The sequence below is a fragment of the Onychomys torridus genome, chromosome 18 (genome assembly GCF_903995425.1).
Source record: "Onychomys torridus chromosome 18, mOncTor1.1, whole genome shotgun sequence".
NCBI lineage: Eukaryota > Metazoa > Chordata > Mammalia > Rodentia > Cricetidae > Onychomys > Onychomys torridus.
Genome location: NC_050460.1, coordinates 45,183,909 through 45,472,266, shown reverse-complemented (window position 1 = coordinate 45,472,266; position 288,358 = coordinate 45,183,909). Strand labels below are relative to the sequence as shown.

At 43.5% G+C, this 288,358-nt stretch overlaps 6 protein-coding genes and 2 pseudogenes across 12 annotated transcripts in view; 3 read left to right on the top strand and 5 right to left on the bottom strand.

Moving 5' to 3' along the window:
* Sirt1 (sirtuin 1) overlaps positions 1-18,225 on the top strand; it is a 22,404-nt gene extending 4,179 nt beyond the window's left edge. The window contains exons 4-9 of the mRNA XM_036168319.1: positions 3,518-3,670; positions 10,142-10,289; positions 10,744-10,823; positions 11,819-12,005; positions 14,143-14,697; positions 16,293-18,225. Coding sequence (XP_036024212.1) covers positions 3,518-3,670; positions 10,142-10,289; positions 10,744-10,823; positions 11,819-12,005; positions 14,143-14,697; positions 16,293-16,615 — 1,446 coding nt within the window. The 3' untranslated portion in view covers positions 16,616-18,225. The remainder of the gene's footprint in view (positions 1-3,517; positions 3,671-10,141; positions 10,290-10,743; positions 10,824-11,818; positions 12,006-14,142; positions 14,698-16,292) is intronic.
* A 1,192-nt stretch (positions 18,226-19,417) lies between these two features.
* On the bottom strand, positions 19,418-95,361 carry Herc4 (HECT and RLD domain containing E3 ubiquitin protein ligase 4). 6 transcript variants are annotated; one of them, XM_036168315.1, is made up of 27 exons: positions 95,006-95,358; positions 93,998-94,177; positions 93,511-93,541; positions 92,781-93,084; positions 76,447-76,606; positions 70,750-70,826; positions 67,347-67,568; positions 65,962-66,053; positions 61,684-61,814; positions 56,611-56,771; positions 55,231-55,307; positions 54,940-55,064; positions 52,860-52,919; positions 52,322-52,433; positions 51,647-51,836; positions 50,129-50,301; positions 38,879-38,998; positions 33,614-33,637; positions 31,605-31,703; positions 29,978-30,145; positions 29,360-29,503; positions 26,862-27,028; positions 26,565-26,631; positions 22,593-22,675; positions 21,697-21,880; positions 20,907-21,009; positions 19,418-20,193 (listed from the first exon to the last, which is right to left on the bottom strand). In XM_036168315.1, exons 4-27 carry the CDS (start codon positions 93,004-93,006, stop codon positions 19,985-19,987), a joined length of 3,174 nt encoding a protein of 1,057 aa, XP_036024208.1. In that variant the 5' UTR covers positions 93,007-93,084; positions 93,511-93,541; positions 93,998-94,177; positions 95,006-95,358; the 3' UTR covers positions 19,418-19,984. The 6 variants fall into 6 exon arrangements, 5 of the variants coding, with proteins under 5 accessions (XP_036024208.1, XP_036024207.1, XP_036024209.1 ...); XM_036168314.1 differs by lacking the exon at positions 93,998-94,177; XM_036168316.1 differs by lacking the exons at positions 33,614-33,637; positions 93,998-94,177.
* Positions 95,362-127,619: 32,258 nt separating this feature from the next.
* Positions 127,620-214,364, top strand: Mypn (myopalladin). 2 transcript variants are annotated; one of them, XM_036168185.1, is made up of 20 exons: positions 127,620-127,863; positions 139,844-140,749; positions 161,798-161,973; positions 163,850-163,901; positions 167,676-167,772; positions 169,116-169,187; positions 178,173-178,314; positions 180,232-180,255; positions 182,270-182,386; positions 184,188-184,560; positions 192,692-193,285; positions 194,394-194,532; positions 198,323-198,544; positions 200,953-201,102; positions 203,559-203,641; positions 205,398-205,524; positions 206,748-206,955; positions 210,005-210,170; positions 211,637-211,770; positions 213,180-214,364. In XM_036168185.1, the coding sequence occupies exons 2-20, from the start codon at positions 139,845-139,847 to the stop codon at positions 213,347-213,349; spliced, it is 3,951 nt and encodes a 1,316-aa protein (XP_036024078.1). In that variant the 5' UTR covers positions 127,620-127,863; position 139,844; the 3' UTR covers positions 213,350-214,364. The 2 variants fall into 2 exon arrangements, with proteins under 2 accessions (XP_036024078.1, XP_036024079.1); XM_036168186.1 differs by lacking the exons at positions 127,620-127,863; positions 180,232-180,255 and having other exon boundaries at positions 139,845-140,749; positions 213,180-213,349.
* Positions 142,666-142,863, top strand: LOC118570124 (annotated as a pseudogene).
* LOC118569914 lies at positions 170,004-170,412 on the bottom strand (annotated as a pseudogene).
* Positions 214,365-225,983: 11,619 nt separating the features above from the next.
* On the bottom strand, positions 225,984-227,115 carry Atoh7 (atonal bHLH transcription factor 7). The gene has a single exon (XM_036168490.1). It carries the CDS (start codon positions 227,113-227,115, stop codon positions 226,666-226,668), a length of 450 nt encoding a protein of 149 aa, XP_036024383.1. The 3' UTR covers positions 225,984-226,665.
* A 20,069-nt stretch (positions 227,116-247,184) lies between these two features.
* LOC118570065 (phenazine biosynthesis-like domain-containing protein 1) lies at positions 247,185-259,426 on the bottom strand. The gene is made up of 9 exons (XM_036168437.1): positions 259,339-259,426; positions 257,541-257,640; positions 256,788-256,886; positions 256,063-256,172; positions 255,932-255,961; positions 251,956-252,044; positions 251,411-251,589; positions 248,369-248,431; positions 247,185-247,377 (listed from the first exon to the last, which is right to left on the bottom strand). Exons 1-9 carry the CDS (start codon positions 259,420-259,422, stop codon positions 247,265-247,267), a joined length of 867 nt encoding a protein of 288 aa, XP_036024330.1. The 5' UTR covers positions 259,423-259,426; the 3' UTR covers positions 247,185-247,264.
* Positions 259,427-264,136: 4,710 nt separating this feature from the next.
* LOC118569975 (phenazine biosynthesis-like domain-containing protein 2) lies at positions 264,137-278,491 on the bottom strand. The gene is made up of 9 exons (XM_036168291.1): positions 278,391-278,491; positions 270,125-270,224; positions 269,703-269,801; positions 266,994-267,103; positions 266,863-266,892; positions 265,954-266,042; positions 265,386-265,564; positions 264,972-265,034; positions 264,137-264,319 (listed from the first exon to the last, which is right to left on the bottom strand). The coding sequence occupies exons 1-9, from the start codon at positions 278,472-278,474 to the stop codon at positions 264,207-264,209; spliced, it is 867 nt and encodes a 288-aa protein (XP_036024184.1). The 5' UTR covers positions 278,475-278,491; the 3' UTR covers positions 264,137-264,206.
* Positions 278,492-288,358: the final 9,867 nt, after the last annotated feature.

Below are 288,358 nucleotides of genomic sequence, written 5' to 3'. Positions count from 1 at the left end.
CCTCTGTAAGAGCATCAAGCTATCTCTCTCTCCAGCTCCTGGAGTTTAAACACTTTGTATCCTGGCTCCCAAAGGAGAGTTAGTGAACTTGGATTCTTTTGCAATGTATGGTAGCAAGGCTTTAGTGGAGACAGAGTCCATATTCATGGAGAAAGCAGAAACTTAATTCATGGTTAAAATAGGTAGTATTGGGAAGGTAACTTTTTTTTTCCCCCTGAGACAGGGTTTCTCTGTAGCTTTGGAGCCTGTCCTGGACTAGCTCTGGCCTTGAACTCAGAGATCCACCTGCCTCTGCCTCCTGAGTGCTGGGATTACAGGTGTGCACCACCACCGCCTGGCGGAAGGTAGCGTTCTTACTTTTTCTTCATTTTAACTTGGTAAGATTGTAGAACTTAGCCTTTTTCATTTGACGTGGCCTAAGACCAAGTCATATTCTATGTTGTGTAGTATATTAGACATTATGTTAGTAGCAAGAAACACATTGAGCAAAGTGAAAAGGTATTAAATGATCATTAAGAATCCCAGTTCTGGGAGGAAGAGGGAGGAGAGCATGCCAAAGCATGTCAGTGTGCACTAGCCCCTCAACCCCAGAATAGAATTAGTTTTGCCTTTAGGTATGATTTAGGCAAAGGTTGGGTTTTTTTTGTTTTTTGTTTTTGTTTTTTGGTTTGAGACAGGGTTTCATTGTGTAACAGCCTTGGCTATCCTGGATCAACTATAGCCCAGGCTGGCCTCAGATTCACCTGCCTCCGCCTCTTGAGTGCTGGTATCAAAGGCCCTCACCACCTGTTTTTGGTTTTTTGTTTTGTTTTGGTTTTGGTTTTTTGTTTTTTGTTTTCAAAACAAAACACATGGTTTGTCTTGTGTTGGGGTGTGTGGCAACAAGTATGCTATGGCACCCACTGTGGAAGTCAGTGCAGTTTGAGTTATCCTCTTCCTCTGTGTGAGTCGTGGCTTCAGGCTTGGTCAGAAGCACCCTAGCTCTGAGCCACTCTGCAGGCTCCCAGTTTTATTTTGAGACAGGGTCTTTAACTTACAGCCCCAGCTGGCTTGGAACTTTCCAGGGGCCATCCCAAGTGCTGGGATTGTTAAAGGGATGGACTAGGTGTTTTGTTTTTGAGATGGTTCCTGTAGTAGAATGGTCTCAGCCTTGCAGCATCCTCTTTCAGTGGTCAGGTGTTGGGACTAGGGTGTGGTCTGGAGACAGTTTTCTTTCACTGTAAAGCTGGAGCAGAATGAAACTTGTTGATTCTCCTATTGGGACTGCCAGGGTTTATCTGAGGAAAAGTATTGTGTCTAAAACCTTTTATACCTTTTATTCATTTAGAAACAGTATCTTGCTGTGTAGCTCTGGCAGAATTAGACCTTTCCTTTGTAGAACAGGCTGTCTTCAAATTTGCAGAGATTTAAAATTAAAGGCAGGTGCTACTACACATGGTTATTTAAGAAAAAGTTTGTGTAGCTGGGAGGTGGTGGTGCAGGTCTTTAATCCCAGCACTCAGGAGGCAGAGGCAGACGGATCTCTGTGAGTTCGAGGCCAGCCTTATCTCCAAAGTGAGTTCCAGAACAGCCAGGGCTGTTACACAGAGAAACCCTGTCTTAAAAAAACGAAACCAACAACAGCAAGAAAAAATTGTGTGTACACAGATGAGGATGTCTGAGGACAACTGGCCAGCATTCTTTCCTTCCGTGTGCTTCCTTCCTCAAACAAGTCACCCAGCTCGGTAGCCTTGAGCTGCAGAGCCCTCTCCCTGGCCCTTTATTGTCATTATTTGTGCTGCTGGGGATTTGAACATGGGCACAAACACACAACTGACTGGTCCTTAGCACTTTTTTATCTCTGTTGAGATAGGTTTTCACTGTGTTGCACAGGGTGGCTACCTGAACTGAGGTGATCCTGCCTCAGTTATTTTACCTCTGACTATACATTTGTGCCACTGTTCTGGGTTTTGTTTTTATTTTAAAAAATGGAGCAGCCTTGCTTTTGGGCCACCAACCAGCTCCCAAATTATGACCAGGAGACTTTATTAGTTACGAATGCTCGGCCTTAGCTTGTCTTGTCCCACTGGCTCTCATAACTTGCGTTAACCTGTTTCTCTTCATCTACATTTTGCCTCAGGGCTTTTCCCTTTCTGTATGTCCTGCATTCTTAGTTTCCTTCCTCTGTGTCTCCCTCTCTTCCTTCCTTGTTCTCTCTTTCTACTCCAGCCTGCATTCCTCCTATTTATTCTCTCTGCCCACCAGCCCCACCTATCCTACTGCCTAGCTATTGGCCATGTAGTTTATTAGCCCAATCACATGCCTTAGGCAGGCAAGGTAAAACAGCAACACATCTTTGCATAATTAACAAATGCAGCATAAACAAATGTAACACACCTTTACATAGTTAAAATAATATTCCACAACAAAAATCACATCCTTAGCTGGGTATGGTGATTCAGGTATGCTTTGATCCCAGCATTTACCTGTCAAGGCCTCTCACCTGACTAACCTCTGCACTGGGATATAGAGACAGCTCCCTGGAGCTCAGTGGTTAGCCAGCCTAACCAAAGTGGTGAGCTTCGGTTCAGCAAGACACTGTTTAAAAAAATGAGAGGCTAGGTGACCCATGCTTTAATGCCAACACTGTGGAGGCAGAGGCAGGTGTATCTCTGAGTTCAGGTCAGCCAGGGAAACATAGTGAGACTCTGTTAAAAGACGAAAAAACGAAGAACCTATAAATAAATGTTATATTCTTGGACTGGAGAGATGGTTCATGAGCTCTTGCTGGTGCTGCTAGGCAGGGGGTCCAGGTTCAGTTCCCAGCACCCACATGACACCTCACAACTGCATGATCTGATTCTTTCTGACTTCAGGACACCAGGTGCCCTTGTAGAGCACAGGTATACATGTAGTTCCCCACATAGGTAGAAAACAAAAATAGTAAAACAAAGCTTTTGGGGAAAAAAATTACTTTCTTATGGTACGTGTTAGGCAGTAGTTGTACTACTGAATAACAAGGACCCACACCCCCTTTATTGAAAACAGTTTCTCTGTTGTGATTGTCCCTAGCTAGTCTTGGAAATTAAGCCTAAACTACAGTCATGAAGCTGTGTGCCCAGCTTACAGTCTAGTCAGGAAGTTTGAGAGCTCCAGTGTTCTTAAGGTAGTGAAAGCTAGCCATATGAGGACAGTTTCTTCAGGAGTGATTATCTGGTCGAAAGGCTTGCCTACTTTTTGGTTAAAAAAAAATGAAATTGATTTACTGAAACCAATTGTATTTCAATTGGTACTTTATTTAAATGCTTAAAAGTTTTTAAGATTAGCCCAATTTAGCACCACTGAAAACAATATGTGGCAGATTAATTACTCTCATTAGTTTACCTGTTTAATCTGTATTTAAAATTAGAAGGGTTGTATTGCTGTCCCCCCAAACTCACTTTGTCTTTGAGTTCTTACCACCAAATTGTATATGCTAGAGGTACTAATTATGAAGGTAGACAATTGAATGTTGTGAATTATGTCTTGTATATTCCAGGTTTCTGTTTCCTGTGGGATACCTGACTTCAGATCACGAGATGGTATTTATGCTCGCCTTGCTGTGGACTTCCCAGATCTCCCAGATCCTCAAGCCATGTTTGATATTGAGTATTTTAGAAAAGATCCAAGACCATTCTTCAAGTTTGCAAAGGTATCACAGGTTTTTGTTTGTCTTTCATGAAAAAGTGTTGTTGTCATGTACATAGGTGTCTTAAGTTGGCATTCATCATCCAGTGAATTGGATGCTACGTGTGGTAGGAACTTCTGTTTTAGGACTGATGGAAAATAATGCACTTTTGGTCTTTTGCCTGTGTTTGTCTTCTCCTCCCCTGTGGAGGTTTGTAGATGACTTGTGTGAATTTTAATCTATTTTTTCAGTCACAAGTATGTACGTGTATGTTTTGTAGTGGACAAGTTTTAACATGTGCGTCTATCTGAAAAATGGTTTTTAATTACCAAAGATTGAAGTTACTTTTTTTTTTTTTTTTTTAAATGCACATTGGTGTGTTGCCATGGGTTTCCTGTCTCCTGGAACTGGAATTATAGAAAGTTGTGAGCTGCCATATGGGAGCTGGGAATTGAACTTGAGTCATCTGGAAGAGCAGTCAGTGTTCTTAACCATTCAGACATCTCTCCAGCCCAAGGTTAAATTTTTTTGTGAACAGATGACAGGACCCTTGTAGCTCATAGGTCAGTCAGCAGCTGCATGTGGCTATTGAATATTTGAAGTGTGTTGACATAAGTGAGGGGCATACTTACTGGATTTTAAAGATTTTGCTAAAGAAAAGTGATATTCTAATTGCATTTAGAAATATTTGTTTGGTAATATGTTTAGGAGCCAGGCATAGTGGTGTATTCCTGCAATCCCAGGATGCAAGAGGCAGACACAAGACTTGTTACTTCATGATCAGCCAGGCCTACATTGTGAGACTCAGCTTCAAAAGCAAAGCAGTAACAAAATTGCTCATTAGGCATTGGGAATTTTCATTGTAATGTGAACTAGAAAATTGAAAATTGCATACGTGGCTCCATGTATTGCTGTGCAGCTCTGCTGTATAGAGTTGATATATTGCCCCAAATTTTTAGTCACTAGGAAATTTTCGATTTTTCTTCAGTTTAAAATTTTTATTTATGTGTATGTATTTTTTGAGACAGTCTGATGTAGGCCAGGCTGGTCTTGAATTTTGCACAGCCATGGATAGCTTTTGAGCCTCCTGATCCTCCTGTCTCCACTGATCACCATTCATCCTCCTGTTAGTTCATTGTTATGGAACTTGTAAATGAATTTGAAAAGCTCTTCTGTATTAAGGAGACATTTAAGAGAATCGAGAAATTAAACAGGATCTTAGAAGTTTCCTTTCAGGAGGGATGGAGTGGTGAGTGGTGGTGCACACGCCAGAGTGCACCTGTGGAGGTGACACGACAAGGTACTTTAGGGACCTTGCAGACACACACGGGAGAGTTACAGAACTGTGCGCTGACAAAAGATTTCTTGATGGATGCAGGACACTGATGCTTTATGACTTCAGTAAGTAGGTACAGGCTTAGAAAGGTCAGCAGGTAACTACAAGTTACTTTCATGTCTTATATAAGCATAGTAGGTTAGTGTTTCTATGTTAATATCCCCAAGATTTTTCCTGTAAATTCTGTTGTGAGTGGGGAAACTGCATTGCCAGAAGTAGTTATTTTTCCATTTTACCAGGGTTGTCAAGTGCAGATACATAGTTAAATATAAGAGTTCCATAATTTTTAAAATTACATTTACTTATTTTGTGCGTCCGTGTATGTGCAAACAATATTTTGCTCTTCAGGGGTTTATGAAGTCTGGAATTCCAGTAACCCTGGCACGAAGTGCTCTCCAATAATGTGTAACAAGTCAGCTGTATATGTCCCTAATCCCAGGGTTCAGGTGGTGGAGGCAGGAGGATCTCAAGAGTTAAGAGGCCAGTCTCTGCTAAACACTTGAGTTCCAGGCCAGCATGGGTTACAGTGGTAGAGCTTATTTGAGCATAAGGCCCTGGATTCAGGCCCCAGCAATGGACACACATGCTATAATGTGGTTTTGTTCTTAGGTTTTAATTGCGTTTATGGGGTGGGTGGGGGGCCTGAAAATTAGCCTTCATAGAAAAACAGAAATGGGGGAATCAAAGAGCCCTCAGCTTATGGATGATATTCTATGCATAGACCTTAACAGCTCCACCAGAAAACTCCTTTCATATCATTCAACAAACATGGCTGGGAAGGAAATCTTGGTGAAAAAGTCACCTCTGACAACAAAGACTGGAGAGATGAGCCAGTGCTAATGAGTGAACAATACTTGGAAAGGTCAGAGGTCAGTTTCTAGCATCTATGTCTCTACAACTGCCAGCTGTCACCAGTCCAAGCCTTTACCGCTGGTCTCCGGCCTCCACCTCCATGGCACCTGCACTCACCCCCACCCCAGACGTAATATAATGAAAAGTTTTTATATAGGGGCTGGAGAGATGGTTCAGCAGTTAAGAGCATTTGTTCTTGCACAGAGGACCTGGGTTTGGTTCCTACCACCCATGTGGTGGCTCACAACCATCCATAACTCCAGTTCTCCAAGGGGATCCAATGCCCTCTTCTGACATTCTTGGGGACCAGGCAAGCATGTGGTACATGTTCATATTACCTTCAGGCAAAACACTCACACATACAAAATTTCTTTTTTGGGGGCGGGGAGGTCGTTTCGAGACAGAGCTTCTCTGTAGCTTTGGAGGCTGTCCTGGAACTCACTCTGTAGACCAGGCTGGCCTCCAACTCAAAGGGATCCACCTGCCTCTGCCTCCCGAGTGCTGGGATTAAAGGCATGCGCCACCACTGCCCAGCCGAGACCCTTTGTTTAATTGAGCCTTATACATGTGAAATATGCATAGCACGTGAAGAATGTATAATGCTCTATACACCATTACAAGGTGAAATACAAGTGTGTGGGTTTTGCCTGTACATGTTCAAGTTCAGTAGGGATTAATTTTTAGCTTCACTAACTGGAATACTTTGATTCGAATAGACAGATTGGCATAGTATCAGAAAAAAGCTTGTTCTGTTTTCTAATGTGATATAACATATAATTTCAAGTATGGCTGACTGTGAGCTATGAATTTATTTAAATGGACATATAAGTGCATATGTTTATATGGTACACATTATGCTGTTGTATATACATTATGGAATGGCTATAGCAAATTAGTAACATCCATTATTTCACATACACATTTCTACTCTTACATTCAGACATTTCAAGTACACAGTGTTATTAATTGTAATCAATGTTGTATAATAAATAGATCATCTAAACATCATTCTCTGTCAGATTATGTCTGCTCACCAGACATCTTACCCATTCCATTAACTTGAGAGTTAGTTGTTAATGACTGGGAGTTGCCAGGCTGTTTTCATAACACATGAATACTATAAAATACTACTGTACTGTCCCTAAGTCAGTTCAGTAACAGCCAAGTCCACTTAATAGATCATCTCTGACTACTTTTGCTATATGAGACCATATGGCAAAATGTATAGCCCATAAAGACTAAAAATCACTTATGACCTTGTATAGAAAATGAAGTGTGCTTTGTTAAAGTTAAATATCCTCTAAGAGGTAGCTGGCAAAAAGTTTTGATCAGTAGAGTAAAAATTAACTCCACTGGAGTTTTGTGAATGAAATGAGTGTGAGGAGGGTTCTTTCCTGGAATTTTTGTTCCTATTTTCCCTTTATGGGCATGTGTGTGATGTTTATGCAATGTCCAGGGTATAAGTATGCCTATCACAGGTGGTGGCCAGAAGTTGACTTTGGGTGTCTTTCTCCATTACTCTCTTCATATTATGTATGAAAGGAGGTTCTCGTGTAGACTCTTCATTGGGGTCCCTGTTTCTGCTTCCTGCGCGCAGGAATTACAGCGCTTGGTCCTCCAGTTTGCAGTGCAAATGCTTACCTGCTGACCCACCTCTCCAGCCCTTCACTTTTTTGTGTGTGGTGCTAGGGAGTGAGCACTTTGCTTTCCACATGCTGGGCAAGAGCTGCCCCTTGAAGTTGGTGCCGGCCTTCATTCTTCACAGAGTGGAGAATTGATTTAGGTTGTTTCTTACCAAATTCAACTGGCTTTCACTGTTCCACAGACTCTAAAATTGGATGAAGCTTTTAGTTTTGTTTTTTGTTTTGTTTTGTTTTTTTGTTTTTTTGAGACAGGGTTTCTCTATGTATTGCGCCTTTCCTGGAACTCACTTGGTAGTCCAGGCTGGCCTCAAACTCATAGAGATCCGCCTGCCTCTGCCTCCCAAGTGCTGAGATTAAAGGCGTGCACCACCACCGCCCGGCCACCTTTTAGTTTTATAGGAACTGCAATAATACCCTGCCTTTTAGGATCTTTGTTTATACTGCTAGAAACTTAGAGGCAGAAAGCAGCTAGCATCACTGGAGGGAAGACTTTTACGTGGAAGCTCTCCTGAGAGTTGACTTGTTTGTTTCTGAGACAGGGCTTCTCTCAGTAGCCCTGGCTGACCTGGAAGATTTGTAGACCAGGCTGGCTTCAATTTAGAGATCTTCTTGTCTCTGCCTCTTGAGTGTTGGGATTAAAGGTGTGCACCGTCAGTCCCCTGCAGAGTGTTAGCTTTTTAAAATATGTATTTTAAACTTAATCTCAGTAGCATGGCCCAACACTCATGATTGGTTTTTTCCCCCTTGAAACTGGGTTCCTTTGTGTAATAGCTTTGGCTGTCCTGGAACTTGCTTCATAGACCAGGTTGGTACCTGCCTTTGCCTCCCAAATGCTGGGATTAAAGGTATGTGCCAGCATGTCTGGCTTGAATGGTTTCTTTTTTTTTTTTTTTTTTTTTTTTTTTTTTTTTTGGTTTTTCAAGGCAAGATTTCTCTGTAACAGCCCTGACTGTCCTGCAATTCACTCTGTAGACCAGGATGGCCTTGGATTTAGAGTTCTGACAGCCTCTGCCTCCTGAGTGCTGGGATTAAAGACGTGCACACACCCTCCAACCTGCCACTGGTTTCTCAAAAGGCTTCAGGATGTTCAGACCTGAGGTGACCTGTTTTTTTAAGTAAAGTTCGTTAGAATTCTATAATTTCTAGCTGTCCCTTAGTGTGAAAACTCTGTGCTGGGATTACAGGATGTGCCATTCAGTTCAGCCTATAAGTGTTTACAGTATATGTTGGAATGGAGAGCAGAAATCTTGGATTTTTGTGTAATGGACCACCACATTCATGACTTTATAGAACTAGTTCATTGCTGGGTATGATGGATTTAATTCCAGTACTAAGGAGGCAGAGGCAGGTGGATCTTTTGAGTTCAAGATCAGCCTGGTCTACATAGTGAGTTCCAGGAGAGCCAGGGCTATGTAGACACAGACCCTGTCTTCTCCCCCCACCCCCACAAAAAAAGCTTATTAGGTTTTATGTAGCAGTTACTGAGTGGAAATTCTAAACTTGTGAGTTACTAAATAGGTTAAAAGTCAAGTCCTCTAATCCTACAGAAGCCTCAGCCCTGTTTACAGTTGCTGTCTGTTCTTGCCATGTGTTCATGCAGACAGAACCATCCTTATGTGCACACAATTTCAGTTTTCTGCTTAAAACCAAAAAGATTACTCCCTGGTGACTAACTTGCTTTTTTATGTATGTCATGGACTGTTTTTCAGGTCAGTGCATGAGAGCCCTCTCATTCTTTCAGTGGCTGAACATTGCACTGTACGGATAAAGTACATTACTATACAACCCTTCTCCCTACTGATGGACATATGGTTGTATTTCTTTTTCGCTAACATTGTGATGGGTTAGAGAGGGCCTGTAATGTAAGGAAGTAGAAAGTACAGCTACTTTAAAGCAAAAGGAAGAAACTTCCTTTGCCATAGTCACTTACTAAATGAAATTGAATAAAAACACTGTCAAAAGTTGGGAGGACCGAAATTGATACTTTTTCTCTGATCTTTTTGCCATGTGTATATCTGAATTCTTTGTTTTTAAAGAAGAAACAGCATTGAAGCATTATTTGGGGGGAAAAACACACACACAAAATCCAGCAACTCAGCATTCATGAGCAGCTCTGTTCTATCCCAGTATGCCTGTGCAGTGGAAGGAAAGCAATTGTGGTAAGGAATTAATAAAACTTCAGCTTTAAACTCCAGCAGGTTGATATTTGTGAATGATGAATCAAAAAGTTTTCAATAATACATTGACAGCCTTTTTTTAGTTGTGAAGTCACCATACCTTTGATATCTGTAATTTCAGTGTAAAGTTCCCCTTTTTTTCCTTAAAGAAAAAAAAAAAATCTGAATTTACAGCCAACAAAATTTTGATGTACCTAAGGTATGTATTTCTTCTGACTTACATTAAACATCCATTAAGATGTGTTTAAGGGTCACCTTATCTTGTTTAAGGGGCCAGGTTCACTAATTGCTGAGTTTTCATGTAGTAACAAGCCTTTTTCTAGGTGTGCCATCCATCTATATGCTTTAAAATACTCATGGATTTTGCTTATTAAAGTATATACATGGGGGTTACCATTAGTACATTTTTTGACTAAACATAAGCAGCATTTCTGTTATGCTTATTTCATTAGTCAATGTAAACCTTTCTGCCTTTTGCATTATATAGGAAATATATCCCGGACAGTTCCAGCCATCTCTGTGTCACAAATTCATAGCTTTGTCAGATAAGGAAGGAAAACTACTTCGAAACTATACTCAAAATATAGATACCTTGGAGCAGGTTGCAGGAATCCAAAGGATCATCCAGTGTCATGGTTAGTAAACATCAACAGTAGTTTTCTGTAGTGTGCTTAGTTTAATAGAAGCATCAGGCTTGGAAAGAAGCTGCTTATCTAGTGTCATGATTAAGCATTATTTGATAATCTTGAGTGCACATAACTGAAAAACACACAAAAAAAGCAGAAATAAGGCCTTAGATGTGGTGGTGCATGCCTTGTGATAGGAAGTTCAAGGCTATCTTTGACTATACAAGATACGACTGTGCTAAGGTTGGAACCTTCCATTTGTAGAATTTTAGTCCTTGCAAAGTTATTTATTGCAATAGCTTTAGAGGATAAGGAATACATACATATACACACGTATTCTTAATATATAAACTATATATCATATAGATTATATCCTTGTAAGACTTCAGGAGAACTCAGGTTAAAGTTTTTATGGTGGAAACCACAAATATTTCAATAAAGTAGGTGTATTTTGTTGTTTTAGGTTCCTTTGCAACAGCATCTTGCCTGATTTGCAAATACAAAGTTGATTGTGAAGCTGTTCGAGGAGACATTTTTAATCAGGTAATTGAATTCATCTGCTCATTGTGGGAACTTGATGTTTGTTGCTTCTGCCTTGGTCATTTCCCCTTAAAAGAAAGTGTGCTGGACTTCCTGATGCATTAGTCTCTGTAAGGTGACATAGTCACAGCACTCAGGCAGAGGCAAGTCTGGCCTACAGAGCAAGGTTCCAGGACAGTAACACAGAAACCCTGTCTCAAAAAAAAAGTTGGAATGTTGCTAGAAAGCTAACATTTAGAGTCCTGGGTTTGCTCTCCAGAACCAGTAAATCTAGTGTTTGGGCACATGCCTATAATCCCAGCACTTTGCAGGCTGGAGACTTAAGAAGCTGAAGGTCATGCTCAGCTACAAACAAGTTTGGGTTAGCCCAGGTTACCAACAAATCTAAGTCCTCTTTAGTTTACATCTCCTAAGTACCTCCTTACTAAGTCTAAAGTAGGGGGCCTGGTGACAAGTTTGAGGGAGTTCCACCATTGTCCTTCCCTCTCAGCTTTGATCAGAATTTGGAGCCTTTCTTATATTAGTTGTGTAAGCTTTCAAACATTTTCAAAATGATAGTGAAGTATTTACTATAGGAAAATATAGCAACACACATCCAGAAATATGTCCTGCACAATCATGTATAATAAGGAAAAAGAGTATTGAAAAGGAGTTATTTTCACAAACATTTTTTAAAAAGTCAAGTTTGCATTTTTTTTCCTGTGCTCATGTTTTGCATATTTAGTATTTTCTGTGCACACATTTGTGCATGGGAAACAGACAGCACATGTGAGGACAGAGGATAAAGGAGATCAGGGTGTTGGGGGTCAGTCCTCAGTCCATCCTATGGACTCTAGGAGTTGAAGTTGGTTGTCAGGCTTGGCAGGATTGTCTTCACCTGCTGAGCTGTCACCTGGCGCAACAGTAGACACTGTCAAGTCTGCTTCTACATGGCTTGGTTTCCTGGGAATGTTGACTGCTTCTAAGTTGGGCTCCCTTCGCTTTCCCATTTGGTGCAGGTAGTTCCTCGTTGTCCTAGGTGCCCAGCTGATGAGCCACTTGCTATCATGAAGCCGGAGATTGTCTTCTTTGGTGAAAATTTACCAGAACAGTTTCATAGAGCCATGAAGTATGACAAAGATGAAGTTGACCTCCTCATTGTTATTGGTTCTTCTCTGAAAGTAAGACCAGTAGCACTAATTCCAAGTAAGTTGATGGGTTAGGGGTACAGTGCCGCATGCCATGTGTTGTGGGTCTGTGTATGAGGCAATTGTATTATTTATATTTAGCTCACAAGTATGTATGTGCACCATGTTGTCCCTATTGGATCTCCTGGAACTGGGGTTACAGATGGTTGTGAGCTCTCATGTGGGTACTGAGAATCGAACCCCAGGTCCTTTACAGTAAGTGTTCTTAACCACCAAGCCATAAGCTTTACTTTTTAGGTGGTCTTCATAAAGTGACATTTTGATATGGGAAGGGGGCTGTGAAGACAAGTAATACCGACTCATACTTTTTAATGGTGTGTGTATTTAAAGTTGCAGAGGGTTTGAGTCAATTAATTCCATGTGTAGTCTATTTATTTTTATTTATTTGTGGGGTATTTTGCCTACATGGATGTCTGTGTGCCTACTTTAGCCAGACAAGGGTATCAATCCACTAGACCAGTGTTTCTCAACCTTCCTAATACCTAATACTGCCACACTTCAAAACAGTTCATGCTACTTCCTAATTTTGCTACTACATTTGTAATAATGTAAATACCTGTTTTCTGATGGTCTTAGAAGACCTCTGTGAAAGGGTCCTTTATCCTTCAGAGAGGTCATAACCCAGGCTAAGAACCATTGTGTTCTAGAATATGGAGTTCATTGTACAGTAATCCCTCATGTGTGATCAGATACATAGCCTATTATAGGTGTTATTATCTGGCTTATGATAGAAGTGTGTGTGCACATGAGAGTGTGAACCAGAGAAATGAATTAATCAGCAGTGAAGAAGGCTATTTTGGCGGGGGTGAGGGAGTGTTCAAGACAGGGTTTCTCTGTGTAATAGCCCTGGCTGTCCTGGAACTCACTTTGTAGACCAGGCTGGCCTTGAACTCAGAGATCCACCTGCCTCTGCCTCCCAGAGTGCTGGGAGTGAAAGTGTGCACCAACACTCTTGTAGAGGACACACCATGAGGCCCCCAGCAACCACATGACAGCTTACAAGTTTGTAACTCCAGTTTATATGGGATCTCGCACCTTTATTTGGCCAAAGTGGTCACAAGTACTCACTGTACACTTACATGTAGGTAGGCACATAAAAACCTCTAACCCCACTTTTCTTGAGACAAGATCTCTCTCTAGCCTCGGACTGGTACTTCTATGCAGACCAGGCTGGAGTCACACTCAGGTGTTATGCTGAGTGCTGGGAGAAGAAGCATGCACTACCACTCCTAGCTAGTAAATCTTTCATAGCCAGGAATGGTGGCACACATTTGTAAACCATGTGGTGGGGTGAAGGCAGGAGGGTCAGGAGTTCAGAGTTCCAAGGATAGCTTCTGCTACACAGCAAATTTGAGGCCACCCTAGGATAGATGAAAAATTAAAGTTCCATTCCATGATTGTAGTTCCACAAAGATGTTTGCTTATATCCAGGAGCTGGGCACAGCAGCTAGCACCTTTAATCCTATCAGGCAGATCTCCGAGTTTAAGGGCAAGCCTGGTCTACATACATAGTGTGTTCCAGGACAGCAAGAGCTACAATTGTGAGATGCTGACCGCTAACCGCCCCCACAAAAAGTTTGTCTAATCCGTTTCTGTCATGTTTCTGCTGGTACCTCCACTGTATAAAGCAGCTGAGAACATTTATTTCTGTTACATTGGATGTGTCCTTTTGTTAGAGGCTAAGAGACATCTTAAGCCTTCAAAATACCTATAGCTACATGTTAAGCTAATTCAAAGAAATGTTATTTTAAAGTTGTAAGCTTTCTGAGCTGGAGTTCTCTGAGGCTGGGGCAGGATTGCCCTGAGTTTAAGGCCAGAGAGAGTGGGAGAAAAGTAAATTATTTGTCATTGATAGGAAATTGATTTTGAAAATGTTTATAGATTTGTATGCTCTCGTGTGTGTGTGTGTGTGTGTGTGTGTGTGTGTGTGTGTGTGTGTGTGTGTGTGAGAGAGAGAGACAGAGACAGAGACAGAGACAGAGACAGAGACAGAAAGACAAAGACAGAGAGGGTCCCACTGGGGTTCTGGCTGCTTCCCTTGAGTTCTCCCTGGATTAAAGGGGAGGGCATATACATTTGTTTTGGTTATAACTGCTTTCTCTTTTTCTAACTCCCCTTTCCATTCTTGTTTTTAGGTTCCATACCCCATGAAGTGCCTCAAATATTAATCAATAGGGAACCATTGCCTCATCTGCATTTTGATGTAGAGCTTCTTGGAGACTGTGATGTCATAATTAATGAGTTGTGTCATAGGTTAGGTGGTGAATATGCCAAACTTTGTTGTAACCCTGTAAAGCTTTCAGAAATTACTGAAAAACCTCCACGAACACAAAAGGAATTGGTTCATTTATCAGAATTGCCACCAACACCTCTTCATATTTCAGAAGACTCAAGTTCACCTGAAAGAACTGTACCCCAAGATTCTTCTGTGATTGCTACACTTGTAGACCAAGCAACAAAGAACAAAGTTGATGATTTAGAAGTACCTGAATCAAAAGGTGGCGTGGAAGAAAAATCACAAGAAGTACAGACTTGGAGGAATATGGAGAGCATTAATGTGGAAAATCCAGATTTCAAGGCTGTTGGTTCCAGTACTGGAGACAAAAACGAAAGAACTCCGGTTGTGGAAGCAGTGAGAAAGTGTTGGCCCAACAGACTTGCAAAGGAGCAAATTAGTAAGCGTCTTGATGGTAAGGAATGCTGTTTGTTGAACCATTTTCAAAGTCTTGTGTTCCAAGAAAGATGACACCCAATGTCAGATTTGGGCACAGACACACCCACCCCACCACCACACACACACCATGAAAACCTTCAGCGTTCTGACATTAGTTGAACAGGGCAGTGCTGTGTTTGTGTGTTGAGTTAGAGAAAGGTGGTTTTTTTGTAGGCAGTACTGTGATTAAACCCAGGGCTTCAAACGGCCAGGCAAGATCTACCAACTGAGTTACAAATTCAGCTCCAAGAGTGGCTTTTAAACTACATTACTGTGCTGTTTTAAGTGGTAGAAAAAAAATTTTTTTTTAAACTGTGGGTCAGCTTACACACATAATCATGTTCTAAGTGAGAGGTACTGTCAGATAAAATTCAAGGTATGCCTTGAGGATGTACCCTCTTCTAGAGGCTGCCTTGTTTCAGATCTTACTGGACATGTTTTATCCTATCAACTGTTAACATAGGTGGAATAGTTTTACTTTTTGGAAGATACTATATAATAGGTAAATCCAAACTTAAGTTATGGCACAACCCAACCTCTACAATACTTTGTAGGAACTAATTTGGTCTTTTTAGGTCAGGCCTCACACTTGAAGAGCAAGCTGGCCTTTATTGGTTTTTCAAGACAAGAGTTCCTCTGTAGTTTTGGCACCTTTCCTTGGAACTCACTTTGTAGCCCAGGCTGGCCTCGAACTCAGAGATCCACCTGCCTCTACCCCCAACCCCCATACCCCTGTGCTGGGATTAAAGGTGCACACCACCACTGCCCGGCTGTAAGCTGATGTTTAAATGTGTGATCCTTGGTAAGCATCTAGACAACAGCAGAGCAGTGTAATATAAAATCCATTTTCCATGCCCTATAAAACCTCACCAGACATTTTATATGTAGCTTTGGCTGCCCTCAACAACAGAGATCTGCTTTTCTGTCCTGATAGCTGGTATTAAAGGTGTGTGATGCCCAGTTTTGAAATTACAAAATGTAGTTTCTCAAGTTAACATAGCACAGATCCTTCCCTTTTAGTTGCTAGAATTGTGGCCACGAGCCATCACAGAGCCATTACATAATTATCAATGGTTATACTTCCTGCTTCCATCTCCCCAGTGCTAGGATTCAAAAATATGTGCCACCTGGCTTATGTAATACTGTGTATGAACTCAAATTCTAGTGAGCAGAATAAATCTTTGACCTTTGGCAGTATACTGAATTCTGGAGGCACCATCTACTTGTGTCTGTGTAATTGTAAAAAGCTGATAAAATCTTTTAATACTTGTGAAGCAGAATAACACTTTGTTTTGAACTAAACACCACTCCACAAAACACCCTGATAATAGAGCCAAACATTTGTTTGGAAATTATAGTAGAGGTGATTCAGTTATGCAACATACCTCCTCAGTCCTGTGTGCGCGTGTGCATGCGCGCTCTGTGAATTGTACTTGCCTGTATCAGTTAACATGTAAGCCTACAATACAGGTAGAATGAAGACAGTGAGTTCAAGGCAGATCTGGGTCAAACAGGTAATAATACAATGGTTCTGCCAAACTAAAGGTAACATTTCTTACTGCTGTATTTCAGGTAATCAATACCTTTTTGTACCACCAAATCGTTACATATTCCATGGTGCGGAGGTGTACTCAGATTCTGAAGACGATGTCTTATCCTCTAGTTCCTGTGGCAGTAACAGTGACAGTGGCACATGCCCGAGCCCAAGTTTAGGAGAAGCCATGGAAGATGAAAGTGAGATTGAAGAGTTCTATAATGGCTTGGAAGATGATAATGATAGACCTGAAGGTGCTGGAGGATCTGGAGCTGATGGAGGGGATCCAGAGGGAGTTAATGAAGCTACAGCCATGAGACAGGAGGTGACAGATGTAAACTGTCCATCAGACAAATTATAAAACATTGTTACACTTGTCCAGGTACAGGAATTGCTCCACCAGCATTGGGACCTTCAGCATGTCAAAATGAATGTTTACTTGTGAACTTGAACAAGGAAATCAGAAAGATGTAATATTTATAGACTGGAAAATAATTGTCATCACAATTTTTAAAGTTCCATTATTTCTGTACTTGTACATTCAACACTAACTTTTTTTTAAAGGTACTAGGTATCTTTAATCAGTTGTTAGTTGACTTCAATTTCCTTTAAAGGTTCATCTGTATGATACATCCCTGTGTATATATAATTTTGTTTTTGCCTATTGATTTTCAACATTTTAAAGTTTTCAAAAAGCCATTGGAATGTTAATGTAAAGGGAACAGCTTATCTAGACCAAAGAATGGTATTTCACACTTTCGTTTGTAATATTGAATAGTTTGAAATCCTCAAATTCTGTTTGGCTGAACTTTTTATTTTTAGCAGTTAGTTACCTTTGAAAACACTGGCATTTTCAAAAACTTGTGGCAGCTAACTTTTAAAATCACAGATGACTTACAACGTGAGAAGGAAATCAGCATGTGTGGGGAGCACTCCAAACTTGGTGCTTGGAGTTTGAAGCATATTTAGTGCTTATGATGGCTTTTGTACCTGCTGCAGATGTAATGTCAAAACAAGCCCCTGAGACTAACCTGATAAATGGAAAATGTTTCAGTTGCTCTAGAAACAATAGTGCCTGTCTATAGGTCCCCTTAGGTTGAACAATAGCAAATATTTAAACGATCACTGTGGTAGAGCCTCTGTAGATCTTCACCACAAGTATTAAACTGCCAAGATGTGAACATGCAAAGCCTTTCTGAATCTAATAATGGTACTTAGACTGGGGAGAGTGTAATATTTGGAACTGCTGTTTTCCACTAATGAGGAAAGCAACGAGTCTCTTAATTACACGTTCTAAAGTAATAAACTATAACTCACCCAGAAAGTACATTGTTTCCTGTTGAGAGGATTTGGTGTAATGTATCCCAAAGTGTTAGCCTTGTATTATGGAAATGAATACAAATCAGATAGTCAATGAAACTAGTTCTTATTTATTTAAAAGCTTAGCTTGCCTTAAAACTAGGGATCAGTTTTCTGAACTGCAGAAGCTTCTAGCCTTTCAAACAGTTCACACCTCAAAGAAATTGCAGTCAGTACTTAATTTTACAGACTACTTTGGAACATTATCCCCAAACTTAAATATTCATGTTTGGTTTAGTATTTATTACCAAAAAAAAAAAAAGTTTTGAAATATAGCTGTTCTTTATGCATAAAATACCCAGCTAGGACCGTTACTGCCAGAGGAGAAAACTAATTAAGTAGCTCATTTCCTTACCTAAAAAAAGCTCTCAATCTGAATTTGGCTTAACTAAAGAATGCCGTATATTTAGTTTTCCATTTGCATGATGTGTTTGTGCTATAGACAATATTTTAAATTGAAAAATTTGTTTTAAATTATTTTTACAGTGAAGACTGTTTTCAGCTTTTTATATTGTAAATAGACTTTTATGTAATCCGGCATATGTTTTGTAGACTGTTTAATGACTGGATTATCTTCCTCAAACTTTTGAAATACAGTGTTTTATACTTGTATCTTGTTTTAAAGTCTTATATTAAAACTGTCATTTGACCTCCCCCCCCTCCTCTTAACTTACAACCCAATAAGGCTCACTCTTGTCAACACTGGTTGTAGCAGATAGATGGTTCTTAGGGGACATAAACTTGACTCTCAGATTTGCTACTGCCCTGTGTTAAGACAAACAGGGTGGTGGTGGTGTCAGACCAGAACACCTTCCACCTCTATTACCAACTTACTGTTGAGAGAGTATCATGCTGGCTGTGCAGATGAGCTGGAGTGTGGGATGACAGGCCTAGAAGGGCTGTGTGGACCAAATGACGACAGAGCTAAAGTGGAGAAATGCTTTAGTGGCTGGAATGAGGTTCCCCCCTTCCTCAATTTGGAAAGGCTGTCAAATGACCCCAGAAACAGAGGCTTACCTTGTAGTAACAAGGCTCAAGGCATAGAGACGAAGATTAAGCAAGAAATGAACTCTGCCAGGTGTGGTGGGCATGCCTGAGACAATAGGGTCAGGGTCACTGCATGTTTGAGGGCTGCACCACAGGAGGTGACCATGCCAGCATGTTGGCCTTCAATGGAACTCTTAGCAATACTGAAGTTTTAAGTTACAGGGAAGAGTGAACCATTACAATGTGAAGACACCAAGGATCCATCTAAACATTTTTAGGGAGGGATTCCCATTTAATGAATAGCCTCAACAATTGAACAGTGTTGACCGAAAAATGAAATGGATTTGTAACTTACAGGAGACTGTTCATCAGTAGCTTGTGACTCCACAGCCTGCTTCTAGCCTGGGGGATGGGGGGGTTCCCTGCATCCATACGGTGTACATAAAAAGACACACAAACTCCTTAAGTTTGAATCTGATGAGAACCACTGGAAGTTGAAATATTAAGCTATTAAAGTCTTTATTTAAGCTTTTCAAGGCATTTTTTAAATTTAAAAAATAAATATTTGCATTGTAGCTAGGAGAGTTACATGCATTGCATCAACTCAGTTTCACAACTTATTAACATGAGATAACTAAACAGCACCATTAAGACTTTCTAAAGCACTGAAGATAAACACTTGAGTATCTGTAGTTTTGAAGCTGTAACTGTGATTGGCTGTCTGGTCACTGGCTCTGTTTCTGGTAACTTTTACTGTCAACACATTTTGACAACCCCACCAGCCAGCATATCTCAGGACTCATTAAGAGGGATGAGCTACAAGTTAATATTTGTAATTTAGGTCTTCAGGGACATAAAATGTAGCAAAAAGATTTGTTTCCACCATGCTTTTATAAAGTCAGACAATCATAATTTTTAACCCTTAAAATTCAGCTCATTCAATTACAACCATAGAAACTACTGGTATCTGAATGTTACTATTTTTATTACAAAACTTTTATTTACAAAATGGAAAAATAAATGACTAAAGGCAGGCCATAGTTAAATGTTTTTTTTACCCAGTGATTGAAGAAACATTAAGCAACATGCACTCACACATCAGGTCATTTCTGAAATATGCAAACTCTTAAAATTCCTGTTAGTAAAACTTTAATGTATTCACAATACTTGTATGTTTATGAGGATGGGGACAATTCATGGTTATGTACAGTAAGTTTAGTATTAACAGGTGCTCAATTTTTCTTTAATATTTGGCTTTCATCAATACAGTAGTGAACAATTTGCAAGTAAGAATTGCAAATGCTTCTCACTTTGCTGAATTCACAAGAAAAAAGACAAGTGGTTTGATACCTTTGCACTACACAGAACAGTCAGAACTCCAAGGTTATATTAAACTGAAGCCTTCATTGTGATCAATAGCTTGAATCAGTTTACATCGTAGAGTTTCTTTTTCTGTGTATTTTGGGAGATCTAAAAGATTAAAACAGGTATGGGAAACCGGGAGATAGCTCTCACCACCTCCTGTTGACTGGATGACTAGTTTCAGACTCTTCATACCAAGAATGGGAATGCGATCACTACCTGTCAAAAATACTGCCAAGAAAAATGATTTAGACAACAGTCCAGTGACCACAGCCCAGCTTTGCATGAACATCCACCCACCATATGATCCTAATTATTTTTACAGGAAGTGCTCAATAGATACTTGGTGAACAATGTTGGAATCTGCAAAAGCATTTAGAAGTCCTTTTTGGAAAAGCCATTTAGAGAACTGGTTAAATTAGTGTTCTTGTTATTTTTGTGTGTGTAATGAAAACTTTCAGAAGTTCTCTCCTGCCATATGGATCCCAGGTTCTGCTTTTTACTTGGAAACAGGATCTTGGCAACTGCCCAGACATCAACTCTATTTCCAACAGACCTTGAACTTGAGATCTTACTCCAGTCTTTGGGGCCTTTGCAAAAGCACTGCACATTCTTAAATGGATAAGTGGGGAGAGTTTCAAGAGAGGAACATTTTTATGAATGGGAAGAAATAGGAAAAGAATCAAGCCATGTCCAGTAGCGTAGGATCCAAGTCGGGCTCCCAGCACCCACATGGTGGCTGCTCACAACCACCTGTAACCACATCTCCAGGGGGTCTGACATCCTCTTCTGGCCTCTGAGGACACTTGCATACATAACACACAGATACAAAAATCTTTAAAAAAAGTAGCAAAAACTAATCTTAAAAACGGAGCTAATATTTTACAATTTATAATGATTCGATTCTTGTCTCATAGAATATGCAGCTGGTCGGAAATACTTACATAGAAATTGTTTCTTCTTTTCCAGTGGTAATTCATGAAACACTTCCCAAAAAATTTTTATTGTGGGATGTTCTGCCCAATACTCCCCTTTGTATTCTGTGTTCTAAAAAGAAGACCACCAGTTTTAGCAATAAGGAATATATATTACCCTAGCAAAGTGGCTCCCGTAGACCCTATCATGGTCAAAAGAGTAGGGACTACTGCAATCCTGCTACTAGTTCCCAGGAAAAGGGAGGAAGAGATCTGAAGTCCAGAAATGCTTGTGCAACACTATCAATAAGGATTCAAACTGTGTGAAAGGTTTATTAAAATACCAACATGGAATTTTAGACAAGTTTCTTTGACTATTTTCACAAAGAGAAACCAAACAGTTTGTACTATTTTTTTCTGTTTTAAAGGAAACTGCTAAGCGCTCCAGTGACAATGTTCTGTGAGTTTCTGAGATGGCCTGTGACTGCCTCCTACAAGTCCTTTCTGTAGACCCTTCCCTACAGGGATGGGCCTGACCTTATCACACCAATTTAACACTAGATTTGCTAGGGAAACAGGGAACCGGAAGGCTTCATCGAGCACTGGGAGGACAGCCATTCGGTTGGGGGCTCCTATAGCACTTTCCTGAGCACCCCACCAGTGCTATTGAACACTCAATGCACTGTGTGGGTAGGAGGGGCAGGGGTGTCTTCATAGCCACAGCAATGAGCTAGCTGTATGAACGGCAACAGCACACAGGCTACATTTAAAAAAATAGGCCATGTTCTACTCTGACAAGTAAAGCTTGGTGTAGCCTTACCTTCTCCAGTTCTTTCCAGTCATAGTTTGTATTTCCAATAACCATAGCTTGTAATTCATTAGGCTGAAAAAGCAGAAGAACTTTTCCTCCACAGACCTTATGAAAGCCTGCATGGAAAGCGTCAAATAAAGAAGCCACTGATTTATTGAATATGTAATCCACATAGGCATCGACGAACTCTTGCCTAGAAATGAAAGCAAGGCACAGATACACAGATTACACACACATTCATGGAGAATACCCAATACTGTCCAATTAAATTTTTGCTCCTTCACTTCTTGCTATTTTTCAACTAAAATCAGAAAAGTTAGAGTTCAAAGGGACACCATCATTAGGGAGAAAACTAAACCAAACCCACACCAAACCCAGGGGCTATGTAGAAAGAACCTGTCTCAAAAAAAAAAAAAAAAAAAAAAAAGCATGATTATTCTTAGGTTATTTGTAGTGAGAGGAAAAAAAGGTAATTTCCTATTCAGAGTAAGGCAACTGTCTATCAGTAATTTCAAAATATATCCAACTCATTGAAAACTATTAAGAAGTACTCCTGGAGGTGATTTCCCACCCTTTGGCTAATTAGTTGCCACCATTTCCTCTTGTCAGTTTTCTTTGCTCCTTCCTTTATCATCTTTCGATTCCTTTACTTCAGGAGCAAAGGCATATTACTTCCCATCAAACACTCGCTTGTTTGTTTCGGACTGTCTTGAGACATGGTCTCATAGTTCTGGCTGGATCAGAGGCTGGATCCACCTGCCTGTGCTGAAGTGCTGGGAATAAAGGCACTCACCACCACACACAACCTACAACACTGTTTTCTGTAAGTGGTGACAGGTTTCTAGTAACGTTGGGAAATGCCCACTAGCTCTCACCCTGCCCCGAGGCCACTGCAACCCACGTACCGGTTTTGTTTGTTCACAGCTGTGTCTGCGCCATTCAGAACCAGCTCTTTCACTTCTGTTGCACCGAAGTTTTCAACTGTGATCTATTAACAAAAAATTTAAAAGGTCAATATCAGACCCACAACATGTAATACTTTTAAATGTAACATCCTTTCCTCTCATTAAATATACAAACTAGCAAATTTATGCTAAAAAAGAGCCTACTTACAAAATAGGCTTTAGAGCCTCACTCGGCCTCCACCTTTTCTAGTAGTCTGATACTCTACTGCAACCCCTGATCCATTCCCCAAGTACTGGGTTAGCCAAATACAGGCCACCTCAGCATTTCTCATAAACAGGCAGACAAACCACTTCAGAACATAAAAATTGCAGGAAGTACGTTTTCCTCAGGAGACTGAGCGAACCTGATCTCTGCATTTACACCAGCAGTACACCCTTCCAAATGACAACTTCCCCATATTCTCTGCCATGTTTACTTGACAGGGAGTTTTCAGGTACATACTAATTTGGTTTATAAGGTGATATATTATTTCAAAACCTTTTATTTCTCCTAATAGTCCATTTTTTGTATCCACAGAGAGCTATGGGACTACATTCTTGCTTTCAGTTCACCATCTTGTTTTTTTGGTTTTTTTTTTTTTTTTCTAGACAGGGTTTCTCTGTGTAGCTTTGGAGCCTCTCCTGGATCTCACGCTGTAGACCAGGCTGGCCTCAAACTCACAGAGATCTGCCTGCCTCTGCCTCCGAGTGCTGGGATTAAAGGCGTGCGCCACCACCACCCGGCGGGTTCACCATCTTGTAAGGGATACTTTGTCAAAAGGCTAAGCACACAATTTTACCACACCACATAGATAGAAGTCATCTCAACAAAACTATACTATTCTGTACACATAATCAACCCAACAAAAGGACAAGCAAAAAAGTAGATAATAAAGGTCTGAAAGTGTGGCAAGTGGCTCTAACAATGGGGCAGTGTGTATGAAAGAATATTGTATGATGTAATTCTATAAAACGCGGAGTAACTGCAAAGCCAAGCCACAGCAGCTAGAGGAATGAACGGCTCAGTGGATAAAGTGTTTGCTTTGCAAAAATGAGGACTGAGCTGCATCCTCAGCACCACTGGGCAGATCAGGCCAGCCAGGCCAGCAAATGCAGTGACCTCAAACTATAGTCTCAAAAACAAAAAAGCAAATGAGGACGACATCCCAATTGTCACCCTCCAGCCTCCACTTGCACCACATGGGCAAACCAATCATTATACACAGAGCACACCTCACACACATACAAATTAAAAAAAATAAAATAAAATTTAGGAGGTGCTGAGATGGTTCAGTACCTGCTGCCAATGAAACTTGAGTACACCCCTAAGATCCATACAGTAAAGGAGAACTGACTCCCTAAGCTCTCCTTTGAGCTCTACATGTTCAATGTATAAGTCTGTGTGTACCTGCACATGCATCTGTACACATGTACACACACACAATTTTTTAAAAAGAGAAATGTCTTTTATGTTCTTATAGCTTTTATTGTATTAGCGATAAAAGGAGCTGGAATAAATGTTTATCAATATTCCTGAATACATGGAATGTATGTATTGATAAATCAATTAGAACTTAAATTCACAAACTTCAATATTTAAGTCAACTATAATACTAACAAAGAGTCACGGAATCAGGCTGCAGAGATGGCTCAGTGGTTAAGAGCACTGGCTGCTCTTCAATTCCCAGCATTCACAGGGCATCTCACAACTGTCTATAACTCCAGTTCTAGGGGGTCCAACACCCTCATATAGACATACATACAGGCAAAACACCAATGCACATAAAATAAATAAATCATTTAAAAAGTCAAGGAATCTTAAATTGACACAAGTGAATCCACTGAAATTGGAAAGCATTCTAAGGTTCCCTCCGGATTCTTTCCTCCTCCTCCTCATTTGTCCTCCCACCCCATCCCAAAACAGTCTCTATGTATATAGTTCAGGCTGTCCTGGAACTCAATATGTAGACCAGACTGGCTCTGAACTCAAAGTATGTACCACCAGACCTGGCTACTACTTATTATTTTTATTATTTTTAATAGTTTTTCTTTAACTTCCTCCCAGATTCACTCTTACCCCTCAGACTGCCCCTGATTTTTGTGTTTTTTTTTTTTTTTAAAGGAGCCTATAATCTAATTCTGCCCACTACTGTGTAACAGTTTCCTCTGAGATCAAAATATTTCATCCCTCAGGGGAAGCTCCTTGAGCAAGAAGGTAAACAACAGCTGGGTGGTGGTGGTACAGCCTTTAACCCCAGCACTGGCCAGAGGCAAGTGGATCTCTGAGTTTGAGGCCAGCCTGATCTAGAACTGCCAGAGCTACAGACAAACACTGTCTCAAAAACAAAACAAACAAATAAATAAAGAAGGTAAACAACTTAAAATAGCTTCAGGAAGTCCTTGAGCCTAATCAGATTCACTAGGATCCTTCTGCCAAAGGAAGGAATAAAAGCTGACAGAACCTCTCAGACAGAAGGAATCTGAGCTGCATAGAAGACTCTTGAAAGCAGACCAGCTGCCTCGAAGAAACAGAAACCATCTGAGCTGTTGGAAGAGGTTTAGACTGATCACTTGGAATGGACAATCTCCAACCTGCTGAGCTGCCTGCAGGCTGTGAGGTGTGCTCCAGGTTCCCAGCTCTGTGAGCTGTCAGCCATGCTAGGGTGGCCTTGGTGATACCGATGCTCCTGTAACTCACTACCCACATTCCTGTAAGTAACCCTAACAAAACTCACCAGCTCACCAAGTTAGACTTTGTATCGGTACGTACACCTTGCCAGGCAGGAAAAACTGTCATACAGCACCCAAACATAAAGTACTCCTGTGTATGGGATCATCCACTATGGAGTACGGTGAACCTACCAAGAGTTATATCTGTAGAGAAATCTGACCCTCCCCCCTCAAAGAGAAGCCACCAAGTTAGGTGTGTGTGTGTGCGCGTGCGTGCGTTTGTGCATGCGTGTGTGTGTGTGTGTGTGTGTGTGTGTGTGTGTGCCCATGCAGCTAAGCTGACGGCAACTGTGAGCTGCCCAGATGGAGTGCTGGAGAGCAGCAAGAGCAGTGAGTGCTCCAGCCCCAGGAAGGTTTTCTGTGTGTAAGTGTGAGAAAAAAAAAAACACAGTAATTTTACTTCAGCTTAAACATGTATCAAATTTCCTTACAAAAAAACACATTCGCATCCCAATCCATAACGACCTAAGATATCTGGCAGATGGGCACTAGGAAAAGCAGCTTGCTGTTCGAACCTGAGAGCGTAAGTTCAATTCTTGGATCCATAGTCAAAGGACAGAACCGACAAGAGAGAGTTGAGGACGGACTTCAATGAGAAGCAAGCAGACACACTGGAAGAACCAATCTACTAAGTAGTGTAAGTTCACTAGTGATAACTCTTTTGTGAACCTTTCCATCTCTAATCATTCCTGTATCTACAGGCTCAGAAATGAATAAGCCTCCCGAATTTAAGCTCCCTTATTATTATAATTAGCAAAGTATATAATTACTGAAATCACACAGCTGGTGAATAATGACTGACATGCAATTAATTCAGTTTATCTGTATATTAAGGATTAAAACAATCTCATAGGATTGTTGAGAATAAAATGAAATAATGCATGCATTGTGGCTGGCACATAGCAAATTTCAATAAATGTTAGCTGCAGGGTTAAGAATTCCATTTATGGGGCCAGAGAGATGGTCAGTGGTTAAAAACACTGGCTGATCTTCCAGAGGGTTCAATTCCCAGCATCCACACAGCAGCTCAGAACCATCTGTAACTCCAATCCCAGGGCACCCTTTTCCGACCTCCATGGGCAGCAGGCATGCATGATGTGCAGGTATACAAGCAAACTAAACACCCTTGTACACACACATTGGAAAAAAGAAATCCTAAAGCATAGCTGTTAAAAAAGGCCATCCGTTTTCTGTTTATCTTACTGTGAAATTCAGACAAAATGTTTCCTCTATGTCATCTTCTGGGTAGTCCAGCAACTGCTGCATGCTTCTGCAAAAAAAAAAAAAAAAAAAAAGGGTGCTTATTTAAAGTAAAACAGGTGATTTTTGACAATTCTGTTTATGAATATGCCAGACTTTCCATTATTGAAAGTGTTTGTTTACTTAAAAAATATTAACAGAACAACAAAACATCATTTTTTTTTTTAAAGAAAAAAAAGCTTTCTCTGGACATTCCTCTCCTCTTAGCCCCAACTAGCCTAAGCTTTTTGAACCACTAACCTTCCAACATCGGGCATCAACTCTTTCAGATCATCCAGGGATGGCTTCCGTTTCAGTAGTTTCTTATATAAAGCCAATGGAAAATGGAGGTCCACAATAGTAAAGTTATAAATTGCTAATCCACAGATAACACCAATTAAATGGAACAAATCACTGTCTTCAAATGTCTAAAAATACAAAGAAGAAAAAATAAAAGACATCTCTTCCAAGTTAAAAATCCTGATTTTTAGTACAAAAACATAATCTCCATAGTAGGAAAATTCTGACACAAAATTAACAAGAAAGCAGCTCATGGCCATCACTGGGTACATTTCCATTTGATACTGTTTTTAAAACTTGCTTAGGGGCCTGGAGAGATGGCTCAGTGTTAAGAGAATTGATAGGCTACTCTTCCAGAGGTCCTGAGTTCAATTCCTGGCAACCACATGGTGGCTCACAACCATCTGTAATGAGATCTGGTGCCCTCTTCTAGCATGCAGGTGTATGTGCAGACAGAATACTGTATAGATAATATATATATTAAGAAAAAAAAAAAAGAACTTGCTTATTAGCCAGCAGTGGTGGTTAATTCTAGCATTTGTGAGGCAGAGGCAGGTGGATCTCTAAATTCAAGGCCAGCCTGGTCTACAGAGTGAGATCCAAGACAGTCAGGACTACAGACAGGAGGCACATGGCTTCACAGCTGACTTTTTTTCTCCAGAAATGTTAAGCATTTCCATGTCATTAAACATAAACTGTGGCCTGCTAGGATTGCTACTGTGGGTGTGGCCCAAGCCCGGTCCTAAGCACGGGGCAGAACAAGAGGATAATTGACTGTGTGTGCATGCACATGTGTGGTGGCTGATGACAACCCAAAAGCTATCCACCTGCTCTGAGGAAAGGTTAGGGCTCAACAGCTAGCCTAGCCTGTCTGCCCCATGAGCTAGAGAGACCCTCCTGCCTCTGCCTTCCTACCTAGTGCTGGGTGCTCACACCACCATGCCTTGCTTTTGGTTAGTTGCCTTTTTTTTTTTTTTTTTTGGTCTTTCGAGACAGGGTTTCCCTGTGTAGCTTTGCGCCTTTCCGGGAACTCACTTGGTAACCCAGGCTGGCCTCGAACTCACAGAGATCCACCTGCCTCTGCCTCCTGAGTGCTGGGGTTAAAGGCATGTGCCACCACCGCCTGGCTTCTAGTTGTCATTTTTTGAGACAGGGTCTGGCCTAGAACTACAAGTCTAGATGTAGTCAAGCTGCCCTCAAACTCACCTCTTGAGCACCGGAATTGCAGGTGTGAGTCACTATACCCTGTTTTTGCCAAGCTTTTTTTAAAAATAGATTTATGCACCATTGGTTGTGTATCTAACATGGCTATACCCTAAAAATGAAATAAATGACTCAGCAACTTAAAATTGTATTTTCATTTATATAATATTGGTGCCACCATTTGGCTATGTTTTTAAAGTCTAGAACATTTAGTGGAACTACCAGAGTGCTCAGGGTGTGTGACAAGGCACTAGGCAAAACCTCAAAGCTGTCAATAGACAAGACAAGACACTGTGGGGTAGCCTCAGTAAAGATAACTGAAGCAAACAGAGAAACCCAAGATCACATACTAAACTGTAACCACTGGAGGGTGCTAAAGAACACTTGGTCTATTCAAGAACAGGTAACAGATTGACTGATCCCTTTCCTGGCAAACTAGACACTTAGCAATAATTAAGGGGGCATTTCTCTATAAAAGCATCCAAGGCAGTATAATTAGAGTAGCATTATTTTGTTATATAATTATACTAGCATTATTTTGTTACCCCTCAGGAATTATCCTAGGCACTGAACATCAATCACTGCTACCTTCACACAAGACAGCCAGCCTCCTGCAACAAGGTCTATACACACATACACAACACACAGAGCTGGTAAATACCTTAAGTCTTTGTTAGACATGGGTACTTGTAACTAATCAACTCTGCCTTTGACAGAAATGTGTCAAAAGCAGTCACAGCCAACACATAGCTTCCTATATGAAAACGTGAGGTATGAAGGTCTGCTTCACACTATAATACTGGCCCTTAATCTAACTATAAGAGACATCCATGATCCCTAACGCTAAGTGAGTTCACCCTAGAAGAGAAGCTAATATAGTGATTACTATTCAATTACCCAAACTGAAATACAAAGAAGAAAAATTCAGCTCTTTTTGCTTTTTTGGAGACAGGGTTTCTCTGTGTAGCCCTGGCTGTCCTGGAACTTGCTCTCTAAACCAGGCTGGCCTCAAACTCACAGAGATCTACCTGCCTCTGCCTCCCAAATGGCGGGATTAAAGGCATAAGGCACAACTGCTAATTAGCATTTTTTAAGCTGACTGACAATAAGTCTAAAAGTTCCTAACTTCAAGTTGTAATAAAGCAAACCTCTGACCAAAATATGTTAGGAATCTTGAAGTCTTCCTGAGTGAATTTGATACATAGGGTATAAAAACAAAGATATAAAGAAATAATTGTGGTAGGTGGGCATTTTACCTTATCTGAAAACCAAATGAGCCTGGAATCTTCGTAATACCGAAACATGCCATATTTAGGATCCAATAATTCCCTCATGATGAGCAAGAAAAACTCTTTGCGTACACCTCCTGCATCAACAGCATCTTCTCCAACAAATATAACCTAAAACAGGGCAATGTGAACAGTAAATGGAAGGTAAAGAAATCAAAGTGCATTTCAGAGACCCTGGAACATGCTATTTATTGCTAATAAATCTTAGCAATTTATACTTTCGAACATTAAGTATGTAATTTAATTTTAACTTCCCTGAGGCTAGAGAGCTGGCTCAGCAGCTGCTGCTCTTGCAGAAAACTCGGGTTGGCTTCCCAGGACCACTTGGTTCACAACTATCTGTTAACTACAGTTTCACAGGATCTATCTAACTCTCTATTCTGACCTCTGCAGTTGTCAGGCCACACACGATGCATATACATGGAGGCAAAACATAAAGAATCAAGTAAGTCTTGATAACTATATAATCAATTATATAATTAAATAAACCCCATAAACACTTTCCAATACACACAAAAGGCCTAAAAGGACCTGAAACAGCTTTTAAATAGAAGCCCCAATGCATGTGAATCAGAGCTCACTTACTTTGAGTGGCTTTTTGTAATCTATGTTCTTGGTTTTCCTGAGGACTTCCATTGCATCCCCTACAATATTCTCTCTGCGAACCACTAGAATTAAGCAGGGATTCACAGACTCAATCACCGGAAGAAAAAGAGAGGAGACATTCTGTCTGTGGGCCTGGTCAATAGCCATCTAGAAAACAAAAAACAACAACAACAAAATCAACTTTGTTTTACTTTGAGGTAGTTTCTATTTAACCTAGGCTGGCCTTGAATCTGAGCATGTATGGCCCCCATAGGCTCATTCATGAATATGAATATTTAGTTCCCAGTGGCAGGCTATTCAGGAAGGATTACAAGTGTGGCCTTGTTGGAGGAGGTGTGTCACGAGGGGGTGGGCATCCTGCCTACAGATTAGAATATAAAACCCTCAGCTACTGCTTCAGTGCCATGCCTCTCTGCCTCCTGTCATGACGACTAACTCTAAAACTGTAAGCAAGCCCCCCAGTTAAATGCTTTCCTTAATAAGTTGCCTTAGTCCTGGTGTCTCTTCATAGCATCTGAGCAGGATGGCCATGGACTCCTATTTTGCTCCACTTTCCAAATGCTGGATTAGGGCTTGGATCACATGTAAGTACAACCATGCTCAGCTATTTTATTTTAGTTAGCATGAAGCTCCATTGTGATCTCAATACACACACACACTTTTTTTGTGGCAGGGTCTCACTATGTAGATGGCCTGGAACTCAGAGATCGACCTGCTTCTGCCTCCCAAGTGCTACATTAAGGGCATGTGCCACTTTGCCTGGCCTCTTCCATGAACTAGTTTTTAAAATCTTCATTGTGAATAAAAAAAGCTCACTGTAAAAGGGAAACAGAAAGGAAAGGAGGCATTCTGAAGGCAGAGCTCAGCGACTGAAGCCATTCTGGGCTAGCCAGTCAGGGCTGGGCAGTGGATCCTGTCTCCCCTGCCTCCCCCTGGCCCCCAAACACCAAAAAAAGAAAATTAACAACAACAACGACAAAACTATGACCAACCTCAAGGAAATTTGTCTTTCCTGTTTTCCTTTTTAGAAACACTCTCTCTATGTAGTCCTGGCTGTTGTGGACCTGGCTACACAGACCGGGTTGGCCTCTGAATTCAAAGAGCTGCGATTAAGAGTGAGTGAGTGTGTGAGTGTGTGTGACCATGCCAGGCCCCAGGCAATTTCAAACTCTCTTCCCATTAAAGTGATGGAGTGCATCCAAGTCTGATTTTATCTCGCCTTTCATTCCCTCCATCTTTTCTCAAGTAACATGAATAAAGGCTACATTACTCTATTTTTATTACAGTTCCTAATTAGGAGGTGGGGGAAGACTTATTTTATTCCACAGCTTACAGTCCTTCATGAAGGAAAGCTGGGACAGGAGCTTGAGGTAGGAACCTGGAGCAGAACCTTAACAGAGCTCCTCTTGTAAAATAAGCAGCTTTCACATTCATGTGTGCTACAGCAGTCTTCACAGTCATACAAGGCACTAGGCAAAGGACAGTCTACAAAACTGTCCCCATACATTACTACACGCGCTTCAAATATCCTCATAAATAAATAAATAAAGTTAGAGACCATTTTTGAAAGCATCCCCAAATCAAATTAGCACTGTATAGTATTTACCTGCATCTGTAAGACTGCATCTGTTTGTAATAGAGTAGTTTTTGCTTGGGCATCAAATACAAATGGATATGTACAAATTGTCACAGGGATATCTGCCAACTGGAAAGAAAAAAAATTAACTTATTAGTTCAAGCTGGTTGTAGTGTGTGGGCGCTGCCAATTTTGGTAAAGATGATCATCATACTCTTTGTTCATTCACTGGTATGGTTAGAAATTATTAAAAAGATCATACTTTCTCTCTCTCTCTCTCTGAGGTAGGGTTTCTCTGTGTAGCCCTGGCAGTCCAGGAATTCACTCTGTAGACTATGCTGGCCTCGAACTCAGAGATCCACCTGCCTCTTCCTCCCAAGTGCTGGGATTGAAGGTGTATGTCACCATGCTCAGCCTAAAATTTTTGTATGAGTATGTATGAAGGTATGCTGATATCATTCATGGCATGCTTGTGAAGGTCAGACGTGAATTTTTTCCATCAGGTGGGTCCCATGGACCGATCCCAGGCTGTCATGCTTGGCAGTAGGTGCCTTTATTTGCTGAACCAATTGCTGAAACTTTACAGAAATCACATTTTAAAATCTTTATTTTGTGCTTGTTTGTGCATGCATGGCATAATGTGTGTCTGGAGGTCAGAGGACAACCTGCAATAGTTAGTTCTCTCCTCTCACTATGTGGATCCAATGGCAGGTATCTTCACCCACTGAACCCATCTCCATGTTCCTGAGCCTTCATTTCTATACATCACTATGGATCGCTGTTAAGCTCAGTGGTTCTCAATTTTCCTAATGCTGTGACCATTTAATACAGTTCCTCTTGTTGTGGTAACCCCAACCATAAAATTATTTTCATTGCTACTTTGTAACTGTAATTTCAATAGCCTTGGAATTGTAACCTAAATACCTGATAATTCCAATAGGTGACCACCATGAGATGGCCATTCAACCCCCAAAGGGATCATGACCTACAGGTTGAAAATTGCTGGTTTAGCACCTACAGGGGAGTCTATGTGCTTGTACTATTTCAAATCCTAATCATGTTTTCTCCTCCCCTTCCCCAACACACACTCTTATGCTGGGGATTGTGCATGGAGCCTTGCGCACTGAGCCTTGCGCACTGAGCCGTCCCTGATACCAGTCCTATCTTTTCATAATTATGTGACACTCGTCTGAAGAAGTAAACAATAGTTTATTATAATTTAAGCTAACTAACGCTTCATTAGTTTGGGAAAACCACACCAAATAATACCTAAAGCAAAGCAAAACGTAACACATAACATAAAAGAAGTAACACAATACCCTCAGTTCTTAAAAGAGAGCTTAGGGCCATGCATTATTAAGGTAAAGCACTAGAACTAGTGCCTTAATGTACATAGTAAGGTAACACACAGGGTAAGAACAATTTAAAACAATAGGTAACTTCACTTCTCTAATACTTGACTCTATTAAGTAAGCATTTATAAAATTTTAGAATAAAATTGTATTCTAGAGAACATACCACATATTATACTGGAAGATAAGGAGAGTAAATCTTGTTAGGAGGTATCATACAGGTGTAATGTTAAGTAACATGACTTTTGTTGTTGTTGTTGTTGTTTTTTCCTAAGATAGAGTCTCACTGAACTCATACTATGCAGACCAGGCGAGCCTCAAACTCAGATAATCTGCCTGCCTCTGCATCTCAAGAGCTGGGATGAAAGAAGCAAGCCATCATGCCCAGCAACAGCTTTTAATTTGGAAAACTTTTCTGAAATAATAATATACAGAATAACTTCTATAGACAGGCTTTCTGTGTGCAATCGCCCTGGAACTTGATTTGTAGATCAGGTTGGCCTCAAACTCACAGAGATCTGCCTGCCTCTGCCTCTGCTTGGATTAAAGGCATGTGCCACTGCTGCCCGGCTTAGTTTTCTATGCACATTAAAATACAAACATCACACAAAAGACCAATTTGACTCTTTACAAAGGAAAAAACAGAACATGCTTCATAAAAAAGAGACTTTATTGCACCCAACTTACCTCAGTTAATCCATGGCTGACATCCTAAGACAGCAATGCAGAATGAGGAAAGAGCAATGTTAGTGTTCTAGTTCTAGTCAACAAGTAATTTATATAGTTACAGCCGAATATTGATCTAGTGAGGTAGGAAGGAAATCAACAAAAAAGTTCACCATCCCACAAGCACCTTTCCATTCCGGTGTCGGTAAATGTAAGATTTCTGGGCACTCTCTCCTGAAACTAGTGAGTCTGAACACAATGAGATTGGATTTCAGCAACTAAGTCCCCACGTGCAGAATTTACGTACACTAGTAAACTAATTCTTAGCCTAATACTTCTTTATGGCTGTTTCTTTACCTGGAAAAGGGATGAAATATTTCTCAGACTTGTCTGATCTCAATGAAGTAAAAATGCTTAGTACATTAAAATATTACATGGAAGCAATATGAGAGATAAGCTGCCATAAATTGTTATGGGATAGACAACCAGAAAGGTATAAGGTATTTTATGGTGGTTGGCTTTTTCCCCTTACAATTTCTTTCTGAAACAGGGCTTCACTGTATAGCTCTGGCTGGAGGGGAACTTCCTATATAAGACAGGATAGCCTCAAACTCAAGAGAGTGGCATGCCTCCGTCTCCTGTATTAAAGTTAAGTATCATCATGCTCAGTCTGTGTCCTTACATTGTTTTGTTTATTGTTATCAATGTGTAAGAGAGAAGGCAGGTGTGCCCATGGGGGTTAAGAGACCGCCTCTACAAGCTGGCTCTCTTCCCAGCACTGTGGGTTCTTACGTTTGCATGGTAAGTGCTTTACCTAACTCTGAGCCATCTTACCAGCTCTCTTAGTGTTTTTGAAAACAACATTAACTTAAAATAAAAAACACAACACAAAGATACAGGTTGCTAAATTGCAAAAACACAGTATTTATGAAGGAAAAATAATGGAAGTTTACTTAAGAGGATAGAAAGAAATGTATACCTTTTTCCTTCCAAATCCAGGAATTAAACCCAGGGTTTTGCTTGAACAGTGAGCTACACCCACAGCCCACATCTGTGCAAACTTTTTTTAGGAGGGGTCTCATTTATCTCATGCTGGCCTCGAACTCTTCTCTTCCTACCTCCTGGGATTGTAGCTATGTGCTACCATGTTGTTTGGTTCGGTATTGGGTACCGAACCCAGGGCTTCCAACCGATGAGACAAGCACTCTACCAACTGAATACATGCTTTCTTACTGAGTACTTCCACACATGCTCAGGGTTTACACATCTAAGTACTGAAATCTCCCAAACTATGCTACCACATCTGCACCTGGTGACTACTGTAACGAAGAATTGACTTTACCCAAACAGAAGGCATTTGTCCTGGGCTATCATGGGTCTTTGGAATGACAGGGATCTTTAGCTGCTGACAATGTAAATAATACGACTTATGATGCAGACTTCAGCCATCTGATAGTTAGTTCTGCCTTTAGGACATTCAGACCTGGAGCTGGAGAGATGGCCCAGTAGTTAAGGGCACTTAACTGCTCTGAACTCTCTTACAGAGGACTGGGGGTCAGTTTCCAGCATCCACATGGAGCCTCAACTGTCTGTAACTTAGATCCTGGGGCTCTGATGGCCCCCTAATCTGACCTCTATAGGCAGGCACGCACACACACACACACACATGCACACACATGCACACACTCGCGCGCACGCGCACACACAACACAGTACGCACATACATGCAGGCAAAATACTCATATACGCAAAATTTTAAAAAGTTAGCCACATTGTGAGAACTGGTGGACACCCAATAAAAACACTGGGCACAAGTCAGCCCCATTGCTTAGCAATCTTCTGAGCACTATCAAATAGTAATGCCAGTAACCATTTATGACTTTTCATGAGGAAGGAACAGGAGCTACTGATACTGCTCTTAGAGTCTTCCTGATGTGTCTTAACCTGATCAATTTTAATTTGTTTTCTTAGTCTGTAATAAACTGCACTTGGCTGTGTAGTAGTTCTTTGAGTTCTCTGAAAACTTACAACAAAAGATAAAACCAGAGAATGGAATGGGACATACCCCCTCCCAATTTGGGAAATAGTTATAAGAAATAAGGACAGTCACATGTGTTTTTTCTCCGATTTTGTAGGAGGCTAAATTCTAACATGCTTTGATAAGTGAGAAGAACTCCCTACCTGGGGAAGTTAAATATCAGTGTGTCCTCCCAATGCTGGTCTATCCTGATGTTACACCTGCCCATCTATCATACTAATGAGCATGCCAGGTTGCTAGATCAATCACTATCCATAAATTCCCTAGGACAAATTTAGACACACAGTACAATACTGTATGAACAAAATTTATATCTTACAAATATACAACATCAAAGGAAAAAAAAAACCACAAATCCCACCCCCACCCTCAAAAAGTCACTTAACTTAAATCTCTATGTACTTTAAACATGAGCAATCCAACATGGACCTCTCTTTTCTTTTGAAGTAGAACTAGGAAAGTGAACTTCTGATCATTTTCTGCCTCCAATTCCTGAGTGCTGGCATTATAAGTATGTCCCACCATACACAGATCATAACTTTTAAAGTTTTACTTTTAATGCATTTGTGTGTGTATGGTGGTGGGGGGGTTGTGCATGCCCCAGCATATATGTGAAGATCAGAGGATAACTTGTAGGAGTCAGTTTCTTCCACCACATGGGTTCCAAAGAGTCCAATCAGGTCATCAGACTTGGTGGCAAGTCCTTTTACCAGCTGAGCCATCTCACTGGCACATGTCATAACTTTTCAGAAAAAAAAAAAAAAAAGGAAAAGGAAAAGAAGGAGAGCCGGGCGGTGGTGGGGCACGCCTTTAATCCCAGCATTCAGGAGGCAGAGGCAAGGCCAGCCTGGTCTACAAAGCGAGATTCCAGGAAAGGTGCAAAGCTATACAGAGAAACCTTGTCTCGAAAAACAAAAACAAAACAAAACAAAAAAAAACAAAAAAAAAAGGGGGGGGGGGGAGATGGTGCAGCAAGTAAGAGCTCTTCCAGAGAACTAGATTCAATTATAAGCAGCCACCTGGTAGCTCACAACGCTAGTTCCTGAGGACCCAAACACCACCTTCTGATCTCAGTAGGTACCAGGCACAAGTGGAGCCCAGATATACATGAAAAGCAAAACACCCATACATATAATAAAAATATTTTTTAAATTGCATTTTATTATTTTTAAACTGTGTGGGAGTGTCTGAGTATGGGCACAGAAAAGGACATTGGATTCTCTGGAGCTGGAGTTATAGGTGGCTGGGACCTGAACTCAAGTCCTCTGGAAGAGCAGCCAGTGCTCTAACTTGCTAACCCATCTCTCCAGCCCCTCATCATAACTCTTGATGGGTAACTGTATGTAAGCTGCAATGATGACACAGGCCTCTAATCCCAACACTGGGAAGCTGACTGCATAACATTTTTCCAAGGTTGAATCAGGCCTGGAGACAGCAAGAACTTGTTTTCAAAAAACTACTCCCTTACCCTATAAACAAAACTGGCATTCATGTTTGTGATATATAAATACATGTATTTTTACATATACATAATCGTATTTCCACACGAATATACACATCATCACAAAATGGCACGAATGTTTTTAGGATACTCTCTTTTGCTTGTTTTGTTTTGTTTTTTGAGACAGGGTTTCTCCTAGCTGTCCTGGAACCTGCTTTGTAGACCAGGATGGCCTCGAACTCAGAGATCCACCTGCCTCTGCCTCCCAAATGCTGGGATTAAAAGCATGTGCTGCCACCACCCAGCTAGGATGCCACCACCCAGCTAGGATAGTCTTTAAAACTTTACTAATACTGTGTGAAGATGACACCCAACTCAGTATTAAGACTAGCAAGGAAACTTGGATTTTATTTTTTTCTAAACTTCAGAGAGAAGTCTTTAAAAGTTCTGTGTGAATGCAAAAGTGAGATGAACTCTTTAAAACAAAGGAAGAACTAGATACGGTGGCTGGCACAGCCTTTAATCCCAGAACTCTGGAGGCAGAGGTTGGTGATCTCTGTGAGTTCAAGGCCAGTTTGGTCTACATGGCAGGTTCTAGGCCAAGCAGGGCTGTCTCAAAGAAAAAAAACAAACAAACAACAACAACAACAACAAAAAAAAGCGCCAGCTTCCTGCAATATCACAATATCACATTCATTTAAAAATGGAGAGGTAACCACCCTCCTGAATGCTCAAGGGAAGTTCCTTGTCTGTGTATCCTGCATATTGGGCATTAACAGCTTAGATGCAAGATTGTAAAACATCAGAAGCAAACTTCTGCCCTCCGGGGTTCTCCCATTGTGCTGTAAGCCTGTATTTAAGACCTCCTTCCTCCTTCAATAAACGGCATTTGGCATTCAAAAAAAGAAGGAAAGAAAGAAATTGAAGACAGTGATGTTCTAAAACAGGAAGTGGTGATGGTGTCATGGGCCTATGAGGATGCTGGACTAAAGTCTATCAAATTGTGCAAACAGGAAAATTGTATACTATGTGAATTATCTGTCAATAAAGATATTATAAAAAAATAAAAACCAAAAAAGTGAGAGGTAAGAACTATATTATAGATCAGAAAGAATGAGAAACAAAACAAACAAAAAACCCTAAAAAATTATAGTCCTCTATGACCTCATTCTTCTCAGAAAACAATGAACAACAAAATAGCTCCTTAAAGAGATTGAGTTTGATATCATCATGGTTTTGTACTAAGATTCGTTTGGATGACAAGACTATCAAATTTCACGCAAATATTAAAAGACAAGAAGAGAGAACTTATTAAGATGGTTTTATTTTTCCATCAGGCTGGCCCAGAACTCACTGTCTCAGCCAGTGGAATACTGAGATGACAGGTATATGCCACCGTGTTTGGTTCTCATGGGACTAAGTATCTGGTTACTAAAGACCTTCAGTCACATGCAAAAAAGTTCATCCATATGTGGACAATATCAACAATCTGAAATAAAATTAAAACACAGACTCAGTGGTCCCAGGGCTCTCTCCTGCTCCTGAAGCAAACATCTCACAGATTGCTAAAAGACCTGATATATCTATTATTCTGAACATTAGTGAAGAGGTAGGTAACCTTATAGAAAATAAGAAGAGCACAAAGTCCAAGCCACACCTGCATTTTCTCTAGAAAACTACAATCTTTACTGCTGGTTTGGTGTTGGGAGAATATCTGCATATATGTAAAAGAATGCACCACTTGGAATAAAAGCTATGAAAATGCTTGTTTGGCACGTAAGTTCCATCTCCCAGTGCAGAGACGTACCACTCCATAGGCTTGCTGTTGGACCCAGTTGATATAGTCATTCCTTATGTCTATCAATTCTTGTACTTCATGTATATAAAATTTGTCATACTGTATAAGTTGTCCTGATTTCTCATTTACCTAAAAAAGAAAACAGAAAGAAGTCTAATTAACCTTAAATTTAGAAAATACTTAAAGCAGAGAGTAAACAGCTCTTAAACTAAAAAAAGGCTTTGGAGACTTCTTTGCTAGTTTTCTACAATTACTGAGTGCCTACTATATAAGTAAAATCCTTATCAAGTGCTATGGGAGACAAAAAAAATCTTTATAGGATGTGGTATCTACCTATATTCAGTACCCCAAATCTAGAAATAAATATCTTTACAACCACAACACACTATAAAATGTAGAAATCAAAAACTATGGACTTCAAGTTGGCAAACAGGACCTGAACTGTAATAGCTAATGCCTGATAAATGTTATGCTATTTAATATCTGATTTAATAAGCCTTTTAATTATTCTTCTACTTTCAGTTTGTTTATATGACCGTACACCACACCTGTGGGAACCTTTGAAGGCCAGAAGGAGTGGTCAGATCCCCTGGAGCTGGAGTAAAATGCAATGGAGAGCAACCTGACATGGGTGCTGGGAACTGAACTCGGGTCCTTGAAAAGAGCAGTAAGTGTGCTTAGACAGTGTACACAAAAAAGCTAGTCCCTAGTGAAGAGCACCACCATAACCAATACTGGGACAGGGACATGTCTTCTGCGGATGTAATCAACAACTGAGTACACACCTTTTGTCAAGCAAACTAACCCAAATCTAATCAAGCCTTAGAATCTAAATTCTGGTTTGCAAACAATACAAAGGACAGACAAGCACCATATTAAGGATACAATCACAAAAGCCCACTGTGGAACTTTCACAACACTCACCACAGTGCTTCAAAAAGACAAGGAATAGAAGTTAAGGAGGGATAAGGGGGAAGGGGTCCTAAAGTGAAAAAATGGGGAGAGGCCTTATACTAGGTCCTGTAAGATGGTTTGGGGATGGGGTGGGAGCCTGCTGCTATGCCAGATAACCTGATTTGGGTTTCTGGAACTTATGTGGTAGAAGCAGAGAACCAATTCTTGGAATTTGTCTTCTAATCATTCCACAGTAGCTGGGCAACACAGACACACACACACAGAGACACAGAGACACAGACACACACACACAGACACAGAGACACAGACACACACACAGAGACACAGAGACACAGACACACACACACAGACAGAGACACAGACACACACAGACAGACAGAGACACAGACACACACAAAGACACAGACACACAAAAACAGAGACACAGACACACACACAAAGACAGAGACACAGGCACACACACACACACACACACAAAGACACAGACACGCACACAGACACACACAAAGACAGAGACACACAGACAGACACAAAGACACAGAGACACACACACACAGACACACACACACACATTTTTTAAAGAGACCAGAGGAGTTCTAGTGGAAGGTACAGAAGAAGCTTACAAAGTCATCCTCCTGGAGGTAACAATGACAAATTCTTGACTATAGATAATATGTTTTCTTTCCCTGATAACAGAATTAAACTAAAAGTCAGTCAGAGAGGTACAAACACAATCTTCTAATGTCTCCTATAAGAGAATTATCATAACTAATAATTTGCCAAAATTATGCAGTAAAAGTTCAACAGTTAAAATTTTCAGCTTAGGGGCCGGAGAGATGGCTCAGAGGTTAAGAGCACTGACTGTTCTTCCAGAGGTCCTGAGTTCAATTCCCAGCACCCACATGGTGGCTCACAACCATCTGTAATGAGATCTGGTGCCCTCTTCTGTATACATAATAAATAAAATAAATCTTTAAAAAAATTTTTTTCCAGCTTAATTTCTCTACCAAGAAAGCTTTGAAAATGAAACATTTAAACTGTATACAATGAAAAATATGAAATATTGAGGACTATTTTAAAAAATTTACTTTATTACTTTATGTGTATGAGTATTTTGCCTACATGTATGTATGTCTGGACCATGCGCATGCCTGTTGCCTGTGGACATCCAGAAGAGGGTATTGGATTTCCTGGAACTGAGTCACAAATGGTTGTGAGCCACTATGTGGGTGCTGGAAACTGAGCCAGGTTCTCAACAACACAGTGCTTTTAACTATTAAGCCAGCTCTCTAGCTGCCTAAGGGTATTTTTAAAAGGATGTATAAGACCCATGAAAACTACAAAACATTAGAGAACAAAGAGACCCAGATAAATCAAGAGGAAGACTGATCACAGACTTGTGATCAAAGGACAATGACAAGACTTGACAAAGATGTAAACAACAAAAATCTAACTGGATTCTGTTTTAAAAGAAACAGTGATCTAAAGACTACCCTGCTGTAACTGAGGCAACTGAAATATGCCTGGACACTGTAGGATTATAATGGATTTCCTTAAGAAAATAACGATATTGCTGTTCTGTAGACAATGACTTGTTATCTCGGAACTGGAATATAAAAAGTGATATATGCATAGGGTGACAGAGATGGCTCAGTGGTTAAGGTCATTTGCTGCTCCTGCAGAGGGACCTGGGTTCTGCTCCCAGCACCCACATGGAGTCTAACAATAACAACCATCTGTAACTCCAGCTCCAGGAGATCTAAATGCCCTCTTCTGGCCTCTAAGGGCATCATGCATGCAGAGAGCACACCCATATACATAAAATAAAAATTAAAGAGAGTGATATGTAGTGTAGTCACAAATGTTTCATTGAAACATACACATACTAACCGATAAAGAACAAACAGTATAGGTTAACAACCAATAAATCTAAGATGGGGAATATAGGTGTTCATTACATTTGTCTTACAATGTCTCAGATGAAAATAGTTAAAATAAAAATGAAAGAGGGATGAGGCCAAGCATATAGCACAGTGACAGAGGCCTGCTTAGCATGCAGGAGAGTCAGTAACATACTTACTACATTACAGACACACATACACACTCATAGTGGCAGTGGCCTGCTTAGCATACAGGAGTTTCAGTAAGGTACTTATTACATTACAGACACACACACACACACTCATAAGGAAGACAAAATTCAAAAGTGTGAAGATTAAAAAAAAATAGGCTGGGTGGCAGTGGTGCACACCTTTACTCCTAGCAGTTCCAGGCCAGCCTGGTCTACACGAGAAGCCGTCTCAAAATAAATAAATGAATGAATGAATGAATGAATGAATGAATGAATGAATGAATAAGCAGACCAAAAACAACAACACAAAGTCTGAGAAAGGAGAGACTAGACTTGTAGGCAAAGGAGCATGAGTTATTAAATAAAGGAGACAAAATTCATATATCCTGGCTCTAACAGCTGGTCCAACAAGAAAGACACATGAAATGAAACTGGACAAAGGCTCAGGGGAAGCTGGGTTAACTGCCTGGGAAGGCAGCCTAAGTGGAGACTGCCCACTCTGAGATTAGAATGAATGCTCACCACTGTTTGAGAAAGTCTGGACTGTTTTATTAAGGAACTGACTGATGAGGAAATAACTTGGAGCCAACGAGTTATAAAATCAGTGAAATTTTGAAAATCATTCTGTTGGCTCAGTAAGGTAAAGAAGATTGAGAGGCCAGTGGTAGGACAACGAAGTAGAGTATTGATGAGATTCAAATTTCCCAAGAAGACGACACGCAGTGACTGTGGCAGCTAAACGGACAAAGTTAATGTTTCCTCAAATCCTTCACATCTGGTGAACAACAACACAGGTCAGTAGTAACACCTGTAAGTCAGAAGACATCCTTGGCATGGCAGGGAGTGGGAGCTGGGGAGGATGAGAAGGTCTTTGTAAATTCAAACGTAAGGAGAAGGGGCCAGGTACAAAGGGTGTGATTACAGTACTCAGGAGGTAGAGGCAGGAGGACCAGATGTGTCTTAAGTCTCTAGTGAGGGGAAGCCAATAGGGGCTAATTAAGACTACGTCAAAACAACAACAACAACAACAACAACAACAACACAAAACCCAAGAGCAATGGAAAGACTGCGATATAATTTCTTAAGCAGAGCATGGTACCTTTAATCCCAGCACTCAGTAGACAGAGGTAGGTAGATCTCTAGGAGTTCCAGGTCAACCAGGGTACATGAGACCCAGTCTCAAAACAAAGTAAAACATCCCAACAAATAACCCTGTTCTTTGAGAGGCCCAGATGGCTCATCCAGTGAGGGCTCTTGCCTCCAAGCCTGCCTGGTGAGAGTTTGGCCCTTGGGATCGACAAGAGGAGGAAAGAACTGACTCCTGCAAGCCGTCCTCAGATCTTTACATATGTGCTGCAGTTCATGTACGCAAACTAAAGAAATGGGACAGATATCATGTAACTGGTATGGCATGGTGGCACCGGCTTTCTAGCCCCAACAAGAAGAATGTGCACGAGTTCAACCCTGGTCTGTCCTGGGCCAGCCAGGGCTGCAGTAGGACCATGTCACAAAACAAAAGCCAATCAATCAATGAAATAAACAGCTATTCCTAATAAACTTGAACTTCTAAGAAGGCAAAAGAGGGAAGAAATCATCAAAGGTATAAAACTGGACAATTCTGGTATTTTAATATCAATTTAATAAAACATCAAGCACAAACCTCCAGAAAGAAAAAAAATGAACAGATGAGAAATAAATGTGCAAAGATAAGCACACAGTTCAGATTGCAATGAGACTTTAACACAAACCATCTCTATCTGCTGCACCTTTAGAGGATGAGCAGTAATGAACAGACAGCTACTGTTAGCTTTTAGTAATGTTAATTTTCACGGATTCCAAACTTTTGCTTTGAAGGGAAATTAGAACAAACATTGCCTATCACTTCTACAAGGAACAAGATCAGGAAAAAAAAATTTTTTTTTCCTCAATCGTTTTCTGTTTGTTTGGTTTTTCGAGACAGGGTTTCTCTGTGTTGTTTTGGTGCCTGTCCTGGATCTTGCTCTAGACCAGGCTGGCCTCGAACTCACAGAGATCCACTTGCCTCTGCCTCCTGAGTGCTGAGATTATGCCACCACTGTCATCTTCAGAAATTTATTATTATTATTATTTTTTTTTTATTTTTTTTTTGGTTTTTCGAGACAGGGATTCTCTGTGTAGCTTTGCGCCTTTCCTGGAACTCACTCTGTAGACCAGGCTGGCCTCGAACTCACAGAGATCCGCCTGCCTCTGCCACCGCTGCCCGGCTCATCTTTAGACTTTGTACTACTTGTGTACATTATTCCATTCACTATCTTTACAAAACAGTACTGATTTTATTTTCAAAGTTATATTTTTAATCCCTTTATTTTACTAACTGAAAAAACATCTGGAACTCTCCTGCTTTTTTTGGAGTGAGGCGGAGGGAGACAGTGCCTGACTACTGGTTTCCTTGAAACTAGCTATGCAGACCAGGCTGACCTCAAACTCTAGAGATCTGCCCGTTTCTGCTTCTGGAAGGCTGGGACTGAAGGTATACAATACCATGCCTCGCCATTTTTCCAATGTTCTCATTTGAGCTGTTAATACAGAAGACTTACTTATTAATGGAGGTGCAAAGTGTGAAATACTGCCTAGTCTTTTAACAGAAGCTGTGTGTCCTGCCCTACAGTCTTTAATAGTAATATCATTAGCTGCACTCTTTACTAAAAAACACACACGATACCACACCTGCGCACACACACACACACACACACACACACACACACACACACACACACACCAGCTTTTCCTCAAATACTCATATTTGTAATTATAAATACAAACTACAAAAACAGTAAGATCTGTGCACATAACATAACCCAGGATGGCCTTCAACTCATAATCTTCTTGCCTCAACATCCCAAGTACAGCTATGCTACTGGCCAGGCTCATATAATATTTCCTCCTTTTTGCTTTTGGTTTGTTTGAGACAGAGTCTCTAGCTATGTAGCCCAGGCTGGCTTTGAACTCACAGAGATTCACCAGCCTCTGCCTCCAATGCTGGGATTAAAGGTGTGTACACCACACCCAGCTAACATCATACTTTAATATTTTTCAGTCTAAATTTAGTGACTCTTGTTGAAATTAATTCAGATCTGATTATTCTTTAAAATAAGCATTTCTGTAGAATGTAAATACTCTTAAAACATCAAAAAATAAATCATAGTTTCCTCCTTCTCCCCAAACAGTGTTTGCAGTGTGAATATTTTGTAAATATTAAGATGCATCAGTTCTGGGGAGATGGTTCAGCAAGTAAAAGTGCTCACTGCTCTTTCAGAGGACACAAGTTTGGTTCCCAGACCCATCTGACTGCTCACAATAGCTGTAACTCAAGGTCCAGGAATGCCAATGCCCCCTTCTGGACCGCACGGGCACTGCACTAAAGTGCACACAGTCACACATCCTTTTTTTAAGGTATGCACATATATCAAGAGAAGTTACACGCCAAAATAATAAAAATTTAAAATCAGTGAAATGTTGACTTGGGGGGAATTATGACTAGTACTTAATTCAAATATAATGATTTGCTAACTAAAAAGAAAAATAGGTACTGTAACATTTAAAATGAACTGAGCTGGAGAGACGGCTCCAGCAGTTAGGAGCATTTGTTGCTCTTGCAGAAGAGCAGGGTGGGGTTCCCAGCACCCCACATGGTGGCCACAGTCCTCTGTAGTTCCAATTCCAAGGGATTCAATACATCTTCTGACCACTGACTGTAGACACTGAGCACATATGTGGAACACACACACACACACACACACATACACACACACACACACACGCAGGTAATACTTATATACATAAAACAATAAAACAAATCTATAAAAAGTGTAAATAAAGAAATTGGTTACTGAAGATTAATCCAAGGGTTGTGTATGTTTTGGTTTTGAGACAGAATCTCTCTACACAGCCTTGGCTGTTCTAGAACTCACTAAGTGACCACGCTGGCCTCAGACTTAAGAGACTGACCTGCCTTTGCCTCCCAAGGGCTGAAATTAAAAGGTGTGCTCTCCATAACTGGCTCAAAATTATCCAAAAGACGTGCATACAAATTTACAGACAAAATATACACACATACACCTACCTTTCTGTATAGTGTGCATACTTACAGGCTATCTTACAAAGCTACCTTTTCTTTAAGAAGTCTTTAATCCAGCTGGGTGTGGTGGCTCATGTCTTTAATCCCAGCACTTGGGAGGTAGAGACAGGCAGATCTCTGAGTTCGAGGCCAGCCTGGTCTACAAAGCAAGTTTCAGAACAGCCAGGGCTGTTACATAAAGAAACTCTCTCGAAAACCCCCCAAAAAAGTCTTTAATTCTTCATTTAGTACATTTTTCCTTATCTAGCACTTATGCTATATCATAAATATTCATTTATTTGTACATAGATAACTTTCTAGATTGTCAGATCCAAGGTGGAAATTACATGATTTCTTATCACTAAATCCCTAACATCTAGTATAACAAGCATACAGTAGGCACTCAATAAATATTTGCAAAGGAAAAACGGAAATCACATGTAAGTTAAAAAGAAATCCGTATATAACTTTTACTAAAAATGTTCAAAATAAAATCTAAATTCTGTCCACAATGCTTTTATTTTACACTATAATTTAGTATTCTGGTTAAGGAGTGACTATGCTGAATAAATGTATCTTCTATCCACTTAGTTTGAGGGTTCCGTGCCCCCACCCCAAATATTTGAAAACCGGTATTATATATAGCAACTAAGGTAGACACACCAAGTAAGCCTTTTCTTTTGGCACACTAGTATTGCTACCATGTACTGTGTAAGAACTCAAAACCCACCCAAAGACTACCCAATAAAGTTCTTGATCTCATTACAGCTCCATCCCTGACAGCAGGTACCAAAGGTATTTTCCTCAGGATGCCATTTAGAGCACTGGAGATCTCTTCGTTACAAAGTTTCCAAAGGACATGACATACGGGAGAACAAGCACATCCTGAAACGGACAGTGAACAGAAACAACGTTTTCTCCCTCCCAGTCCTGCTCCTAGGTTAGGCTGAAGAGCAGACTGAGGAAACTTCCCCAACTCTCAGTCACTGAGCAGAGAAGGAATAAATAACAGCTATAAGACACAGTGTCTTTATGTTTTTAAATTTATATGTGTATCGGTATGCTTTCAAGTATGTAACAACTTCAACTGAGAACTAGGCTTCTGTCTAACTCAATATAAATCTAAGGTAGTGGTAGTGTTTTCTTCCCATCCAAACAGTGTGATACTCAAGTCTCTGCCTTCAGAGCACACAACAATTTAAAAATTATGCACCTTAGGGTCAGCAAGACAGCTTAGCAGGTAATGGCACTTGCCACCAAGCCTGACACCCAGTGTTCAACACCTGGGGCCAACATGGTAGAGAGAACTGACTCCTACAAGTTGTCCTTTGATTTCCTCATGTACACCAGTGTACATGCTTGCTGGCACACATTCAACACAAACATACTAAAATAAATACTTAAGTTACATAATTTAAATAATACATTAACCTTAAACTATCAGGGCTGATAAATTATTGGTAATTGTTCATTTGCATATGATAAAGAGAAAGACTTTGTTCAAAATCACACTGATAGGAAATAGCACAAAAGAGATCAAAATGTGTTCTATTGATTTCCAGTCCAGGAATAGTGCTGATGTGAACAAAAAGGCATAGCTCACTGATAAGAGTAAGGCCTAGGCATGACGAAAGAAGCCCTGAGCTCAATCCACATACACAGACATACATAAAACACACACAAAGCAGCCTAAACACAAGATCGTATACATAACATACTCTCTAGAGTTTGAATCATGATTTCTAGAGGCATAATAAAAGTAAAACCTGATCTAAGCATGTGTGTGTCCACAAGTACTGATGCCCTAGAGGCTTAGGGTGTTAGAAGGAATCTCTTGTACCTGGAGCTGTAAGAGGCTGTGATCCCCTGCTTTGTGGGTTCTCTAGAAGAACACTATGTGCTTGAGCATTAAGCCATTTGTCCAGCCCTAAGTACATGTCAGCATACTCATTAATGTAAAAGGAAAACGGGTTTAGAAGCAGATCTGAACTTCTTTCAATTCTGCGATTTACTAACCATTAATACTGAGCTGTTTTTCAATTTCTTTGGTTTTTCGAGACAGGATTTCTCTGTGTAACCTTGGCTGTTTTGGAACTCTCTCTGTAGACCAGGCCTCGAAATCAGAGATTCACCTGCCTCTGCCTCCCAAGTAGGCATGTGCCACCACCACCTGGCAAAAGTTTTGTTTGTTTGTTTCTTCAGTGTCTTAATATATAAAAAAGGGGAAAAAATAGCAACTATCCAAGTCTATTTTAAAAAATGAATATATACACAATGCTCATAGTTATCACACACAGGCTTCTAATGCTGGCTACTGTTGACAAACAAGTCATGTTAAGACTTGACTGTCATTCCAACCTTGAACTAGTGAGAAGGTAGATCCTAGTATCTGGCATGGCTCCTTCAAAATGGTCTCTGGAGCCAAGCTTGGTAGACAATACTAAAATCCCAGCATCCAGGAAGCTGAGGTAGGAAGATCATGAATTGTAAGGGCAGCTGGGGCTATACCACAAAGTCTAATCCCCAAACCCTGAGGGTTAGACTGCAGCTCAGGTAAAGGATCTACCTACCATGTGCAGTTCAATCTACAGACCCGGAGAGAAGGGGGTTAAAAAAAAGGAGGGGGTAAAAAAAGACCCACAAAATCTTTGAGGAACACACCACCCGACAGACTGAAGTACTGCCTAATTCTAAAACTCTGATCTCAGTGAAGGCTAAGGTGTCTAAGCTGGAGAGCCCTAGCCAGGACTACAAAAGTTCCTCTTCCTACTCTCTTTCTTTGAGACAGAGATGCTCTCTGCAGCTCATAGTAGCCTGGGATTTTGGTGATCCTCTTGCTTCAGCTTCCAGACTCCTGGAATTACAGGCAGCCCTTTCTCTTCTAAGTATTCTTTAAGAGGAATAAAAAAATAAATAAACAAACAATGGAGTCAAAAAGAGTAATCATGTAGAAATACGGTCCAGCTGAAGAATGATGGCTCATGAAATATTAGGGAAAGTTCATCCGAGGAAAGAAAAACACAATTAATCATTTGATTCCTAAACAAAAAGTATATAGAAAGGTGGAGACCCATGCTATGATGTTACAAGATCTTCATAATTGCAGTATGCTGCACACTCAGGCCCTGATAGGCTGCAAGAAAGTCTTGTTGTGGGGAATGACATGTTTTCCTAGGAAAGAAATTGCTATCATTTCTTTAATTATAACAATGAGAACAGAAATTAACTGCCTAAGAACCTTGGACATACTAAATACAAAAAGAAAAAGAAAAGTTCAAGGAAGTTAAGAAGTTGAGAAAAACACACTGGAGCTTCACTTAAAAAAAAAAAAAAAAAAAACAGAGTAAAAGAAATGATCCACAAGGTTTCTTTGATACAAAGGGCTTATCTCCTCTGTCCCCTTTATTGTTTACTTTAGTACTGAGCAAGAAGAATCTGAAAGTGTAAAGAAGTTGTTATGGAAACAGCTTTCAGCTATTACGGACTAGGCACACATGCTTCTCCCTTAGGTCATGTCTCATCTAAGTAGCAACTCTAGAATACCAAATGGCATAACAGAGATATACCTACCAACTGTCAGGGGTGACTCAAATCCATCTTTAATGAGACAGCTGAGCTCTATTTCTTCATGTAACTTTGCACTTCTACAGTGTAAAGTGTACTATTTCTTACACTGGGAAAAAGGGCAGGAAAGAACAATAGGCAAATTAATGAATTATATATGGTTTCATTTTTAAATTAGTCAATTGTTTCAAATGAAACATTCTACTTTGATTGAGGCCATTAGTACCTGACACCAAAAGAATAGAACTTTAAATGTTCGTAATTACAAGGGCCCAGTCACTTGTATGTATATGATAACCACTTATAACTAAAAATGTATCATTAAATTAACACATTAGGTTCCTTACAAGAAAACATAAGAATTCTAATTCATTAATATGCTATTGTTCTGCCCAACTGTAGGCAATAGATGCCTAACAAAGTCAAGTTACAAATCCAAAACTACAAAGTATAAATATATTACTTGTAAAGGAAATGAGAAACTATGAATAACTTCCAAATTTCTTTAATATGTATCTTTTATGCCATTCTAATATTAATGTTAAAATGAACATTATCAATCTGTTAGTAGGAATGGGGAAAGAGGAAAATAAAGGACTAATAATGGACATACCCTATGTAATATTTCTAAAACCTTTAATGCGGTATGAAGAAAACTGTTGAAAATTCTTCTTTCAGAAGGGGGAATGCCGATCTTGTAGAGTTTCAAAAGATGTACCACAACTTCCTTAAAAAGTTCTACTATCTTGAGGAATAGTGGAGGTTCAAGTATTGACCACCAGTTTTCTGTTATTAAAGGGTGAACATGCAAATAAAATGAATAAAAAAAAAAAATCAGAATTTAAAAAAACATACTAACTTTTCTTCTAGAGCAGTGGTTCTTAACCTTTTGAACATTTCAGGAAGATGAATACAGCAAAGATTTATATAACATCTCTAGGGCTTATAGATAACTTTCCTTACTACCAATATATAGAATAATGTTCTTAAAATCTCTTAAAAGTAAAGTATGAAAGAACTACTGAACTCACATTCTTGGTACCCTAAGTTATATTTAAACTCATAAATTATAATTAAAAATCATCATATTTAATATTAAAATCAGTTATTAAAATGTTACAGAAATCAGAATTCTTTTTAAACAAAATACATTTTAAAATCGTATTGTTCAGACATTTTAAAATCTAGGTTTTATTATTCAACTTAATATATAAAACTGAAATACTGTGAAGCAACAACTTTACAAATCCAAGGAACTCTGGGAAATCAGAAACAAGAAACTAATGTAAAGTTGTAACCTATACTTCTGTAGTCATGTTATTATGTATAGTTTCTAACTACAAACACCACAATCGTATGAAATAAAGCAAGGAGAATGTAAAACCTTCTAAGCGGGGAAGCAGTACTTGGCTTTACTTTTCCGTGCTGGTTTACTCCTTCAGATCCCAGCATTCTATTCCTCACTTAGTGCTTTTTTCCACTCACTCTCACCATTTAAGTTCTTATAGTCATTTTATTACTTCAATATATTTCAGTTCCACATACCTAGCCAACACTCTTAGAAAGCAAAACTCTGGATTATCCATAGCAAGCCAAGTATAAAGGCCAGGAGGTAGCGATGAATCCACACCATTAGAAGAATTAATGTGAGCAAAGTTAGACCAAAGCCCAGAGAGAAACAGAGGCTGAACTGTGAACTCAGGAATCTTGTGCATAAGCAGAGGTAAAAAATTAAACAAAGGAAATTAGCAAGGGAAGGAACTAAGAGGAAAAGGGTTGATCTTGAGTTGAGGCTCAAGGATGATTTAAAACCAATGTTGTTCAGATTCAATGGCTCTTCCAGTTCTTTACCAGCAAGATCACTCAAGGCGATGGAGGAGAGAATTAGGGGTTTTTAATTGTTCTTGAAACTGTATCTCTGTTATATTGGATTAAAATTCTATATTAAACATGATTTGCCTTCGCAACTCCAACAATTAGAATCAAATACCCAGGGGAAAAAGCCAATAAAAGAGAAAAATCTATTCCATTTAGAACAATGTCAAATAAGCAAGGCAGCAAACAAAAGAACTCATTAACATTCTCATTTAAAGAGAAAACACTCAGAAGAAAACAATACTAAAATTCTTACCGAGTACTTTCAGTGGTGCTTTCTCTAGGTTCACAAGAGCTGTACCAAAGGGAATTGCTATTGTTGTGAAATTGTTGGAGTCACTCATCAGGGGACATTCAGGTAGAGTAAGATAAAACCTCAAGGCTTCAACATCAGGTAAGGAGCTAGTCAGTTTAGGGATAAGATTCTTTTCCAAACTAGCTGCCACCTATATTGTGACAAAAGCAAAGCTACTTCATTTAAAGTGAATGCACTTCACCGAGATGCACATACACGGTACGCACATGTAACAGAGGAGTAAAACAAAATCAAGACTGTAACACACGCAAACTGGTGACTAAAACCAAAGAGACAACAGGTTTCAATGCTGTACTCTAAGCGCTGCTAAGAAATGTCAAACACAAGGGTAAACTCAACGTAACTCTACCAGTGACTACTGTAGCTATTAACAGACTTAACCAAACAGTGGTACTGAGTATTTAAAGTCTGCTACAAACATCTGAAAACATTAATGTATCTTTAACACCTAAATTAAATGCTTTAAAATAAAAACCTTGAATTTATCATGAAGTCTAATGTCAGTCTATGAAATACAAGATTAATTCGTCGTCTACAGACATAAAGTATCTGTAAAATAACACATAAGAGTCCAGCAGTTAACTAGAGTAACTACACAGTCAGGCGAGAACAAACCTGCTGAGCTATCTGAGGATGGTCAGGCTGTATGAGTTTGTGGAATAAGAGTCGAGCAGCATTCATATCAACCCCTGAAAATCTGGTACCTGTTCTATAGTGATCATCATTGCTAAAAAAGAAAAAAAGGAGCAAAGTCATTTTCGTCAGGGCTGTACCCATTAGTTGTTCCCAGGCTGCAGTGAATTAACCCAATCAGTGCTCACGCAATGACTCTTAATAAACTCAATGGACATGACATCAGCACCCAATGGAGGACATGAAATAGTTAGGGAACTTGTTGAGAAGGGGTTAAAAGTGAGTAAGAAAGAGATAGAGGGCAACCAGGAGATAAAGCATCGAAGCACATAATATACACGTATGAAGTTGTCGAAGAATTAACTTTTAAAAAACAGAAAAACTCTAACAATTAAAATGTTAGTGTTTTCATTTCTTCAATATAGATTTCTACAAGTATATATTAATTACTCAGTTCTTTAATATATCACTCAATTCAATACATTTCAAAGGTTCAGGCAATCAAGGAATTGCCACTTACCTAACAGCTAAAAAACTTCCATTTAGGCAACCAGATGAAGAAAATGTTCCATCTATCTCACTAAAAATAAAATAAATGAGACACACATAACTATTTGCCTTTTGTTTTTAATAAAAATTTAAATTTAGACAATTTAGACCTAGGCATGGGTAGAATCTGATCATTTGGGAAGCTGAGGTAGGAGAATCTACAGCTTGAGGCCAACTGAGGCTATACAATTAAGACTGCCCTATTTAAGAGAGAGAGAGAGAGAGAGAGAGACCCTGACCGACCAGAAATGACTTAGTAACTGCTTGCTGTGTAAGCAAGAGGACTCACATTTGATACCCTAGGATCTGTGTCTGCAGTGTGTGTTTATAATAGTATAATATTAGAGCTGGGGAGGTAGAGGAAACATTCCCTAAGGCCCACAAACCACCTAGTCTAGCCTAATCATAGCAATTTCAAGGACCTGGTCTTTGAGAGAGAGAGAGAGAGAGAGAGAGAGAGAGAGAGAGAGAGAGAGAGAACATAACTGAGGAAGGTTTTCAGTGTTGACCTTTGGCCTCCATATATACCCCCTAACATGTATGTACATAAATACACAAGAATATTTAATGCTACAGAGTACTTCTCTCACTACTCAACTAAACTAATCAGAACTATATAAATCACTAGAGACAGATTACATAATACTCGATAAAGGAATTAACTGACTTAAGGTGAAGTACATTCATCTTCAGCAGTCACAGAGAGGGTTCAGTTGGTAAATGTCTGCGGCACGATCACAAAGATGCAACCTCCAATTCCCTGGTACCCACATGAAAAGGCTAGGTGTGGCATGTGCCTGTACCTTCAGTGGTGGTGGTGTCAGAGTGGACACGAGGGGATTCCAGAGCTGACTGAAACAAACAGCCAGCACAGATCTGGCCTCAAAACTAAAACACTGACTGATGGGAAGAACATTCAACAAAGACTCACGGCTTCCACATGTACATGGAAACAAGTGAATGCACATCTGCAGACATCTGTGTACACACCCACACACAAAAGATAAATTCAAGGAAACAAACTTTCATTCTACCTACCTACCTACCTACCCACCCACCCACCCAGGACAAGGTATCACTATGTAGCCTTGACTGGCGATGGAATTTGCTATGCAGACCAGGTTGGCCCTGAACTCAGAGAATCATCACCTACCTCTGACTCCCAAGTACTAGGATTAAAGGCATGCACCCCCAAAGCAGGCCAAATCAAATAATTTCTATGTAAGTGGAAGAGAACTCACTTCTCCAAGTTCTCCTCTGACTGCCACATGTGTACAACAGTATGTGTGCACCCATACACATAAGCAAAATAAAGAAATACTAATTAAAATAAAACAAAAACTAAGAGAGGATTAAAGAAACAAAGGGGCACAGCTTACATCTAAAAACAGAGCTTGCCATCTAAAACAGCTCTGTTCCACAGCTCTTTATCAATCAGTTTCACATGTATTCTTAAATGAGGTCTTTTTTTTTTTGGTTTTTCGAGACAGGGTTTTTCTGTGTAGCTTTGTGCCTTTCCTGGATCTTGCTCTGTAGACCAGGCTGGCCTAGAACTCACAAAGATACGCCTGGCTCTGCCTCCCAAGTGCTGGGATTAAAGGCATGCGCCACCACTGCCTGGCTTAAATGAGGTCTTAAAAACCCACTACGGAAGCTGTACTTAAAACTTTTAAATACAGGGGCTGGAGAGATGGCTCAGAGGTTAAGAGCACCGACTGCTCTTCCAGAGGTCCTGAGTTCAATTCCCAGCAACCATATGGTGGCTCGCAACCATCTGTAATGAGATCTGGCGCCCTCTTCTGATGTGCAGGCATACATGCTGTATACATAATAAATAAATAAATCTTTAAAAAAAACCTTTTAAATACAAACTATGCAGAGAGTGGCAGTTCAATGAAATATTTAATGAAGATTCTGGGGTTGGTGGTGGATGAGAAGAGACGGGGAAATGAATGGGATCAATATCTATGATGCAAAAGAAAATGCTCCACAAATGGTGCTCTACCACACAGGTTTGGGCTGTGTGCTTATGAGTGAAATGTCTCACATACTTGGCTATCTCCACAGGAAACCTTCCAGAAGGGTAGCTGAGCCATTTCTGAATCAGAGCTTCATTCACTGTCCAGATCTGCTTTGAAGGGTCAGGGCATCTGAAGTCATCTGCTGGACCGCAGCTCTACATTACAAAGAGATCAGTCAGAGGAAGAGACATCATAACACAATATGAAGAACTGATACTTCTGTTTGCTTATTTTTGTTCAAAATACTAGGAAATTGGGAGGTATGTTTCTAAATTACTCCAACTTCTTTGGCGCTGATTATTTTTATGATTATATTAGTACCTGAGGACTAGTGTAATGTGAAAAGCTTTGATCTCCACCTGAGAAAATTCTTTTGACGCAGAAATAGTCTTGAGAATCTACAATAAAAATAAAATGTAAAACATTACATTCCAGAACATTAAATATGAAACAAGACTTGTCTTGATCATCTACCTAGGCTTCTCATTTATTCTAGGGGACTCCACAATAGGAAATGGCTTGAAATGCTCTGAATGACTTAGAATGAGATGGATCAAATGATGAACAGGAAATGACCCCACAAGCCTAAGCACCATTTGGAAAATTCCTAAGATTTTCTTCTGACCTGTATCCATGCACAAAACTGTTTTCTAGTCTGTATCTAATATTTTGTTTTAAACATAATATAAAATTGGAATACTTGTTACAAAAGTTACAAGAAAAAAAATTAAAGGGGGCACACTTGAAATCTCAGCATTTGGTAGACAGAACTGTTGAATATGAGACTAGCCTGGGTTACAGATCAAGACTGTACCTCAAAATAAACAGCAAACAGAAATTCATTTTAAAAAAGAACATGGGAAAATTTAAATAATTTTGAGTAACTACTTCATAATGCATATTTCCATTGAATATGAGTCTCGACCCATTTGAGACAGGAGTCACCTAAGACCATTAAAAAACACAGATATTTGCATAACATTCATAACAGTAGCAAAAATTACAGTTATAAAGTAGCCACAAAAATAATTTTAAGGCTGGGGGTCACCACAACATGAGGAAATGTATTAAAGGGTCACAACATTAGTAAAATTAAGAACCACTGCTATAGAAGGTGACAGAGATATTCATCAATAGAAACTAAGTCAGGGGCTGGGGAGACAACACAGCATTTGAAAGTGCTAGCTTTGCAAGGGTGATGACCAAGCTGTATGCCTGGAACCATTGTTTAGAAGAAACCCAGATGCAGTTAGACCAGCCTGTCTAAGAGTGAGTTCCAGGACAGCTTTACTAATCCATAAGAAGTCTCTCTGTCGTCATTTGGGGGCTGGCTGGCAGAACAGAAAAAGGCTCAAGCATTTTGGGTCTTGCCACAAGTCCAGGCAACACTAAATCCAACGTTCCTCCTATTGCCACCACACTTCTTAAAAAAGAAAGAAAAATCGATGTTTTATCTTGGAATTTCTATAAACACAGAAGCCTTCATCCCAGAAGACCAACATTTTATTTATTTATATTTTAGGTACGAGTGTCTCCATATATACCCGTACACCAGAAGGCATCAGATCCTCTTATAGTTGTGAGCCACCATGTGGTTGCTGAGTGCTCTTAACCCCCAAGCCATCTCTCCAGCCCCAGAAGACCAGCATTTTAATAAGAGCTTTAATACTTGTAGCAGAGGTTAAATACATCAGCACTTACCAGAATCTTGTGGACACTGCCCATTATAAGAAAACCAATTTCCTTTTACAGTGAAAGGACTTTTTCTGTTGCTTGTTGAACCAGTTCCCAACTGCCCGTTACCACCAAGACCAAAGGAGTAAATTCGTCCTGAAGAAGGAACAAATGCAGAGGTATGCTGCCTAGAATAAAATGATAGAAAACCTCTGACTTAAGATTAAATTCCAAATAACATACTTAGAAAATTAAAAATGAACCAACATAATCTTTTCTTAAAAAATAAACTGGGCCTGGGAAGATGGCTCAGTGGGAGTCAGTGTCTGCTCTACAAGCATGGGAAACTGATAAGAATGTCCACCACCATGTAAAGAGCCAGGAATGAATAGCTGTGTGCTTGTGAATGCATCATGTGGAGTAGGGACAGCTGGTCCTGAAAGCTTACTGACCAGCCAGTTTTGCTGAAATGGTGACCTTCCAGCTCACTGACAGTCTCTGTCTCAGGACAATGCAGCAGAGAGTGACAGAGACGGAAACTCAGTGCTCTATTCTGGCCTATGAATATGCATCCCCCACAGTAAACATCACAAATCATCTCAACACACACACAAGGAGCAACAAAAACAATTAACAAGTAGGAACGGGGCTCAGACCCTGGAATCAATCCCTAAAAGCACACAGAAAATGAAACTAGAAATCAAAGAAAAACTGTTCAATCTGATAAAGATTACCTACAAAAACAGCTGGGCATAGTGGTGCATGCCTTTGATCCCAGCACTTGGGAGGCAGAGAGGCAGGTGGATCTCTGTGAGTTCGAGGCCAGCCTGGTCTACAGAGCGAGTTCCAGGAAAGGCCCCAAAGCTACATAGCAAAACTTTGTCTTGAAAAACAAAACAAAACAAAAACAAAAAAGATGCTTGCTATGTAAGCATGAGGACTTTTATAAAGAATGGCTTCAGCAATGTGTGTCTGTCCACCTATAAACTCAGAACTAGGGGTGCAGAGACAGGAAAATGAAATGGGCCATACTGGCAAGCCAATCAAGGCAACCAGTAAATTCAGGTTCAGAGAAAAAACCTGTCTCAAAATGATAAAGAAAAGAGAGACCAAGTAAGGCATTTCTGGCCTCCATGCAAGTGGATATTCACAAACACATAAAAATTAAATATGTAAATAAATGGAGGGCTCACCTATGCTCAAGCACTTACTAAAAGATTTGATATTAGAGTATCAATGTTACCCTAAGCAAAGTAAAATTATATACAAATTCTATGTAATCTCTATAATCCAAGCAATGTATTTTTCAGAAAAACTAAAACTCATTAGGCATCTCAACAGATGTCAAACAGTAAATGTAATTTTTCAGAAAAGATTTATTTGTATTTTATGCATATGATTACTTTGCTTGCATGTATGTGTATGCACCAAGTGTATGCAGTGTCCAGAGATGACAGAAGGGGGAATCCAATCCCCTGGAATTGGAGTTACAGTTAGTTATGAACTGCTGTGAGTGCTGAGAACCGAACCCAGGTCCTCCACAAGGGGAAGTGCCCTTAACCACTGGGCATTCTCTCTAGCGCAGTCAAGATGATCTTATGAAGAAAAGTAAGTGGAACAAGTGCTGCATGCTTCTGCTTGAGGCCAGCCAGAACGACACAGCCAGACTGTCTAGAGAACAGAAAAACAAGACTGGTAGGCTCACACTTCAGGACTTTAAAACGTGATATACAGTGACAGCAGCTAAAACTGTGTAGTGTTAGCACACAAATCAATGGGATAGACAGCCCAAAATTAAGTCCTACAGTGCAAGGCCAAATGTGTCTCAGCAAGCATTTAAAAAAAATCATTCAGTGGGAAGCAGAGGCAGGCAGATCTCTGTGAGTTCGAGGCCAGCCTGGGCTACAGAGTGAGATCCAGGACAGGCGCAAAGCCACACAGAGACACCCTGTCTCAAAAAACCATAAAATAAATAAATAAATAAATCATTCAGTATAGAAAGAAAAATCTTTTAGACAAATAATGCTGGGAAAACTGGTTATCTACATGCAGAAGAATAAAGCTGAACCTTTATTGACTTATTACAAGAACGGACACCAGGCTGGGTGTGATGTACACACATGAACCTACCACTAAGGAGACTGGAGCAGAAGACTGCTCCAAGTTCAAGGTAAGACTGAGCTATACTGGATTTGGCAATATTTTTCTTTTTCTTTTTTTTGTTTGGTTTGGTTTGGTTATGTTTTGTTTTTCAAGACAAGGTTTCTCTATGTAGTTTTGTTTTGTTTTGTTTTTTTGAGCTGAGGATCGAACCCAGGGCCTTGCGCTTGCTAGGCAAGCACTCTACCACTGAGCTAAATCCCCAACCCATCTCTGTGTAGTTTTGAAGCCAGTCCTGGAACTCACTCTGTAGACCAGGCTGGCCTTGAACTCACAGAGAGCCACCTGCACCTATCTGTTTCCCAAGTGCTGGGATTAAAGGTGTACGTCCCCGCTTCCCAGGGAAGGCCATTTATGCCCAGGGCTCTGGGGCTACCCTGGGTAACACAGCAAACTTTCTTTCTTTCTCTTTCTGTCTCTCTGTCCCTCTCCCTCCCTCCCCACCCCCGTGTGTGTGTGTGTGTGTGTGTGTGTGTGTGTGTGTGTGTGTGTGTGTGTACAATCTCAGGCATCCTCTCTTTTGACACAAGGTCATCAATTAGGCTAGAATGGCTAGTCAGCAAGCCCCAGGAATTCTTCTGTTTCTGTCTCATCAATGTCAGGCTTACAAGTATATGGCACCATGTCCAACATTTGATATGGGTTGTGGGGACTGAACTCAGGTCCTTGTGCTAGTAAGGCAAGCACATTACTAACAGACATTCCGTCCCCCACCCCCAGTCCAGGATGCCATTATTTCTCTCTTCCTTTCTTTTTACTTGTAAATCAATTTTTACTTGATCTATATGGGTGTTCTGCCTGTAAGTATGTCTGTGCACCATATTCATGCCTGGTGTCCACAGAAGCCAGGAAAGGGTATTGGATCCAGACTGAGAGATGGCTAAGATAACATAAAGATGCTTGGAATAGAACTTGAGTCCTAGAAAAGCAGCCAGTGCCAGGATCCACTTGTTAAAATAAATCTGTTTTGTCTCCATGTATATCTGGTACATGTGTGCAATGACCAAGGAAGCCAGAAAAGATTCCTTAAAACTGTAATTACAGACAGTTATGAATTGCCATGTGAGTGCTGGGATTCAAATCCAGGATCCTCTGGAGGAGAAGTCCAGCCTTCCCAATTGACATGTTATGAGCAATTTTTTTCAGTCACCACCAGAATCACATGTTGCACTTAGAAATTTATTATACGGTGAATTAAAGCTTGCTACTTATTTGAGAACATTTCTTGCAAAACTGCTTCAGAAAACACACTGCATTTAGGAGTCTTCCAAAAACAACTACATGATCCAAAGCCAAAACCTAAAATTAAGCCAAATGCCTGCTATGGCTTGTCTCATAGTCAACCTATAGATTACTTTCACCCAGATTTTGGTTTTAGAAGAATAGCTCAGCATTTAAAAAGACAGTATTCTTGAAAGCTGGTAATGAAATATTCCTTTGTGTTGGGAAGGTTTAGGAGGTAGAGGGGTTCAGAGGTAAGTCGTGAGACAGTGTAGAAGGCCCACTCTACCTGAGGATATATGAATGGTTAACAATTGCAAGGGGAATTTTCTTCCGCCACCCAGAATCAGTTCATGCTCCTGTGCCCACCATACCTATGCTCCTTTAAGAAACTATAATTAAACCCATTGGTTCACCGTTTTAGACTTAGATGGGGGTATTGTTTCTTTATGCCCCGAGTATGGATGACTATGAGTGTGTTTATTTACATCTCTCCAGACAACACAAAATATTTACACAAGGGCAATCTATAAGATGCAAGAAAATATCTGCAGATTAGCTACTTGATAAAGAGATTACATCCAGAATGTAGTACTCAACAAAACAAAAATAGATTTCAAAAAGATGCTGAGCTCATTAAGCAATGGGGAAATATTAATCTAAACAAGATATACCTATCAGGATGGCTGTCTGATAAAGGAGAACTAATCAGTGTTGGTGAATAATTAAAAATGAGAACACCTGTGCTGTTTGTAGAATTATAAAACGATGCCATTACAATGGAACATGAGGTGGTTTCGAAGAAACTACAAACAGAATCACCGTAAGACGGCTCTGTTACTTTGACTCCTCAGCAGCTATCAGGAGAAATGTTTTACCTCAGACTATTAGAACCCTAAGACAATTTATTATACAACCATTTAAGTTTTGCTAGGTGGTGGTGGTATACACCTTTAATCCCAGCTCTTGGGAGGCAGAGACAGGCCTGGTCTATAGAGTAGTTTCCAGGCCTGTCAGAGATACACAGAGAGAAACCCTGTCCTGAAAGAAAGGGGGGGAAAATGTGAAATTTTTTGGGGGGTGGGGACAGGGGAGCGGGTTGTTTGTTTGAAACAGGGACTCCCTATGTGGCCTCCCAAGTGCTAGAATTACAGGCATGTCATCATGCTTACCAGCTCACTAATCAGTCTAGAGATCCAAAATTCTCTCTTCTTTGTAGCATGAATCTTAACAGGTCTTATTAATAAAACAAGCCTGGAGCTGGGTATTAGGGGTGAATGCTAAAAGATCAGAGAAGCATAACAAGCCACAGCCACCTCACCTTGCCAATTCCTCAGCTGAACCTGTTTCCTCAGACTGGAAGCTTCTGAGTCCTCATCCAAATGGATCTCAGCTGAACTGCTGCTCAAACGCCTAAAAGCTTAACTGACTCTAGTTCCTGGTTTTCACGCCTTATATACCTTTCTGCTTCTGCCATCACTTCCTGGGATTAAAGGCATGTGTCACCATGCCTGGCTGTTTCCAGTGTGACATTGAACTCACAGAGATCCAGAGGGATCTCTGCCTTCAGAATGCTAGGATTAAAGGTGTGAGTGCCACCATTTTCTGGCCTCTATGTCTACCTAGTGGCTGTTCTGTTCTTTGACCCCAGGTAAGTTTATTAGGGTGCACAATATTTTGGGGAACACAGTATCACCACACTTCTTTACCACAGCTTACCTTCCACAAGCAATCTGAGTAACAATGCTTCCCATAAGTTCAAAAACTTTCCTTGGGTTTATTTCATGACTGGTAGAATTATGACCCAACTGGCCATACCCTCCGGCTCCAAAGGTAAACACTCCACCTTCCTGGAAAACAACAAACAAACAACTAACTTATGAGGAAGCTCAAGGAAAGAAAATAAACTAACTAATGTTCCGAAATATGAGTTGACCTTTAATATGGACTCTATGTTTTCTTTCCTGTCTTTGAAATTAAACAGATGATGGCTGACTCAAGAAGGTAAAATTGCCTTAAAACTAAGATAATTTGATTATGATAGTAGGGACTAACCCTATCACTCAGTGCATGTGAAGCAACACTCTATCACTCAGGCTACATCTTCATACCTTTTTGACTTAAAACATCTTAAAATTTTACTATTGGTATGGGTGTGCATGCTGCACACATGTGAACACACGGACTCAGAGGACAGCTCTATGGAGTTGGCTCTCTCCTTCCACCTTTCCTTGAGTTCTGGTGAGTTTCCAGGAATGTCTGCAAAGCACCTTTATCTACTGAGCTATCTCACCAGCCTCTCCCTTTTGCTTTGAAATAGAATCTCACTAAGACATTAAGGTTGGCCCTGAACCTTATGGTCTCCTACTTCAGCATCTCAAGTTGTTGTGACTATGGGTTGAAGCACCAGGCAGGCTTCCACAGATTTTTTAAAGTACTAAATGATGTTTATATCATGATAAAAACAATTTCAAGTGTTCATCATTGCAGAAGTTAATTACTGCTGGGCGTGGTGTCACACACTGCAATCTCAGCACTTGAGAAGACATAGTGAGAAGGCTGTCCAAGAGTCTGACGACATGAGACACCTCACCCCCAAGTAATAACTACTACTAAACCACCCAAAGAGCCAGGAAATTGACTGCCCTGTGTTTGCTTTCTCTTTTTATTCAAAGGATACATTTCTAACGTTTCACAAAAACTTGAACAGTGTTTCAATGTCACACTTGGGGTAGGGACAGGGGACAGAGACATGAGACAGTGTAGAAGGCCCACTCTACCTATATATAAATGGTTAACAACTGCAAGGAGAGAGATGGCTCCATATTGCCTCTGTTACTGTCTTTAGTAAGAAAGCTAGTTATGTCTTGAACATAAATGCTTGACCTAAAGTGAATGTGATGTTCTCTCATCAGGAAGTTGGGGGCAAAAAGACAATGAGTTTAAGGCCAGCCCAAGCTATATAGAGAAATTCTTTCAAAAACAAAATAAAAAAAGACAAAAGGCTCTACGTGAAGAGTACATGTAAACAGAATGCGCAGATATGATTTTAAGCATACACAGTTGCTATGAGAGATAATCTTTAATTTTTTGTTATTAATACTCATGAGTCAATTAGAGGCTATGCTTTTTGTTTTTAATTAGTTTTTTGAGACAGGGTTCTTCTGTGTAGTCTTGGCTGTCCTGGAACTCGCTCTGTAGACCTAGAACTCAGAGATCCACCTGCCTCTGTCTCCTAAGTGCTGGGATTAAAGATAAGCCACTATCGCTCAGCGAGGCTATGTATTTTACAACAACCTAACACAACCACAGTATTTTTCCATTTGACACTTTTCTTCATAACTGTAGTTACATGTACACCATTTTACATCCTGCTTTCAATATCTAACAGCATAATTTTTAATATAAGGACATGCTTTAGAAACTCTCCACATCAAATACAGAGTAGGAGGCTGGGGAAACAGCTTAGTTGGTTGGTACAGTGCTTGCCTATCATGCACTGCTTTGTCTTCCATCTCTTAACAGTGTACAGTGTGAGTGCGATGGTACACAACTGTGATTCTAACACTCAGAAGGTAGAAGCAGGATCAGAAATTTGAAGTCATCCTCAGCTACTTTTGGAATTCAAAGGAAACCTGTAATCCCAGTACCAGGGAGCGGGAAACTGATCACAAAGTTGAGTACAGTCTCAGCTATATTAAGATTTTGTCTAGGGCTGGAGAGATGACTCAGAGGTTAAGAGCACTGACTGCTCTTCCAGAGGTCCTGAGTTCAATTCCCAGCAACCACATGGTGGCTCACAACCGTCTGTAATGAGATCTGGCGCCCTCTTCTGGTCTGCAGGAAGACATGCAGACAGAACACTGAGTATATAATAAATAACCTTAAAAAAAAAAAAAAAAAAAAAAAAGATTTTGTCTAAGCCTGGCAGTGGGGGATGCACGCCTTTAATCCCAGCACTTGGAAGGCAGAGGCAGGCACACCTCTGTAAGTTCGAGGCCAGCTTGATCTACTACATAGTGAGTTCCAGGACAGCCAGGATCATACAGAGAAACCCTGTCTTGAAAAAAACCCAAACCAAAACCAAATAAAGATTTCTGTCTAAAAAAATAAAATTAAAAATATCACTTTGAGCAAAGGAAAAAGAAAAACAGTGCGGAATTTTTTCTTTCCCTCCTTTTGTGGTCTTATGCAAACCAACACATACTCTGCACCTGAGCTCTATTTCCCAATCTAATACAATTTTAATTTAATTTTGATGTGTGAATGTTTTACCTGCACGTACAGTAAGTGCACCATGTGAGTGCAGTGCACCACAGAGGCAATATGGAGCCATCTGACCCCCTGGAACTGAAATTACAGACGGTTGTAAGTTGCCATGTAGGTTCAGGGAACCAAACCTTGGTCCTCTGGGAGAGGGGCAAATGCTCTTAAACGGCTGAACCATCTCTTCAGCCCCCAATTTTTCAAAGTATGACTAGAAATTAATTTCTTCCAAATATGGTGGCATATGCCTTTGACCCCAACACTCAGAGGGGAAAAGTAGGCAAAAAGAATTCTGTGAATCTGAGGCCAGTGATTTACATAAATTCTTAGCCCAGCCAGGGCTACACAGTGAGCCTCTTGAAAATAAGTAAATAAGTAAGGAAGTTGTTGTCTTTTACCAATTATACAAGACAAATAATAATGAAGCCAGTTGGTGAGGAAGAGGCAGGTGGATCTCTGTGAGTTTGAGGCAGCCTGGTCTACAGAGTGAGTTGCAGGAAACCCAGAGCTACACAGAGAAACCCTCTCTCAAAACAAAACAAAACAAAACAGGGAAGGGTGTGTGTGTGTGTGTGTGTGTGTGTGTGTGCGCGCGCGCGCGCGCGCGTTTTAGAAGCAACAACAAAAAAACAGAAACCATGCAGTCAAAGACAGCCTTCAATTTCTGAATTTCCTGCCTCCCTCTATTCCCCACCACCCCACTCAGTTTAACTGGTACATGACCTCCTGTATGTCAGGCAAGCACTCTACCAACTAGCCCTTCTGAAACATCAATTTCTAATTTGGCCAAAGAACAATAATCTTTAAGTTAATGTGAATGAACACAATATTTTTTTCCAGTAAAGATTAGCTGTATGTTGTTCTGTTTGCGTATTGTTGAAGATCAAATTGAGGTCCCTACATAACTTTTTATTGAGCTATACCCATTGTCTGAATGTATTCATTTGACATCTAGTCACCACAGAAATACCCCAGAAAATGAAAGATAAATGTTAAAGCAACTGACAAGACTACACTGAAAACACACTGTAATTGCTAGCATAATACTCCACCTATAGATAATACAAGTTAAGCTGCTTATTTTTACTTATTATAAAATATTTATAAACTAAATGGAAGTTTCACGCAAATTAGGTAGAATGATGAAGTACAATGGGACTGATACACAGCACTGCAAACCCAATGGACCAAAATGAAGTCATTTCATTCAAAAATTTTAATAATCCCAGCTACTCAGGAGGCTAACGAGATTAAAAACCCAAGGTTATCCTGAGCAATTTAGCAAGGTCCTACCTCACCATAAAAAAGAGCTGGAGATGTGGCTCAGTGGTAGATACGTGACCTAGTATACACAAGGTCTTGGGTTTTAATTCTATTATCAACACACAGACAAACACCCCTCCAAAAAGTGCCAGGCATGGTACTGAGTGACTGCAGCCCCAGCACTAGGGACACTCAGAAAGGGGAATATCTACAGTGGAAGGTGAGTCTGGATGACATAACCACTTAAACCTCGATGCAATTGCATGTGACAGTACATAAAACACACTTCATAACTCTAAACAAAACTGAACATTAAGACAAGTTATTTTCAAGAAAAATTTAGGTCTGTTTTAAGATAAACTATTTTTGAAACACAAACACTGCTCAAGTTTAATAGAAATATCATGAAAGCATTCACTAATTATGAGAAAATTACTGTGAATAATAAAAAGTTTTATAATACAATACCTTGGTTAATGCAGCAGTATGATCTTCTCCGCAACAAATATAAACTATTTTCTGAGATCTTAGTGACTTTAGTAAATTAGGAACATACCTATCTGAAAATTCCAATAAAAGATGTTAATGATTTTTAAACTAAAATTCTTCTAAAATGTGCTTCCTCTACAGATTTCCAAACTCAGTAGACATAATACTAATTTTGACTATCAAAAAAAGTTTATAAAATTGTGTTTCCGGGGCTACCAATCTCTACTCTGATGATAAAGAAGGATTCAAAGATGAGAATTCAATCACCCTATGCCAATGTGCATAGGCCTGAGCAATCCAGCTCAGTGTTTCAGATTTTCTACATGTGTATCATTATTTATTCTATAATGGCTATGCTCAGATCCTACACAATAGCCTGTCATACTTACTGCTTTTTGTGGCAAAACATATACACAGCACAATATGAACATATTTTTATGCAGAATAAAAATTATCTAATTCTATGAAGGAGTTATTTACTTATCACTATAAGTTGTTATTTGCTAAAAACTCACTTTGGCCATTTCAGTCATTAAAAGTATGTTGAACTTTACAAACTGTAATTTGTATGCCAAATATTAGTATTCAAAATACTGGCAGATAAAAGATTGTAACTTTAAAAAATAGTCATTTTTTAAAATTCAAAATGTTTATTTTTGAGTATCTTCAAAATGTTTATTTTTAAGAGTATCATCAGTATAAAAAGAAGTTCAACCAAAAATTAATCTAATAACCCCAGATCATATAAATCCAACTTGGAACACATCAACTGAATACATCATGTTACTTTCCTAGAGCATTGCATGCATGTTCTATCAGGAAGCTATGTGCGCAGCTTCTTCACAAATTACTTTTATAGCTTCTTCCCATTAATGGTGGCCAATACTGGAACAGCACTGGCTACTAACTTAAACTAGTATTTGTAAACACCCAATAATGAAAACTTAGACAGCATAAACTTTTTCTTTTCCTTCAGTACTGGGGATTAAAACCATAGCCTCCTGTGTGATAGGCAAGCATTCTACCATGGAGCTATCTATAACCTCAGTCCAAATGATTGAAGGAGTAATTTTCTTTCTTGAGGGGAAAAGGTGCTGGGGATTGAACCCAGGGGCCTTGTGCATACTAGGCAAGAGCTTTTCCACTGAGCTATATCTCCAGCCTCAATAAGCTTTCCAATTTATTATATGCTAATTTTTAGCCTTCCCATGATCCTCTCAGAACATTATCACATTAAAATTTTAAATTAACATCCTCAGCTCCACCTCTATTAGTCCTAGGAAGATTTGGGTATACGTTTCTCCAATACTCTAAGAATCACTCATTCACTTTTAAAAAACACTTGAACTGTAATGAGAACCTACCATTTTCATCATTAAGACCTAGCTGACCAAATTTGTTCCGTCCCCATCCAAAGATGGCCCCAGAAAGGGTCAGCACAAAACTATGGGCCCCTCCTGCTGCAACTTGCATGAACGGAATTCCAAGTACAGACTTAATTAGCTGAGGTGAAGTCTGCTTTTTACAGTCAGTGCCTAGACCCAGTTGGCCGTATTTATTCTGTCCCCAACAGAAAACTTCACTTGCTGTAAGACAAAAATCAGTCATTTTACACACATACAATATCATTTGCAGATCAACAACTACTCTTTTGAGACATCCTCTCATTAAATGAAACCACATGCTTACAAACAATGAAGTTGGATTCTTTACATGAAAACATACAACTACCTAGAAGAACATTCCTTATCAGTATACTTTTAAAGTTTCAGCAAAACACTAGTAAACACTGATGTAAACTAAGGCTATACTCAGTTCCTTATGCTCTGCAACAAAGGACTGTCTCTTTCTAACATTCCTCACCTTTCACTTTATTCTCTAACTTCTCCAAGTACTCTTCTCACTTAAGTTATCAACTAACATATACAAATGTAAACAGTAAGAAACACCTTGTAACCCACTGCTTATCTGACACCCCACATATGGATGTTTCAAAACCACTTCTAATTCCCAGTGTTGCCCTTCATCAGCGGTCACATACCCAGGGATGTCATGTCCCTTCTCAGACATCGCCAAATCTAAATCTACCGAGTATTACCAAGTTACACACAGTTTTCTTTCTAATAAATAGACCTATTTTTAGCATCCTTCCTCATTCCCTTAACCACTTTCTCTGTCACTTTTGATTGATCTGTCAGCCCATGTCACAACTTCAGGCATTTTTTATTAAAACAACTAGCAGTAGTCTAGTTAGCAATATCATGAGTAAATTTAAAAGTTCATACTACAAAATAGTATGCATTTCAAAGTAAGCTCCTAGACTGGGGAAATGGCTCTGCTGGTAATGTGGACAGGAGTTCAACAGGCTCCCAGAGACCATGAGGGAGAAGGGGAGCCAGGCACAGTGGCATGCTCTTGCAGTCTCCAGCACTGGGAAGAAGAGCCAGAGATGGTTCTCAGCTTCACCGGCTAGTCAGCTTATCCTAACTCATTTAGTAAGCACCAAGCTAGTGACAACCTGTCTCAAAAAGAAACCCCAAAAAACAAAAAAAAAGAAAAGAAAAAAGAAAGGGGATAAAGGGGTATATGGCACCAGCAGTATAACTCCCAAAGCTGTTCTTTGGATCCAAACCTATGCACACATGATTAAATAAATAATTCTGAAGTTAGTTTCCCTCCAACTTTAAAAATATTAGGTCCCTGACTCTTCTTAAAACAAGTACACACATATGCATAAAGAAATTACAGACAGGTGTGGTGGCTAATGTCTATAATCCCAGTACTTGAGAGGCTAAAACAGATTACACTTAGTTTAAGGGCAGCCTGGGCTACAGAGTAAGACTGTGCCTCAAAAACAAATAAAATTTATATAAAACAAAACAAAACCACACAGGGTAGATTTGAGGGGAGAAATTTAGTGTGTTCTCATGCTCTTAGGACAACTATTTCCTCTCTCACTGTACTCCAGTCACACTTACATTCCTTTACCCTCATGTGCTGTTCTCACTGTCCTAACCACCTCCTAACTCTGTTTAGCTCACCTCTAGTCCGGATCCAGTCTCATCCCCTTAAATGTTCTATGGACTAAACTCTTCCTCTACAGCCCCTTTCACAGTGCACAGTACCCTGTAATTCGTGTGACCCTATGAGGCCTAGTAGGGTACCTTAACACGCACTGTCTACTAGACATTTGAGTGCACACTAAATGCTCAGAAAGCTTGTCACTGACTGTGATACTACCTAAAGATAAACCCAAAACAGAAAAACCAGCTCCAGATGTAAAACTTTTTTTGTATGTTTGTTTTCTGAGACAGGGTTTCTCTGTGAAGCTTTGCGCCTTTTTCCTGGATCTCACTCTGTAGCCCAGGCTGGCCTCGAACTCACAGAGATCAGCCTGCCTCTGCCTCCCGAGTGCTGGGATTAAAGGCATGCACAACCATCGCCCGGCAAGACAGGGTTTCTTTGTGTAACCCTGGCTGTCCTTGAACTATGTCTGTAGACCATATGGTCTCAAATTCGGAAAACTGTCTTAATGTATCAGTTTTTACTAAATTAAAACCTAATATTTTGTTCACAGTAGACCCCATTAGGCATTTACTAAAATAGTAAGTAACAGAGGCACTAGAACTTATTTTTTGATATAGCCTAAACTGAACTGGAACTTTTAGAAATCTTCCTGCTTCAGCTTCCCAAAATGCTGGGATTATTATAGATATGCACCACCATGCTGGGATTATTATAGATATGCACCACCATGCTGGGATTATTATAGATATGCACCACCATGCTGGGATTATTATAGATATGCACCACCATGCTGGGATTATTATAGATATGCACCACCATGCTGGGATTATTATAGATATGCACCACCATGCTGGGCTGAATTCATCAATGAATTTTTATTCATGTGTCTCTGTGCATGTGTTAGAGTCTCTAGGGCTGGAGTTACAGAGCTGCCTGAAATGGGTGCTGGGGACTGAACTCAGGTCCTCTGGAAGAGCCATTTCTCCTGTTCAAGTTTGTCTTTTTAATGTCAACACAAAAACTAGGGGAGATTCTCTAATTCATTTTCCAATCCTCAGCTGGTATATGAGTAAGTTAAACCAGAAAGAAGGATGCAAATAAAACTAATAGGTATTTATCCTCCTCTGTGCTTAGTTTCTAAAAAGCTTAGATATAAAATTTAATGAGATGGGGGAGGGCAAGCTTCCTCTGCTATGAAGTAATGGATTTTAAATATTTAGTAATTAAGACATACATCCCAATTTGGGGCCTATATAGTAAACAAAAATTATGTAATTAACAAAAATACTCAATGAAAAACATAATTTGGAGAGAAATGAAAATGCTAGTGTCAGGCAGTGGTGGCGTACTCTTCTAATCCCGGCACTGAGGAGGCAGAGATGTCTACATAGTGAGTTCAAGGACAGCAAGAGCTACATAGTGAGACCCGACCTTAAACAAACAAATGAAAAAACTAGTAAGAAAATCTTAGAGAATTACACGGAGAAGTGTTATGTTCATGAGTAGAAAAACTTAACACTGTAAAGATTACTCTGAAACTGATTTATAAACAACACAATCTCAATCAACATTTTAGCAGTTCTGTATGTGTGGAAACTAATAGCTGATTTAAAATACATATAGAAATGAAAAGGATGCAGAAACAGGGCAAATCTTGTAGAAAGAAGAAAGCTAGAGGCCTTTGTGTTCAAAGCACCGAGCAATCATCTTTAGGAAGAAAACAAAAGGCCAATTGCTTACCTTTAGAAAGTGCAAGTGAATGATAGTAACCACATGCAACCTGTACTATTTGGATATCCGAAAGACTTTTAATATTTCTAGAAAAGAAGGAGAGCAGAATCAATTCCCTGTGTGTAACAAGTGGATCTTGTATGCTCTTATGTGCTAGTCACTGGCCACTTACTATGTGCAAAATTGTCTTTTCAGATGCACTATCTTTTCAGTCAGGCTAAGTATCAAAATTTCAGGTTAAAACCAGTAATCAGAATATAAGCATTTTAAAAAAGTAAAAGATGGGCTGATAAAACACCTTAAAAGACAAAGTAGGGGTTGTGGATTTAGCGCAATGGTAGAGCACTTGCCTAGCAAGTGCAAGGCCCTGGGTTCGATCCTCAGCTGCAGGGGGAGGGTACATGGGGGGACGGGGACAGGACGCAAAACCAAAAAACAAATAAACCAAAAAGATAGAACAGAAGCGAAGTGCACCATGCTTAAGACACTCTTATCATTTAAACATTTTCTTCCATTATCCAATACTTTTCTTAATCTTTGCAGTGTGAAACTTAGCAGTTTAAGTTCTCATGACTCAGAACTGTGGACCCTATTTCCTCCCCCTAGTCTACCCTTCTCAATTTACACCCACAGCAGTGCTATCTGTGTCTCAACTAGGGAAATTTAGTCCATTCACATTTATGATAATCAATGATGTGTCTTATTTTTTGCTCTCTTGTATTCTGTCTTCAGGCTTCTAAATTTATCTAACTGTAATGCACTGTACTGCCCTCTTTTGCCTGATAATCTTCTACTACTTTTCTGAATGAATGTTTTCAAGAAAAAGAGAAGAAGGAAGTTCTTATTTGTCTTTTTCTGATATTGCCATCAGACCTGACTCTGCCAACTCAAAGTCAGGAGCAGCTTCTGAACAGCGTTTTTGATACTTATGATTTTCAGGAGGCAGCTTTAGTGAATCAAATTGTGAACGGGAAAAAAGTGAGTCAACTCTAACCCCATATTGTATTTTAAATGCTTTTTTTTTTAACTAATTTACTTTTGTTTCATGGGCACTGGTGTTTTCCCTGCACATATATATGTCTGTGTGAGGGTGTTGGATCTTCTGGAACTGGAGTTACAGACAGTTGTGAGCTGCCATGTGGGTGCAGGGAATTGAACCTGGGTCCTCTGGAAGTGCTCTTAACCACTGAGCCATCTCTCTAGCCCCCTGGATATATGTTCTAAACTACAGAACCTGAGAGCTGTGCTGCTCCAAATCAGCAGGTTCCAATGCACCTTGAGTCCTTAAAGTCACAACAGAATGACACAGCAAAATAAATGCAAAAGAGCAACAAAAATACATGGATGTGTACAATTGTGCTGACTGTTTATGGATACCACTTACATCACACATTGATCTTTTCACCATATTAAATTACTCATCAGGAAAAAGCCTTTTCCAGTTATTAATTTGCAAGTTCAAGTACTACATTCTCACAGAACACTATATTTTCCTGTCTTCTTGTCCAATTAAAAATGAGCAACTAGGGGGCTGGAGAGTTGGCTCAGAGGTTAAGAGCACTGGCTGCTCTTCCAGAGGTCCTGAGTTCAATTCCCAGCAACCACATGGTGCTTCACAACCATCTGTAATGAGATCTGGCGCCCTCTTCTGTATACATAACACATAAATAAATAAATCTTTAAAAAAAAAAAATGAGCAACTAAAGCCAGGCATGTGGTGGCACACACCTTTTAGAGAGAGGCAGGGGGATGTCTGTGAGTTCGAGGTCAGCCTGGTCTACAGAGCGAGTTCCAGGACAGCCAAAACTACAAAGAGAAACCCTGTGTGTGTGGGGAGGGGTGGGGGATAACTGAGCTGGCCCTGGTGGAGCAGGCCTTTAATCTCTGGAAAAGAAAGCAGATCCGAGTTTCCTCAGTTTCCTCTACATAGTTTCAGGACAGCCAGGGCTATGTAAACAAAAGTAACTGTCTGAATTACAAAATCCAAAAGCAAATACCTGCTACTTCTTTTTTGATTTGTTTGAGACAGACTCACTTTGTAGCCCAAGCTAGCCTGCAAATGACAATTCCTCTGGTTCAGCCTCTTCACTGCTGGGACTGAAGGTGTGGCTCACCACAACCAGATCATATAAGCTGCTTCTAAGAAACTCAATTTATCTCTAAGGACACAAACACAAGAAGAAGCAATGGAATAAGGTACTCCATGCAAACAGAACTGTAAGAAAAGAGTAGCAATACTCCTGTCAGATAAAATGGACTTAACCAGGCTGGAGAGGTGGCTCAGAGGTTACGAGCACTGGCTGCTCTTCTAGAGGACCTGAGTTCAGTTCCCAGCACCCACATGGTGGCCCTCTTCTGGTGTAAAGGTGTACATGCAGATAGAGCACTCATACACATTAAATAAATCAATAAATCTTTTTTTAAAAAGAGAGCATTATGTAATGCTAAAGAGGTCAATTCAACAAACAATAATCTCAATATAAGGTATAGAATATTAGAGCATCCACATATGAAAAATACTCTTGATATTCTAGACCTAAGGTAGAGGTCAACTCCAACATAGTAACAGAGGACTTTAATGCCCCTCTTTCTGTAGTTGACAAAGTGGACAAAGAATCAGCAGTCAAAAGACCAAATGGGCCTAAAAGACAAACAGAACCTGCTATACAACAGCACATGAAACATTCTCCAGGGTAGGTCTTAATAGGCCACTAAACAAATCTCAGTAACATTTCCTCCCTTTTTTCTTTGTCTGATACAAAGTCTCACTTATTCTGAGCTATCCTCAAACTTGTTATGAAGCTGAGGATGCCCTTCTGAGCCCTCAGCCACCACCCTGGTGTGGGGATTTAAGAGTGTGCTCATCACATTTGGGCAGCATTGATGCTAGCAACAAGTAATCTCAATAAATGAGCTCCACCCCTAGCCCCTCAATAAAAATGTAAAGAACAGAATCTTATTGAGTGTCTTTCTCAGTCACATAATAATAAAACTGGCAGTCAGTAAGTAACAAGAAACGACTAGAGACTACACAGTAACACAGAAATGAAACAGCTTAGCTTTAAATAGCCAAATGGGTCACAGAGGAAAACAAGAAAAATTTTAAAACTTCTTGAAAAAAGGGGAAATGAAGACACAATATAGCCAACCTATGGGCTACAGCAAAAGCGGTACTGAGAAGTTTTCAGCAATCAGCACCTACATTATAAGACAGAAAAATCTCAAACACTCATTCTTATCCCAAAGATAAAGAGCAAAAACAAGTCCGGCAGTGGCAGCGCACACCTTTAGTCCCTGCACTTGGGATGCAGATTCAGGTGGATTTCTGAGTTTGAGGCCAGTCACAAGAGAGGAACCTTGTCTCAAAAAATCCAAGGGGGGGAAAAGCAAACCAAAAGGTATTCAACATTAATAGATGGAAAGATAAATGAAGACCACAGCAGAAATAAAGAAATGGAAGTTTTTAATGTATAAAAAGGTTCTTCAACAGATGAAAATTGGCACTCCCCCCCAGACTAAAAAAGCAGTCATGGGCTTGCTGTCTTATTATGTAGATGGGTCAGTGCCAGAGCACTTGCTGCAGAGCCTGATGAGCTGAGTTCAATTACGGAACCCACATGATGGAGGACCAACTACTTTCTGCAAGTTGCTTTCTGATTTCCACATATTCAAACTGTGCACATGTATACCCACATATGAACATACATGCAAAATAAACAAATGCTAAAGTCATTTTAAACAATCTCAAAGATAAAAGGGAGACATTATACCTGATGCAGAAATAGAGGATCACTAGAGATTATTACCAACTCTCTACCAACAAACTCCATAACCTCGAAGAAACAGACCAATTCCTGAATACAAGTACTTACAAAACGCAACCATGAAAAAACAGAAAACTCAACAGACCAGCAACAAGGAGTAAGACAGATGACTCAGTACTAATGTGTCCATCAAAGAAGGCACAGGACCTGATGATGATGGCTTCTTTGCTCTAGCCTAATAACATCTAAAGAACTGATACTGGCCAGGCAGTGGTGGTGCAAACCTTTAATCCCAGCACTCAGAAGGCGGATCTCCGTGAGTTTGAGGCAAGACTGGTCGATACAGTGAATTCCAGACAGGCACTAAAAGCTACACAGATAAACCCTGCCTCCAAAAACAAAAACAAAAAAAAAAAAAAAAAAAAAAAAAAAGAACTGATACTGATTCTCACATTATTTCAAAAAACTCAAAGAGAAATGAATTCATCTACTCTGGTAATAGTAACAAATAAGGACACAACATAAAAGTCTAGAGACTGAAGAAATAGGTCTAAAAGGAGCATATCTCCACATAATAAAGATGTTATAGAAAAAGCCAACAACTAGGGGGGATGACTCAGTGATTAAGACCACTTGCTGCTCTTGCAAAGGATCCATATTTGGTTTTTGCAGCACCCACATGTGTCCAGCCCACATGTTGCTCTCGTTCAGTGGCTCTCAATCTATGGGTTGCAACCCCTCATATCAGATACCCTGCATATCGGACATTTACATTAGGATTCATGACAGTAGCAAAATGACAGTTAAGAAGTAGCAATGAAATAATTTTAGGGTTGGGGGTCACCACGACATAAGAAACTGTATTAAAGGGTTGCAGCATTAGGAAGGTTGAGAACCACTGCTCTAGTTCCATAAGATCTGATGCCCTCCCTCTTTTGCCTCTCAGGGCACTCACATGGTACATACACATATATACATGCAGGCAAAACATTCATATACATAAAAAAAAGAAAATCTTAACCAAAAAAAAAAAGCAAGAAGTTAATAACATACTAGATAAAAGCTAAAATGCTTTCTCTAAGATCTAAAGCAAGAGCTGGGAATGGTGGTGTGTATCGTAAGTCCCAGTATTGGGTAGGTGGGGTGGGGGTGGGGTGTCCATTTCTAATGGACATCTACAATGAATTAAACAAACAAAAATCAATAAAGCCTTAAAAAAAGGTCAGAGAAACATGCAACCAATAGATATTTCTGTTTGTTTGTTTGTTTGTTTGTTTTTGAGACAGGGCTTCTCTATGCATCCCTGGCTGTTCTGGAACTTGCTGTGTAGACCAGGCTGTCCTCCAACTCAGAGATCCATCAGTCTGCCTCTACCTGAATGCTGGGATTAAAGGTGTGTGCCACCATGCCCAGCAACCAATCAGTATTTAATCAATACTTCAATAGCTGGGACACTTGACAGAGTGGAACCAGTAGCTTAAATCAGTCTATCCCATTCTAGAAGAAAACAATTCCTACTTTTCTTTTTCTTTTTTCCCCGAGACAAGCTTTTCTATGTGTAGCCTTGGCTGTCCTGGAACTTACTCTAAAGACCAAGCTGGTCTCCAACCCACAGAGATCCACCTGTCTCTGCTTCCCAAGAGCTGGGATTAAAAGACATGTGCTACCGTACATGACATCCTACTTCTTTTCTTTACAAACAGAAATTTTATCCATTCTGGAGAAAATATCAGTTATATAAAAAATAGCCAACCAAATACCTCAACCCAAATCAATAACAAGAACCAATTAGTAAATTCTTAAAAGATTCAAAGGGGAGAAATAATTAGGCAACAATACTTACATGCTCACAGTAAGCATACTGCTCACCATAAGCAAAATGATTTAGACAAGCAAGTTTAGTAAAAAAGCTTAAGGACCTCTTTGTGGTCACCTTTGTTACCTGGGTACTCTGATACATTCCTCCGATCCTAGTAGGCCAAGTTGTCCGTCAGAGTCAAGACCCCAGGCAAACATCTGGCCCTTGTCATTAAGTGCCACTGTATGAGCTTCTCCACATGAAACGGCTACAATATTTTGGGCATCCAGGGCAACAACCTGCTCTAACAGAACAGAAGTCAAGAAGAGAAACATTACATTCCAGTTTTGAGATTGAAATAAGAATAAATACATTCAATTCTCATTGTCTATCAAAAGCAAGGAGATGCTTAAACATAAAATACAACCAGTTGTTTTGAAAAAATTAACAAATATGCTCCATATACAATTCTCATTGTGATAACACCACAAGGTATAAGTGACCCGAACATCTTGGAGAAATTCAGGGCTCATCAAGATGATCTCAGAAGACAGTACTCTATTCAAAGCCACCAATAAAAAAGAAAGCAATTAACAATAGCCGGGGCTATTATTGGAACTTTAGCAGTGTAACTAATTCAGACTTTATCACACAGACACTACAGTGTAGTATTCTTAATGAAATAATCTCAACTGGCAATTTATTTACAGATTTCAGTTGTTATTAAGTTTTTTGAGACAGAATCTCACTATTGCAGCCCAGGGTAGCCTGAACTTGGAATCCTCCTGCCTCTGCTGCCCAACTGCTGGGATTATTCAGGCATGCACCGTCACTCCAGGCTCAGATTTTAAAATATAGAATCTATTGGATGTGCTGAATGGAGAACTAGGAGGTAGTATGTCCACTATAAATAGTGGGTTTTATTTTATGGACTCCTACTTTAGCATCAACAGCTATAAACCCCTCATGTGGTTAAAACATGCTCAATTTTTAAATCCAAAGTAGACAGCCAGTGACACCCGAAGTTTCCCTTAAGATAGGCTGTGCTGGGACTGCAGAGAAAGCTCAGTGGGTAGAGCACTGGCCGCTCTTACGGAGGACCTGGATTCAGTTCCCAGCATCCACACAGTGGCTTGCAAACACCTGTAATTCCAGGTCCAGGGGATCTGATGCCCTGTTCTGATCTACAAAGGTATACATGGAAGGTATACAAAGGCACATGGTATACATTTAAAAATTCAGGGAAAACACTCACACACATAAATCTTAAAAAAGATATATATACACAATGTTTGTTAGTGTTTTTCCAGTAGGTTTTTACATGCCATTTGAAATTAACTTTATCAGCTTAATAAGAATGCTACATTTGAGCCGGGCAGTTGTAGCGCACGCTTGTAATCCCAGCACTCGGGAGGCAGAGGCAGGCAGATCTTTGTGAGTTCGAGGCCAGCCTGGTCTACTGAGCGAGATCCAGGAAAGGCACAAAGCTACACAGAGAAACCCTGTCTCGAAAAACCAAAAACAAAAAAAAAAAACAAAAAAAACCCAGAATGCTACGTTTATTAACTTCAACACAACAGAAGTCTCATGATGAAAGCAATTAAAACTCTGTCAACCAGGGTTTCTTGGCATGCTAATTTGTAAATAATGCTATTCAATAATGAAACTGACATTCCCACATACAAAGCAATTGATATTTTATCTAGATTAAGATCTTGCTTTTCTTGGGCTGGAGAGATGGCTCAGAGGTTAAGAGCACTGACTGCTGCTCTTCCAGAGGTCCTAAGTTCAACTCCCAGCACCCACATGGTAGCTCACAACCATCCGTAATGAGATCTGGTGCCCTTTTCTGGCCTGCAGTCATACATGCAGGCAGAACACTGTATACATAGTAAATAAATAAATCTTAAAAAAAAAAAAAAAGATCTTGCTTTTCTTTAAGTGGGAGAGAGGCTAGTGCTAGATAACCTCCAGGGATCTATACAACTCCATTGATACACTAAGCACTTACCTTAAAAGTATCCTGAATTGATGTATACCTGAGGCATGTATACTTGGCCTTACTACATAGATCAGGCCAGCTTAAGGCTGCAGCAATCCTCCTGCCTCTGCCCCACAAGTACTAGGATTACAGATGTGCACAACCATTCCCTGCAAGTTGATAACTCTTCAAGCTAGTGCCCAGTATACTGAAGTTTATTATACCATTCTCTCACTCTTTACATTATTCTGTACATGTTTTCATAAAATTATATTACAGAAACACACACACAACAAAAAACAAACAAAAACAGGATATAACATGACCTTTCTGTAAAGGTTAAGAAAACTAAGAATCATTAGCCTACACAAACAGTCCCACAAATCTTTTTTGTTTGTTTGTTTTTGTTTTTTTAAGACAGGGTTTCTCTGTGTAGCTTTGGAGCCTGTCCTGGAACTTGCTTTGTAGACCAGGCTGGTCTCGAAGTCAGAGAGATCTGCCTGCCTCTGCTGGGATTAAAGGCGTGCCCTACCATAGCCTGGCCACAAATCTAAATTACAAAGGGAATTGAAATCTGTTACCAATAACAGAAGCTCTCACGCAGAGTGGTGCACACCTTGAATCCCTTTAATCTCAACACTCGGAAGGCAGAGACAGGTAGATCTCTGTGAGTTCCAGGCCAGTCTGGTCTACAAAGCGAGTTCCAGGACAGGCTCCAAAGCTACACAGAGGAAACCCTGTCTTGAAAAACTTTAAAAAAAAAAATTAATTAATTAAAAATAGCAGAGGCTCCCCAAATAAGTCAATATCTCACTAAAACAATTCCAAGGGAAGTAGCAAAAGAAAACAATACAAGAATGAGTTAAGACTTCTTGGGTCTCCATTTAACAAATTTTGAGCACCTAAATTGCATTCCAATGGACATGAAATCAAAGGCATCAAAATCTAATGTGTAATATAAATATCTAATGTAAAATATTAGACATTAGTACTAAAATATACATTTTTGTGCTCTAAGCACTGAAAATACAAAAATAAAGTTTGAGGGAAAAACAGTAGAAATAAAGATTATGATTAAAGGTTAAACTAAAGATATGAAAAAGATACCATGTGAACAAGAGATGTTTATTTGGGTTTTGAAATACATCAGGAAGGAGTCTAGAAGGCAGTGATACTTAAGTCATAAGCTTAGGAAAGCAAAAGAGGATCCATGTATCCATTAGGAAAATGCAAACTACTAGAACAAAACAAAGATAAATCAAAAGTGAAAAGACTGATGGGGAAAACATTTATGCCTCAGAAGAAATAACTTTCCTAATTCATTCATTCATTCTTGAGGCAGGGTCTCACCATACAGCTTAGGTTGACCTTACACTCACAATCTTCCAACTTTAAGTCTCCGGAGTACTGTGGGTACCACCAAGCCCATTCCAATTCTTAAAGAGTTCTTAGGGAAAGGATCAGTAATTCACATGAAAACTTGTTTAAAGCTGTGAACTTCATTCACAGAAAAACAAATAGCTTTTAATCATATCAGAGATGCTCAACTTCGAGAAGAAAAAAAAAGGCAAATTCAAACTGTACTTCAAGAGAAATGTAACATTTTTCTGTATGATCTAAGCTTCAACACAAATTTTATCTACTGTGCTGGAAGGATAGGTTATGTCAAGGAACGCCAGAGACTGCCAGTAAACTAACAAACCCGAGCACACATGGCTATGCTTACATTAGATAAAACAGACCTCAAACCAAAACCTATTCGGAGACTACAATTGTCATTATTTAATAATAAAGAGTCAATTACCACCAAAGTATCTAAATATAAAGCAAGCATGAAAGGACATAAGAAAGAAGACATACTCCAAAAGCAGTAGGGACTTAATCCCCCCTTTCGGACCAAAAACTCACAAAGAAATACTGGACTGGACTGTAATCTAGACTAAATGGTCCTATGTGTAAAGCACATAAAACACTCTTGTTTAGCCACATGTCTTAGCAATTCAAAAAAGACAGAAATCTTACCCTGTACAATTTCTGACCTTGAGCAGCATGAAACTAGAGATCATTAGCAGGAGGCAGTCTTGACAGATGGACAAATACGTCAGGCATAGTGCATGGCTTTAATCCCAGCACACAGGAGGCAGAAACAGGCAGATCCCTGTGAGTTCTAGGACAGTCAGGGTTACACAGGGAGACTCTTGGGAGGAGGGGTGGGGATTAGACCAATGTCTAAATTTCTCCTCTATTCAATTGCCAAAATAATGACTGCTTATATGCTAAGTAAAAAATATACTCAAGTTGCTGTGAAAATAACTACAAACACAGAAACAAGAGGCAGAATTTAAAAAATTCTTTTCTTAACATCTTACAGTCAGTTCATTATTTATAGGTCAGCTCATCATTTTCAGTTCAGCCGTGTTTAAAAACCTGAATAAATAGTGTATTTATTTTTCAAAGTATCAAGATAAGACTACGTCTTATAATTCTCATTAAATATATTTTTAAAATCAATCAAGCTAGAGGCTTTCAAGATACCTCAATGGGGGGCTGGAGAGATGGCTCAGAGGTTAAGAGCACCGACTGCTCTTCCAGAGGTACTGAGTTCAATTCCCAGCAACCATATGGTGGCTCACAACCATCTGTAATGAGATCTGGTGCCCTATTCTGTACACATAATAAATAAATCTTAAAAAAAAAAAAAAAGATACTTCAATGTAAAGGGGTCTGCCCCTAAGTCTGACTGAATTCTCTCCACAGGACCACACAATGGGAGGTAAAAAGTCACCTTCTGTAGGTTGTCTCTGATCCCCACATATAAACTACAGCACATGTGTACACTCAACTCTACCATACAATTTTTTAAGTGAAAATAAATAAAAATAAACTCAATAGCCAACTATAACTTCTGACATTTCCATGCTTCCCATGGGAGGAAGCATCACTGTTTTCCTGTCCTATGTCATCTTTAACATCTGAAGATAAATGAATCCCATCATTCACTGTGTCTTGTTCCAATATAGCATACATCCAAACATCACAATGTTTTTGTTTTCTAGTATTTTAACATAGTTCTTGAATAAAAGTTACAACAAGGCCCTTAAAGACTAAAGGGAAAGAAGTACTTTTGTGCCTAGTACAACCAAGACACAAAACAGTAACTGTTGAATAAATGCCTAAACTTCAGCTCTAATGAAGAGACAGACACTGGCAATCTGGAGACAAATATTTGAATACCATGGTTTCTAACAAGGCCATATAACAGGTATCAGGTAAATATGAAAAGAGCCTAATACCCAAATTATTATTAGTCAGACCTATTTATGCACCCCCCTCAACTCCAACATTAGCAGCTTTTTAAGAAAGCAAACATCTGAGTACTAACCACATTGTTCTTAGCACTGCATGTGTTATCTCACTTAATCCTTACCCCCCAATCCCCAAAGAGCTTACCATGATTATACTACTTTTATAGAACAGAACAGAACATTCAGATACACAAGGATAAGCAGTGTGCCCAAGACAATATACCTACAGGCAACAGACCAGGACTATATCTAAGTTCTTAAATTCCTACCTTTTAAAAAATATATTTTGCAGGCTGGAGAGATGGCTCAGAGGTTAAGAGCACTGGCTGCTCTTTCAGAGGTCCTGAGTTCAACTCCCAGCACCCACATGGTGGCTCACAACCATCTGTAATGAGATCTGGCGCCCTCTTCTGGCCTGCAGGCATACATGCAGACAGAACACTGTATACATAATAAATAAATACATCTTTAAAGGGGGGGGAGGGGAGCTGAGTGTGGTGGCACATGCCTTTGATCCCAGCACTCAAGAGACAGGTGGTTCGAGGCCAGCCTGGTCTGCAAAGTGAGTTTCAGGACAGCCAGAGCTGTTACACAGAGGCCCTGTCTCAAAGAACTGATAGATGGATAGATTGTTGGCTGGCTGGCTGAAAGGAAGGGAGGGAGGGAGGAAGGGAGGTAAGAAGGAAAGAAGGAAGGAAGGAAGGAAGGAAGGAAGGAAGGGAGGAAGGAAGGGAGGAAGGAAGGAAAGATATAGGTAGGTAGGTAGATAGACAGATAGATAATAGATATATTTGCACTGGTTCAGTGTTGAAAAAGATATAAAGTGAAGCCTATCACTCATGTCCTTCATCAACCTTATTCTACACCCACTTCTGAACCTACAGTAACTGTTATTACTTGTTTCAATACATCTCTAAGTCAATACAAATGGATTTACCTAACTTTCTACACTACACTCTTCTATATCTTACTTTTTCCTTAGTATATTAGATGTCTTTCCAGTCCAGTCCTCAATCACAGAGCACTGCATTACATTACAATGGTTGGATAAATTATAATTTTGCCAGTTTCCAAAAGAAAGATTAAGGTTATTTCTAATCTTCATTAAACGTTGTTGCAATACAAATGTAGCTATTGGGTAGCAGCCCAGAAACTGGACTTCTCAGATAAAAAGCACAGTGTTGTCAATTCTTCATCTAGGTCAGGCACACTTTTTTACACTGACCCTCAGTCATTACTCTTTTTATTGTTATTATAAAGGGCATCTTCTATTATTTCACTGAACTCATTTCCATTGTGGTGGGTGGGTGGGTGTGCGTGCGTGCGTGCGTGCGTGCGTGAGTGCGTGCGTGAGTGCGTGTGTTGGGGGCAGGGTAATGAATAAATGAATGAATGAATATGCCACTTGTGTGTAAGTACCTATGGAGACCAGAAGAGGTCACTGAGACTCCCAGGAGTTGGGGTTACTTTGGAAGAGCAACAAATGCTCTTAACCCCTGAGCCATCTCTCAAGTCCTATCCTGGCATTCTTATTTTTCTCACCCACAAAAACAAACAGGGCTGAACTGTGTCACAAACCTGTAATCCCATCACAGTTAATTCAAGGTCAGTCTAGGCCAAGCAGCAAGACCCCATCCCAAACAATAAAAAAGGGGTGAAAGCTGATTTGTTAAGACTTTTGGGTAATACAGAAAGAATTCAACAGTGCCTGACACATATAGTGGTTATTATCAGTTTTGAATACCAGCACTGTAGTTCATAAAGTTTCCCATGTTTTTTCCCTTCCTATACACTGCCATACCAACTTCTAAATGTATGCTTTATTTATTTCTGCTTGCAAATTTACTCAACTGCTCACCCACATATGCATGTGAACATATGTTCATGCAGAGATAATCAATTAGCTTTTTACATGACTACTCTTCAAAAGGTAAGTGTAGGCCAGGTGGCAGTGGCACACGCCTTTAATCCCAGCACACGGGAGGCAGAGGTAGGCAGATCTATGTGAGTTCGAGGCAGCCTGGGCTACAGAGTAAGTTCCAGGAAACACGCCAAAGCTACACAGAGAAACCCTGTCTCGAAAAACCAAAAAATAAAAAATAAAAAATAAATGAATAAAATAAAAAAACTATTTAAAAAGGTAATTATAGTTTCATGAGGTTCATTACTATTAGGATGTAATGAATAGCAAATACTTGATCACAAAGTATATAGTAATCTGTAAGTACTTGGGATCAATTCAGGGAAACAATCTGAGTTACACTCAACAAGACAGTCTCTGCGATGTTTTCTAGTGAGGGTTTCTCTGTGTAGTCCTGGCTGTCCTGGATCTCACTCTGTAGACCAGGCTGGCCTCGAACTCAGAGATCTGCCTGTCTCTCCCACCCAAGTGCTGGGATTAAAGGCTAAAGGCGTGCAGCAGCACCAGCAGCACCACCACCAGCTCCTCCTCCTCCTGCAGGCTAGCATGAGTCTTAAAAAGAAATAAAACCACCAGTTTCTACTAATGATAGTAAGCAAAGCAGCCAAATTCTCCTCGAGCTATTTTCAGATGTTCCCAACTCTATTCATAAGAACCTCTTTTCATCTTACTCTAATACCTTCCCCCTTCTATTTGAATGTCACAAAAAGGAACTCTTACCCACTCCAACAATACACAGTTTATAATTATGATTACTTCAACTACTAACAACCCAGAAAGAAGCATCAAGCCAAACACAGTAATTAACTTGATGGGCTGCATTTGTTCAACAATAAGCAAATAAGTCTATTAACAAAATTCAAATGATCCAAGTATCAGATGGTGTGGGAGCCCAAAGAGGCTTACGAGATCTTACTCAGGGTCTGAGAATCTGAGCTTGCCTTACCCAGCAGAGCTGCATAAGGAGATGATTTGGTAACAGGAGTGGTTACCAGGTGTTTGGAAGGGTCTACACTTGGCTGTAGTGTGTGCTTTGATCTAACAAGGGGGAGGTCTTTTGCTCCTCCCTTGCCATGTTATAAAAAGCCCTTTTGAATAAAGGATGAGGATGCTGGGTGTTGACTCAGGCCCTCCTGAAGCTCTCCTGTGTTCTTTTCTTCTCGTGGTCTAGGTCTCTGTCTGATTTTTCTCATTCCTCTCTCCTCCTGAGAACTCTTCAAAAGGAGCAGGACTCCCACAGGATGGTACCTGAATGTGGTGGTTTGAAAGAAAATGGTCCCCAAAGGGAGTGGCACTATTAGGAGGTGTGGCTTTGGAGGAGTATGTCACTGTGGAAGTGGGCTTTTGGGGCCTCATGTATGCTCAAGCCACTCCCACAAAGTAATAGCTATGTTAATTACTTAGTACACTGGAATAATGGAAAAATTTACAGCCTACCTAATATACCTAGGGGAAAGTAACGCTATCACAGTCACAACAAAATTTACCGCACCAGAATCAGCTCTCTTCAAACAGAAGAGGTAACAGTCCTAATCAGGCTGCATCCTCTATTTCCAATCAACAACTCCATCAAGTTAACAATGTCTGTCCATCTTTGGTCTGCTAAATCTCTCCTTATCTATCTGTTCCTTCGTTTTTAGAACTATAACCACAGTTAAACTAATTACTTTCCCAATTCTCCTCTCTTCAATTCTTCCTTTATAAAAACCAAATTAAAATCAGAACATCTAAACACAATTTTATAGTTCAACCTGCTGTTAAATACAGTTGTCTATCATCTTATAAGTACATATGCTCACAAGAATGTTGTCTATAAATTAAAGTTCCAAAATACATTTACTTGACAAGCTTCTGATATAATAACCACTGTATGGGATTTTATGTTCCCTATTCTCAGATATTCCAGCTAAATGGATTACCATTCCATTCCTAACAAGGCATCAAATATTGTTGTTTTTAAATTAAATTTTAAATCTTGTTGTTTTTAAGATTTACTAATTTATTATGTATACAGTGTTCTGCCTGCATGTACACCTTCGTGCCAGAAGAGGGCACCAGATCTCTTTTATAGATGGCTCTGAGCCATTATGTGGTTTCTGGGGATTGAACTCAGCATATCTGGAAGACCTCTGAGCCATCTCTCGAGCCCCAAGCCATGCTGTTTTACAAGGTTCTATTACCCATCTTTGTATTTGGTGATTTTCTGAGACAGGATCTAACTGTGAAGTCTTAACTAGCACAGACTAGATCAGTCTGGACTCGGGTTTGCAGCATTCCTCCTGAGTCCTAAGATGACAGATGTGAGCTACCATGCTCAACTATTCTATACAATCATTCATCTGTAAACAACACTGCTGCATCTGTACGTGTACTCTCCTATGATCTGTGTCTTGTTTTATTTTCCTTACATGACTTCAAACAATGTTCATTATATTGTACCCAGAAGCCTATCAAATGAATGTACTCTGGAACTTTCACGCACAGACAATATTCTCCTGAGCATATGCATTTGTAAAACCACAACTGTGTTTAACATTTAAAAAATAACTTAGCTGTCTGTTGTAGATATGTTAAAATTAAAGGTTCTGGTTTTTTCCTAAATAAATACAGATGTAAACAAGAACTACATTTATTATGCAGTCATGGCAGATAAATATATATGGAGAAAGATGGAAATAATTTTAAATCTTGAATGCTAAATTATCACTAGTTAACATTCTAAAATTTTTTGAATATTTTAAATATTTTGTTCATATATGTAAGTGTTTTCCCTACGTGTACGGCTGGACACCACAAGCATGCCATGGGAAGTGACCACCCAAGGGAGTTGTCTGCTTTCCCCAGGGAACTGGAGTTACAGATGGTTGTAAGCCACCATGCAGCTGCTAGAAATCAAACCCTGGTCCTCTGGAAGAGGTGGCTTTAAGGGTGAGCTCTCATTCCAGCCCCTCTATTTTTTTAATATGGAGAATAATTCGCTGATTATGCATACCATTGAAAACAGTTTGAGAGAAATACATTCCCAGTTTGTAGTCAGAAACATGAGTCAAGAAAGGATTCAAATGAGAATACTTTTGTATGATGTCATTACACTTGATTTTTTACCTTATAATTGCCAAATTTTCTACCAAGAACGTGTACTACTACTTTTGTTACCAGAAAAAAAAAATATGAAAAACTAAAACTGTATTTAGAATTGTATGATAACAAAGGAAAAAAATCAGTCTACACTTGTGTATTAATAAAAAAAGCAAGGAGCCGGGGTACAGCATAGTGGTAGTGCTGGTCTAGTACATTATACATAAGACCCTGGGCTCTATCTCCAGCACTTCAAATAACAACAAAAAAGAAGCATTAGTTTTGAATAATATGTGGAAAACTGTTAATAAAGAGTCTTAAAAATGCAAAAATAAATTACACCAAGCTAGAAAATAAGACAGAAGAGTAAGTCCAGGTAAATAAAATTTTGGAAGCACTAATGGTCAAGAAATTCCCCTATATAACTAGAACAAATTGGCTTTGATTTTGTTGGTGATAGCATATCTCTACATAACCCAGTCTGCCTTCCAATTCTTGATCCTTCTGCTGCAACCTCCCAGAGCTAAAATTAGAAGGAGGAACCACCACATCTAGCAAATGTTTGTACACTGATTACACACAGCACCATTCTCCTTGCATGTATCACACCGCCTTGTTTTCAATGGGCAGAGTAAGTCCAGGGAAAGAGAAAGGAAAGAAGCTTGCATATAGCTCTACTTATTTTCCTACACTAGCTCACCCAAATAAAGCCTTGTAATAATGTTTAAGGACACCTTTTGTATCAAGAGTTTAAAAAACATCTCAACATTCAATAATACACTTTACAATTTAGGAAAGTGGAAATCATTTTTATTTCTTCAAAACAATTTAAAAAATACATGGAATGTGAGAGAATCATGCTATATTTATATAGCATACTGAGAACAATGGAAACCTAAGAATCCTTAAGAAGTCTCTAAGTATGCATAGGTGTGGGGTGGACTGGAGAGATGTGTGGGAAGGACTGGAGAGATGGCTCAGAAGTTAAAGAGAACTAACTGGCTGCTCTTCCAGACTTCCTGAGTTCAACTCCCAGCAGCCACATGGTGGCTCACAACCATCTATGCTGGGATCTGATGCCCTCTTCTGGCCTGCAGGCATACATACAAAGCACTCATACCCAAAATAATGATGATGATGACGATGATGATGATGAGTGGTGGTGCATACCTTGGTTCCACCACTCAAGAGGCAAAAACAGGAGGATCTCTACTAAATTGGAGGGCAGCCTAGTCTATATAGTAAAATCCAGGCCAGCCAGAGCAACATAGTGTGAGACCCTGTCTCAAAAAATACAAGAACAAAATCTCTGAGCAGATGATGCAAACTGACTAGGCTGCCATTTTACAATGTTAATCCTTGGTAACTGCCCAAATTATGAAACTGAAGTCTACAATGCACAACCCCACCCCCCCTTTTTTTTGGTGATAGAAGCAGTATTTTGGTTTTCACTTTCTATTTTTGAGGGAAGGTCTTGAAGCCCAGGAAAGCCTCCAACTAAATGATCCTTCTGCCTCAACCTTCTAAACACAGTCATCAAAGCAACATTCTGAGCAACACACATCTAAGCACAATAATATACCAAATACAAAGAAAGAGAAGCCAACTACATTTTTTTTTTGCATGAGTTGTTTATATAACACAAGCAAACCAATGCATCCCAGGGACAGTCTTGATACAACATAAATTAAGTAATCTTGTTCTAATGCTAGCTAGCCATTCAATCAACCCTGTATGACAATTACTACAGACTTCTGATAGACCAGCACAGCAGTCAAGACAATAAAGAAATATATGATAATACAAAACAGACACAAGAAAGGTAAGCTTTTTGTCTAAATATTCTTGGGCTGCGGCGTCGCTGAGTGTCACAGTGTCTGCTTCTTGTGCATGAGGCCCTATGTTTGATCTACAGTAAAAACAAAAAAACAAAAACAAAAACAAAACAAAACTGTTCCTACCACACAGTGGTATAATGCAAACATCCTGGTAAAATATTGATTTCAACAGGCCATCAAATTGAATGGCAAGGAAACAATCTGTGCATTAGTATCTGGTCAGCTCAAACAGAAGATATTACTGTAAATACCACTACACATAAGCACAATTTAGTGACTTCAGTAGGAGACTGGTAGGCTTAAGTTTTCAGATTCAATTTACAGCTGCTCACCGGCCACCTGCTGTTTGACAAGTTACTTACCAACTTGTGCTGCCATTTCTCCAAATTTATCCCCTAAGAGGAGGATAATCCTTGCAATCTGTGTCACAAGCATTTTGAAAGGAACCATGAGTTATTGTGTAATGCTCTTGAAACCCCTCAGATGTGGGTCCTACACAAGGTAAAGTATTATCATGCACCTCTCTAACGGCTTCTGTTTACATTATGGCTTTTCCTCTACACCTGGAATTGTGACTCCTGGGCACTGACCCTTCTCACAGTGCTCAGAGCCAAGCCTCAAGTCCTGACCTAGGTAATTCTTTTTCCAAGTCGTTTCTCATCTACATCTTTCTCTTCCTTGGAAGATTTACGAAAATAAAGACTTACAAAACCCAGTGAGCTTCAATCTTGTATGTTTTGGTAAAATAAGAAATATGTGGAACAATTTGATATTTCTAATCCAGAAATAATTTGCCATATTTACCTATTTCCTACACTTTTAAAAATCCAATTGTATATAAGAGGGCATTTCATTTGTAGATTTATGTGTTATGAACAGAAAGAATAGGTAGGTCAGAAAGTGAGGACTCAAGAAAGGCAGGCAAGCAGCTACTGCTGTGAGCAAACTGCTTTCACCGGAATGACCAAGAAGAGACAGTGTTGTGAGGCTCAAATGAGATACTCCATTTGAAAGAACTTGGAAAACCACAGAAAGCTACCAAAATACTCTGTTTAACAAAATGATACCATTATTTACAATCCTAAAACAGCTAGTACGGCTTCTATATGAGACCAGTAAAAACAGATGTGGGAACCAGAAACTTAAAGTCAACAAGTTAAGACTGGATATATTGCGAGTAAAGAAACCTGTTAGCAAGTTTACTTTTAACAAATTACTTTTAAATCTCGTAAGTAAATCTAGAAGTATACAAATAAAGCTAACAATTCATTTAAGTGGACAGATATACCGAATAAATGTATTTATTTATAAGCTAAGAATTAAGAAATTGAGAAACGGGGCTAGAGAGATGGCTCAGAGGTTAAAAAGCACTGGCTGCTCTTCTAGAGATCTTGAGTTCAATTCCCAGCACCCACATGGTGGCTCATAACCATCTCTAGTGGGATCTGATGCCCTCTTCTGGCATAAAGGTATACATGCAGATAGAGCACTCAAATCTTTAAAAAGAGGAAAAAAGGTTAAAAAAAAAAAGAAATTGAGAAACTAGCTTTAAAATGTATCTACAAGTTCCTATATAGGGAAAAAAAATACATGAAGGTGGAAGAGATTCATTTTTTTCTTGCACTAATTCAGAAAGAGCTAGTAGTGAGGTCATACCTATGTAAGAGAACACAGATGGATATGGACTTAACCTAATACTCTTGGTATTATAAGTCAGAAAACGTTTTATATGATTCCAGATATATAAAATATCCAAAATGGAAAACTCTCCCCATAGGTCATATGTTCAAACTACTACACAGCAAGGCCAACCCCTAAATGTGACTCAAGTAACCTTAATGATGCTAAGTTCCATTTCTCCATTATAATGTATTTGTTATGATTATAAAGCAGTCTATTGCTGTGGGATGTTCTGTATGTCAAATGTGTTGCTCTGATTGGTTAAAATAAATAAAGTACTGATTGGCCAGTAGCCAGGCAGGAAGGATAGGGTAGGAAGAGGAGACGGCTGGGAAGTGAAGGCTGGGGCAGAGACACACCGCCAGCCGCTGCCATGGCAAGAAGGATGTAAGGTCGCAACGGTAAGCCACGAGTCACGTGGCAAAGTATACTTCTTAGTTGTTCTCTACTTTCCTTGTGACTTGTACAGTTCTGATAAAGGAATTGTCTGACACAGACATATAACCAGACTGCTCAATTACAAGACTTGAAAACCAATTAAATAAGATCTAACAATTCCTAATCTTTACACTCATATCTCAGATTCAACAATTTATAAAAGGGGCAGGAAAAGGGCATGTTTAAAACATTGACAAACCATTCCAGAGGAAATAATTTTAGTTAAAACACTACTAAAATTTACCACTCATGTACTTTAAACAAAAAAAGGAGGCTGAAAGCTGGGATCCTACCACAGCCATCACACCTCCTTGAATTTCTAGTTTTTCTATCTCTGCAACCTACTTACACCTCAAAATATCAGAGAACTAGGGCTTTTGCTTAGCCTCGGAGCTCCCCAACCCTGTTTATAAAAGCAATTCTAGCTCCAGACTTACTTTGTGGCTATTTATGTGACTACTGACAGAATTTAACTTGAATTTTATTTCTTTAATCCCACAATATCTCTCTCATCATTTAAATTCCCTAGGCTTGAAATACATAGCAGATAGAAGAATTTCAACTCTATTTACTTCATTTACATATGTCTGAACTTCCAACTCTAGTTCGAAATCTCTGGAAAGACAAAGCTCTTTTTTTCTTCTTCCTTTTCTCTCGTCTATTTTATGTACTTTGGACATAAATGAGCTGATCTGAAAGTGGAAGCACGGTCTTCAACTTTGTATTACTAAATAATGTCTCCAGGATGGATTAACAGGAAGACAGAGATGTCACAACAGAGATGTCACAAAGTCAACAACAAGACCAAACAGCAGCTGGCTTGTCCCCAAACCTCATCTGTGCAGCTTGACATTCTATGCACTGATTGATGTGTGTGTTCACCAAACAGTGTTTAGTAACATTAAAAATTTCTAAACCTCAGTAAGTTACAGCAAGTGCACTGGCAATTCCTACATCTAGTAGTAATCCCAATACTACAGAAACCTCAACTTGGGGCAGCATTTCCACACTAAGCAAAATGTACAGATAGTAAATTACCACCCACAACCACCTCAATGCCCAAGAGACTATGAAAATCTGGTAAGAGTCTGTAAAAGATGCTTTTGTGAAGTGTAACACAAGAAAACTGTCATTTACTTTGAGTTCCACAATAATTAGACCTACTGTATTAAGGACTCGCTCTCATTCCTTCAAAAAACCAAGTTACTTATTATGCCTCAGGAGATGGGATTAAGACCCTACCCACAGAAAGACTTAAACCTCCAGGATCTTGCAAATGAGGAGTAAAGTGTAGCAATGGTGCTGAGATGATATGAAAGCTATCTCAATGTAATGCCTGAGTTTTTACACCTACACTGATCTCTCAAAAGCAGACCATAAAAAACGGAAATAAAACCACCACTGTACAATGAGCTGATAGGAAAGGATTGCCACAGGGAACACCCAAGTGTCATTGCTATGAAATAAACACAGCAGGCAGCCTCACCTGAATCCACTACCTTAATGTACTAGTTTTCGGTTATCACAACCGAAAGCAAAGTACCTAACAAGACCATCTCAAACGTGTTACTACCTATTAAATACAACCTCCAGGAAAACAGACATGAAATGTGACCAAATGCATCCAAGTCTCATTACCTGATAAATTAGTTTACGTTTTGCTTCTATTACTCTCCACAGTCAGACCACCTCGCCGCATTCACAAACCCTTTAAAAGCTAGCACTGACCACGTGAAAGCAGAAAATAGGGGCCTGAACAGTATTTCTAAATAAGCAAAACAAAAATTACATACCTAAAGTATAATGGGGAGAAACGGAAGAACTCAGATAGGATTTAAACAAGTAAACAAAAGTGAAAAGCTTTTATCACACCCCCCACGTGTACAGAAACATCACAGAACAAGTTAGGAATTCCAAATCTGTTCAAGGTGGCTGAACTTATTAAAGATTTTGATACCTTTATATTTTATACAAAAGAAACATACACCGAAGGCTAGTTTTTGTTGTTGCTATTTTCAACCACAATCAATTAGGGGTCATACTAGTAGTAATAATAAAAGAAAAAAGAGCCACAGACCAAAGTACGCAGAAGGGTGCAAAACTCAACAACATTTAACTCTTACTTTGATTTCAAAGCTTGATAAAGCCTGTAAGTTTAGGTTTACAGAGGTCATAAAAACCATCATTCCAAATGTAAATTGCTATCAACGACTAGAAATAGAGACCTTTTCACTTACCTGGTTTCTTTCTGGATTTTTCGTGACCGAGCTGTCCCAGATCATTACATCCACACGTGTACACAGTTCCATCATCGAGAACAAATACAGTATGTCTGAGTCCACAGCCAACATCTCGGACCTTTTTATTTACAAAAAAGTCACTTTTCCTGGGCTCTAGTACAATCTCTTCATCGATTCCACCCAAACCTAGTTGTCCATAGGATGCATTTCCCCAGCACAACATGCTTGTAATGACTTTGGTCTTCCAGTTTCAATACAAAAGTCCCTTCTGAAGCACTGGAAACTTGGAGGTACCCTGTGTCTGAGGAGACAAAGTTAACAGGATTTCAAAGAAATGGTCATATATAACTGCTCTTTCACCAAGTGTTGAGTGACAATCAGGACTGCAATTGTTACATATTTAAAACATGCTTAGAACATGCCTCAGAGTTACAGTCAGTTCCAAGAACCAATCAGTTCTTTCATTTTTTAAAGCATCATATACAAATGTTTAGGAAATGACATCACTTTCTACTACTCTTTGCAAGACTTAAAACCGTAACTGGCTTCGACTTATATAACTCAGTAATAAGTACTTTTACGAAATTCTCTTTTCTTTAAATAAGTTCAGTGAGAACAGTAAATAAGCCATGTGTCTAATGCCCAAACAAGCAAGAAGCCAGCCAACCGCAAGAACATAACCTTGAAGTCTCCCTCAACTCACCCAAGTCAACCATCGGACACCTACCTCCACATCAACAGAAAACTGAAGTTCTTATCTGTAACAGAAATTAAACCAATAATGGAACTTAAAATTGTCACAATTTAGACTGGCCTTCTCATTACTTATACTAATAGGCTATATACAAAGTTAAAATTTACCAAGTCGTAATTTTAAAACAATCAACTCCATTTTACAAGTCAAAATATTAGCACCAACCCCTCTCTACTAATTTAATTTTAAAACTAAATCGATGTGACTATAACACATAAAAATATTCAGTTTAAATATCTGGATTCTCCCAATTCAATTTTTTTATTATGAATGGTTCCTACAAATAAAAATAATATTAATTTATGTATACCTCTAGGAAAATTACTTGAAGATGAAAAAAAATTGTAAACAATCCCAGAACTTTTTTTTCCCCATAAATAGGAATGGGGTGGGGGTGGGGGGTAAGGCATTGACAGTTTAATAGAGAAAACTATATAACTTCTTCGCTTGAAAGACATACCATGAGGGGCTGAGAGACCTCTCAGATGTTAAGGGCACTGGCTGTTCTTTTAAAGGATCCGGATTCAATTCCCAGCACCCACATCGCTGCTTGCTATTGTCTGTAAGTAACTAGTCCCAGGGGTTCCTACGCCCTCTTCTGGTCTCCACCAACACCAGGCACACACATGGTGCACAACACCTAAGCAAAACATCCATAAACATTGTAGAAAAAAAAAAAAAAAAAGACATGAGTCTTTCTCATCTAAACCTCCGCATTTTTTTTCCAAAAACAATAGTGCGTTATTAAATAGCACCCTTATTGGAAGTTAGTCTTCCTCCTTGCTGTCCAAAGTCACCTAAATTCCTTACACTGAAACTGAGATTTCCAAACATAATTTTCCTGCATTTATGTTTATTTACAAAGTGCCGAAGCTATCCCACTACACTCGCATAACCAGAAATTTGATGTCCTTCCTTTGGGGCAACAAAACTCGAAAGTTCCAGAGAGTTCTGCATTGTCTCTCCGTATCTTTTTCCGCACGGCTGGCGGACGGCAGAAACAGAGCTCCGATTTCAGCGCGCTTCGTTTGGGCACCCTTTTTTATTATTATTATTATTATTATTATTATTATTATTATTATTATTCCTCCAGAAGTCAGAACGGGTACTGGCAAGGCGTTCTCTCGCCAGCAACAGGTAGAAAGGGGAAGCAGTTTTAGTTTCCTCTCCGCGACCACGCACCGCGATCAGCTCACGCGGCCCGGGGAAGGAAGGGGAAAGGGGTCTGCACACACCCAGCCTCGCGTGCCGACCAGCCAAACTCCCGCAGCTACCGGCGCGCCGCCCAGACCGTCCGTCCCAGAGGGCTCGGCCCCAGCGGCCTCGGCCCCGGGGGAGGCCCTGCCCCACGAGAGACCTGCAACATCCCGGCCCCGGCAAGCGCTGAGGACGTCGGCGCCCTTCGCCAAGGCCCCGGCGGAGCCCTCCTCCGTCACACTGCCCCGAACCCACAGGGGCAACGACTCACCCGGTCCCTCGGCGCACCGAGAGCCCTAGGCGGTGGAGGGCGGCTCTCCGGCTCCCAGATCTTCCTCTTCCAGCCGGCCGCGGCGAGGACCACGACTACCTCCTTCGGAAGACTCCCAGGCGCCGCTCAGCTGGCTCTGCTGCCCGGCTCGCTCCCCTGCTCCCCTGTGAAACTTTCCCTGGTTCCTCAGAGAAAAGCTGCCGCCAGCACTCTCCGGACCGAGAGACAGCCGCCGTCAGCGACCCGGATGGAGCGGGAGGGGAAGGGCTGGTGGCGAGCAGGGCGGAGAGCACGAGGGGTGGAGAGAGCCGAGGGAGAGGCTGGCGACAAGGGAGAGGGGCGGTGGTTTCGCGGGGGATGGGGCCTGGGGGGGGAGGGGGAAGGGGGGGGGCTGCCGGAAGTGGCCGCCGCGCACGCGCGACCCCGCCCACGTCCCTGGGCGCGCGCCTGCGCGGGAGTCTTCCCAGGGGTCTTCGCAGCCGGGCGCCTGCGCAGTGCTTTGCTAGTCCCTGCGCCTAACAGAGTAATGGAGAAATGAGAGCTGGAAGCTGTCAGTGTATTTTCTTTCTTTCTTTCTTTTTTTTTGGGGGGGGGTCGGTGTATTCACAAGGGCTTCGGCGTTCGCAAGGGCTGCTTAATGGAATTCTCTTTTTGGTTTGCCTTTCGGCTTGTAGGTTTTAGCCTCTTCATAAATTTTTTATTCTACCTCTCCTAAGGAGATTTTGAAGCAGCCAACGGAGCAATCACAAGTACGGTTAGAAAAGCAGATGTCTCAGTGTAAACCCTTAAACTCACCTGAACTTAATCTAAACGTGAGGTCTATTGATAGCAATGGAGCAATGGCTTAGCCTAATCTTTGTTCGGGTTCTTGGAACCCTGGTTGGCTCACATTTTAAGCTAACTCATTGGAAGAGAAGGTTAAATTGTCCGGCCTCTTTCACTCAGGAAAGAAAAAAAAAAAAGCGTGTGGCTGCAGCTCCTGCCTCAGGAAAACGAAATCCAGGTTTCACAGGCCAATGTTAACATCATCTTGATACCAAATCTGTCTGTTGAGTCTCAAAAAAGAACCCAGTGAATGAATGGAGGGCAAATTGTTGGGGCAAGAAAAAAGATGTATTCAGTAAGACGCCAAGAATGTGGAGTAGCCTGCTGACATTTTAACCTTCTTAACACAGGTTCCATGCCCCCCTTTGTCCTTAGGAGGAAATGATTGAGGAAACCCGGTGGGGCTGTGTCAATCTTGAAGGAGGGAAAAAACAACAACATGGAAATCCTGTGCAAACCAACTGTGCCACTAGCTTGGGGTGTGTGTGTGTGTGTGTGTGTGTGTGTGTGTGTGTGTGCGTGTGCAGAGGTGCACAACTAAGGAGGCATAAGCCCTTTCCAGCAGAGGATAGCTATAAACAAAATCAGTCTCATTTAAAAATTAGAGAACTTAAAACCAGGCCGTTTTAAAATTGTATAGGACTTACTTTTACACAGCATTTAGTTATGTCTTTACTAGCTGTTCTAACCAACTATGTACATCATCAAAACTAAGTAATGTTGTCTTTAAACTTGTGGATCCTCCCTCCTGAATAGTAGCTGAGATTGGAGGTGTAGGCCATATTACCTAGCTTATACCACACTAAGACCTGTTATTTTGGCATGAATGTGAATCATCCATAATCAATTCCTCGGTAGGCTTTTTTATTTGTTTTATTTGAAAAGTATATTTCAGGTTAGGAAATATTCAATTTGGCATATGTGTGTTAATTTCCTGGACTATAACAAATGACCACAAATCAAGTCTCTAAAAACAATAGAAATTTGTTGTATCAGATATAGAGGTCAGAAGCCTGAAAGGTGAAGGTAGCAAGTTGGTTCCCCCTGGTTTCAAGGGGAGAATTTTTTTCCATGCTTTTCTCCTGGCTTCTGGTGATTGCCAATAGTCCTTGTTAAGCCTCGAGCAAGCACCCTGATTTCTGCTCCCACCTTTATTTGATGTTTTTCCTGGGTGTCTGGATTAAAGTTTCCCTTCCTATAAGAACACCAGTGATTGGATCAGGGCCCACTCTTATCCATTATCCATCATCATAGCTGGATTGTATCTACAAAGATCTTATTTCCCTGTAAGATTGCATAGGGTACCCGAGGTTAAGATTTCAGCCTACCACAGTATGTTAGAGAAGTTTAAAATGGTAAAATAGTTAAGAAAGCATAATTTCAATGTTAGATGTGAGAGTGCTCACAAACATTCTCATGTTCACTGTTTCATCTTTCATATTGCCATTTTGTTGTTGTCTTGTTTTTTGAGACAAGATCTCACTATTTTGCCAGGACTGCTGTCAAACAGAAGTACATTGCAAGCTGTAATAAAGGATAGCATTGAGAATAATAGAGTGAATCCTGGAAATAGAATGGTCAGTGAAAGTCTCCTTGGAGGAGTTGCCATTAAAAATGAAACCTAAGGGTTGGGGATTTAGCTCAGTGGTAGAGCGCTTGCCTAGCAAACACAAGGCCCTGGGTTTGGTCCTCAGCTAAAAAAAAAAAAAAAAAAAAAAAAAAAGAGCAAAAAACGAAACCTAAAGGGGATGGAGAGTTGGCTTAGTGGTTAAGAGCACTGACTGCTCTTGCAGACAACACTGCAGTTCCTGGCACCCACATGGTGCCTCACAAGCATCTATAACTGCAGTTCTAGGGAATCTGATGCTTTCTTTTGACTTCCTTGAGCACCAGGCATGTGTGTGGGGCAGGCAAAGTACACACATAAATCTGAAAAAGGAAAATTAAAAGAATAGACTTGGGAGGTAGAGGCAGTAGAATAAGGAGTTCAAGGTCATCCTCAGCTACACAGTGAATGAGCATGACTCTCAGGGTCAGGGGTATAGGGGAAATAGATAGGCAGGTAAATAGATACAGTAGATCTCAAGCCTAGGAAGAAATGAGAACATTCAAGCTTAGGATACCAAAATGAAGCCATTGAGGCAGAAAAGAACATGACATTTCCAAGGAACTGAAAGAAAATTGGTGTCGGTCAAGCACATTAGACATGTTTGGAAGTAGGTAGAGGGTATAATTCAGACAAAGCCAATCAAGTAGGGCATGAACAAGAAATTGATGGCAAGGGAGGAAAGGAGTGTATCTACCACATGAGCTAAGGGGGAGAAGCTAACTTCTGGTGTCGGACAGAACAGGATGGCTGAATTAGTGAAAGGTGGGGGAGGTTAAGTTATCAGGCTTTTGCAGTGATCCAAATGGGAGTTAATAGTGTCGGAGGTTGGAGTAGCAGTAACAGATGATGTGCTTTCTGCCTGCTCACCTGCTGCCCCTGTCCTCACCAAAGCACCATACCCTTCAAAGTTCTTATACCTGTTCAATATGACGCTGGCTTTCCTCAATCCGCCCTTCTATCAGTCAGTGACTAATTAGAATCTACTAGTGAACTGCTAGAAGCAACCTGTGAAGACCTATGAGACTCAACTAGTAACCTATTGGAATCAAATTGTGACCCACTAGAGTCAATGACATGAAGTTGACTAGTGATCCAGGCGTTTGTGACTAGAGGTAAGTGTGGACCAAGAGTCAATCACTGACCTAGACCTAGAGGCAACAGTACATACATTCTAGGAGAGCACACAGGCTTCTGTATCCTTTCCTAGGGATGAGACCAGCTACCTTCAGTTTCCTGGAAGAAGCCAAGGAGACCACAGATTTAGAACTCAGACCAAGAAAATATTTTAGAAGTAGATTCCAGTCCAGTTCATGAAATATTATCTGAGAAAGAAGCTGAGAACAAGACATCAGGTTGTCAGATGCATTAAACACACAGCTCCATTAGTAATTCCAGGGCTTGAGCTAGAGTGATAGCTTAGCAGTTAAGAGCGCTTTCACTCTTCCAGAGGACTGGAGTTCAATTCCCAGCACCCATGTTAGGAGGCTCACAACTACCTGTAACTCCAGCTCCAGGGGTCCAAATGCCGTTGGTCTCTGCCAGCACCTACACACACACACACGACATACACTCACACAGAGGCACACATATAACATGAGTTTAAAAAATAAAACTTCGGGTTGGGGATTAGCTCAGTGGTAGTTTGCCTTGTAGCAAGCACAAGGCCCTGGGTTCGATCCTCAGCTCAAAAAATTAAATTAAAATAAAAAATAAAACTTAACAGAACTGAAGGCCTCTGAGTCGAGAGGTCCAGCCTACATCCTTCACCTCTTTTTACTTTATGAATCCTGTAAAGTATTTCTTCATACAATAAAATGGATATCAAAAACAAAACAAATACAGGCAAGCTAAAAACTTACTTTGTGAATAAATTTAACAGGGTTGGACTAGGTGGTTAACAGGAGATTGTGGCCACTGGTAGCTTTTTGACTTAGCAACTAGCTGAGTAACTAATGCCATTTAAAAAAATGAAGACTATTGAAGGAAGCCAGAGATGAGGTTTCGCTTTGCTTTAGGGTTTTTTTGTTGTTGTTTTTGTTTTCCAAGACAGGGTTTTTGTGTAGCCTTGGCTGTCTTGGAACTCTCTTTGTAGACCAGGCTAGCCTTGAACTCAGAGATCTACCTTACCTACCTCTGCTGGGATCAAAGATGTGCACCACTGTCCAGCACCCAGCAGCTTAAGCTTTTTTTTTTTTTGAGACAGGGTCTCACTATGTATGCAGCCTTGGTTGGTCTGGAGCTTGCCAAGTAGACTTGCCTGGCCTCGAATTTGCAGCAAGCCTTCACTTCTGCCTCTGGGGCTCTGAGATTATAGGTGTATGCTACAAAGCCCAGCTGGAAGATAAGTTTTGGCAAGAGAAAAATCTTGAATGTTTTTGTATTAATTTTCTAGGACTACCATAATACCACAAATTTAAGTAACAGAATTTATTCAATAGCTTATGTAACTTAATAATAACTTACATAACAGGGTTGGGGTGTAGCTCGGTGGTATAGTGCTTGCTTAGCATGAAAAAGAATCTGGATTTCATCCCTATTACCACGAAAGAAAAAAAAAAAAATAACCTAAATAACTTATTTTCTCACAGCTGTGGAAGCTGAAAGTCCATGATGAAAGGGTCAGCAGTTTGTTTTTTTCCCAAGACTCTTTCCTAGGCTTGCAAATAGCCACCTCCTTGCTATGTGTTCCTATGATCTTGGGTTTGCTTTCTGTATTCTGGTCCTGTCTTTGTTCTTGTAAAGAGATGACTCATAATGGGTGAGGGTCTATCCTTGTGACTTCATTGCACTTTCATGACCTCCTCAAAGAACCTATAGCATATTGAGTGAAAGGATTTCAACACACGAGTTTGTCAGGGAAGAGTATAATGTGATCCACAGTAGCTTTTCTTTTCGACGCGTTCACAGGTGTTTTGCTTACATGTATGCCTGTGCACCATGTGCTCGTGTGGTGCCTACAGAGGCCAGATACGGTGTCTGATCCCTTGAAAACTGAGCCGCTGTGTGGGGTGTTGGGAACCAAATTCAGATCCCCGGCAAGAGCAGCGGGTGCTCTCAACTGCTGAGTCATGGCTCCAGCCCCGTGGTGTTTCACTTTCCCGAGTCAGAGTCTTAGTCAGTGTTCTATTGCTGTGAAGAGACACCAGGACCATGACAACTTTTTCAAAAAGCAATTTCACTGTGGGCTGGCTTGCAGTTTCAGAGATTAGTTCATTATCACCATGGCAGGGAGCATGGTGGCATCTAGAGGCAGAGACGGAGCTGAAAAACTAGTTGAGAGTACATCCTGACCCATAGTTAGAGAAAGAGAGAGCTAGGAAGGAGGGAGGAAGACACCCAGCCTGTTCCTGTAGGCTTTTGTAACCTCAAAGCCCACCTGCAGTGACACGCTTCCTCCAGCAAGGCCACACACCTAATTCTTTCCAAATGGAGCCACTCCCCAGTGACTCAACTGCTCCAGCCTGAGGGGCCATTCCTACTGGAACCACCCCGTGCTGTCTAAGTCTGGCTGTCCTGAAACTTCCTGGTGTAGCCTGGGCTATCCTCCTCTTCCTGACCTGCCTCAGCCTGCTAGTGCTGGGGCTGCAGGTGTTAGGAATCATGCCCAGCCCATAATAGTATTTCTTTTTAATTATTATTTTTAAAAAAAATCTTTTGAACTGGGAACGTAGCACAATTGGTATAGTGCCTACCTAGCATCCATAACTGAATAAACCAGGCATGGTGCCACATGCCAGTATTCCCAGGACTTGAGAAATAGAGGCAGGACAATCTGATCAAGGTTGTCTCCCGCTACCTACCAAGTTCAAGGTTAGCCTGGGCTACATAAAAACATATCTCAAAAAAAAAAAAAAAAAAAAAAAAAAGGAAGCCGGGTGTAATCCCAGCACTCGGGAGGCAGAGGCAGGTGGATCTCTGTGAGTTCGAGGCCAGCCTTATCTCCAAAGTGAGTTCCAGGACAGGCTCCAAAGCTACACAGAGAAACCCTGTCTCGAAAAACAAAACAAAACAACACCAACAACAAAATTGAAAATCCTTTATATAATAGGTGGATGTGAACCTGTTCTCAAAAAGAGAGAGAGGGAGAAATGGGAGAAATAACTCCTACCTCACTAAAAGCAATTTTATTGATATTATGTTATGAAATATTTCACTTAGTCAATTACATTTTTAAAAAAAAACAACAGTGTTTATTGCAAGAACCTTCTCAATTTTCACTTCACAATTATCCCAGCCTCCACTGTCACTCCATATTTCTGACTTCCATTTTCTTCTCACAGTCTCTGTGTGAAACAGCAATAACCTTTGCGCTGTTAAAGCCAGAGCCGCCTCTCAATGTTCTCTCTCTATAACGGTGTGACTCTCTGTGTCCCATGATCTAGTTGCCGAAACTCCCTTGACCGTCAAACAGATGTAACCCGGAAGGATGGCGTGTAATGTGGCCGTCGACCAGTATGTGGGGATGTGGCCATGGGCTTGAAATTAGAGTCATTATTCCAGCTGCCACTTTACTGTCTTATCAGACAGCATTCTTAAATTGCCTTGTTGGTTTGGTTTTTAACTTTTTGTTTTTCACAACAGTCAACAACAACAAAAACCCAAAGACTTAAGTACATGATAAACCATGTTTCACCAACAGCTTTATCTCACAATAGTCACAAGATGGAATTTCTGGGAGTGTAAATAATGAACATCACCAAATAGTACAAGGGTGGCATCTGGGGTAGGTGTGAGATGGCTCAGTGGCTAACGGTGCTTTCGGCTAAGCCAAAGGACCTAATTTCAGAACCCAGGACCTACCTACATGGTAGAAGAAGATGCCTGGCTGCAAAAAGTTGTCCCTTGACTCCCACGTTCATGACTGTGGCATGCAGGCAGCCACAGACATACCTGTACACACAGATAATGGATTGGAAATCTTTTTCAATGTCCACATATACTTTTTGTTTTTGGAGTTAGTGGTGGTGGTTGATTGGTTAGCTGGGTTTATGTTTTGCCTAGTTTAATCTTTTGGATTTTTTGAGACGAGGTCTTGTATAGCCCAAGCTGGCCTCAAACTTGCTATTGTAGCTAAGGTTGACCTTGAAGTCCTGAGCCTCCTGCTATTGCTTCCTGAGTGCTGAGATTATCAACTTGTTCCAGCAGACCCAGCTCAGCTTCTTTTGGAAAAGCAAAAAGGATTGTCCTAAAAGCAGGTGTTGCCAGGAGGGGAGGACATGGTGGAACATGAGAGAGACTATCTTCATCATAAAGAGTTCTCAGCCAGGAATGCATAATGAGATCCTATCTCAAAAATGAGAGAGAGAGAGAGAGAGAGAGAGAGAGAGAGAGAGAGAGAGAAAGGAGGGAGAGAGGGAGGGAGGGAGGGAAAGAAAGAAAGGAAGGAAGGAAGGAAGGAAGAAAGAAAGAAAGAGAGAGAGAAAGAAAGAAAGAAAGAAAGAAAGAAAGAAAGAAAGAAAAAGAAAGAAAGACTAATATCCAGAAATAAATAAACCACTGACATTTTTTTAAACTTTAAAACATGTTTATTTAGTGTCCAGAGTGGTGTGGTGGTGAGAAGGCACACGTGTGTGTGTGTGTGTGTGTGTGTGTGTGTGTGTGTGTGTGTGTGTGTAGAAATCAGAGGACACTTTTCAGGCACTGGTTCTCTCCTTCTACCATGAAGGACCTGGGGATTGAACTCAGGTCTTTAGACTTAGCAGCCAGTGTCTTTCCCCACTGAGCCATCCCACAACACAGCATTGATATTTTTATGGGCAGATATTTTTATGGGCATTTGAAAACGACTCTTATAAACGTAAATTAAGAACTGATAGGGACTGAGCAGTAGTGACTGGAAGGACACGGTGTTCTAGCTGATAAATTATGGTTGCTGTTATGATTTTGTATGTGCTAGCAGGTTGAGCCAAGGTGGCCCACGGCAGGTGAGAGACAGAGATGCCAAGCAGACAGCGCTCAGTGAATAGTTTTATTTGGTGGGAAGAAAAAGAGGGGGTAGAAGAAGGGAAAGAGAAGGGGGACGAGGGGTTCAAGAGTGTGCACCTTGTGGGAGGAGATCGGAAGAGAGGAGAAGAGAGAGAAATGGGCGGAGTTTTCCCTGAAGAATAGGCTTTTACATCAGGGCATAGGGGTGGTGCCAAAGGGCAGGATCAGAATATTAACACTTGCCACTTTCACTTTGCCTAATACAGTTTAACCACAGTAAAATAACAAAAATGTTCGACCAAGAAAAACGCAACGCTGTCCACGTTGCTTTGTAAAAATCTATGTACATACTAAGAAATCAAACAAAAAATACTCTGTACACATGGAAGCAAATGAAGATGCTGTGTGTTCCCACACAACCAACTTCATCTATCCAAAATTTTTGAGGGGAGCAGGGGGCATACATCATTATGTAGCCCTGGATGGCCTAGAACTCTCTATGAAGACCAGGCTGGCTTCTAACTCACAGAGATCCAGTGGTATGGGTGTGCACACATGCCCATGCATGCATGTGGAGGTCCAAGGACAGCTTTGGGAAGTTGCTTTTCTCCTTCCACTGAGAGGGTTCTGAGGATCAAACTCAGATCATCAGGCTTGACAGCAAGCACCTTTAACTGCTGAGGCAGATCAACAGCCCAAACCAGTTATCATTTTAAAAATGAGAAAAAAAATTGTTAGAAAACTTTATCAAGCCCATGAAGATGTTTTGACATAACATCTTTAGCGGAAATGATAAGACTTTAGAGTCTTACATAATCAGTATTTTTTATGCGTTTGTCATCTGAGCACTGTGTCCTGAAAAACTGAGTAATAAATCCGTTCATTATCTAAAATCCAAGTCGAAGCAGGAATTTCTTAGGTTTGCTTTTAGGTCTTTATGTATTGAATTGAAATACCTGCGTGCCTTTTGAGGAACGGAAGGTTTCGCTTACTGCCATAGAACATAGTGGAAATTTGATAAACGTCCTGTTACCAAGATTTCACCAGTAAACACAGGTCGGTTTGGTTCATCAGCATGTTTCAGGGACTCTGTGCAGTCTAGTAAATATTTGTTCAACAAACATGACTCAGAAACCCGGCTACTGGCCGGTACGGCTAAAATCCGGTGCGAAAAGTTTGCTTTATTCTCAGGTTTAGGATTAAATTCGGATCAGAGCGAGCATAATTCTGAAAGGGGTTTTGCTATTTGTTTTGTTTTGTTTTAGCGCTGGACTTGAACCCAGGGCTTTGCATATGCTAACAAGCCCCCGAAAGACATATATTAAGACAGTGTGTGTGTGTGTGTGTGTGTGTGTGTGTGTGTGTGTGTGTGTTAACATTACAGTGAAATAGCTCAGTTCCACAGATATGGGGTGGGGGAGGAGATGGGAGACAAGTTGGAAACAAACAAGTGAGGCTCTGAGGAGAAAATAGCTCCTCCGAGGGGAGCCACATGCCTTGATACCCATGGCAGCCGCATGAGGAAGCAGCCTAAAATTAGCCGGATGGGCAAGCCCAGGAGGGAAAGCCAAGCAGCCCTCTCCGCCCTCAACTAGTGAGGAGTTCCCAGAGGAACCCCCTTAGCCTCTGCAGCCTCTGCTGGTGACAGGTAGGGCCCCCACTGTGGGGTAAAGCAATCCCTCCCTCCCTCCTTCCCTCCCTCCCTCCCTCCCCCCCTTCTCCCAACCTCTCTCCTTCCCTCCCTTCTTCCTTCCCTCCTTCTCCCCCCACCCCACTTCCACTCTTCCTTCTTGTGGCTTCTTTGGTTTGTTTTTTGAGACAGGGTCTCACTATGTAGCCCAGGCTGACCTCAAACTTGCCATCCATCTGCTTGCCTCAGCCTCCTAAGTGGTGGGATTATAGGTGTGGGCTACCATATCCAGTGTGAGAGAGACAGAGACAGAGACAGACAGAGATAGAGACAGAGAGACTGATTTCTTAGGAGCCCATCCAGAGAACTGAAAGATTTGCTGTTATCAATGAATGACACTTCCGCTGATCTAGCTATTAAGAGCTTCATAATTCAAAGCTACACAGAGAAACCCTGTCTCGAAACCGCACCCCCCCCAAAAAAAAGAAGAGCTTCATAATAGAAATCTCCTATCCATCCTTACGCTGTATATTTACCCAAACCTCCCACTTCACTTTTTGAACTGGGGGATCTCTAGCATGTGGTACACTGCTTTCTCAAGTGTTACAGATGCCTTAGGAAATCAGTAAAGCACGCGGAAAGAGACCTGAGGAGGGTGCCATTGATGCTTTAGAGAAGGGATGACATAAGGCAGAGCCAGAAAGGTTCCACAGGATGCAGACAAAACCAGTCGGGCAACGGGGGCTTGTTCCATGGTTGAAATACAGAATAAGTTGCGCTGCTTGAGGACAGATGACAGAATCCTGTGAAGAGCTAGGGTTTTATCTGGTACTGGTTCGTAAAGAATTAGCAGTCAGGCATGGATAGTTGCAGACATGGAGAGCTCCAGCTCTTGGAGTGGGCACAGAAGGATCAGGAGTTCAAGTCAGCCTGGGCTACATGAGACCCTGTCAAGGAAGGAAGGAGGGAGGGAGGAAGGAAGGAAGTTATGATGGAAGGAAGGGGGGAGGGAGGGAGAGAGGGAGGGAGGGAGGAAGGATGGGAGGGAAGAAAGAGAGTGAACCATTCTCAGTCAGGATACTAACCATTCACTCTTCACTGGCTGGTTGGCTGGTTTCGGGACACGGTCTCGCTGTGTGGCTCGTGTTGGTCTCAAACTCTTGCTCCTTCTGCCTCAGCCTCCCAAGCCCGGGAACAAATAGGCCCCGACCCTAGTTTCCACTTTTTTTTATTCCAGCTGTGCTGATGGTGGCAGAGCTCTAGGCCAGGTCTCAAGCACCTTAGGCAGAAGGTCTTTCGCAGCCGGACCCCCAGGCCCCTCTCCGTGGGTCCATAGCTTTCTGTCTCCACTTTTAGCATTGATGTTCATATGTCTTATATCTCGTTTAAAAGTTACAAATCTTCAGTGGTGTTAAAACTTTCCAAGGCAAGTGAAAAGGATCTTCCCAGGTTTAATCTAAAGGGACTGTACAAAGCAATAACAGAAATTCAGAACTAAAACAATAACTTATAAAAGATATAGAACTATATATAACGTGCATGCGCACACGTGTGTGTGTGTGTGTGTGTGTGTGTGTGTGTGTGTGTGTGCATGTATATCTTTGCATCACATTTTTGCAGTGTCTGTAGAAGCCGGAAGAGAGTATCAAATCCTTTGGAACTGAAGTTACAAATGGTTGTGAGCTGCCATGTGGGTGCTGGGAATCAAACCCAGGTTCTCTAGAAGAGCAGTCAGTGCTCTTAACTACTGAGCCATCTTCCAGTCCCAGTGATGAGTTATATTTAATGTTAGTATCAGATAAAACCTGATATAATGACACATATCTATTTAGGACATCATGGGAGAGCATAGGTATATATTCTAAGGTTATGCATTCTGTTTGTTTGTGTTTTGAGACAGGGTTTCTCTGTGTAGCCCTGGCTGTCCTGGAACTCTCTTTGTAGACCAGGCTGGCCTGGAACTCACAGAGCTCCTCCTGCCTCTGTCTCCCCAGTGCTTGGGGTTAAAAATGTACACCACCACAGCCCAGCTTCTCCTTTCAATATTAGACATCAAATCATAATATAAAACCTACAGAGCAGATTAGAAGACAACATTAACATAGCAGGGTGCTTTAAACAGACTACTCAATAAGTAAGTGTTTATTAAAACAGGAAAGGGAGATACAGCTGTAGATATATGCACATAATACGGCTGCGACATTGTTTCATAAAAGCTGTCGAAATGGTTTCTTGTTTCGGACCAGGAGCACCAATTGTAACATCAAGTTTGAACTAACATCAACTGCCATCTGGTATAACTGACTTACTTTCTTGGGTCCTCAATTTATCTGCAGTTCTAGATTAGGAATAGTATTGGTTTGGGGGCTGGAGAGACAGTTCTGTGGCTAAGAGTGTTTATGTGCAAGCATGAGGTATGGGTGTAGACCTCAGCACTCATAAAAGGCTGTGTATGAATGCCCGTAACCCTAGCACTGTGGGGATGGAGGCAGGAGGATGAGTGGAGCTTGTTGGCCACCAGCCAGCTCCCATTTCAGCAAGAGACCCTGTTTCAAAGGAATAAGGCAAAAAGTGACAGAGTGGAACACCCAGTGTCCTTCTCTGGCTTCTGCACACACTCAGCCCGGTCATGCTCACTCACAGCTGCATATGCAAAACACACACACACACACACACACACACACACACACACACACACACACAGAAAGAGGAAATCATACAGGATTGTAGGTAAAATGCCATGTCCGTTGTTGATACTGTGGAGTTATTTTATGGCAAGGTCTCCCAGACACACCTGCCTTGGAGGTGTTTATTTCATGCTAAATATGACACACTGAATTACAGGGTTGAGTTTTAGGGAAGTCCACTTAGGTGACTGTCATAGATCTTGTAGCTTATAATTACCTTGATGAAATTAGCAGGTTCCACCGTCTCACATTCAGCTTTCCAAGCTCAGACTCACAAACGTTGTTTTTCCTCCAAAAAAATAAAATCTCGAAGTAATTCTTTTTCATTACTGAAGATTGAATCCAGGGCCTTATTCATGTGTATTCCACTAGCCAAAACTACAATTTGTTAATTTACTTTCCTGTTTGTTTGTGTTGGTTTGTTTTTGGAGACAAGATCTCACTATGTATCCCTGGTTGGCCTGAACTTACTATGTAGACCAGGCTAGCCTTGAATTCGCAAGAGATCCTCCTACCTCTGCCTCTTGAATGCTAGAATTAAAGGCAAGTGCCACCACATCCCAATTTGCTGATTTGCAAAGAGACAAAAAGGCTTTAAAGTAAGCCAAATGGCATGTTTTCTTACCAACTTATTTTTTTCTTTATAAAGAAACCCATAGCCAGGGTGCTGCTGGGCAGGCACAGACAAATCACTGACTATGGCCTATGGTTCAGTGCTATTGACTTTGGGCTCTCAGCTCCACTGTCTGGAGCAGTTACCTCCTATGATTTAGTAGCACAGAGCAGAGGATTTATGCACTCATTAAATGAAAGGATATATATCCCATCAATCAGGCTACAACCAAACATTGCTCTTGTTTTCTTGTGTCCTTGAGACTTTAGGAGGAGATTAGGAAGATTTTTTTTTTAACTCTTTATAAAAATCCTACACTCACAGCTGGGTGTGGTGGCGCACGCCTTTAGTCCCAGCACTCAGGTGGCAGAGACAGGAAAATCTCTGAGTTCAAAGCCAGCCTGGTCTACAGTTCCAAGAAAGCCAGGGCTGTTACACCAAGAAACCCTGTCTCCAAAACCAAAGCACACACACACAGACACACACATACACACACACAGACACACACACACACCAGCCATTATAATTTAAAATATTGAACTCCAGAATTTTAAAAAATAAAATAGAGGTTTCCAGGTGTGATGGTGCACACTTTTAATCTCAGTACTCTGGAGGTAGAGAGAAACAGACAGATTTCTCTATAAGAGCTAACCTCATCTAACTCATGAATTCTAGGTTATCCATGGTAAGACTCTGTCTCAAAACAAAGCAAAACAAACAAACAAACCCCAATGCGTAAGTGGTAAAATTGTGTTACTTATTATCTTACTACATGAGAAAATGTGATTCTGGGGACCAAACCTAGGACTCATATGCATCCTAAGCATGGCTTAGTCACTGAGCTATACCCTCAGTTCCATTTTTTAAAAAGAGAGAGTAGGTGACTGGGGAATCAAAATCGAAACAGATTTTGATATAGAACATCTACTCCCCAAACTGAAATAAAATAGAAGAATTTTGCTAAGACAGTTATGTTTTTGTGTGACTTTGGTCTGGAGATAGTTAAATACTGTTACAGATCAAGCGATACTCCCAATGATAACTGAAGCATGTCACTGAATGCATGTGGACACAGTTCACTGAAACTTGAAGATAAACATGGGCTATGCAAATAACTTTGTGCTCAGATGGTTTCTGGTACTGAGATGTCATGTAGATGTAAGCTAATTATCCTTCCTATATAACAGTTTGCCATGGTAAAACATGTGCATTAAACATGTAAAACATGTTAGAACTACTGACAGGATTTGGATGAGAAAAAGATAAGAAAAGGGAAGAATTTTCCTTTCTTTCTTTCTTCTTTTTTTTTTGTTTGTTTGGTTTTTTTGTTTTGTTTTGTTTTGTTTTTTGAGACAGGGTTTCACTATGTAGCTTTGGAGCTTGTCCTAGAACTCACTCTGTAGACCAAGCTGGCCTCAGTCTCACGGAGATCCACCTGCCTCTGCCTCCCAAGTGCTACGATTAAAGGCATGCGCCACCACCGCCTGGCAAATAAAATGTTTTTTTGGGATTGAGGCTGTGTCTCAGAGCTAGAGCACTTGCCTAACATGCACTAATGCCTTGGTTTCTATCCCCAGCACCACAAATAAACAAACAATAGCTGTAGTACCAGCACTTCAGCCTTTAAAGAGTGGGTCTTCCTGTTTTATTTTTGCTTGTTATTATTATGTGTGTGCATGCATACTGTGGTGCATAATGGAAATCAGAGACCAACTTTTAGGAGTCAGTCGGTTCTTGCCTCCCGCTTTTTAGAATCAGGGTCTCTCTGTTTCTTTTGTAATTTATTTTTTATTATTAGTGTGTGGGCAAAGGCACACACATGTAGAGGTCAGAGGACAACTCTCTGGAGTAAATGTTCTGCCACCTTTTTCAAGGGTTTCTCTGGTTTCTGCTCTGCTGCACATTTACTACAGGCTAGCTGGCTCATGAGCTTCCAGATGGTTCTCCTGTCTCCACCTCCCACTTTGATGTAGGTGGGGATTATAGATTTGTGTCAGCACATTTGACCTATTCAAGTGGGCCCTGGGGGTTGGAGATGAAACCAGGTGCTCAGGGTTGCACCGCAAGTGTCTGCCTCTGTGTCCACTTGCTGCTCCAGTAATAGTCTTAAAACACCACTGTATTGTATCTGACACCTGTCCAGTTGACTGCCATTTGTCTTGTGGGGCCTCTTGTTTACAGGAGGCATTAACATGCATCAACATTAGTCTTTTGGACAGTTCAGGACCATGAAAAGATGAAGATATCCCTCCACTTTCCCAGGGTTCTCCCCTGTAGATCATTTCAACTGAAGAATAGTCTCGTGAGCCTGTGTTGACCTCTACACTTAGACAGACATCCTTTATTTAGATTAAATGGAAAAAAAAAACATATTCGCCAGGCATCGGTAGCGCACGCCTTTGATCCCAGCATTCAAGAGGCAGAGCCAGATGGATCTCTGTGGGTTTGAGGCCAGCCTGGTCTACAGATCGAGATCCAGGACAGGCTCCAAAAGTTACACAGAGAAACCCTGTCTCAGAAAACCAAAAGAAAAAAAAAAAAGGTATTCACTAATTCTGTCCATTATTTTCTTGTCATAAAACACATACCATAGACTGATCTATTGCTCTGATATCTGTCACCACTCTATGTGGCTGCCCAGGTCTTGTTTGATACCTGGCCTGTCGGATCAAATTATAATTTAAAGGCTTTAGCTATGTTTAGCCCCTTGGCAGCGAGTCAGTTGACAATCCAGAACTCAGAAGCAGATGTTTCCGGAGCACAGTAACTAGATAGGAGCATTTTTCTGGGTATCGTTGGCATGAGTCTGAGCTCTGTTGATCACGACCGGTGTTCGGCACGAGGTTTAAGCGACCTGATTCACATGCTTTCATAGACAAGTTACAAAAACTCTTCACTCTCAGGCACTAATTGGCATCCTTGCTGTCAGCCTCAGGAAAGACGCCAAGGCCTGAATCAGTCTGGAAACCCGAACCGAGGCCCAGCCTGAGTCATCAGTCTTGGTGGCCCATTCAGCCTTTGGCCTTTCTTTAAGTTTGTGGCTCAGCACAGCTTCAAGAACTTCACTACCCGTGACTTTACACAGCAGGCCAGACGATGTTTATCTCACTTTTTGTTTCTATTTTTACCTTAGCAATTTTAATGATAGAGTCTTGCTGTAGAGTCATGGCGAGCCTGGAACTCACATCGTGGCTCAGGCTGCCCCAGAACTTGTGGCAATCCTCTTGCCTCTGCTTCCAGAGTCCTGGGATGACAGACATGCGCTGCTAACAGCTGGCTTAAGATACACTTCTAGAATACTAGTTGTAGTTAACATTTGTTGCTCACATGTGAGGAACCAGGCATTGATTTGAGTACTAATAATTTTCACAGACTACCTATGGCAGTAGTTCCCACCATTTCCCCTTAGAAATTTATTTATTTATTTATTTATTTATTTATTGTCCTAGAACTCACTCTGTAGATCATGCTGGTCTCAAACTCACAGAGATCCACCTGCCTCTACCTCTCAAGTGCCGGGATTAATGGTGCGTGTGCCACCACCACCCAGCCATTTACTTATTTGTTTACCCAGGGCCTCAATGTGTTGCCCAGACTGGTCTCAAACTCTGGGTTCAAATAATTGTCCCACCTCAGCCTCCAGAATGTTGGGACTTTAGGAGCCCAGCGCTGTACCTGGCTTCCCATTTTTAGAAATGAGCAAACAGAAACATCAAGAGACTTCGTAACTTGCTAAGGGTTTCTCAGACAGTAAGTGATGGAGTTAGAATCTGACTCTAAATACAATTACATTCGGCCCAGTTATAGCACTGACTTGGTTTCTTCTTTTACCATTTTGCTGTGGACCTGCTATCTATGTGTGTATGTGTGGGATGCACGACTGTGTACAGGTGTGAGTTCTTGTGTGTGCATGTTCACATGGAGGCCACTGGACAACTTCAGGTGGTGTTCCTTAGCACTGCCCACAACCTTATTTTTGAGACAGGTTGTCTCCCTGACCTAGGACTTGCCAAGTAGGCTGTGCTGACCAGGGAGTCCCAGGGATTGGCTTGTCTCTGTCTCCCAGCACTGGGATTACAAGCTCACACACTCACACTCAGCTTTTTGGTTTTTGTATGTATATGAGTGCTTGCCTGCGTACTTGGTGCTTGTGAAGATATCCTGCAACTGTTCTTACAGATGTTACAGATGGTTGTGAGCTGCCGTGTGGGTGCTGGGAATTGAACCTGGATCCTCTGAAAGAGCAGCAAGTGCTCTTAACTGCTGAGCCATCTCTCCCGCCCCTCATATTCAGCTTTTAAAAAAACTGGTTTCTGGTGTTTGAACTCAGGTACCTCAATACATTTTTAAAACGCTACGCCCATAGTAAATATAGTCCATGCCAATAGCCCAACTGTACAGTGTTCTGTTTCCTGTACTATTTTTTAATATTTGTTCCCCAAAGAGGCTATGTATATTTCCTACAATCTGTTCATGTTTATCACTCTAGACTTTTGAGTCCTTAAAGGTCTCTGTCTTAAGCCATGTGCAGTGGCACACACTGGTAAACCCAGTGCATAGACGGTGGAGTCAGGGAGATTGTTCCAGCCTGGGTTGTATAGTGAGACCCTGTCTCTAAAACAGCAACAAAAAGCCCCAGAATTTTACAATGATCTTTAGCTTATCTATTTTGTTATTAGGTCTTTTTTCCCCCAGAGTTTTAAATATTACCCAGGCTTAGCAAATATTCTCTGCTCTTCACTTTCTAGTGGTGAAGAGAAAATAACATTAAATTAAAATAAAAACCCTCTTCTATTCTATTCTGACATAAATACAAGGAGTAGCTATCAAATGGGCACCTCCTTCTTGTCACCATAGGGATTCAATTCTTTCCGCTGACTGCTTTTAAATTTTGGTTGTCATTTAGGTTATTGTTTGAGACAAGGTCTTACTATATAACTCAGAGGGTCTGGAACCCACTATGTAGCCCAGGCTGGCCTTGAAACCTAGAACTATTTGCCTCAAGCTAAGTGCTGGGATTACAGATGTGAGCCATGATGCCTAACCTCCAAAATTAACAAGCTGGGCATGGCTAGTCTGAAAGGTGAGTCCCAATTAAGAAGGGGCTATATAGCAAGACCCTGTCCAAAAAAAGGGAGGCAAATAGATTTAAAAAATAAATAAATCTTGCTGAGTGGTGGTGGTGCACACCTTTAATCCCAGAACTCAGGAAGCAGAGCCAGGAGTATCTCTGTGAGTTTGAGGCCAGCCTGGTCTAAGAGCGAGATCCAGGACAGGGTCCAAAACCACACAGAGAAACCCTGTCTCGAAAAAACCAAACCAAACCAAACCAAACAAAAAAACCTGATTCTCTATTTAGAGATGAGACTTTGGTATAGTAACTAGGGAATATATTTTTGATGGGATAAATGATCTTTAAAGTATAGTTCACAAAACAGTTTTACTTATTTCAATGGATAAAATAAATCAGTCTAATTCTCACAGTTTTCATAAAGCAGTAAAATAATGTTTATAGCAATTGCTATCTTGAGATATAAAATAATCTTTCAGTGTTTCTTTTAGTTGCTTGTTCTATCTCCTCACTGTTGTTCCAGATCTCACTGGCGCTCATTTATCGCTTGGTTCTGCTGTAGGTGAGGTCCAGGGTGTTCCTTCAAAGAGGCTCTCCTCATTCCCATGAGCAGTAGCCTTGGGAAGCTGCGGTTTTTATTTTTTGTTCTTTTTTTTTTTTTTTCAAGATAAGGTTTCTCTGTGTAACAGCCCTGGCTGTCCTGGAACTCACACCGTAGACCAGGCTGGCCTCGAACTCACAGAGATACGCCGGCCTCTGCCTCCCGAGTGTTGGGAGGTTGTGCCACCACCGCCCGGCAGGAATCTGTGTTTTACTGCTGGTGTGTCCTCTCACACAGCGCTGGTCATCACAACTTTCCTACATACAAAATATAATATACAAAATCATTTATAGTAAAATATAAACAATATTTAAATATAAAAATAGCACAAAGAGGGTTGGGGATTTAGCTTAGTGGTAGAGTGCTTGCCTAGCAAGTGCAAGGCCCTGGGTTCGATCCTCAGCTCAAAATTTAAAAAAAAAAAATAGCACAAAGATGATCAACTTCAAGGCCAGTACACCTCTGTTACTTTTATTTTTATTCTTTTGTTTACGGGCTGGACCTTACCCCATTGCCCACTTTCCAACCCTGGCCCCAAGCCCTCTTCCTGCCTCAGCTTCCCAAATAGCTGGGGCTACCAAAGTTTGAGCATGGCATCCAGCTCCTTGCTTTTGTTGGCGCTGAGATTGGAAAGAACTTAAAAAGGTGAAGTGCTAAGGCTGTGTCTACTTAAAAAGACTGCAGGTAGAGTAACAGTCTCTCAGGCTCGAGCGTCCTGTGCCTCCTGGTCTGCAGTCAGATACAGAGAGAACTGTTTATTATTGATTCACTTCAATCCGTTTAAGCTGTTTCTTTGACCAGCACGAGCTTCTAAAGCATCCGGATTTCAAAGGACTTGGGAGAACTTTGGAACGAGTTAGTAACCATCGTGAGCCAACCCTACCAGATGTCTCCTTGTTATTCTATCTCTGCCAAGGTTCCCCCAGTCCCAAACAGGTTCCTAAATGTATTACTAACACGTGTGAATGCCTCCGAAAGGTGGCTTGCTGGCACAGAGAACAGCTTGGGCTTTGGCGTGTTAGAGACTTGGGTGTGAATCACAGCCCTGAGTGGCTTTGTGCAGATTTCTTCTCTGATCTTTAGTTTAGTCCTCTATAAAAAGAAGGTAATGACATAGTACATCTGAAGTGATATTTTTCAGACCCTTGAATCTGCAAAAAACATGGAGGCATATAAATTGTTTTTTCAGGTTCATCCTCCATAAAATGGGAATAACGACCGGTACTTCCCGAGTTGTATTAAGTAAGCCATCATATTAACTAGAGCAACAAACACAAAGCTTTGCTGTAGCGCTGGGATCACAGCGTCACTTACAGAGCTAAGACACTCATTCTTTTGATCTGTGTTTTAGAGAGTAAGTACAATCGGGAGTCAGAAACAAATAATTAAAATCTTGATATGAATTAGTGTATATTATACAATGTAAGTTTAAAACATGTTCTTTTGTTTTGTTTTTGTTTTGGTTTCTTGGATCTCTCTACGCAACAGCCTTGGCTGTCCTGGAACTCACTCTGTAGACCAGGCTGGCCTCGAACCCAGAGATCAGCCTGCCTCTGCCTCCTGAGTGCTGGAATTAAAGGTGTGTGCGCCGCCACTGCCCAGCATTTTAAATATATTCTTTACTTCTGGACAAATAGAAAGTTTGGCTGGGACCTAGAGCTGGGCTCCCCAAAAATGAGGCATGGGAAAGGACAGAATTGCTCTATTAGGGTCAGGAAGTGTGAAAACCCAAGAGAAGCAAACTGGAAGTAAAAAACTAGAAACCAACAGAAGAGCAGGCTTATCTTTGTGGGGTAGAGTGAAGTCAAGGGCAAACAGAAAACCAAGGCTGTGGAAAGGTGTTCAGGGAAATCAGTAGTGACTGGAGAAGACTGCAAAGGTCTGAAGGACCTCGTCTGAGGCATCTTTGAACAAGTCCTTGAGCATGATAGACATCTATTAGCACCAAGCCTTTTCCAAAAGAAAGGGTTCTCCTCCCCAAATTATGCTGGAAACTAAGCACTCACCGAGCCAATGACACATATGGCTTCCCACTTTGTGACCTGTACACAGCTAATATCCAATCATGTTTAGCTCTCTACTTCATTTGACTTAATTCTTCAGTGTATTTATGGATGAAATATCATAACCATGAGTGATAACTTATCCACCATTGAAGAGATTTTAGGCCATTTGATCTCTTACAACACATAGGAAATGGTAAGCAAATGTGTATTGAATTAAGAGAATCATTTAGGACAACTAAATAATGTATACTTCGTTTTCATGACATGCCACAGGCAAATATTTGTCACCTGGCTGTTTTGTGCTATGTCCTGACCATTTAATTGTGTGGTTAAAATTTTTTTTTTATGGGGAAGCCAGGTGTAGTGGTGCATGCCTTAAATCCCAGTGCTTGGGAGGTAGGGCTAGGCAGATCTCTGAATTCGAGGCCAGCCTGGTCTACATAGAGAGTTCCAGGACAGCCAGGGCTACATAGTGAGACTCTGCCTCAAAAAAAAAAAAAAAAAAAAAAAAAAAAGTATGGGGAGGGGAAAGCTGCAAACATGGTTTAGTCGTTAAGAGGGTTTACTGTTCTTCCAGAGGACTAGAGGACTGTTCCCAGCACCCACACTGAGTGTAACATGTAACTCTAGCTTCAGGGGAGTTCAATGCCCTCTTCTGGCCTTTTCAGCATGTACACACACACACACACACACACATACACACACCCCACACACACATAGAAATAAATCCTTAAAAAAACATTTTTATAGATCTGAGTCTCAAGGTATTTACCTGGGTATATAAATGAATCTAATTCAGCAATATAAGAAACACAGGGCATGGCAGCACATGCCTGTTATCCTGTTATCCTTGTGCTTAGGAGCTGGAGGCAGGGAGCTGAGGATTTCAAAGAGATGGGCAGCCACTCATTGTTAGATTACATCGTAAGTAAAAGAAACCTTGAGCAAAGCGATAGGGAAGGGAGACGGGGAAATGTCGGTGGAACTTTTGTCTGAAGACAAGATTTGTGCAGAAGAGTGGTTGGTGGGACCTGATGTCACAGGACCAGGATGGTCACATTTCTAATTATCCCAAGGCCTTAGAACAAACACGTGACAATTGCACATGCATGTGGGGCACAGTGTGGCTATTTCAATATGTGGATTTTTTTTTCTTACTCTTGATCACACAAATCTGAAATACTGTCAGGCAGGTGACAAACAGATTCATCTCCAGGTCAGTGAACAATGTCCTACGTTTCTGTGTTTAAAGCTCTCTGCGGCATCATCTGCTTACACGTCCCTTTAGTGACACCGGCAGTGGCCACGTTTTGGATTGAGGTTTACCACCTAGGCTAGAAGATGAAGACAAGGAGCTCCAGATGACGGCACACACATGGTGATTACCTTGGACCAGGAGACTGTTTAGACTAGGCTTTAAATAACCCCATCCTTGAATTGAGTTGAGTAATTTGGAGATGAGCAGGATGGATGAGAAAGCAGGACAAAGTAGCCTTTTCAGGTCTCCCTCCATTCAAGTATGCTGTCTTTACCTGACGGGGAGTTCGCCACGTCCAGAAAACACCAAATGGAGTCTGGCAGTGACAGGTGGCTCATTCCTTTAATCCCAGCCCTTGGGAGGCAGAAGCAGGCGTATCTCAGTGAGTTGGAGGCCAGCCTGGGCTACAAACAGAGTTCCAGGACAACCAGAGCAGTTACACAGAGAAACCTTGTCTTGAACTGCACCCCTCCCCCCGCATCCCACCCTCCCAAAAAAGAAAACACCCAATGGATAGATCCAGATGCAAATAAAAATATGACCTTAGACCAGTGTTTCTTACTCAGCCTGTGTGTTGTGACCCTTTTGGGGGGGCCGAACGACCCCTTTCACAGGGGTCACATATCAGATATCCTGCATATCAGATATTTACATCACAATTCATAACCACAGCAAAATTATCAGTATGAAGTTGCAATGAAAATAGCCTCATGAAGAAGTTTGTTAAAGGTTCACAGCATTAGGGAGGGTGAGACCACTGCTTAGATAAAGACAGAAAAGATGGGTTCCTTTTGCATTCTTCATAACTTACGTTCTCCACACTTTGTCACTGTACTCCCCCCTTTTGGGCAACAAGCTCATCCCATTTGACACGTTCACTAATTCCATGATAAGCTACATGTCGTAAGATGATAGTTTCTCAGAAACGTGTCTGATTCTTTGCTATTTCGGTCTTTTTTTTTTTTTCTCCCAAGACAAGGTTTCTCTGTGTATAGCTTCGGCTGTCCTGGAACTCGCTCTGTAGACCAGGCTGGCCTCGAACTCACAGAGATCCACCTGCCTCTGCCTCCCGAGTGCTGGGATTAAAGGCGTGTGCCACCACCGCTGCGGCTCCAGTCAATTTTATTAATGTGTGTGTGTGTGTGTGTGTGTGTGTGTGTGTGTGTGTGTCTTAAAATATCCTTTCTGTTCTCTTCCTACTTCTGTAAAAGAAACACCACATCCATAAGAGCAAAGTAATAGTTTTCACAACTTCTTTGCCCATCAAAACATAAAAGTCAAGATGAACAACCTCTTTTGGCTTTGTACTAACCTGAATAATTATCCTTCATGAGTAGACAGTGGAAACCAATGAAAAGAGCATACATTTTACACAAGAAGACCAATGTTGGAATGCTCCCAGCTGTGCATGCCCCTGGAAAGCCACACTTCTTAATTGCCCTTAATTGCCCCAGTATGCACAGGTAATATTAAGCTTTGGGGTTGCCGGAAATTAGAGGAGAGTAACTCTCGGAGTTAGAAGCATTGGTTCCCATTTCTTCCCTCCCGTCACTAGGGTTGATGTGATTACTCATATATCTTGAAGAAGAGCACTGAACTTTGATTCTGAGACGACCTTGTAGCCCAAAAATAGCCTCTGAGTGGGATCGTCCAGAGCCTGACATACAAGCACGTTCCACGCTAACGTTCTACAGGGAGACGTCAAACCCATTTTCCTATCCCGCTCTTGCAAAAAAATAGGAAATTATCGACTTGTGTGAAAGTGTTCAGAAATAACATTTAAAGCATTTAAATGTCATTGCCAATGAACAATGCTCTTAAATTGTTTCAGCAAATTGCTGTCATGAATAGAAACCAGAAAAAGCCCAGGGAAGCCTCCTGCCTGCCTGCCAGTGCCCTGTCTCCATTCCCATGCTTGTCTGCAGAGCAAGCCACATTGCTGGCCACAATCTGGCCATAGAGAATATTCAAAAGCATCTCCATTCCCCACCCCCTGAATTTTTTCCTTCATTTTGTTTGTCTTATCACACTGAAGGATTCCAGAGTACATGTCAATCAGAACCAAATAACTTAATGTTTTACATAGAATCTCTTTGGGATAGTTACTAAAAGAGAAGGCATGTTTCATATTCATTTAACCCTTAGTCCTTTAGCAAAAATGTTGAAAGTGGGAACATTTAATTATTTGCAAAGGTTATGAGCATATACTTAATTTTGGCTCAAACATGTAGAACGTGATTTTTAGCCTCTTTTGGGGCCCCAGAATGCATAAAGAAGATCACAACCAGGCTGGGGAGATGACTCAGAGGTTAAGAGCACTGACTGTTCTTCCAGAGGTCCCGAGTTCAATTCCCAGCAACCACATGGTGGCTCACAACCATCTGTAATGAGATCTGGTGCCCTCTTCTGTATACACAATAAATAAATAAATCTTTATAAAAAAAAGAAAAAGAAAAAGAAAAAGAAGATCACAACCTACTTGAAGCTGCCCACACAGTTTCTGGTGCCCAGCCCAGGAATGATAACTCATTTTTACCAAAACGGCAAGTGACTATCTTTGAGATGATATACCTGATACTAATTATTTTGGAGTTTTGTAGCTCAGCATTAGTCACAGAATACTTTAAAAATATTCTTATTCCTTGAGAATTTCATACAATGTAGTCTGACCATTCACCCCCTCACCTTTGCCTAGCTCCTCCTAGATCTACGCCATCCCCCCCTCACCTCCCTACGCTCCCAAGTTTGCGTTTTCATTCACTTTCCCACTATGGAGTTTGGTTTGTGTTGCTCAGTTACTCTTAGGAGAGGGGCTTGCCATGGAGGGTGGTGTATACCTACCAGGGGGGTCTCAGGTCATTATAGCAAACTGACTCTTCCTCTCCCAGCGTTTATCAGCTAGTGGTGAGATTTTTGTGCCCACTTCCCCTCCTCCATGGTGAGATTTTGTCCGGCTTGACTTCACACAGATTTTGTGCATACCGTCATAACTGCTATAATTTCCTGTGTGCATCCAAAACAACAACAACAACAACAACATACCATTTCCTTGATGCTATCTACTTGTTTTGTTTGTTTTTTCCAGACAGGGTTTCTCTGTGTAGCTTTGGAGCCTGTCCTGGATCCCGCTCTGTAGACCAGGCTGGCCTCGAACTCACAGAAATCTATCTGCCTGCCTCTTGAGTGCTGGGATTAAAGGCCTGCGCCACCACCGCCTGACTGATGCTATCTATTACTTCTGAAAACCTTTCTGTCTCCTCTTTCTTAAAGATCTCTGAGGCTTTCCAGGAGGGGTATGATATGTATGTCCCATTCAGGCCTGGCCTTCCACTCTCTTATTCTCTGCAGATTGGCCAGCTGAGAGTCTGTTAACTACCATCTACTACAAGGAGAGCGTCTCTCATGAGAGATGAGAGATGCCCTGTTCTGGAGTACTGAGTTGAACTCCACCACTCTTGGTTTTGTTGTGGTCTTAATTTTATTTTATGTGTCTGAGTGTTTTGCCTGCATGTATGTCTGGGCACCATTTACATATCTAGTGCTTACGGAGGTCAAAAGAGGACAGCCGGAACTGGAGCTACAGACAGTTGTGAACCACCCTGCTGGTGCTGGGAATTGAACCCAGGTCCTCTGCAAGAGCAGAAAGTGCTCTTAACTGCTGACCCATCTCTCCAACACCCAGTCTTTGTTTTGTTTTTGTTTTTGGGGTTTTGTTTTTTGTTTGTTTGTTTTTGGGGGGGGTTGTTTGGTTGTTTTTTTTTTTTTTTTCAAGACAGGGTTTCTCTGTGTAGTTTTGGCACCTGTCCTGGCTCTCACAGAGTTCTGCCTGCATCCTGAGTGCTGGGATTAAAGACGTGGGCCACCACCGCCCAGATACTCTTTGTTTTTTTAAACCAGAAAGTTTAGCCAACTGTAGGCCATATACCAAATTCAGAAAGGTGAAAATCAGAATATACACATCCTAGAATCAACCAGCTGATTTTGTACTTTATTCCCATCTAATATCTGTGAACAACTGAGGTCATCCCTCAAATAGATACTTAAATTTTTTTCATTGTGTGTATTCATTGTACATGGCTCTGTGTTTCATGAACAGGATGCTCATCTAATCACTTACCTTTGTGTATGTTTGCATGTCCTTGTGTCCACACACACATGTTCTGCAGATTGAACCCAGGGGCTCATGCATTTTTTTTTTTCAATTAAATGCTTTCTTTTATAGGAACTGCCCTGGTCATGGTGTTTCGGACGCAGCAGAACAGTGCCTAAGGCCCCATTGAGGCTGGCACAGAGGGCAGACACATGGCCAACCAGCAGCTGTGTAGTGAGGAGGGGGCTTTACAGAAATAAAGCACAAGATGTTGGGGGGAGGGAGGGAAAGCCCAGGGTGTTGAGGAGAGCATGCTTAGGAAGAGATAGAAAGGAGAAAGAGAAAAGTAGCACTTTTCTGAAAAGCAGGCTGACTTGCTAGCCACACAGCTGCAGCCCTGCACAAGGGGATGAGGATTCGAGAGGGAAAGGGAATCTCACTGAAGAACTAGTTACCCCATCTGTCTCTCTCTCTCTCTCTCTCTTTTTTTTTTTTTTTTTTTGAGACAGGGTTTCTCTGTGTAGTTTTGGTGCCTGTCCTGGATCTCACTCTGTAGCCCAGGCTGGCCTCGAACTCACAGAGATCTGCCTGCCACTGCTTCCCGAGTGCTGGGATTAAAGGCGTGCGCTACCACCGCCTGGTCCGGGCTCATGCATTGTATACACACACTTTATCACTGAGTTACCTACCCAGTCTCAGGAAGCATCTTCACAAAGTTCTGGGAACAGGGGCTGGAGAGAAGGCACAGCAGTTAAGAATGCTTACTGCTCTTGCAGAGGTTCTGGGTTCAATTCCCAGAATCCATGTGGTTTTGGTTTCCAGCACCCATGTTGGGTAGCTCACAAAAACTGCCTGTAACTCTAGTTCTAGGGCATTTGACACCCTCTTCTGGCTCACACACATGTGGCATACACTCTCACAGACACACTTATACACATAATTAAAAACAACATTTTGAAGTTTTGGGAACAGATTTTTCTTCTTGGAAGTAATACTGTCTATACAATATAAACTTTGATATGTTTGGAAATATACCATTTTCCCAATATTCATACTAACAGCACAATAAAGTAAGCATTATTATGTGTTAACTAAATATCACACTGTAACCCTACTCTAAAACTGGGGGCACAAACATGAAGTATTTAGTAATAGTAATTGATTGTTCCCCTACATTTACTTAACTAAATGCATTACCCATAGCCTCCGATTTGTACAAATAAAAGCTTTCTATGTCCTATGTCTTACAAAGTCCTTAAACTTGTTTTTTCAGAATTTCTTTATTTTTAAAAAATTTATTTTATGGGGGCTGGAGAGATGGCTCAGCAGTTAAGAGCACTGGCTGCTCTTCCAGAGGATCGGGTTCAATTCCCAGCACCCACATGGCAGTTCACAACTGTTTCTAGTTCCAGTTCTTGGGAATCCAACATCCTCACAGAGACATACAGGCAGGCAAAACACCAATGCATATAAAATAAAAATAAATAAGTCATTTTAAAATTCTTTTAAAAATTTATTTTATGCTTTAGTTAGCATATAAAGCAGCAAGTTTCTTTATGATGTTGTCACACACGCTCAGTTAGGTTGACGTTCTTTAGAACGTCTTTCCAAGTTCTCTCATCTCATCTGAGAGGTCTGTGTCCTTAGTAGCCTCCGTTATTATCCACCTCCACCATTGCTGCAGGCTAAGAACATCGTTACAGACTGGGTTATTAAAGTCGGTCTGAAAGAGCAATGTGTTCTAAGCGACTGTCCCTGGATCTGCAACGGAACCCTGTAAATACCCTTCATTACTTGGCCTGGGCTGTATCACATTTCCTCATGCTACTTTTGTGGCTGACACAAGTCAGGCTGTGAGAGCCCGGCGTTAGATGATCCTAGTTGATTGATACGGGGATGGCACCTCTCCTGATGCAGGTAAGGGCAACTTTCCCCGTACAGAATCGTGTTCATAAATACGTGTTCTGTTTAGCTTTGAGAAAGAATTGTGAAGGCCTGGAGAGATGGTTCCATGGTTGAGAGAAAGAATTGTTAAAAGCTCTTATAACTAAATGAGTTTGGAATTGACGATTTTTAGATTTTTTTTTCCTTCCAGGTTAATGCTTTTAGGGTGAAAAAAGAAGCTTCTTAGGAATTTCATCATATTTCTCAATTATCTCAGAGGGTTGCACGACAGTTTATGCGCCACCACTTAGCTTTTGTTTGAAATGGTCAAGAACTTGTCTCTGGGGTGAAAACTGTTTTCATTATAAAAATCCTGGAAGATGAATTTATATCATTGGTCTTTAAAGATGCCAGAGGGGGAACCTCAGTATAAAATTATCAACTCTTAGCCAAAGTTATTAAAACTTTGGTATGTGGAGGAAGTTCTTTTTAGACAGTGGAATTTATAGCAATATAGAAAACAGTAAATCAAAATGGTATATGCATCTCCTAATTACGGAGACTCACGTCTCTCCTCCAAGTGAAGACAGATTCCTTGGCATCCCCGTGGCTCATCTCAGTGTGCCTAAGCTGTGTTAAAGGAACAGCTGAAAGCAAGCTGAGAATCAGCTCAAAACACAGTAACATACGTAGCTGGACTGCACCGCTTTGTGGGGAAGGTTTAAGACATGTAACTTACGTTTGCTCATCACTAGTAAGTTAATCTATGGCTATGTTAGGTTTTTAAAAGCTTTAAGAATCTTTCTCCACATCAATAAACTCTGGTAATAACCTAAGAGGTTTGTGGTATGATATTTGCTTAATTATTACTGATAAGCAAGGAAAGGACTGAGACAAAATCTAGACAAGCTTGAGGTAATATAAGCAAAACACTCATCTCATAAACGCTGAGTAATACCTAGATACCTAATACTTAGCATTTTAAAAGAGCCTAAAAATGTGTTCAGTATTTGTTTTTGAAAACGTCAAAGAGAGAGAGAGAGACAGAGAGAGAGAGAGAGAGAGAGAGAGAGAGCAGAGATTCTTGGTTTCTTCTGTAATTCTTTTATATTTTGAATAGATTCTAATATTTGATATGTATCCCTAGTTTCACTGTCCTGCCGATGCTGGTCCATCTTTGAGTGAGGGACTCCTCCCAACTCAGTATTTTATGCATAAATAAAGGATAAGATACAGGCCTGTCATGGCAGTTTTCAGGGACGTTAACATGTTCAGTATGGTTCGTATAAACATTTCCCCTCGGGAGACCAATTTGTGGCACGCTTTTTAGCTCCTCAATATAGAAGCTCCACTTTTCCATGTCTGCACCTAAGGCCCAGCCACACGGGTGCTGACTGATTATGGCTTAAGATTTAGTCGGGATGGTGGAGAAGGTCTTCATTGCTTTTGGTGATGCTGAGGATTGAGCCCGGGGCCCTGTGAATGCTGGGTAAGTGCTGTGACGTTAAGCTGCTCACCTCACTCCAAACCTACTTTGCCGTTGTTGCTTTTCAAGAGAGGTTCTCTCTCGGTACTCCAGTCACCCAAGCTGGCCTTGAATTCACAGCAAAATGTAGAAACAAAATTGGATAACCTTTTCTTTTTTAAACTGTAACCCAGGCTAGCCTTCAATTTATAATTCTCCTGCCTCAGCCTCAGGAGTGGTAGGATTAGATGTGTGTGTGCCACCATGATAGGACAGAGTTAAATAGTCTTGATGGCCAGTGAGCGATTGGGAAGGATAATAGACTAAGGTGATATGGGAGTAAAGTGGGACTCTCTGGGGATGGAAGGGTATTGGCAGGGATGGGGTAGCAGAAAGATGGGGGAGAGGGGCAGAGTGAAGAAGAGGACCAACCAAAATTAAGTGGGTAGTAAAATGCCATGCAGAAATCTGTTACTTTATAGGCCAATTTTTGAATTCCACTAGAAATTTCTAAAAGCAATCTAACCAGATAACTCGCCTCTTTCTGTGTTCCTCTCTCTCTTTAATAATAGTTCTTTTTCCCCACATAAGACCTGGTAACAAAAGATACAGAGATACCTCTGACGTGACCACAATAAACAAATTTCACCTCTATCCAATGTGCCACAGAAAGTCTCAAGATGGCTGAAGAGAATGAAGATCTCTTAGTAAGTTCCACAAGGACAGGGAGATGTGTGTATTTTGCACACTTCTTTACACATACTGCATGACACAGGACACATGAGGAGAATTAAGTCAATATGTATTGAGTGAATGGATATAAGGAAACTTGTAAACAGTTGTGTCATTTTAACCTAACTATTTTAAACTAACATTTTAACCAATCTATTTCATGTCACAAGATTTGAAAACAATCCTTGAAAAAATAATTCCTGCCTTTTATCCCAGCACTCGGGAGGCAGAGGCCAGTAGCTCTCTGAGTTCAAGGCCAGCCTGGTCTACAGTGTGAGTTCCAGGACAGCCAGGGCTACACAGAGGGAAAAAAAGCAGGGAGGGAAGGAAGGAAGGAAGGAAGGAAGGAAGGAAGGAAGGAAGGAAGGAAGGAAGGAAGGAAGGAAAGAAGGAAGGAAGGAAGGAAGGAAGGAAGGAAAGAAGAAAAATTTCTGGCATTCAAGACAATTTCAGAATGTAATCTTCTGACCAGACAGCAGTATTAAGCCACCCCTTAATCTGTACTAATGGAGCTAATGTTTTTCAAGACTCATATTCTAAAAATACATGAAATTAACACCAAAGAACCTATACTTTTTTTTTTCCAAGAAAGGGTTTCTCTATTTAGTCCTTGCTGTCCTGGAACTTACTCTATAGACCAGGCCTTGAACTCAGAGATCCCCCTGCCTCTGGCTCCTGAGTGCTGGGATTATAGGAGTGCACCACCACCGCCTGGCCAGAACCTATGCTTTTACAGGATTACTATCTGAACAGATGTGACCAGGTTAAGGATTTCTTTTCTTTTTCTTACTGATTGGTAATGCTTATTAAAGAAGACAACTAACATTTTTTTTTTCAAAGTAATATACAAGAAGTTATCCCTGGGTACTCACAGTAAGAATTCATCAGCTTGAAGTGTGTGTGTGTGTGTGTGTGTGTGTGTGTGTGTGTGTACAAACAAAAATTCATTTTCTTTTCACCGTTGGGTCCCAGGTCATCAGCTTGGTGGCAAAAAGCCTGTACCCACTGAGCCATCTTGCTAGACCTCATTTTCACTTTTAAGCTTATCCAATTTGTGGGGATTTATGTATTTATGTATGTATGTATTTATTTATTTTCATTTTTTTTTTCTCTTGGTTTTTCGAGACAGGGTTTCTCTGTGTAGCTTTGGAGCCTATCCCAGAACCCATTCTGTAGACCAGGCTGGCCTTGAACTCACAGAGATCTGCCTGGTTCTGCCTCCTGAGTGCTGGGATTAAAGGCGTGCACCACCACTGCCTGGTGGGTTTTAAATTAATTAACTTATTAATTAATTAATTAATTAATTAATTAATTAATTAATTAATTTTTTACAGGGTCTTACTATGTAGCCTTGGCAAGCCTGGAACTTGCTAGGTAGACCAGGCTAGCCTGGCACTCAAGAAATCCACTCTCCCCTCTGCCTCCTGAGTGCTAAGACTAAAGGCATGCACCAACACATTTAACCTAATTTGTCTTTTATGAAGACAGTCGTTCATATGTATTTGTTCCTGTATTTATTCTCAAGCTAATGGAGTTTTCTTTTTCTTTTTTTTTTTTTTGTCTGTGCTTTGGAATTAGTTCCCTGTAGACCGAGAGTTTTAAAAAGCTCTTGGCTTCAAGTTATTTATTTCAGCTCTGTATTTCCTTCCCACAGACAGAGTTCCTCAGTATCTTAGTAGTAAAATAGGAGTAAGTTTTCCATTGATTAAAATGAAAAATACCAGACCAATGAGATGTCTCAGGAGGTAAAGGTGCCGCTGATAAGTGTGACAATCTGAATTTGATCCCTGTGTCCATATGGTGGAAGAAGACAGCGATCCTGAAAGCTGTCCCTTTATCTCCTCAGGCACACCGGGGCGCCCGTGTGCACCCACACACACGCATGCACCACACACACAAACTCACAGAGATAAATATGTCTATTTTTAAAATTAATAACAGTAAAAGTGACGAATTCTGGTACATTTTAAAGCAATGCCATTTTCTTTGACAGGTGGAGTGTGATACAGTTCATTTACTATTAATTCAAAATATCAATCAATTAAACACCTTGAGCTTCCAGCTGTAAATGAAATTCCATAGGTAGAAAAATACCACTAACCCCAGCTCCCGTAGGTGCTGTCCCGCAATGGAATCCCTTTGCTCAGTTTTCTCCTGTCCAATCAGGTGGAATGTTTCGCAGGCACATGGTTTAATACAGCTCAAAATAACTTGGGACCTGGGAGCCGACAAATGCTCTTGGCCGCGGTGGTGACAGGTTGCCCGGCTTCCAACAGCCATCTTCACCGAAACTAAGGTTAACTCGGCGTTCTCTATGGACGGCTACTCTCTCCTTCCAAGGGCGTGAAGAATTTCCTTTTCCTCCCGTGTTTTCGTCGAAAACTTCTCCTTGGATAATTGACATCTCAGAAGAAGCCTGCCCGGGTTGGACATTCTCATCTGGGTCACCTAAAAAAAGAAAGGTAATATTCAGATTCGGTCTGGGAAAAGTGTGTTCCGATCGTGGGCGGCTGACGGTGGGGAAAGGGGTATTTCAGGGAGCTCATTACTGTTCCTTAGAGTGAAAGCTAGGGTAACTTTCTAATTACGTATGATGAGATACACAATTAAATGGAAAATAAGGCTCTCTATTCCAAAGCTTTTGGAATGGGGGATGAAACTCTCGGAGATGGTGTCCTACTTGAGTCCGTTTGAGTTCTAAGGAAAAGTGCTTTGACAGAGGAAACCATGACAAATATTACTGACATCTGCATACTCTCGATCACACTAATGTTGTTTATATGTGTGCAATGCCTGTTTCCCTCTTAAAGGAAATCAAATCTAAAATAATGTGACTCCATGGTTGAAGACTTTCATTTAAAACTTTTTTTTTTATCTTGTAAAAGGATCTGCTTGCTATATTTAGTGTTGGGAGATCTGCTCCCTGGATTAATGTACACAACAGCTGCAGAAAGCCTGCTCAGGAACACCGCTCTCTCTCTCTCTCTCTCTCTCTCTCTCTCTCTCTCTCTCTCTCTCTCTCTCCTCTCTCTCTGTGTCTCTCTCTGTGTCTCTCTCTCTCTCTGTCTCTCTCTCTGTCTCTCAGATACTTGACAGTCACTGGCAAATGTTTGGCCCAGCACACTGGACTCTTAGGTCTTAGCAGCAATTAGATGCACATCTTGAATAATTTTAAAACAATACAAGCAAAGAGAAAAGGTAGATTACTCGGTGTCTCCAGTCAAAAGGAGTGAGTGATGTGAAGAAATGGTATCACCTTACCAACAAATTTTCATGTACTTAGTAAAGTTACTCTCATCACTCAATTTGAGAGAGATGAAATAGCTATGCACTTTTTTCTCTCTCAAATCATTAAGGTAATTTGGTCACTTTCATGTCAGTAATAATTTAATAATGAGAAAATGAACTTTATAGGTTATGAATTAAAATTTGTCATAACTTCACAATTTCTCCTTAATAACACTCTCAGATTCATTAAAAAAATCTAAAGTATTTTTTTCTAGGAAGTCAAGAATGTCTACACTTACAGATACTATCTCTGACATTCTATTTGATAACAAGCAAAATATTTAAAACCAGGGCCACCACAGGAAATCTGAGATGTGTGGAGATTACACTTTCAGAAATTGAGAGAGTAAGAAAACTATGAAACAAACAGTTGGACACTCTCCAAATTCTGGAATGTTGTCTATCTCCCCGCTGAGACTGTGTAGCTAATGAAAATTACAATTCTGTGGACCACCACCTCCTTCACCGCCTATAATTCACTGCAAAGGCTCCTCAGGTATTTCTGCTACAGCAGTAACAATACACACTCACTGGGACAGCGAGATGGTGTGATGGGTAAGGGACGTGCTGCCAACTGTTTGACCTGAGGTCCATCCCCAAGACCTGTCTCGTGTAAGGAGAGAACAGACTCCTAAAAGTTTTCCTCTGACCTCCACACCATGTGGTGGCACACACGCACAATATAATAATTATAACAACAGTGTTTTTAAAAGGTATCCACTCGGAACTGCAATTTAGGAGCACAATGAATTTAGAGGATTATTATACTATACAAGCCAGTTTTGGAATTCACTGAGATAGTTTTTACAAATTAAGTTTTGAAAAGAAATGACCCAGAAAGGTGTTTTGTTTTGTTTTGTTTTAAAAAGCCTTTTCCCTTTGCTTGGAGATTAAAAACTAATGAGGCACTACAGGCATGTTTTCATGAGTTTCTACGATTGCCCACAGGACGCTTTTAAAAATTTCTAGACTGTCACACATTTGCTTCAAGGAAACAATCTGCCTGTATGTATGTGTGCCACATGGTCAGAAGGTCAGAAGACAGCACTGGGACCCCTGGAACTGGAGCACTTGGGCTTAAACCTGGGTCCACTGCAAGAGCAACAAGGGCTCTTGATTTTTGTTTTTTGTTTTTTCTTGACACAGGTTTTCTCTGTGTAACAGCCCTGGCTGTCCTAGAACTCACTTGGTAGACCAGGCTGGCCTTGAACTCACAGAGATCCGCCTGGCTCTGCCTCCTGAGTGCTGGGGTTAAAGGCGTGCGTCACCATGCCTGGAGCAACAAGTGCTCTTAGCAGCTAGGCCAGCTTCTCGGTTCAAGGGCATATTTTGGATAGATACATATTTTTGGTGCCAGTGAATGTTAAGTGTGACTATACCTGTGGACACTAGAGAATTCCCAGAGCTCACACAGAATGAGTCACCTTGGCAAGCTCTGCACAGGCACAGGCGGCCTGGCTCATCGCCTTCCCCTGGAGCCTCACTGCACCCTCTCCTCAACAGAGCCCCCAGACCCCACTTCATCTAGGACGAGATCTTGAGACCGCAAACTCACCTGGGGCACTTACCTCCCAACCTTGGAAACACGTTGTACCACTTTAATTAGGGAACTTACCTGTTTTCAAAGTCTAACTTATCTGAGCTACAAAGAACTGATATAAATAGAGGTTGAAGAACGTAAGGGGGTCCTTTTTCTCCTTACTTTTCTTAATAAAAAAAAAAAAAGAAAAGAAAATTTCATCTTATAAGGATTGACAGAAATTTTACATTTGCGATTTTCTGTATCAGTGGTTCTTAACCTGTTGGTTATGGCTCCTTTGGGGGCCAAACGACCCTTTCACAGGAATCACCTAAGACCATCAGGAAGCACATTATGATTCAAGACACTAGCAAAATGACAGTTATGAAGTATATTTTATGGTTGGGGGTCACCACAATGTGAGGAACTGTATTGAAGGGTCGCAGAGTTAGGAGGGTTGAGGATCACTGCTCTATATACTCGCACTGTGCTTCAAACAGCTTCCATACCTGTCATTGGGACTACCATCAACCTCTCCACACTCTACATATCCTCTCTCTCTCTCTCTCTCTCTCTCTCTCTCTCTCTCTCTCTCTCTCTCCCCACCCCCATGCTGAGGCTAAAACTCAGCACTTTGTACATGCTAGGTAGATGGTTGTACCATGGAACTACTTCAGCCTGCAAACACCTTTTAATAGCAGCTCCCTTCCATTGTTCTTTTGACAGACCCCAGGATTTTCTGATTATCAATTATTCGCTGTGTGTCAGATCCAGTAGTAACTGGGCTCTGGCACCAGTAGCTCTCCCATTAATCCCTTTCAGTTTCTCATTGGTCCTCTTCTGTGTACAAAACATACACGCTGTACTGGAAAGCCAATCTCCCCCCCTTGAACATCAGTGAAATCTTTCTTTCCTACTTACTGGCCTTTATCAATTTTATGTAAGCACCGAGCGAATGGCCAGCCTGGCTTTGCCATATGTTCTCAAAGTCCTTTTCCTGTCAGACTCTGGCCTTCGGGGAGCGGTCTATGTTAGAGACTCTTACTAATTCTCCTGTGTGTGGTCTCAGCTTTGCCTCTGTCCCAACACATTCTTTTTCATCTTTAAACGAGCAAACAGCTTTTTAAAACCCAGGATCTTGCCGTGTAGCCCAGGCTGGTCTCAAACTCACAACCCTCCTCCCTCAGCCTTCTAGGTGCTGGGATTACATGTGTGTGCCTCTGGGTTCACCCCCAACGTAGTCTCTTACCGCGTCTGTTGTCTGGATTTATCTTTGTCTACTGTTTTTGTTCCTCCAGACTAGAAGTTCTTTAAAAGAATGAGTCACATTATTTCCCGACCTTTGGCCCTTTCCCATATCTCATGCCCACGTCTGCCTATACCAATGCGTTAAATTACCAATGCCATCCACATTACAAATAGACTAGAAATACCACAAAGGTCAAGATGATCAATGTAGTATCGAGGGACAGGCATTGTAATGGTGCACAAAGTACGTCTCACTTGCAGCCCAGTGTTTAAAAGGTGTTCCGTACACAGTTCTCCAAGCAAGGGTTTCTCCCAAAGAATTCATTTATGCTGGGTAATTCTGGGACATTCTATCTGTAATCTCAACACTCAGAAAGCTAAGGCGGGAGTATTGAGAGAGGCTAGACTGAGCTACATAGGGAAATTCTGTCTTAAGGAAAAAAAAAAAAAAAGTGGGGCCAGTGAGATGGTTTAATAGGTAAAGGTGTCTGCTGCCAAGCCTAATGGCCTGAGTTCAATTCCTGAGACCTACATGGTAGGAGAGTGCCGACTCCCACAACTTGCCCTCTGACCTCCACATATAAACAATGGTATACATATGCACGCACTCATGGTCTCTCTCCCTCAATGAAGAAAATGTAATTTTTTATTTTATTTTTGTTTATTTATTTATTTATTTATTTATTTATTTATTTATTTATTTGCTTTTTGAGACAGGGTTTCTCTGTGCAGCTTTGGAGCCTTTCCTAGATCTCACTCTGTCGCCCAAGCTGGCCTCGAACTCACAGAGATCCACCTGGCTCTGCCTCCCAAGTGCTGGGATCCAAGGCATGCGTCACCGCCGCCCGACAAAAATGTAATTTTGTAAAAAAGCAGCACTCAGGAGGTAGAGGCAGGAGGATGAGAATTTTCAAGGTTACTCTCAACTACAAGTCAAATTTGGGAGTAGCATGGGCCACAAGAGAACCTGTCACAAAGACACAAACAAAGCCCCAAAGAGAACACTGTCTTACTGTTCCCTAATGAAAACGTAATGACTAGGCCTAGTCATTACATATTGGCAGAACATAATTATCTTAAATGTGCACAACACTCTATTTTTAAAGCCTAGGCAGTAAGCATGGGGTGTGTGTGTGTGTGTGTGTGTGTGTGTGTGTGTGTGTGTGTGTGTGTGTGTGTGTGGCTGCAGTTGAAGGTAAGTTGCTGAAACATGACTAACTTTTCCTGTCCCAGCATCCTTCATCAGTACCTATTAAATTTTGGGCTGTTTTTGTGGCATCCTAGAAATTAGATTTGGGTTTTATGAGTTTGCTTTGTTTTTGTTGTGGTTTTATGAATGTGTTCCCCACACAGCAGTGAGTGTCCAGCAGTGTTTAAAGAGCTGTGTATAAAAGATGTTTCCTGTTTTACAGCTTTACTAAGGTTAATTATGGATGGTAGTAACATAGTGTTTTGCTCTTTATATATACATATATATATATACATGTATATATATTACAGTGATTAAGTCAAGCTAATTAATATACCTCACATACTTATACTTTGACATACACTGTTGTGTTGCTTGTAGTTACCATACTTGCACAGAGAATCTTCAGAACGTATCTCTTCTGTCTAGTTGAGATTCTGGTCTCTTGAGCAACCTCTCCTCACCTCCAACCTCTGTGGTTGTTTTGTTTTTTTTTTTCAATTAAATATATTATAATGATACTTGACATGTTTAGCATGTGCAAGGCTCCAAGTTTAGTCCCTAGCACCAAAAATAATAATAAAGTAATAAACAAGCATTAATATTTCATAGACAGAAAAATCTAGCACTTATGTTTAAATTTGAGTTGTTTGATGGTGGGCTTTGCCAGTTCTCTGGGCAATACCACAGTTTGTTTGCTTGTTTGTTTGTTTGTGTGATGCAGGAGATCCAACCCAGGGCCTGCCTCCTCTATAGGAGGCAAATGTGCTACCACTGAACTAAATCCCCAAAGTCCCAACATAAATGGTCACCTTACAAATGAAAGATCAATTTATAGTGTATGATCTTTCCAACAACAGGGTCATTTTAGAGCCCGAAGAAGGAGAGCACTAAGTTATAATGGGTCAAGAAATATGTCCCATGGGCTGGGGATAGAGCTTAGTAATAGACACTTGCCCAGCATGCCAGAAGTCCTGGGTTCAACCCCAAGCACCAGAGGGAGGAAGGAAGCAAGCAGAGTAGCATACACCTTTAATCTCAGCACTCCAGGATGAAGGTGGGTCTTTATGAGTTTGTGTCCACCCTGGTCTACATAGTAAATCCCAGGTCAGCTAGGATTACACCGTGAGACCCTGTGCCAATGGAGAAAGAGAGACAGAGACAGAGACCAGCAGAGAGAGAGCACTCAAGGCATTCGCATCTAGTTTTTGTTTGTTGTGTTTTGTTTTAAGCAAACAAGTTCTCAGTGTAGACTCTCCTCAGGAAAAGTCACAGGGGAAAGAAAACACAAAGAAATTCAGCTGAGTAACTTCTCTCTGTGCCACTCTGACTTAGGACGATAGCCAAGTCTATCCAGAGGACTGATGGGGGTGCTTCATTTCCAGCATGGTCCAGTTCACAAATACCACAATGTCCTCTCAAGAGCAATTACTACTCTTAGTTTGAAGGTGGCATAAAGCTACATTTCAATTTACAAGGGGCAAACATGAGACTATGGCCAAATGTTCCAGAACACCCCCAGATGAAATGTCTAAGAGAACACTCATGGTCTCCTTTCCCCAAACCTGGTTCTGCCAGCTACCCAGTTGCTCAGGTCATAAATACCCTGGTCTTTCTCTCATCTCTCATTCTCAACCTATGAGCAAATCGTTGGCCTCTGCTTTCAAAAGAGAGCTCAAATCCAACCATTCCTTACCACCTCCTGCTGCTTTCACTCACTGGCCCATACCCCTGTCACTTGCATAACACATCACAACTGATTCCTATTAATCTTCTCCATTCATAAGGTAAAAAAAAAATAAAAAATTGAAGTCCTTCCCATGTTCTGCAAGGCCTAATATGACCTGACCTTCTACTTTTTTCCTCCTCTTTCTTTCCTTTCTTTTTCTTGTTTTTATTTTTATTATTTATTTGTTTGTTTTTGAGACAGGGTCCTACTCTGTAGCTCAGGCTGTCCCGGAACTCACTATGTAGTCCAGACTGATCTGGGGACCTATGGCGATGCACCTGCCTCAGCCTTCCAAGCGCTGGGATTACAGGCATGTGCCACCACACCCAGTCTATGGCCTTGTACATTTCCAACCTCATGTCTTTCATTCTCTTTTTTCACTCATTGGGTATATAGGGTTTGACCCGACACACCAAACACACACACCAAACACGTATCCTTTTTGACCTTGACATCTCTTCCTTGGTAAAGAATAGTCTCCCCAGTTGGTCAGATTGCTGATGTCTCCAGAATAGATTTTCTTGTCCTTCCCAGCTAAAGTAACTCACCCTTCTTGACCACCCTCCCTCCTTTAGAGGGGACCACCACACCCTACTTAATTTTTTGTTCTTAGCATTGGTATCATCACCCCCGGGAAATCAGTTCGATAAAACCAGAAGCTCTGTCTTTTATTGGCCACTGAATCCTCAGTACCTTGAATGGCATCTGTCACATAGAAGATGCTCAACTAATACTTATTAGATGGTAGGGTTGTGACCAGTGTTAAAACACTTGCCTAATGTGTATGAAGCCCTTTTTTTTTCTTTCTTTCTTGCAGTATCATATAGTTTTTATTTTGACTATAAATTTTCTTTTCTTTCTTTTTTTTTCTTTTTTTCTTTTTTTGTTGTTGTGTTTTGAGACTGGGCTTCTCTGTAGCTTTGGAGTTGGACTAGCTCTGTAGACCAGGCTGGCCTCGAACTCACAGAGATCCACCTGCCTCTGCCTCCCGAGTGCTGGGATTACAGGCATGCGCCACCACCGCCTGGCAACTATAAGTTTTCATTTGTCATTTTATCTTTTTTACCTAACCCTGAAATTAAAAAAAAAAAAGTCATAGAGCTAATAGGAAGTTCTGGTGAACAAAATAATGCAGTGGATATTTGCTGACTGCCTTCTGCTCTTGGTCTGGGGAGAGAACATGGAACAATATAAGAGACACAGAAAAAAAGTAAACAGACAAATTCAACGTATTTCCTTAAGTGCTGCGTTTGGTGATAAGAACATGAGGTTTTCAGGCATGTTGGAGAGAGGGAAGGGGTTCCAGGATGGTGAAGGCTTGGCTAAGTAAGAATAAGTAATAAACTACACAGAATTTAGTCTAGTAAGAGAGTAAGGAGAGGTGGGAGCAGTGAGCGGTGCAATCAGAAAGAATACAGACAGTGTTTTGAAGTAAGGACAGCCCATTCCTGAGCCTCTGTCTCAGCAGAATGCAGACATCCTGGGTCAGTAGAGTCTAGAGGTCAATGTGCTACTCTTTCTCCATCATGAACGGCCGTGGATGTTACGTGACAGGAGTAACCACCATCTATTGATTGTGTACTAAATGCCAAGTGCCCAGACCATTTAACCATCACTTCAGCCTAGAGACGGCTACTGTTGTCTTCCCTCTTTTACAGCTTGAGAGGAAGGCTTCCAGGAGCTGGACTTTCTCAACTCAATACATCCAGGAAGCATTAGGTGTTGAGTGCCAAGCACTCATCTTGGAGCATAAAATATTAAACTGCTACATAAATTCTTTATTTTTGAATACTTGGAAGTTTTATTATCGAAATAGTTTTTATAACCATAGACATAAAAACAAGCACACATATCTCAGTTGGCACTCACATTTAAAAAAAAAAAAAAAAAAAAAAAAACACCCAAAAAACTAGAGAGAGAAATCAGTGACTATTCTTTTTTTCCACTTCCACCCGATATATAAACTTTCTGGAATGTTGTCAGCATTAATATTTGTGCTGTTTTAGGACGAAAAAGAAATGTCCATTTCTTTTTAAAATAATAATGCCAATGGCATCCTCACAGCCACAGGCCACGTGTGAAGGGCTTCCCTCACCTTCTGGAAGTTGTCGCTCCTACCTTCCGGAGAAAGAGATGGCGTGGAATTAAAGATAAGGAAGACAAACCCGGAGAAGTCACTCAATGTCTCAGTCGCCTGCTGAGAGATGAAGCCATCCTTTGAACTCAGCTCTCTCTGATTCTGAGGTCAATGCTTGCTTCTGTGTTGGCTCAAGATCTAAGCCAACGCAACACGCAGAGCTAAAGACAAAGTCACATCACGGCGTAGTAAACATCAGCAGCCCTCAGACATAGTAAACATCAGCAGCCCTCAGATGTAGTAAACATCAGCAGCCCTCAGACATAGTAAACATCAGCAGCCCTCAGACGGAAAAGCATCTTGCTTTCTGAGGCAGCGTTACTTTTCACCCCCACACTTCAGTGATTCAGAAACTCAAACTAAGCTGAAGAAGTAGTTGATAACAAAAGGGTTTATGATAACAATTGGTTTATGAATTACTGATGGTAGTCAGTAGATTAAGTAAGCTTTCAAATAGCATTTTTGAGCCTTATTTCATACATCTGTTCTTCCACAGAGTTCACGCACAAATGAAATTTTTCAGCTGAGATATTAGTTTTGCTTGCATGTGCTACTTTGCATATTATCATTCTACAAAATTTAAAACTATCCTGGTAAATGAGCATATCATAATTTGCTTATCTTATTGGACAGAGTTCCAACTTTCCTATTATCGTCCATACCGTAATGGCCATCTTTCTAGATTAAAGAGATGGTTTCACCCAACCCCCCTTGAATGTTAAAGTCATCACCTTTGAAGGCACAATAGACTTTACTGAAATAAGCAACTCCAGTCAGAACCATCCCAGGCTCTGCTGGCAAGGGTGTGAAAAACATTTCTCTGCCAGCCACCCTTTCCCAGCTATCTCTAATTGCCCTCTCAAGGTGACCGCCTTCTTTGCCAACTGAGAGGTTAGTTTGGGATAGCACTGCGGAAGTTTGGGAGCCAGGGAAGCTCCTAGGAAGCCTTCAGTGTGATGTAAGTGAGGGGCTGCTGTGTCAGGCAGAAGATGGCTGCCGGGTCAGGCAGAGGAGATGGACGGACTGAAACAGGCTTTGTCATGAATCTTAGAGACAACAGAGAGTGGGGGTAGTATTTTCTTCCCCATCTTCCCAGGACAAGGCCAATACCTAGTAGCAAAGAATGGCAAATCATCTTCATTCAGTCTCGGTATCTGAGGGTGGGTGGAGCTAAAGGGTGGGGTGCAAAGCAAGTCAAGGTCAATGGGAAGGTTCTAGGCATCCCTGAGCACCTGTTCAGGATAGGAGAGAATTAACAGCCTGGGAGTTACAAGTTTGCTACCCCTCTAGTAAAGGGCTGAATCAACACATGGGTCACATCACCAGCACGCATCACATTCTGCTATTGTCCTTTCTGTCTGTCTGTCTGTCTTTATTTTTAACTTTTTTTAGATTTTTAAATTTTACTCATATGAGTGCTTCGCCTGCGTGTACGTATGTGCCCACATGTATACCTGGTGCCTGTGGAAGTGGTGAGCATCCATGTGGGTGCTAGGGATCAAACTCGGGTCCTTTGAAAGAACAAGTGCTCCGGGCGGTGGTGGCGCACGCCTTTAGTCCCAGCACTCAGGAGGCAGAGCCAGGCAGATCTTTGTGAGTTCAAGGCCAGCCTGGTCTCCAAAGCGAGTTCCAGGAAAGGCACAAAACTACACAGAGAAACCCTGTCTCGAAAAACCAAAAAAAAAAAAAGAAAGAAAGAAAGAACGAAAGAAAGAAGGAAAGAAAAAGTGCTCTCTTAAGCATTGAGCCAACTCTCCAGCCCCATACTATTTCTTACAGTTTTAGAAATATTCATTTTTGCCTAGCGGTGGTGGCACACACCTTTAATCCCAGCACTCGGGAGGCAGAGCCAGGCGGATCTCTGTGAGTTCAACGCCAGCCTGGTCTACAGAGTGAGTTCCAGGACAGCCAGGGCTGTTACACACAGAAATGCTGTCTCCAATAATGAAACAAAATATTTATTTTCAAAAAGTGATATATTCATATATTCACAGTTTACAAACTAAGGTATGTGAAGTCCCCTGCCAAGTGCTACATTCAGCTACCTCTCATGTCTTCTCTTAACCAATGTTAATTTAAGATCCTCTTAAAAACCTAGACTTGGGGCTGGAGAGGTGGCCCAGTCGTTAAGAGCACACACTTAAGAGCTCTTGCAGAGGACCCAGGTTTATTCTCAGCACCCACATTGGGAGTTGACACCTCTGGTCTCATTGATCCCTGGCATTCGTGTATATACTTTGCACAGACTTACAGATGTTTTTTCATTTTAAATCTAAACAAACAAACAAAACACAAAGCCCCACAACTTAGACTCATCACGAAGGCCAGATTATCTTAGCTTTCAAGAACAGACTGAGCCCAGCACCAACACTAAATTTAAACAGCTTGACTCTAGTCCAACAACATAAACATGCTTTATTTTTCACAAGCCATATATATCTAGACTACATTTTTCAGTCAGTTAAAGGAGAATATGCTGTCAGTGTCTTTTATTTTTCTATAATTCTACTATCATCAAGTTAACAAAATTGGCAAGAATGAGGAAACGATGCAGAACGGATCTGTTTTGAATATGAAAACACACCATAACCGAAAAGACCATTGCAACAGTTAACAAAATCAGGCGTAGATGGGTTGAGATGGCTTGGTGGGTAAAGGTGCTTGCAGCCAAGCTCAAATGTGATCCCTAGAACTACATGGCGGAAGAAAGAACCTCCACGACACATGTATGCCTTACACAACAATGAATGAATGAATGAATGAATGAATAAATAAATAATAGATAAACATAATTTTATAAATTAGGCTTAGGGAAGCGTTCTCCCACGGAGTTCCACCCTCAGCCCCAACACTGTATAAAATCGCTATGGTCATCTCATAGCTTGTACAATTGAATTTAATGTAAAGTCCTGAAATAGTAATCCCTGGGTGTTTTTTCTTTGTTTGTTTGTTTGCTTGCTTGCTTGTTTTGGATTTTTGAGACAGGGTATCTCTATATAGCCCTGGTTATCCTGGAACTGACTATGTAGATCAGGCTGCCCCAGAACTCACAGAGGTAGATCCTGCATCTGCCTCCTAAGTGCTGGGATCCAGGGCATTTGCCACCATACCCGGCAGGATTTTATTTTTAATTTTAGAGAAACTTAATTGAGTTTCATTTCCTTTTTACAATGAGGAGTCATTGTTAAGTCTTTCGCTTTTATGAAAGTGCCGACATTAGGTGATTTAAGCATTTTTTACATAACTTACGTCAGCGCTATAGTAAATACAGGCTTGTTATTCCGTGGCAGTGATCTCAATTTTTTTTTCCTATGCCCATCACTTTATTACAGCATGCAAGACGACAGCATAGAAGCATCCACTTCCATCTCTCAGCTTCTGAGAGAAAGCTATCTGGCTGAAACCAGACATCGTGGGGACAATGAGCGAAGCCGAGCAGAGCCCTCCTCCTCCAACCCTTTCCACTTCGGCAGCTCTGCTGGGGCTGCAGAAGGAGGGGGCGCAGAGGACCTTCCGGATCTTTCCGCCTTCCTGAGCCAAGAAGAGTTAGACGAGAGTGTCAACCTGGCGAGGCTGGCCATCAACCACGACCCTCTGGAGAGAGTGGATGAAGCGCGAGCTCGGAATCGCCTGTCTGCTGACCAGACGAAGAAGCTTTCGCCCAAACCAAGCTTCGAACCTGCCTTCTGCCAGGACAGCCCCCGAGGTCCCGCCCGCGCTAAGGACAGTCCCCCGGAGACGAAGAGGCCACAGTACAGTTCTGAAACCCAGTCCAAGAAAGTATTCCTGAACAAGGCCGCCGATTTCATCGAAGAGCTGTCCTCCCTCTTCAAGGCTCACAGCTCCAAGAGGATCAGACCTCGGGCCTGCAAAACCCACAAGAGCAAAACGGAATCCCCAAACAAAGTCCCGCAGGAAAACAGCCCCGCTTTCTCAGATCTGACAGAGAGGCGAGAAAGAGCCTCGGTACCCATCCCCATCCCCGCAGACAGCAGGGACAACGAGCTGAACCACGCGATCGAGCAGCGGGAAGCCAAGAGGCGGGAAGCCGAGCTGGCTGCGGGCGAGGCTGCTGCTGGCGACAGCACCCCGGGGTCTTCGCCTTCGTCCCTGTACTACGAAGAACCTCTAGGGCAGCCTCCCCGCTTCACACAGAAGTTACGGAGCCGAGAAGTCCCGGAAGGAAGCCGAGTCCAGTTGGATTGCATAGTGGTAGGAATTCCACCGCCCCAAGTAAGGTAAAAACAGCCAGCGAGGGGTGTTTAGCAATGCTATCTGTCTGCCGTGATGGTTGTTCCAGAAAATCCCATACCTCCTTTGAGTAAAGGAGCTAGGATGAAAGGCAGGAAGCTAACGTTAGCTCTGTAAGTGATTCAAATTGTTCTTATGGCTGTGGTTGTCGTTGGCTTGGTGCTGGAAGAGTGTACTTGCTCAGCATGTGTGAGGGCCGGAGTTCAGCCCCTCACCCCTGCTTTGCAATAAATAAAACTTCTTGGGCTGGCAGAATGCTTGTCTAGCTAGCACGCTGGAAGTCCCAGATTCCCTCAACACCACAGAAAACCACATGTGGTGGCACAAGCCTGTGGTCCAGCAGTCAGGAGGGAGAGGCGAAAAGGATCTGGAGTTTAAGGGCATCTTTGACTACATTATAGAGTTCAAGACCGTCTGGGCTACATAAAACCCTATCTCAACTTTTTTTTTTTTTTTCCCTTCTAAAAGCCATATATTTGGGGGCTGGAGAGACGGCTCAGTGGTTAAGAGCATTGGCTGCTCTTCCAGAGGTCCTGGGTTCAAAAGCCACATATTTTTAAGATTTTTAAAAAATGTATGTATATGCATATGTGTGTGGATGCTGATGGAAGTCAGGTTGGAGTTCTAGGCCAATCTCAGTTACATGGTGAGTTCAGGGCCAGCTTGGACCACATGTGACCTTGTCTCAAATAATTAAAACAAATGGGGAGGAGATTAGTAATATAGCTTTTAAGATAGAATAACTCGGCTGGAGAGATGGCTCAGAGGTTAAGAGCACCGACTGCTCTTCCAGAGGTCCTGAGCTCAATTCCCAGCACCCACATGGTGGCTCACAACCACCTATAATGAGATCTCGCACCCTCTCCTGTGTACATAATAAATAAATATTAAAATGCTTTTTTAAAAAAGATAGAATAACACGGTGGGTAAGGTCAGTTTTTAAAAATTCATTCCATGTATATAAAGCACTATTCTCCCTAATTCCCAAGTCTTTCCCTAATATGTCTAATGAGTAGAGGGGATGTTCGTTGTATGTGTGTGCATGCATGTGAGTGTGCATCAGCCAGCCCTGGCATTTCCGGGAGTTCTCTGCCTTCAGCTCCCATCTCACCAACAGAGAGCCCTGGAAGAACAGACAGACACTACCACATCTGGCTTTTACAAATTTAGACTCCCATGTTTGGAAGTCAAGCTCTCTACCACTGTGCCATCTCCCCAGCCCGGAAGACACTCATCTTTGCTGTGCCTGGTCAGCCATTCTAGGCACACAAGGCAAAAGCTTCAGGGCTTATATCCACCACACAGGGCAGTATGTCCTAACATTAGTTTATACTTTTAGATATTCCCATCTCTGTTTGTGGTCCCATGGAACCTGGAACCAACCTTAGCTTCCCAGGTGACATTTGTTCCCTCTCTTATTACCACATGGTAATGTGCCAACAGTGCCACTAAAATAGATTGGTTTTGTGGAGAATTACTAGTATTCAGAGACCTGTAAGTGTTACTATGCTTCCCTAATCACCTAATCACTGCTAGAATATGACATCATTACCACGTGTACTTTGTTTTCTGTAAGTCAACAGTATTTCATCTTTTTCTTTCATAATATTCATACTATAAAGCAATCATATTAATATGAACATTTGTATTTTATATATGCATACTAATTGAAGGCATTCTGGCCCAAAGACGTACTCATATATCAAATTTTGCTTTCAAGGGTAACATAAAGCATATCCAATATTACTTTCACAGTGATGTAGACGGTTTACTATCAGGTTACCCGACTGACCTTCAAAGCAGGGTCTGGAGGGTTTTGAGTCTTGAGCATCAAGCATCACTTCTGACCCATGCTAGTCACTAAGGAATGTTGAGTGAATCAATGAATAAATAGTGGGTGGGGAAGACTATACTTTCAGGGACATTCTCCTAGTTAGTGACTGGAGAAGTCCCTTGGAGTGTGAAGAGTATGGAGAACCCTGAGGAGAGCGTGCAGAGTGAAGCTGGTTCCTAATGTAGCTTCATTGCACTTGGCATGAGCAATTGATCTTGGTTCTCCTCATTTGGGAGAGTAGAAGGCAGAGGACACCATCTGAGTGCTAAAAACAAACAAACCAATAAAACCAGAAAAGCAAGAGATTTGCCTCACATTTAAATCATGAGTTAGACATTGGCCAAAGATACTGCGGACAATGGTGTTCAACCTTCTCCTTTAACTGTAACTAATGACACACTGCCTGGCCTCTGGTCAGTAAAGCTTGTGAGGTGTCATTCCAGAAGCATGACACATGTCCCTCCATGGCTTCTGGTCAGTCTAAGTAGGCTGTGAGCCCTTAGATTACAGAACACACACACACACACACACACACACACACACACACACACACACACACCTCTCAGAGAGGTCCAGTCCAACAGACTGGTTTCTTAAGAAAAAGGAGTCATTCTTCCCTTTGCTCAGTGGTGACAGCCTCCCTCGGCTATAAGAACCAATTCAGTACACACCACCCCAAAAAATCACCCAGGATTATTAATTACCCCTTCCCCAATCAATGTAATCCAGTAGCCACCCAAAACTGGTTAATCAGCCAGGCAAAAATGTACAGATCTATACATTTCCAAGCTAGAGAGGTGGCTCAGTGGATTACAGTGCAGACATGAGGGCCAGAGTTCAGCTCTCCAGAACCCACGTGAATGCAGGATTTGCAGATGTACTGATTAACTAGACTAGACGGAATGGGCAAGCTCCATGTTCAGAACAGACCTTGCCTCAGTAAATAAAGTGGAGCACAATAGAGGAAGACATCTGATGTGACTTCAACCTCCCCCGACCCCATGCATGGACATGAACCCACACATGTGAACACGCATACCCTCGTGCTCACACACAAAACATGTATGCGCACACAAAGTGAGAGTCGTGTATGTGGCTTCTATGAAGTGATACTCATTTTACCTGGGACGAATGTCTCTCCTGATAGAGTTCATGTCTATACCAACAATTGTTCTGAGGCCAGGAGACCTGTGGGAATTCTTTACATTCATTTCTGAATGAACTTGTACTGAATTTCCAGACTGCAATTGTGTGAAGAGAACTATAATTTTCCTGGTCGGCTACCAGGAGCTAGTTTGAAATGGACTTACTCATTATTCAACCAACACCTAGTGAGTCACTACAGCTGTTCCCCAGGAGTTCAAAGCAGGGAGCTATAGGAGGTTAGCAACCTTGTTTTAAAACCACATCTAAACCATTCTCAGAGGGCAACTCATAATCGAGTACAGAAATCAGACATGTAATCAGAACGCTGCAGTATCATATAATGAGGGATATACAAGGAGCAGGGCTGGGGACGCCTTAGTTTGGTCCCCAGCCCCACATGAAACCAGACGAGGTGACACACGCCTATAATCAGTACTTGGAAGGTAGAAGGGTCAGAAGTTCAAGGTCATCCTTAGCTACATAGCAAGTTTGAGGCTAGACTAGGCTCCATGAGATTACCTTAAAAAAATGCAGTTGTAGCTCAAAAGAGACATCAGGTCGGGCGGTGGTGGCGCTCGCCTTTAATCCCAGCAGAGGCAGGCAGATCTCTGTGAGTTCGAGGCCAGCCTGGGCTACAGAGTGAGTTCCAGGAAAGGCGCAAAACTACACAGAGAAACCCTGTCTCGAAAAACAAGAAAAGGGACATCAGTATGCCTGCCTGGAATGCAGGATAAAGCAAGCATTGGACCCTGGAGTGGGAGTGGGGGTAGAAAAAGCAAGTGAAAAAGCCCAGAGGCAACTGCAAAGGATGAAGCCTGACCTGCCAAGGAGGCCTGTTCACAGGCTACAGATGTGGGCATTGTAATATTTTTATCTGACGGGGAGGAGACTGACCTACCCAGAAAGGAGAACGGAGCCAGATGATTCTGAAGGACTTGTAAAGCAAAGTCCAGAACACACTGGAAACCGTCTAAGGTTGTGTGTGCAAGGTGAAAGGGGCCATTCGGGAGGATGATTCCGGAAGGCTGGGTTAGATCAGGAAAGGGCGGAAGGCCGAGTCTTCTGGGGAAGCCGTGGAAGGTGTCCCAGGCACCAGACACTCCAGGGGTGGTGGGTGCATGCCAGGAGAAGGAGAAGAGAGGGTGTCAGAGACCAGTGTTGAGAGGCAGCTGAACCCCGTGACTGACGAGATGGAAGGCATGACTTCAGAAACTACTCCATTTGAAAAGCCTGGGCAATACCGTGCTGGGGAGGCAGCAAGCTGCTCCTGGGGGTTCCCTGGTGGATAGTAGGGTGCTTACACTCCAGTAAATGGCTCCATACCCATGTGCATAAAGGCAGCACAGGTGGACTCGGGGAGAGGTAAAAAGAGGTCATGAAGTCGGGAGGGAGGTAAGGCAGAGAAGGAGGTCTGGACGGGGTCTGAAGGGAAATGGGAGGCCTTAGATGACCAAAACACACTGAAAGAAAATATAAAAAAATAAATAAATAAACTGGAAGAGAGAGAGAGAGAGAGAGAGAGAGAGAGAGAGAGAGAGAGAGAGAGAGAGAGAAACTAAGGAATGATACCTGATGTCAACCTCTGGCTTCCACAAGCATGTATATGTATACCTGCATACACACACACACACACACACACACACACACTAAATTCTTCCACAAGTTTGAAGCTGGGTACCTATAAAACAAAACAAAAGTCACCATGGGCCAGGACTGGCCAAGTGGAAGAAACAGCGGGTTTGTAGAGGATGTCGATGAGCTGTGAGTCTGAGGGGCTGAAAAGGGCCTGTCCTCAGTCAGAAATGCAGACAGAGTCAGGCCCGTGGTGTTGAACTCCTGCCCCAGCACCCCAGAGGATGGGGAGTTCATGGTCATCCTTAGCTACACATGAGTTGAAGAAAACCCGAGACCCTGTCTCAAAGGAATTAGAACATCCAAAGAGTTAGCCTGGACACTGGCAAAAGTCTGCCTCAGCGCCCCTGTGCCTTATATAAAAGCTAAGTTGATCTAACCTAAAAGGACGGAGGGAGTGATGTGTTTCCCTAGTGTTATAAAGGGACTGGTCACACAGTGACAGAATCCAGGACTAGAATGGAAAACAGTCTCCAACTTTCCCCCAACAGCAACTCCCCCAGAAAAAAATTCCCCTAAATCCACTCCCCTCTCTCTGTCTCTGTCTGTCTGTCTGTCTGTCTGTCTGTCTCTCTCTCTCTCTCTCTCTCACACACACACACACACTTTTAAGATAAAATCAGTAAGGTTAGGCTTAAAGAAGTTGAGCAGAGAGCTCCTGAAACCTGCTTGTGGCAGCCCTAAAGTTCCTGGAACATCTCAAAGGGTCCAGCAACACAGATTTCTGATCCATAGGGTTCTTCATCATAGTTCGGGCGGTGGTGGCGCATGCCTTTAATCCCAGCACTCGGGAGGCAGAGGCAGGCGGATCTCTGTGAGTTCAAGGCCAACCTGGGCTACAAAGTGAGTTCCAGGAAAGGCGCAAAGCTAAACAGAGAAACCCTGTCTCAAAAACAAACAAACAAACAAACAAACAAAACTAACAAAAACAAAAGCAAAAAAAACCATTAATTTTACTTTGGGTTGGGGATTTAGCTCAGTGATAGAGCGCTTGCCTAGCAAGCACAAGGCCCTGGGTTCGATCCTCAGCTCAAAAGTAAAAAAATAAAATAAAATAAAATAAAAATAATGAGTTCCAGGGTAGCCTAAGACTTTGTCTCAAAAAAAGGTAAAATAATAAGTCATTTCAGCTTATAAAATAGGAGTATCATGGTCAGAAAGAAAACAGTGTGCTGGGCGGCTGTCTCCAGGCTCCCGTGTATAATCGGCATTTTACCCACGTTCTTGTGACTTCAGCTTAGCAAGCTGAAAACACATCTGTGCTTATTTTTCTTGGTTTCCAAGTTAATGGTGCTGAGATCTCTCAGCAGAATCAAGATCCTATCTCGCCAAAATTAGCATTTCTGGAAAGCCTGTTAAGTTTGGGCAGAGTCTCATTTGGGGTCTTAGAAAATGGCACCCATTGGTGCAGTAGCTGTGGATGGACAAGTCTGCAGGAATTCATGGCAGGTGGCCCTGATGCCTTCCTGTGTCCCGACTCCAGATTCGTTGCCCAGGAATGTACAGCTGGGTCCTTCCGTGTCTGCTTGTACAGACTTCAAAGGCCGTACATGTTTACTTCTTTATAGCTATCAGTACCTGCTGTGGTTGTTAGGTTTCCTTATTGCGCTATTCCTGGACATTGCTTAAAAGTAGCATGCCCCCAGGTGTTGGTGGTGGCGTGGCGGCACACGCCTTTAATCCCAGCACTCGGGAGGCAGAGGCAGGCGGATCTCTGTGAGTTCAAGGCCAGCCTGGTCAACAGAGCGAGTTCCAGGACAGTTAGGGCTACACAGAGAAACCCTGTCTTGGAGAAAAAAACAAAAACAAAAAAAAAAAAACTGGACAAACTGACGGAGCCAAAACATGAAGGGTGAGAGTTAGATGGTTTTGAAGAAAGAGAGGACAGCTTCGAGTAGCTTCTACGGCAGGCAGAGTGGCTCGCTGGACCAGCAGCATGAGCATCTCCAGGACTGAACAGGCAGGCAACTTCATAGGCTATCTATACCCAGGAGCCCCTGAGTCAGGGTCTTCAGATGAGGCCAGATGCTGTATTCTAACAAGCTGCTGGTAACTTGTTCATAATTGATGACGTCTAGCAATGTGTGAGTGTCTACTTTGTCTACAATTTAAAAAGAAAAAAAAAAGTTAGGGGTCAGCAAGATGGCTCGGCAGGTGAAGGTGCTTGCACGCACGCATGTTCATCATAAGTCTGTCATGTAAAAATTTTAGATGACTGTGCTAGGTAGCAGTGGTGCACGTCTTTAATCCCAGCACTCATGAGGCAGAGCCAGGCAGATCTCTGTGAGTTCGGAGGTCAGCCTGGGCTACAGAGCGAGATCCAGGACAGGCACCACAACTAGATAAATGCAATGAGACTGTCAATAGTCTTTTGCTCCGTGACTTTGCTTCCTTAAGTATCTATAACTATTGACTCATTTCCATTGCTGTGCAGTATGTTATCACGTGGCTAGATTGTCATGTTACCCGTGTACATCTGGTTTGCTTCAGTGTTTTTTTTTACCCCACACGAATAATGGTATATACTTCTAATACATTCCATGAATGAGTTTTACAGGTTAGGTTAGTGTGAGTAGAGATGGAACTGTAGGCATTGGATGTATAACTGCAACTTCATAACAGAAGCAAATTGTTTTCCCAAAGAATTGTCCTGGTTTATGTTCTCACCAAAATAATGTAAGGATTTTGGTTATTCTGCATCCTTGCCGATATCGACGCTACCAGTTTAACCATTATAATGGGTATGAAGTGCTGTCTCACATTATTTAGTTGTTTCATTTTTAACTTTATTGATTTATTTACTTTGCGTGTTCCTATGCCATGGTGTGAATATGGCGGTCAGAGGATTAACTTTCAGGGGTCAGTTCTCTCCTCCCACCATGTGGGTTCCTGGGACAGAGTTCAGGCCTTCAGACTTGTCGGCAAACAGTTTTACTCCGGAGCCATCATGCTGGACCTAGGTGTTCTTATTTTTCTATGGAATTGCTTAGCCTTTTCTTTTTTGTACGATTTTTAAAGTAGTCTGGACATTAGCTGAGCTTGGCGGAGCAGGCCTGTCCTCCCAGCTACTTGGGAGGGTGAAGCCGAAAGACCACAAATTTCAGATCCCCCTGAGCTACAGAGTAGTTTCAGGTCAGTCTGGGGCTCTGTTGTTAAACCCTGTCTCAGAAAAAGAAGGCTTTAATGTCAAAGACGCCGTGTATTTTTCCATTTCCTTAGGTATCCTTTAACGAATTGGTTTGGTTTGGTTTGGACTTTAGATTTTCTGAAACAGGGTTTTGCAGTTCCCGCTGGCCTGGAACTCCAGGCTGACCTTCTCTTGAGTTCCCAGTCTCTTGAGTGCAAGGATTAAGGAGAGAATGTGTTACTGAGAATGGAATCTAAGCGTATGCAAGGCAGTCAGGCTCTCCACTGAGCTGCCTCTCAGACCCGTGACGTTATCTCGGTAAAGATTTCAAATCATTTCTGTAGGTCTTACCAAATCTTTGGTAACCTTTATTCACAGGTCTTTCTTTCTTTCTTTCTTTCTTTCTTTCTTTCTTTTTTTTTTTTTTTACATAGGGTTTTTCTGTGTAACAGTCCTGGCTGTCCTGGAACTCACTCTGTAGACCAGGCTGTCCTGGAACTCACTCTGTAGACCAGGCTGACCTCGAACTCATTGAGATCCTCCTGCCCCTGCCTCCCAAGTGCTGGGATGAAAAGGCACGTGCCCCCGCCGCCCGGCTGAGTTTCATTTTTTTTAATGCAACTATAAATGGCATCATTAAAAAAATGGCATGTTGTATTTGTCATGTGTAGAAATACAATTGACTTTCACAGCCTTGCTGAATTCACAGTGTTCTCATTTGGGAGACTTTCTGCATTCCCCCACTGCTGACTGATGAAAGCTGAGCTACGGTTTTGTTCACATGGTCTTTCTTTCTGCCTCTGTCCTGCCGTTTCTTGATTATCTGTCCGTCAGAATGGTGACCATTATGTAGAAATCCTGTTTAGAAGACAGATGCCAGTTTTGTGAGTCTTGACGTGTATGTGTGTGTGTGTGTGTGTGTGTGTGTGTGTGTGTGTGATCTCTTTAAGATAAATAACGCAACCTCCTGAATATACAGTAATGAGGCCTTGGAAGGGTCTCGAGGAAACCTGAAGCTTCACTGACATATTAGGCAGAACCCTGACTGGCAAGGAAACAATGTATCCAAATCATAGGAAAGACGGCCTAGGTACTAGGGTCTCTTCTGGGCATGCTCCAGACTCAGAGGGGAAAGACCCAGTGACAAGGAGAGGACTCAGGCAGTCAGCGTGATTAACCTGGGACTACATTTAGAGCAGCTGTGTGGGTCAGGGCTTCCCACTTTCTCCGCTTGGGCTGAGCACCAAGCGCAGCCCTGAATACAGGAGCCAAGGCAGAGTGTTCTGGAGGGACCTGGCCACAGTGGCCCAGATAGCTAACAATAGCCCGGAGGATTGAGGCACTTCTGGTACACAGTGTCTGCCTAGCTGAAATCTCAACGGGCTTTCCCCAGCAATCACCAGAAACCATTGTCTCCTGTAAGCAGAGCCGAGAGTCCAGAGCAGGCCAAGGTTTCAAACAACTCAGGAAAATCAACTTGGAGATTGGCTCCCCTTGGGAGCAAACAGAACAGTTCATTCTAGAAGTTGTAACCTAGAAGGGTCGAGGGACAGTTTGTTTAGTAAAATGTTTGTTGCGTGAATCTGAGGGCTTGAGTATGCTGTGGTCCCAGGGCTGGGAAGATGGAACAAAGTGACCTCTGGTGCATGCTAGCCAACCACACCACCCACATCAAGTCTGTGAGCTCCAGGCCAATGGGAAACTCTGTCCTGAATAAACAAACAAACAAACAAACAAACAAACAAATAAATAAATATGTAGGCAGAGAGGAACTGAGGGAGACACCTACTGTTTGACCTCTGGCCTCCACCTGTGCAAGCACAGAAGCTTGCATACACTCTCTCCTCACCCCATCCCACCCCAAAAAAATCATAGTGGACAAACAAAGGAATAAGCTATATTTTTAAACATGTGACACAGGAAGAGTCCAGTACAGCAAATTGATGAAAGTAAAACCTGAAAATCTGTCTGTTTGTTCTTTCCATAACAATTACTGTGTATCAGGAAATGTTTCAGGGACATGGGAGTCCTTTAAGGAAAGGGACGTACTCTGAAATACCATATTCTGTGAAGGGGAACAGATAATCAATGATAACGTTAATAAATAAGCAAACTGTGTAGTGATTTTAGACACAAAAGCAAGGGACTGAAGAAAAAATTTCTAGAAAGAAGCAGTTAAAGTTTGGGGCAGGCGAGCCCTCACACAGGAATTTAGTCTTTAAAACATATTATTTTAGGGGATGGAATTCAGCTGGTAGAGCGTTGCCTGGTAGGCACAAAGCCCTGGCTCGGATCCCCAGCAGTAGATAAATTCAAAAGGGGGAGGCAGGAGGGATGAACACAAGGTCATCCTCAGCTCCGTAGGGAGTTAGAGGCCAGCCTGGGATATACGAAACCCTGTCTCAAAAAAATAAAAAATACTGGGAGCCAGCTATGGTGAGCAGGATCATAATCCCAGCACTGGGGAGGAGAAGACGGAGAACCCAAGGTCAGCCCAGGCTCAGGAATTGCGTTCCTCCTCTTTATTCAGTCTCTCAAGTGGGAAGGGGTGTGCTCAGTGTCTTCAAAGGATACATCAGCTTAATGTGATATATTGTGCTTCTCTTGCGTTACCACCTATCGCCCACCTCGAAGAATTCACACAGAATTCTTTTCTTTTCTTTCTTGCTTCTTTTTTCAAGACAGGGTTTCTCTGTGTAGCCCTGGCTGTCCTGGAAGTCACTATATAGACCAGTCCCTTCTCAAACTCAGCTCTGACTATCTCTGCCCCTTGAACTGCTGGGATTAAAGTTGCACGCCCCCACACCCAGCTAAACTGACACATTTTAAATAACCTTAAAGCTTGGTCTTTCCTCCCACAGACACACCCCTTTCCCCATGAGTGGAAGCCCGGCAGTCAGTGGACAAGGGAGACTTAAACTTGCTAATTCAGGAGTAAACAGTAACCGTTGAAACCACCAAGTTGTGTCACAAATCCAGTACAAGGCTGGGAAGATGGCTTAGTCAGCAAGGTGCTCATCACGCACAAACCTGAGAACCTGAGTTCCTCTTCTCGAGTCTACATTAAAAACGCCAGGCATGGTGGGGCTTTGTAATCCCAGTGCTGAGATGGTGGGGAGACATGGTTGTCCCCGAGACTCACTGACCGGCCAGTCTGATCTAATTGGTGAACTCCAGGTCAGTGAGAAACCCTGTCTCAAAGGAGGTGGATAACATCCCCGGAGGTGATACCCAAGGGGTTGGGTTGCCCTCCGATTTTCACACATAGGCATGCATGCAAACTCACATACACATAGAGTTTTAAAGGGAAAACATAGCGCACGCCTTTAATCCCAGCACTTGGGAGGAGGCAGAGGCAGGCAGATCTCTGTGAGTTCGAGGCCAGCCTGGGCTACAGAGTGAATTCCAGGACAGGCTCCAAAGCTACATAGAGAAACCCTGTCTCGAAAAACCTAAAAAGAGAAGGGGTGGTGGTGGTGGTGGTGGAGAACATAAGCTGTTTTAAAATACAACATAGCTTCTAGACCTTGATAGCTCTTGTGGTTTTCACATCCAACTAAGGAAAGAGACGTTAAACACATACACCTTCAAATAAATATGGAACTGTACATCGTCTGCAGGTGCTAGGAAGGAAAAGGAGCAGGCTGACAAAATAACAGAAGGAGAGATGAGGACTTTGGAAGGACTGGGGCAAGGTTAAAAGAGGACTCTGAGCAATCGCTCCCATAACGCGCGCTGTGACTGGTGAGTCAGACCAGCACATTCAAATTATACTTAGAACTTGTTAACGTGCTAAAATGACAAGTCACAATATTTACCCAAGGCATGCTTGAGCTGCACCAGTAATCTAACAGAAGAATGGTAATTGGTAATGATAGGCAGCCAAGAGACAGAGAGAGACAGAGAGACAGAGAGACAGAGAGAGTTAAAGCTGGGAAACATATTTCTTTGAGTGTCTTCCTTCCCTAGCTTGGTAGCTGGCCGAATCAGCAGGCTTGGCAGGTGACTGCATTATGTAGAAGGTAGGTTTGGATCTGCCCTGTTTCCCCAACCCAGTGACTCATTTCTTCTGAGTCATGAATTACGCTGGGCACCTCCTGCCATTCTGTGAGTGTATTAGGATTGGCGTTCTGGAAACCGGGAGTGAGTGAGAAGAGCGTCTCTACGGAAGCATTCACTAACATAGGCAGTTCCCAGGTCAGACCTCTGTCTCCCACCCTCAGATGTCTGCAGGGTAGCTGGGCAGTTATCAGCAGCCTTTTGGAAACCTGAGCACTCTGGTTTCTGAGTGGATCTCAATGTTAAAGTCAGAGATAAAGGGACTGGTCTTTGGCCCTGGCTAAAGCCGCCCTGGGCGTCTGAGTAATGATGACAATACTCTGACAAAGGACTCAGGCATTCGAACCCACCCCATTTAACCCCCTCTGGCTATCGGATTACTGGACGTGATTCCACTCTCCTTTGGTAAGGAGAAATCTTACCTAAAGAATTGAGACAATCCTATAATGTTCATATAAAGGAAGGCATTTATTTGTTTGAAAACAACTACTTTGTTTTAGAAAACAAACAAACAAACAACAAAAAAACCCAGAAACCTTGATGCATTGCTTAAAAATTCAAATGCAGACACTCGAGAGATAGTTAAGTGACTAGGAGCACTGTATGCTCTTCTAGAAAACCTGGGCTAAATTCCCAAGATAGCCGCTCACAGCCCGCTGTAACTCCAGTCTCAGATCCATCACCCCCCATGCGTACCAGGCATATACATGGTGCACAGATATGATATATTGCACTGGGGGGGACCCCGGGGCCAGGGTGTCCCACGCTTGGGGGAAACATGCTGTGCAAGCGAAGCATGCCATGTGGGCATGGCCGTAGTGCCAGCTGCAGGGGCGGCGGGTGGACTTTCATTCACAACCCACTTGGAAATGAGTTTATTATAATAGATGAAGAGAGAGAGAGGGAAAGACAGAAAGAAGAGAGAGGAAGAGGGGGAGAGGAAGAGGAGAGGGGGAGAGGGTGCACACTTCATGGGAATGGAGAAGGGGAGGGCCGGTTTTCCTTTTAAAGGGGTCTTTACATCAGGACACTGAGCAGGTCTCCAGGGGTGGATCAGAATCCCTTTGGGCCTTCCTTAAGGCTAGCCTTCATTTCTGCCTTTATCCTCACTGTGATCTCTTCATCTAATACATGTATAAAAATACAGTAGTATCAGAGTACTATGTACTTCTGCCTTGTCATTGAGTAAAACCATACTTACTATTTACACTCATTATATGTATTTATGAATAAATCATATACTTTAACTGGAAAAAAAAAGTCAAAATACTAGCTGGGGCGGTGGTGGCAGCTTTAATCCCAGCACTCGGGAGGCAGAGGACATCCAGGAGGTGGATCTCTGTGAGTTCGAGACCAACCTGGTCTACAGAGTGAGTTCCAGGAAAAGGTGAAAGCTACACAGAGAAACCCTGTCTTGGCGGGGGGTGGGGGGGTGGGGTGGGGTGGGGGGGTGAGAGGTGGGGTGGGGGGAGGTGGTGTCAGAATACTAACAAGATATACATGCAACCAAAACACCAATACACATAAACTATAAACGTGAAAATTGTAATACTGGTCAGGGTGTGGTGGCATGACCCCAGAGGCAGAGGCAGGTGGTTGTGAGTCTGAGGCCAGCCTGGTTTACAAACTGAGTTCCAGGCTAGCCAGGGCCATACAGTGAGTAACTACCTGAAGGAAAAAAGGCAAATATTAAAGCACAGACTACTTCCAGTTCTCCTTGGAGTTTCCTGTTTATTTCCCTCTAAATTTCTCACAGTATACCGGGACTTCTCAATTTCATTGTTATAGTTGCCCTTTATAATCTTAAAGAGCACTGAGGTCTAGAAGGAGGGGTCTTGTTGTCTCTCCCTCCTCCTTCCTCCTCTTCCTCCTCCTCCTTCCTTACCCCCCTCAACATACTCCTCCCCCCCTCCCCCTCCCTTTCCCCTTCCTGGACAGGAAGTGAGCTTGTGTTATCAACCACGTTAAGCACTCTGTCACGGAGCTACGGCCTCCAGTCTAGAAGGTTTGTTTTCGGGAGTGATAATTACATCTCATGTTAGAAATTAAAACTACAGAATGTTTCAAATGTTCATTCATTTAAAAATAACAACCATAATAAATATGTCACTCTAAACAATTTGATGAAGAATAACTATTTTCCAAATTAAAAAAAAAAAAGTTAGGCTAGAAGAATGGCGTCGCTTTAGTTTGTGTTTGTATGATACGTGTGCGTGATACGGATGTGCTACCCAGCCCTGTTGTACCTATTTTTACAATTCTCGAATCTGCTTTTGCACTCACCTTACTGTAATGCACTGTTTGGGCTGAAGTCAGCGAGTCTCTGACTGATAGGGAGTTGGGAACTGAAGTGTTCTGCAGCCTTTTCCGATTTCGCCTTCCTAAAGGTTAGCTGCAGTAGAAACCTGAACCCTACCAAAGAACTTTGGTCCTGCGATGTGTTAAAACCCAGTGGACCATTTTGAACTCTGCAGGGACGATATCTTCCATCTGTCCTTTGGAAAATGAATACAGACCTTCCAAAAAGTAACATATTTCTCACCTGTCATTAAAAAAACCCCAAAACTCAGGGTTGGGGATTTAGCTCAGTGGTAGAGCACTTGGCTAACAAGCACAAGGCCCTGGGTTCGGTCCTCAGCTTGAAGGGCGTGGGGGAGGGTGAGACAAAATAACACAAAAAAGCAAAACTCAGGCAGGCAGGGGTGGCGCATGCTGTTAATCCCAGCACTCGAGAGGCAGGTGGATCTCTGTGAGATCGAGGCCAGCCTGGTCTACAGAGTGAGTTTCAGGACAGGCTCCAAAGCTACACAGAGAAACCCTATCTCGAAAAATAAAAATAAAAAAAGCAACACTCATTTGTTAAATCATTGATTTCAGTAAAAACACAAACTAAAAAAATCTTTAAGATAGTTAAGGAACCTAAACTCACTGTGGGAGATACAAAGCTTTCTAATTTCTCCTAGAAAACACTTTTTTTTTCATCCATTAGCAATGAATGCCGTCAGTTATTTTTACTTGAGATGACAAGCTTGCTTCCTTTGATTTGGAAGAAAATGTCTGTGAATACCCACGTCTGACCATCCATACCCTGTCTATCAGTCTTACCTCCAAGTTAAAATACCACTTCATGCACCAAACAGTTCAACCTTCAAATCAAGCACGGCACAAGGACCTTCCCACACGCAGCAGAAATGCCCTCTACCACGTCCCACTCCACCACACAGAATACTAACAAACATGGGCTCAAGGTTAAGACTTAATAAAAAGTTGCTGGACACGGTGACACACAACTTTCATTCCAACACCTGGAAGGCAGAGGGAGGCTAGGCTGGTCCACACAGTGAGTTCTAGGCCAGCCCAGGCTATAGTGAGACCCGCTTCCAAAGCGGGGTGGGGTGCTGATAAAAAGTCATGATTTTTGCTGCTTTGACTGGGCTTGCAATTTGTGGGTGTGGTGGGCACAGAACCACAGTCAGCTCTGTGGCATGCTTCAGCTCACGTGGCTGAAACACTCTGAGCTCTCTTTACTTTTGCCTCATCAGTAGAAACACAGACACAAAGAGCAAATAATCTCACTTTTGTTCTCACAGAAAGTGAGAGACGCTAGTTCGTCGATGTGCTGACCATGCCATTGCCTACTTAGTACTCTATTTAGTACTTTTCTTAGTACTCTGGTGTAAGCTGTTCTCTACTGACTTCCTTGTCTGTTGACGGTAACTTAGCACCCCTGCATTAAACCAGCACCCCTAATGTTACTTTTTATGTTTCTCAATGTATTGTCACGTTGTTATCTCAAAAAATATTTAGGGCTTATTTGCTTTTTCTGGGAAATTGTCCTTCACTCCACCTTGTAGGGACAAGAGTTTACCCAGCACCCTACTGTTATCAGGGAAGTCCCCTGCAGAAATCAACATCTATGATGCTCAAGTCCCCTATATAAAACTATGCGTTTTATTTATTGTTGGCATATGATTGATGCATATTGTCCTATATACCTTCTTCTCTTTAGGGTCGTGGTGTTTGGGGCTAAACCCAAGGTCTCATGTGTGGTAGGCAGTCATCTGGCCACGGACCCCAGACCTTCCTGTATGCTTTAAATTGCATCTAGATGACGTGAGAGGTGAGGGCTGCGTCTTTAGGGATGGAGGGGAAAGAGGGGCTAACAACAAGAGCGACATGATAGTAGGTGTGGAGACAGCATTCTGGGAGAAGAAAGAGAGAGCTACAGAAGGAGAGGAGGGCTGGCATGGGGCGGAAGACCGCATCAGACAAAGGACGGTGTCACATGGGAGTGACGAGGCCACCGTGAAACCAGTGACTCTGGTTGCTAACTTAAAAATAAATTTTAGCGGAGCGGCGGTGGCACACGCCTTTGATCCCAGCACTCAGGAGGCAGAGGCAGGCGCCTTTGATCCCAGCACTCAGGAGGCAGAGGCAGGCAGATCTCTCTGTGAGTTCGAGGCCAGCCTGGTGTACAGAGTGAGTTCCAGGACAGCCAAGACTGTTACACAGAGAAAAATTCTCTCTTGAAAACAATAAATAGATAGATAGATAGATAGATAGATAGATAGATAGATAGATAGATAAATGAGTGAATAAATAAATAACATGTAAAGGCTAGGCGTGGTGGCACATATTTTAATCCTAGATCTTGGGAGGCAGAGTCAGGTGGATTTCTGTGAGTCTGAAGCCAGCTTGGTCTACACAGTGAATTCAAGGACAGCTGGGAATACACAGTGAGACCCTGTGTAAAGAAATAATTAATTAATTAATTAAAATTGATTAATTAATTAAATAGGAGGGTGTGTGTGTGTGTGTGTGTGTGTGTGTGTGTGTGTGTGTAGCCAGCAAGAGGGCTTAACTGGGATAAGAGTACTTGCTACAAAATTTATCTGGGGGCCCCACATGATGGAAGAAAAGAACCAAACCCCACAAGTTGTCCTCTGGCCTCCACACATGCTATGGTACACGCCCAAAAATAAATAAATGTAATAAAAAGTTAAATACATAAGTGAGAGGATACCTGACATAGTAAATGCTATACTAACAGTTGCTATTGTATACTGTTGGGAAAACACTGACTGACCCACAAAGTCTGTGCATATCAGTGCAAATGTGATTCCTACCCCTGCATTCATGGACTCCTGGGCAACATAGCCCACAGCTCCAGAAGGACAAGACATGTTGTTCCTTTGACCTAACTTATTCTTGACCTGGCTCTTGGTGGTGGTGATTTTGCCCTTTCTTGTTTGAATTTGAAACAAATTTGTCTGAATTCTACCATCAGTCTGTGAAATTTCAAGTCTGTGGGGTTAAGCCCTTCCCCTGATTTTTCCCTGCTTTCTCCAGCTCTCATCAGGGACCGTGGCTCTCTCACCCTGCAGTTGGGCCTTCCTGGGAGGATGGCTGACTGCTCAGCTAAAGGGCAATGACCCGGGGTGCAGGCTTATCCTCCAGACGTATAACCTTTCCCCCTGTTTTACACCCCGTGTCCTCTCCTCTGTTGTCAGCGATCTCATGTCTCCATGTCCCAGATTTCTGGGGTTCCGCTGCGTCAACTCATTTCACTGACACCCCCAAGGGAGAGCTTGGTTGCGCCTGCTCCTCTGGCGCTCTGTCTGTGCTCCCACCGAGCCTGAGGGCTGGTGTCTGCAATCCGGGTCCTTCTCATTCTCTTGGTTTTTGTGGATTCATGCCTTTAGACGTTCTCTTATTCTGTAATCTCAGCATTCAGGAGGTGGGGTCAGAAGATTGAGAGATTCAAGGTCATCATTGTCATTGTATCAAGTTTTAAAACCTGCTTTGGCTACAAGAGACTTTGTTCTGACATCCCCCCCAACAGCAGCAGCAGAGAGAGAGAGAGAGAGAGAGAGAGAGAGAGAGAGAGAGAGAGAGAGAGAGAACGAGATCTTTTTATGGGTATTTCAAGTGGAGAATAATGGCAACAAATGTGTTCAACATGCAGTGTTTAATAGGAAGCCCAGTGTTGATATGTGTTTCCCACTCCCGGGAGTCTGGGTTCTGCTCCCGGGGTCCCAGGGATTTGCGAGCCTGTCTTGGCAGCTGCAGGTCCTGTGTCTGCAGCTCCAAGACAGCCAGTGAATCTGATGAGACAACTAACTACTCAACAAAACATGGGCCTTAAAATGTGCTGAGGGGGGGCAAACAGTGACAAAGTAGGTTTATAAAATTTCAGACGGTCAGAGTACCAAGAGGACGGCAGATGAAGGTCCTGTGGTTTGGATATAAATGTCCCCCGCAGGCTTCCGTAGTGCATGGTCATCCAGCTCCTGATGCCATGTTGGAAGATTAGAAACTTTAGGAAGTAGGCCCAGTTGGAGGAAGCAGGTTGTTGGGAGTGGTTTCGAAGGTGACACCTGATGCTAACTCACAACCTTGTTGCCCCTGCTTCCTGTCTGCCATGAAGCAGAAGTCCTCTTCTAACTCACATTCCTGCTGCCATAATGTTCTGCCCAAGCGCATGGGGGTCAAGTAACGGAGAACTGAGCCCCCTGAAACCATGAGCCAAGACAACCCTTCTTCCTTTATGCTGTTATCTAAGGTATTTTGGTCACAGCTACACAAAAGTCACGAAAGCATGATAGAGTGGCTATAAAGAGGCCACACTGGAGAAAAAGTCTAGGAATCCTCTCCCAGAAAGTGACATTTGAGCAGTTGTCTTGCTTAGCAAGACTTTTTTTTTTTTTGTGAAGATCTGGGGCGGATGATTTTAGGGATCACAGAAGTCAGGATTACAAATATGCACTCCCACACCTGACTTCTGTGATCCCTAAAATCATCCGCCCCAGATCTTCACAAAAAAAAAGTCTTGGACCAGAAGTCCAAGGTCAGCCTGGGCTACAGAACAAGTTTCAGGCCAACCTGGGATACTTAGTAAGATCTACCTATCTCAAGGACCTGCAGGAAGATGACTCAGCAGGTCTAGGCACCTGCCACCAAGCCTGATGTCCTGAGTTTAATCCCTGGGGCCTACCTAGTGGAAGGAGAGAGCCAACTCCCACATGTTGTCCTCTGACGCCCCCACAAGCATGCTGTGTCAGGAATGCTCCTCCATGCAAATCATTTCTCTAAATGTAATAAGACCCCCTATCAGTTAAAAAAACAAACACATAATGATCCATGGTAGAGAAGTGCTGTGGACATCGCTCTGTATAAATAAAATGCTGATTGGCCAGTAGCCAGGCAGGAACTATAGACAGGACAAGGAGAGAGGAGAATTCTGGGAAGTGGAAGGCAAAGGCAGAGAGACACTGCCAGTCACTGCCATGACAAGAAAGAGATAAGGTAATGGTAAGCCACGAGCCACGTGGCAAGGTATAGATTAATAGAAATGGGTTAATTTAAGATAAAAAAAAGTAGATAACAAGAAGCCTGCCACGGTCATACGGTTTATAAGTAATATAAGTCTCTGTGTGCTTACTTGGTGGGGTCTGAGTGACTGTGGGACTGGCGGGTGAGAGAGATTTGTCCTGACCGTGGGCCAGGCAGGAAAACTCTAACTACAGAGACGGGCTCCATGTGCTCACAGACTAGAAAGTTCAATGCGGCTGAAACAGAAGGAAGGAAAGAGAGAGATGAGAAAAGAGAGTCAGGGCTGAAAAAGCAGATGTGGAGGTGGAGGTGTACTTGACACTGAGGGCTGAGATAAGATGCTGAGAAAGCAACTGTCTTGGACTCTGTGGCTGCTTCAAGAGTGCATAAGGCACTGTCCTTGATGAGGCAGACCTCTCCTTGTGGAGACAGAATTCTAAGATTTTACAATGTTTCCAGTGAAATTAGCAAGACAAACAGAATTTCAAAACAGAGACTCAGTGAAGATCCTGTATCATCAAAGCTTTCATGACATAAGATAGATCTCTTCTTTTCTTTCTTTCTTTCTTTCTTTCTTTCTTTCTTTCTTTCTTTCTTCCTTCCTTCCTTCCTTCCTTCCTTCCTTCCTTCCTTCCTTCCTTCCTTCCTTCCTTCCTTTCTTTTTTTATTTTCAAGACAGGGTTTCTCTGTGTAGCTTTGCACCTTTCCTGGATCTCGATCTGTAGCCCAGGCTGGCCTCAAACTTAAAGATCTGCCTGCCTCTGCCTCTGCCTCCCGAGTTCTGGGATTAAAGGTGTGCACCACCACTGCCCAGCCAAAGGTTCTAATTTTAAGTATATAGAATTAAATTAAAAGACCAGCCGGTTGTGTGGCCCACATTTTTAATCCTAGCACTCAGGAGGCAGAGGCAGGTGGATCTTTGAGTTTGAGGCCAGCCTGGTCTTAGTTCCAGGCCATCCAGGGCTACATAGTGAGACCCTGTCTCAAACAAACAAACAAACAAACAAACAAACCATACAACACCCATAGAAACATTTAACTTGGGCTATTTGCTATGGCTAGGCCAGTCCTGGGAGAAGTATTAGCAAAATGAATGAATTTTCTTATAGTGTCAGACACAATGTAAACGCATCTGACATCATAAAAACTATCTTTTTAGTGCCTTCTGGATAAGATGAAGTAGCACTTGGCGCATGCTACAAAACTTTGGGAAGAAATGAATATCTGTATCACAGTCCTAGCTTTGTGATCCATGGTGTCTGTTCTCTCAACATCTCTCAGCTGTGTAATTTTTTTTATTTTTTAATTATGTGTATATGTGTGGGTTTGTATGCAGACGTGTAGTTAGTGCCCCTGGAGGATAGAAGAGCCTCAGATCCCCTGGAGCCGGGATCCAGGGTGGTTGTGCGCTACCTGACCCGAATGCTGGGAACCAAACTGGGCTCTTCTGCAAACTCGGTGGGACCTCTTCACCTCTGAGCCAGCTCGCCTGTGTAATTTTTGACAGGAGTCACTTTCCGATTCCTGGAGTAAAACATCAGTGTGGTTTGAATATTGCCAACGCTTCTCCCTGTTGCAAATTGAACAACACCAAAAGGAAGGATTGCTTAGTATTCTGACTTATTGTCAGCTTCCTTCTCAGAAAATGTCTGGAGCCATCTCTGCTACTGAGTCTTTGACGTTATTTAGTTTCGTTTGGTTGGTGTGCTGTGGTGTTCGTTCTAGTTGTTTTGAGGCAGGGTCTGCTGTAGTTCAGGCTGCCCTCCGGCTTGCTGAGTAGCCTAGGATGACCTTGAACTCCTGACTCGCTGCCAAGTGCAGGGACTACACAGGTAAATCCCACCCTGCCTAACAGCTTTCCTGCTTGACTTGGGTCTGATGGCCATATCCTCCTCTTCCCTGCAGGTGGTACTGTGAAGGCAAGGAGCTTGAAAATTCTCCAGACATCCACATCGTGCAGGCTGGCAACCTGCACTCACTGACCATTGCCGAGGCCTTTGAGGAGGACACAGGACGATACTCGTGCTTTGCTTCCAACATCTATGGGACGGACTCCACTTCTGCTGAGATTTACATAGAAGGTAAAGCTGACTGCTTCTGGAGCCTGACGTACACTCTCAGAATATACGTATGTGTAACTAAATAAGCATTTTCGGAGGGCCTGCTCTACCCACCTAGACACTGGGGATAGTTGGCATGAATCAGGTAGACAAAACCCTTTAGATGGGTGAAGATGTGCCGATGAATTTACATCATAATGGGAGAAACTGCAGGCGGAGGAGATAAATGGTGATAAATCACAACATCACAAGAGAAATAGAAAAAATGAATAGGAGTGTGTGTGTGTGTGTGTGTGTGTGTGTGTGTGTGTGTGTGTATTGGTTGTCATTTTTGATTAGGTGACCAAAAAGACCTTACTAACCAGGTGACATTTGAAGGAAGACCTGGAGGAAGCTAAGTGGTGGCCACAGGAGACTCAAGGGAGAATCACTCTAGGCAGAGAACTCAGCAAACGCAGTGGCCCTGAGGTGAGAGACCACCAGTCTCCAGGTAGAAATAAGCCAGTGTGTTGGGCCAGCGAGATGCTTCACACCAAATATAAAAGCCTGGGACTAGAGTTTGGTCACTGGTACCCACAGTGGAAGGACAGAACCAATTCCCAAAAGCTGTCATTTGACCCTCATGCATGCCTACACACACACACACACACACACACACACACACACACACACACTAATAATAGCAATAATGATAAACAAAAACAACTTAAATAAAACAGGAAGATGGGAGCTAACGTGGCCAGAGAAGAGCAGCCAAGGCCAAAAGCAATAGGAAATGAAACCCGAAGTCCAAGAGGCCAGTGAGCAGATCCTGAGTCCTTATCAGTCATTGCAAGGGCTTTGCTTCTGAGTAACACAGGAAATTCTGGAAGGTTCTGAGCAGAGACGTGCATAACCTGCCTTACCCTCACTGCTGGTTGAGAACATACACTGTGGGGAGTCAGGGATAGACTTCTGGTGACCCTTTGAACAGCAGTACCAAAGAGGAGTCATTTTAGACAAAATCAATCTCTAGTCCTCAGTTACCTATTAAGCGTTCGTTCCTATTTGCTTCATCCTCTTGAGTTTTATCTGGAGGACCACTCTCTAGTACTTTTTCTTGCCTCTATAATACCTTAGGTGTGCCTTGCCTCCAGCACTTACATATCATATGATCATGGACTAAACGCTCCTTTGCCAAGAAGATTACGAGGCCCAGAGGGTCTCGTTCCTCTCTATCTCTGATAATTTCCACAGAACTAGGCACATACTGAATATTCAACAGACATTTAATGAGTAAATACATGGATCGGAATGTGTTCCATGTTTTTAGCCTCAAGTTTTTGGAGTGCCATAAACAGCTCCAGGCTTAGCTCTCCTGGATATTCCTGGAATTTCCTATCTTGAGAAATAAATCTAGGACCTGGGAGGAAAACTGAGATTGGATCACACTGTGTGTTTGCTTTTCCATTCTGGCATCTGGACATCAAATACCCCTACTCCCAAGATGGAGGATGACTTGTTAATATTAGGGCAGGAAGGAAGAGCACCCACCTACACCTCCAATGTTTGGAATCCGGAATAATCCCCCCTTTCACCCACTCGGTGAGGATTTATGAGCCCAGGGAATGCCTGCAACGACTGCCTTGTTAGTCCAAAGATCTTAGCAGGTGTTTTACACACTGGAATGCAGAACTCGGCCTTGTTCTTTTGAGCTGTACCGCTCACTGGGCACATGTCCTTGATCGACTCCTTTGGCTTCTTAGAGTCACTGTCTCTTTTGCCAGATTGGATGTTCATGTGAGGAACCACGAGGTTCCTTCCTGAGCCTGAGACTCTTTTTTTCAGGTCTTCAAAATGCCTAGGAACTTGTTTTATAAATTGTCGACTTAAAAACCCCATCTCTTTCTTTCTCTAGGGGCTTCTTCCTCTGACTCAGAAGGGGACCCTAACAGAGAAGAGATGAATCGGTAATTCTAAGGGCCTACACATCCTGAGACCCCAAGAGAACCCCTAACTAATGTCTAGAACTTGAAGGAGGTGGTTCCATGGTAGATCCTAACATTATAAGAAAATATGTGTATGCATGTATACATGGGCAAGACTCATTTGTTTTTGCTTAAATCATGTCCAGCAGATTAATTTGATTCTTCCTAAAATTTAAAAAATGAAATGCCACTTATGAAATATTATCATACTTTTATCTATAGGATTAAAAATGTACACCAATAACTTTTAAAATACATTTTAAAATATTACTTATAAAACTAGGCGTGGTGGCACACACCTGTAATCGCAACACTTGGGAGGCTGAGACAGGAGGATTGCCGTGAGTTTCAGACAATATAAATGCCTTGGTACGTCATCGATTTTTGCTAAACAGTGGTACTGAATGAAGTTTTATCCATCTAGTTATTACTTTTTACAACCTTGATTGAGCCCCTACTGTGACCCAGGCACTGTGCTAGGTGCACCAAGAAAAATCACAGGCTTCCTGCCTGTTCAAGATTTAGGGTCTAGTAGAGGGGCATGTACAGGAAGTACGGCAAGAAGTGGACAAGAGTGATGAGGTGCAGCGGAATACGACCATGTGTAGGCTATGCAGGACTCGGATGAATACACCATCCGTCAAGGAAGGAGAGAGAGCAAGAGCAAGAAAAGCTTCACAGAGCTCCCCCCACAGAAGGGACACTGGGAGAGAAGAAATCATGTTTTATTCCTCAAACGTTCTGTGCATCTTCCTTTGCAATAGCTTGCTTTTAGCTCTTTTATGCTTATGAACATTAGTAAGTAAAGGATTTCTCTTAGTGGGGCAGTGGTGGCGGCGGCGCACGCCTTTAATCCCAGCACTTGGAAGGCATAGGCAGGCTGATCTCTGTGAGTTTGAGGCCAGCCTGGTCTACAGAGTGAGATCCAGGACAGGCTCCAAAGCTACACAGAGAAACCCTGTCTCAAAAACACCAAAAAAAGAAAGAAAAAAAAAAAAAAAAAAAGGATTTCTCTCTCACCATTCACCTCTTTCTTCCATCATTCACAAGGCCTTTGTCCCATCCTCTTCCTTGTGCCTATACGCCATCACCTCCTTAAAGGTCTTCCTCTCTGCCTGTCTCTCTCTTTTGTAGATTTTGAAGTGTTCTCAAACAGATCATTCTAGTCTCTTTGTGTTCCAGGCTTAGAAAAGATTATCTGAAGCCAGGTGGTGGTGGCACAGGCCTTTAATTCTAGCACTTGGGAGGCAGAAGCAGGCGGATCTCTGTGAGTTCAAGGCCAACCTTGTCTACAGAGCGAGTTTTAGGACAGCCAAGACTATACAAAGAAACCCTTTCTTGAAAAAAACAAAAACAAAGGAAAAGAAAGGCTTATCTGTAGAAAAATCAAACCAAACATCAAACAAATAACATTTAAAAAAAATCTTCCTGCCGGGTGGTGGTGGTGGTGCACGCCTTTAATCCCAGCACTTGGGAGGCAGAGCCAGGCAGATCTCTGTGAGTTCGAGGCCAACCTGGGCTACCACGTGAGCTCCAGAAAAGGTGCAAAGCTACACAGAGAAACCCTGTCTCGAAAAAACAAAAACAAAAACAAAAACAAAAACAAAAAAAAAAAAACAAAAACTTCCGTAGCCTCTGTCCAAAGCTGTATGCAAGAGAATGGCAACCAGGTTCCCTCTGTCCCCTCTGTGTCAGGCTCTCCAAGCGGCTGGCACCTCATTCAAACAGCACAGCATTCATTCATCTGTTCCTCAAACTGTGCACCTTTGCTGTTGTGAAATTCCTACTCATCAGCACACACAGTCTGAATGGTCCCTCTCTGGATTCCATAACAAACTCCTGTTCAGCCACACGCTCATCGCTCCTCTCTGTGAGCGGGCGGGGTTGGGGGTGGGGTGTCTTGGGTCCTGCTACAAAGGCTAACAGGTATGAGTTTTTATCTACAAGTTCCAATAAGCGAAAGAGATCTCATTCATTCATTTGCTTTAAATTTACTTGGTACCCGCAAAGATTTTAGCATCAGTTGTACATAACAGAGACCAAATTAACTGTGACTTAAACAACACAGATATTTACTGCTCATGTACACACAGATCAGGATTTGTCTGGCACATGGGGCTTCTCAGTCTACTAGGTACCAGTGTGGGGCATCGTCGTAGGTCTCTGGTGGCCAGATCCAGCTTTCTGCTTCACCTCACGCTAACACAGGGCCCCATCTCCTCAGTAGGAAAGGAGGAAGTGAGGAACACACAACCTTTTGAGTCATCTCTCTTAAGCTGCACACATCACTCTCCCTCATGGCCCAGGTCCAGAAAGTCGTCATAGGGACACACCTAGCCACGGTGAAGGTTAGGAAATACTCTTTATATGGAGTAGCTGTGTGATAAAAATAAGTGACTCTCTTACTGTAGAGGCAGACATGCTGTGGAGACAAGGATAGGCCATGTAATTTCGCTTTTTGAGAGCATGCTGCCTGTCCAGGGGAAATTCCTTCTGTGTCCTTACATCCTCAGTTGTACAGAGACCCCACAGGCATCTGTCCTGAGCACGGTGATAGCAAGGATGTGCTAAGCATCTGATGGGAGTTATCTCTTTAACCCTCCTAAAAGATTCACAGGCTATAAATGATTGTTTACCCATTTTAGAGATGAAGAAACTGAGAGGCAGCATCCAGACCAAAGAAAGGGTAGCCTAATGTGAGTGGTCATGTGTCCCATAAGGGCCATAGGTGAAAGGCCCATGTTCAAGATCGTGAGGACCCTTTAAGCCCAGCAATTCCTGTTTCTCAGTGTTCTTTCGGCTGACCAGAATCTTCCACCCAAAGGGCTGCCTTTCTCTCTCTCTTAGGCTCTCTCTTGCCAGGCTCTCTGGCTAGATCCTCAGACCTCTATCTTCTTGGCAAAACTTAACTTTCCTTCTGCATCCTTCCCAAGAGTACTTCCTGGTTCAACTCTCTTTAACTTAAATTGTATAATTTTGAAGAGCTTGTTGGCTTCAGGATATTTCTACTTCATGCCAGGACAAAAAATCCCAGAAATAAAATGTAGAAAGCCTGGCCTCTTTATTTTTTCCCTCACTCCAAATGGGAAGAGGAAGAGCTGGGGACATAGCCCTGGATTTGATTCCCCAGTACCACAGAAAAAAGGCACGGTGGCTCCCACCTGCAATCTGAGCACTCAGAAGGCAAAGGCAAAAGGATCAGAAGTTCAAAGTCCCCCTCAGGTACTTAGCCAGTTCAAGGCCAGCGGAAAGACGGAAGAAAGAAACAGAGAGAGAAAGCCAAATGTAGTGGTGCAGACCTTTAATCTCAGCACTTGAGAAGCAGAGGTGAGTGGACCGCTGCGGCTTCAAGGCCAGCCTGGCCTACAGAGTGAAACTCTGCTTCCAAAAAGAAAGGAAAAAAATAAAGAAAGGAGAGGGGAAGGAAGGGAAAAAAGAAAAAGAAACGAGAAGCGCAGTAGTAGCAGCTTAAAAATGGTCTCCAGCCCGTGCTGTGCCTTACGAACCTCAGGTCACTGTTGGTACATCTGACTCACTGGCTCTACCCCAGGCAAAGAATCCAAGGCTAAGAATGTCCTCCTTACGTGTGTATTGCCCAAGAGAGTGTGCAGCAACGGAAGCATTGTTGAATGCTTGTAGAATACTGTCCAAGACGATAGATCCAACAGCAAGCAGGGCTGACATCACCGGTTTTGCTGACTTCTGCCAGCAGTTATCATTCTGTTTTATAATCTATATTGTAATAATATTTCTCAGCACCCAGAAGCCCAATGAGTTGTCATCTCCTCCCGCTACCTCTGCCGCCATTCCGCCAGCAGCCCAAGGCCAGCCCAGAGTGTCCACCGTCCAGCAGGTACGTGAAACTGGGTTGAACCCAAGTGACCATGACCACCTTGCGTGGCAAGGTCACGCTCCTCTGTTGTAATCTGTCGTTAAGATAACTGCTTTGTCCTTCTGCTGCATGAGCTCATTGCTTCCGGTGGCTTTGGGAACTTAGTCTGTTCCTTGGGAAAACATCGTAGGAAAGGGGACCCTTGACAAGTTAGTCTCTGGCGCCCCCACTTCGTAAAAGGTGCCAATCATATGTGAACCAATGGGTGTACATCTTAACTTTACTTCATGGAACTTGGAATAATTCTACTTCCTAAGGCAAGCAGGAAGTTGTTTTTTTTTTTTTTTTTTTCAAAAAATAAACAAGACTCACACCTTTCAAGTTGATGATAATGTTTGTTGTAAAACACTCAATGTATAGACGCATATAAAGTAAAAACTTTAATCAGAGCTGGAGAGCTGGCTCAGTGGTAAAGATGGAATATTGCTTTTGCTCAGGACCCAGATTCAATTTCCAGTGCCTACTTTAGGCAACTCACAGCCAACCATAATTCTAGTTCCTGGGGATACAGCTGCCTCTTCTGGCATCCATGGGCACCTACAGGTGTGTGCACAAACAGAGATACATACCTATACATATCATTAAAACTAAAGTAAAATCTTAAAAAACCCCACCAACTTTAGTCAAGCTTGTATCTCTACACCCCTATCCTCAGATGAATCTCCTGTCAAAAGTAATCATTGTCGGGGGTGGGTTGGGAGGGGGAGGCTGGAGGGGTAGGAGAAGGAAAGAGGGGGTTCTTTGGCAAATGAATAAAATTTTAAGAAAAAAAAAGTAATCATTGCTCGGAGAGACTTCCAGGCATTTTTCTATCCATATATAAAAATATTCATGCATGCATATACTTTAAAACATGAAATTATACTTTCTAAATGTATTTGCTGCATGTCAATGATAATCTAAATAAATATATTTTGATGTATTGATCTACACCTTAAAAAATATTGAGGATTACTTATCTAACCTCTTCAGTAATGCAGAGGGTCAACTTTGAGTCCAAATCCATTGGTCTTTTAACAGTGATTTGTGTAGCCCCAGGGACTTGATGGGCCCTCTTTAGATTAGGGCTGGTTACCCAGACCCATGCAATGTGGGGGAAGGGTAACTTTACAGCCAGCCTGACCTCAGTAGAAATGCAATTGGCTCAGCCAACAATTTCAAGTGTAAGATTCATGAGTTTACAAAACACGGGTCTTTTGATTTGAGATTAATTTTCTATAGCAAAGTCTGTGGGTTTGTTATCTCAGTCTGTCCATGCAGCAACCTTGGTGACAGTGGATGTCTTGTTGATTCCCTTCTGACAGTGTCAGAGTCCCACCAACTATTTGCAAGGACTGGATGGCAAGCCAATCATCGCGGCTCCTGTGTTTACCAAGGTAATCACATAAGACTTCTCTTTCTGTCTTTAAACCCCAGAGAACCCAGACAAAGGACCTAAGAGCCTCTGACTTTATCTCAGGATTTGTCTTTTAGAAGTACGATGTAGGGCTTAAGGGTTTCTGTGGTTTGGGTAGTTTCTATGGTTTCACGTCTGGTCCCAGGTTTATTTTATTTTACTTTTTGAGATGGGATCTCACATATCCTACATAGCCTTGAACTTGCTGCGTAATTTAAGGTAACCTTGAACTTCTGATCCTCTTTACCTCAACCGCCTGAGTGCTGAGATTACAGGTGTATACTGCTATCCCCAATTTATTCATTGCTAGGAATTGAACCCAGAGCCTTGTGTGTACTAGGCAAGCACTCTGTCAGTTAAACTACATCCCCCACCCCTCTCCAAGTTTCAGATGTCTTTTCTTCTTTTTTTTTCTTTGCTTTTTTTAGAAAAACTAAAACAGTTGACGATTTTATTTTTATATTTCACAATGCAAGTGAAAACTGTACGTTTTTCTTTTTTCTTTTTTTCAAGACAGGGTTTCTCTGTGTATCCCTGTCTGTCCTGGAACTCAGGTAGAGCTGCCTGCCTTTGCCTGCCTTTGCCTCCCGGGTGCTGGGACCAAAGGTGTGTGCTTTTACCGCTGTCCAGCTGCAAACTGCCCCTTTCACCTGACCTCTCCCCTCCAGAACCGTTCTCTCTGTTAGGAAGGGGGAAAGTCTTCCTGGTCATGCAGCTAGAAAACACTCAGGCTCGGCACCGTCATCTTCTGGTGAAACAGAATAAGAAACACAACACTGAGAGAGCCCTCCTGCTCTTACCTGTCTGGCCCAGCCATGCCAGGCCGAGTGGGCACCATCACAGGGCTAGCAGGTCTCATCATCGGAGGCCCAGGCACCATGGGCATGTGGCCTCCCATGGGTGGCTGCACATTGGCATCATGAGTGGGTCTCACATTTAGGGTACAGGCATCATGCCAGGGCAAGGAGGACCCAGGAGGCTGGGGGAGAGGCTGGATCTCGGCCCCAGTGGAGGAGCAGAGCACAGAACTGCTTTGTTGACATGCAGCCGCCATTTTACCAGTCCAGCACGAGGCCTGCTCTTCCATCCATTTCTGGTAGAAGAAGTCTTTACGTTCCCTTTCCTACCTGTGCAGTGTGGCTTTCTCACTGGTGGAGAATCGTGGCTAAGATACATATCACAGTGGCACAAGAAAATTTAGGCATGTTGTTCCTCAGGCCGTTGGCTACCTGATTCCTCATTGCCCCGAAGTCTCAGGTTTCTAAAGATAGTTCTTATCATCAGGGAAATGTACTCACTGCTAACCACGCTGGCCTTTATGGCCCTTCTAAGGGTTGTTAAACAGTCACTCCTGGAAATCAGCTGACAAGATTCTGACTACTTGTTCTTCTAGAGATGGGTCCTGACTTTCAGGTGGATCTGGTTGTGGGACTTGCCTTTGGTGCTCAAGGAAGCAGAGCTAAGTGATTTTAGGAGATTTAACATGAAGCCTGGATTAGGACAAAGAGCTTGCTCTTCTGTCCCAAGGTATTAGCGACCATAGAGTCACCAAATTCTAAATCACCCAGCCTTTGTGTTTTGAACTGGAAAATTCAGTTAGAGATCCTCATTTACAAAGGATAAAAACCAAGGGAGGGCCAGAGAGATTAAACCAAAATTCAGCCAACATCGCAGGACTGGTTAATGGTAGAATGAGGAGCAGAAACAAAGTTTTCCCACGACTATGATTCTTTCTATGTGCAGCACACACTGTTGCCCAAGAGAGTGAGCTCAAAGGTGAAAAAATAAGTCACACTCGTTTTTTTCTTTTCTATTATAAAGATCAAATGTGTCTTCATGATATTCTTCTTCGTATGAATAGCAAATGTAAGCCCCAAGAGATTTTTATTCTATAAAAAATATGGCTTGAGACATGGATGTTAATTGTGGTTGATTTTGCTCTCTGAGGGTCATTGGTAATGTCTGGAAACACTTTTGGTTGTCACATGAGAGGGCTGTGCTAATGGCATTTGGAAATGTGGTTAAGCACAGTACATACAGTGTGCAGGGTGCTAGCCTCCCCGCCACTCTCCCCACGCCCAAAGAATCATCTCACCCCAAATCTCCAGATGCCCCAAGATAAGGTACCCGAATTTCCAGGAGGAATGGCGAGTGTGGTCTTTTCCAGCAGTACTAATACTCTTGCTAGCTTCACAACTGTCCCACAAGAGGAGATCCGCCATATTGGATGAGATCATCCAAGATGGCTTCCCAAAATCCATCACGGAGTCTAGATTAATCCCTGTCTACCCATTTCCATGTCGATTAGGCACATTTCCTTATGTGAATAAGATACTTCTTTATTTTTTAGATTCATTTAATAAATCTGCCTCTGGTGTTTCAGCCTTACTGTTGTAAGTGACTGAAAGTGGGAAAATACCATGTTATGATTTAGTAGATACAAGACTATGAAGAGAAATTGTGGATGCACTGTGTGTGTGTGTGTGTGTGTGTGTGTGTGCTACAGTTAACAGACCTATTTTTGTCATCTCTTGTTGACACTGCTAAGCCATCTAGCCTTAAGAGACAGCATAAAAGTGACACAGAAATAAAGCATTTGCCATGTCCATTCATCACAGGTTAGAGACAGTGCCGACTCAAAAGGTAGCTGAACCACCAAATACCCTGGCAGTCCCAATAGTCTCCTTTCTGCCCATTCTCGGCACCCACCACCACTAAGTTCCAGATCTTAAGTGTGCAAAGATTCTTATGACCCAGAGCACATGCCTTGTACATTCCTCACAGGTAAAGCTGTTTGTATTTTAGGTTTTTCCCAATCACCCTGAAAGGTACATGTAATGTGCAGATAGAAGTGTAAAAGGTGAAGTCTGGCACATTGATGCTTGCCTATAATCCTAACAATCAGGAGGCTGAGACAGAAAGAGGCTGTTCAAGGATAGCCTGGGCTACATAGAAAGACCCTCTCTCAAAAACTAAGTTCAAAGCTTTCTTTCTTTCTTTTTTTTTAAAGTAGGGTTTCAGAGTGTAGTTCAGTGGTTAGGTATTTATCTAGAAAGTGCAAGGCCCTGAGTTTAGCCCTCAACACAGGAGGAGAAAGAGGAGGAGGAGAGAGAGAGAGTCAGTCAGATAGGACCCTTTAATATTCTTTATATTTAATTCCCAAGGTCAATCAAAGCATCCATTTTAACTGCTTTCCTGAGGTGACTGTGAGTGCCTCTCTCTCATTATATATTCTGGTTGGCAGATACATATGCTTTTGACAAATTAAAAATGGGAAAATGAATTTGACCATCAGATATGGTGAAATCTATAAAAATATTAGCCTGCTGGTGGGAAACCAGCTCTTGGTACACAGACACAAACTGTGAGGAGGCTTCCTCTGCCCTCTGAGTGTGGGCTCTTGCCTCCATAAATGGGATTGTCCAGGGCACCAGGATAGGTTGGGGTTCAGATTCCAGAGAGATTTATCAGCCGCAGCGTGCTTGCGTTAGTCCCCGTCAGTGAGGGCAGGATTGAGGTCACAGTCACTGCTGGTGTCATTAGCGAATTTCTGAGTCACAGTTACCAAGGATGGTATTTCACCACCGAGCAATGAGAGCAGGTGATTTGCATATGTCTGTCCAGGTTATTCTGTCTCTGTTTATCTCTTTAGGGACTTCTGGCCAGCTCCTGTGACTTCTTTGCCAGCTACACCAAGTAGTTTTCAAAAGCACTGACCGGAGGGTTTTCTTTAACTCCTTTTTCCCTTCTTGGGTGACCTTCCTTTTAGTGAAGGTTTGAGGGAAAGGAGACTTGCCCGGCCACATGGGGACAGAGTTCAGAGCGGACTGTGGGGTTCTGTATGGGTTTACTCACAGAGGGTGCCTGGGCCTTTCCTCTTCTTGTGGTGAGTGTGTGCTTGAGAATGCTAGGCAAGTGCTCTGCCCCCCGAGCTACATCCCTGGCTCCCTTTCTGTTGTTGTTTTAGACAGAGCCTCATGTAGCCCAGGTTGACCTCAAACTCTCTAAGTAGCAGTGTTTGACTCTGAACTCTTGGTCCTCCTGAATGCCAGGGCCACAGGTATTTGTGACCACACTTGGTTTATGCAGTGTTGGCAATCCAACCCAGGGCTTTGTGCCTGCTGGGCAACCTCTCGACCAGCTGAGTTACATCCTTAGCCCACCTCCTATGTTTGGTTTCTTTTAAATTTTTTTTTAGATGTATTCATTTATTGGGGGTTGGGGTGTGTACAATATATGCATGAGGTTAGAGGCAAGTTACAGGCGTCGGTTCTGTCCCTCGACCATGTTACGTGCCAGGGATGGAACTGGGGTGGTCAGTGTTGAGGACGAACGCCCTTCCCCATTGAGCCATCTCACCAACCTTCCTATGTTTTGAAACAGTCTGTGTGTGGTGCGAGACCACCCTTCCTCCTCTTGACAACATCAAAAACACTTCCCTGGGCTTACCAAGAGAACAGCACTCACACTTCTGGAGTGTGGAGGGGCGGGGGGGTGACCAAATTAGAAGCTTGCTCCTGTCGCCTCCCACTCAATGGCAGCTGCCCTGGCGAGTTTTCAAGGCTGTGGCAGGCCAGGTTCTGGCTGCTTCAGCAGTAATTTGAAGAGTGTAAGGGGGCAGGGGAAGTGAGAATTTGAAGAGCGCTACGTTATATAACAGCAGAGGCAGGAAACCCCGAAATAACTGGGCCAGTGGCCAGATCCAGATTTCTGAGGACTTCAGGGTCCCTCTTCCCAACCCACCAAATCCAGAGACTCACCTTTGCCTCCTGTACCTGTGGTGACAGAAGTACAGAGTGACAAAGGGCCTTCTGTCTAGTTCTTTGTTCCTTTTTTTTTCAGTGTGTGTGTGTGTGTGTGTGTGTGTGTGTGTGTGTGTGTTGTACACGTCACAGCCCAAGTGTGGAGGTCACAGGACAACTTGTGAACTTGTGGGAATCAGTTTTTCCTTCTATCATGAAAGTCCTGGGATTGAACTCAGATCCTCAGACTTGGTAGCAAGGCCCTTTACCTGCTGAGCCATCTCACCATCTCCCATTGGTCTATATCAGAAAACCTTTCTGGGCCAACTCCAGCCTAAGGCCCTGTACACACACACTTGTGTCATGCCCAAAGGTGCAGGAACATGTGGAGTAAAAAGAAATAGTTACAAAATGAACCTTGGAGCTATTCTTAAAATATTTATGTATTTTATGTGGATGAGTGTTTTGTCTGCATATAGGTATATGTATCCCATGCATGCCTGGTGTCCAAGGAGGCCTGAAGAGGGCATCAGATCCCCTAGAACTGGAGTTACAGACAGTTGTGAGCCATCATGTGGATGCTGGGAATCAAACCCAGGTCCTCTGCAAGAACAAGTTCTCCTAACTGATCATGTATTTTAACAAACAAGGGACATGCTACTTTGGAAGGTATCGTTACATTGTGTCTGCCGGCCAAGAACCTCTAAGCAGGAACCCACGTTTGTAATCCCTGACACAGGGCAGGAGCAAAGCAGGCACGTGGTCGGATTTATTCCGTGGCAAATACTTCTATTTCTAGAAGCTTCAGGAAGAACAGAAACAATGAGCCCCTGTGCTGACTGGTCATGGAGCCTTTCTAGTCTGTCGGGTCTGTAATGAATGAACTCAAAGATAATCTGTATGATGGCAAATATGGTAGATTTGTACTTTGGACACTTACCTCAGGAGGCTGTGGACTTTTGACTGTAGCGACTTTAGTTCAGATCCATAATTTCCAGTAAAGATTAACTCAGCCTTCCTCAGTTGAGTTGGTTTTTCCTCTTCACCTTTAATGAAGTAAGATGAACATGATCAAAGTCTGGGCTGTTAGGGGACCCCCGTGGGTATCCACGAGTACAGGGAAGTATGCTGGGCAGATGGGCTGGTGAGCATGGCAGCAGGGTGGTGGGTGGACATGCATAACCCAGACGCTACATCCGCGTGGAAAGTTAATTATAAGAGAGAGAGAGAGAGAGAGAGAGGAGAAGGGGGTCAAGGTGTCTACACCTCGTGGGAGCAGAGGGAGAGGAGGAGAAGAGAAATGGGCAGAGTTTTTCCTTTAAAGAGACTTTTATTTCAGGATGCAGGGTGGCGCCAAGGGGCGGGATCAGAATATTAGCATGGGCACCATCTGTGTATTTGCCTGTGTTTCATTACTATAACAAACTGCCAAAGACTGGGTCCTTTACACAGGAGAGAGGTGTATTTATCTTACAGTTTGGGGGTTCCAGAGATATAACAATGGTATAGACTTAGCTCTGGTGAAGATATTGAGGAGGATGGTAACATAATGGTGGGAAAGAGAGAGAGGAGAGAGAATCATGCATCCAGACAGGAGGCAGGATTTTAAAAGGAGAAAGGAGAGAGCTGGAGAGATGTCTCAGTGGTTAAGAGCACTTGCTGTTCTTCCAGAGGACCTGGGTTCAATTCCCAGCACCCACATGGCAGTTCATAATCATTCCATAATCTCCTGGAAATGGAGTTTCCAGGAGATCCAATACTATCCTCTGGCCTCCCTGAGCACTAGGCAGACATATATTCAGGCCAACACCATACATAACAACTTTTTTGAAAATGAAATAAAGTCCCATTGCTTCTTAACACTGTTAAACTGGGGAACAAGCTTCCAATGTGTGAACGTTTGGGAAGACACATTTTTTTAAATTTATCTACTTATTTACATCTTGGCCTCAGCCTCCCCGGACTCCTCCTCTCCTCCCAGTCCCTTCCCCAAACCCCTTCCCTGCTCCCACCCCCAAATCCCCTCCTCTTCCATCTCCATCCAGGAAAGGGCAGGGGGAGACACATTTTAATCCAAAATCAGTACCACACCATTAGAAGACACCTAAGATCTACGGCTGTGATACATGAAGTGTCCTCTGCACTGCGTCCTAATGGCTTAACTAATCTGAATGTATGGGGGCTCACTCACACGTGCCATCTCCTTATAAAAGATCACAGATGTTCTGGGCATAGTGGTACATGCCTCTAACCCCAGCCCGAGGAGATGGAGGCAGAGGATCAAGAGTTCAAGGTCAGCCTCAGCTATACAACCAGCTTCAGGCCACTTTATCTGAAAAACCAAAAGCAAAACCAGCAGGCTGTCTTCAGCTGTGGGGGCTGAACGCCTGAGCAGTTAGGGCTCTCCAGAGGACCCAGATTCAGAGGACTGCATCAGGCATCTCCCAACAGCTTGTGACTACAGCTCCAGGGGCTGTGGTGCCTCAGAGGCCACTCCACCCCCCCACATTAACATAATTAAAATATAGTATCAAAAAAGAAAAGAAAAAGATGCCTCTGTAGGCAAAGGTGTTTGTCTCCAAGCCTGATGGCCTATGTTTGACCCTCAGGTCCTACATGGTGGAGGAAAAGGCCAGCCCCTGCAAGTGGTCTTCTGATCCCTACATGTGTGCCATGATACTCATGAGCCTCTAAACACAGAAACTAAAAATGCAATAAACTTCAAGAAAAAACAAACAAACAACTCCACAATGTGCAGAATAATGACTGACTTTTAACAACTTTTCCTAAGTGGCTTGTAAGCTTACCCTTGGTTATCTTCCTCCTGAGTGTTGACACTTCCATTTCCTACCCTAGGCATTAGCAGGCCTGCTCTCTACACTGTGGCATTATGGGAGTCTTGGCTGAACAGCCCTTCTAGACAGTCCTTCTGCAAGAGTGTTTCGAAGACCCCTGCTGAGAACTATTTTAGCAAATGAACTGAACCACAAACCATGTTAGAACTTCATTCTCCATATATCCATTTTACAAAAGTGCCAAACACCATTGACACAATCCCTCTGCCACCACCATTTTTTGTTTGTTTGTTTTTTGTTTTTCAAGACAAGAGGATTTCTTTGTGTAACAGTCCTGGCTGTCCTCGAACTCACAGAGATCTGCCTGCCTCTGTCTCCTGAGTGCTGGGATTAAAGGTGTGCACTGCCACACCTGTGTTTTTTTCTTGTTTTTTGTTTGTTTTCCCACCACTATTTTTACTGGGGGCTGTTGACTTGGTTTTCTAACTTGTTTACCTCAGAAGTAATGAAAACTCCATTACATATTAATTCCAGAGAGATGTTGAACTGACACTACCGTTTTCAATAGGCACCAAAGTCGACATTTTAGCACAGATTTTTCTGCAGAGGTCAGGGAGAGGGACTTTGCATTCAGCACATGGATGTTGCCTGCCTTCTATCTTGTCCTTATAAGATGTACTGGGGAAATGAGGGATAATTCGATTTTTCAATCCAATAGCACTTTTACTAATTCATAAACCACTCAGTGTTATTCAGGTCACGAATGATTTCAGCAAATTTGGCACCACATAAAGAACAAAATACTGATGTTGAACTACAGTGCCCCCTGGCAGTCACTGCTGTGCTCAGTCAGGCCAGAGTTCTACCTTTTGACTTTGGGACAAGACCTTGTCATTTACAAAACAGTGCAGGTGACCAAAATCACCCCACTTTGTAATATTTTTAAGGAGGCTAATCGTTTTTTGTGTTAGGCATTACCATAACTGTTTGCAGGGATGTGTGTGTCTATGCAGTCCAAATCACTAGAAAAGGGTTATAAATGTGTCAGGGCAAGGCACAAAATATTATTAGTTTTGTTTAGACAAGAACTGTTAAAAAAAAAATTAAAGGAGTGAAAGACAAAAGAAAAAGAAAGAAAACTAACAAATGAAAATAGAAATTACTAAAAAAAAAATCTTTACTCAATGTTTGACCTATACTTAATAAATTTGATTAGCACTTAAATGGAGGTAAATGCAAGAAATAATGAAGAAAGAGTCCTGGAAGGGTTGGATGGTGCTGTCTTTCAAACTAGACTCTGTGTATACTCACTGAGTTGAAGCTGTCGGAAATGTGGAAAGAATCCGGGGTGGAGACGGTGTCCCTAAAATCCAGCAGTAGAATACAGTCCCCAAGCACATAGGTGATAACGTACTCCTCTTGTCCCAGATGCTGCAGAACCTGTCAGCCTCTGAGGGGCAGCTGGTGGTCTTCGAGTGCAGAGTAAAAGGAGCCCCGTCCCCGAAAGTCGAGTGGTACAGAGAAGGGACCTTAATAGAGGATTCTCCGGACTTCAGGATCTTACAGAAGAGTGAGTGGATGCTTTCCTGATGGTCTTACATTTTTAAACAAGTGTTTCATATAGGTTTGTTTTTCTATTTTTTTTTTAACAACAAATTAAATAGATAGTAGAAAGCTAACATAAAGGGGATGGAGACATGCCTCAGCATGTCCAGAGGACCTGGGTTCAATTCCATGGGGAGGCTTACAACTGTCTGTAACTCCAGTTCCAGGGCATGTTACGCCTTCTTCTGGCCTCTGTGGGTACTGCAAACACAATGCACACAGACATACCTACAGGCAAAACACCCACACACATAAAAGATCCTTTTAAATTTTTTAAACATAAAAATCACTTTAAAAATTAATCTCCTAAGAATAAATTGTATTACTATATTGGTATATATTCTCCAAGTTTTCTCCATACATATTTTTAATTTAAAAAAATGAGTCAAATATATATTTTGTAATTGATTTTTTTTTTTTTTTTGAGACAGGGTTTCTATGTAGCTTTGGAGCCTGTCCTGGATCTTGCTCTGTAGACCAGGCTGGCCTCGAACTCACAGAGATCCACCTGCCTCTGCCTCCCGAGCGCTGGAATTACAGGTGTGCGCCACCATCACCCAGCTATAATTGATTTTGCTTTTTGAGACAGGGTCTCACTGTAGCTCTGGCCAACCTGGAATTATGTAGACCAGGCTGAGCTTGAACTTACAGAGATTCTCCTGCCTCTGCCTCCCAAGTGATGGTACTAAAAGCATGTTCCACCATGCCTGACTATAATTGATTTTTTTTACACAAAAGTTCATAGACATCTTTCCATATTAATAAAGTTTTCTTACTTTTGTTATTTTAAATCTTACACTTATTTATTGTACGTGCATCTGTGTGTGTGTGGATATACATACTACAGCACACCTGTGAGGTCAGAGGACGATTGTCAGGAGTAGTTCTCCACTTTCACCATGTGTGTCCTGTGGACTGAACTCAGGTGACCAGCCTTGACGACAAGTGCTTTTACCCACTGAGCCATTGTGTCAGCCATCATTACAATTTTTTTTCTTTCTTGCAGTAGTAAGGGTTGAACCCAGGACCTTCTGTGTGCCAGGCAAGAGCTCTACCACTAAACTATATACAAGTTTTGTTACCTTTAAAATTAGTATAAGTCACCAGGCGGTGGTGGCACACACCTGTAATCCCAGCACTCGGGAGGCAGAGGCAGGTGGATCTCTGTGAGTTCGAGGCCAGCCTGGGCTACAGAGCTAGTCCAGGACAGGTTCCAAAGCTACAGAGAAACCCTGTCTCAGAAAAAAACAAAAACAAAAACAAAAACAAAACTAGTATAAGTCATGGGCCCGTGAGATGGTCAGCAGATAAAAAGCCTTAAGACCTGAGTTTGATCCTGGGATCCACAGGATGGAAGGAAAGAGCAGATTCCTGTACATTGTCCTCTGACCTCCTCCTGAGTGTCGTGATAGATAGATAGATAGATAGATAGATAGATAGATGATACATACATACATACATACATACATACATACATACATACATACTAGATAGATACATAGAAACATAGACAGATACATAGATAGGTAGATAGATAGATATAGATACATGGATAGATACATAGATACATAGATCGATACATAGATGCTAGTCCTTCTGAATCCCAGCTCCCTTTGGCATTCCTCCTTGTCTGGGGGCCTGAAGCTTATGTTCACTGTGTGGATCCAGGTGTGCTGTAAAATGAAGCATCGTGTAGCAGCTCTCCAGCTGCCCCTCTGTGACCTTACTGAGGTCACTGGTACTCGGGTCACTACGTAACCTTGACAGATTGTCCTTATCACACCACAAGACCCTGAGACTCTGCAGGGAGCTTTGGATGGAAATACAGCTCTCCAATAAAGTAGATGCTCACAACCTTTTGTTTTTTTTTTTCTCCCTTTAGAACCCCGATCCATGGCAGAGCCAGGTAAAGATCGCCCCAACTCTAACTTATTAATATGTGATGAGTGGTTTGAGATGCACATATGTTGCAATTGTTCTAAAATGGTTAAAATGGTCAAGAAAAGATGAAAATTAAAAACTCTAGAAAGATCCAAAGCTGTTATTGTTGAAGGGGGGGAGGAAGGGAGCGTGTTCAAATTTGCATATCAATTTAATATCTGATACGAATATAGTTAATTCTTTTACGTTTTCCTGGGGATACTTTCCCTTTGACAAGTGCTCCCACTCATTTCATGCCCTCCTCAAAACTGGGCTTGGAACTTCATTGATGCCAGTTCCAATCCCACAGCCTTTGTGTCTCAAACTTAATGGACGAGAGCCTGGGAATATCAGTAACTGAGAACACTCATCTGGCTTACTCAAAGCCATGGGTTTGATCCCCAGAAGCAATCAAAATAAAGTAAAGAAAGAAAGAAATTTATAGAGATGAAATGTGTGTGCTGTTTCTTGGTTTGGTTTTGGTGAATGCGGAAACAGAAGCGAGAGTCATGAAGCATTTGCCTGTAGAAAAACACTAATCATTGACACACCAGAGCCCTCGGGCTGTATTTGTAACTCTGGGTGAGGAGATCGTTGGCAACGTTATTGCAATTCTCTTCAGACAACACAGATATTCCAGAAGTAAGCACAGAACATCCATACTGCACACCTACCCTAGACCATAGGCACATAATAAAGACAAGGGTTCTTTCTTCTAAGGACTAACCAGTATTGTTTGCTCTGGCCTCCTGGGAATTTCTTCTACAACAGTGGTTCTCATCCTTCCTAATGCTGTGACCCTTTAATACAGTTCCTCATGTTGTGGTGACCCCCCCAACCATAAAAGTATTTTCATTGCTACTTCATAACTGTAATTTTGCTACTGTTATGAATCATAATGTAAATATTTGTGTTTTCTGATGGTCTTAGGTGACCCCTGTAAAAGGGTCATTTGACCCCCAAATTGCAACCACTGTTCTAGAAGGTTCTAGTTGACCTAACTCAGTCATCATGAAGTACTGAGATGCCAAGCTTCCCCTAATACCACTGCTTTAGTAATTTTGTTTTAATGACCCTGCTCTTCTCTGGTTTTCAGAGTATCTAACGGTATTAATTTTAGGTTCTAGTCACGTCTGAGAATTACTGTATTGCCATTCTCAAGACTTCATGTCCTGTATCAGGCTAATCCATGGGAATGACTATGCTGTTACAAAGGGAGATTCACTTTGATCTCCTCTCATCTGGAATTTCTGTTTTTCTATCAGCTAATTGCTTCCACAAAGCATTCATACACTGTCCAATTTTTTGTGCTGCTGGGGATCAAACCCAGGACCTCATGCATGTTAGGCATGAGCTTTCCCCACTGAGACAGACACCACCCCAAGCCCTTCTGCCCAATTTTAAACTGTGGCCTTTGTTTAAAATTATCTCACTGTGAAATTTCCCCATGAAAATAATGAGAGACTGGGGTTTGAAAAAGTATTTCATTAGTTTTTCTGTTTTACACACACTTCCTTTTCCTTTGACCCCGCTAATTTGTTTGTGTGTGTGTGTGTGTGTGTGTGTGACTCTTGACAAGTTTATTGTTAGTCTAATTGTCATCGGGATGGACAGTAGAAACAGAATGTGCATTATGTGTAACCACTGGTCTTGACTCCGCCTAGTAGGCAGCTGCTGAAGAGAATAAGAAATTGGGAGTTTGAGGCAAGCCTATGCTGCACCTTTGGAGAATGTAGCTCAATTGTTAGAGGGTTCCCTGGTGTTATATGCAACATATTATCACAAAACCCTCATGAGCTGTTGATTTGACGTCTTGGGACACTTTCAGCCTCCTCACGGGTCAATCTGATCAAATAGTTATCAGGTGCAGCTGTCTTCAAAGAATTAATTAAATCAACTCCTTACGTCAACATTGATAGAAGCGTCATTTGGTGTCATTTAGTCTCCCCGTGCTGTCCCTGTGCTTAAGTCATTAACTTTCCTGTCTTACTGGCATACAGAGGAGATCTGCACCTTAGTCATTGCTGAGGTGTTTTCGGAAGATTCTGGATGCTTCACCTGCACTGCCAGTAACAAATATGGCACAGTGTCCAGCATTGCCCGGCTGGACGTGAGAGGTGAGTGCTCCCCAGCAGTGAGATGTGAGTGTGAACTTCAGTGTCCTTTTGTTTGTTTGTTTTGAGACAGGGTTTCTTTGTGGAGCCTTGGCTGTCCTGGAACTTGCTCTGTAGTCTGTAGTCCAGGCTGGCCCCCTCTGTCCCCCCATTGCTGATACTAAAGGTGTGCACCACCACGGCCTGGCCCAGAGTCATCTTTTCTTCCAGATTCACATATGAATCATAAAGATTTAAATTACTCACTGTGGCAAGTATGCAGTCAAGGCCTGATGTGGAAAGGCAATCAATGCATGTAAGACTGGCTGGAAAAAAAAAAAAAAGATTTAAATTGGGGCCTGGAGAAATGACTCAGCGGTTAAGAGCACTGGCTAGTCTTCCAGAGGACCATGGTTCAATATCCAACACTCACAAGTTCCAGGCTATCTACCACCCTCTTCTGGCCTCCAAGGGTACTGCATACATGTGGTGCATACACATACATACAAGCAAAGCATTCACACATAAAAAGTATCCTGGAAAATTTTTAATTATTAAGAAAATTGTTGGGGGGAATGGGGGTAAGAAGACTGCTCGGCAACTAAAGGTACCTCCCACCAAGCCTGACTAACTCAGTTCAGTCCCTGAGACCCACACAGCGGAAGAACACTGATTCCAGCAAGTTGTCCTCTGACCTCTACCCTCCTGCCTTGGCATGCCTGTATGACTGTATACACACACATCCACAAAAATAAAATAATAACAACAATAAAGTGAAAAATGTTCTTGTGGCTGGAGATTATAGTTCAGCTAGTAAAGCGCTTGCCTAGCATGCATGATGCTCTGGGTTCCTTCTCCAGCATGGCCTAAACCAGGCCTAAGGGTGCACACCTGTAATCCCTGCACTGGGGACATGAAGACAGGAGGACCAGGAATTCAAGGTTATTGGCAACAGAGTGAGTTCAAGGCCAGCCTAGGATACATGAAACCCCCCATGTCCAAAAAAGTTTATGGACAATGTCCAGTTTTCCAGTTCTTATTCCACTTACAGCCACAGACAGCCTCCTCAGGGGCCTGCTGGCATTCCACACTTCCCGAGAAAGTGGCTGCCTGGCTTTATATAAACTTTTCAAGTTCTTAAGAGTACTTCAAGGGGCTGGAAGATAATTCAGTAGGCAAAGCACTTGCTTCACAAACTTGAGGACCTGAGTTCAGTGCCCTGAGTCAACATACAAAAGTCAGGGATGGTAGCCTATGTTTGTAATCCTTGTGCTAGGGCCAAAGTGGGGGATCTCTGCAACTCAGTGACCAGGAATACCTGGAGTTGTCCTTTGGCTTACACACACACACACACACACACACACACACACACACACATAGCCAAGTGTGGTAGCACATGCCTTTAATCCCAGCACTCAGAAGGCAGAGGAAGAGGCAGACAAATCTCTGTGAGTTTGAGACTCTGTAGCCTGGTCTACAGAGTGAGTTCCAGGACAACCAGGACCTCACAGAAAAACCCTGTCTTGAAGCAAAACAAAACACACAATCCTTAGCTTCCAGAGGTAGGGATTCAGAGAATCAAGCCCACATCCTTGAATAAACTAAGCATGTATTCCTCACACTTCGAATCTCAATTCACTTTCCTCCACATCCTCACCATTCTTGAATGCTCCAGAGTTGGCCTGGTTTGGGCAAGCATTTTCCTGTATGCTCCTTTCCGTGGACTGATGTTTTCCTACTTGTATGCACACCCCAGCTCAAGGTGACAGTTCCAGCTCAGTCCTGTTGGTGGTCTCCAGCTCAAGGTCTCTAATTGTCCTTTCAGGAAATGAAGACATCAGCGACAATGGGGCTCTTCACTCAGCCAACTCAACCACTAACCTGGCTGTGACTGAGCAACGGCCCTCCCCACCCAACCCAGAGCCTCGTTCTGAGGAACAACCCCCTAAACCCAAACTCGAAGGGGTCCTGGTGAACCATAATGAGCCCCGTTCCAGCTCCAGGATTGGGCTCCGGGTGCACTTCAACCTGCCTGAAGATGACGCGGAGAATGAGGCTTCCTCCCGGAGTGGAGTAGCCAACCCCAGCCAGGCCAGACCTGACTCCTTCCCCGAGAGGTTCAACGGACAGGAAGCCAGAATCCCAGAGCCGTCCTCGCCTGTCAAAGAACCTCCTCCCGTCCTGGCCAAACCCAAACTGTAAGTAAAAATGGAATAGATAACTGGGAGTGCTTGGGAGCTTGACCGCGCGCGCACACACACACTAAATTAAATTTTAAAATGTTAATAGTAGAGTTGGGCTGGGGCTGTGCTTGGTTGTTAGAGTGCTTGCCAAGGATGCAGGAGGTCCAGGGTTTGGGCCCCAGCACTGCAGTAGGTGAAGTAGGGCACATCTGTGAACACTTAGCGGGTGGAGCCAAGAGGATCTAAAATTCAAGGTCAACTTCACAGGGAGTCTGAGGCCAGCCTGGGCTACATGAGACCTTGGCTCAGACCAAACCAGGCAAAAGATAGAGCTGAAAAACACAATTCCAAGTGGGAAAGCATGCATCGAGCGCAATGCCGAATGTGCATCTTCACATCACCGCGAATGAATGCGCCCCCCCCCCCCCATGGCCGTCCTCGTTACTAACATTCTACCCAAGCAACATGGCACCTCAATTCAGGACATTTTTTTTTGAGCTGGGGATCGAACCCAGGGCCTTGCGCTTGCTAGGCAAGTGCTCTACCACTGAGCTAAATCCCCAAGCCAGCTCCCGTCTTTTTAATGGTAGAGTTCTGGACTCCTCCCAGAAGAGCATGCTCTTTCTTGCACCTAATCATCTCGACAGCCTCTTCTTCTGTCCTCGTGTGTCTCCGCATCCACTGGAGCTTGGGCAGTCACTGGACGCTCTTCAGTAGATGCTGAGAGTTCTTTGCTAACGCCGAGTACGACCCAGCACCATCTGTATGAGTATGGCGGCATGATGCAATGCAAGAAGTCTTGTCAGAGCCACGGCGCATGTTCAGTGCTCCTGAGCCAAGCAAGTACAGGGCGTGACCTTAGCATGCTGTGTTTCATCCACATGTATTGCAGCTAGTGGTACCGTGCGTTACAGATAGTGATAGAAACTGTATTTATAATTCTGTCATCCTTTTTTTTTTTTTTTTTAAGATTTACTTATTATGTATACAGAAGAGGGCACCAGATCTCATTACAGATGGTTGTGAGCCTCCATGTGGGTGCTGGGAATTGAACTCAGGACCTCTGGAAGAGCAGTCAGTGCTCTTAACCTCTGAGCCATCTCTCCAGCCCAATCCTATCAACCTTTAATGACAGTGAGCAAACCTTCAGCAACAAACAGGTCCTGCACTTTGTCCTTCTATGGTGATGGGGAGATCCCACCAGGCGCCATTCACATTATTACTTTGGTCCTCACCCTGCCTCAGTAGATTTCCTTAGTCATGGAGGGAGATTCCACAGCCCCTTTCTTGCGTCCTTGACTCTAAAGCCAGAACCACGCAGCCAAAGCTGCCAAGTTCTGCTGCTTGCTGGGGCTGGAACCCGGCCCCCTTGTTCGATTACGTCTTCACCAGCTTTCTGTTTTCTCAGTGCTCTTAACCGCTGAGAAACCACCATCTCTTCAGCCCATCTTCCTTGTTTTTTAAACTTTAAAAAAATATTACATTAGCCAGGCATGGTGCTACACACCTTTAATCCCAGCACTCAGGAGGCAGAGGCAAGTGGATCTCTATAAGTTGAAGGCCAGCCTGGGCTACAAAATGAGATCCAGGACAGCTAGTATTGCTACACAGAGGAACCTTGTCTGGAAACAAATAAACAAAAAAAGCAAAAACAACAAAAAATTACATTTTTTTTTAATTTGTGGGGAGGAGCATATGCCCTGGCATCCATATAAAGGTCTCACTTGGAACTCTGGTTTTCCACTCTGTTTTTTGTCTTTTTGGTTGGGTATGCTTCTCAGAGAAGGGAATTTGGAGATGGGTCAACCAAACAACCCCCTTAGGACCTGCCTTCTCTCTGTAGGGGGTTTTCTCATCCAGGGACTGTGTCAGGGTGGGTCATTTAAGATTATGTGGAGCCTATTATTACTGAAAACCTAAAATAACAGATGTTAAATGCATAAGACTTTTTTTTTCCCCTCAAATAAAGGGAAGCCTGTGGGGTTGTTCTGACGTTAGTATCTAGTCTCCTTCATCCCCTCTGCCGTCACCAGCATGTGCTTTCTTGCTGGGACCTCTCATGGTGAAGATGTCTCTTGGTCTAGCCATTGCATGGATGGTCATTCCAAGAGCAGAAAGAGCACATGGGCAGGAGTCACAGTCTTGATGTTAGAAGCCTCTTTTAAGTGCCTTCTTAGAGGTCTCACCCAAATTCTTCTGATTTTATCTCTTTGACTAGGATTGAGTCACCTGGTGTGCTAGCTGCAAAGGAGACTGGGAAATGTAGTCTTCAGTTACACACATTGCAACCATGAAAAAACCCAACCCAACCCAAACAAAAAGCATGTTCTTAGGCAGAGACAGTAGCAGATACCTGTGATCTTACCACAGGAGAGGTAGAGGGTAGAAGCATGGGGTTGGGAATTTAGCTCAGTGGTAGAGTGCTTGCCTAGCAAGCGCAAGGCCCTGGGTTCCTTCCTCAGCTAAATAGAAAGAGAGAGAGAAGGAGGAGGAGGAGGAGGAGGAGGAGGAGGATCAAGAGGTCAGGTTGTCCTCAGCTATATGGCAAGTTCAAAGCCAGCCTGGGCCCTATGAGACCCTGTCTCAAAGAAATTCAACCCAATGACCAAAAAAAAAAAAAGAAAAGAAAAAAAGAAAAAAAAAAATCAGCTTCCTTACTAAGCAAAGTATTAAGTAGACAGTAATGTCAGTCATATGAGACTTCCAATTAAGAAAAGTAGTTTTGCAGTGAGTGACACCCTCTAAAAATCTAATTCTCCTCACTATATATTCATTTAGTATTCCTTGCCTTTTAAAGTTTCCTCTTAATTGTATTTATATGTTTGTATTAGTATAGGTATTAATATACATGCATATGCACACACATACACACCCTCTGTGAACTCACAAACCTACAACCTTTTCTTACTAACTTAAAAAAAGATTTCACTTAACGTGTATAGGTATTTTGCCTGCATGTATATATGTGCACTATGTATGTGCAGTGCCCACAGAAGTGGGAAGCGGGTGTGGAATACCCTGGAACTGGAGTTACAGACGGTTGTGAGCTGCCAGTTGGGTGCTGGGAATTGAACCTCTGGAAGAATAGCCAGTGATCTTAACTGCTGAGCCAACTCTTCAGGCCCCTAGTGTTTTGTTTTGTTTTGTTTTGTTTTAATTGACACACAGTAATTGTACAGTTACCGGGTGTTGTGTGGCACTTTGATACAGTATATGCACTGTGTAATTGTGTGGCACTTTGATACAGTATATGCACTGTGTAATTGTGTGGCACTTTGATACAGTATATGCACTGTGTAATTGTGTGGCACTTTGATACAGTATATGCACTGTGTAATTGTGTGGCATTTTGATACAGTATATGCACTGTGTAATTGTGTGGCACTTTGATACAGTATATGCACTGTGTAATTGTGTGGCATTTTGATACAGTATATGCACTGTGTAATTGTGTGGCACTTTGATACAGTATATGCACTGTGTAATTGTGTGGCATTTTGATACAGTATATGCACTGTGTAATTGTGTGGCACTTTGATACAGTATATGCACTGTGTAATTGTGTGGCATTTGATACGGTATATGCACTGTGTAATTGTCAATCCATATAAATCCCAAGGCCAGGGCCTCAGTTATCATTTCTCTCTTGTTGGGATTTCTCATACTAGTTTTAACCTGCTTGGTTTTCACCGCATAGACTGTGAATTAAAACGCAGGCTCATTCTGCCCGATGCAGGTGTTTCTGTTCCTTTCTTATTCCATCAGTTAGCCATTCATGTGGAAAATAAAGATAATGTTCATCTTTAAATTGCTGCAGAAAGGGGGGCTGGCATTTTTCAGTACTGTCTCCCACAGCCAAGATGATTCTTCCTTTGAAACAGCAGCTTGGATACAATTTTTTTTTTAAGATTTATTTATTTATTTAATGTACACTGGCATTTTGCCTGTATATGTTCTGTGTGAGGGTGTCAGAGCCCCTGGAACTGGGGTTAAAGGACAGTTGTGAGCTGCCATGTGGGTGCTGGGAATGGAACCTGGTCCTCGGGAAGAGCAGCCAGTGCTCTTAACCCTGTTGAGCCACCTCTCCAGCCCCAGTGCTTCTGAATTAACAACAATCACAATCTATCGATCGATCGATGCCTTCCGGCTTGATTGAGGCAGTCTCCACAGATGATTTTAACATACAGCGGTTTGGAAGCCACTGACCCAGACTTAAGAGACAGAACCTGAGTTGCCATTCTTCATCCCTCCGTGTCCAGGAAATAATGAAATAATAAACAAACAAACAAACATTTAAAACGGAGCCAACTGTCAGACAAAAGCCAGGATAAACTAGAAAGCCCATGCTTTGGGGACAAATGTGTCTTTTTGTTGCTATTATTTTGAGACAGGGTCTCCTGTAGCCAAGGCTGGCTTTAAATTGACTATGTAGCCCAGGATGACCTTCGGAGTCTTCCGCCTCTACTTCTTCCTTCCTGCTGGGATTGCAGGTGTGCACAATGACACCCAGTTTTTATGGGGTGCTGGGAATTGAACCTAGGACTTCCCCAGTACTAGACAAGTCTATCTTTCACGCAGTGGTATGCATACGAGAGTCACCCAGCATTGCTCTCGCCTCCCCCCCCCCCGTGGGGTCAGAAACTCTGGGTAACTTGGAAGTCTGTGTTTTAACCAGGTTCTGAGGCTGGCTAAAACTGAACAACAGCCGACCTATATTTAACTATCACAGTGTTTAGACCCCTTCCTAGTCCAGTTAGCTCCCTGAGCGTTGGTGCCTCAGTCAGCCAGGTTGTTTTACAGTCTCTAGCTGGGAGGACTGGTCAAGCGGTGTCCATCTGCTCAGAATTAGTTGTTCTGATCAGCTGAGGAAACATTTTAACAACTGGCAGGGTGAGAGAGTGCTAAGAGATTTGCCAGCTTCTCCCACGTGAATTTAGGCCACCGAGAGAAGGCCACTGAGTGGGTTGTTGGGACGGGGTCCATCGCAGATGTCCTTCAGGGCCAGGGAGAGTTGTCAGTGGCACACAGTATCCAAAACTGTTGCTAAAGCCACCTTCAGACTTGATACCCAGGCTTGTATTTTGACTAATACTTTAATCTCAAAAATTCAAAATCCACAGGCTATGATGCCAGCACACTTGTAATCTCAGCACACAGGGGACTGAGGCAGGGGATTGAGAGCTCCAGGTTAGCTAGGGGCGCATAGGAGACCCTGTCTCAAAAAATTAAAAAGTAGCTGGGTGGTGGTGGTGCATGCTTTTAATCCTAGCACTGGAGAGGCAGAGGTAGGCGGATCTCCGTGAGTTCGAGGCCAGCTTGCTCTACGGAGTAAGTCCCAGGACAGGCTCCAAAGCTACACAGAGAAACCCTGTCTCAAAAACCAGACCAAAAAAACAAAATTTAAAAGTTAAGATTTTGCATTTTCGTATCACAAGAAAGCCAGCACCAGTAGAAACTGGTTTATTCTTTGCTGAGGAAAATGCAGCAAAGATATTTCTGCTTCTTAATTTTAATACGATTATTTATTATTTGTATATGTGTATTTGTGTATATAAGTGTGAACATGCATGTGCCATGGCATGCCTGTGGAGATCAGGGAACAGCTTCCAAGGAGTCTGGTCTCTCCTTCAGACACAAGGATCCTAGGTATAAAATGCAGGTCATCAGGTCTAGCAATGTGTGTCTTTACCTACTGAACCATCTCTCCAGCCATATTTCTTGTTTAATTGTTTAATCTTTCAATGATGAAGAAATGAAAAAATCTGAGCATAGTGGCACATGTCTTTAAACCCTAGTGCCTAGTGGGCAGAGAAGTGGATCTCTACATGTTCGAGGCTAGCTTGTCCTACATAAATGATTTCAAGGCCAGCCAGGAACTATATAAGAGAGAGGCTGGCCTGGCAGTGGTGGCGCACACCTGTAATCCCAGCACTCGGGAGGCAGAGGCAGGTGGATCTCTGTGAGTTTGAGGCCAGCCTGGTCTACAAAGCAAGTTCTAGGACAGCCTTCAAAGTTACAGAGAAACCCTGTCTCGAAAAAACCGAGAGAGAGAGAGAGAGAGAGAGAGAGAGAGAGAGAAAGAGAGAGATGAACAAGCTTATTTCTAGCCAGCTTTCCTTAACTTTAAATTAACATGTTTATCTTTTGCCTCTGGGCTTTTACCTTTCTCTATTTCTGTATACCTGTCTTTCTTACTCCATTGCTGATTGTATAGCTGGGTGGCTGGCCCTGATGTCCTCCTCCTTCTCTCGCTCCTAGATCTCTCCTCTCCCAGATTTCTCCTTCTATTAAAGTAAAGTTAAATAAATTTAAAAAAATTATGTGCAAAGGTGTCAAGATCCCCTGGAACTGGAGTTGCAGACAGTTGTGAGCTACCATGTGGGTGCTGGGAATTGAACTCCGGTCCACCGGAAGAACAGCCAGTGCTCTTAATCACTTGAGCTATCTCTCCAGCCCCATCCTTCTATTAATTCTTTTTGCCTGCTAGCCCGACCATCCTTTCTCCTGCCTCAATATTGGCTATCCAGTTCTTTATTAGACCATCAGGCACAGTAACACGGCTTCACAGAATTAAACAAAATTTTGCAACATAAACAAAAGTAACACATCTTAAAATAATACTCCCCAACAGTTTTGGTTTTTGTTTTTTAAACAATGTCACGTGGCCTGGACTGGCAGGAAACGATACAAAGCTGAGGCTGGCCTTCAACTCCTGATCCTCCTTCATCTAACACTCAAGTGCTAGGATTAAGGAATGTCCCATCACACACAGCATCACAGTAGGACACTTTGGAGAGTGAAAATTAACCTCTGTAATAATCATAATGCTGAAAAAGGGTTGGAGAAAGACCGCTTTGACTGAATAGGAACATAGGACCATCTTACGCACAAAGCCTTGCCTGTCAGATCTTGGTGAGTTAGAGGTCAGCCTGGTCTACAGAGTGAGTTCCAGCACATCCAGGGCTATACAGAGAAACGCTGTCTCAAAAAAACAATAAACAAGCAAACAAACAAAAATACCAAAAACCCAAAGTCTTGCCTGGAGAGGATGGGAAGCATTCAGACATACTTGGATTCTTCCTTAAGACTGGCTTTGAAGGAGGGCTAAAAGTATAGCCCAGTGGTAGAGCACTTGCTTAGCATGCACCAAGGCCTAGATTCTACCCCCATCACAGGTGGAGTGGGAGATATTCTTTTGGAGAATTCAGTGCTTACAATAACTCACACCTGTGTGCTGTAGCATGCATTCTAATTGGTCTTAATAATAAAAACCTGGAGTCAGATATCAGGGTGAAAGCTGAAAGATCAGAGAAGTAAAGGAGCCAGCCACTAGAGATACTTCTTACCTAGGCTGAATCATCAGACCAGAAGGGCCGAACTCCTCTTTCCACCCCACCTTATCACTTCCTCTCTCCGCCCAGCCATATCATTTCCTGTTTCCTCCTCCCAAGTGCTGGGATTAAAGGTGTGTGCCACCACTGCCTGGCCTCTATGGTTAACTAGTGGCTAGCTCCGCACACTGATCTCCAGGCAAGCTTTATTTGTTAGAGCACAAACAAAATATTACCACGGTGTGCAGCCAGATGCCTTCTGTCCAAGCTGAGAGCCGCCACTGTAACTTTAAACAGTAGCAACAGGAGTAAACTGTCTCTTTTTCTTTTCTTTTTCAATACATAAACATTCCCTGTTGCACAGCTGTAGTGTCGGGGCACAAAGGACAGAATACTTGGGATTTCCTTAACAAGAGGGACAAACTAGCAGCTCATTTACTAGGTGATGTCTTGCCACTTTGGCCCTCTCTGTCTCTCTTTGTCATTGTCTCTTACTCCCTCCGTGCCTCACTCCCAATCTAAAACAGCCAGCTGTAGCCCAGGCTGGCCACAAACTCACTGTGTAGCTGAGCATAGTCCCTCACCCCTCACCCCTCACCCCTATGCCTCTTACCTTGTGAGTGCTGGGATTATAGGTGTGTGGGTACCATGATGCCTGGTTTATTCAGTGCTGGGAACTGAACCCAGAGTTCTGCACATGCTAGGTAAGTGCTCTCCCAACTGAGCTCGGTCCCCAGGACGGTGGCGGGCGGCTTTCTGAAGGGTAAGGCTGATGGTCCTGTGTCTCTCCTCTCTCCCTGCTGTTTTTCATGCAGAGATTCCTCTCAGCTACAACAGCTTCATAACCAAGTGTTGTTGGAACAGCAGCAACTGCAAACTGCATCTCCGTCATCACCCAAGGAGTCTCCTTTCAATTTCAGCATCTTGAACTCGGCTCCCCCCGCAGTGACCATTTCCAGCAAGCAGATCAAGGGTCCTGCACCACAGACCTTCAACTTGGCCCGGCCGAAGCATTTCCTCCCCACTTCAAACACTTCCACGGCCGCTGGGTCCCCATCCAGTTCCCCAGTGTTCACCTTGAGTAATACTCCTCAAACAATTCAGAGGACAGTCAGCAAAGAAAGCCTGTTACTGCCTCACCCCTCTGTGCAAGGCAGATCTCCGGGAGGGCTCTCCATCCAGAGTGAGGCAGCTCCTCCAGGCCCAGCAGAGCCAGCACCTCCACCGCCGCTGCTCCCGTATCCCATCCCCAGTGGAAACCAGTTTCAGCCTCACTGTGTGTCCCCAACTCCTGTCTCTCCCACCGGTCGGATTCAGAACCCAGTGGCTTTCCTCAGCTCGGTTCTGCCTTCTCTCCCATCCATTCCACCCACCAATGCCATGGGGCTGCCTAAAAGTGCACCGTCCGGGTAAGCGTCTTGAAGGTTTGGAGATGCCAGTTAACAGGGGCACAAGCACAGAGTAGCCTGGTCTGAGTCAGGACTCTTAGTGAATGGATTCTGAAAAAAGCTTATCAAATAGATACAAAATGGGTATTGAGCTGGGCAGTGGTGGTGCAATCCTTTAATCCCAGCACTCGGGAGGCAGAACCAGGCGGATCTCTGTGAGTTTGAGGCCAGCCTGGTCTAAAGAGCAAGATCCAGGACAGGCACCAAAACTACACAGAGAAACCCTGTCTCAAAAAACAAAACAAAAACACCCCCCCCCCAAAAAAAGATATTGAATGCCTCAGGACAAGGGGCATTCTTTTCTTTCTTTCTTCCTTCCTTCCTTCCTTCCTCCCTCCCTCCCTTCCTTCCTTCCTTCCTTCCTCCCTTTCTTTATTTATTTTTTGGTCAAATTTTGTTTTGTGTTTTTTGTTGTTGTTTTCGAGACAGGGTTTCTCTGTGTAGCTTTGGTGCCCGTCCTTGCCTTGATCTCTCTCTCTGTAAACCAGGCTGGCCTCAAACTCACACAGATCCACCTGGCTTTGCCTTCTGAGTGCTAGGATTAAAGGCGTGTGCCACCGCTGCCCAGCAAATTTTGTTTTTTGAGACAGGGTTTTTCCGTGTAGCCCTGGCTATCTTGGAACTCACTCTGTAGACCAGGCTATCTTGGAACTCAGAGATCCACCTGCCTCTGGAGTGCTGGGATTAAAGGCGTGTGCCATCATGCCTGGCAATTAAAAATATGCAGTTGATTTGGTAGAGCACTTGCCTAGCTTGAATAAAACCTTAGATTCTGTGCCCAGTATCTTATAAACTGTGCTTTGCACACCTGTAATCCTAACACTGAGAGGCAAAGGTGAGAGGATCAGAAGTTCAAGGTCATCCTTGACTACATAGCTAGTTCAAGGCTAGCCTGGGCTACATGAATTCTTGTCTCAAAATAATAAAATTAAGCAATAAAATAAAATGCCTCTGCATACAGCATTTAATCCCCTGAGTGCTGAGGTCAGGTTGTCCTTTTACCCTCTCTGACCTGTGGACCCTAATACACTGGCTGGTCATTTCACAGGGGTGGGGATTTCTTTTACAGGCCGCCCCAGGGTCTGATGAAGAAAACCACGAAGGCTCCTCAAGCAGTGAGTGACGATTACATCCGAGAGACCAAGAACTCGGTGATTCTAGACTTGGGGAAGAAAGTGAATTTTGGTGATGTCAGATCACACCAGCAGGTAAGAGTGTTGGACTCCAATGGATGTTTTAAGGATATCACTCTGTTTGATACAGTCTTTGAGTGCTGAGGGGGTCATCTGCTCTCAGGAGGTTGATCCCAACTTCCGTGGTAGAGCACACACTGAGTCAGCTGGGAAGCTTGTTGATGGAGAAGGTATCTCTGAACCACCCCAATCCAGTAACTCAGTCTACTTGTTTATAGATATTTACCTGTGGTCCTCTGCTACCCATGGGGGACATGTTCCAAGACTCTCAATATTCGCCTGCGTTCCACAGATGGTATCTCTATATAGATATATGAATACATTAAAGCTTAACTTAAAAAGAAGACATGATAAGGGCCAAGACTGTAGTTCAGTAGGAGAATGCTAGTCATGATCAAGTTGGGAAGCAGACAAGCAGGGTATTGGAGAAGTAGCTGAGAGCTTTAGATCCTTACACACAGGTAGCAGGGAGAGAGGGAAGGAGAGGGAAGGAGGAAGATGGAGGGAGAAAGACAGAGAGAGAGAGAGAGAGAAAGAGAGAGAGAGAGAGAGAGAGAGGGAGGGAGGCTGGGTCTGGCTTGAGCATTTGAAACCCCAGAGTCCACCCCCAGTGACACATTTCCTCCAACAAGGCCACACCTCCCGATCCTCCCCAAACAGTTCCACTAACTGGGATCCAAGCATTTAAATCTATGAGCCTATGGAACCATTCTCACCCAAAGCACCACATCTCCCTTCAGAGGGTTAAATTTTAAAAATAGAAGTTATAGTTTCACATAGCATCTTCTCCTGAAATTTTCATTTTTAGATTTTCGTTTTTCTTTTGTGCACAACAGCTGTAATTCTATGGGACCAGAAATCTAGAAAGGACGGGTCATTTATCATTGATTTGAGTTCTCTACTGGCCATATTACACAGAAGGGTGTGTGTGTGTGTGTGTGTGTGTGTGTGTGTGTGTCTGTTTGTGTGTCTGTTTGTCTGTGTGTCTGTATCTGTGTGTGTCTGTCTGTGTGTGTATCTCTGTGTGAGTCTGTCTGTGTGTGTGTCTGTGTGTGCATCTGTGTATGTGTCTGTGTGTGCCTATCTGTGTGTGCATATGTGTGTCTGTGTCTGCCTGTGTGTCTATGTGTGCCTGTCTGTGTGTTTGTGTGTTTGTGTCTGAGTCTGTGTGTGCCTGTATGTGTCTGTGTGTGCCTGTCTGCCTTGTGTGTGTGTGCATCTGTGTCTGTGTGTGCCTCTGTGTCTGTGTGTCTGTGTTTATGTCTGTGTGTCTATGTGTGCCTGTCTGTGTGTGTGTATGTCTGTGTGTGTGTATGTCTCTCTGTGTGTATGTGCCTCTGTGTCTGTGTGCATCTGTGTCTGTGTGTGCCTCTGTGTCTGTGTGTCTATGTGTGCCTGTCTGTGTGTATGTCTGTGTGTGTATGTATGTCTCTATGTATTTGTGCGCCTGTGTCTGTGTGCATCTGTGTCTGTGTGTGCGTGTGCGCAAGCATATGTGTGTGTGTGTGTGTGTGTGTGTGTGTGTGTGTGTGTGTGTGTGTGTGTTTACCACTCTAATTGGCAGTAAACCTGGGAGAGTGGAGCCTAAAAACGAGGCAGACTAAAGTCTCATGCAATAGTCAACTTTATTCAGAGCATCAGATATTGTGTGTGTGTGTGTGTGTGTGTGTGTGTGTGTGTGTGTATGTGTGTGTGTGTTTTGAGACAGGGTTTCTCTATGTAGCCCTGGCTGTCCTGAAACTCACTCTGTAGACCAGGCTGGCCTTGAACTCACAGAAATCCACCTGCCTCTGCCTCCCAAGTCCTGAGATTAAAGGCGTGTGCCACTACTGCCCAGCAGAGCATGAGACAATTTATACTCAGGGTTAAGAGGAATCACATGAGTAAAGTGTACAATCACAAGGACAAGCTGCACATGGCAGGAACATGTTTTATCCACAGAAACCTATAAACAAATAACAATAACCAACTGTAATAATAATCTAAAATAAACACTGCTATCTGATACACCTGGGAGGAGCACCGAAACACATTCCAAGAACAATTCTGTGTTTTTGAAGAAACTAAGATCACAAGACTCTTGTTTTCTCACAAGCACTCAGAATTCTCTTCACACAACTCCACTCTTAAATTGTATTCAGGTGTGTGTGTGTGTGTGTGTGTGTGTGTGTGTGTGTGTGTGTGTGTGTGCTCTCCTTTGATTACAGATATCACTGAAGGCAGCTGATAAAGAATCTTCCATTTTTATTCTCAAAGTGGATAAGGCAACAGAAAGTAAGAAGTGGCCGAAATCCAGCATGGGGACTCGGAAATGTGCACCCCCAGTGGCAGATCTGTAGTGGCATTTTCAGGGGTAACAGTGCAGAAAGAACTTGTGGGTTTAATGTAAACACACCGCTTGCATTTGCACAGTGCATTAGGAACTCTGACATAGGTTGGAACTTTACACTTGGATCTGTGTGTGGCAGAGACAGCTGACCTTGAGTTCAAGCAAAGTGCTGTCCAAACTGCCCAGCAGCCCAGGGATTTAGTAACGGGCTGTGCAGCATTCTCTGCCACAGTGTCCTTGTTCCTAAAGCTCAGCCTGCCAAATGTTTAATCTGTCACGGAAGCAACTCGGCCTTTATATTCTTTTTTCAGTCCTCGTCTTCAATTCATACATTGTACTACATGGTTGGGACATTGATCAGGTATATCAGTGTATTTTATATTTTTAATTTTATAAACTTTACTGTAAAAAGCTTGCAGATAAACCAATCACACACCACAGTGAACCAGACCCAAACTACACATGTCAGTGAAGTTCTACAGTTCGAGCAGACTTTCTGAAGCGGGATTTGACACTTTCGCTATTGGATATATTTTTATGTATTTATCCTCCACAAGTTTAACAGTGGAGTTTATGCCCAGAACCGATGGCAAGGGAGAAGCAGAGGTGTGCCGGTTGGCTTTCCTCAACTTGACACAAACCCAGACATATCCGGGAGGAGGGAATCTATCTTTTTATTGTTGTTGTTGTTGTTTTGTTTTGTTGAGACAGGATTTCTCTGTGTAGCCCTAACTGTCTGGAACTCACTCTGTAGACCAGGCTGGCCTCAAACTCACAGAGCTCCACCTGCCTCTGCCTCTGCCTCCTGAGGACTGGGATCAAAGGCATGTACCACCACCGCCCAGCTGCCTCCCATCAGATTGGGCTGCAGGCAAGTCTACGTAGTATTGTCTTGATTAGTGATTGATGTGAGAGGGCCCAGCCCACTGTGAGTGATGCCACCCTGGGCAGGTGGTCCTGGTTTGTATAAGAAAATGAACTGAGCAACCATGAGGAGCAAGCCAGTAAGTAGTAGTACCATGTGGCCTCTGCTTCAGTTCCTGTCTTCGGGTTCCTGCCTTGAGTGCCTGTCCTGGCTCCCCTGGATGATGGAAGCTGTAAGATGAAATAAACCCTATCATCCCAGAGTTGCTTTTGGTCATAGTCTTCACCACAGCAATAAAACCCCAACTAGAGAGATGGCTCAGTGGTAAAGAGTACTGTATGTCTTTTCAGAAGACCTGGGTTCAAAGTCAAGCACCCACAAGGCGTGTACATGTTGCACAGACATATGTGTAAGCAAACCATCCAGACACATAAAGTAAAAATAAATACATATATTTTTTTAAAAGAAACTCTAACTAAGACAAGAACCAACTCCAGAGAGACATCTGGGACATTGGCATGGTGTCCTGGCACACATGCATGGCTCCCTACATACTACTACTAATAAAGTTTTTCTACATAGACATTTCAACACACCCTTCTGTTTGGCAGGAATACAAAATTTCAAGCTTTGAGCAGAGGCTGATGAATGAGATAGAGTTCCGCCTGGAGCGTACTCCTGTGGACGAATCAGATGATGAGATCCAGCATGATGAAATCCCCACGGGCAAGTGTATCGCACCCATCTTTGACAAAAGACTCAAGCACTTTCGGGTGACGGAAGGCTCTCCAGTCACCTTCACCTGCAAAATTGTCGGGATACCTGTTCCAAAGGTAGGGAAGATGGTCTTCCAGTTGACAATAGCATGGAACTATACACAAGGTTTTCAGGAAACTCTCATGGGGCTGGGATGTAGCTCAGTGGCAGAGTTCTTGCCTCTAATGGCTCAAACATGTGTCTTTTGCACCAGGAGGAAAAATCTCAGGGGGCTAGAGAGATGGCTTCTCAATCAAGAGCACTAGCTGCTTTTACAGGATGGAAGTTCAGTTCCAAGCACCCAATTTGGGTGGCTTACAAGCACCTGTAACTCCAGCTCCAGGGCATCTGATACCCTCTTCTGGCCTCCTCCTGTACCCTCTGCCCACCAGAGACACATCAGGCTTGGAAAGAATCATGTATGAAACCCTGGGTTTAATCCCCCAAACTATTTTTTTGTTTTGTTTGTTTGTTTGTTTGAGACAGGGTTTCTCTGTGTAACAACCCTAGCTATCCTGGAACTCACTCTGTAGACCATGCTGCCCTCAAACTCACAGAGATCTGCTTCTATACTTTAAAAAAACAAAAAACAAAACAGAAACTTGGCCAGGCGGTGGTGGCAGTGCACAACTTTAATCCTAGCACTTGGGAGACAGAGACAAGCAGATCTCTGTGTTTTAAGGCCAGCCTTTACTACAAAGCAAGTTCTAAAACAGCCTGGACTATACAGAGAAACCTTGTCTGGAAAAAAAAATTCAAAACCGAAACCAAACCAAATGAACAAACAAAAGCAAAAAAAACCAACAAAACCTGGACACAGTGATGCATGCTTGTAATGCCTGTAATCTCAACACTCAGGAATTCAAGACCATACTTGGCAACATAGTGTATTTGAGGCCAGCCTAGGCTACATGATACCTGTCTCAGAAAAAAACAAAAAAACAAAACCAATAAACAAAAAACAACATATCATACTGTAGTGAAACATCTATGAAATAAAAGTGAAAAACAATACTCAAAATTTAGCAGAGCCCAGGAACAGGATCATTAGGGCAAAGGAAACTTGTTTGTTTTTTGGACAGGTTCTCATTATTTCGTCCCGACTGCCCTGGAGCTCACTCTGTAGACCTGGCTGGTTTCAAAGTCACAGAGATCCACCTGCCTGTCTCTGGAGGGCTGGGATTAAAGGTGTGTACCACCACATCAAACCTTGTTAGAACTTTTTTTTTTTCCCAGAGCTGAGGACCGAACTCAGGGCCTTGAGCTTGCTAGGCAAGTGCTCTACCACTGAGCTAAATCCCCAACTCCATAGAATTTTAATAAAAGTTTAGAAGAGCCAGGTGGTGGTGGCAGCGGTGCATGCCTGTAATCTCAGCACTCAGGAGGCAGAGCCGAATGGATCTCTGTGAGTTTGAGGCCAGCCTGGTCTACAGAGTGAGTTCCAGGACAGGCTCCAAAGCTACAAAGAAACCCTGTCTCAAAAAACAAAACAAAACAAAAGTTTAGGAAAAATTTCTTAGTCATGCTGTCTTATTCTGGATTATTGGCTTTCTTAGCCATCAAACTCATCCAGTTAATATTTTTCATTGTGTTTAGTTTCCATCGAACACCCACAGGGTGCCTTTCGCTGCACAGAGAGAGCTATATTGGTGTCCTTACCGTTAGGTTAGTAAATGCCAAGAATGTTCCCATGCTTGTCACTGGCTGCTGAACCAGCCTCTGAGTCACCACATTCCTTGGCAGTCAGGGAAGGATTTGCACCCGGTGTGGCTGTGGCAGGGGATCTGCTTTCACCAACATGAGTGCGGTGGTGCCACATGTGGTTAGGTAACCAAGGAAGAGGTGAAGAGGATACCTCCAACCAGCACTTTGTCCCCCCTGCCTTGAAGAGCTCGTCCTCACATGTGCAGGGCTGACCACCGAAATACTTGCAAATCTGTATATTTCAATCTTAGAGTTTGGTTTTGGGCTGGGGGGTGGGGAGTGGGGGGTGAGGGGGAGTTGGGGGTGGGGGGTAGTGGAAGGTAAATTTAGCAACTTGATCATAGCCTTATTCTTCTTGGTCCAATAAACCGTGCTAACCTTTCAAGTACAGTGAGCCATCCCAGGTGCTCAGACCTACATCTGCTCCATGACTGACATAGAGTAATGGGGGATGATCCAGTTTTCTTGTGTTCATTATTTTACCTGTGAAGACATACTGAGTCCTCAGAGTATCCTTAAGCTAATTATGAGGCACCACAAAGATGGTCAGAAGCTTTACCACAATGCTAAACTGTATTGTATTTTTTTTTTTTTTACTTAAGTATTGTATAGGTACAGGTGCAGGTGCACAGTATACTGTCGTTTTGAATATGTTTTATGATTTTTCTAAGTGTTTGCCAAAGACTTGTAACAGGGATGGCATTTGACCTTTGCCTCATCTTTCTGAAGATGCGGAACAGTATGTCCTCACCAAGAGTTCCTTGAATACTTTTCGCTCCAGGTTTATTGGTTCAAAGACGGGAAGCAGATTTCTAAGAGAGATGAGCGCTGTAAAATGAGGCGCGAAGGGGATGGGACCTGCTCTCTGCACATTGAATCCACCAACAGTGATGACGGCGGCAACTACACCATCATGGCCGCCAACCCCCAGGTTGGTTGCGAGGCTCCTGGATATCAGCAGGAGTGACTGATGTCACTGTGAATGAGACCTTGATGAATGCCGAGGAGAGGGAGAAGGGGAAGCGTTGTGATTGTGCCTAACTAGAACACAGGGTCGAGTTGAGACTGGTCTACTACGGGCTGCCCTTGTCAGAGGGCACTGTCAAAACTTTATCCTGGGGGACATAGTTCAGTTTTTAGTGTGCTTGTCTAGCATGCGTGAGGCCCTGGGTTGGATCCTCAATACCACATAAAAAAAAGCATGATGGTGGAGTGGGACTCATGAAGCAAAGGCCTAGGAGGATCAGTTCAAGGGCACAGTGCATTGAATTTGAAGACAGAAAACAAGTCAAAATGAAAACAAGGAGAGATGGCTCAGTAGTTAAGAGCATTTGTTGCTCTTGCAGAGGACCTGTGTTCAGTTCCCAGCACTCACATCAGACAGCCCACTCCCATCTGTAACTCACCTCCATGGACTCCAGTGCCCTCTTCTGGCCTTTGAAGATGCCTACAGCCCCGGCAAGCACAGATACATGCACATTAATACAAATTAAATAAATAAACAAGGGCCTGAGAGGTCGATCAGTGGTCAAGAGCACTTGATGCTCTTGCAGAGGGGCAGGGCTCAATCCCCAGCATCCACCTGGCAGCTCACAACCATCCGACCAGAAGTTCTGGCTGCCTCTTCTGACTTCCAGTAATCAGACACACACATGGTGCACAGATACAAATTCCAGCAAACTACTCGTGCACATAAACAAATCTTTAAAAAAAATAAGTAAACATAGGGAACACGTTATTTCAAAAAGACTTTAAATATCTCTTAAACTTACATCAGATTTTTCTTTTATTTTGACTTTGTGGATAAAAGTTGGAGAACTGTAATCTTGCACTTTTCTTTTCTGAATGAGGCCAACTTTCAAAATTCCCCTAAAAGATAGGACAGAATACTTTCAATTATCATTCAGATTGAAAATATAAAGCTGGGCTGGGCGGTGGTAGTGCACACCTTTAATCCCAGCACTCGGGAGTTCAAGGCCAGCTTGGTCTACAGAGTGAGTTCCAGGAAAGGCGCAAAGAACCCTGTCTCGAATAAAAAAAAAAAAAAAAGATATCCTTTTGGGCCTGGAAAGATGGGTCAGTGGGTAAAGGCATTTGTCACATGAGCCCAGGGACCTGAGTTTGAACCCCAGAACCCGGGTAAAAGCCGTAGGAGAGAACTGGCTTCACAAAGTTGGCCTTTGACCTTCACCAAGAATGTTGCATGGCATGTGCACACACACACACACACACACACACACACACACCTGATAATAATAAACAATAGAAGTCATGTATCTAGATATTTTAAGGAGTGTGTGTGTGTGTGTGTGTGTGTGTGTGTGTGTGTGATACATATGCCCTCAGGGACCAGAGATCTAGGGTGTCAGATCCCCTAGAACTGGAGTTCAAGGTGATCATGTGGGTGCTGGGAACAGCTCTGGTAATCTGAAAGAACAGTAAGTTCTCAACTTCTGAGCCATCTCTCCAGCCCCAGAAACCAGATTTTTTTTTTTTAATTTCTTTATTATTATGTAGTGTTCTGCCTGCAGGCCAGAAGAGGGCATCAGATCTCATTACAGATGGTGTGAGCTACCATGTGGTTGCTGGGAATTGAACTCAGGACCTCTGCAAGAGCATCCAGTGCTCTTAACCTCTGATGCCATCTCTCCAACATCTGGAAGCCAGATTTTTAAAGCACTCATTGTACAAGTGTGGGGATCAGAGCTCCTGTGAATGCTGGGTGGGTGTGGTGGCCCACCTGGAATTCAAGCTTGGAAAGGCAGAGATAGGGGACCCCTCAGTGCAAGCTACTACCCATACTGGTCAAATCTACAAGCTTGTGTTCAACTGAGAGATCCTACCTTAATGACCAGGGTGGAGGCTGTCTAGGAAGACTCCCAGCATCAAGGCCTCAGCACACACAGGTAAATGTACCTCAACACACACACACCACCACCACCACCACCACCACCACCACCACCACACACACATCACACATATACACACACCATACACATCACACACCACACCACACACCTACTACACACACACACACACACACACACACACAAAGTTGCATTGGTTTTAGCTGGGTGGTGCTGTCATGTGCCTTTAATCCCAGTACTCAGGAAGTAGAGGCAGGCAGATCTCTGAGTTCAAGACTAGCCTAGTCTACAAAGTGAGTTCCAGGACAGCCAGGGTTACACAGAGAAACCCTGTCTCAAAAAAAAAAAAAAAATTAAAAAAAAAATAGTTTGGATAGTTTGTATTGCTCTTGAGCAAAGAAAATCTCTTCATTGTTAGAAAAAAAAATGTATAATGCTTTGGTGAAGAAAACATTTATATAAATTGAAAAAAAATGTGGATTTCTCCTTATTTTAATCTTGTTTGTTTTCTGCTTCTCAGGGGAGAATCAGCTGCTCTGGCCACTTGATGGTACAGAGTTTGCCCATTCGAAACAGACTCAGCCCTGCCGGTCAGTCTCACAGGTAAAGCAGCGGGAGATCCCCCTTTACTGGACTCCTCCCACACCTCCACTCACTGCAGTGAATCATGGTTTAAGTGTACCGCACACACTGCAGCATCACCACCAGGGGCTCTTTGGGATACAGCCATCAAGCCTGGTCCAGAGCATCCAGGTCAGAATCGGCACTTTAACAGAATCCCCAGGAGAAACACGGGCGTGTTTACCTTTGAGATGCTCCAGGCTTTGGCACTTCCTCTTTTTTTTTTTTTCCTCCCTAAGACAGGCTCCCATGTAGCCCAGGCTGACCTCAAATATAGCAGAGGATGACTTAAAATTGATACTTCTGTCTTCACCTCCTAAGTGTTGGCATTATTAGGTATGCGCCACCACACCCAGTACTTGTGATACTGGGGAAGGAACCCCCAGCTTCATGCATGCTAAGCAGGCGCTAGCCCATTTGAACTATATTCCCAGCCTCTTTGGTACAATTGTAACGGTTTAAAACATTGTAACCATTAGTAACACTCACGCATAGAATGCGCCATGAGACCCTTTGTAACTACTGGCTATCACCAGGGAGAAACTTGGGGGCTGAATATTTCCGCTGTAGTCTCCGTGATACCTGGTTTTCTTCTCAGATTTTATGAGCTCCTAATGAGAAAGAGCCTGGCTTTTTTTCCCCCTTGAGTCTTAGGGTGCCACAAAGTCTTAGCGGATAGTTGCTGAGACTGATGAATTAAATAACTTACCAAAGGAACGAAAAGAGAGACTCATGGTTCACACACAGGGTTTCACTACTTCTCTGCCCCCTCCTTTATCTTGTTTTGTTTTCAAGAGCAGCTGTTGCTGTTGGTCACTGTGACTGAGTTCAAGTTCATGGTCATCTTTAATTACCAGCCATAATTTATTGCCAGGCTGCATTTTATTGTGGTCACAGCCATCCTGTTCCGGGAGATGGACAGGCCTTCTCTTTGGGCTCTCAGATGGAGTACTGATTGATTTGTTTATTGTGATGACTTTTCAGCAAGTGCCAAAGCCCACAGAGAAGGGAGCTACGCCGATTAACGCTGAATGACTTCAGAGAAAGAGACTAAAGCCTGCTTATGTTATTTCCATTAGTTTTAATTGTGGTGGGGGGGTGGGGTATGTGGGGTGTAAGCACGTGAGTGCAGGTACATTGGATGCTGGGAAGCTGAAGTCACAGGTAGTTGTGAGCCATCCAGCATAGGTGCTGGGAATGAACTTGGGTCCTCTAGAGGCACGCAGCCCTGAGCCTATTTCCTTAATTTCAGAGTTCAGAGATATAGAGTTCAGAGTACAGTGTATAGGATACTTGCCACAAGGAGTTTTGGTTTTGTTTGGCGTGTGTGTGTGTGTGTGTGTGTGTGTGTGTGTGTGTGTGTGTATGGTGTGGTGTGGTGTGGTGTGTGTGTGTGTGTGTGTGTGTGTGTGTGTGTGTTTATATCAGTTCTAAGCTGAGGTTGATTGATTGATTGATGATTGATTGACTGTCCATCTATTCTAGGCTGTGGCTCATTTGGTGCTTACCTAGCATGCACCACGTCCTGGGTTCCATCCCTAGCACCACATAAACTGGGCCTAACAATGCATGCCTGTAATGTAGCACTCAGGAGGTAGAGACAGGAGGGCCAGTTCAAGGTCACCCTGGATTACTTATTGAGCAGATGGTCAGCCCGAGCTACAGGAGACTCTGTCTCATTATTGCCATTTCTAAATGCATGTGGTTATTGTTACACGTTTATGAATGCTTCTTGTAGGGGAAGGTCCAGAATGCAAGAAAGAGACAAAGAACCTCTACAGGAGCGCTTTTTCCGACCACATTTCCTGCAGGCCCCAGGGGACATGGTGGCTCACGAGGGCCGTCTCTGTCGGCTGGACTGTAAGGTATTTCCAAACACCTGTCCTTAGTTAGCTCCAGGCCTGTCCAGAGTTTTCATCTAGTTATTTGTTTACACTCATTTTTGTTTGTATTTGTTTTGTGGGGTTTTCTCCCAGATGCAAAGGTCCTAGGGAAGGAAGGGAAATTGTCCCCTCCATAGGCTCTTTTAGAGCATTTGACCTTTTTAATTCTAGACACAAATATGTCACTAAAATCTTAAATCACCGTATCTTAATTTAAAAAAATTATGTAAGCACAAACATTTTAAAGAAAGAACGGTTTTGTGTGGACCTCATATAAGTCAATTCTTCGTTGTTACCCTGAGAGGGATAACGTGTGAACTTTTCCATATGGTCCCTGGAATCCTCTAGTACTGTGAATCCGGAAGTTTGATTTTTTATTTATTTTTCCATCTTTGGTCGTAGTGAGGGGAGGGACTTTGGAAAACCATAGGTGTGAGAAGACACACCCAAAGCACTTGGAGCGAACAGAGGTCATCCTCCCACACTAAGCCGCCTCGGTCACCTTTTGTGACTCTGCATTCTAAGTTTCCAGCCTGAAATGAGGCTTCATATGGCCAGGGCAGTGGCCTCTCCATACAACAAGACACTGACATCACCACTTCTACCCCAGGCAACCATGAAGGGTGCTGTGGGAAAAGTAGGTGCAAGTCAGTGAAGGCTGGAGGTGAAGCATTGTGCAGGGAACCTTGTTCTGTGCACGGCTCTTATCCCCCCCAGTAGCTGTCTAAATAATACTCAGGTTGTACGTTCTCCTGCCTCTAATCTTCAAAAACTACCAGTGTCTGGCTCCCATCCCCAGAAATTCTGGTTTAACATTATAATTAGGCATCAAGATTTTTTTTTCCAATAGTCCGGCGTCAAGATTCTTTTTTAGATAATCCGTGAGCAAAACTTGAGAACTTTGATTTAACATCTGACTCCGGTGTCTAAGCCAGCATCAGCTCTCTTACTGATGCCACGGGCCTGTGTTATCTACTCTCATTATAATGCTCTGGGACATAATCACATGGATTAATTGTGGCTGAAATGGGGCCAGGATTCCACACAGTTCAAACTCACTGCACCATTTATTCAGATTCCTTCCTCCAAGGCCACTGCAGAGTCCCCAGCCCTCTGTGTTTTTCTTTACTATATCATTGGTGCCGATAAGGATAAAGAATTCACTCACCAAATCAACCTGCGTCAGCTGTTCTCTTGGTTGTTAGGTGAGTGGCTTACCGCCCCCGGAGCTGACATGGCTGCTCAACGGGCAACCGGTGCTACCAGACGCCTCCCACAAGATGCTGGTCCGAGAGACGGGAGTCCACTCTCTGCTCATCGACCCGCTCACCCAACGAGACGCAGGGACCTATACATGCGTGGCTACCAACAAAACCGGGCAGAATTCCTTTAGTTTGGAGCTCACTGTAGTAGGTAAGGTTAGCTGTGGGGCTGACTCCTAGGCAGAACTCCCTTGGAACTGGCTGTCCAAATATTCAGATGCTCTGACAGAATTCCAGAATCCCTCGCCCTACCGATCTGTAGTAGACCCTAGTTTCTTTCTTTCTTTCTTTTCTTTTTTTCTTTCTTTTTTTTTTTTTTTTTTGGTTTTTTTGAGACAGGGTTTCTCTGTGTAGCTTTGGTGCCTGTCCTGGAACTCACTCTGTAACCCAGGCTGGCCTCGAACTCACAGAGATCCGCCTGCCTCTGCTGGGATTAAAGACGTGCGCCACCACCGCCCGGCTGTAGACCCTATTTTCTACACTGTTTTCTGAGATATGTCATAATCTAGAAATGCAATATGGTTGCTTCTTCATTTTAATCATACAACCAATGGGAGCCATTTCAATAATTGACTAAGCCATCAACGAGTTATTTAATTAGCTGTCACTGAATTCTAGTCCTTTGCCCTTCAGTCTGTGATTCCTGGAACACACTAGGCTCTTTTGTCCCCTGAGTTACAAACCTTTGCATTACACCAGTGGTCCTGCTAGCTGGAATGTTCTTTACCCAGTACTCTTCTATTGTGTAAAGCCTAACTTCAGGACCAAGGATTTATCAGCTCAGCTGATAGAGTGCCCAAGAGCACACAGAGCCCGCTTAGACCAGGTATGGTGGCATACACCTGACCCCCAGCACTAGGGAGGTGGGCTAGGGGGTCATCCTACAGAGTGAAGTTGAAACCAGCCTGGCTACCCGAAGCCTCCTCTCAAAAATAAAAATAGGAATGAATAAAACGTAAAGGCCGGCGTCTAGTGTTACCACCCGGGCACAGTGGGTCGCCAGGCAGCCCCTTGCCACCTCCTCTGGGTTTCCATGGCACAAGAATGGTCAGTATTCACAGAGGGCCTGCGGACTACCATGTTGATTGTGTACTGCGCTGCCTCCCTGAAGACCCTGAGCTTCTGATGCCAGAGGCTCTGCTTGGCTATGTGCCATAGCCTGCGTGTGGTGGTCAGAGTACAGCTTCCAGAAGTAGGCTGGCTCTTTCTAGCATGCAGGCCTGGGGGATTAAACTCAGGTCTTCGGGCCGTTTCCCGGGACCCTGGTTTGTTGTGTTTCTCAGATGTGTGCCTCTGTGGAAGGTGCTCATCAAATGTTGAATCTCAAAACCAGTGAGCTTTCACCTGATAAGATGATGTGAATAGAACACAGCAACGCCTACAGAAAAGGGCAGGAAGACATCATCAGCTGCAGGGCCGTGGGCCAGTGGGAACCCGAGTGCTAGGCTTCCTCCCACCGGGGGAAGGAAAACTATTAAGCAAACCAACCCAAAGTAGGCAGTCCCAGCACTCGGGAGGCAGAGGCAGGCAGATCTCTCTGTGAGTTCGAGGCCAGCCTGGTCTACAGAGCAAGATCCAGGACAGCTAGGGCTACACAGAGAAACCTTGACTTAGGGAAAGAAAGAAGGATGGAAGGAAGGAAGGAAGGAAAGAAGGAAGGAAGGAAGGAAGGAAGGAAGGAAAGAAGGAAGGAAGGAAGGAAATCAACTGAGTCAGCACTGCTTTTCTCCTCTCGGCCAGTGGCTGCTCTCCTGTAAACACTTTCCTTTCACTCTGAATTTAGTCTCACCAACAGAACAGGAAACCCTTGTTCTGCTGGGGATTTCTCCCTTTTTTCCATATTTCTAAGACAATGACTTCGATAGACGAGGCTACCTTCTTGGGATGCATGATTTTGTAAAGGTTTTTATTCCAAATACATTTATGGGAGGGAACATGCAAAACAGAAAAATGGCAATGTGACCAGATGGAAAAGTCATTGGTTGGGAGCTGGAGAGGTGGCTCAGTGGTTAGAGCACTGGTTGCTCATGCCGAGGACCTGGGTTTGGTTCCTAGCACCCACATGGCAGCTCACAATAGCCTATCAGTCTTGGCCCAGGGGTTGTAAAGTCCTGCCTAGCCTGCGAGGGTTCCTGAATGCACATGGTGCACATAAACTCACCCAGACTCACATTCATATACATAAGTAAGAAATAGACAAAGAATTTTAAGTTGGGTGAAAATTTACTTCCTATGAAATAAAGTCCTCAAAAAATCAGTTTTAGTATGTGGATTATGTTCTTAAAAGTCGTTATTTGAGCCAGGCAGTGGTGGCACATGCCTTTAATCCCAGCACTCGGGAGGCAGAGGCAGGTGGATCTCTGTGAGTTCGAGGCCAGCCTGGGCTACAGAGTGAGTTCCAGGAAAGGCGCAAAACTACACAGAGAAACCCTGTCTTGAAAAACAAAAACAAAAACAACAACAAAGTCATTATTTGATTACAGAGATGGCTCAGTGGGTAAAGGCGCCTGCTGCCAAGCATTCTAACCTGAGTTCCAGCCCTGGGATCCACATGATGCAAGAGGAGTAGTAACTCCTGACAGAAGTTGTCTTCTGACTCTGATGGCAGTTGGAGGCAGTTGCCTGCAAACACACACACACTCACACGTGCACTCACACACATAAACAGGAACACATGCACAGGCACCCAAAAACATACACACAAATATACACCCATGCACACAAAAGCATACACACACAAACACACACTTGCAAATGAATTAATCAGATGTAATTTTGAAAAACTTTTTTTTTGGTTTTTGGTTTTTATTTTTCGAGACAGTGTTTCTCTGTGTATCCCTGAGTATCCTAAAACTCGCTCTGTAGATCAGGCTGGCCTCAAACTCACAGAGATCTGCCTGCTTCTGCCTCCTGAGTGCTGGGATTAAAAATCGTTGTGTTGTGTTTTGTTTTGTTTTGTTTTGTTTTTTAAAGTCACTATTTCTGGATGGGTATAGTGGTGCATGCCTTTATTCCCAGCATATATGGAAAGCAGAGGCAAAGTTCAAAGCCAGCCTGGTCTACAAAGCAAGTTCCAGGACAGCCAATAAGTACAGTGGGACCCTGTCTCAAAAACTCTAATAAAGAATGTGATGGGTCTGAGGCAGAAACCTGAAGGCACTTGCTACTGTTCAAATAGAAAATTGATTTCTCTTGTGTAGCGAAAGAGGTGAAGAAGGCCCCCATGATCCTGGAGAAACTCCAAAACAGTGGTGTTCCGGAGGGTCACCCGGTGAGACTGGAGTGCCGTGTCATAGGCATGCCCCCGCCCGTGTTCTACTGGAAGAAGGACAACGAGACCATCCCTTTCACTAGAGAGAGGATCAGGTACAGCGGGTGCCGCCTCCGTGGAGACAGCCACGCTCCGAGAGGCCTCTGGGGTCCGCTGAATAAGCCTGCAGCCTTCTACAGTTGGCTTCTTTCATTTCGTGTGGTGATCCCGAGTCTCCGTCAGTCGTACATGTTCCAAGCCTGCTTGGGCTACAGCGTGCATTCCAAGTCACCCTAGATTTTTCCTTCTCACTTTGCCATAATCGAAGTATGTTTACCAGAGAGGGAAAGAGTAATACTGACTGCAGCTGTCCAAGGTGTGGTAACATACCCACACTTCCCCTACTCAGGGGGAGCATGGAGGCAGGATCAGGAGTCCAAAGTTATCAACTTGGCTGCGTAGCAAGTTCGAAGCTATTCTGGGCTCTATGAGACACTGCCTCCAGAATGAAAAGATGTTTTTAAAAATATATGGGGTGGGGAATTTATTTAGCTCAGCGGTAGAGCGCTTGCCTAGCAAGCACAAGGCCCTATGTTCGATCCTCAGCTCATATATATATATATATGGGTGGGGGTGGGGACTGGAAAGATGGCTCAGCAGTTAAGAGGACCCAAGTTCAGTTCCCAGCATCCACATTAGGTGAATCACAGCTGCCAGTAACTATAGTTCTAAGGGGCCCAACACCCACTTAAGGTCTCCACAAGCTCCTGTGTGTACATGGAGAGAACATAAACATACAGACACATACACATATTCACATAAATGGAAAAAATAAATCTTAGAGACTATACATGAAACATGTAAGATCTGGCATATTTTTGTCATATTCGCAATCATATTAGGAATTGGGAAAGTTGGGGTTTTTTGTTTTTGTTTTTGTTTTTAATAAGCACAAAGCCCTGTTAAGGGCTAGGTATGATGGCATATTCCAGCATTTGGGAGGTAGAGTCAGGAGGATCAGGAGTTCAAGTTTTTCGATACCTGGTGAGCTCAAGGTCACTCTGGGCTCCATGAGACTGTCTCAAAAGGGCATGGTGGTGGAGAGAAGGCTCAACAGTTGAGAACACCGGCTGCTCTTGCAGAGGACCTGGGTTTGATTCCCAGCATCCACATGGTGGCTCACAGCCATCTGAAACTCTAGTTCCAGAGGATCTGATGCCTCTTCTGGCTATCACTATATATGTGATGTGCATACATACATGCATACATACTCAAATAAATCTTGAGGAGGAGGAGGAGTAGAGGGCTGGATTCAGTAGCAAGAAGAGGCAGGAGGATCTCTGAGTTGAGACTAGCTTGGTCTATCTAGCAAGTTCCAGACCATCCAGGAGGCTCTGTCTCAAAGAGAGGAAGGGAGGGAGAGAGAAGAAGAAAGTGGGGGGACAAGGTGAAGGCTTTTCTAGGCTTTGGTTAAGAAGCTAAATGTCCCCCGTCCCTCCTCTAAGAGTTTCTCCAAGCCTAAGTTTGACCAAGATGTTTCTGCCGCTGAGTTAAAGGTGAATATGCTCTTTCTCTTCTCCAGCATGCACCAGGACACAACAGGCTACGTCTGCCTCCTCATCCAGCCAGCCAAGAAATCTGACGCCGGGTGGTATACCCTGTCTGCCAAGAACGAAGCTGGCATCGTGTCCTGCACAGCTAGGTTGGATATATATGGTGAGTATGATGTCAGTCAAGGAACATCTGTACATGGACAACAGTCTAAAAGTGATTTTCTAAAGACTGTTGTACAGTGTTCCATGCACTAATTAGACGGATTGCATCATCTGTCATGCTTGGGAGATGGCTTCTCCCTGCCATTTGCTTTTGTTTTTTGAGAACCAAGTGGTCAGACTTGGCGTCAAATGCCTTCACCAGCTCAACCGTCTTGCTACTCCTGCTTTTTTCTAGGAAAAGCAGAAACTCCATTTACAAGAAAGGGACATATAACAGGGCAGTGGTGGCACACGTCTTTAATCCCAGCACTCGGGAGGCAGAGGCAGGTGGATCTCTGAGTTTGAGGCCAGCCTGGGCTACAAAAACAAGTTCCAGGACAGCCAGGACTACACAGAGAAGCCCTGTCTTAAAAAACCAAAAACAAAGAAAAAAGAAGAAAAAAAGGACATGTATTAAATTCCTTGTTCACCCTTCTTAGTGGCTCACCAATTTACCTTATCAGATTATAATTCTGAAGTCATCTCCAGAGCCATTCTAGAATCTCACTTATCAAGAAGAGGGAGAGGAGGCAGAGACAGGCAGATTTCTGTGAGTTTGAGGCCAGCCTGGTCTCCAAAGCGAGTTCCAGGACAGCCAAAGCTACACAGAGAAACCCTGTCTAGAAAAAAAAAAAAAAAAAAGAGGGAGAAGATAGGGTTAGAGACTGGCATTTTTTGTTTTTTTTTTTTTTTGTTTGTTTTTTGGTTTTGTTTTGATTTTTTTAGAATATTTTTATTTATGTGTATCTGTGTGTGCCAAGTAAGTGCACGTGCCTGTGGAGGCCAGAGGAGGGAGTCGGATCCCTGGATCTGAAAATTGCAGACTTGCAGCTGGGAAGCTGAAAACAACATGAGTGGTTGTTTATTATGCTGGATTTTGTTGTTGTTGTTGTTTGTTCTGAGACAAGGTCTCACTATACAACCCTAGCTGGCCTGCAACTCTGTGTAAGCCAGACTGACTTTGACCTCACATAGCCACCTGCCTCTGCCTTCTGAGTGCTGGAATTAAAGGCATGCTCTACCATGCCTGGCTGTTTGCTGACCATTTTGCTTCCCTGCTGGTGAGGAGTTTCGTTCCTGGATAAGGGGGTCCTTTCTCTTCTAATGTCTCCATAATTCTCCCTGTCTCTCTGTATGACCTCCATTTTAGACAGGGTCTTGCCAAGCCCAGACTGACCTCAAACTTGCTATGTAGCCAAGGCTGGATTGGAACTCCTGATCCTCCTGTATCCACCTCCCAAGTGCTGGGATTGTAGGAGAACACTGCCAACCCGGCGGCAGGAAGGCTTTAATGTTCCTTTTAGAGATGGGGTATCAATGTTCCTCCCACTGATTCCCTGGCCATAACATTTTCTTTGGTTCATTTTCCAGCTCAGTGGCACCAGCAGATCCCACCACCCATGTCCATCCGGCCCAGTGGCAGCCGCTATGGATCCCTCACCAGCAAAGGACTTGACATCTTCTCTGCCTTCTCCTCCGTGGAAAGCACAATGGTGTATTCCTGCACTTCTCAGAGTGTAGTGGAGAGCGATGAACTCTAAGGATGTCTCAGGGCCTGCTGTGTGAGAGGGTGGACTGTGGAGGGGAAGGAAGACTGGTCAGATGGCAGACGTTTCCAAACAACTGGATATGAGTGAGTTCCCATCCTGCTGGACCCGGGGCAAGAAATGCTTTAAGTACGTTGGCTGGGGCTTTTTGAGCCTTGGCTGAGGAAGAGTTCTAGGGCTGTGCGTCTTCAAGATGCAAGTAGAAAATACACACGAACCAAAGATATCATGCCACTACCACCAAGGCTTGAGGTGGGGAGCTAGCGTCCTCCCCCGCCCCGTGTGTTAGGGATGTTAGGCCCAATTAGGAGCAATTTAGGAGCCATAGCCAGGGCTGAGAAAAAGTTAACAACTTTAGAGTAGACACACAGCAGAAAGAAAGGGAGCCCGTCATCACCTTTCATGGGTTATATCTATAGCAGTCAGCTTGGTGAATTCATTAAATGAGCTCCCATTGAACATTAGAGAACCTTGCCATACACCACTCCTCCAAAGTGGTGAATTACTTAGTTTGCCTATCCTGCCTGTGGCATCACGTAAGAAGCCAAAATGTGCCTGAGATTTAAAAACCAAACAGACAACAAAACCAACCAGGACACTCAAGATTTCCCAGTGCACTTGTTATGCGGTCAAAACAAGGCTCCCACCAGCCTATCATCACCAATTTAGGCAGAGAGTCACCCTCACACCCACATCCACCCCTAGTGCCTAGATGGGTACCAAGCACAATGGAGGCCTTGAATATACATTACTCAGGTGTCTACCATTCTTAGGCCAGTCCAAACATGGCCCTGGGAATGTTTGTCACAGCAGTTTGCTTCAGGCAAGCTGGGGGTGTGAACTGGAAGTCTCTGTTACCAATTCCCTTTGCTTAAATCTCTGGTGTTCTCTGTGCCTGGCCCCCTTCAGCTGGTGAGTTTTAGCTGGAGATAGTAATTGCTTAGAAAGGCTTAAAACTTTCTTTGCTTCAAGGCAAGGATTTCCAGTATAAAAATAAATTCATTTACTCACAAAATCAACTGTGTGTCTGTCCACTCTGTGTAAGATGCTGTGCTAGGTGCCATGGGAGACAGAAAAATATGAATTGGGGGGGAGAGCTGGAGCATTGGTTCAGCAAATAAAGGTGCTTGCTGCCAAGCTTGAGAGCCTAAGTTCAATTCCGGGAACCCATATGGTGAAAGGCAAGGGCTCACTTCTACAAGTTGTCCTCTGGCCTACACACACACACACACACACACACACACACACACACACACACACTATGGTATCCACACGCCCTCCACACTCTAAACAGGAAAATATAAACAAACAAACAAAAAACTGAATAAAACACAGGCTCTGCCCTCGAGAGCTCCTGATGTAATTAGCAGGGAGATAATACTTAAGGCATCTGTAATGCTACTTCTGGAGTCAAAGGTCTAGTCTTGGGCCAATGGACAATTTCAGTGTTCTTCATCCTGTTTTTCATAACTAACAAAGTCTTTTCAAGCCCATACTGTGTTACATGCCCATGATTCTAGCACTTGGGAAGTTGAGGCAGTAGGAGCAAGTGCAAAGTCAGCCGGGCAGTGGTGGCATGTGCCTTTAATCCCAGCACTCGGGGGAAGGGGAGGCAGAGGCAGAGGGATTTCTGTAAGTTCGAAGCCAGCCTGGTCTATAGAGCAAGTTCTAGGATATCCAGGGCTATTACACAGGGAAATTCTGTCTCAAAAAAAACAAAACAAAAAAACAAAAACAAAAACAAAAAAAAGAAAAAAAAGAAAAGAAAGAAAGAAAAACTAGAAAGAAAGACAAATTGCAGATGGTTCAGTTGGTAGGGTACTTGCTATGTATACATGAGGATTTGAGTGCCATCCTTCAGAATCCATGAAAAAAGCAGATTGAGGCAGCATGGACCTATAACCCCAGCTCGGAGACGGGGGAGTAGACAGACAGGCAGACAGGAGAGGCCCTACAGCCTGCTAGCCAGCCAGTCTAGCCCAGTTATCAGAACTCTGGATTCAGTGGGAGACCCTGTCTCGAAGAAGAAGAAGAAGAAGAAGAAGAAGAAGAAGAAGAAGAAGAAGAAGAAGAAGAAGAAGAAGAAGCCGAAGCCTCCAGGTGGTGGTGGTGGTGGTGGTGGTGGTGGAGCACACCTTTAATCCCAGCATTCTGGAGGTACAGGTGGATCTCTGTGAGTTCAAGGCCAGCCTGGGCTACAGAGGGAGTTCCAGGACAATCAGGAGAAAAACCCTGTCTCAAGGAGAAAAAAAAAAAGACAAAAAAAAAAAAGGTGGAGAGCACCTAAAGATATCACCAGTGTTGACCTCTGGCCTCTGCACACAGATGCACACATGTTAATGCTCAAACAATCTCTACACATCTACAAATGTGCACAAGCGTGCGACACACACACACACACACACACACACACACACACCAATTTGAAACACACTCAAGCACGCTCAAAGAAAAATCTTCTCTACTTTCGGTTTTGAGTTGTTCCGGTCTATAAAAGGTTACATCCACTGGGCAGTGGTGGCACAGGCCTTTTATCCCACCCAGCGCTCCGTCTGAGGCCAGCCCAGTCAACGACTGGTTAGCCCAGTGGTTAGCTCTTCTTTCCTTTGTCCTGTAGGCAGTGACAGGAAATTGTATTTTTATAGGGGGTGAGACATGCCACAGCATGCATGGAGATGTCAGATGACAATTAGAGGGAATCGGTTCACACAGTCCACCACACGGACCCCGGGATCGAACCCAGGGTGTCAGGCTTGGTAGCAAGCGCTCTGATCAGCCTCAGGAGCAACTTCAGTCTCTTATGGAATGTAGCCAAATGTTTCCACCGTGGCATTTGTTACAAAATATCACCGAGAGTCACTTCCTAAATTCTGAGACTGCCTCTGGAATATTGTATATGTAATATTACCATCATTGTGCCATTATGCCTATTTATTCTAACTCTTACATTAAAGTCTGTAGTATGTATGATACCACCATTCTGCCTACTTATGTGAAGTGTGGCCAGTTACCTCACGAATATCCTTCAAATCTGGTCCTTTGTTCAAGAACTAAGAGAAATATTATATTTTGACACTAGGTGGTGCTGTCTCACTCAAAATAGAACAATTCTAACTCTCCAGTTTGCGCTCCAGGGTTATGTTTGAAAAGAGGGTTTCTGAGTCTCGGTACTGCTGACATTTAGGGGCTTGGTAACATTCATTGTAGGGGTTGTCCTGGGCACTGTGTGATATTTGGCAACACCCCTGGCCTGTTTCCCTACCCCAAGATGTGGTGGCCCCAATCTCCAGACATAACTGGCTCTTCCCTGAGAGGCAGAATTTCCTTTTGTTGAGAACTTCTATGCAAAAGAATAATAATTAAAAAAAAAAAAAAAAACCCAAAAAAACAAAAACAGTGTATTCGAATCCTATTGTAATGGAGGATATTCGAATAAAAGATCTCAGGTCCTGTGGTTGTATTTGTATTTGTTTCCAGCTCACCCACCATCAAATCCACCATCTTACGTTTTGTAAGCCATTGCTCAACCTGGCTTAAGGATATGTAGTCCTCATCACTTAGTAAAAAAGAATCAAGCCATTTCTTCATCTTCTATACAGTTTGCAAGTCCTTTTTTGTTTTTGGTTTTTTTGTGTAGACAATTGTGTGGGAGCGCCAAGGGAAGTCGAAGATGTCGAATCACCTGCAGCTGGCGCCATGGGCCATTGTAAGCTGCCTGGTGTGGGAGCTGGGACCAAACTCGGGTCCTCTGGAGGAACAGCAAGGGCTCTTAACTGCTGAGCCATCTCTCCAGCCCCTTCCCTTGTTTTTGATTGTGTTCATGTTTGGTTTCTTTTAAGACAGGGACTCCCTATGTAGCTCTAGCTGTCCTGGAATTCACTATATAGACCAGGCTGGTCTTGAACTCACAGAGATCCTCTTGCCTCTGCCTCCCGAGTGCTGGGATTAAAGGTATGCACCACTAACACCCAGCTTTGTTTCATTTTGTTTTTTAGACAAAATCTCACTCTGTAGACTAGGCTGTCCTGTAAGACAATTAATTCTCTTGCGACAGCCTCCTGAATTCTGGGATGGGATCACAGCCATGAGCTGTCAGGCCTGGCTGGAGTTCTGTTTATTCTGATTTTTTTTTTTTTTTTTAAGATTTATTTATTATGTATACAATGTTCTGTCTTCATGTGTGCTTGCAAGCCAGAAGAGGGCACCAGATCTCATTACAGATGGCTGTGAGCCACCATGTGGGTGCTGGGAATTGAACTCAGGACCTCAGGAAGAGCAGCCGGTGCTCTTAACCACTGAGCCATCTCTCCAGCCCCTAATTCTGATTCTTTTACTCAAGCCTTCCTTTCCATTCCCCTGAGGTCCTGGGTTTGGACTTCCCTTCTTCCTTCCCCCTCAATACTTCTGACTTCAGATCTAGCAGCCTTCTGTCTGGTCTTCCTGTCTCTGGTCTTCCTGTTTCTTCCTGGCTGCTGCCTCCCGCTGATCCAGATCTCACCATCAGATCACTCATCCCCGAGTCATGCTCATATTACTCCCTTCTAAACCCACCAAGGCCACCTGAATCAGCTTTACCAGCTCTACTGTCCCCGAGTCTTCAAGCTCACCTCAGTATGACCCAAACCTTTGTGCCCAGGACTCAGAAAACATTGTGTGTGGCCCACAAAGGCCCTGCCCTCCAGCTGTGAGCCTCTCCTCTGCCTCTACCTGTAGCTGGAGTTATCTCCAGTCCCGCCAGGGCAGGCAGCCACTCAGACTCAAATAAACACACAGACGCTTATATTATTTAAACTGTTTGGCCTAATGGCTCAGGCTTCTTGCTATCTAGATCTTACATCTTAAATTAACCCATTTCTATGAATCTATACCTTGCCACGTGGCTTGTGGCTTACTGGTATCTTAACATCTTCTTACCGTGGTGGCTGGCAGCGTCTCCTGACTCAGCTTTCCACTTCCCAGCCTTCTCCTCTTTCTTTGTCCCACCTATACTTCCTGCCTGGCTACTGCCCAGTCAATACTTTATTAACCAATCAGAGCAACACATTCAGAGCATACAGAACATCCAACAGCAACTACCAGTCTCTACCTAGGGTATCATCTAAGCCCATCAAACACCACTGCTTCTTTGAGATCATGCCTCACCCCACAACAACCAAATAAAACACTTTCTTTGAGACCTCACAGCAACTGTCTTGAGTCTGGAGGAACAGAAGACAGCTTCGTACACAGATTTATATACTGCACAGACTCTGTGCCCTGGCTTGCCTGCCCTCAACGAGCCCACTCTTGGCTGAGGTTACCCACTTGCTGATGTAGATGGACTGGACTATGTGGTAGTAGGCATTTACTTTTGTGCCTTATATAGAGTAGGCATCAGCAAATATTTACTGACTTAAGAGTAATTTAAAATTCAATGCCGGGCAGTGGTGGCACACGCCTTTAGTCCCAGCACTCGGGAGGCAGAGGCAGGAGGATCTTTGTGAGTTTGAGGCCAGCCTGGTCTACCAAGCGAGATCCAGGGAAGGTGCAAAGTTACACAGAGAAACCCTGTCTCGAAAAACAAACAAACAAACAAACAAACAAAAAAGATTAATTTAAAATTCAATGTAAGTGTGTTTCCTTGGGAAGCAAACTGAGTCTAAGCAGACAGTCTTACTCTTGGCTGCACATTAGAATCTGCTAGAAAGCTCTTTAAAATTCCAGCATCCATCCAGTCTTTTACCCCAGCATCCAGGAGCAGAGGCAGATGGATTGCTCATCAGTTCAAGGCCAGCTGGTATACATATTGAGCTCCAGATCAGCCAATGCTGTACAGTAAAACCTTGTCTTAAATATATAGATAAAATTGCCAACACCCAGTCCACACTCCAGATCAATGAAGTAACTGTTTGTGAAACAGGTGTCCATGGCTTGGGTTTGGGTTTTATTTTTCATTTGCTTGTTTAAGACAGAGTCTTAGGTAATCCCTGAGCTGATCATCCTGTCCTGCCTCTCACTCTCCATTTGGAAGCCATAGCTTTTAAAGTTTTTCAGGTGATTCCAATGAGCAGCTAAGAGTGAGGGAAAAAATGTTTTCTTGCCATGATTTGATCCCCAAACTTACTGCAAGACGTCCAAAGGGTACAGGTAGCTCACAACTGAAGGGTTGGCATCCGTGCAGAAAGCACCCTGATCGCACATGTGGTGGGTACCTGAAAGAAGGAAAATGGGTGCATTTGTTTGTCTACTGTCTGTCCTCTGTTCTTCAGACAAGCAGCCTTCATGGAGCCCCTAGAGGAAGCTCAGAGATCTACAAACATGAGCAAGAGGAAGTCTCCATTGAAAAATTCCACATTGCCCCTCCAGCACCCTTCTCTCCAAACGATGCAGGGGCTCCCCATAGCCTGGTTAATCTGGGAACGGGCAGCAGAGGTGTGCTGGTTGGCATTTTTGTCAACTTAACACTAGCCAGAGTCATTTGGGAAGAGGGAACCTCAACTAAGAAAACGTCTCCATCAGCTTGGCCTGTAGGCAAGTCTGTGTGTGTGTGGGGGGGGGGGGTGTTTTCTTGATTAATAACTGATATGGGAGGGCTCAGCCCACTGGAAGTGGTGCCACCTCTAAGCAGGTGGTCCTGGATGGTTTAAGAAAGCAGGCTGAGCCAGGTGATGGTGTCACACGCACACCTTTAATCCCAGCACTTGGGAGGCAGAGGCAGGCGGTCTCTGTGAGTTCGAGGCCAGCAAAAAAAGAAAGCAGGCTGAGCGTGCCTCAAGAGCAAATTAGTCACCAGCATTCCTCCGTGGCTTCTGCTTCAGTTCCTGCCTCCAAGCTCCCGCTTCGTCTTCCTCCTTCGTGATGAATGAATCAGCTACCAGGAGATAAACACTCTCCTCCCCAAGCTGCTTTAGGTGGAGGTGTTTATTACTACAATAGAAAGCCAACTGGAACAAGAGGGAGACAGAAGAATCAGAATTTCTCAGCATATGAGCTGGCTTAGTCACAGCCTCATCTTTCTCGGTGTTCACAGTGGCCCGGAGGCAAGCAATGGGGACAGGCAGGGCTGGGGTGACACCTATCCCAGAGAATTCTTCCCCTAGGGGTAAAGCTGGCTTTTATAGGGACAGGTTCTCGAAGGACTCCTCAAATGATTCATGTTTGATTTCAAATGTTTACTTATATATCATTTTCTAACCGTAGAGGAGGGTTAGGGCTCCAGCTCAGTGATAGAGCACTGAACTGGACCAGATTCATTCGGTCGCTCCTTCCCAAGAGTAAAACAACACAGACAGCCGATAGTCACTCCGGACAAGCTAAGCTGCCAAGACTCCGAGGCTAGACCAGCTTCCCGGAAGAGGCTTAGACCAACTGAGGTACCCGGAAAGGACACTCTCCAACCTGCTGAGCTGCCTGCAGGCCGTGTAGTGTGCTCCAGGTTCCCAGCTCTATGAACTGTCCCCCATGCTGGGGTGGGCTTTGGTGATGCAGCTGTCTTAGAGTCTGCTCCTGTAAGTGACCCCTCAGGCATACTCCTGTAAGTAACTTTGGTCTGCCGTGGGCTCCCTATCTGGGGTGTATAGATGTGTATGTGGCATCTCACCAGGAAACGTCTTGTCACACAATAAATACGGCTGGCAAGATGGTTCAGTGAGTAAAAGCCAAGACTGAGTTCAATTCCTGAGACTTCCGTGGGGGAAGGAGAGAACCAGCTGCTTTGAATTGTCATGTATACACACGTTCGCATAGTAAAATGTTTGTTTTTAGTTTAAAAAATAAACCACAGAATATATTGTCTTGTGTACTTATCACCTTCTACTAGATTCTCAAGAGAATCGAGAACAGCTCAAATTCATAACTGAATTCTGAATGTCTCAAAATTATTTCATTGCTGCTTCATATCTGTAATTCTGCTACTGTTGTGCACTGTAATGTAAATATTTTTTAGAGATAGAGGTTTGCCAAAGGGGGTCTCAACCCACAGGTCAAGAACCGCTGCTCTAGACTGAGTTGGAATCAAGCACTGGAAGTCAGGGCAAGCAACCCAAAGAGATGAGAAACGTCCATTTCCTCTGTTTTTGTGTTTATAGTATGTCCAGGCTAGAGTGTCTGGGTCCTTCAGCAGCTCCCCGGCTCCACTCCGCATTTTTCTTCCCGGTCCCTGCACCCGATGCTCTGTCATGCTCACTGCTCCCACTGGTCTCCATTTGCCCTTTCCCGAAGCCTGTCCCTCAGCTTCATGAACCACAGTAATCAAAGCCTGAGCCCGGGACTCCTGGCTTGGTATTCCGATGAACCCTTGCAAATGACCACCACAGAATGAAGGATTGAGAGTCCTTCCTTCAAATAAATGTTTAAAACCTACTTATTGGAGAGGGATGCATGTTTCACAGCATGCACATGCAGGTCAGAGGAACAGTTTGCAGGAATCAGTTATCTCCTTCCACCACGTACATCCCAGGGATTGGACTCAGGTCATTAGGATTGGCCAGAGCCTTTACCCTCCATGCCATGTCACCGGCCCCACCTCAGAGGACTCTGAGGTCACAGAGTGCTTCATTTTCAAAAGCAGTTTTGAAATGTGATGCCGTTTGTTCCTGATCAATAGAATGGCTGTGGAGACTTGTGTACCTGCACGTGTGAGAAGCCAGACCGTCGTCAGATGTCCTCCTCAGTCGTTTGAGGCAGGGTCTTTCTCTAAACCAGCAGCACACTGAATTGCCTAGACTGGCTGGCAAGCAAGCCCCAGGGACCCCGGGCTCCTTCCCAGTGCTAGGATTTGTCTCTGTACCTAGCTTTTAAAAATAAAAAACCTAAAAGGCTGAGGTGAGATTCAGGAAATTGAGGCCAGCACCCAAACTGTTCTCCCTAATGGCAGCCATTTCCTACCTCCCCTCTCCCCCAACATACTCAGTAAATTGTGGGAGACCTGCTCCCACTTTTTCTCCCAGGGTACTCTTGAGGAGGGAGAAGTGAGAAATATTTAGATAGAAATATAGAGGGGGGAGAAACAGATAAACACAGGATAGCCTCAGGAGGGCCTGGATCAAAACCCAGGCCCTTTCTGTCTTTGCTAAAGCGCTTTTAAAGGAAATGCCAAGGGATGGAGCAAAAGACCTTCCCCCATTCCAAGACCTGGTAACCACGCCCATGGTCAGTCCATCCACTGATGCAGCCCTGCTGTGTAAAGCAAGTTCAGATCTCACTAGGAAACCTCTGTGGACCCCAACTGTAAAAGCTTTCTAAGATGGGATCTCTTTAATGTTAATTATGTGTATCCATATACCTATACTTGCCTGTCTGTATGTGCATGTGTGCTTTTTAAAAAGGGCATCAGATCTCCAGGAGCTGAAGTTTCAGGTTGATTTGAGCTGCCCTATGTCAGTGCTGGGAATCAAACCTGGGTGCTCTGCAAGGGCAGCAAGCACTCCTAACCAGTGAGCATCTCTCCAGCCCCACATGATGGAATCTTGAGCCTGTCTGCCCATGGGCTATTTATAAGTTGGTTATAAACTCGAAGCTGGGGCGGGGGTGGGGTGGGATGGGGGGAGCAGGAGGAGGGGAGAGAGGGAGAACTGTGGTTGGTATGTAAAATGAAAAAAAAATTTAGCAGCTAGGCGGTGGTGGCGCACGCCTTTAATCCCAGCACTCGGGAGGCAGAGGCAGGTGGATCTCTGTGAGTTCAAGGCCAGCCTGGGCTACCAAGTGAGTTCCAGGAAAGGCGCAAAGCTACAGAGAGAAACCCTGTCTCGAAAAACAAAAAACAAAAAACAAAAAAAAAGAAAAGAAAACAAGATAAATAAATAAATAAATAAACAAACAAACAAACAAATAAATAGAAATAAACTCAAAGCCGTTAGAGAAACCAAAGTATAGGCAAATTCCTTCATAATTGACTCAAGTCCTTCCAGGGTCCTTGGGTAACCTGGATGTGAAGTACCTCCTCCACTAGTGACTGAGTTGAAAGGCATGTCCCTTACCAGTAAGGCGGCCAGTCACCTGGGCTCCACCAATATTTGTGGAAGCATTTCCCGCCACAAGTTGCCTTTTCTTGTTCGAAGTGGATCCATGTTCCAGAGAGTTAATAACCACAGCACCTTACAAAGTCGACAATGCGGTGCTCATCAGTATGCTTAAAAAGTTGCTAATATCATGAGTTTTTTAATATAAAAATCTGTACCGTGCAAAAAAAATTGCATATTAGTTAAAAACACGTTCACCTCTCATTTCTGCCTAATTGTATTAGTTAGCATCCTTGACGTTTGCAGAGAACTGCACACACACACACACACACACACACACACACACACACAGCCTTTTGTTAATGTGGAAGTAATAGCCGCTTCAGACTCTCGGGAGCAACAGCCTCAAAACTTCAAGAAATAGGCAAAGAGCACATGCTCCAAATCTCTGAGGACTGCTCAGTAAATGCTGAGGGCAGGCATAAAGAAAAGGCTGCATGCCTTTGCTAGAAGATTTTTACCACGAGTGAATAGAGAAATTAAAACTGCTAAACATCATTTGACCATAAACAATTTAAGGCTGAGATACATGTACATTTTGTTTTATTTTATTTTTGAGATGGTCTCCCTCTGTAGCCTAGGCTGACTTAGTTCTCATTAAGCAGTACAGGCTGGCCTCAAACTCTAAATCTTGATGCCTCAGCCAAGGCTTCCAAGTGCTGGGATTATAGGCCACCATGCCTGGCTACGGTCCCCCCCACACACACACCCTTGGTGTGTTTGTTTGTGTGTTATTATTGTTGTTTGTTTCGTTTTGGGTTTTGGTTTTTGGTTTTTCGAGACAGGGTTTCTCTGTATAGCCCTGGCTGTCCTGGGACTCACTCTGTAGACCAGGCTGGCCTTGAACTCACAAAGATCTGAGAGCCTCTACCTCTGGAGCGCTGGGCTGGGAGTCTCCATCTTTAACTGCTCAATAAGCAAAATAGTTCAGCTTTTCCTGAGACACAATAAAATTAAGCAAGAATTATTTATTGGGGGGTTGCTATAGAAACACCATCAGTTGATGTTTTATTCCCAGGGCCCCCCAGGAGCTCTCTTAACACACACCACTGGTCCTGCACCGCTGAAGGGCTCAGGGGCCTGCAGCCCTGCCGGGATCGGCACAGGGCATGATCCTTCTTCTAGCTGTATAGGTTAGGGAAAGGATAGAGCTTCCTAAGCCTGGGTAGAAACAGGCGCTTGACTGTACTGATGCTTTGTGCTGTGTTATCATATAAGAAGTCAGTGGATTTTTTTTTAAAAAAGAAAGAAAATTATTTTCAAACGTGAATAGTAGAAAAAGTGCTGTAGCTGATTGTCAGGTCTTCCAAGACAGTGATGTTAAAGATTAACCCGGTGACTGATAATATATGAATATGGACTTCACAAAGGGGTGTGTGTGTGTGTGTGTGTGTGTGTGTTCATAGCATCTTCTGAGAGTTGTGGAGTCAAGGGGTTAAGCGGTTTGCTCTGTAATCTGCACTGAAGAATCAAAGTCCTGAACCATCATTGGCATCTTATTAATGAGCAGCAGATGAAAGGAAGACCGCCCCCACCCCCCAGCAGTCTTCCAGTGAAGGCCCACAATACCAGACTTTTTTTTTTTTTTTTTAAGATAAACCAGTTTCCCTCAATGGTTTGTTGTTGTTTTTAAGACAGAGTCTTAAGTAGTGCGGGTTGGTCTCAAACTCACCATCTAGCCAGAGATGACCAGGAACTCCTAACCCTCCTGCCCCCAACCTCCTGAGTGCTGGCTTCATAGCATACCACACTGAGAATAGAATTCAGGGCCAGGCCAGACCAACAGAGCTGTATCCCCAGCTCATGCTAAGCTAAGAAAATTGTTTCTATGGAGATGTCCTATAGATTTCTCTAATACACAAGGCTGTGTTGGTAGTTGGGCTTTGGAACCCATAACCAAAAGGATGCAGGGGCTGTTGCTTTTCTTGGCTTGTGATAAGTTCCTCATGCATGGAAAACTGCAGTGCCCTGATTTTCCTAGCCATGCACAGGTTATGCCCCAAATTCATGAGTCCTGTTGACCACAGTCACTCTAACGAAGGCTTGGTTGGTTCTTGGTTAATCAAACTTGTGAAAGCAATTCAAATCAATCCCATTTGCTCTCTTTTGACTAGGCACAATGGTAATGAAGCCCACATTGTTCCAATTGTCCAATTAAAAGGAAAGAACAAGCAATGTTAAGTTTTCTGTTATGGAAATGGGAATATTCTTCTGTGTGGATGTGCATCACTGTGTAGGGATGTGAATAATTATGTGTATAGATGTTCCTGCCCACATGTTGGAATGCATGTATCTGGGTATTTGTAAGGAAATTTAGTAACTGGTTTAGTAAGGAAACTAAATGTTGAATATTAAATATCTCAGTACCCGAAAGCTACATGTTATTTTAATTTAGTTTAATATCACTCATGGTGATTCTCCTGCCTCAGCTTCCGAGAGAGCTGGGATTATAAAGTGGGCCACCACACTGGATATGGTGGGATAGAACACTCCTTTTCTATATCCAGGAACATTCAGCAACCCCCGCCCCAGGCCTGGAGAGTCTCCAGAAAACTAGTAAACATGTAAGTTTAAAACACACTCACAGTAGTTGTATTTTTACAAAATCTATATTTTAATGTGTACACAGTTAAAAAAATACAGAGCGCTCATGTCCAAGTACTCTACCAGGCCCCTCCTCCCCTGAAAAATAAAAGTCTGGCTCTACCTACTGCATGCACACACAATACACGGAGCATAAATGCATTTACACGACAAGGTAGCTGCTCTGAACATACCCGAGACACCTAACATAAGTCCACCCGGTCAGAACAAACTTGCAGTTGAAGAAGCTATTTGTCCGATGACTCAGTACCAGCCCAATGCAACCCAATTCCAATCAATAAAGGATTGTTTTCCCCTTGAGACAGGGCCCCATATATATTCCTCCCCCTCCCGAATAATGCTAGGATTACAGGTGTGATCACCACCCTCTCTCTGCTAGGATTACAAGCACGATAACCAACCTCTTTCTGCCCGTTAGGTGCTGGGCTCGAACCCACAGCGTGGTGCACGCATGCTAGGCAAGCACTCTACCAACTCAATTAGACCCCAGCCCCATGTCTTAAACCAAAAGCGGTAGGGCATTATTTTCACAGCAGCCCCAGGTCATTCACAATGTCCATTCACGACACCTACAAAACGCAAGAAAAGCGGAGGAAGGGGGGCAATGAAATTATTTCATCCACGGGTCTGAAAGGCGAAGGACATTAACCTTAAAGGGGACTGACTTTTCTCCCTAAGACTCGCAGGCCACCCTAGAAACCCTGCAGCTTAGCTGGCCATGGGGAAGGGCTCGGGCTGGAAGCCGAAGAGCCTCTGGCCGTAGGGATCGGACTCCGCCTGCAGCCTGGCACCCGGGAACGGGAGGTAGGGGTGGTCTCGACCCCGCTGCTCGCAGCGCAGCCCGACCCAGTCCCGTTCGGCCTCGGCCAGGATGCGCGTGAGCGCCACGATGTAGCTGAGCGCCATCTGCAGCGTCTCGTACTTGGACAGCTTCTTGTCCTGGCCCCACTGCGGCACCACCCTGCGCAGCCGGTCGAACGCCGTGTTCAGCCCTTGCATGCGGCGCCGCTCGCGCGCGTTGGCCGCCAGGCGCCTGCGCGCCGCGCTCTCCAGCCGCCCGGGCCCCGTGCACGGGAGCGCGCGCTCGGCCGCAGCGGCGCACGGAGGCGCGCCGCGCGCTCCCGCCGGGGAGCCGTGGGGTTTGCAGGCCGACTTCATCCACGCTGCCGCTCTGCGTGGCTCCCGGGAGTGAATTAGGTCACAGTCGCAGTGACTCACGTGCAGTCAAGTCAATGCACGGCGGGCAGTGGTGGGCCCCTGGCTTCCGTCCGGCTGGGTAGCCAGATGCGGTTGGAAGTGATGCTCAGGGAAAAGTCATTTCTCCCCCTCACACTAACCACGGGAAGTTGAAAGAGGAGGAAACTTCCTTGCAGTTTGCTGCGGGTGGTTCTGAGGGTTGGGGATGGGGGTGGGGGGAGAAGTCCCTTGCAAATCTCTGGAAAAGCCTGAGGCTGCTTTTCAGGATGATGACATCTTCGAAGAAGCTCAGCTAGCTAGGTCAGGACCGCTCGGACCGCACGAAGTAGATGTCGGAGAGCGCTGGATGAAGCAGGGAGGGAGAAGAATTTATAGCCCGGGGCTCAAGGAAGGAACAGGTGGTGGCAGGTGGGCGGGCGTCCCTCCGCTTCCATCTCAGCACCTTCCTACCCTGGGAACTGCAGGGGGCAGGGAGAGCGACGCACAGCAAAATCCTGACATTACTGCCTTCGTCTGTTGAAGTTTCTCCAAAGCTATGTCCAACACTAACACACCATCTGGAGTGGCCTGGCCTGGCTGTCCCCAATAGAATAACAAGGTGGGGGTGGAGGGAGAGCGTGGTCCATCTTTTCCCATACCAGCGGGCAGCTTACATATCAAAAACAAAGCCCAGGTTTTTAAACCGAGTAAGTAGAAATCATTTGAGAGAAGATGCTGATTTTGACATTGTTCGGTGTATATGAAGTCTAGCAAGATTGTGCTTTGTGGAGAAGTGGCAATTTTACATTCTAAAATATCAACATTTTCACTTAATTTACTAAATCAATTCAGACTAATTAGGAAGTCCTAATATTGTTGCAGACCTGGAATGAAACTCTGCTGCAAATAATTTCCATGAAACAACTTACAATGTAGCCAAAGATGAACGTATCTGTTTTCAACTTGATACTGTTTTCTAATTATGCGATTGAGTTTGGCAGATTCCAATGCCTTGGCAGATTAATTCAGCATCTCTATTTCATTTCCTTGCTCATTAATATTTGTGGGGCACACACTAAAGTGATAACCAATCACTTCATTATTTAGCATTTAAATGCAACAACATATCTTCATGTACATGTACGTGCAAAATGGAAACATCTAAATAATTTGGGAGTTTCAAAAATAGTTCTTAATGAATTTCAATGTTTTAGTATGTCATCTGTTCTCAGAAACAGGAACAAAACATGATCCACTGCTGATAATTATTAGAGTTACACAGAGAAACCCTTAATTGTCTCTCTTTCTCATCTCAGCTTGTTTCTTGTGTTTCAAAGGAATCAAGAGGAAAAGAAATAGACTCCAAATAGCTTCGATACAACAATCCCTTCTGGATATTTCAAGAATGGCCGAGCAAGCTCTCTCTCTCCTTTTGAAACATGGGTATGTCAGCAATGTCCTCAGATACTTTTGTTGGAGTAAATCATTTACAAGCTCCTATAAATCAAGAGCCTTTTAACTTGGACCTGATTCCCGACCAGCATCTCAGACTACAGTCCCTTCACCCTGACTTCCATCATTTCCTTCCATAAATAGTTTATTAATCCCCAGCTGAAGGCACTGACGCAAAATGAAGCTGACCAACTTGAAGACAATGGGATGCAATTGAACATTAATAATCTTTAGAGCGACAGATGTTGGACACAGACTTCTGCACAGAGCCGCTGGGCTCTGTCACTCTTGAATCCTGACAGTCGTGTCGGGAACAGCAGTTCTGTGATGGGAACCACTGTGTTAGTCTTCAAAATGTCAGATTGTGTCTTTTAAGGTTTTCCCAGAAATCTGCTTTACTAATGCTATTGTTCCTAGTCTTCATTTAGCTTACTCTTCTCCCCAGAAGAGTCTGTCCTGCACTGTGGATTCTCTCCCTGCAACACAGCCCATTTGCGTCTTCTGCCCATTATTGTCCAAAGTATTAAGAAGATGTGCGGTTTTGCAAATTGTGTATCCAGGAGGTAGGCAAGATTTTGGCCCACTCACCAGAGAATCAGAATCACATAATAGAGAGAGAAAAAAAAAAACCACTGGGACACAAGCTACATGTGACATGAAATTGTCCCAAAGTTAGCAGGATTTAGTTAAAATAAAGGGCCTCAGGGGGCATCTAGTAATGCACTTTCCAAATGTGTCTTGGAGAATACTGCTACCCCACACCTGAACAGTTGTGATGAAAAAAATCATCATAGGAAAGTTTCTGAGACCCAGGCGAGAAGAGACATTGGCTTCAGCCTTGCCTAGACTGGTTGGAACACAGAATTCTGCTCTACATAGTTATTAACATCCCTTTGTATACCCTTTCAAAGGTATACCTGCTCTAGCACCCTCTATGCTATTTATTTATTTATTTGTTTGTTTATGGACAAGATTTTCTGGGTTACAGGCTGGCCATAAATAAATAAATAATACACAGCTGAAAATGACCTCCACCTCTAAAGTGCTGGGGTTACAGGTGTGTACCACCACACTTAGTGTTTGCTGGGAATCAAACCCAGAGATTCTGGTGTTCTAGGCAAACAATCTACTGTCCCACTCATATCCCTAGATGGACCTTCTGTTTGTCTTGTAGAGGAGAATACTTCAGTCCAGGGGTTGAGCACTATGCTTGGAAACTGGGAAAGTACATGGCTAGATTAAGAGAGGAAGTCAAGTCCCCTGAATCCTTTCATCTTGGAGATTTTAAAATTATGGGACCACTTAATTATGCCCCTCACTTGACAATGGGACAAGAGAGGTCCACCAGTGACTTCCCAAAGTCAGGCAAAGCACTCGTAAAAGTTTCAAGAATGTGCCGGGCAGTGGTGGCACACGCCTGTAATCCCAGCAGTCTGGAGGCAGAGCCAGGAGGATCTGTGTGAGTTCGAGGCCAGCCTGGTCTACAGAGCGAGATCTAGGACAGGCACCAAAACTACATAGAGAAACCCTGTCTTGAAAAAACAAACAAACAAACAAAAAAGTTTCAGGAATGTGTTTAGCCTTGCGGTTCTTCAAGATCAGAAAAGTTTAAATTACAACCCTAGTGTATAGGATAAGACCCAGAAAATACTAAGAACTCAGTAAATGGCCCAGAAGGAGAGATTGGGCCAATAAATTAGATAAACTGATCTAATAATAAGTATATTTCTAGTGAATAACCCATAGAACAATTTACAGCCCTCCTCCCCCAGAGAGAGAGAGAGAGACAGACAGACAGACAGACACATGGGATGGGGCTAGACACAGAGAAGAGACAGACAGACAGATACACACACACCTGCAGGGTGCACAAGCTGTCTCTGAATTTTGCATTTTATCTTATTTGTTTTGTTTTCGATACAGGGTTTCTCTGTGTAACAGCCCTGGCTGTCCTGGTACTTGCTCTGTAGCCCAGGCTGGCCTCAACTCAGATCCGCCTGCCTCTGCCTCCCTGAGTGCTGGGATTAAAGGTGTGCATCACCACACCCGGCTATCACTTCTGTTTTCTATCCACACAAACTGCCTGATGAGGCCACTGGCAAAGTACTTTGAGCCCATTGTGATTCAGAACGCTGCTTCATTATCTTTATATTTTAGGTGAGGAACACCTTCCACCCAGCATTTAGGAAGCAAAGGCAGGGGAACCTCTGTGATTTCTGAGGTCAGCCTGATCTACATAGAGTGTTCCAGGCCAGCCAGGGCCACATAGTGAGGCCCTGCCCTTAATTTTTTTTTTTTAATTTTGTTATTTTTTTTATTACTATTTGTGTGTATGTGCGTGCGTGTGCGCACGCGAATGTGCACTGGCACATACTATATGCATGTGTGTGTGCAGGTGTAAATGTCCACGCCTGTGGTGTCCTGCTCTTGTAGAGGACTGTCCTCAGAGCCACCACCTTCAGGATCAGCTGGGCCTGCTCAATAAAGATCATCACAACTGGGTTTACTGACAGCTGATGTTCCCCCTCAGAGGGAGGGGGCCATTCGACCCTTACCTGAGTATCCAACCAACTACCCCTCCAGTTACCTATGCAATTCTGCCCTCGTTGACCGAGACCACAGGGTCTCTGGGAGTGGCTCCATCTACACAGCCATGGAGAGTCATCATTCCTAGTGGGTGCAGACCTTCCAGTGGGGTTGCTCCAAGGTCACCCACCTCCTGCCCATACACTCTCACCCACTGCTCTGGGAGCCTCATGAAGTCATTGGTTCACCAGGGTGAACTGTGGTGGCCTCGTTCCTTGATCTGTCTTTGAGGCCATAGGGGGAGGAGAGGGTAGATGGTGTTTACATCTCCCCTGGGAATAAATTTCAACCCCACCAGCTCTGTCACACTCCTCCTTACTCCTGTGCGGCTGGGTCTCTCCCTGATCCTTGAGCTAGGCTGGCAGCCAGCAAGCCCCAGACAGTGTTTCTCCCCACAATAGCCCTGGGGCTGCATACACATGCAGCCACACCATGTGGGTGCTGGGGACTTGAACCCAGGTCCACAATGCTTGCACTATATGTGCTCTTATGCACCGAACCATCTCCCCAGAGAGTTATACCGTGCTGTGCTGACTTTCTGTCCTTCTCAGTACCTGGCCCCTCTAGGCTCCTTCACTAAACCACATGGTGTAAAACCTCCAGCGTACCCTGAAAGTACATGAAAGCCAGATAGTTTGTGTCCAGGACTTGTCTGACTCTCCTCTGGACTCCTGCCATCATCCTGTCCATAGCCCCTCTCTCTCTCACTCTTTTGTTTTGTTTTTGAGACAGGGTCTCTCTGTGTAGCTCTGACTGTCCTGGATCTCACTCTGTAGTCCAGGCTGGCCTCGAACTCACAGAGATCCTCCTGCCTCTGCCTCCCGAGTGCTGGGATTAAAGGCGTGCGCCACCACTACCTGACTCTATTTTACTATTTAAGCTATTTTTGTAAATGACATCTTAGGCCTGCTTTTGTTTTGGTTTTTTTGTGTGTGAGAGTGTGTGGTGTTTTGATGGTTTTATTTGTGTGTGTTTTGTGTTTTTGTGCATTTGTTTGTTTTGGTTTTATGAGACAGGGTTTCTCTAGGTAGCCTTAGTTATCCTGGAACTCTCTCTGTAGATCAGACTGGCTCGAACTCACAGAGATCCACCTGTCTCTGCCTCCCATGGGGCTACTCTAGGTTTGGAAGGGAAACTTCTCTATCTTTGATCTATCATATATATTTTTTTCTTGCTTTCCCTCCATAAGGCCTATCATAGCTCCCATGGTCTTGAGACCATCTTTCCTAACCCAGCTCATTTCCTGAAGGGAAATTTTGTGTCCTCTGCTTTCCCAAACTAACCCACCTGCTGCCTCCTTCATCATCCTTATCTGACATAAACAGCAGCATCACCTCCAACTGCTTTCTGCCATCTGACCGCTGCCCAAAAGTCTGCTGGTCACCTCTCTGCCCCACCGAAACTCGCCTCCAGCTTGAGTGTTCCTCATACTTGTCGCTTCAAGGGCAATGTCCCCAGGTTCCCCGCTGGCTCCCTGTGTCATTCGGCTCTCTCTGATGCTCTCTTTCCTTCCTTTTGTGTTTGGAAACTCCTGCCAATCAGGAGCTTCCTCTCTGTGGCTCCTAACTACACCCTCAGCACCCAGACTTACATCTAGGACAAAGCAGATGCACGAGAAATATGGTTGGAAGCTGGACACGGTACGCCTTTCTGCAATCCCAGCACTTGGGTGGCTGAAACAGGAAGAGCCCTGAGCTTGAGGATAGCCTGGGCTACCTAGTCGGCCCTGTTTCACAAAAAAACCTGCAAAAGATAGGGCCAGTGAGAACGCCCAATGGGTAAAGCACTGGCCACCAAGCTTGATGACTTGAGTCGGAGCCACATGTTGGAAGGAGATAACCAACTCCTGAAGGCTGCCCTCTGACCTCCACATACATACACAAACAAACAAATTAACATTAGAATAACTAAAAACAATAAATAAATATTAAATGGAGAAGGATGGATGAAAAAGAAGCTAGAGAACAAGAGACCCGGAGAGTGGTCCCCGTTCCCATAGTAACCCAATTCTTTTTCCTTCTTCTAACAGCCACTTTGTGGGGAACTGTGTCCTCCAAAAGTCACGGGCACAAACTTGCTGCCTTTGTTCCTGCTCTGAAAACATGACATCCGCGGTTTTCCAGTGAGCAGGTGGCTCCCTTCCCCAAAGGATGCTCTCAGTACCATCCAGATTTCAGGCAGCTCCTGAGTCAGCCCAGGCTTCACTGTCCCAGGACAGCCAATGATGTCCACTCCCAGCCTGTGGGAGAGGGTGTCTAGTCACCTTATTAGTGTTGTTTCTTTTGTTCCGTCCGCAGTGTTAGCACCTTGGCTGACGTTATTCTGAATGTCTAGACACTCTGGTCCCCGGAGTCTGAAGCTGGCCTGCTAAAAGCTTATCTTCACCACCCCGTGTGGCTTTTCCCTGGCTATGCCTCAGCCTCCGCCAGCAAGGAGAAATTAAAACAATACGATCCTGTGTCATAAGACGAAGTGAAAACTAAGTCAGGAGATGTCTGAGTGTCTCCTCTCTTGTATTCCCTGGCACCGACATACCAACCTGTTTAAGTGTTTCACACAGATTTTCGTCATTCAGTTGTGATTTATCAACTTGCTGTGTGCCGGGGATTGTTCCAGGCACGAGAAACAGAACTGAATAATTTAAAATTGGTGTCATTGCCATCTTTCCCTTCCTCCCTGTGTATTGTAAGTGCTCTGGGGGAGGGGCCAAAGTGCACAAAGTCTTGCTGGAGTGTTCAGTAAACCCACACACGCGGCCTGGTTGGCTGCAGCTCTTACTGGAAGCAGATTTTAAGCTAAGGAGACCAACCTCATCACCATAAACACCTTCAGGTGTGTGTTCCACATGGCCAAGCCATTGCCGTAACTGTAACCAGTTCAAAGAGCCAGCAGCTGGCATGAAGCCCTGTCAAAACATTAGCTGATTTGTGTCACGGTGAATCAAAATGTAGCAAGATAGTTACGGCTTCACTGCTCTGATTTAAACAGACAAACAAATAAACAAACAAGAAAGGTAAATGAGGATGTTAAAAATAATGCTAGATTCTGATTTGTTTTTGAGCAATTTTTGAAAAGGTTGTACTTTTATGTTTATACGCATGAGTGTTTGTATGTGTGTGCACCCCATGCATAGCTGGTACCTGACATGGTCCAGTTAAGGACACACTGGATCGCCTGGAACTGGAGTTGTGACAGGTTGTGAGCCACCATATGGGTGCCTGGTATTCTGCAGAAGCAGGAAGTGCTATTAACTGCTGAGCTGTCTCCCCAGACCCCAAAATCCAAGTTTAAAAGATCACATTTATTTATTTCTATGTGTTTGGGTGCGCACACCGTGGTGCACCTGTGGAGGTCAGAGACTAGCTCTCAGGAGCTGATTCTTCCCTTCCACCATGTGGGACCAGGGGATAAAACTCAGGTTGCCAGGCTTGGTGTCCAGTGCCTTAACTCACTGAGTCAGCTCAAAAAGACTGCTAAAATTTAATATTTTAAAAACCAGTGGTACTTATTCAAGTCGTCTGTGCGTGCATATTTAAACTCACCTGCCCTGTTCATAGAGAGCTGGGGGGAAAGGTTTTTGAGACTGGGCCTCAAGTATCTGAGGCTGGCTTCAGGCTCACTTGGAGTCAAGGGTGACCTTGAACTTCTGATCCTCTTTGTTTTCACCTCCTGGGTGCTGTGGGCATGTGGGTTTCGGCTGGCCGCTGTAAACCCCCAATGTGATGATGTCACCTTCACGCACTTGCTCTCTCTCAATTAGGCTGCTCCAACCATCTCTACCTATTTGCTATTTGTTCTTTTCCTTTTGGTTGTACATAAACTCACTCATTTAAAACCAAATGTACAGCAATCTCAGGTCATTCTCTAGACCACTCAGAGCTCTGGGCAAGCACCCTATTTCATTCTCTCAGCGGCTCAGGGAGGTCGGCACCATCACTGATGCCGTGTTATTTTATTTTGTTTTAATGTGTATGTGTGTGAGAGTATTATGTGTGGTATACGCACATATATGTGTGCAGGGTTATGAGCCTGTATGTACACTACAAAGGCCAGAGGAAGACACTTGAGTGTCCTGTTCTGTCACTCTCTCCCTATTCCTTTGAGACAAGGTCTCAGACTGAACCCGGGACTTGGATGGTGGCCAGCAAGCCCATCAATCCTCTCCAGCCTGGCAGCCGGGCTCCAACACTAACAAACAGACTCAACTTCAGCTAGTCCAGGGACTCCCAAGGCATCACACCCCACCCGAACAATGAGAGGATGCTCTGAGGTCCTCCCTGCCCATTAGGAGAAGTTTGTGCAAATAACCATAAAATTAAACCCACCCAGGGAGGGCCATTGATTTGCAATTGGCACAGCTTGCCAGATGCTATCTAGTCTAAGAACTGCCCTGGCTTCTCCCGCAATGCTGTCCATCCCTAGCTTTGCAGGGTGTGTTCCCAGCAGGGAAGGAAGGCCTCTCCATTAATGGTTGCTGCTGGACCTTGAGTCTTGGCAGGTTTCCCATATGTTGCAGGAGAGAGGCCAGCTATGTCCCCCGGTGCTGGAGTCACCCTCTTATCTAATTCTGGGGCCCGAAGCCATCCCCAGGAGATTAGAGCCGCTCCTACCCGCAACTAATTAACAAGGTGGCCTTCTGCTTCAGGAAGGGAATGAGAGCGGAAAAACAGAGAATGCCTGATTAAACTGGGACCCCAGAAAGCAGACTCAGAAATCACTGATGCATGCGGAAGACATCTCTAATGGGTCACGCCGGTTCTATGCCTGAGACCCAGAGTTCTGTTTCTTCTCAGCCTCTTTGTACTTCCAATCTTATAGCCGTAGACACCACACACAATTTAAAATGCTACACATGGATGAGTCTATCATCCCACCAATCCTTATGCTCAGACGGTAAAAACACAGGGACTATTTCAAGATGCTTTTTTTTTCCCCACATGGGACAACCTGAAGAGGATTAGATGCTCCCCACCCCTCACCTGCACAGTGCAGAGCGAACTTCTGGATTCAGAGCCTGGTGTTTGCTTTTAATATCAACTGTGAATCTAAATATTTATACTACTGTTACATAGAAACAAAGTTGCAATTTTTGCTAAGGAACTACCCTCAGAATTTAGTCTCTTCTGTTACCAGTGGTCTGTTTTGTCTTTGGAAAGAAGGAGGGCCCGATTTGGGCAACTGTTGTACTGAGGGGAAATTGAATGAAATTAAAATGATCGGAAGTCAGAGCGCCACAACACCTCTGTGCCACCAACTTTTGACATTCTAATTAGGATACATGCTTATGCAAATCAAGGCTGTCACTCTTCCGCACCGCAGCCCCGCGCCTACGATTGTTCCTGAGACGTTCCAGTGATGCCGCCGGCTGGTGACATGATTAAAACTCTCCCAGAATTTGAGAGCGAACTGGGAGGTAGTCTCCGGAGATGCCCTACTTTGTGGGCAGCCTGGCACAGCTGTGCTTTTGTCCTGCTAGACACCAGGACGCCTTGGATTTCGCCCATCAAGCAAAATAGAATGTGACACTCAAGTGTTCTCAAGCTCTGGTCCTCAAGAGTGGAGTGGGAGAGGACAGCCAGGACGGGTCCACCACACAGGCCTTGGGAAGTGCGTTTGCGGGGTGAGGCCCGGCAAGGAGACAGAACGTTTCACTTTGGGCATAGAGGAAACAAAGTTGCTTTGTGGGTAGGTAACTGTTGACAGTGCATGATGGACATGTGGCTGGGAGAGGGGCATGTTTGAAATAAAACTAAAAAGTGAGGCATACACTACCAACAGAGCATCTAGCATGGTACCAAACGTCAACTTTTAAAACTTTATTTATTTTTATGTTATGTGCCTTGCTGTTTTGCCTGTATGCATGTCTGTGTGACGGTGTCCTCTGGAGCTAGAGTTCCAGACAGTTCCAAGCTGCCATGTGGGTGCTGGGAATTGAACCCAGGTCCTCTGGAAATACAGTCTGTGCTCCTAACTGCTAAGCCATCATCTGTCCAGCCTGCAAAAGTCAATTTTTTAAGATGCCCACATGCAAAAAAGCACAGCTTTAACTTTAATGATAATAAGGGATAGTTTATTCTGGAGTCAAATCTGAATGATCATGGACCAGAAACACAGATTCAGGTTATCTCAAATTCCAACTTGGTAAAACAACTTCATGAAGGAAGCCAGGAAGTAGTGGTACACACCTTTAATCCCAGCACTCGGGAGGCAGAGGCAGGAGGATCTCTGGTCTGCCAATCTGCAGAGCAAGTTTCAGGACAGCCTGGGCTACACAGAGAAACCCTGTCTCAAAAAAAGAAAAAAGAAGAAGAAGAACACACACACACACACACACACACACACACACACACACACACACACACAGGAGGGGAGAGAGAGAGAGAAAGAGAGAGAAAAGAAAGAGGGAGGGAGGGAGAGAATCAAGTGAAGGGCAAAAGAGCCTCACATATGGAGACTCTTATAAGTAAGATAAGTGAATTCCCCACACCATGCTTCCAGAGGGTAGCCTGAGGTAAAAGTTAACTAATCAATCACTCCATGTCACAAAAGAGTAGCACAGGCTGACAAGACAATTCTGAGGATAAAGGTACCCATCACCCTGCCACCAAGCAGAGACTTGAGAATCTCCAGGACCCACATGATGGAAAGAGAGAGCCAACCCCTGCAATGGCCTCTAACCTCTTCCACGTGTGCATGGACACACACACAAATAAATAAATGGTTTTTTGTTTTGTTTTGTTTTTTGTTTGTTTGTTTTTTGTTTTTTTTTAAACAGTGAAACCCCTTCGACTCCAAAAGAAACATAAATGAATCTCCCACATTTAAAAAAAAACGAGTTGGGGGCTGGAGAGAGGGCTCAGTGGTTGGGTTCGTGTTGCTCTTGAACCCAGAGAACCTGGGTTCAGTTCCGAGCACCCACATGATGGCTCACAACCATCTGTAACTCCCAGGCACTCGTGTGGTACCCATTCATACATATAAAATAAATCTAAAAGACAAAAAATGTATAAAGAGCACTAGTTAACTATTTCCCTCATGAGAACCTGGCAGCCATGGGTTGAGATGGGATGGGATGGGAAGCAAAGCTGGTAAGCCCAATGCTTTGCACAGAAGTTTTTAAATATGGCCTAGCATTCAGCACAGGAGAGCTAGCTGCAAGCCTTAGAGATCACCAGTTCTCCACAGTGCAGAAGGATACTTTCTCCTCCATCTTCTAGGGGTGCCCAAGTCTGATTTGACAGTAATTAATGGACTTGTATGAAGCCACCCCAAGCAGGCTGAGGCAATGCTTCCTAGCTTTGTTAGGAAAATGGAACAGAATTGGTGTGGGCTAATTAATTGGTCTTCAGGTAGTAACTACATCAAAGATATCTTGGGTATCCTGGGAAGCCTGAGAGAGCCAACCAGCTCAAGATTGATGAAGGGCTACTGAGGTCAGGCTTCGAAACACACAACCATCTGCCGACTCTCTGGGGCTGGTACCTGCAGAAAAGCAATTTCAGAAGAGCAGGTGCTGGCTTTTAACTTAGCCCTGCCCTTCTTTTATGCTGAAATCATGACTTTAGCTGGGAAAAGCCTCCAGTTGGCCGGTGAGATTCACAAACTGTCTACTGTACCTTAAAATAGCCTGGCCCAATGGGATTGTAATAACCTCGGCTGACTACCGCCCGAAGTCACAGACCACACATCCCTAGCCGCAGCCACTCTGGCCTCCCCAGAGTGTTAAGCAGCATCAGGACACAGCGAGTCCTAGGCACCATTCCAGAAGACTGAAAACCAAGGAACACTGTCGCCCTCCAAACCATGCACAACTACAAAAGAAAGCGTGTGGCCCATCTTGTCTGCATAGCACGGCTGAGAGCCTACAAAGTCCTTGGAAGATGACATTTGCAAGTCCCTTGTAAGTTTCTCCTGGCTCAGTGGGCTGAATATTTTTAATTCTCTGTAATAATGATCCATGTGTTTGGTGGCAATGATTCAAAGACATCTTTGCTCCTTTAAAAACAAAATAAGGGCCATCAAGACAGCTCAAACCCCACTCCCAGTGACATACTTTCTCCAACAAGGCGAATCCTTCTAATCTTTCCCCCAACAGTTGTAAGGGTGGTTGTCTGTGCTTTACTCCTGAAGCACTGTCCCTAGTAGGCAGCAGGTAACTGCGAGGTACCTGCCCCCTCGCCAGGATGTGCCTGAGGGGTGACCCCTCAAGACATGGGATGCATACATGATCGCTCTCTTGGCTACCTCATGGTCTTGGATGCTGGATGCTGGTGCTGCAGATCAAGGCAGAGTTCTCCAGAGAATGGTGGACCGTGCCCCGCCCCTCCTGGATCCTGCGACCAACTCCCTTATGCTTTTTGTGAGTCAACCCAGAATAAAACCCTGCTGTGGGATGTTCTGTATGTCAAATGTGTTGATCTGATTGGTTAAAATAAATAAAGTGCTGATTGGCCAGTAGCCAGGCAGGAAGGATAGGGTAGGCGGGACAAGGAGGAGGAGAATTCTGGAAAGTGAAGGCTGAGGCGGAGAGATACAGCCAACCACCGCCATGACAAAAAAGAGATAAGGTAATGGTAAGCCACGAGCCACGTGGCAAAGTATAGATTAATAAAAATGGGCTAAATATAAGAGTAAGAGCTAGAGAATGGTAGGCCTGAGCTAATGGCCAAGCAGTTTAAATAATATGAATGTCTGTGTGTTTATTTTATAAGTGGGTTGTTGGACTAACAGGGCTTAGTGGGGGCTGGAGAGAAGGTCTCCAACTACATAACCCTTTTGATTTTAATTGCTTCATTAAACAGTTCCACCAACTAGGGCCCAAGTATGGGAGCCATCACATTCTAACTACTCCACATCTTACACACACACACAGAGGCACTGGCTTACACATTTACGAATAAAATGTAACAAGTTAAAGAAAGAACTTCCCTTGAGAAGAGAGACGTGCTAGAGCCCCCGCTCACACAGGGAGGGCCACTCAGGGAGTTGCTTCCCTGGGATTTGACCACGCTCAGTCTTCGACACTTAGAGGTTGCTACACTCTCCTATAAGGAGCTCAGGTAGCAGTAGACCTCATCACTGTTCACATGATGCTAGTTTTGCTGGCTCAAAGGATGCCAGAGTTATGGGATATGGAGGCTCGTGCCAAGATTTCTAAAGAGAGCCTGGCAAGCCTTCTTATGTGACAGGTCAGGGTCCCTGCAGACAGCCCCTCAGAGGCTCACAAGAAGCCAGAAATGGGCTGTCAGTAATGTGAAAGGACTACCCAGGAAAGCTGCCACCAGTGAGTGGGGCAGCCCAGGAGAGTGGCCACGTGGGCTGCACAGGGCAAAGCTATAGAGGTGGAGTAGCCCAAGTCCTTTCGAGCTCACATCATGCCGCTGTATCCACATAGACCAGATGCTGGCCATGGGCCCACGGGATTTAATGTTTGCTCAGCTGTCTTTCTGTCTTGCTTTGGTTCCTGACTTTGGGGAAATTTTTCAGAATGTCTATACCAATGGCCCCAATGTACTATGGTTCCACTTGATACTTTCTTGACTTATGGTGGTGTGAAAATGATATACATCTGGTATAATATGTACTTCAGATCTTGAATTTGGATTTTCCCTCAGAATAGTAATGTGTGGTTCTACACTCATGTTGTTGGTTGTTTTTGCTCTTTCAGGGGGCGGGGATGGGTGGGTGGGTGGGGGGGGAAGCGCCACCTACCTCCCAAATAAATCATAACACGGAGCCTTATTCTGTTTTTGTTTTTGTTTTTTTTCCCCCTAGACAGGGTTTCTCTGTGTAGCTTTGGCGCCTTTCCTTGAACTCACTTGGTAGACCAGGCTGGGCTCGAACTCACAGAGATCCGCCTGGCTCTGCCTCCTCAGTGCTGGGATTAAAGGCGTGTGCTACCACCACCCGGCCTTATTCTTAATTATGAATGCCCAGCCTTAGCTTGGCTTGTTTCTTGCCAGCTTAATGTTCTAGTGGAAGCCCCACCTCTCTGCCCAGACCCTGCCCCTCAGAAAGTCCTGCCAAACACGGCTCCTCCCCCAGAGATGCTCAAGACCACTCCCACAGGGTATTTAAACTGTACCCCAGAAAACAGACAGGTGGTTTTTCAGGCTCTTGTCCCTTTATCCTCTCTGGGGGGGCCGGAGAATCACCCAGGAATGCTTTACCCATTAAACCGGGACTTTTTCTAATTTGGTCTGATTTGGATTGCTGCGTCAGCAGAGAGGCTTATCAGGGTCCAAAAACTTTTCACTTTCCTTAACTTAAATTATCCTATCTACCTTTTGCCTCTGGGCTTTTCCCATTCTCTTACTTCTGTAAATCTTACTCTTACTCTGTGGCTTGCCATGTGGCTGCGTGGCTGGATGGCTGGGTGGCTGGGTGGCTGGGTAGCTGGGTGGCTGGTCCCTGGGTCCTTCTCCTTCTCTGGCCACTTCTTTTTCCCTCCCAGATTTCTCCTTCTATATAGTCTCTCTGCCTGCCAGCCCCACCTAATTCCTCTCTCCTGCCTCCATATTGGCCGTTCAGCTCTTTATTAAAACATCAGGTGTTGTAGACAGGCTCAGTAACGCAGCTTCACAGAGTTCAACAAATGCAGCATAAGCAAAAGTAACACCCCTTAAAATAACATTCCACAGCACACTCACGTGAAGTTGGTAGCAGTAACAGATGGAAGTGCCCGGTCAGTCATAGGCGTTCACTGGACAATGGACACACTACAGTGCACTGCGTTCCTAAGTGTGATGTTTGGCAGGTTGGGGGAGGGGGCTAGTTCCTTTTCTGTCGCTGTGATAAAACACTTGGTGAGGAGCCTATGGAGCTGGCAGACCTGGACTTTTTTACCTGAAGGAGTAAAACCTAATTCTCTGAGGCTGGCGAGGGGGAGCTAAACTTAACTCTCTGGGGCCAGCAAGAGAAAATACACACACACACACACACACACACACACACAATCTTAGGGTCTCTATCATCTTCCATCCTCAGTTCCTTATTTCCTTTCTTACCTCTATCTAGATGTATCCCTTCTGTCCCTCTTGATGCTTTCTTTCTAACTAATTTTGTTCTTTCCCTTACAGCTTATATACCCAGCAATATCTTTCAAGAAATATAAAAATTACAATGTGGTTACATTCTATATTTTTAAGTGAATGATTGTAATGAATACAGGTAAAAAACAGCATGTTTTCCATATCCCTTACATGATTAAACATTGTACATTTACATAAACATTAAACATATTACATGGGCTGGAGAGATGGCTCAGAGGTTAAGAACACTGGCAGTTCTTCCAGAGGTCCTGAGTTCAATTCCCAGTACCCACATGGTGGCTCACAACCATCTGTAATGAGATCTGGCGCCCTCTTCTGGCCTGTAGGGATACATGCAAGCAGAACATTGTATACGTAAATAAATAAATAAATGTATAAGTAAATAAATCTTTGAAAAAAAGAAAAAAAACATACTACAGGTGAAAAACAAGTTGACCCAAGAACCCACATACATGCATACCCAAGCAACTTGTTATAGATTAACAGAGTGTGAGCAAGCAAGGTATTTTTCTCATCCAGTTCTTTTGCTGGCAGGCTGCATTTTACAGTTACAAAGAAAGGACGAATCACTTCTTCTTCTTCTCCTTCTTCTTCTTCTTCTCCTTCTTCTTCTTCTTCTTTTTTTCTTTTTCTTTTTTCTTTTTTTTTTTTGTTTTTTTGTTTGTTTTTTGTTTTTTGTTTTTCAAGACAGGGTTTCTCTGTGTAGCTTTGCGCCTTTTCCTGGAACTCACTTGGTAGCACAGGCTGGCCTCGAACTCACAGAGATCCGCCTGCCTCTGCCTCCTGAGTGCTGGGATTAAAGATGTGCGCCACCACAACCAGCTACCTTGTTATTTTCCAGCTATGATACACTCTGAAACCTGTGAACACATCTCCCAACATGATTAAGCTAGCTGGGCTAATGGGACTCCGTTATTTTTCTTTTCTTTCTTTTTTCTTTTCTTTTCTTTTAATTAAATTTTTTTTTTATTCATTTTACATACCAACTACAGATCCCCCTCTCACCCCTCTTCCCACTCCTCCTAGCCCCTCCTCCTGCCCCGCCCCCTCCCATCACCCCCCCCCCATCCCCTCCTCCAAAAGGGTAAGGCCTTCTGTGTGGAGTCAGCAAAGCCTGGCACGTTCAGTTGAGGCAGGACCAAGCCCCTCCCCCTCAATTGTTTTTCTTAATCCACAGTCTATTCGGCTCCTCAATAGAAACTCATGTGTTCTAGCTGTGTGACACTTCCTTGTTTTATTATTTATCCTCTGCAGCCTCTGCTTTGTCAGGGGCAACATTTTATCCTACCTTTACCTAGGTTAATTCTTCCACGAAACTAACCTCTACCATAATCCCTTATTATGTTTATTAAAATCCCTCACTCCTCAAAATTCTATTTAAACTGGCACTACTACTGTATAGAATCACTGATTCAGTTCATCAGTACAGCTGGGATAACAGGTGTGCACCATCGCATCCGTTTATAATGTGGTACCAGGGGTGTAACGCAGGGCTTCATGTGTGCTGAGGGGGTCCTCTACCAACTTAGCTACCTCTCCAGCCCTTTCACCTACATTAGACATCTAAGAGGTAGTGGCCACAGTAAAATGTCTGGGAGTCTAGGAAAAAAACAAATACAAGCATACAACTTTTTCAAGATTTATTTTTATTTAGTCATGTGTCTGTGAGAGTGTATGTGTACATGTGTGGTTGCACATACCTGTGTAGGCCAAGGCCAGAAGAGCATGTTGGATTCCTCAGAGCTGGAGTTACAGCTATGTGTGGGATTCACAGCCTGTGCTGGGGTCCACATTCCATCCCTCATGATTGCACAGGAGTGCTCTTAGCCACTGAGCCATCTCTCCAGCCCCCTGTTCATATCAATTTTATGCATAGCCCCCAATTGGAAAGCAGGGAAATCATCACAAACAGAAGAAAGCATAAACAAACTGTAGTACATGACCAAACCACACATCCCCCTTCACAGAGCCTAGCCAAAGAACTGTACATACATTGATGTATGATCCAGTCCCTGCTGGAAAGCCTGCCTGTGATTAATTAACACAGCTAAGGGAATTCCTTAATGCCGCTAAAAATAAAGTTTGTTTTGGTTCGCCTTTAAAAATTAGTGGTGGTTTTTTGTTTGTTTGTTTTGTTTTGTTTTTCTGTGGTCTCAGCAACCCAACTTGTCCTGCATACAGTTTGTATGTTTAATTAGGGATCCTCCTTCTGTGTCTCCAATTAGCACCATGACAACTGTTAAAATAACTCCTTTAAAGCTCCATTTAGTATCAGAAGTGCACAACCAGGTATAATTAATTCATCATGAATAAATCATGGATGATTGACTAATCTGTTTATTGCTAACACATTACAGAACAGCTCCCACCTGAGCACAGCTAATTTTTCTCTGCTGGACAGAGCCGGAAGCTGATACAAAAACCAACCCGTGCAAAAGTGCACTTTTCAGCAGCAAGTCCATCGGTGCCTTCCAAGAGCTCCTGAGTTGTTGCATTTAAATGCCACTGAGCCGCATCGGTGACTGTCAAGAGAGTGATGGAAATGGCCGCTACATCTGGAAGCCTGAGCGCAGGACGAGCCTCACACTAACCCGTCGCCTAGAGGGACTGACTGTTAAAACTCAAAGTACTGACCTCAGTCCTCAGAGCTCCAGACCCGGGTGGTCCAGAAGAGGGCTGGTGATTTTGCTTTTCTAGCAAGTTCCCATATGTTGCTGATGCTGATGGAGGGATGGTGCCCAGGGAACCTCCCCTCCCTTCCTCTTCTGCTAGGGATGATTTACAATTGCTGTGATTCCCAAGTCCTTTCTAAGATTCTAACAGGCTTCTGAAGCAAGGCCTCAGGGAGCCCGTGCTGGCTGGATAGCTGCCCCCATTGGCCTTGAAATTCTAGTCCTGCAGCCTTCCCCTCCCTGGTGCTAGGTGTACAGGCATGGACCATTGTGCCTGGCAGCATAGTGGCAAATTCCCATAGTCCTAGCTCTCATGGTCTATTTTGTTTGAGGCTGAGTGTAAGTGTTGGCCACTGTGTTGTATATGCCAAGCTATTTGGGCTGTTCTGGGTGGGTGGGAGAGGGGATGGAAGGATAAGGGGGTGGGGCGGATTCTCTCATCTTTTTTTTTTTTTTTTTTTTTTCCGAGACAGGGTTTCTCCGTGTAGATTTGCTACCTGTCCTGGGTCTCACTCTGTAGCCCAGGCTGGCCTTGTAGATCCGCCTGCCTCTGTCTCCCGAGTGCTGGGATTAAAGGTGTGCACCACCACCACTGCCTGGCCGAATTCTCCCATCTTGACAAAAGTATACTGGGATTACAGCCACTCCACGTCGCATCCATCTTTTACGTGGATTACAGGGACCCAAACTCAAGTCATAAAGCCCACCTAACACATCCTTCCTTCTACTAATTTTCTGAGTTTTGTCCTAGGTTTTAGTTATTATACATGAGTGCAAAAGTAAAGAGAATGATTTTTGTTACATTTATTTGTTTATTTTGTATGTGCGTACATATGTGTGGGTGTATGAGGGCTATAGCACCTATGTGTGTGTAAGTCAGGGGACAACATGCAGGAGCTGGTTCTCTTTCTACTCTGTGGGTCCCAGGAATCGAACTCAGGTCGTCAGCCTTGACGGCAAGTTCTTCAGCCACTCAGCCATCTTGCTAGCCCCCAAATCATTGTTTTCTTTTTTAGCTGCACTGAAATTACATTGTTCCCCAACATGAACTGTTTCATTTTGCTGTCCTCACAGCCCCTACAAATCCAAACGCCCCACCGTCACAGGACAACCTCCCTAATAGTCTTCAGTGTACTCGAATTTTCTTTCTTGATATTATTACATTGTGAGATGTTCTCTTGCATGTTGCTCGAGATGATATTCTGAGCCAAGCAACTGTGATATTCAGGAGTGCGGCTGTGCCCACTTGCAAAAGATCGTCCTCAGCTGGGCTCCTTAACTGTTTACATCTCCTCATAGAGCGTTGGAGAGGTCACAGGAGCCTCACCTGAGTATCCAGCCTCTCCCTTCCACCTGTGGAATGCAAAGCTGCCCTAATCGCACGTGGCCCCAGCAAGAGGCTAGGGGTGCAGGCCAGCGAAGACTAAGGATATGGGGCTCCATCTGTGCGCGTATAGGAAAGTCATCGTCATTGCTGGATAAAAGCCTTTCCAGGTGCCACATTTCAGGGGAGCGCACCCACACTTATTGGTGAAATTATTAAGGCAACTCCACGTAGTTAAAAGGGAGGTTTATTTTGTGAAGTAACTTGCAAGTGAAAGGAATAGGCAACAGGGGCTGGGAAAGGTGTAGCACAGTCCAGTGGTGTTCTACGGAGAACTCTGCTCGGTCTACCTCCAGTGTCCAGGCCCATCCGGATCTCGGGTTTTCAAGGTCCTCTCTCAGCCCCGCCTTGTAGGCGTGACAGTTACTGAAGCCTCAATGGGGGTTAGAACTTCCAGATCTAAGCTGAAATGGCTACCCACTACACACACTTCTGTAAGTAACCCCTCACCAATGCTCCGTAAGTAAGGCCAATAGCTCACAGGTGCCCTGGGGGGACTTTGGTAGGACTGTACCTCAGTTTGTCTTTGGAAACTCAGGGAATGGGGAGGAGATGTTTCTGTTGCCCACAGGGAAAGGATTTTTAGCAACACTGCATTTCCAAAGAGCGATTAATTCTTCTGATGGCTGTGAAATACTGTCAGGTGCCCATGCATAAATTGAAATGGCCTCATCTGGATCCTTACCAATGGATCTCTCACTTTGATTGGCAGTCATCATCAAAAGAATTGATAGCATCACTCTCTGCTGTGGGCCACTGAAGACACACACAGGCAGAGGCCTGAGCCCATCACCAGCTAAGGAGTCTGGAGACGCTATCTCATCTCCATCAACTGGCTTTCCTTTCTGTTCTTCACAAGAGGATTGAGGGCACTGGTCGGTGAGCTCGCTGAAGCAAGATCTGGGCATTTGTTGTTTTTTTGCTTTGCTTTTTGGTGTAGAGAAAACACAGTGTTCAGCAGCGGCCACAGCCCAGCACAGGTGTCTCTAGACTGTGAGGGAGCCCTCTAAGACAATAGCAGCGCCACCCTTCATGTCCACTCGGCCATCAGGTTGCAGGGAAATGTCCAGTTCCCCTCCTCGGCGGGAACACTGGAAGGCTAAACAGAGCACAGGGTGGGGTCAGCTCAGAGCATTTGCTGTGATTGACCACACCATGAAGGATTTATTGTTTCCAACCCAGGACTCCTCCCAGGCCAGTTTCCAGAATACATTCCTTCATGTGTGCACAGCACCTCCCACCTCTGCCCCATCCTCCTGCAGACCCAGAGGTCCACACACAACTGATGTGCACACACTGCCCAGCCCTTTCCTTCCTGGGCCTTTTAAGTGGGCATCTGAGAAGACCCCACCTTCAGCTCTGAATTAATCAGAGGGAGTTTTGTTTTCTCATAGCATATTAAAGCAACCCTATGAGCCAGGCCCACAGAAGAGGCATGGCCTCAGATTTCTAGGCACTCAGGAAGTCATTACACTCACCCAGAACAGAGAAAAGGGATCATCGATCTCAAAAGTTACACAGCAAGCTAATTTTACTCATTAAGCATTTATTAAGCACTTACTGTACTAGAAATACCTGTGTTGGGAGGCAGGGGTGGAGAAGGTTGGGAGTGGGGGGGATTACTGGAGGGGAGATGTTTCAGGAATATTTCACATGAGTGATAATATAAGATCTATTTTTTTTTTAAAGACAGTGTTTCCCTATGTAGCTCTGGCTGTACTGGAATTAGCTCTGTAGACCAGGCTGTCCTCGAACTCAGAGATCAGACTGTCTCTGCCTCTGAGATTAAAGGTGTGCACCACCACCGAACAGCTCAGATCTTACTACATTTTTAAGGAACTAGTGCACATGAGAATAGATACAAGCCTAAAATGAGGCAAATAAGAAATTTGTGCTGGGCATAGTATTGCAAAATCCCAGCCGTTAGGAGATATATGCAATTTGGAGGCCAGCCTGGCCTACATAGCAAGACCCTGTCCCAAGTAGTTGAGGGATGGGGCTATGACTCTATGGTCAATCATTTGCAAAGCCCTGAGTTCAACACCCCAAGCATCCAAAGATGAGGAGAGAGAGGGAAGTATTTGTTGTACCTCGCATCTCTTTCTTCCTAAGCTGCTGGGACCAGTAACTGCTGAGAACGGTGTGCGCCGATCCTGAAAAGTAAGATGATGTGAGAACAGGCAAAGGAAAGGGAAGTGTGTGTGGCTCATCATGTTAAGTGATAAAGTCACTTCAGTTGACTTTATGTTAGATGATCTAATCCTAATGTCAACTGAGCCAACAGCAGTAAGGGAGATGGGTGTGTGTGTGTGTGTGTGTGTGTGATGAATCAGCTCTCCCAAATTGTCCATCACCTTAGACTTCAGGGATTCTCTTACTTGTTTTTTGATACAGGGTCCCATGAAGCTCGGGCTGGCTGGAATTCTCTATTTAGCCGAGGCTGGTTTTGAACTCCTGATCCTCCTGCCTCTACCTCCTGAGTGCTGGGATTACAGGGGTGTGCTACCACACCTGGCTTTGGGCTTTAATTTGGCTCTACCATTCATTGTCAGCTCTTTCCACTGGAGTTGGAGTTAGAGGCAGTTGAGAGCCGCCTAAGATGAACTCTGGGAACTGAACTCGGGTCCTCTGCGAGAGCAGTCTCCACTCTTAACCGCTCGGTCATCTGTCCAGGTAGCATGGTCAGCTCTTGACAGGAAATTCAAGGCCTTCACATAAATCTCTCAATAATTTCCAGGGAACATATTCCTTCTAGAGCACATATGTAAGCAAAGGAACTCAGACACAGGGTCAACCTTGTAAGGCTTTGTGGACAAAAAGAACATTCCTTTCAGCCAGGGTTTTGTGATTGTTCAATGTGCCGGGCAAACTTTCTATGGACCAAGTTTATCTCCTTAGTTAGTTGTGTGATTGTACCCTAGAAGTAGATCAGAGACTACATATGAAAACAAACAAAACATAAAGCCATGCCAGGCATGGTGGTGCAGACCTGTGGTCCTACATAGGGATTTTTGAAGCCTATTTTGAAGATTTATGAGCTACATAGGGAGTCTCAGGCCAGGCTGGCCTCCATGAAACTTGTCTTGAAAAAAAGTGGGAGGCAGAGAGAAGGAAATAAAAAAGCTGTAACTTATAACTGGCTGAAAAGTCTTTAGGGAGGAGGAAAAAAATGTTCTCTCTTCTCCTCCACCAGACAAGCTTACTGTGCATGATAGGATGTCTAAGTATGGTAACGTACATTCCGCTTTGCCCAAGACTGACCATTAAAAGCTCCATGGACCAGGCCCCTCAATCCCACTCTACCCTAGCTGGTTCAAAGACCATCACTGTCTAGAAAACAATACACACGAAACTGTGCTGCTTGTCAGTCTTGGGAAGGCAGCTATGTGTATGCCTGCAGCCATAGTGTGCTGTCAACTTTTATGTCAACATGACATAAGCCAGAGTCACTGGAAAGGAGAGAACCTCAATTGAGAAAAGGCCACCTCCGTGAGATCTGGGGTTTTCTTAATTAGTGATTGATGGGGGAGGGCCCAGTCTATTGTGGGTGGTGTCATCCCTGGGCTGGTGGTCCTGGGTTCTACAAGAAAGCAGGCTGAGCAAGCCAGTAAGCAGCAACCCTCCATGGTCTCTGCATCAGTTTCTGCCTCCAGGTTCCTGTCCTGTTTGAGTTCCTGTCCTGGCATCCTTCAGGGATGGACTACAATGTGGAAGTATAAGCCAAACAAACTCTTTCCTCCCCAACTTGCTTTTGGTCATGGTGTTTCATCACAGCAATTGAAACCCTGACTAAGATACATGGGAGAGACTCAGTGGGCTTCCTGGATGCTGTGGGCATTTCCCCCAGTCTTATGCAATGCTTACTGAGCTTTGTGTTCATGCCTTCTGTTTCTCTCAGGGAGCTCCGCAAAGACCCCAGAACCATCCTGGCTCCTAGCATGTGGAGCCTTTGCCTGGCCCCTTTTAGCCCTGACCTCCATTTCCCCCAGCAGCCCCCTCCATCGAGCACCCCCGCCCTTGGCCGCAGAGATCACGATTCTCCAAGAGGGTACAAGTGCAGGGGGTGATACTCCTGCCCATCTTTGATGTCATTCTCTTGCTTCCGGCTGGCGCAAGGTCTGCAAGTGTTGGCTTGGGGATCTAGGTGCATTGCTAGTGAAATATGTAGGTCTGTGGATGTAGCTCTGTGGTAGAGCGCTTGCCTAGCAGGCAAAGTGGCCCTGCGTCTAATCTCCAGTATCGGGAGGGGTGAAGGAAGAGGAGGCGGAAGGAAAAGAAGCAAGGACTGAACATAGCTAATGTTTGTTGGGCATTTGCCATGTGCCAGGCCCTGTACGTCCCCCTGGGCATGTGCTGGGCTGACCTAACCCTCTGAGGTATTCATCACATCACATAGAAGAGGGATTGAGACTTTTACGGGTTGTTACCTATCCAGGTGGTAAGAACCAGGAAGGCAGGGCTGCAACGCCTCCTTTCTACAGCATCTTTTCACAGAAGATTTCAGTGAAGGGGTGGAGGGAGAGAAAGCAAGATGGAAGAACCAAGCCAGCCCAAGCCACCCAGCGGGGCATGACGGCACATGGCTGTCAGCCAGCACTTGGGAGGTAGAGGCAACGACGTCAGGGGGACAAAGTCATCCTCGGTTCATGACCAGCCCAGGTTACATGGAGACCAGCCCGGTTACCTGAAACCCGACTTCAGGAAACAAAATCAAAGCAAGGCACCTGGAGTGTCACGTGAAGGCTATTTGTTTCTCTCCCTGTTGCTGGGATAAAATACTGCGACAGCAGCAACTTAAGGAGGAAAGAGTTCATTTCATCTCAAGGCACAGCCCTTCATGGCTTCCCGGGTCGAGGCGGCGGGAACTTGCAGCAGCTGCTCACATCACCCCCACACTCAAGAGAGAGCAATGAATACCTCTGCTGCTTAGCCCCTCTCACCCGGGATCCCAGTCGGGGATTAAGCTAGACCTTCCCACTTGCGTCAAGATAATCCCTCAGAGTTGTGCTCAGAGGCCCATCTCCCAGGCGATTCTGTCACATTGACAGCACCAAACACCACAGTGTATAGCTAGATATTTGTGTTCCTCCTCTTCCCTGGTTAACTCACCCCTGATTTTAAATAAAGCGTACCTGTCACCGGGTCTTCAGGCAAACCAACCCATGGTGCAAAGTATCGGGAGTAGAAGTCATATTGGGGTGTCCGCCCCCCAGGCTCTCCTTTGAGAGTGAGGATGAGTCCCTTCACCTTCCCAGTCTGTTCAATTCGAGGCAGAGGCTCTGTGTTCACCTTCAGGGTCTCTAGGAAGGACCTTGAGCACAAAGAGAATGAGTTAGGGACAAGTATTTTCAGACCACCCCCCTACACAGAATGGGAAAGGCTAGGCTGTGCCCAGCTGGCTCAGCAGAGGGAAGGGGGAGCCTGCCTTTGACATCTGCCTCTGGGAAAGAAAGTGGCTGGCTCGGGCATGATGGTAGATGCCTCTAATCCCAGCACTCAGGAGGCAGAGGCAGGTGGCTCTCTGTGAGTTTGAGGCCAGCCTGGTCTACAGAGTGAGTTCCAGGAGAGCCAGAGCTATATAGGGAGACCCTGTCTCAAAAGAAAAGAAAGGCAAGGTGTGCAAAGCAGGGCTGGAAATCTGGGTGCTGGTGTGTAAATGGTTAAACATGGCATTTACCTGTTGTAAGAATCACTGAGCCGGACCAGAAGTTTTCGGGTATCTGGAGAGTACCGGATATCCTGCACCAGGGTATCACCTATGGCTGTCTGTGGAATAGATCAGAAGGGCCTCAGAAGGTGGACAAGATGGTTCAATGAGTAAAGGTACTTGCTGCCAAGCTTCATAACCTGAATTCAGTCACCCAGACCCCAATGGCAGGAGAGAAGACACATAGCAAGTTGTGCTATAACCTCCAACCTCACGCCATGGCTTGTCTAGCATGCATGGAGCCATAGCAACCATAAACCAGGCAAAAGGATGAGAAGTTCATGGTCAAGCTGGAGAGATAGCTCCCTTGGTAAAGTGCCCGCTTTGCAATCATGAGGACCTGAGTTCAATTCACATAATCCATGGAGTTTGTTGATTTGCTTGTTTTGGTTTTTCAAGACAGGGTTTCTCTATGTAACTGCCCTGGCTGTCCTAGAACTTGGTCTGTAGACCAGGCTGGCCTTGAACTCACAAGAGATCTGCCTGCCTTTGCCTGTCAAATGCTAGGATTAAAGATTGTGCCACTACCACCACTGGGCCAGGCATGGTGACCAACTATTGTTATCTCTCTATTGGAGAGACAGAGACAGGAGGCTTCCTGGGCTTGCTGCCTAGCTAATCTAGCCTAATGAACAATGAAAGACTCTGCTTAAGAGGAGGCTAGGTCTGGAGAGACAAATAAGAATGCTTACTGCTCATGCTTGAGGACCTGAGTTCCTGAGTTTGGATCCCCAGCATCTATGTGAAAAGCCAGGTATGGCCACATGCACATACCTATAAACCCTGGTGATGGGAAGAGGTGACACAGGAGACTTTCTGGGACTATGGTTTTTTAATTTATCGATTTATTTGTGTGTATGTATGTGTGTGGTCTCAAGTGTGGAGGTCAGAGGACAAGTTGCAGGTGTTAGTTCTCTCCTTCTGGCACCAGGCCCAGCCTCAGGTTAGAGTAGTGATACTACTGCATGGCTTCACCTCTAAGCCCATGGCTGAGGCCTCTCTGCCTTGGATGCTATCTGCTGTTTCCAATTGAAATATTCCCTCCTGGAGAGAGGAGGAAAGCTCCTCAGACTCAAGAAGCTAAGGAAACCTACAAAGTCCAGGAAATCCAGAAAATTACAGGACTCACAAGGTTTGTCCCTAAGGCTATAAAAGCATCAGCAGATGTTGTGGAGTGGAGACTCTGGTGGAACTGCCCACAGATCGTATGGGGGAGCTCCAGGGATGCAACTTCAGTGAGCTGTCCCCCACTCTGGAAAGGGTCTTTTAGTCACTCAGTTCCTTTTGAGTCACTCATGCTGCTGGAAGGGATCACAACAAAGTCATCTGCTCACCAAACTAGACTCCATGGAATTGTTTCTTTGGTTTGTTGTAGGGTAAACAGTCACGTGTTCACATCTCCCAGTTAAAGTCAGTCCCACAATGGCAGGACAGAAAAGGACAGTCACACACCCATGGAGGGCTTCTCAGCAGAGTCCCAAACATGTTTCTCTCATGACCTCCCTTGCTCTGATATGGTCCCTTCCTTCATCCCCTATGCATCTGGGGTCCTAGGACCTCCACAGGAAAACTGTGGTACTTATCTCACTGGGTGACATTGAGAATAAAATGAGATACTGTGGGTAAAACACTCAGCGTGTGGCACCGCCCACAGAGCAGGCTCTCACAGCCATCTTCTTCATAATAATGATGGTGGTAGTGATGGCTCACTATAGACCCACGAGGAGACCAGGCTATATTTCTTGTCCTCGCTGGGTAGTACCCAGACTTTCTTTGCCTCCTCCCCGCCTCTCATTGTCCACCCCTCAAACGGTGACAGTGACAACTTCCAGCATTTTCCAGCCTTTCTCTGCCTTCTTTCTACAGATTACATGGACTGGTCTTTCCTGTAGAAAATCCAGTGCATGTGTGATAGTGTCATGGCTGTTATGGGGGTAATCAACCACTTTCTTGGTAGACTAGAGGCTGCTTTACAGGCTGGAACTCATACTCGTTCTGTGCACCTTGTGAAGTGCCCACGGCTGGGAAGGTCATGGGCCCATGAGGGGACCTCCTACCGTGGCTTTGGTAAATGGACATGAGTCACACAACCTTCTAAATACTCACGTTTATATCTCTAGGTTAGTGTGATCCTCAACCTCTATCAGAGAAGTGTGATTTTGCAGTTAGTGGTAGTTAATGTAGAGACTCATCACTGGTCAAACGCTGAGATTTGAGTGTTTGGCCCTAGCTGAGACATCTGTTATTATCTATTCCCAAGGTTCAGAGAACACAATGAGGAGGTGGGGAGAGTGTGAAAGTCAAGGGATAGGGAAGAGTTCTGCAGACAGTCTTCTGGACACAACGTGGCCACTGCACTCATGAGCTCATGAACATCACAGTAGCTGTGGCTGGCTGCAAAACATCAGGCTGGTCAATAATTCATCATAGGTGAGGGAGGAGCTCGTGAGGTCCACAGCTCCCCTGACTGTTGTCAGTTAACGGTGACTGAAGAAAGGGTGTCATTTGTCAGTGGTGTGACCACCAATAAACTGCCCAGATTCCAGTAGATAACACCCACCACCAGCCAGGGCTCATGCAAGCAACTCTAAACTCAGTGGGACACACACAGACTGACATACACAGAGACTTCAGTGGGACACACAGACACAAACACAGAGAGACACATACACATAGACGCACACACAGACACACCCACACACAGAGGCACACACACACACACACACACACACACAGAGACACATACAGGCACAGACACACACAGAGACATAGACACACACACAGATACACACACAGACACATAGATACACACAGAGACAAAAACACAGACCCACACACAGATACATATATACACACACAGAGGTGTGAAAGGTAGGGAAACTGTTGGGAAGAAGTGTTTCATTGGGAGAGGGAAGAGAGGAATGGTACCAGGGTTAAGAAAAAAAAAAAAAAAAAAAGACCAGAATTTGATTTATACTGCTATGAACTTGTAAAGGAATTTTTAAAGAAAGAAGATTCCCATCTCTCCTACTTGAACTTGCAAGGGCTCACCATCGTCCATGTTGATTTCTCCTTCCAGCCGGAATGAACAGAAATCCAACTTTTCATTGTTCAAGAGGGCTGAGGATGCGGCTAACTTTTTCCCTGCCCCTTACAGGTCTCTCCTCTCTCTGCCTCTCCACCCTAAACACTCAACTCACTCCTGTCCCTCGATGGAGGTTATATTGCTCACAGCTAAGTGAGTTGAGTGTGATGGCATGAACCTGTCATCCCAGCAAGCACTTGACAAGGAAGAGAATTGCAAGTTCAAGGCTAGCCTGGGCTACACAGTGGTTACAACTCAATGAAAGTGATCAATCTTATCAAATAGACACAATACTGACATCCTAACCTGAATCCCACTGCCATGCTGATGATGGGGAGCGGCCCATTTTTGGGGCTCACATTATGTTAGAACACAGTCCAAGGATGGAATCCTGCAAGGGCAATTCTCAGTGCTTGTGAGAAAATTCTGAGACAACAAGACAAGAGTCTGCTGGCCTCAGTTTCCTCAAAACGACTGCATTGCTCTTGGAATGTGCTCTTGTGCCTCTCTCCCAGCTGCAGTGGGTAGGAGTGAGTCTACTTCAGATTATTCAGTACAACTGGCTATTGCCCTGTCTTTACATGTCTCTGTGGAAAAACATGTTTTTGCCAAGTGTGGCTTGTCCTAGAGATTGTACACTTTACCCAGGTGACTCTTCTGAACCCTCAGAGGATGAATTTGTCTGATGATCTGGATAAAGTTGGCTACAGCATGAGACTTTAGTCTACCTCATCTTTAGACCCTGCTCACCCAGGTTCACAACACCGGTCAGAGCGGTAAACAATTACACCAGAGCTTGCTTTCTGTTCAAACATGATCAAACGACCACATCACACATCTAACTGGATTCTTCCCACCAACCTTTATCAAGTCTTCTACTTCATGGAAGTCCTACAAGAGGAAAAAAGATACAGTCACTGCTGAACAGGAGAGCCGGGGGCAGTAATTCTATGTAATAAAATTCCATGTAAATAAAGTAAGAAAGGGCTGACCTGGGGGGAGGTTGGGTAGAGAGGAAAGTCCAGGACAATCCCGTCCTCTGCTCTTCTGGCCTTTAGTTCCCCACTCATAGTGACAAAGGTTAGGGTGTCCTTTGTGTTCTCTGGACAGAGAACAAATCAAGAATCAGGAAAATAAGCTTGGTACAGAGGACTTCCCTAACTCCAGAACTAGGGATTGAATCCAGTACCACACAGATTCAAGGCAAATGACCTAACACTGTAGGCTACAATCCCAGCCTACTTTAAATGTTTTTAAAAATATTTTTCTTCTTTATTTTTCAAGACAAGAACTTAACTACAGAACCCCCACTAGCCTGGAACTTCCTATGTAAACCAGGCTGGTTTTGAACTCACAAAGAGACACCTGCTTCTACCTCTAGAGTGCTGGTGGTATATGCATGGAATCCTAGGACTGGAAATATGGAGGCAGGAAGATCAAGAGCACAGGATGTTCCACAGCTAAGTAGAGAACCCAGGGCAAGCCTGGGACACATGCTTGTCTCTGAAATACATACATACGGGAGCCAGGTGTGGTGGCCCACATCTTCAGTCCCAGCACTGGGGAGGCAGAGGCAGGAGGATCTCTGTTTTAGAACAGCCTGGTCTAAAGAGTAAGTTTCAAGATAGCCAGGACTACTGATCTCAGGGAAAACCAAGAACAACAGCATATACATACATGCATACATACAAACATAGACAAAGTGTATTCCCATTACTCATTTTGTGAAACAGCACAGCTGCAGAGGCCAGGGTGGCGTGGCCACACAGAGGAACCTCACTCGCTGGTGTAAACCACCTGAGTCCAAAGCAGGCACCTTCAGAGGAGGGAAAGCCAAAGAGACACAGGTCAGACCCACACAGGCAAGCCTCCCGCTTGTCAGCATCTTCCTTCCTACATCCCTCCCTGGTGTGGTCAACAGCAAACTGTCCTCAAAGGACAAACAGACTGGACAGACACCCACAGGCTCCCCACGGCTAGGTCTGCAGCAGAACCAGTAGGTTCGCCAACACCCTCTTAGTCCGTTTGGGTTGCTAGAACAGAACTGCACATATTGGGCAACTCTCTGAGAAAATATCTGTTATAGACCCAATGCTTTGGAAGTTCAAGGGCGGGCACCTGCTGATCATCCTGTCACTGTGTTAGCCCAGGGCGACGCACAGGCACATGAGGGCGCCAAACACCCATGTCTGAGAAGCCAGCTCCTGAGATACCAACCAGCCCTCACAGAGATGACATTACTCCATTTTCTCATTCTACCCTGGAGACTCACTTGCCAATACATGACCTTAGGTGGTGAGGAAACCTTAAACTATAAGCGTAGACTTAACTTCAACACACCTTCTCCTAGATGAACTAATACTCATGTGAGCTCTCCACAGGCAGATAACACACAAACATCTCCTTAAACCTCTCTCCTAAGCCCGGGCTTCCACGGCCACCCTGGAGCGTATGGAAAATGTGCGTTTACTCTGAGTGAAGCTGTCGCCAGGTTGCAGTTTCCTGATGAAAGCCGTCTCGGAGAGGTTCATTTCCCCTGCGATGTGTTGGTGGGTGTCTTCAGCCAGAGTCTTAATTAGGAAGAAAAGGTCAACGAGACTTTGGAAACACAACCCAGACTCCCTTGCATGGCCATCTACCACTAGTTAACATAGTGGTGGACTTATGAAATTCAAGTCAGGGGCTGAGGAATTGGAGGCATGTTAGTACAGACAGTTTTTCAGATACCCAGGCCCGTAGCACCTAGGAGATCCACAAATGTGCAATGAGTGCTACAGACGTGCAAACCCAGAGCATCGGGCCAGGTTCCTCTCTGTGTCCCTTTGTTGTCCAGCTAAAGATCTTGGGCACTTTTCTGTCCACTTTTTCCAAGTGCAGGGAATCAACCCTATGGCTTCACGCATGTAGGGCGAGCGCTGGATTGCTGAGCCATGGCCACAGCCATTTTTAATGAATTAATTAATTACTTTTTCTTTGTAGACAAGTTCTAAGATGCCCACCTGGGCATCTTGTGATTCCTCTACCTCAGCCAGGAGTAGGGGCTGTACACTATACCAGTAGCAATCATCCTAATCAAAAGCCTGGATACTTTGAATATAAATTCAATGAATTCATTTATTTGGGGGAGGCACATGGGCGTCACAGCACGCCTGTGAGCTCAGAGGTCTACGTGCAGGAGGAGATTTTCTGCCTTCCCAATGTGACAACCAGGGACTGAACTCTGGTCTTCAGGCTTGGGGCCAAGGAACTGTATCTGCTGAGCCAACACTCCCATGAAAAAGAGCTATTTATAAAATGGAGACTTTCGGCAAACTCACTTTTTCAGGTACTAGAGATCAACTCCTAGCTTCTGTTTAATTCCTTGCAAGTACCTTATTTTCTTGATCCTAAAGAGAGTTTTAAAAAATATTTTGATGAGTATTTGGAGAGAGAGAGTACATGTGTGTGTCTGTGTTTGTGTCTGTCTGTCAGTACACTTGAGGTAGAACCTTTCGGGGAAGAGAGAGAGACAGACAGACAGACTGTCTGGGTTTGTACACATGAGTTCAGTGTTCCTGGAGGTCAGAAGAGAGTGACAGATCCCCTGAGCTGGAGTTACAGGCTGTGGTAAGCAAGGCATAAGGAAGATTAAAGGCGGGCCTGAAGATTGAAGGCGGGCATGGTGGCACCCTTCTGCAAACTCTCAGTGCAGAGGAGACCAGGACAGATGGAGTTTGAGGACAGCTTGGGATACATAGAGAATTTAAGGTCACTGCGCAGGTTGCAAATCTTGATCTTGCCTTTAACTCTCTCCCAATCCCCAAAAGAAGATACATATTTAGCATGAAACTAAACTGATGGCTGGAAGGAAGCCCTCCCCCTACATTTCTATAAGTATTTGCTTATCTATTCATTTTTGATTTTGTAAGATGGGTCTCTTCATATAGCCCCCAGCTGGTCTAGGATCTCCTCTATAACCCAGGCTGGCCTCAGAGTCGTGATCCTGCTGCCTTATCCTTTGGAACATCAGTTACAGGCATATGAACCCCCACTCCTCGCTGCTGCGTCTTTAACAAGCTCCAGTTCCCCTGTGCTGGACTCTCTGTGGTTCTGACTCACTCCAGGTGTAGCCAATCCTGTCATTGCCTGAAGACACCACAGTCACCACCCTGACAATGAACACAGGCTAAGTGGCAAACACTCAGGATGGTCTCACTTCTTCTCCACAAGTCATGGGCTCTGCACACATCTAGAATTCCAGGCACGGCCCTTGAGAACCCAGGACTTACATTTTCCACGAGGCAGACGGCTGCAGGATTGCCCCGGAAAGCTGTTGCCGTGAATGCATCTGCTATGAAAATCGGGAGCTTCATTTTCCTCACCGGCTCTGTCTGGGAGATCCCTGCCTTGCTGGGAGCCTGCTTCACTTCCTGTTGTTTAAAGAAAAAGAAGCCAGAAAGTTAATATTTCACTGGTGCACACATGCATGCGGTTAATGGTTCCCAGATAACAGAGTCAAACAATTAGTCCAACAATATTCCCTTTAAAGACACCAACCCTCTAACTTTTTCAGCTTTGGCATTGAATTACCTTTGCAGAGAGTAGCCTAGCACAGGGCAAGTGAGCACATGCTTGGTGTGCACATGGCCGTGGGTTCTATTCAGCACTGAAGGAGAGAAGGCTGCAGATCCAGCTCAGTTGCTAGTGTTCCTTAGCATGCTCAAAGCCCTGGATCCAATCCCCAGTGGCCCTTAAGTGGTGGCACACATCTATATTCCTAGCTTAAGGAAACAAAAAGGTTCAAAGCTATCCTCAGCTACCCAGGGAGTTCCAGGCCAACCGGGGATACATGAGACCCTACCTCAAAACAATAAAAGAGTTTACCAACTTATACAGCACATGAATGTTAGTCTGAGAGATAAAAAGTAAACATTGGAGTTTTTTGTTTGTTTTGGGTTTGTTATTGTTACCTTTTTGTTTTTTGAGACTAGGTTTTTCTTAGTAGCCCTGGCTTTCCTGAAACTCGCTAGACCAGGATGGCCTTGAATTCAGATATTCACCTGCCTCTGTCTCCCAAATGTTGGGATTAAAGGCTTGTGCAATCACCGACTGGCAAACTTTGGGTTTTCATCATCAGGAAGCAACATCAAGTCACCCTCTTCTTGGTTTTTTGGTTGGTTTTTGTTTTGATTTTTCTCAATACAGGGTCTTACTATGCAGCCTTTATGGCCTGGATCTTAGCCTTGAACTCAGAGATCTGCCTGCCTCTGCTTCCTTAGTTTTGGCAATAAAGTCCTGTGCCACCATGCCTAACTTCCCTTTTCTCCTTTAATTTACTTAGCTGCTGGAAGAGACTCTGGTCCACAACACATATCTACTAAGTGATGAAGTGGTGATATACTTGGCACACACCGTAACTAAACTTTAGAGTAAAACAGGGGGATTTGCCATCGAGTGTCATCTTCCAGGGTGTGTCTCATCAGAAGCATCACTGTCTTGTCGCTGCTTTTCAGCTTGTTTGTGGGATTGATAAAAGATTTTGTTGTAGATTGCCTTCATTATATCAGATAGCGTGAGTCAGCACAGACAGGTTCCAAGTGTCTATCAAGATACGTGGTTCCCTTCTACATGGCTGGGATGCAGCCCAGGCTCACACATGAGGGCTAACTGCTCTGCCACACAGCTTGTTTACCTGTAATATGTGGCCAGGATCTTGCCAATGTTGTCCATGTTGGCCTTGAACTCTCTGTGGAGCCTAGGCAGGACTACAGCTTGCAATCCTCCTGCCTCTGCTTCCTAATTAGCTGGGATCACAGGCTTGTGTCTCTAGACCTGGCCATTGGGTTTTCACAGATTTACTAGGGAAGCTTGTGAGCCAGGCTCTGTGGTAGAGGCCTGTGATACCAGGAGTCCGGAGACTTCAACAGGAGGCCTGCCTTGAGTTCAAGGCCAGACTGGGATATCTCCATCTCAAAGAAAAAAAAAAACATAATAAAACAAAAATTATGTCTGTGTGTACACTGATTTTCAGCCTCATTGATTCTATCCATCAGCTCTCACGAAATGGTCCCTGAGAGAAATAGTTTTCTGGAATTACAGAAAGGTGTGTGTGTGTGTGTGTGTGTGTCACAGTTTAAGCTCAGGGACTCAGGTATGCAAAGCATATGTTTTATAAACACAGGTACGTCCACTCCCCAAACCTGAATCCCTAGTGTTTTCAGAGGTGAGAGGGCTAAAGTTGCCAGTGGCCACGTCAGGAGCAAGAGAAGTTCAAGGTGTCAGCCACCACGAGGAAACTCCATGACGGGTCAATCTCGGTTACACGAGGCTACGAGACCACAGACCCCGGAATGTCTTTTGCCTCTGCTCTGCCTTTACATGTTGGCTGCTACGATCTTTCTCTAGTATCTGGCATGGTTTCGATGCTACAGTCTCTCTCTGGTGTGTGTGGCATGGTGTGAGTGGGTGTGGGGAGACCCCACTGCCTGTAATGGAGTGTGTTTGTCTCATGAGAATGTCCCGATCTCCTGGGCAGTCCTATCTGTGGATTGTCAAGATGATTCCCCCATGAGCTGTACAGTCTGGTTGATCATTATAATGGCAGCATATACAGAGTTGATGAATATAAATAGATACAAGGTTCGATTTCATAGCTAAGGCCTTTGAGCTCCACATCAAGGCCAATGAGATCACAGCTCAAATTGAAAGGATCCAGACTGGCTCCAATTCTCTTAATACTGAAAAGATGCAGTCATGGATTTGCAGTGTGCACTATTTAGCTAAAACAAGGCTTCAAAAATAACGTTAAACCAGATGCCTTGCTAATGTTTTGTTTTTGTTTTTGTTTGTTTTTTTAAACTATCCCAGAAAAATATTCTATAGTTTACAAGGACATAAGTTGAGCTGTCTGATTCATTTGGATAGGATCCTAAATACAAAACAGCCCAATGATTGCTAGCTAATGAATGATTAATTCCTTGTACCCATTCCTGACTTCAATTTACTGATATGGGTATGCACCACTGTATTTTATGTATAAAAGTGTTGGGTCCTGGTATTGCACAGATAATAGGGAATATAACACTGCAGTCCAGAAACAGAAGCAACTTTTATTGAAACACACCATGGGGAAGAAAATTCTGACTAGTCAGGGCTCCAGAGAATATTTTGATTCTGTAGCTCCTACCATATAAGCCTGGACGAGAGTTCAATCCCCACAGAGGAGGGAAGTGAGACTGACTCCCCAAAGCTGTCATCTGACAGCTATTCTCGGAGTTTCAGTCCCCAGTAAGATCCAAGGATTGACATCCTGGAACTGGGGGTGTGACACAATTCGTAGTGTTTGTTAGGCACGCACAGGACTCCGCTCCTACCCCAGCATCACCTAAAACACAGTGACAACTGAACGATAACAGGGGGTTGGGCGGGGGTGGGTTAGCAACTCTGTGTGTGTGTGTGTCTGTGTGTGTGTTTCTGTGTTTGTGTATGTTTCTGTGTTTGTGTGTGTGTGTGTGTCTGTGTCTGTGTGTCTGTGTGTGTCTGTGTTTCTGTGCATTGGTGTGTCTGTGTCTGCTCTGCTCTGTTTTGTGACTCCGTCTGACTATGCCTTCCAGGCTGTGCTTCAAGTAACATCCCTTCTGCCTCAACACAAGTGCTGGGTCTATGGATGTGCCGCACCAAACTAGGCTACCTGTGGAAGCCCATTTTCAGGTTCCTCTCGGCTTTACCCAGCAGGTCCGCAAAGATGATGATTGGACCATGGGCCTGAGTGCAGGTGTCTGAGATGGTCTGCACTTGGCTGTGCTGGGGGAGGAGGTCTTTTGCTCCACCCCTTGGCATCTCTATAAATACCCTGGGGCAGAGACAGTCAGGGACAGTCGGAATAGATGCCAGGCCTTCTCAAGGCTGTCCTTTTTTCTATCTGTTTATTTCCACAATCAAAATCCTTCTATCTAATATTTCCTGCTGCTCACACTCAACAAAACTCTGGGGAACTGTGGGGTTGGTGGGTAGATGCCACACAGCTACCTTGCAATTTTTGAAATGGTTGAGAATCAACATCAGTGAATTCAGCTTTACAAAACTCATATTTGTTGAGACAGGGTTTCAGGTGGCCCAGGTTAACTGAGAATTTGCCCCGTTGAAGCTAGCCTTGAACTCCTGATCCTCCTACCTCTCCATCCCAAGTGCTGAGGTTACAGGCATGGAGCACTACACCAGGCTTATGATTATCATGCCAACCTGAGGAGGAAATGCTACTCCAGAGCCACCCATGGGGGGGGGTCAGTACTGTAGAGGTCACCAAATTCAAATGTGTGTGAAGTCATGCTTTATTAAACAAGAAAAAACTTCGGCATCTCCACTCTCAAGACAGGAGACAAAAGTAAGATCATGCTGTTCTCAGTGTTTATTATTATCATCATATAATCTAATCAGATACACACTTTGTCTTAATTTCCTGGGTCTTGTCCTGAGTGTTACTTACAGACACTGAGATCACTCTGAATCTTCCCACACGAACTGTCATGTGACTTCATATTCCCCACAGCCATAGCCTGGCCTCCCTAACAGTTTACAGTCTGTTCTCTTTAGTGTTTGGTCTGTATTTCTTCAGACTAATTGTGTCTATTAAAAAGGTTATGAGTCTGGGCATGGTGGACCACACCATTAATCTACTGGAGAGTCAGAGGTAGGCAAATGTCTGTGAGTCAGAGGGTAGCCTGGTCTACACAGACAGTTCTTCCAGGCCAGGGTTATACAGTAAGACTCTGTCTTTAAATGAAAATTATATATATAGTTGTAAAATCTTCTATAGGGTATACACACCTAAATCTAAATTTTATCTGGATCCTTACCAATGGATCTCTCACTTTGATTGGCAGTCATCATCAAAAGAATTGACAGCATCACTCTCTGCTGTGGGCCACTGAAGACACACACAGGCAGAGGCCTGAGCCCATCACCAGCTAAGGAGTCTGGAGACCCTATCTCATCTCCATCAACTGGCTTTCCTTTCTGTTCTTCACAAGAGGATTGAGGGCACTGGTCGGTGAGCTCGCTGAAGCAAGCTCTGGGCATTTGTTGTTGCTTTGCTTTGCTTTTTGTGTGTAGAGAAAACACGGTGTTCAGCAGCGGCCACAGCCCAGCACAGGTGTCTCTAGACTGTGAGGGAGCCCTCTAAGACAATAGCAGCGCCACCCTTCATGTCCACTCGGCCATCAGGTCGCAGGGAAATGTCCAGTTCCCCTCCTCGGCGGGAACACTGGAAGGCTAAACAGAGCACAGGGTGGGGTCAGCTCAGAGCATTTGCTGTGATATATTCCTTCATGTGTGCACAGCACCTCCCACCTCTGCCCCATCCTCCTACAGAACCAGAGGTCCACACACAACTGATGCACACACAGCCCAGCCCTTCCCTTCCCGGGCCTCTGCTGCTACTTCCTGCACTGCCCCAGCTGGGCCCTTCCTCTAGGATGCTCAAGGATGTGCGGAGATGGAGATGGGGAATGGTAGTCTCAGAAGATGTAGAGGGGGTCCTGGACCCCCTGAGAAGGTTCCCCCCACCCTGCCCCATCTCAGCTCAGAAGAGTCCGATGGAGTTTGTTTCCTTGTAGGAAATTAAAGTAACTGTAAGGCCCCGTGCACAAGGGAGGCACAGCCTCAGCCTTCCAGGAGTTAATGTGGCTTCCTTCAGCCAAGTTCCTTTTCTATGGGCTTGAGTTTTAGAGCCAGCCCTGGGGGACAGGGCCTTCAGGAGGCAGGGGCACACACATGGCCATCCTGAATTCCACAGCAGGACTCCATCTCAAAAAGGCAAGAGCTGGAGCTATGGCTCCACGGTATTCCATTTGCTGAGCATTGAAGGACCCGAGGTCAACACCCAAGCACCCCAAGAGAGGGAGAAGGGATGGGGAGAGCCTACCTCGCATCTCTTTCTTGCCCAGCTCCTCAGACCAGTAGGGGCCAAGTATAGTGTGGGTGGACCCTGGAAAGAAGTGACAGGCTGTGAGATCAGGAGTGACGGTCCTCTAAATGTATCAATTACAACCAAACATCCAGTTTTTGTAAAGGTGGCCCCGGCAGAGTGTGGTGTGAGGAAAGGGAGAGAGAGGATTTGTGGGTAATTGCTTCCCAAGTACCTGTCAAATCTCTTACTCTCTCTGAACCTGCATTCAACTGTGGGGTCAATTTTCTGTTTCTTTTCTTTTTTATGACTATTTCAAGTAGCCCAGGCTATATCCTACAACTAGCTGAGGTTAGTCTTGAACTTCTATTCCCCCTGCCCTAACCTCCCAAGTGCTACCTTGGCATCTGTGTGACATCACGGGAAGAGTACCTGTCACCGGGTCTTCAGCCACACCAACCCATGGAGCAAAGTATCGGGAGTAGAAGTCATGTTGGGGTGTCCGCCCCCCAGGCTCTCCTTTGAGAGTGAGGATGAGTCCCTTCACCTTCCCAGTCTGTTCAATTCGAGGCAGAGGCTCTGTGTTCACCTTCAGGGTCTCTAGGAAGGACCTTGAGCACAAACAGGATGGATTAGGAATGAGCATTTCACAGATCACCACCTATACACAATGGGAAAGATCCTGGGTTGTGCCCAGCTGGCTCAGCAGAGGGGAGGGGAGCCTGCCTTTGACATCTGCCTCTGGGAAAGAAAGTGGCTGGGCAAGGCATGATGGCAGATATGCCTCTAATCCCAGCACTCAGGTGGCAGAGGTGGATCTCTGTGAGTTTGAGGCCAGCCTGGTCTACAGAGTGAGTTCCAGGAGAGCCAGAGCTATATAGGGATACAGAAAAGGAAAGGAAAGGAAAAGACAAATCACACTTTGGTGATGGCACAGCCTGATAGAAGCAGAGCTGGAAATCTGGGTGCTGGCATGTAAATGGCTAAACATGGCATTTACCTGTTGTAAGAATCGCTGAGCCGGACCATGAGGTTTTTGGTATCTGGAGAGTACCGGATATCCTGGACCAGGGTGTCACCTATGGCTGCCTGTGAAGCAGATCAAAAGTCCTCAGAGGACTAACTCTTTCTGAGTTGTTGGATGCTTGTCTAGATGCCAGAAGCCTTGGGTCAGCCCCCCCCCCCCCCCCCCCCCCCCGCAGCACATTAACTGAGCATGTGCCTGTAAACCTAAGATGCAGAGGCAGAAAAGTCAGAAAGGTCAGGAGTTCAGGGTCAGCCTCAGCTAGTCAGCAGGTGTGAAGTCAGGCTGGGATCCTGGGATTCTGCCTCAAAACCAAACCAAACAGAACAACTAGGCACACTCCCTCAACACCAGCACATGGGAGGCAGAGGTAGGAAACTGGAGGAATTTCAGGACTCAGGCCCTGTGGTGAGAAGTTGCTTTATCCTGCTCTGCTCAGGAAGCACACTGCCTTCATCAGGCTGGAAAGTCAGCTCGTCTTGGTCCTAAGGGACTGAGGATGCATGTTATCTTCCTCACTGACTCCCTCTGGCTTCTCTGTCTGTCCCGAACACTCCATCTTTCTTCTGTGCCTCAATGACGGTTTTATTGCTCACAGTTACATCAAATGAGTCAGCTGTGATTGGATGGATGACCTGCATTCCTAGTACTTGAGAGGCAAGAGAATTACAAGTTCAAGGCCAGCCTGAGCTACAGTGAGGAACGAGATTCCAGCTCAATGAATGTTAGACACAACACTAACATTCTGACCTGAAACCTTCTAGGCATCCACAGCGGTGCCTACCCAGGATCAGGGCTATTTTCTGGGGTCATGTCACACCAGAGCTTTCAAACACAAACACAAAGAATCACACCACAAGGCTTAACTGGCTTCTTCCCACCAACCTTTATCAAGTCTTCTACTTCATGGAAGTCCTACAAGAGGAAAAAAGATACAGTCACTGCTGAACAGGAGAGCCGGGGGCAGTAATTCTATGTAATAAAATTGGATGTAAATACAGTAAGAAAGGGCTGACCTGGGGGGAGGTTGGGTAGAGAGGAAAGTCCAGGACAATCCCGTCCTCTGCTCTTCTGGCCTTTAGTTCCCCACTCATAGTGACAAAGGTTAGGGTGTCGTTTGTGTTCTCTGGACAGGGGAGGAGTCAAGAATCAGGAAAATAAAAGTGACTGTGTTTTCTGGGTGTTTGTCGATGTTTCTGTGGTGGTGGTTTTGTGTGTGTGTGTGTCTGTCTGTCCATCTGTCTGTCTGTCTGTGGAATGAACCCAGAGGGTCAAACATGAAGGTATCTCCCCCTAAGCTCTCTCCCCATTCCTCCTTGGTCTATAATTGTCTCACTAGGTTGTTTGGGCTGGCCTTGAGTTCCCTCTTTGGCCCAGGAAGTCTGAAACTTTAATCCTCTCTCCTCAGCCCCCCCCCCCCCCAATAGCTGGGATTTCAGGTCTATTTTGTCAACCTAAACTTGTCTTCATGATTATCGTCTCCCCACACAAACAATCATTTTATCATAATGATCAGAATTTTATGACTTGAAAGTAAAATGTCCCCCAACACTTGCTCCTCAGCTCCTGGTACTGTTATGGGGTGAGACACAGCCTGAGAACTGGTCCACAGGTGAAAGGTCTCAGAAGGAGCTTTTCAAGAGGGACACTAAGACAGACTGTCGGGCAGTAAGGAGTTGACTTAAAACATCATTAACGCTATGGGCAGACAAGACGGCAGAGGCCCTGAGCAGAGCTAAGGCTCCAGCGCATGAGACAGACAACATGGTCAGTTCTGAAGATAGGAAATTGGTGCCCGCAGGGCAGAAGGGGGGGTCTCTTCTTACACCTTTCTGAGTATGGGGGTGGCTTTCAGCACATGCTTGTCGCTAGGCTCTGAGTCCCAGGAAGGAGGCAGGGATGTGGAGCAGAATGTGTGGCCACCAGGACTCGCTTTGATATAAAGTCACTCCCCTAAATGAGCGTACCTGACAGCAGTCCGTTCCTTAGGGACTCTCAGTGTCTCAGTAAGGTGCCTGTCAATGTCTGTGAAGGGGAAAGGACATCTGCAGGGTCTTGTGGCCTGAGCAGTAGCTGGATTCTAACTCTACATCCTCACAAAGGCCCCCGAGGGCTGTAACTTGACCAGCGCCTGGCCCAACATTATTGCTTCCTCTCTGATCTCAGTGTTACTAGTGCATGCTCCTAAAACCTTGGGCCAAGCCACCCTGGCCACCATGATGGCCCGCATCCCCTGAAGTGTGAGCCAAACCAAACCTCTCCTCCCTAAAGTTGCTTCTGGGAGGTATTTTAGCACAGCAGCAGAGAAGTAATGGGTGTGCTGGATTCCGTGGTAGTGAGGCCTCGGCTAACTCGAAACTTCATCCCCTGACCAGGCACAGGCTCCCTCCAGAGCCTAAGGACCATAGCAGGAGCTGCTTTGGCTGGAGCATGCAGATGCGCCTCCTCCCATCTAGCTCAGTGCACGAGTTCATCTTCTTGAGCTCAAGGTCCCTGTCTAGTGTCAACCTTTTTTTGTTTGTTTGTTTTTTGGTGTTTTTGTTTTTTGTTTTGTTTTTGAGACAGGGTTTCTCTGTGTACTTTTGGTGTCTGGATCTCACTCTGTAGCCCAGGCTGGCCTCGAACTCACAGAGATCCACCTGGCTCTGCCTCCCCAGTGCTGGGATTAAAGGTGTGCATCACCAACACCCGGCTAGTGTCAACCTTCTTAAACTATGAGTCACAACCTCATCTGGGGTCATGTAACTGAATTCGGACGTTGCAAAGAATGTGTCAATGATACACGGCTTCTGAACACACACCGACCAAAACTTAATTCAAAGTGTAGTGAATAGACAGTGTTTCTGATGCCGGGCAGTGCACTGTGTTGCACGCCTATAATCCCAGCACTCGGGAGTCAGAGGCGGGTGGATCTCTGTGAGTTGAGGCCAGCCTGGTCTACAAAGCTAGTCCAGGACAGGCTCCAAAGCTACACAGAGAAATCCTGTCTCGAAAAACCAAAAAAAAAAAAAAAAAGAACGAAAGTGTTTCTAGTTCTGCTCACACACGTGGTGTGGCATGACACCATTGAGGCCTTGAGACATGCAAGCTCTCTCTTCATCCCAGTGAAACACTTGGGCTCAGATCAGAGTCTATGGTATGTTATAAATGACACCATTTCTGCTACCCATACAATATGTTCCTCTTACAGAAAAATATAATCGTTTACTTACAGGAAGCCAAGGTGTTTAACATTTTTCAATTGTCATTTGTCAGTAAATAAATATCAAATCAGTATCTCTTTGGATTTATATTACGTTTGATTTTACTTTTTATTTTTAGAAAGCAAGAAAATAATTAATGTGTATATGTGTTTTGCCTCATGTAACTCTTCCTTAGTTGTTAGATGCTTGTCTAGATGCCAGAAGCCCTGGGTCAGCCCCCAGCACCACAGTAACTGAGCATGAGCCTGTAAACTTAAGATGCAGAGGCAGAAAGGTCAGGAGTTCAGGGTCAGCCTCAGTTCATCAGCAGGTGTGAAGTCAGGCTGGGATTCTGCCTCAAACTCAAACCAAACAAAACAGCTAGGCACACTCCCTCAACACCAGCACGTGGGAGGCAGAGGTAGGAAGCTGGAGGGATTTTAGGACTCAGAACTGGCCTTGTTCGATGCCAGCCTGAGCTACATGAGACCCTATCAGAAAACAAATAACAATCAATCAATCAATAAGCGAAGTCCACATTACTCATTTTGTGAAACAGCACAGCCGCAGAAGCCAGGGTGGCGTGGCCACACAGCGGGAACTCACTCTCCGGAGTAAACCACCTGAGTCCAAAGCGAGAACCTTTGGAGGAGCAAAGGCAAAGAAAAGCAAGATCAAACCCACACAGTCAGGTGAAAGATGCCTCTGCATCTTCTTCCCTAAATCATTCCCGGCTAACAGGAAAACCTTCCTCAACGGGTGAGCATGGGGTTAGGGAAAGGTCCCAATGACTTGAGTTTGATCCCCAGGACTCACAAGGTGGAACCGGAAAACCAACTCCTACAAGCTGTCCTCCAACCTCACACAAATGCCGTGGCCCATGCATAGGCCAGGCAGGTGCGGGCGCGCGCACACACACACACACACACACACACACACATCAAAACATTTAGATTTCTATTTACTTTGTGTGAAGTTGTCATCTGGTTGCAGTTTTCGGATAAAAGCTGTTTCAGAGAGGTTCATTTCTCTTGCAATGTGCTGATGAGAGTCTTCATCCAATGTCTGCAATAGAAAAGAAAGAAAAGATTATGGAGAGCCTGGAAACACAGCTCTGACTTGACATAGCAGCTCATTGGCATCAAAAGTCATATGCTTGGCATAGTGATGCACACCTTTAATCCTAGCACTCAGGAGGCAGAGGCAGGCAGATCTCTGAGTCGGAGACCAGCCTGATCTGCAAAGTGAGATCCAGAGCAGTTAAGGCTACACAGTGAGACCATGTATAAGAAAGAAAAAACGGGGGCTGGAGAGATGGCTCAGCGGTTAAGAGCACCGACTGCTCTTCCAGAGGTCCTGAGTTCAATTCCCAGCACCCACATGGTGGCTCACAACCATCTGTAATGAGATCTGGTGCCCTCTTCTATGTACATAATAAATAAATAAATCTTAAAAAAAAAGAAAAAGAAAAAGTTATATGCTTAAAAGGAAATTCAATTTACATGGTAAAGAATTAAAGAGTGTGTGTGTGTGTGTGTGAGAGAGAGAGAGAGAGAGAGAGAGAGAGAGAGAGAGAGATATCGAGCTCTTTCTGGGGGTGTTTATTTTGTTTGGGTTTGGGCTTTTTTTTTTTCATTTTAGATTTTTGGGGTTTCTTGTTATCCAATGAGTTTTACTAGGATTGCTTACAAGAACATGGATGACAGTTATTTAAGCATCATGAGCAAATCAGCGGCTGCACCACTGAAGAAAGCGTCTCTCCCTCCCCCGCAGCCACTAACTGCCTAGAAATCCTTGGAGAGAAATGGGCGGGCGCCTAGGGAAACACTGCTCTGAAGCTCATTCTTTGTCCTGCTTCTTCCTGAAGGCGTGTGAGTGCACACTCACTTTACATGGTGCTGAGATCCAACTCAGGGCTTTGTGCACGGGCAAGCACTCCACCAACTGAGCCGCGAACTCAGCCCCGTTTCCTTTATTCTAACAAAGAAAAAGTTTTTGAAAGCCAAGCACATTGAAAAATGCCTTTAATCCCAGTACTTGAAAGGTGAAGGCAGGAGGATCATGAGTTTAGTCATTCTCAGCTATATAGCTATTTTAAAGGCCAGCCTGGGCTACATGAGACTTTGTCTCCAAAGCAAAATGAATGAATTATTGATTGATTGATTGATTAGATAGATGGGAGAGAGAGATGGATGATAAATGATTGATAGTAGGTAAATGAATGACAGATTAGATAGCTTAGATAGATAGATAGACAGACAGAGACAGACAGAAACAAAAAGAATATTAGCTTTTCATTTTGAATGGCTCGAAGCTCAGGCTTTAACCTCACACACTCTACTGTCTGACCATCACAAGCTCTTATTATCCATTAACACTTCGCAGAAAGGCAAGGCACCAGCAAGCAGGGAAACATGGACCAAAGGTTTCTAAGGAGCAGCAGCGAGTACTGAGTGGGCTGGCAGCAGGGACCACTGCAGAGGAGTCTGATGGAGTCCTGGGCCCTTCCCCAGACCTGCTCAATCAGACTGTCCTCTCAAGCAAGACGCCAGGGGATCTGGGTGTGCATTAAAGTCTGAGAAGTCCTGGTGTGTAAGCCAAGGCCTTGTGGGCAAGGGACTCAGTATCAAGATGGAAGCCAGGACACCTACCGGAAGCAGTAGTGAGCAATGCTAGAGAGCAGATCATTGAGGCATGGAGGGTTTGTTTGTTTGGGGGATGGAGGGGGGACTGGAGGAGGGGCTGGAGGCTGGATCCAGGTGTTGCCCAGGCTCTGCCCAGAACCTGTGTTCTGCACTGAACTTCACCGTCAGCCCTGAGATAACAAAGACTTTTTAACAAGAAGTACTGTGCTTTAAAGATGCTCGCAACTATCTCTAAATCCAGTGGCTGTGGATCCAGTGCCCTCTCCTGGCCCCTGGCAACATCAGGAATGTACCCGGTAGACACACATACTTGTGGGCAAACATTCAATGAAGTAAAATTCAATCTTTAAATATATGAATTTAATGAAAAGGTCTTATGCTGGATCTGGACAAAAGGTCGGGTTTGGGTGAGGTAGGTGGAAAAAGAAAGGAAAGTCTGGCATCGGAGAAGTGTCTCAGGCAAGTCACAACCTTCCTTCTGTTCTCCTAAAATCAGGAAGTAAAGTACATCTATGAGTAGAGTCCCTGAGGGTTACCCATGGCATGCACACTCAGGAACACACACACACACACACACACACAGAGAGAGAGAGAGAGAGAGAGAGAGAGAGAGAGAGAGAGAGAGAGAGAGAGAGAGATTTTTATTTTATTACACTATTTATCTTTCCATTTTATACTACACGCTTCTTTTTGCACATAAGTACAAAGCTGATCTGAGGGTGTGACTCAGTGGTAGAACACAATTTGGATTGTACAACATCCCCCCCCCAAGTAACCAGACCCTCCCCAATTTGAGAAATACCCTGGAGTCTGCTTAAGGAGTATTAGGGAATTTAATAGGATATAACTTGAGGAAATATATTCACAAATACAGAACCGAATAGACAGCTAAATTCATCCTCTGATCTGACTGGGAGTGAATCCACCTGGCAGTTCGATCAGACCAGGCAGCAGAAGCAGGGAGAAGGGACCTTGTGACCCGTCACATACAATGGCAATAAGCACTGCCTCCTTCGGGTCATGGGCGGAGCAAGTACCACTACACCCCCCAATAACCAGACCTGGCTGTTTGGTTTGTTTGAGACAAGGTCTCATGTAGCCTCAGCTGGCTCAGCTATGTAGCTAGGATGACCCTGAACTTCGGATCCTCCTTCCTCCATCTCCCAAGTTCCGGAACCATAGACTGCACCACCAGGCCCGGCAGCCCTCCTGCTTCAACATCCATTTCCCTTTGGCATCCTCGAGGGGATCAAATCTCCAATACCAAAAGCAAAGTGATGTTCGCTGCCCAGAGGGCCAGTGTCTGGGGTTTGAGACAAGGTCCTAGCTAACATCTTAGGATCCACAGGCTTCTTGAGCGGGGAGGGGGGAGGATAAAGTTTTATTTTATACTCCCATCTTGTGGCAATTTAGAGACATGGCAACCTTCATGTGACAGCTTGTCTTCTGGGTCTTTGTCTCTCTGCTGTATTAGACTTCAGTGAAGCCAGAGCACTTTGGTACAGGAAGTGCTATAAACACCCAGGAAGACACTGGGACCCCTTCCCCTGCATCTGGACCTCTGGAAGAGGCACTGTCTATACCTTCTTGTGTCCCTAATAGTTCTTATGGAGGTTGGGGATGTAGCTCAGTGGCAGAGCAAGGCTGTGGTTACAGCTCAGAGGTGGAGTACATGCCTAGCATGACTAAGGCCCAGCTCCTCCAGTTAAAGAGAAATTCAAACTCTGTCATATAACCCAAAGTTGATACTCACTGTTTTATTTTAGGCCTCACACATACCGGGCAAGATCTAGCCTACCAAGCCACACCCCTAATCTTCATATTCACTTTTTATGCCTTGTCCAATCCACTCCAAGAGAAGCCAAAAAAATTAGTGACTGCTGGTTAACAAGAATTCTTTCTTACTACTATTATTACTAGCTAGGTAGAGTTATGTGCGTCTGCATGTGGGTGTGTGCACATGAGTGTAGGTACCCAAGGAGGACAGAGGCATTGGATCCCCTGAAGCTGGAGTTACAGATGGCTGTGAGCTGCCATCAGGGTGCTAGGAATTGAACCCAGGTCCTCTGGAAAAGCAACTAGTGCTCTTAACCACTGAGCCATCTCTCCAGCTCCTAACAAGAATTCTGAAGGGTTTGGCATAATTCAGGTGATTATAACTTTTTCATATCGATCTACATGTTTCCTCCCTCTGTGTCTTTAGCCCAAGAATTCTGGGAGGTTTTTGTATTTCTTACAGAAATATTATTATTTGTCTGTGTGAATGTTTTGCCTGCATGTGTCTGTACACCACATGTGCCTGATGCCTGCTTAGTCTGGAGGAGGGCACTGGATCCTCTAGATCTGGAGTTACAGGTGGCTGTGAGCCACTAGGGGGTTCTGGGAACTGAACCTGAGTATTCTGCAAGATTAGCCAGTGCTTCTCCTCCTCCTTCTCCTCCTTTTCTTCCTCCTCTTCCTCCTCCTCTTCCTCCTCCTCTTCCTCCTCCTCCTCCTCTTCCTCCTCCTCTTCCTCCTCCTCTTCCTCCTCCTCCCCCTCCTCCTCCTCCTCCCAGGCTGGCCTTGAACTCACAGAGATCCGCCTGGCTCTGCCTCTCAAGTGCTGGGATTAAAGGCGTGTGCCACGTCGCCCGGCTTAGCCGGTGCTCTTAACTGCAGAGCCATCTCTCTAGTTGCTAACAAGAATTCTTAGAAGGGGTTTGCCACAATTCACTCTATTATAACATCTTCCTATCTTTCTGCACGTTCCTACCTCGTGCCTCCCACATGCCAGGCACAGCGTGTTGACACAAGTCAGTGGGGGGTAGGGGAGTAGGCCCTCAGAGGGTTTGCTGACTGAACATGGCCATCTGGGAGATGTGGTGTGCTGCTGTGAGGGTGGAGATGGTGGGGCTCTGCCGTCGGGCAGGCCACTTAGCAGTGAGTGACCCCAGGAAATCATGGAACTGTCCTCTGCCTCTGTTCTTTGATCTGAAAGGTAAGGACAATAATAATATGCTCACTTCTAGATGGCGGTGTGAGTTAATGTGATATGTGAACAACATTGACTGAGTCATCCCACACTCACTGCTCCAACGCTGGAGACCATGTGCTAGAAGCCAGTGGGGTACACAGGAAGCAGAATTCTCATGTTAATACCTCTTCCCTCACGGGATTTCCTTTCCTCAAATTCAATCTAATACATTTTTTGTAGCATAAACACACACACATGAACACGAACATGAACACTGAGGTTGGCACAGTGGGTATGGCCCAGAGATCTGCCTGCCTCTGTCTCCTAAGTGCTGGAATTAAAGGTGTGCACTACCATGCCCAGCTCTAGATGGCTACTTTTTTAAGTATTAATTTTTTTAAGCTATTTGTTCCATTTTTTTGTTTAACCTTTAATCTGTCTTTGCTTTGATCTGGTATACAATATTATGGGTTCCTTATATGAAAGTTTCAAGAGATAAATGTCTTAAAAACAAAATAGAATATTATAGAAGCTCTTGGGATATTCTTGTTTAGAACTGTTCCTTTTCTTTACACAACTTTATGTTTTTGTTTTGTTTTTGAGATATAGTCCCACGTAGCCCAGGCTGGCTTGGAATTTCCTATGTGGCTAGGGTTGACCTTTAACTCCTGATTACAGGGGTGCTCCACCAGTCCTGATTTATGTGGGGCTAGAGATCAAACCCAGGACTTCACACTGGTGAGACACATTCCCAATCCCTACATTAGCCTTTCATCAAGTTTTCAAAAAGCTCAAAGTACAAAGTTTAGCCTAAGTTTCATCTCAGTCAAATCGTTGTTTTTTTTGTTTTTTTGTTTTTGCCAGAGCTGAGGACCGAACCTAGGGCCTTGCACTTGCTAGGCAAGCACTCTACCACTGAGCTAAATCCCCAACCTCATTTTGGTTTTTTGAAACAGGGTTTCTCTGTAACTTCGGAGCCTGTATGTAGGTTACTTACTATGTAGACCAGGCTGGCCTTGAACTCAGAGATCCACCTGCCTCTGCTTCCGCCTCCCCAGTGCTGGGATTAAAGGAGTGCGCCACCACTGCCTGGCCCAGTCTTTCTCATTTTAATGTCCTCCATCCCTCCTTTTATCTTCTAAGTCTAGAAGAATCTTAGACTATACTTAAATCTTTTTGGTGGGGAGTGGGGGTTGTTGAGACATCTGTAGACCCCTAGGGCCTGGCTATATACTTCAATCTTTATTTCCTAGGTTTTGAATATGTAAATTCTGGGCATGGTGGTGTACACCATTTAATCCCAGCACTCAGACACAAAGGCAGGGGAAGCTCTGTAAATTCACCACCAGCCTGGTCTACATAGTGATACTCTGTTGCAAATAAACAAACAAGCAAACACAGCAAGACCACAAAAAAGAAAAAGATAAGTAACATAAAACATATTTTAACCAGGTGGTGGTAGCATACATCTGTGATCCCAGCACTCCCGAGGCAGAGGCAGGTGTGAGTTTGAGGCCAGTGTGGTCTACAGACTGAGTTCCAGAACAGCCAGGACTACACAGAGAAACTCTGTGTCAAAAACAAACAAACAAACAAAAATCAAAAAACATACTTTAATGGGCAAGTAGATAAAGAGAGAGAGGGTTGGAGAGACAGCCCAGCAGTTAAGAGCACTGACCATTCTTGCAGAGGCCTCGGGTTCAACTCCAGCACCTATATGGAGGCTCACAACCGTCTACAACTGCAGTCCCATGGAATCTGTGTGTGCAGATGGACATGCAGACAAAACACCCACAGACATAAAACAAATAAATCTTTTTTAAAAATTGAGACAGAGCCTTTAGCTCCAGTGTTTATTGATATTAGTGTTCTGGAGATAATCAAAGTTATGAAACAACACAAATTATCTGGTGAAAGGGCAGCTACGTAGACTCTGTCTCAAATATATGCACATATTTACATATGCTTATATGTAAATTATCTATACACAGACACATATATTCATACCTATAAATATGTATGTGTGGGTATGATATACATACACAAGTATATATGTTATATACACATATACTTATTGAGTGGCATGGAGACATGGGACAGACATAGTTAAATTCTTTTTTTTTTCTGAGCTGAGGATCGAACTCAGGGCCTTGCACTTGCTAGGCAAGTGCTCTACCACTGAGCTAAATCCCCAACCCTAGTTAAATTCTTGACAGGCAATTACAGTCGACTCCACAATTGTTTGACAAGAAGTTGTACTTGCCAGATTGATCCTATAGAAGGTTCTAAATTTGGGATCTGGAATCTGGTTGCTAATTATTCTCTCACTAATCTTCCCAAGCTCTGGTCTTACTAGATAAAACCTAGTAATTCCTTTACCCTCTGCGGCTAGCTGCAGGGTTACTTAATGGATTCAGAGCTGGGATGAGATAAGGGTCATCTCTCTAGCCCCAGATAACCAACTCCTTTATGTGAACTGCTCTAAGTAAAAGGGTAAGATTTATTTTAGTTTTTGAGACAGTTCTCATTAATAGTCCAGGCTGGCCTAGAGCCTGCCATGTAGCCCAGGCTGGCCTCAAACTCATAATCCTCCTGCCGCAGCTGCTTCATCTTTTTTTATTAGGCTCCAGTTACTCTGTGTGTGTGTGTGTGTGTGTGTGTGTGTGTGTGTGTGTGTGTGTGTGTATGTGTGTGTGTAGAGGTCAGAGGGGCCTTGCAGACACTGTTCTCTCCTTCCACCATGTGGAACCTGGAGATCTCATCAGGTAGTCAGGCTTGGCAGCGGGTACCTTTACTCACTGAACCCTCTCGCTGGTCCCAGGTGCAGAGCCAAAGGACAATTTGCAGGAGTCACCTCCTTTCACCATGGGAGTCTCGGGGATCAAACTCAGGTCCTCAGGCTTAGCAGCAAGCACCCTTACCTGCTGAGTCACCTTGCAGGGCACTGAAGAGAATGTCTACATTTCTGAGGTATAGATGAGGCTGCAGCCAGGCATGATAATGAACCCTGCAATCCCAGCACTCAGGAGGCTAGTGGAGTCTGAGGGTAACCTGGGCTACATAAGGAGTTCCAAGCCAGTCAGAGTAGCATAGTGGACCCTGTCTCACCAGCCCCTGCTGAAAAACCCCAGGATGTCCACATAGAAATGCCAAATGACTTCTCAGCCATTCCTACCCACAGATCTCCTATAATTTTGTGCTCAGTTTTGGTGCTAATTTAACAATAACCTAATTCTGAAAGGAAGCTCCAGTCATTCTTTTATAAAATAATGGTTTGATTATTTATTACTTTTTATTTTTGTAAGATTGTTCTCTATAAAGCCTAGGCTGGCCTCAGCGTCATGACCCTGCTGCCTTATCCTTTGGAACATCAGTTACAGGCATATGAACCCCCACTCCCCGCTGCTGCGTCTTTAACGGGCTCCAGTTCCCCTGTGCTGGACTCTCTGTGGTTCTGACTCACTCCAGGTGTAGCCAATCCTGTCATTGCCTGAAGACACCACAGTCACCACCCTGACAAAGAACACAGGCTAAGTGGCAAACACTCAGGATGGTCTCACTTCTTCTCCACAAGTCATGGGCTCTGCACACATCTAGAATTCCAGGCACGGCCCTTGAGAACCCAGGACTTACATTTTCCACGAGGCAGACGGCTGCAGGATTGCCCCGGAAAGCTGTTGCCGTGAACGCATCTGCTATGAAAATCGGGAGCTTCATTTTCCTCACCGGCTCTGTCTGGGAGATCCCTGCCTTGCTGGGAGCCTGCTTCACTTCCTGTTGTTAAAAAAAAAAAAAAAAAAAAAAAAAGGTTAATGTTTTACTCCTACAAACACAGCTAATGATTCCCAGATAAAAATTCAATTACTCCAACATACCTGCACCTAAAGATGTGTGATTCTGCCCGGTGGTGGTGGTGCACACCTTTAATCCCAGCACTCGGGAGGCAGAGCAAAGCTACACAGAGAAACCCTGTCTCAAAAACACAAAACAAACAATAAAAAGTGTGATTCCCCTACTTTTAAAAGCCTCTGCATTTAATTTGTTTTAAAATACTAGCTACATGAAGTGGAGCCTTGGTGATACACACCTTTAATCCCAGCACTCTGGAGGCAGAGGCAGGCGGATCTCTGTGAGTTCGAGGCCAGCCTGGTCTACAGAGTGAGTTCTAGGACAGCCAGGGCTACACAGAGAAACCCTGTTTCATACTAGCTAAATGAAATACTTTTCACGCCACACACAGAACTCTGCAACATAACCACCCTCCTTCCTAGAGTAGCAGAGACTAACTGGCATTGTTTAAGGAAGTCCGTGAGAGGCTGAGAGGAACAGGTTTTGTTTGCAGCCTTCCCACGCAGACAAGCTCTCCTCTCAAGGTCCGGCATGGCTTCGCTCCCTTGTGATTACCCTGTGGGAGGCTAAGGCAGGAGGACTGAGAGCAAAGCCAGCAGGCACATCTCTGAGTTCGAGGCCAGCATCAGCTACAGAGTGAGTACCAGGACAGCCAGGCCTACACAGAGAAGGCATGTTTCCAAAGCAAACAAACTATATATCTGTATCTATGTGTGTGTGTGTGTGTGTGTGTGTGTGTGTGTGTGTGTGTGTGTGTGTGTGTGTTGAGGATTAAATCCAGGGACTCAGTCATGCTAAGCACAAGGTTTACAACTTCCAAAGCTTCTGATTTTTTTTTTAGTTTGTGGGGGAGAGGTTTCCTTACCTTGCTGCACACACTGGCCCCAGCCACCTGGGCTCAGGTAAATTCTTTGCCTCATAGCATGGATATACCACCACACCCAGCTCTGGCTTTGTACGTGGTTTTAATTAAATTCATTACTGAAGGATAGAATCCTACCCTTAACTGTTTTTTTAAGTTTCTAGAAATGCTTCCCAAACCAACAACAACAAAAGTCTTCTTAAAAGAATAGATCTCAAAAGCTCTAATAACCCGTGCCGTTCACTTATTCAACAACAAGATGTCCCCAGCTCTCCACCTGCAACATACCCAACTCCACCTTCTCTTCCTCAAAGAACTTGGGTTTTGGTTTGGTTCCAGGGATGCGCCAGGTCCCTGCCAATTCAGGACAATTTCCCTCCCTTTGCCAGATGCTCGATCTTAAAAGATCGTCCTACAGCTAGATGACCACAAGTCTCAGGGAGAGATGGTTAGAAAGACTGGGAGGAATGGTCTGTCTCGATGAGTGGGAACAGAGCTAAGGGCATAGGCTACCCCATCCTTCCCCTTTTCCCCTGGGCTGAACATGTCAATACTAGAAATGCAGCAGCCTGGTCTTTGGACCATGACAAGCAAGGAGACAGAAAGCTAAGGGACTAGATACGGGCAAAAGAGAGCTTTCTGGTACCTGCTAGATGGCCTTAAGCGTTCAGTCTCTGAACTTCCTGCCTAACACACAGTAAATGTCCCAAAGTAGCAGCCAAGAGTATCTGCTACTCTTGCCGTGGACCACGGTTGCAGTTCCCAGCACCCACATCTGGTAGCAGGTGATAAAATGACATTTCAGCAGGGGTGGTGCCCGACACTGGAGAGGAAGGACTGAAGCACAGAGAGGCCAAGGGACGTCTGAACTGAACATTTTGGATGTCTTCCACCAGGTTGATTAGCATTAAGGTGTGCCCTTTTATCTAAGCGCATTCCTAACCTGTTTCAATTACACTTATGCAATGAGTCTTAGGGACAGGGTTTGGAAAACTTCCTATAGCCAAATATGAGGAAGTGTGTGTATGCAATATATATATATATATATATATATGACTTGAAGATCCTATTCTTCTGGCTTCAATGATAGAGGAAGGCACCAGAAACTAAGGAACATGAGGGACCTTTAAGAGGTAGAAAGGCAAAGGGCAAATCCACACCTCCCACCCCCAAAACCTCCAGAAGGAACAGATCTGTATTAGTCAGCTCAGGATGCCAGAACAAAACACCACAGACTGTCTTAAGCACAGATTTATTTTCTCTGGAATTCTAGTACTTGAGAGGCAGAAAGCAGGAGGACCAAGAGTTCGAGGTATCCAGGTGGTGGCGGCGCACGCCTTTGATCCCAGCATTCAGGAGGCAGAGGCAGGCGGTTCTCTGTGAGTTCGAGGCCAGCCTGGTCTACAGAGTGAGTTCCAGGAAAGGCAGGGCTACATAGAGACCCTGTCGGACTTAGTAACTCATGTCTGTAATTGAATGAAAGAAAGAAAGAAAGAAAGAAAGAAAGAAAGAAAGAAAGAAAGAAAGAAAGAAAGGAAGGAAGGAAGGAAGGAAGGAAGGAAGAGAGAAAGAAAGAAAAAGGAAGGAAACATGACTGTTCCTAGATATGATGGAGGAGAAGGTTTATTACAGGCATATGGAAGAGCACAGGTAGAGACAGGGACGGGAGCATCTGGGAGAGTCCAGAGGGGACATGTCCAGGCTGAGCTGTGCCATGTGAGGAGAGGGGAGAAGGGGGAACCAGGAGCAGCAGCCAGGAGGCCCAAAGGCAACCAAAACTGTTGGATTATTTAGGGAGAGTTCCGGGTGCAGGTGGAGTATGCCAGCCAGGAGGACCCTGTAACAGGCAGGGACTTAGGGATGCAGGAAGGACCCAGAGGTCAGGTCCATTTTGATATGTTAAATAGGCACCTCAGCCTTTGTCCTGGGTTTGGAACCTAACAGCAATGCCAGCATGTAAGAGGCTGAGGAGGCTTGCCATATATTCAAGGCCAACCTGATCTTCATAATGAGTTCCAGGGAAGCCAGAACTACAGAGTGATATCCTCTTTCAAAAACAAATAAAATTGAGAAAGAGGAGGAGGAGGAAAGGGGAGGGGGAAGAGGAGCAGAAAGAAGAGGAGACCACCATCGTTCTGGAACAATCTGACGGTCTCTGAGAGCGACGTGATACGTTCACAGTGAATTACAGCTTGGCCTCTCTGCTATTCTCCTGGCAGACTCCCAATAGCAAGGCTTTTTCTATTAACCCGATTCGGTTCACATAGTAATAACAGCTTTTTCTCCAGAATTGTTTGTCAAAAACAGCCAACCAACTGTTTAATAACATTATGTCTGCCTGAGTTGTAGGGAAGTGACTGAGGCAAACAACTGACTTGAAGCAAATGTTTAAAAGAAATAATAGCACGAGCTCCTGAGACGCTGAGAAGAATTTGTCTTTACACTTTATTCTAATGTGTGTGCACATGTGCACCTACACGAGGAAGAAAGAGGACATTGGATTCCCTGGAGCTGGAGTTACAGGGGTCTGTGAGCGGGTACTGGGAACTGAGCCCAGGGACTCCGCAAAAATAGCAAGTGAGGCTGTGCTTAGTGGAGCACACTTTTGATTCCAGCACCAAGGAGGCAGAGACACGTGGATCTCCGTGAGTTTGAGGCCAGCCTGGTCTACATAGAGAGTTCCAGGACAGCCAAGGATACATAGCAAGACCTTGTCTCAAAACAAAAATAATAACAACACAAATAAACAAAATGTAGAACAGACCAAAAACCAAAAACCAAAAGCAAACAGAACGGCAAGTACTCTTAACTGCTGAGCCATCTCTCCAGACCTGGAAGGGAGGCTGGTAGCTCTGACTGACATGGCCTGGGAATTGTCTACTATATGAGAGGCCTTGGGTTCAATTCTTACCACTGAAAGAAGAAAGATGGCCGGCCGTGGGGGTGGAGGGAGACTCTGGTGTGTTCCTGGGAGTCTAGAAGGCAATGCACAGGTACAGGGCTCTGCCCCTATTCGAGAACTACATCCGTGAACACCTGACACGACCTCAAGCTGGTAACTTGGCCACCTAGAGCCTTTGTGCAAGCACGAAGCAACAGAGTGGTGGTCCTGAGTTCAATTCCCAGCAACCAAAGTGTTCCACCACCATCTGTAATGAGGTCTGGCGCCCTCTTCTGGCCTGCAGACATACATGCAGACAGAACACTGGGTGCATCATTGTGACCAAGTAACGGAGAACAACTTGCGCTTGGATTCTGTTCTGTAGAATTCTGGCTCCTGTAGAGGGTTCAGGAACCATGTGGGTTAAGAGCAGGTATGGGGTGGCAGCCAGGAAGCAGAGAGAGAGAGAGAGAGAGAGAGAGAGAGAGAGAGAGAATGAAAATGCCTCAAAAACCCAAAACAAAACAAAAAGAGTAACAGGATACAAAATTAGCACAACAATCAGTAGCTTTCCTATATGTAAATGACAAGCAGACCAAGAAAGAAGTCAGGGAACAATGCCTTTTACAATCAAGAGACCAAGAAAGAAATCAGGGAACAATGCCTTTCACAATCGCTTGAAAGGGGGTGGGGACGGGACTCTAAGCAAGCAAGTGAAAGATTAATGTAATAAAAACTTTAAGACATTGAAGAAAGGGGTTGGGGATTTAGCTCAGTGGTAGAGCGCTTGCCTAGCAAGTGCAAGGCCCTGGGTTCGGTCCTCAGCTCTGGAAAAAAAAAAAAACAAACAAACAAAAAAAAAACAAAGACATTGAAGAAAGAAACTGAAGAAGATATCAGAAGATGGAAAGACCTCCCATACTTGATCAGTAGGATTAATATAGTGAAAATGGATATCCTACCAAAAGTAACAACAGATTAAACACAATCCCCATCAAAATTCCACATAATTATTCACAGAAATTTTTTTCCATACTCCCCCCATTCACAGAAATTTAAAGAACAATTTCCAGCTTCATATAGAAACACAAAACCTCAGATAGTCAAAATACTCCTGAATAATAAAAATTGCTAGTGGTATTATCCCCATGTCAAGCTATACTACAGAGCTATAGTAATAATAATTAAAAACACAACATAGTATTGGCATCAAAACAGACATGTTGATCAATGGACTTGAAGACTCAGACATAGGTCCACACACCTATGGACACCCAATGTTGACAAAGAAGCCAGTAATTACACACTGGAAAAAAGATAGCGTCTTCAACAAATGGTGCTGGTCCAACTGTATGGCTGCTTGCACAAGAATACAAGTAGATCCATATTTATCACCCTGCACAAAACTCAACTCCAAAGGGATCAAGGACCTCAACATCAGGCCAAATACCTTGAATCTGATAGAAGAAAAAGTGGAGAATAGTCTTGAACTCTTGGCACAAGAAAAGACTTTCTGGCTGGGCAGTGGTGGCACACGCCTTTAATCCCAGCACTCGGGAGGCAGAGGCAGGTGGATCTCTGTGAATTCCAGGTCAGCCTCATCTACAAAGTGAGTTCCAGGACAGCCAGAGCTACACAGAGAAATCTTGTCTTGAAAGAAAACAAAACAAGAACTAAACAGTTCTCCAAAGAGGAAATACAAGTGGCTGAGAAACACTCAAGAAATGTTCAACATCCTTAACTGTCAAAGAAAATGCAAATTAAAACTACTTTGAGATTTCAAAATTTATACAAGTGAGAATGGCCAAGGGCAACAAGACAAATGACAGTTCATGCTGGTGAGGATTGGGGACAAAAGACGCACTCATCTATTTCTGGTGGAAGTGCAAACCTGGACAGCCACTATGGAAATCAGTGTGGAAGTTCCTCAGGAAGCTGGGGTAGATCTACCTCAAGATCCACACTTGGGCATCTACCAGAGGACTCTCCATCCTACTACAGAGACACTTTTGATCCATGTTCGTTGTTCTCTAATCATAAGAGCCAGAAATTGGAAACAGCCTAGCTGTCCATCAACTGACAAATGGATAATGAAAATGGGGTACATTTACACAATGGAATATTATTCAGGTATTTTTTTTAATGAAATTTGCAGGTAAATGGATGGAGCTAGCAAAATACCACCCTGAATGAGGTAACCCAGACCCCAAACGACAAATATTGCATATGTAGTCTCATATATGTGGCCATTAACTTTTAAGTTTTTGGGGGAGATGTGTGTTTCAAGACAGAGTTTCTCTGTGTAGCTTTGGCTGTCCTGAAACTGACTTTGTAGACCAGGCTGACCTCCTGCCTCTGCCTTCCGAGTGCTGAAATCAAAGGCATGCACCACCACCACCCAGCTGCTTTTAAGCTTTTGATTGGCATAATACAATCTGTATAATCACAGAGGTTAGGTATAGAGTAAGAGGTTGGGTATAAAAAACTAGGGTAAAGGATAGATTCTCCCAAGGAAGAGGATAGAATTTATATAGTTATGGAAGACAGGGAGAGATTGGAATAGGAGTATTAAATGGAGAGAGGCAGGGAACAATTAACATTAAGAGCCATTATTTGAGGGGTCACATGGAAACCTACCACAGTAGATGCTTCTTAAAATACATACAGATGTGAATGAAATCTAAATGGTCTTGCCAAATAACAGGGGGTCAAAGCCCAACTAGACATCTTTTGCCACAGAAGGGCAAACCTCCAGTGTCAGGAATGAGTCACACCTAACTGAGTTGTTGGCCAAAAGGGCCCCAGAGAAACCCTCAAACAGCTCAAGCTATTGCCAAGGCTGTTGGTTGCCCTCCACAAACTGACGGTAAGGCCCCATTGCTGAAGGCAACACCTACAGTCTCTTGAAGTTGAGCTGGTGCCTAATTAGAGCCCTTACCCCTACTGACTAGTGTTTACAGTACCAGAAGGTACTCTCCACACTACCAGAGAAGAAAGGTAACCACCAAACCAGCTACAAAATATCCTGTCCACAGCAGTGACCTGCCCACATGACACAGGAGTGTGATAGTGGCACAAGAGTCATGGGAGTAACCAACCACTGTCTGATTGAAATTGACATTCTGCTCTACCCATCGGGCAAGATCGGTGTCTCGCTCAGCCATCATCAGAGAAGCTTCTTCCCGCAATAGATGGGAACAAATACAGAGACCCACAAGTGGGCAATGTGCAGAGAATGAGAAACCTTGGAACACTCAGTCCTAAATGAGCTGTCTTCATTAAGCCCCTCCCCTCGGGGATCGGTAGATTCAGAAGAGGTGGAAAAATTGTAAGAGCCAGAGGGGATGAAGGACACAAGAGAACGATGTCTTCTAGACACAACAGGACTGGCACATATGAACTCACAGAGACCGTGGCTGCATGCACAGGTCCCAGTCAGATGGGGTCCTAGTACGTGGAGGGGAAAGTGGACACAAACTCCCATCCTTAAGCCAAGAAGCTATCTCCAAATGGTAACCACTTGCCAAGGAAAAATTAGGTTTTTTTTCTCCAATGGAGTCTCATTGGGTATATACATCATAATTAAGGTCAGGCCCCACACCCAACAGTAGATGGCCAACACAAACTGAATTCAGTGGTATTTCTGGAGGGGTTTGTTTGGTTTTTTTTTTGTTTTGTTGGGGTTTTTTGTTGTTGTTGTTTTTTTGTTTTTTCTAATATTGCTTTTTTTGGGCACTTTTTACCTTACTGGTCCTTTGCTTGTAAATTATGGTTTTAGATTTTGTGTTTTAATGATGTGTGTGGCTTTTTGTGCTCTTTCTTTGTTTTCTGTTTTTTGTTTGTTTGTTTGCCTGTCTGTTTTCTAAAGTGAGAGAGAAAGAAGGTGTGGGATTGGATGAGTGGAGGGGTGGGGAGGACCTAGGAGGAGATGAGAGAGAGAAACCATGACCAGAATATATGGTATGATAAATTCATTTTCAATTTTAAAAAATGGGGGGAATAATGAGGATTATTAAAACAAAAACAAATAAAAAATCAAGACTAAGCCTCACAGGCTAAGACAAAGTTTCCATCACCTGACTGATGTTTATTTCCCAGCATGCTCTCTGATCTCTGCAGCAGAGGCTGGAGGACAGTGTGGGTCCAAAACTTTTACTGTTGTTTCTTTTGTTTTGAGATAGGGTATTACTGTGTAGTCCTGGCTGGCCTGGAGCTCATCGTGTAGGTAGGTCAGGCTGGATTGGAATTCACAGATCTGTCTGCCTCTGCCTCCTGAGTGGTGAGATCAAAGGCATACACCACCATGCCCGGCTTACCTCTGCCTCAACAACTGTACATCAGTAGAGAGGAGAGTTGAACTGAGGGACACAGTCAGTCTGATATTGGACCACATTTGAAATCTGACTACAAATAATAGAATGAAATGAACTCATGATTGTGACCTGAAAACTTAAGTCAGGCTGTGCCGCTCCCTAGGGAGCCTGTAAGGTGCATGCTGAAGAGAAACCTGCCCTGGCTGAACAATGTCTCAGATGTCCCCAGCATCTTAGTCTGCATAAAGAGACTCATGGAGGTGGAGGGACCAGGGCAATGGGGCAGGGGAGGACTGAGAAAAAGAAAGAACAAATCAGAGTGACTATGTAATAGATTTATTTTTTAAAATTTTATATGTATGGGTGCTTTGCCTGCATGTATGTACACCACACATGTGGTGCCCGGTACCCAAGGAAACCAGAAGAGGGCATCAGACCCTTGTAACTGGAATTACGGATTGTTTGTGAGCCACTGTTGTGTCTATGTCATGAGACCCCCCCCCAAGCAAGATCACCACAGAGCCGATATCCGATGCAAGTACAAAGGGGTTTATTGAAAACAAGCAAGCCCAGACTTGGTCCGCGTCCAACACACTGGCTAGCCAGGTGAAGGAGAGCAGCCCTGTGCTCTCAGAGTGAAGGGTTTTTAAAGGGAAAAACCACAAGCTAGGGGGTACAAGCCTTTGCATTTCAGGGTCATACTTCAGCTAACAGGAACATTTAGCCAAGAGAAGAACTACAAAAGACAAAACACAGTTGGAGACTCTCCCCGGATTATTGGAGACTTTGATGGATTAAGTCTTTGTTTTAGCTTCATAACTATTTCTTGGCCAGCAGCCTACCTACCCTGGGGGCGGGGGATCGCCTTGACCCAAGTCTTAGCTAGGTGTTTATGTCTCTGGAGCTTGGTTCAGCTTTTATCTTAGTATTGCTAGAAATGAAGTTTTCTTTAAAATGGAGTTTGTCTTGCTCTCTCACCACTGAGTGGGTGTTGAAAATTGAACCCAGGTCTTCCGGGAAGTGCCCTCAACCATTGAGCCATCTCTCCAACTCACTATAAAATACGTTTTTTTTTGTTTGTTTGTTTGTTTTTGTGTTTTGTTTTGGTTTTTCAAGACAGGGTTTCTCTGTAGCTTTGGAGCCTGTCCTGGACTAGCTCTGTAGCCCAGGCTGGCCTCGAAACTCACAGAGATCCATCTGCCTCTGCCTCCCAAGTGCTGGGATTACAGGCGTGCGCCACCACTGCCCGGATAGGTTTTAAGACAAAAGTTATTACTAAAAACAAAGGAGGATGTGTAATAAAAGGATTAATCCACAAAGAAGATATGACAAAAATAACAAGCACCTATTAACAGATTCAAAATGTGAAATTAACAGAGCAAAAGGAAGAAACAGACAATTCAACAATAACAATTGGAGATTTTGATGCCTACTTTCTGCTTGTTTTGTTGTTGTTTTAAGATTTTATTTATGTATATGCACCAATGTCTGTTTGCTATTTAGTTTTTTGCCAACTTGACACAAGCTAGAGTCGTCTGGGAAGAGAGAGCTTCAATTAAGAAAATGCCTCCACCAGACTGAGCTGCAGGCAGGCCTGTAGGGCATTTTCTTGAATGACAGATGATGCAGGAGGACCCAGCCCACTGTGGGCAATGCTTCCTCCGGGCACGTGGTTCTTGGTGGTTCAAGAAAGCTG

Coding starts and splice junctions, on each gene's coding strand:
- LOC118569975 (XM_036168291.1), bottom strand. CDS start 278,474: ATGAAGCTCCCGATTTTCATAGCAGATGCGTTCACGGCAACAGCTTTC. Junction 266,893..266,993: donor TCTACCCAACCTCCCCCCAG/GTCAGCCCTTTC, acceptor TTCCTCTTGTAG/GACTTCCATGAAGTAGAAGA. Junction 264,320..264,971: donor GGGCAAGAAAGAGATGCGAG/GTAGGCTCTCCC, acceptor TGCTCTGTTTAG/CCTTCCAGTGTTCCCGCCGA.
- LOC118570065 (XM_036168437.1), bottom strand. CDS start 259,422: ATGAAGCTCCCGATTTTCATAGCAGATGCATTCACGGCAACAGCTTTC. Junction 255,962..256,062: donor TCTACCCAACCTCCCCCCAG/GTCAGCCCTTTC, acceptor TTCCTCTTGTAG/GACTTCCATGAAGTAGAAGA. Junction 248,432..251,410: donor GCCTGAAGACCCGGTGACAG/GTACGCTTTATT, acceptor CTTACTTTTCAG/GATCGGCGCACACCGTTCTC.
- Atoh7 (XM_036168490.1), bottom strand. CDS start 227,115: ATGAAGTCGGCCTGCAAACCCCACGGCTCCCCGGCGGGAGCGCGCGGC.
- Herc4 (XM_036168315.1), bottom strand. CDS start 93,006: ATGTTGTGCTGGGGAAATGCATCCTATGGACAACTAGGTTTGGGTGGA. Junction 27,029..29,359: donor TCATTTGGTTTTCAGATAAG/GTAAAATGCCCA, acceptor TTGTATTTTTAG/ACATTTGAAGACAGTGATTT. Junction 21,010..21,696: donor ACTGGAAAGAACTGGAGAAG/GTAAGGCTACAC, acceptor TCTTCTTTTTAG/AACACAGAATACAAAGGGGA.
- Mypn (XM_036168185.1), top strand. CDS start 139,845: ATGCAAGACGACAGCATAGAAGCATCCACTTCCATCTCTCAGCTTCTG. Junction 182,387..184,187: donor TGCCCGGCTGGACGTGAGAG/GTGAGTGCTCCC, acceptor TTGTCCTTTCAG/GAAATGAAGACATCAGCGAC. Junction 184,561..192,691: donor GTCCTGGCCAAACCCAAACT/GTAAGTAAAAAT, acceptor TTTTTCATGCAG/AGATTCCTCTCAGCTACAAC.